Source organism: Diprion similis, chromosome 10, assembly GCF_021155765.1.
Source record: "Diprion similis isolate iyDipSimi1 chromosome 10, iyDipSimi1.1, whole genome shotgun sequence".
In the NCBI taxonomy this organism is placed as follows: domain Eukaryota; kingdom Metazoa; phylum Arthropoda; class Insecta; order Hymenoptera; family Diprionidae; genus Diprion; species Diprion similis.
Window position 1 is genome coordinate 22312110 of NC_060114.1, and position 248759 is coordinate 22560868.

The window sequence follows — 248759 nt, forward strand, 5'->3', positions numbered from 1 at the left end:
TCGATTAAGCGCAGTCCCAATACGCTGCGATTGATTGCTGAAAAGTTACGGGCGAAAAACTGCAAATTTCCATCGTCATTTCTCTGCTGCTGGTCCTACGCTGTTTTTGATGTGTTTTCTGAGTTCCTGGGGGTCGAATTACTCTAGAAATGGTCATACAAATCGATTCCGAGACGCGAAATTTTCGGCTCCGAAAATGACCAAAAAAGTAAGGCTTACCCCTTTGGATTTTTGGCAAAAATTTCGACGACTTTGGAAAGTGCTGCAATAAATTTTTTGAGGCACTATTCCGACGAAATTTTGCGAGAGGAATCGATTGAGCGCAGTCTCAATACGCTGCGATTGATTGCTGAAAAGTTACGGCCGAAAAACTGCAAATTTCCATCGTCATTTCTCTGCTGCTGGTCCTACGCTGTTTTTGATGTGTTTTCTGAGTTCCTGGGGGTCGAATTACTCTAGAAATGGTCATACAAATCGATTCCGAGTCGAGAAATTCTCGGCTGCGAAAATGACCAAAAAAGTAAGGCATACCCCTTTGGATTTTTGACGAAAATTTCGACGACTTTGAAAAGTGCTGCAATTAATTCTTTGAGGCACTATTCCCACGTAATTTTGCGAGAGGAATCGATTAAGCGCAGTCTCAATACGCTGCGATTGATTGCTGAAAAGTTACGGCCGAAAAACTGGAAATTTTCATCGTCATTTCTCTGCTGCTGGTCCTACGCTATTTTTGATGTGTTTTCTGAGTTCCTGGGGGTCGAATTACTCTAGAAATGGTCATACAAATCGATTCCGAGACGCGAAATTTTCGGCTCCGAAAATGATCAAAAAAGTAAGGCTTACCCCTTTGGATTTTTGGCAAAAATTTCGACGACTTTGGAAAGTGCTGCAATAAATTCTTTGAGGCACTATTCCGACGTAATTTTGCGAGAGGAATCGATTAAGCGCAGTCCCAATACGCTGCGATTGATAGCTGAAAAGTTACGGCCGAAAAACTGCAAATTTCCATCGTCATTTCTCTGCTGCTGGTCCTACGCTGTTTTTGATGTGTTTTCTGAGTTCCTGGGGGTCGAATTACTCTGGAAATGGTCATACAAATCGATTCCGAGACGCGAAATTTTCGGCTCCGAAAATGACCAAAAAAGTAAGGCTTACCCCTTTGGATTTTTGGCGAAAATTTCGACGACTTTGGAAAGTGCTGCAATAAATTCTTTGAGGCACTATTCCGACGTAATTTTGCGAGAGGAATCGATTAAGCGCAGTCCCAATACGCTGCGATTGATAGCTGAAAAGTTACGGCCGAAAAACTGCAAATTTCCATCGTCATTTCTCTGCTGCTGGTCCTACGCTGTTTTTGATGTGTTTTCTGAGTTCCTGGGGGTCGAATTACTCTAGAAATGGTCATACAAATCGATTCCGAGTCGAGAAATTCTCGGCTGCGAAAATGACCAAAAAAGTAAGGCATACCCCTTTGGATTTTTGACGAAAATTTCGACGACTTTGAAAAGTGCTGCAATTAATTCTTTGAGGCACTATTCCCACGTAATTTTGCGAGAGGAATCGATTAAGCGCAGTCTCAATACGCTGCGATTGATTGCTGAAAAGTTACGGCCGAAAAACTGGAAATTTTTATCGTCATTTCTCTGCTGCTGGTCCTACGCTATTTTTGATGTGTTTTCTGAGTTTCTGGGGGTCGAATTACTCTAGAAATGGTCATACAAATCGATTCCGAGACGCGAAATTTTCGGCTCCGAAAATGATCAAAAAAGTAAGGCTTACCCCTTTGGATTTTTGGCAAAAATTTCGACGACTTTGGAAAGTGCTGCAATAAATTCTTTGAGGCACTATTCCGACGTAATTTTGCGAGAGGAATCGATTAAGCGCAGTCCCAATACGCTGCGATTGATAGCTGAAAAGTTACGGCCGAAAAACTGCAAATTTCCATCGTCATTTCTCTGCTGCTGGTCCTACGCTGTTTTTGATGTGTTTTCTGAGTTCCTGGGGGTCGAATTACTCTGGAAATGGTCATACAAATCGATTCCGAGACGCGAAATTTTCGGCTCCGAAAATGACCAAAAAAGTAAGGCTTACCCCTTTGGATTTTTGGCGAAAATTTCGACGACTTTGGAAAGTGCTGCAATAAATTCTTTGAGGCACTATTCCGACGTAATTTTGCGAGAGGAATCGATTAAGCGCAGTCCCAATACGCTGCGATTGATAGCTGAAAAGTTACGGCCGAAAAACTGCAAATTTCCATCGTCATTTCTCTGCTGCTGGTCCTACGCTGTTTTTGATGTGTTTTCTGAGTTCCTGGGGGTCGAATTACTCTAGAAATGGTCATACAAATCGATTCCGAGTCGAGAAATTCTCGGCTGCGAAAATGACCAAAAAAGTAAGGCATACCCCTTTGGATTTTTGACGAAAATTTCGACGACTTTGAAAAGTGCTGCAATTAATTCTTTGAGGCACTATTCCCACGTAATTTTGCGAGAGGAATCGATTAAGCGCAGTCTCAATACGCTGCGATTGATTGCTGAAAAGTTATGGCCGAAAAACTGGAAATTTTCATCGTCATTTCTCTGCTGCTGGTCCTACGCTATTTTTGATGTGTTTTCTGAGTTCCTGGGGGTCGAATTACTCTAGAAATGGTCATACAAATCGATTCCGAGACGCGAAATTTTCGGCTCCGAAAATGACCAAAAAAGTTAGGCTTACCCCTTTGGATTTTTGGCAAAAATTTCGACGACTTTGGAAAGTGCTGCAATGAATTCTTTGAGGCACTATTCCGACGTAATTTTGCGAGAGGAATCGATTAAGCGCAGTCCCAATACGCTGCGATTGATAGCTGAAAAGTTACGGCCGAAAAACTGCAAATTTCCATCGTCATTTCTCTGCTGCTGGTCCTACGCTGTTTTTGATGTGTTTTCTGAGTTCCTGGGGGTCGAATTACTCTAGAAATGGTCATACAAATCGATTCCGAGACGCGAAATTTTCGGCTTCGAAAATGACCAAAAAAGTAAGGCTTACCCCTTTGGATTTTTGGCGAAAATTTCGACGACTTTGGAAAGTGCTGCAATAAATTCTTTGAGGCACTATTCCGAAGTAATTTTGCGAGAGGAATCGAATAAGCGCAGTCCCAATACGCTGCGATTGATTGCTGAAAAGTTACGGGCGAAAAACTGCAAATTTCCATCGTCATTTCTCTGCTGCTGGTCCTACGCTGTTTTTGATGTGTTTTCTGAGTTCTTGGGGGTCGAATTACCCTAGAAATGGTCATACAAATCGATTCCGAGTCGAGAAATTTTCTGCTGCGAAAATGACCAAAAAAGTAAGGCATACCCCTTTGGATTTTTGACGAAAATTTCGACGACTTTGAAAAGTGCTGCAATTAATTCTTTGAGGCACCATTCCCACGTAATTTTGCGAGAGGAATCGATTAAGCGCAGTCCCAATACGCTGCGATTGATAGCTGAAAAGTTACGGCCGAAAAACTGCAAATTTCCATCGTCATTTCTCTGCTGCTGGTCCTACGCTGTTTTTGATGTGTTTTCTGAGTTCTTGGGGGTCGAATTACTCTAGAAATGGTCATACAAATCGATTCCGAGACGCGAAATTTTCGGCTCTGAAAATGACCAAAAAAGTAAGGCTTACCCCTTTGGATTTTTGGCGAAAATTTCGACGACTTTGGAAAGTGCTGCAATAAGTTCTTTGAGGCACTATTCCGACGTAATTTTGCGAGAGGAATCGATTAAGCGCAGTCCCAATACGCTGCGATTGATAGCTGAAAAGTTACGGCCGAAAAACTGCAAATTTCCATCGTCATTTCTCTGCTGCTGGTCCTACGCTATTTTTGATGTGTTTTCTGAGTTCCTGTGGGTCGAATTACTCTAGAAATGGTCATACAAATCGATTCCGAGACGAGAAATTTTCGGCTGCGAAAATGATCTAGAAAGTAAGGCTTACCCCTTTGGATTTTTGGCGAAAATTTCGACGACTTTGAAAAATGCTGCAATTAATTCTTTGAGGCACTATTCCGACCTAATTTTGCGAGAGAAATCGATCAAGCGAAGTCATAATACGCTGCGATTGATAGCTGAAGAGTTGCGGCCGAAAAACTGAAAATTTTTATCGTCATCTCTCTGCTGCTGGTCCTACGCTGTTTTTGATGTGTTTCCTGAGTTCCTGGGGGTCGGATTACTTTAGAAATGGTCATACAAATCGATTCCGAGACGAGAAATTTTCGGCTCCGAAAATGACCAAAAAAGTAAGGCATACCTCTTTGGATTTTTGACGAAAATTTCGACGACTTCGAAAAGTGCTGAAATTAATTCTTTCAGGCACTATTCCGACGTAATTTTGCGAGAGGAATCGATTAAGCGCAGTCCCAATACGCTGCCATTGATAGCTGAAAAGTAACGGCCGAAAAACTGCAAATTTTCATCGTCATTTCTCTGCTGCTGGTCCTACGCTGTTTTTGATGTGTTTTCTGAGTTCCGGGGGGTCGAATTACTCTAGAAATGGTCCTACAAATCGATTCCGAGACAACAAATTTTCGGCTCCGAAAATAACCAAAAAAGTAAGGCTTACCCCTTTGGATTTTTGACGAAAATTTCGACGACTTTGGAAAGTGCTGCAATTAATTCTTTGAGGCACTATCCCAACGTAATTTTGCGAGAGGAATCGATTAAGCGCAGTTCCGATACGCTGCGATTGATAGCTGAAAAGTTACGGCCGAAAAACTGAAAATTTTCATCGTCATTTCTCTGCTGCTGGTCCTACGCCGTTTTTGACGTATTTCCTGAGTTCCCGGGGGTCGAATTAATCTAGAAATGGTCATACAAATCGATTCCGAGACGCGAAATTTACGGCTTCGAAAATGACCAAAAAAGTAAGGCTCACCCCTTCGGATTTTTGGCGAAAATTTCGACGACCTCGAAAAGTGCTGCAATTAAATTTCCAGAAAGTGGGTTCCGAAACGAGCTAGTAGTGCTAAAAACTCCCTAAAACAGAACCAGAGCTAGGGACACCTTCAGATATTAGCTCGTTCTGTCCACAATCTTCCATCTGTTTTGCGCTGCCGAGTTCGTTAGTACCTCTACCTCTGTCTGACGGAGTTTTAGCGCTGCCAGCTGATTCCCGAACGCACTCTAGTCAACGAACTTTGCTACCAAAAGAGATAAAAAAATTGCTGACAGTACTAGGAGCTGATTTCGGAACGCACTCAGAATAAAGTGTTTGCAGCATTTGAAATTCGCCAAAATGGTAGAATAGTTTAGTGACTCTTCGTACCCTGAAACTCTCTATAATTTCAAAAATACCATAATATTTGTTCAATTTGCACTACCTTTACAGCGGACCCAAAATAAAGCCGTCGGTGGTCAATCGCTGCAGCAGGTATAGTTAGGTGTAGGTGAGGAATAGTCGCAATTACATGCCGTTACTGAAATCCACATTTAATCGCAGAATTCCTTCATCTTCTAGGCGTGCATATAATAGCCGGACTGGGGGAACGCGTATTGAAGGTTTGAATGCTTACGTGTGGTTTACCGGTAACTTCACGCGTCCAATTTTCCGTAACGCAAATCAATTTCTTCCTGAAATTCCCCACGCTATAAAGTTTCAGCGTTTTTTCAGAAATGACAATCGTGCGTTCTTAAACATTCTAGCAAACTTTCGAGAACCTCATGGATATGCCTAGACGTCCGTGATTCTATCAATTTTTACTTTTCATCACCTTCCGTGATCTAAGTAAAGTATAGGTTTTGGTCGAAAATCACTTTTGCTAATTTGAACGAATTTTTACGTTTCCGAAACTCTAGAATTCGAAAAACAGGTTTTCAGAAAATTGTCAGGCTCGATGTAGATCTGTTGATCCGTCGGCCTGTCCGACAAACTCCCGCGATAATCTTGGAAACAGGTGGATGAAAAAATTTGAAAGTTACAGGATTTCACAATAAAATGATGAGCATGAAAAATTGCCCTGTGCCGTTTAATGTGAACTTCCGGTTCTATTCTAATATTTACTCTTTCATAAAATAGAATAAAAATGTTCGTTCAAAACATGTGTGAACCTTTGATTGTAAAAAAGTTTACACCATTGAATGCTATTTCAGTTAGAATATGACGTACGAATCATATTACGTAGTTATATAAGGGATACCCTGCGCCCAACTCGATCGGATGAATTCAAATGATGAAATTTAAGCTGCTAACAGCATGATATAGATCGGAAGTAACGTCCAAGTAAATTCGGCCATGCCACGTCCGCGAGTACGGTATACGAAACTCACATAACATAATATGATTCTCTGTTGCTACTTTTTCAAGAACTATTATTACATTACGGGGGCAATTTTATGATTTGCGTGTGCGTGTATCGCATATATTTAAGGGTAATTGGCCCGGCGTAATATGAAACGAGAACCTATAATTGTTCACGATTCATATGCATCCTCCACTACTTTGCAAGCTCGTTAGGCAACAGCCATTTATCCTTTTATGCTACAGCGCTCGCACTGCCCGTTCAACATGGGTATAAATGCTAGGCGCTTCGCGCGCCGAACAGCAATACATACCATTGTCATGTTTGCCAAGAAGACGTGAATTGTTTCTGCGCTTATTTCTTTGAGCCTTCTCATTTTTTCGTTAATTTTCGTATAACGATCATATTAGCGAGATCGAAAAATGGGCGGATTGTCAAGCTGTGATAGGTGAGAACAATATATTAGCCCGACTCGATAATTTCTTCTCAATAATTTCTCCTTTCGGAAATATTTCCGAAATTTTATCGCCATTATGCTGGAGGCAGATTTTCGTCGACACCCGGAGTCAAATTGTTAAAAATAACGCTAATCACTATTTGTCATCCGTAGTGTAAATTTTGCTATCAGGTTGTTATGTCTTCGATATTTCATATTTTCTTATTTTGACCCCATTAAATGGACTAAATTTAAATCTTTATTTAACTACACAACATCATGCTCGTAAAATGAAATAGCTTGTTAAGAATAGATAATTGCGTGGATTTATTTTTCTTTTCCATTCCAGCGAATTTCGAGATACAGTGGCCTTCACCATAAATGACGTGCCGTATGTAGGTTGGTAATTTCAAAAAATCACTCCAAAGAGTTTTTACAAAACTTATAAATCATACGTCTTAACGCTATAGATTATCTGCGAGTAAAATATTGTGAAAATTATATACAATAAGCTTGCTATAATTGCTATAATTAGTACAAGATGATCCTTTACAAATAGTAGAGACACTTGTGAAATTCCATGATGTTCATTCTATCATCATGACAACTAATTGATGTTCTACGGAAAGCAATACTTAAATGAGTATAAGCAAATAATACACTTCTTGCAAGTACAACGTACAATTTCGTTCATAATACTACTGTATAATACCCGGGATTAACGAAGTGTATTCCTCAGTTGACGAAAGCACACCATCCGGCACATCATTGAACGTATACCTTCGCGAGCATGCAAACCTCCGGGGTACTAAAGCTATGTGCCTCGAGGGTGGCTGCGGGGTATGTATTGTGGCCGTCAAAATTGGCGGCAATACAATGGCAGTCAACTCTTGCCTGGTTCCCGTTCTAATCTGTCATGGGTGAGTAATAAACTATTCCAGAATGCCAAAAATATTTATTTATGCATCCGTAATTATAGTTCCGAGTACGTGGTTCTTGATCCTCATATGAATATTCTATGTGTACACCGTAGTGTAGGTCGAAGTTAATGATCCAATATCTTGAGCATTTTATCCTTGAATGGTAGGTGGGAAATTACGACGATAGAAGGCGTCGGCAACCGCGGCCGTGGGTACCACCCAGTGCAAGCAAGATTGGCCCAATTCAATGGTTCGCAATGTGGTTATTGCTCACCTGGAATGGTTATGAATATGTACAGGTAATGATAATTTATACGCTGTCACGCACGTATCAACGGTTTACGCTTAACGTGGCAGTCGGAAGAGACATTTATAAACAAGAAGTTTGTGTTACAATTTTTCTAGTTTATCGCGGGAAAAAAAACAGCCGACAATGAAGGATATTGAAAACTCGTTTGGAGGTAACATATGTAGGTGCACTGGGTACAGACCGATTTTAGATGCTTTTAAGTCACTCGCGTCAGACGCTAGTTTGGAATTGACACAGAAGGTTCAAGACATTGAGGTGAAATTCGATTTGAGTTCGAGGATAAAGAAATCCCCATACATCATCTGAAATTCCGATTTTTATGAAGGATCAAAATGTTTTTATAGGAATTGTGTGAAATAAAGATTTGTTCAAAAACCGAGCAAAGCTGCAGTGGTGCGTGCGCAACGATACAAAAGAGCAAGGTCACCGGGTTTCGGCATATAATATTCGACAACGCTGAGTTCTACAAAGTTCCTACCGTAGAAGGGTTGTTTTCGATTTTCGAAAAATATCCTGACGCAAGCTACGTTCTTCACGGTGGCAATACAGCTCATGGTGATGATGCAGCAAACAACTGCTGTTAATAATATTCCCACGTACATCTACATATAATAGCAGTTTTCGTCTTTCAGGAGTGTACCGAATCAAAAAGCCTCAGCTTTACATCGATGTGAATGATGTACCTGATTTGCACCGGGTCGAGTTAACCAAGATCGGTTTGGCACTTGGTGCCAACTTGACGCTGACGAAAACGATGCAAAATTTTAAGAAATATTCAACCTACAAGGGATTCAAGTATTTGAATCTATTAGCGGATCACATCGATCTGATCGCTAGTGTCCCCGTACGCAACGTAAGCTATTTTATACTGTCGAGGGTGGAAGTATATGTTTAATGGTTTGCATTTCATTCGCAAATTGGGGAAAAATTTCAGATAGGCACGTTGGCTGGCAACTTGATGATAAAACATCAGCACCATGAATTCCCATCTGATATTTTTTTGATCCTCGAAACCGTTGGTGTTCAACTGCACATCCGTAAGAATTTAGGCAATTTTGTGACGTTACACTATATTAATCGTCTTGGCTGCATTACACATACCATTTTCAGTGGAAAATCCTAAAGACAAGCTGAGTGTGAAGCTTATGCAGTTTCTCGAAATGGATATGAGACATAAACTTATATACAGCATTATTTTACCGCCCCTCGAAAGCGAGTATGAATTCAGATCCTACAAGGTATACTAATTGTAAATTTATTTGCGATTGTACGGCTGTAAACGCCATGCAATTACTATGCATTGTATACTTCGTGTTGGGAAATTCAGTTAGTCCTGCTGTTCGATGTGAATCGCACGCAATCAAGTTCTCTTTAACTCGGAACAGATAATGCCCAGAGCACAGAACGCGCATGCGCACGTGAACGCTGGATTCCTTTTCAAACTTGACGGAGGTGGGAAGGTTGTAGAAATGCCAAACATTATCATCGGCGGAATCAGACATGATTTTGTGAGTATCTTCGGTGCAGCTAAGCGAGCCCCTAACTAATTGTAAGATAATGTAAATAATTACAGCTTCACGCGAGCAAAACTGAAGAATTTTTGAAGGGTAAAAACCTGTTAGCCAATGACGTCCTCCAGCGGGCTATCCAAGTTTTGCACAACGAGCTCAACCCAGATCATGTACTTCCCGATTATTCTTCCGAATTTCGGGAAACATTGGCTGAAGGTTTATTCTACAAAGTAAGTTGTACTGGAACAATCATATTCTAATGTTAGTTCGCAGATGTGTTAAGCGGAACAATCGTGATGACAGATAATCGTATCCGGTTTTCAGTTTGTTTTGAGCATAAATCCGAACAACGTTGACCCAAGATTGCGAAGCGGAGGCATGATTTTAGAACGAGGGTTATCAACGGGCAAGCAGGATTTTGATACGGATAGAAATGTATGGCCTTTGAATAAGCCAGTGCCGAAACTTGAGGCCATATACCAAACATCAGGGGAGGCTCACTACATTAATGACATCAAGACAATGCCAGACGAAGTATATTGTGCCTTTGTACTGACCGACGTAGCGAATGGGTACATCGAGCACGTCGACGCAACGGAGGCTATGGTAAGAACAATATTATTATGTTTCGATGACCTTGATCTTGATTATTGTATTTTTTTACCCTCTCGTAACACGTGCAACGTTCATGAGATCAGAGTGGTAATCTGCATGTACGTAATTTCAGAAAATGAAAGGTGTTATTGCCTTTTATGACGTATCGGATGTGCCGGGTAAAAACGTATTCATACCAAAAGAAGCCGAGATATTTTATCTGCCCTTCAACGAACCCGTAAGGAACCATCTACACTTGTAGATTATTTTATTGCTTACTAGTCCGAGTAGCTGCGAGCTTGTATCAAAAAACGTACTAGCATTTTCCCAGGGCGCGAATTATTCAAGTATCTGTAGATATAATTTCAATTTCGAACTTCACTGATACCTTTCCAAGACAATCAGATCTTGGAAACTCTCCAAACATTACTTAGAAAATTTACAATATTGACTTCACTTCAAGACTAGTAGCTTTTTAATTAATCCGTGCAGGTACTTAACTTGCAAACTTGCAAAATTTTTTTATTGCAAATAATTCCGGAAACGTTTCGGCACGAGTGAAGTACTTTCGTCCAAAAATCAAACTTAACCTCGACTTGACTGATTTAGTCGATGCGAAGTACGTCGCACCTATGTCCAATATTAGATATGTAACTACAATATAATTTTACTACGACATTACTTATGCGGAGTTTCTTCGAACGTCCTCTAGTTGTTTGCGGATAAGGAAGTTCTGTACGCCGGTCAACCGATTGGGATGATAGTTGCAACGAGTAACGCAATCGCTAACGAAGCCGTGGATAAAGTAAAAGTAATTTATACCGGGGCGTTTGAAAAAAAGGCAATCGTTTCCATTGAAGATGCACTTGTCTCGAAAGATGACAGCAGAATGTCTACCCCGGTCGTTATACCAGCTGAAAGTAGAGGTATAGTATTAGGGGAATCCCATCTAATTTCACCTGACCCGGCCAACTACCACTAAATTGAATGAACGGGCACAAAGCGATACCACCAGCTGGGTATACCAATGCAGAACCAATTATATCGTTTTATGTATGTACATAAGCTTGTGTCAATTATGGTGTGCAGGAACTGATACTAAATACGTGATCAAGGGGGATTTTGTCTGCGGCGGACAATATCACTATACAATGGAGACACAGACTTGCGTCTGCGTGCCCGTCGAAGATGGCATGGACGTATACACGTCGACACAGAATATTGACCTGAATCAAATTGCGATTGCAACATGCCTGGGTGTACCGCAAAACAGGTAAGCTGTTGTATGCAAGATTTCGTACCACGGATATCTTACCTTCGACTTTCATAACTATATATTTATGATACACCGTTCGGGCCACATCTTCATTACGTATCTCTGCCGTGACGGTGTCGCAGCAACAATGACCGCACTGCTAGGAAAGTCAATGGTCGGCGTATGGTTCTGCCTCGAACCACTAGAGAGCCGCGCCAACTAATCCTGGGACGCGTTTAAGATCTAAACTACGGCGAATCTCGGGAAAGGCCCGTTTGGACACCACCCAATTATAAACCAATTACGTTATTGGACATTAAAGATAATCGGAAGTGGACACAGGCCAATTGGACACTAAGATTTATTCCCCACAGCCCGATTGGACACCAGCGGCATTCCGGACACACCTCCATCGGATCCCAAAGATTGAATCAAAAACGGAACTTCGAAGAGAAGGATCTTCCGTTTTCCAGAGTCGGTCTGAAAAATGGGGCATCGGCATAACTTTTCCACGTCTGACGATTTTGTATTAGATATATGTATTCAATCCTTGGCGCCCGATGCAGGGCCACGTCCGCGTTATCGCTGGTGTTCAATCAGGCCGTGTTCAATAATTCTTGGTACCTAATCGAACTGTGTAGAATCGATCTATGTCCACTGAATCTCGTGTCCAATAAAGTTTTCGATTATTTCTGGTGTCCAATAATGCTGGTTTCTGGGTAATCGGATTGTGTCCGGGTGGGTTCGCCTCGAATCTCTACTCATTTTCTCATTGCTATATCCCGTATATCACTCGTGTTCAAAAACGAATAAGGGATCCTGTGAATTCACTTGTATTCCAAGTCTGTAAGCAAGCATGAATCTGAAAATTGTAACAATCCTTACCCCTAGCATCAACATACGCGTGAGGCGATTAGGCGGTGGCTACGGAGCTAAGATATCGCGTGCAGCCCAGGTAGCTTGCGCTTGTGCGCTGGCTTGCCACAAATTGAACAGACCGGCCAGATTCGTGATGACACTTGAGAGTAACATGAGCTCGATTGGGAAACGATCTCCGTCGTATCACGAGTACGAGGTTGGCGCTGACATCAACGGAAAGATCCAGTATCTAAACGTGAAACACTGGTCGAATTCCGGTGCAGTTTTCAACGAATCGTCAAGTCCCGTTATAGCTTATCACTGTGGTAACTGTTACGACACATCCACATGGACCCGCTCGGGATACGAGGTCAGAACCGACCTACCTACAAACACCTACTGTCGAGCGCCGGGTTTGTGCGATATAATTATAATTTGGCTGAAGTCATGTTTAACTAGGCATATATGTGTTATCCGCATGACTAACATACGTCGTCATATTCGGTAGCCTCCACGGAGGGTATAGCCCTGGCTGAGAATGTAATGGAACACATTGCCAGGGAGCTTGATAAAGACCCCATGGATATTCGAAGTGTAAATATGAACCCGGCCGATAATGGCATTATGAACGAACTTATAGAGGACTTGAAAGTAACTGCCGATTATAACATGAGAAGGAAGGCCGTGGAAAGTTTCAATGGTGTATGTGTAGAAGAGTGTTTATTATCACTGAAGTCCAACTTTAGAAACATTTTGGGTTAGTTGTATACGTAATGCGGAGTGATTTTCTCTTCGCAGGAAAATCGATGGAAGAAAAAAGGCATTGCTATGATACCTATGAAGTACCCGTTCACATTCTACGGACAATTTAACGTCCTGGTGTCTGTTTATGCTCGCGATGGAACGGTCGCAATTACTCACGGGGGTATCGAATGTGGTCAAGGAATCAATACAAAGGTATACAGATAACTGACAGTGTGCATAACTCTACGAGTGATGTTATTTGCACGATACACGATTCGAATAAGAAGTGTAGTTTAGGTATATACGCGCGTGTTGAGTGACCTTCGTTTGGTTTCGTATGCTTCAGGTTGCTCAAACGGCCGCCTATATTCTCGGCATTGATTTGGAGATGATTTCTATAAAGCCAACCACCAATCTGACATCACCTAATAATACTGTGACTGGAGGCAGTTGGACCAGCGATTCCTGTGCATACGTCAGTATTTTTGTCTTGTCGACACACCCACACCCATGTTCTCGGCGAGCAGCCTGGAACGGATGTATCTCGAAAGATGCTCCAAGTTGTGTGTAGAGTTCTGTATACACTTGCTGTAATGGATCTCTGGTGCATGAGACGTGACAAGCAATATATGCGTGATTTTCGATCTCTCCATGAACAATTCTTTGAAATATATCGCTGCCATAACTTTACTATTTTCCTGAATGCTTGCTTTGTACAAGTTTCCATTATATCTGATGCACGTCTGTAATTGGACCTTCAACGATCTAATGTTTATTGCAGGCTACAATGATGGCGTGCAAAGAGCTAATCAAGAGGTTGGAACCAATTAAAACAGAATTGCATGAACCAACGTGGAAAGAGCTGGTGTTTGCAGCTCATCAGAAGGACGTTGATTTATGTGCACGGTACATGTACGTAAAACCATTCGGGTGGATATTCAAGTTGAAAATTAATAATGACGTATAACGGTAGCCACACAGTGCTTCTGGATCCACTAGTGTTACAGCGTGTACGTGGGAGTCGTGATAGATGTGTGCACGTGTGTGGATCCGTCCACCGTGGAGTGTGTGTGAGTGTATATTTGTGCGATACCTCAAAGTGAGGGGTAGATTTTTCTGTGGTTAATGTATGCGTGAGTTACCATTCCAACACGGTAAGCAGAGTTCAAATCACCATCCTACCATGGTAAGTAGGAGACCAGCGCACACAATGTTGCTTAGCAGCAGGCTTATCGCCCCCTCCAGTTCTACAAACTTGCACCAAAATTTTTATCCCCTTTGATACAGCCTTTGAAGTATTATTTCATCTAATCGCACACGCAGTACTTGTAGATTGTATTGATAATCCGCAGTTCGCTATTTCTGCATCCACCACTCACAAGGCATCTCCAGCTATTTTCATCCACCCGACCTTTGTTGCCATGCTGATGCAACATTTTGCAGATGTTGCTGTTTCAGTTGCACATACCCCCTCACAACCTACATGGTTATGATTTTTCTGTTATAAAAGCAGGTTGTCAAAACGAATGTACCTACAGTCTCTGTTAGCCCGTCTTTATCGTAAATGTTAAAACCACAAAACGCCAAAATGTTGGTAATTCTATGTGTAATATTCGTTCACGTTGCTACCATTCGCGTTGATGAATGACGAAGCTATCGCGACAAAAACCTGACAACACCTCTAATTGCATTAAAAAACTACACATCGAAACGGGATGCTTCCTGGAGGTCCCGACCTCGCGATAATATCGCCAAACAGGATGTTAACGACAAATTGGATCCTAATTTCCGTCACAATATATGTACTCGCACAGAGCCTGGAGGTAATAAATAAAATCATGTCAACCTCAGTTACTAAAATGGAGGGGCGATAAGCCTGTTGCTGCAGGTGACATTGTATGTGATGCCCCGCTACTTACCATGGTGGGATGGTAATTTATACATTACTTACCGTGGTGGAGAGGTAACTTACGCACGCACTGACATACACAACAATTTTCCACCGCTCTCCGGCATCACACAAACACATACACACACACACACACACACCGACATGCACACGTACACGTACACGTACTAACACTAGTGGACCCAGAAGCACCACGGTATGGCTACTTATACATATTCATGCGATAGTCGACAATATACAATGAAAAATGCGCGTTGCACATACATAAGACATGAACTGAGGGTACTTCGATGAACCAGGTTCGCCGCAACGAAGGATGACGTGAAACCTTACGCTATCTGGGGGTGCGCTGTAGGTGAAGTAGAGGTGGATTTGCTTACTGGCCAGCACATCGTAACCAGAGTTGACTTGATGGTGGATGCAGGTATCAGCATGAGTCCGGAGGTGGATATTGGACAGGCTGAAGGTGCTTTTATCATGGGACTTGGATATTGGACCAGTGAGGACTTAATATACAATCCAGAGACAGGAGTTCTGACGAACAATAGAACTTGGGTATAACTTTTGGTTACATGCATACAAATCATCCCCAATGGCATTCTCACCCTACGCATCCATGCGCGTGGAGTTCTAACTAGGCGTAACAATTCTTTTCAGAATTACAAACCACCCGGAGCCAAGGATATACCTATTGATTTTCGCATCTCACTTCGCAGAAATGCTCCGAATCCACTTGGAGTTCTCAGGGCTAAAGGTATAGTGGTATTTTTGTCTTATTCATGATACAAAGTAAGAAACGTAAGAATGGTATACAGCTTACTTAATTGACATTAGAACAGGATTCCTGTTTTTTCCGGCTTGTTTACTGTAGCGTTCCTATAGGTCTGACAAACCTAGCATCTTTGGTTTAATACTGTTTTGTCTAAGCCGTCTAAACCCAATTTCCTGTAGCTGTAACTGGAGGCATGAAATTCGAGAATGTCAGCAAAATACGTTGATCATGAATCAAGCCCAATATTATGACTTAGTTTTGCTTTTTTTTATGGATTTGCTTGCGAAATGAGGCTGCTCGGACAATTACACCGTAAATGCGAACTTGAATAGAAATCCCCGAATCTTGTACAACCGCTGCTCTCTTCCTTTTTGGTTGACTCAAACTTCTGGGATTTACCTTAAACGTGTACAGTAATGATTGTACTTGTCAAATTCTCTATCGGACTGATAAATCTCAATTTATGAAAAGGATTGAAACTTTGTCACGCCGTTATAGAAGATCTCATTAACGACCATAGTCTACAATATACATCCTTATAACTATACCGAAGTTGGCACACGGTGGAGACGTATAATAATAATCTACATCGGAAATCGAGGGCGTAGCATTTATTTTTTGTGTTCTCACATTTCTACCTTACCTTCGACCAATTAGTATCATTTGCCTGCGAATTCCATGGCTCAGGAGCTATTAAAATGTGAGAATGTGCGACCTGAAAGTTAAGTGATTCATCTTTGGCTATTATACATCCGCAAATTCTGGATCAACAGCTACTGGTGAGCCTTCATTGTGTACGAGCTGCGTAATTATGTTTGCAATTCGTAATGCTATAAACGCCGCCAGGACTGATGCTGGAAATACTGAGAAGTGGTACAATCTACGTAAGTACCTTCATCTGAACAATTTGTAGCTGCTGTAAATATTGTCAAATGCCCCCCCCCCCCCCCCCCCCCCCCCCACCCCCCTGAAACCAGATCTGGCGCTGGCAGCTAATCTCGTGTACTCAAGAATTATCGACTTATATATAATATGTTATGTTTCATTTAGCTGCACCGATAACAACCGAACGGATCTTGTTAAGCAGTTTGACCAGCAGAGAGCAGATGATTATTTAACATTCAAAATGGAAATTCAAAATGGAAATATTATTATAGAACCTTAGGAAGCAAAAGCAATCAGTACGGTACACATTATCATTACGCACAGTTTCAGTATTTTATCTGAGAAAGCTCAATCGTGGATATAAAAACAATTAGCTAGTGTTACATATTTAGTATAACAATGTACATCCACATATCATGCCTAGTATCTGTGTCATCATGATTTTCCCCAAGAAAAAGTTTACACACAATAATTACATTATCTCATTATATCTTTTTTATGGACAATAATATAAAATACTAGGTATAAACTGTACAAGTAATGTATAACAATATATTCAACTTACTTATTTATACTTTGTAAAAATTATCACTCACTAACATTTTTCGGCTGGGAGCGCATATTGAGCGGTCACGCGCAGGCCGATATTTCCATTAAATTCAGCCATTATTGTGATTCCAGACTCCCCTCCTTAGCTCTAAGTTTCTCCCAGCGATTAATTTTTCCCAAAGGGTAGCAGATCACTGCTGACATAAGCATCAGCGAGCCAGAAAGGTAAAACGAAACGTTGTAATTTCCAGTAATATTCATGAAGACACCTACAATTCGATTAAACAGATATAGCGAAATTATCTTTGCTACAGCTTCTCACTGTGGAAAAAGCTGCCCATTCATCCGGATTTTGGAACTTCTCTCTTACCAGAAAGAGGCGTACCAATAGCCGCAGCGACACCTTGAAATAATAACGCCAATCCGAAGCCATTCGTTAATTTTTCCAACCCTATCAAATCGACAATCAAGATAGTCCTGAGTGCGGCAAATACAGCTAAAAAAATAAATTGTATCAGTCGCACATCTGGAAGTACTTTATTGTTAAAACATTAAATTTTCATCGAGCTCAAGCGGACTTTTGTTCAAGTCCGTTTCAGTGCTGCTTTCACTGCGATGAATCAACAACTACACTCAAGCATACAAACCGTGAATGTATATAAATTGAAGACTATCGTAATATGTCATCATAATGTGACCAGACTCGAATCGCGTTAGAGCTGAGCTTAATCGGTATCACGCACCTGCACTGATAGCTCAACCTCAATGTTCCGTATAAAGTGATGGAATGTAAACAGACTTGAATAATGAAGCTGCTCTTGATGCTATTCGGTAACACGTGGAATCACTCACAAATACTAAAGCCGAAGACGGCTGCATAAAGGAACTGATACTCCTCGCTAAAAGACAATCCGGACCCGATTGTAGCGATACCAGCAATACTGATGAACACGTTGTTTACGAGTAGAGCGTTGACACCTGGTAAGCTTGTGACAATACCGCAGGAAACACGCCCAATAGTATTGGTTATGCCAATAACGGACAATAGGAACGTAGCTGTTCCCTCGTCGATGCCGGATGTTATAGCTCTATCTGGAATCAAATAAATATGAACCAACTTTCATGCGATCTTGAATATGAATAGGCATGTGGCGAAGCAATTATCGAGGTAAATAGCTGGTAAGCCGGCCCGTGGTTGCAGGTATACCTGGGAGATACGTGAAAGGCGTATAGAATCCCATCATGGTTAAAGAACCACTGAAGGCCAGAGTTAAGAATGAGGGACTTTTCAGAAGGCTGAAGTCCAGCATTGTCACCAATATACGTCGCACTCCTTCAGGGCACAAGTAGCAGGCTCCACTCTTCTCCTCGGCCACGTCTGCCTGTGTTGGGAGTCGCGTCACCGACAGGTGATATCTAACCGAAGGCATCTGATTCTGATTGACAATGAAATGAAATATCTACGTTAAACCATCAACTTTGAGCGATGGAAGAACCTTACTCCTATTATATACAGTTACTATTTCTTACCTCCGACTTGTAGTGAGACAACCTGCTTAATGAACCACTGTAGAATATATCATCTCTGTAAAATGGCCTCTGAATGTTGTCCTTGCTAGCAGTGGCTGGTCTTGCTTTGAAAAACTTTTGACTTATGTCGGAATTAGATCTGTCTCGGCGCACGCACACCGTATGTCTTCGTGCATTCTGGATATAGTGAAAATTTTTTAAATATTTTACGAGTACGAACGTGTACCAGGTCCCAACTACTACCAAGAGTCAAAGTATTTACTGTCGGTACATGCCCGTTGAGACGCTCCAAGTCACCGCTCAGCAAATTATTTTCCTCTTCCACCGTTTTCAATTCTTGATCATCGAGAATTTTCACATCTGGATATAGTGTAGGTTCCGACAATCTGTCGTCACTACTGTGGTTGGATTTTGCATGCTTTCCCATCCCATGGCTCTCTTTGAGAAGCGAATGCAATGATCTGCAGCTATAACAGGACGCATGAGAAACAAATCTGACGATATATATGTATAAGAAATGGCTTTCATCCTTCTGAATTTTTGCTTATGATTAGTCGATTTTCTGCACAAATAATTATATCAGCTGAAGCGTATAATGGAAAACTATATCTGCACACGGAACATTTGCCTCTAATCCACATACCATGGACCATGCATGATTCATATGCAATACTTCTATAGACATCTATTTCATCCAAAATCAATTACATAGGAGCTCTAATAGAGATAAAAATATCCGCTTGTGATACGTATAGTAGAACTGTACTACATATCCAAACAGGTCTCCATTAGATTCAGAATTCATGAATTTTGTGGAGAATAAATTTGGATCTCCAATGGACGTCCTTTCTATCACCTTTGTATCTTCTATCAGATCTTCATTGGAGATACCATAGACTAGGCACTCAAGGACAACCGACCATGTAAATACCGGACGAAATTCGGAGTGAACAAAAAGGCAGAATTGCTGGGGGTTTGTATAATTTGGAGCTCGTGGATTTCCGTAGACGTTTATTAGAGCTACGCCATGGATATGGACCTCTAATAGATAGAGTTTCCCCTGTGGACTTATAAGGGAGAGAGAATAATTAAGGGCCCATGTCAGATGTAATCTACAGTAAAATCTTATGTCCCTTCCATTCAAAAAAAAAGTGTGATGGATTAAAAATTGTCCGCTCAACTGCTTCTAAATCTCTGCTCGTTTGTGGTTCAAAATGTACGGTATAATTGCCCGGGATAACTAAAAAATCACCGGGAACCTGTATACATGACCAGGCTGCCTACGCTGTAGTTGCAAAATTTGGAAAAATGAGTTTTCATTACTTTACGATATTAGGGCTGCTACCAAGGAACTGTGCGGCGGTTGCAAATTCAGTATTGTTGTTTGTACCAAGGAGCCGGCGCCCGGATGGCTGTGTCGTGTAGAGGCAACCCGCAGAACCAGATTTTCTGGACAATGGTACCATCTCAATCTCGGTGTTCTCCTCAGTAGCTTTAACTTTCACGAGGGATGGTGCCAATGGTCGAAGCAACGCTCCGAAAACCGCACAATTCAGCAGCATTCCTGCACCGTGACAGTATCGGGTTAACATGCCTATATGTATATTATCTACGGTATATGCTACTGCAGTTCCCGGAATATGGGGTCGTTTATTGGTTACTGAGGACTCGACCCTTACGCAATTAGAGAGGGAGAGAGAGAGAGAGAGACATCTGCTTATACGAAAGACAAGTAAAATCGGCTACGTTTGTCAACTTTTACACATGGACAACTGATAAATGGCTCTGTATGTATTACATGTAAGGCGAAACGAGTAGGGACGATAAGAAAGTATGTGGGTCGGAAAATCGAAAATTAATACACAGCAAACGAAGATATATGAATAAGTAAATGAGCATACCCGCTTGAATGAGAAGTGCTCCTCTCCAGCCGTAGTGGTTAATTAAGATTTTAGTGATTGGCGCTAATATAAATGCACCGATTCCTGATCCGCAAACTGCGATGCCTGTTGCTAAAGCACGCCAACGTTCGAAATAAAATCCAGCTGATATCACGGCAGGGACGTAAATGAGACCAGCTCCAATCCCACCTGATGAAAATAATATCAATTTACAGTTGATCCGACGTGTTATAAGTAGAGGGAAATTAAGGGAAAAGACAAGGAGTTAGACATTTTCCATTACCTACTCAGTAAAATGGACAAACTGTAATTACCCAAAATACCGTATGAGATGCACAAAAGTTCAATCGACCGGCCGAAGAATGCCAGAATTAAAGCTGAACAACTTATGACACTGCCAAGCATCGCTACCAGCCTAAATCCGTACTTGTTAGCTAGCGCCGACACGAACGGGCCTGAAAAATACCAAGCCAATTTATTGCCAGACTCGGATGTCATCCGATGCGTGATCATGTTAAAAATTGTTTGTACAAATCTCATACTTTACCGGTAATAGTACATATGTATATTGTGCAACGAGTGGGCAAAAGTAAAGATTCTCAGCAAGGGTAAAGTTAGCATACTAACTCAGAATCGTCATTGTCCACGATTGCGCATGATATTTTTCACAATAATTAAGTAAAATTAGACGATTCTGACCTCCTGCTGAAAATTAACAAAAGACACTATTTCTCAATGAATGACGCGCGCGTTGAGAAATGGCGAACCAGTTCTCCACTGTTGGGACAATATTTTTCCACTAGTAGACAAAGACAGATTTTGCCACTAGTGCAGAAATGGTTCACCATTTCCCATCGCGCGCATCATTCATTGAGAAAGACGGTCTTTTGTTCATTTTCAGCATCTGACGGAAAACACCTATTTTTACGTTCGAGTTGTTAAAAAAATATTTCCTGCAAGCTCCTTGTGCCCGGGGTTCTCTTTTAACATAGTTGTAAAATATCCGAAACAAACTAACCAGTGATTAGGTAGAATCCACTCTGCAGAGAGCCTACAAGGGCGACTTGTGCCGTTGAAACGGATAAATCTTCACAAATGTGAACTAGGAATACACCGAAGCTGAAGATGATGCCATCCACAATCAAGTTACACATGAAAGAAGCTGCAACTATGACCCAACCCCAGCCACCGTCCGGCGGAACGACCATCTGCACCTCGACTTCCTGATTAAGAAAAATGCCACTCTGGAACAACTCAGGCGTTTCTAAAATGACGGCTCTTGTTTGCTCCGATATTCTACCATTCCAAAATCCATCGTGACAACAATCAACTGCGCTCTGTTCGCATCGGAAACGCTCATGTGGCAGTGTGGCAGTTTTTTTAAGCCACTGGCGCTATGGCCAGAGCATTGAACTAGTATAGTATTATATATAAAGTATTGTATAAAGTGACACTGCATTTTGCCGCTACAGAAGCTTCATGTTACTTGAACAGTTTCCAAGCCAAGTTGACACTCTAAAACTAAAAATTTTGATCCCAAAATTTATGTAAATAAGATTTCAAAACTTCCACGGGTAAAAGATAAGGCGTTACTGAACTGGCTTGCAGTGTTCTTTTTTTATGCTTATCGTAAGAGTTTTTATAACTTCAGGGGAACAATGGTAGATTCACCAAAAAGATGTTTGTAGAGAAATGTTTCTGTCGCGGAGTACGGTAAAGCAATATACTGTGCATATGCTGCTGAATGCTATCACTTGCTTTTTATCTCAAAGTCTGTTATCTGGCATTGCCGGAATGCGTTTCACCCAACTTTGACCTGTCAAGAACAAGCCCTCTCAAGATGGTGAAAAACACACTCAATCGACCAGTTTTTGTCTGTTCAAGTAAAATTCAACATTCCTCAACACTAGGACACCCAAGAAATCAGGCAAATTTTATTATTTTCATACTTCATTTTCATCACGAATGATATGAATCTTACCTGAAAAATCTCTTGATCGTCATCAATTTCCCTTTCCGAACAACCCCCTTTGCTGTGACGACGCCCGTAACTCCGACTTTCAGACTTGTCCTCCACCTCCATGCACTCATTTCTGGAGTGATCCTCGCAGGAAGTTTTCGTCATCGTATTAGATCTGCATTAATTCACAGACAGTGCAGATTAATGAACGTATAGGTCGTGAATCAACATTATGATATATAGGAACCCATTTTTCACGTATATTCACAATCGAAGTTTATAGCGCTGCGACGAGGAAGGAATCGATTGATACAACTGAAAATGTGTACGCGGTCTCGGGTCAGTAACAATATATAGAAATTTAGTTGTTGCAATTGTTCGTCAGTTCGTCATGATATACATAACTAAACGTTTGTCTGCGCCAAGGAGCGTACCCACAATTGTATCATCCAATGACTATGTACTAGTTGCAGTGGATTCCCTTAAGCAGGCTACAAGAATATTTTACGGTGATTGGCCTGAAATATGCTCGCATTTAAGACTTTGGATGCTCCGTACATAAACAGCGATTGAAGATGATACAGTAAATCGCGATGTAATTATATAAAGTCTAAAGGTCAAGTGATAAGAGATGCCTCCAAGCTTCAAGTGAAACGATCACCCAGTTGACCTTAACATATAAATACATAATTTAATTCGAATCAGGATTATTATTCAAAGTCTATTCCTATTCTCTCGTTGCCGCGACGTGGAACCTTACGCACGCGCCACAAATATTCATTAAATTACAAGTATACCTCGTCGTATATTTATTTATACGTAGCCTACAGAGCAAATAATTCAACTGCTGAAGTAATATTGTTGTCGGCCAAGAAGATAAATGTACAGAAGTGTAAAGAAATCATGTAGTACATACATAAGATATAGGTTTCATGAAGCAGACTGAATAGCGATGCGTTTCAAGAATGTAATGAACAAAGAAACTTGGTTTTTATTGAACAACTGTACGATTTATAATAGTGTAGAAACTACAAAAATTTTTCACAATTCAATTAACGCCGCGAACTGCAGCTATCACGAGACACTTGAACGCTTCAGTGATTTCGTGAAGGTAAACGCGGATGAAAAAATTCGAAGAGCTAGAATTTCCAGGACGGAGCAATAGTAGCTGAACCGGTCAGCGAACATACGTTAGAATGCGACATTATATTGCACGTATGGGCTGTTATATGGTTACGAGAAAATGTAAGGAAGGCGATGATATCTTGAATTAATAGGACCTAAATATCGAAAACATAAATAATCGCCGTATCGATAAATAGTAAATATACTGCGTTATCTTCTATCGTTCTATTCGAAACAAACACCCTCTGCTGTACAATAGCATATATCACAGAACGTTGGAATCAAACATGATACAAATGAACATTTATATCATAACACATTCTATTATAGCATGATTTTCGATAGTACACTAGGATATTTCACAACATCAGGTAATGTGTTATACATATAAATCTAGCAGAGATCATACGAAACTCGTAATTAGAATACTTATGAAACTAAGCGTGGTTAGGCAGTTGCATTCTTGACCCGAAATCACCGTTAAAATGACTCTGCTAAGGAAGCACAGCTAGACCCATCAGCAGGTGACGCATAAGTAATGTATAATATATACATACCTAGAAATATATCGTATCTGATTCATAAAAATCTAAGAAGGCACTCAGTTTCTACATGCAGTGCGTGCCTGTGTGTGTGTGTATGTGTTGTGTATTATATTATATTATGCAGAAGGCTGAGGCGCGTCGTCTTCGACAGATATTTTAAATTCCGTGTACCACGGACTGACGTATCAGCCTCGCAAAATGCAGTTTGCAGATTCACAGAATTGAAGCTACAACACTTTATTACTCTGCTGGTAGGAGAAATTTCAACATGCATCATTAAACTTGTCGAAAGCAAAACGAAGACGATACGCTACATTAAAACCCATCTTCCATTTGTCACATGAATTGAAAATCTTGTATATACGCGTATGGCTATACGTAAAAAAAAATACACAGGCATAATATTTAAACGGCTTAAAACACATATATAAAGTACGCGCGCCTGCTCGCACGTGTGTTGTGTGTCGTGTGTCGTGTGTCGTGTGTCTATTACTGTACGAGTGTGGTATAAGACCAATAGCATTCAGCAGTAGATGTATAATAATTGTAGCACAAAAACTCCACGCACCAATTCACACGCGCGTCGTTTAGCTGCAAAATGAGAGAAATACTAAAGTTGTGCTCTCTTCTCGCGGGTTCATTTACCACTCACTGCTCGTGCAACGTTTGTATGTGCCATGCTGCTGTCCGGGGAGCCGTTCCACGGTTACACAATTCTCTATTTTCGATAAGACAGAAAGAATGACTAGCTACTGTAATCACATTTTGTTATCGAAAACACGGACTAAGACTTAAAATTCGAAATTGTCAAAAATTGGCCGCAGTATTGTCCGTGTAACGAAGTAAATGCATAATTTACAAACGTAAATCTCGCTATAGCGCGCTGAATGGATTAACATTCTTCGCTGTCAGGGCTGAGCATAGATCCTTACTCGATTTAATCTTCTCTGACGTTTGCTGATGAAACTTTATCTGCTGATGATCGTTCCGGAAGATATGGCATTATAAATTATACTTGACAGTTGCTGATCAATACGCTAAACACCGCCGTACACGTGTTCTTGAAAACTTGGAAGGATTTTATTTTGGATGCGATTTTCTGTCCCTTTGTATAGTTTACAAGTAAAACTTTTAAAATCGTACGGACAATGTTAATATTTGATTAAGAAAATGTAAAAAAGTCTGTTCCTTATACCTATAATCACCGAATGCAACATGTCATGGCCAATTATCAATTAAGGGGAATCGGATATTGAATGGCGCAGAGATGAATATTGAGGAGCTAAGCGATAAACACCATGTTGACCAATCGGTGGGCAAATTCAAACGAACAAACTGCTCTGTACCAACCTGGCGAACAATGAAAAGTTCACAAAGTATATATACTATAACTATATAACTCTAAATTACGATTGCTTTCCAGCAAGCTGTCAGAATCTTGAACGGGCGACGACAGAAAGCGATACCCGTTGTATAAATCTATCAGTAGCCGTCAATCGTGTGCGTGGCTTGTCGTCAGTATAACCCACTGTTAAGCTGGAAGGCATCCACTGTACATCGCGGTACATATGTACCTAACTGATACAGTCCGTTATCGGAACCCGTCTGCCATACATTCTATACTGCATGAAGCCTATTATACCTATTGCACCTGCGCTTTCATAGTGATTAATTCTGGCAAAGATGGGAACGAACGTATAGGTATACCGAAAATCGCCGTAAGCTAGTTTCAGCTGTATGCGCCCCTATATGGGTATGTCAGTTACATATTTAAAGGGTATCAAGTATCCTGTACTCAGTATAAATAGTAATGTTCTTCGACGGCTCCCAGTTCTTCTATTAGCATATTAGGTACTTCGAATTTATATGAATTATGTAAATGGGGGGCAGAACAAGTACAATACAATTCATAATTGATGTATTATGTTCTGACTGGACAGTGGTAGTGGAAAAACACTACAATAAACATATTACTGTACACAACAATGATTCACGCCTCGTTTTCAGACATGATTCAATATTATTGTGTACACATGATCAAGTACTGTGCAGTGTACAAGGAATGGAACAATACGTAATAAAAATTCATATTTAATTCCGAACAAACATTACCTAAAACATATCAACTTTGTACCATTGTATACATATATATATATATATATATATATATATCATATAGTCGTGTATATGCATGTATATATATATATCACTAATAACTGTGCTTGGTTGTTTCATCTGAAAAAATAATTATATATAAAATTTGTAATTTAATACTATTCACGGAAATCTCTATAATATAATAATTTATTATATATGTATCTGTAGTTAATAGATTCAAACATAACGGCCTAATATCAATTTTTTTTTCGCATATCCTTCGTATTACCAAGCATAAAATGTTATTTATACGTATGTATTTTAAATTTCAAACAGTAGAGTTGTTTTTCTGCTACACGATTTATACATAATTATATTTTACAATACATTATTATACTATGCATGTGTGTCAGAAATGTACAATTATTGTTGGATAGCATTCTTGATTTTTGTTTTATTTCTTTCCTTTGCTTACAACTATAGAAATCATATAATTTCAATGAACAATAAGTCCTTCAAATGATAAGCCGCAGTAATGTATTTTACACTAATGTATCAAAGTATTGGAATTCCAACACGCACGAAGTGTTTTCGTCGACGAATAAGAAATGCGGGAATAACGTAGTATTAAATTGACATTATTTTGAACATTTTATGAATGCGAAGGGAATTCTCACACCAACACATTTTGACAGATGGTCAAGTTAAATTCTGAATACGAGCCAATATATAGGGTGTTTATGTTAACCCTGCACATACTGCTTGGGTGTATAGGGGCTGCCTTGGCAAGCATTCCGAGGTAAGACACCCACGGTCGGAAACTCATCCTAATGGCTGTGAAGGGCTGTGAAGGATTTGGTTCCGCGCGCTTGTTCGTAGTGTACCTACATAATGAATCAGATGTGGGGATCACTTTCGACCCAACGTTTTATTCAACCGTAAACAACGGTACAAAATTCTTGTGTGAAATCAACAAAACGATAAACAATAAGGAAAATAACAAAATAATTTTTTATCGTACGGAGTATGTAGAATATATTTCACGTGTTCGAACGGGTATTTCATAGTCGGTGTTCAAAGTGTCCGCCTTCTTGAAGAAGGCACTCCACGGAACCTTTGGTCATTGCCGCAGGTATTCCGGCGAGTTCATCGTTTTGTTGACTTCACACGAGAACTTCGTACTGTTTTCTACGGCTGAATAAAACGTTGGTTCGAAAGTGATCACATCCGATTCATTACGTTGGCTACGAACAAGCGCGCGGTACCAAATCCTTCAAAGCCGTCCACAGCCGTTAGAATAATGAGTTTCTATCCGTGGCGCGTGGGTGTCTTACCTCGGAATACTTGCCTAGACAGCCCCTATACACTCTAGTAGTATGTCCAGAGTTAACATAAACACCCTGTAATAGGAAAGAAGCTTTGCATCCTAATGAACTTGCACGAGTGAAAATTTGCCCAATTCTACATGATTTCGTGGCGATGCAGGCACTAAAACGCGTTTCACAGATACAAGTCTTGACTTGAATGAAAATCGAGGAACGCAAAGTGAAAAAAATTGTCTAAGCTCTCTCGCATCTGCCATTGCCTATGTCTCAACCTACAATACGCTGTATGTATCTATGTATGTATGTATATGTATGTACCCGACTCACATTAGGTATATGCAAAAGTGGATATACATAGGAAACAGACAAAAGCAAATGCTGGGTGGAACGTCGTTTTATCTTCGAAATGGTATGCCGATGTGCGCTCGAGGTACTTATTGCGTTATAAATTTACAATGAACGATAATTTATCAAATATATCTTGCACAATTACGAACGTGCAAATATAATTGCATCAATCGCCTCGGACAGCTGACAACTGCCTTACGAGTGTGTGATAACTAACATTTCCTTCCATCGTTATAAACTATAATTGAGATGAGAAGTTGATCATCAATTGCCTACATACATTATGATTTATAAGTATAAGGGGCTGTAACGAATCGCTTTGGCGAATGTAATCACTTTGTTTTTACTTCGTTCCCTTCCAGTTAAATATCTTCCAAACCACTTGAAATTGGGTCCTACTATATATAAATCTTTAGAAGTTTTTGGTGATTAGCTATGAGCCAACTCTAAAGTACCGTTAAAATCTGTGGCCCATACATGTAGAAAAGGTACCCGCTTGAGTTGGAATGCCAAACGTGTGTAGGTATAATAAAGTTACTGTATAGATTGCAGGGTTTGATGAGATTTGGTAATCCAAAAATTCTCTATCGAGGTGTCTAATTTAGTATGATTATCTGTGTTTGGTAGTAAATACTTCGTTTGTTGTAGTTCATATTTCATTATTGATTTCTGATAAAAGTTAAGTTATGAAATCTCTAAAATTACAATCTCTATTAAAGTATTAAAATTTCCCCTGGGCGAAAATTGGTTGATAATTTTTTTTTGTTTTTGTTTTTTTAATTAATAAGCAAACTGGGCCGCAGGTACAAGACGAAATCGAATACAATCACGTTAACATTAAAGGTAACAGTCTAGCCACCGTAGACATAACGTAAATACATTCAAAGTTTTTTAATTGGCCTAGTAATTTCGTCAAATAAGTACTGGGAGCCTGGTGTTACATTTCTCATTTGGCAATAGTTTCGTTCACACTATATTTGACCTCAGACCCGAAGTGTGTCCGAAAGTCCGCCAAATAATTTTGCATACATATCTTCCAATTTAAAAAAATGGACTAAGCTAAGTAATAAACAAACTATAAACAAACTCAAATAAAATTCCAATTGTGCCGCCTATACGTGTGTGGGTAGTTCTTCCGAAACCGGATACGCTGTTCTGTTCTTATAGGCGCTTTTTTTTTTGTAACTTCAGGATTCAATACACTGATATAGTTAAGTTACATATACCACTTGAATATGTCAAACTATACTATGTGTAGTTATTTTAGACTTTCCAATTCATTGACTCTGGTGGTGCACCAATGATTTTCAAAAATTGCTGAAAATGGTTTCGAAAATGATTTCTTTCTACCAGGTAAGGTAAAAGGGGATAGTAAAAAATTGAGTCTTATAATGTGAAAAAAATGCTTAATTTTTCTAGGTTACGCTAGAGCACCTAGAATGTATCAAAAAAGATAAAGCTAACGTAGCGATTAATATTGTCGTCTCAACTTACGATTGCAATTCCTAATTTATGAAATTATTCTTTTACCTATTTTGACTGTCAGCCTATCTGAGATTAGAACCAATTATTGCTGCCATTCATTATTCACTTAGGAAAAAGGTGCACAAGTGTTTCTTAAATTTACAAAACCGTAGATTATCAGATTATCCCCTTCCGTCGCAGCGGGCCTGTAAGCTTTGAGTGAGATAATGGACCTCGTTGTCAGCTAACTAATTGTAGGCAGCTAAGCACCGGGTATACATCTTTTCAAAACTCTCAAAAAACTCAAGGTTATGCAAATAAAATTTCCAGATACTTCCCCCTCTCCAGAATAGAAAGTTAAGCATCACACAGGACAGTTCAAATCAGTGGGCAAGCCCTTTTGATAAAATACAAAGGTAGTGTGTTGTCACAAATTATGAAGAGAATCAAATTTATAGTAGAAAAAATGTAATCATCCTGGGCAACAGACACTCGTCTGTCCTTCAATCATTCGTCATCCACTGACTCCACTTCCATTCAATAAATTTGATGCGGAATACAGCGAATAACATAAAGGAATCAGAAAAGCAGCTGTATTGACTTGATTCTGCTCGTGGTCATGTGTGATATAAAAGGTAAGCAGTAGCCTGTGCGCTTTAAGCTAAGAATCGGATTGTACCGCGAAGTGATTAGAAATCATAGCATTACCAGATACTAAGTCGGTCGCACAATCATCCGTAGATGGTACTGTAGGTAAGTACGTACGTATGTATACATAGCATATTGTAACGTAGTCAAGTCCGTGTACATCCATCACATGGTGATCTGTTGCGATTCGCGGCTTGAAAAATTAGACACCATGAAATATTGCACTGTTCATCCAAAGATCTTGGCGCAGCAGTAGAATTCTGATATCTTTTGTCAGTGTTGACTCGAGGCCGAAGAGGAAGCAGAACTAATATTCGATCATATGCCATATAGATTGTCATGTTTTTCTTAGCAAAAAGACACACCGTACAGAAATGTTAAATACCCTCGTATGCCAGTCAATAGAGACAGCATGGCGAGACAAAAAAGAAGCCATCAAAAGAAAATCCCTTATTTCAATTTATATTTTTCACGTCGATAATGGCATTGAAACTAAACGGTAAGGCAAATTTTTAATAATATATTCGCAAATATTTTTTCATAACATTATTGCTTGCGAAACTACTGGATCACATGGTAGTGTTGTAACTGACTTGTCGGTATAGAGTGGATGTACAGATTTTGTTTAATGTAGGTCACTTGGAACTTTCATTGAAAAATCAACCTTATTTGCAAAGGGCAGAGGCGTAAAACAATTGCTTACGAAATGTGAATACATTTTTCTAAGTGCGCTAAACACTTGCAAACATTGAAAACCGTGTGCAGATTTTTGTGAGCATCACGCGGATGTCTATACAGAGAGATTATGTGGAATCGAAAGACGTTACTCTTCCACAAGCAAGCAACTCGAATACATGAGAACGAGATAGTTGCTCGTGTGTTATCATTTGGTTGGCCACTCGCAGGTGAGCAGGTTGATTCGTTTCCGCACGATACAAAGATTTTCTGCTAAACCCTGTGGCTTCTAAAGCTACTCGAAAATGCATAATACTGATTATTCATCATTTATATTCATATTCAGCAAGGTGATGATCACTAAACATTTCAATTGAATGATCATACAATATTCATCTTATTCAACTTCGGCCTCCGATTCCAAGAATATCATACTCCTAGTAGTTCAAAGACTAGTTCAGCTTCTCCTGCCGAGGTACAGGAAAGGCTACCTGCGTTTACTGAACTGCCGTGTCAAGAAAAACGCAAGGAGCTTACGTTTTCAACCCATAACTACATTCTTCAAGGTTTTCATGAAAAAATCATAGTCGCAAATTAAAGAGCGGACGGGAAAATGTAGAACCCTAAACAAGAAGCTAAGACAAATGAACTAATTGTCTTCGCAGTTAAAATGAAAAGGAAATGAAATATCACAAACAGCAATGAAAGTCCAATGAGTTCACTTATCCATAGCAGGGCTTCGTTGAGAAACTACAGTCCAGGAACTGGGGAGGAAGTTTACACGTTATATGCCTCATTACTATTTCCAACCACGATATCTCTACCTTATGTGCGAATTGCACAGTTGTGGTTGTCGCCCAGAGGCTAGATTTCATTCACTAACCGACTTGTTAATTGAAATTCCAATGTAAATTTAATCAGTAGTTGCAGGGCATTGTAATTGTGCCTGTAACCTCAGTGTAAGTCATTTTTCAAAGAACTCTACATTATAGATCCCGTAAGGTTTCGCAGTCTAAACAACAAAGAAAATGATGCATACTGCGTATTACTGCATGATTACGTAAACTTTCATTTCCCTCGTTGCACAGCCCTATTTTCAATGAATTGGAATTGAATCCACTCGCTAGTCAAAAAGCCGTACAGTATCGATTGAAAAATATACAATAACAGACGATTCATTGTCTGAAATTCTCACGATCAGTGAAGAAAAATGACTTTTTTTATTCCATAAAAGATGGATAACTTGTTAACGATTAAAGATACAATCTTCACTAAGCTTTTAAAATTCTTGACTTGCTACAAAGCATATTGTGAGAAATTTTTTTTTTCAAATGCCCAAATTGTAAAAATATAATCTTTTTCATATCAATTTTTGTTAACCAGAACGCGGTTCAGAAAATGTTATTTTCCTTGTCTCCAAAAGTTACATTCAATACGAATCAAATGATCACGATGTTTTTATTGATACGACTTTTCAACTCTGGGATATCCTTGTTGAAAAATTCTTGAATTTCAGGAATTGTCAACTTTGATTGCAGAAAATTCTGGAATACGGTAATACGAAAAATTTAGTGAACAAATCAGGGGAGGTGCTCTCACATGATATAACGAAATCCCATAAGAGAAGATAAACGAAGCTGTTGAGTTCAATATTCCTTTATACGCATTCTATAATGCATCACTGATGCGACCATGCCGATCGGCGCGGTTCTATATGCAATGCCGATTAATTAAAAATATCCATAACTTTATTTAACGCAACAATGATGCCAACAAACGTATTCCCATGATTGAGTTACCACTCATTGTAGGAATATATGTATTTCCTGGCCTTAATCTCGCATGAAACAACAAAATTTTCGGATATCTTTGTTCGGCATTGCATGTAGAATTACGCTACTGCGACATTTTCACATTAGTGATGCTCAGGCTATGATAATACTAAGAAAAAGCGACATTTTACTCTGACGGTAAGGGTAAATATAACATCGTTGCTACGAATTTTCTGTAAGCAGTCGGAGTTTGCACTTTTCTCATCTATCAAAAAATAATTCCAGCATTTAATGTGGGTTGAAGGTTGAAAGGATGAGTCGGATTACCCTGTATAACTTCGCACGCCGTGTTTAAAAATCAACCATTGTGGTTGAAATTAGAAAACATTGACAATTAATACTTTAGCCACCTGCATATTTCCAGGTAAGAGGCTTTGTCGTCGTCGTCCTCCTCCTCCTCCTCCTCCTGCCCTTGATCTGCATACAGGATATTCAGTGCTTTTGGAGCCCAAAGCTATTTATTGTGAGACAATTTTGTTCCAAATCTGCTACATTGACTGAATGAATTTACAGTAGAACCTCGATTAACCAAAACAATTCGGACCGAGCCTAGTTCGGATTAACGAAAGTTCGGATAGTGAAATACTAATATTAAATGAAACGATGCTACAATATGATAAGAAATATGAGAAATTGAGGCATTTAATTTTATGTTACTTTAACACGTATAACGTGTTGCTGTGACACGCGTAACATCGTTGCGACTCTGATTACGCCCGAAGTTAATTAACATATCGATAATTTTAACGTAGCACTGTAAATGTGCTTTCTCCGATGTTTTGTTACTAACGGCGTAGTTAGGTTCTCTAAAATTTGACGACATCATTTGGATAAAGTAAATCGCGACGTGGATGACGAAGGGTTCGGGTAATCAAGGTTTTGCTGTAGTTTGGTAGCAATAATTGATTGTAAAAAATTCGCGAATGTAATGTGAGACTACGTGAAACCCACTATTTTCTTGTCACGACTACTGAGAGGGGAGAGTCACCCTTACTCTTAACAACGTGTCAACATTTACCCCAAACTCTGAAGTTGACAACCGATCCCCGCTTTACCATCGTATTCCGTATGAACGAGTTATGCTTAAATTCAACTCCCCCCCCCCCCCCCTCCCACTCCTTCGCAAACCTTCTACCTCCTTCTCTTCATCATTTTGAGATTCATACTATCAAGAAAACTGGATACACTCGAGCGTAAAAATTTATCTGTTTCGGTCTACCTCGCCCTCACCGCGACTTGCTCTCTCTTTTTTTTGTCGTTTCGCACGCTCACTCTCTCACTCACCCATTTAATCTTCCCTCGTTCAACCTGTGTCTCACAAAAAATTTTTCTAAGTTAATATTTTATATATTTCTCGATTATCTCGATCACAGTATAAAATAAATAATAATTGCCGTACAAGCTCCACAAGTGTGTACCCGTTTGCTGACATATGAATTAATAGAAGGTTGTAAACTGAACGCAATCTCCGTAACATTTGCAACATTCTTCACATCAGGTACGTTAACGTACACTTCTTTCAGCTTGCAAGTCCAATTAAGCACATCGTTCTGCTTGTTCAATGTTTAAGTGACTATAAAAATCGAGTTCCAAATTCATTGCGAAATTTCTTTAACAGTTTATCCGCCTTGCATTGACTATCAAACTGGGACGCTCGTCGAAGGAATAAAGCACTTGAAGGCTTTCGGCAATTATTATAAAACAGATTCAATCTGTTTGATTTCCTTTTCTTGCGGTTCTTGAGGTGACGCAGCCGTCTCAACGATCTCTGGGATATCATCTTCATTTTCCTCTTCAATATCTTCGTCAATAGGCGTTAACGTATCCATGACGACGGGTTGGGCCTGTAGTTGCGTTGTCGAGTAATGAAAAGGTTAAAGAACATACTTGCTGACTATTTTATAGTAACTAACATCCCACTTTCCTTCTAATAAGATAAGCAAAGTGGTTATTCAGAATCGAAGCTATGCCATATCATTTTGGAGTAATCTGATTATCCTTTACCTGAGGCGTAGTACATCTCTTCATAGCTGGTGCCATGAAGCTGGTTGCTGCACTAATGAAAAAGAAGAATCCTGCCATGTAGAATGAAATATCATAGCTTTTCGTCGCATCGTATATGGCACCAGCAAGCGGAGATCCAACGATAGCAGCGGCACCTCTGAATAGGATTAGAAGGCCGAACGCGTTTGTAAGTTTGTCCAAGCCGAGTAGATCCACCAGAATAATTGAGGTCAGCGAAATGTATCCAGCTGAAAGTATATGCATCATCTATACGTCCTTAGACACAGTTCCGTCGTTTTGGACGAGGATTTAAAGAAATTGACCTCAAAGAATGAAACAGTGTGACTGCCCTCAATCGCATAGTATTAGTAAACTGTATTCTAAATATCCCTCTGTTATACTTATACATCATACTCACATATAGCAAGTCCGAAAAAGATACTCATCACTATGTAAGCAGCAAATGAGCTACAAAAAGGTGTGGCTCCAACCGCAATACTCGAAACAACCAAGCAAATGTTATTCATTAGCAATGAATCAACTTGCGGAAAGTCTGCTATATAGCCACACGCCACACGTCCCACTGTATTCGTGATTCCAATAATTGACAACAGCAACGGTGCTAAACTTGCATCGACTCCCTGCAAGATATTTCAGAAGCGATAACAGTACTATTAGACATTTATATATGCAGGCACTGTCACCTATTGTTAATAGTTGAAATCAGGGTTTAGGCCAAAATCGTGACTTGACTTCAACTTACAATAGTTTTTTACCCTATTACAGTATACATATAATACTCTGAGGCTTGTCGCCAAGGCTCAAATCCCAGACACAGTAGTGCCTAAATCAAAGGATTAGTGTAATAGGTGAAATCTGGTGAAAATGACGTTATTTTACGTACTCTTACTGACTTCCTAAGAGAATCCCGAAGAAGTTTGGCTATAAATCAACCTTAAAATCATCGATTCATTTAGTTTTGTGTCTGATTTTGTTAAATTGTATTCTGTAACCCTGTATCGAAGTCTACGTTATCCAGAATTGACATTGTCATAGAATAGTTTAATCTCTTCGAGTACTCTTGAAGACATGGCTAGGGTACAGAAATCATACAAATCTTCTACTACCCATTATCAAGTTCAATCTTTTGTACGACTTGGCAATTCTTACTACGGCAGTCAATTGCTTTTGCTGAGTTTAAATTAGTCGTATTCGACAACAGGATTTAGTAACAATCGATCAATGAGATGACACTGTGTTGAAAATTCCGAATAAACTTGGGTTGTATGAAAATTTTGTTATTATACCATCACGTGTCACATACGTGTTTGCTGTAAACCTTCCTCCAAAGACCTAAAAAACCCCAACTAAGTTCAATCGACTTTTGTTAAAATTTTTCTATACTCTTATTGGATTCAAATCTCTGGCACTGAATATCCCTAGTGGCAACAATATTTCAATACTTGTCTTCTTCTTGCGTTATTACCAAATATACTTACATGTGACTTGGCAGCATCCACCAGATAAACGAACGGCACGTAAAGTCCAGCCATGCCGAATACATTGCTAATACCGATCAAGAGAAATACCGGATTCTTGAGTAGAGACATGTCCATCATTGTAGCAAGAGCTTCGGTAAAAGACTCAGGCAGAACTAGGCAGGGGCAAAGTGGCTCTGAAATATCAATCAGAGTGATATAGTGATTTGAAACACGCTTGCGCATGACTCTATACATACGCATATTTTATACTCATACTTCTTACCTGACTCGTAATATATTGTGACGAAATAGAAGGGCTAATCTATGTATATTTATCAAACACGAATGAATCATTGAAATTCTGCAACTGTTTACTTGGGAAAGTTGGAAATTTTTATTGAATATTTAATTTTTCTGTCGAACTTTGTTCGATAAATCATTTCTGTTGAGTTTTGTAAATCAATATTCGCACTTACGCTGTGGTCCCTTCTCCGGGTCGCCATCACGGGTGTCTCCACGTACGGATTTTGGCAATGAAATGATACTTTGCCGGTAATTTGCAAGAGATTTTTGGCTCTGACACTCAGCCAAATTGAGGACACTACCACTGTAGAATATATCCCTTCTCGACAATGGTCGAATCATCATTGGCTTTTCCTTAGGTATGCTGGATTTGCTCGTGGTAAACGTGATGCTTTCGCCATCCTGTCGAACACAGAGACCAGAAAATTGAAGATAATAACAATGACAAGTGTTTACTAGCGTTTGCAACTTGTTTACTTATACCTACTAATGTTTATAGTTTAGAGTTTTTATACCTGAGCTGACAACTACTCACATCGCATTCGGCATTATTGTTACGTGATCCAAGCATGCTGCTGGCGGATAATCTCAAGTGGAGACTCCGTCTTATATCGCCATTAGAGTTGAGCGTAGTACGGGAATTCTTGATGGCGCTGAGGCTTGGCTTGTACCTCTCGCCAGTACTGGTTTTCCGAATTCTGTCAAAGAATGGGACCGAACCGTTTTTTGGTAGACCTTGTACATGAGTGGTGAATGCTGGCTGGGAGGCATTGCGTGGAATATTTGCCTTGTTGAACTCAATATTCTCCGGTTTTTCCTGGGTTTGAACATCTTTGGATTCTTTTCCTTCCTCAATTGCTTTGCGGCTCTTGCTCTTGTTTATAGCATTTTTCAAATCTACGCTTCCGCTTGCGGATGTCCCCCCTGACGACGATTGCTCCTGTACCTTTACCTCCGAAATGGTAGGCAAAGTTGGCACAGTTGGTACGGGAGTTAATGGAGTACCTACAAGAATCCCAAAAACTCTGTGTAAATATACCTATATTTCAAAAATTCTTCTTATAAAACTATCGTTTCGAACATGTTTGACTAATAAATGTAGAAAAGAGCACCATTGTAATATGATCTAGAGAATTAAAATAAGGGTATCGGTGTTAGGCAAACATCAGTGTAGTCCTGGGTGTAGGGAGAGTACAATTAGTTGTTGTGTCGACTCGTAACACGGTCGATATCAACGATACTCGGATCGAATTCATTTGACTTGGATCGCCTATCCGAGTAAATCCAGGTAGATTCTCGATTTGCACGGGCTGTCAAAATTTGCCACATTACTCTTTACTGGCAGTACTGGTATTTCCCAGGAGTGAATTTTCACTCGGGGTATAACTGGGAGTGTTCTAGTAAAGTGAGGCACTCACGTGCGCCGAGGAGTGGATGTGCGAGCATAGATAGATGAAAAACCAAACTAGTATATTTAACCATGAAAGATTTACCTGGTACTAGCTGATCTAGATTGAAGCTGGAGTGTACTCCTGGGTCAATGTTAATGGGCATTTTCATCCTTTTCTCCATCGATCCATCTGGTAACTGTACCATGAAATAGGATCCTCCTATACTGCCACGCTCCATCTGAAACCGTTTCTCTTCTGCCATTCGCTGCAGCAACGGCTTAACAGACGATACTTTTGGGTATTCCAGAGGTCTCATCATTGCGCCAAAAACCTGTAACATACATGCGTTACATGATAGGATAACACTGCGAAAGGGTGTCAACGCTGTTGAACTAGACGAGAGTGTATAAAGTCACAAGATTGAAGAAATTCAGACTCACCGCACAATTTAAGATGAGGGCGGCTAAAATCAGATTGGCTCCTTTCCAACCGTAAGCATTAATTAACATCGTTGCTAAAGGGGCAAAAGCAATGGTACCTACTCCCGAACCACAAACTGCGATCCCTGTCGCCAACGATCTTTTAGTTTCAAAGTAATAACCAACGCACACGACTGCCGGTAGGTAGATTAGACCAAAGCCGATACCTGTTCAACGTTAAAAAGAGTGTGAGGAAATTAATATTAACCTGTGAGCATACGTTGAAAAGCTCGTACAAAAGTCTGTAAAAAGTGAAATAACGTTTTCAGAGTAAGCCCTTTTGGATCGCGAAAATGCGTTTGAAAAATCTCAAATGCTATTTTTGTTAATGAAACACATGCGGCTATGAAACCTCGGAATGGTGAGTAATTTTAAAAAAATAAATCACGGTACTGAAACTTTGGCTGGCAGATGGGGGATGGCGATGTAGCTTAATCTTTTGCGGCCCACAAGGCTCAGATGTGTGCGGTATGACATGATACAAATAGATGGTAACCCAAAATAATGATTTTCTCAAAAAGTTGGTCAGAAACGGAGTGCTATTTGAGATTTTTCAATTCTGCTTGTGCCAGTCGCAATGGATATATGTTTTGAAATTATCCTCTGATATTTTTCAGGATTACGAAAGAAATTTTCAACCAAGGCCAGATCGGATGGGTGTCAACATTTTTCAATACTACGCTTTGCGCCAGCTCTTGTGATACAACGTTGTAATTGCATGTCTGAAAAACATCCCAATAAACGTATCTGATACGGAATTCTTTGAATTTTCAACAGCCGGCCATTATACTTTTGCCATTTTTGTCTTCAGAAGCTATCATGTTTGATAATTCATAGACTGGATTTTCTGTAACGATAAGAGATCGCACAGGGTCACTGAGGATTCGAGGTTTTAGGAAAACTCGAAGGGATTGTGCGACGCTCTGAAGTAAGGTCTTACAATATCAAAACCTATACCTCACCTCCCAATACTCCATACGTTAGCATCAACATATTAACAGAGGATGAAAGTGTCGATAGAGCAAATGCAGTCGCTCCAAAAAGGCTTCCAGCCATGCATACAGCTCTGCAGCCGTACTTGTTCGTTAAGGCACTGACGACTGGACCTGGAATAATGGGAAGATGCGTCAGAGATAAGTTGCGTGATGTGATTCAAGGTAGTTGTCAAGAAACAGGTAAGGGCATGGGTCCACCTACAAGCCAACTCAAATTCGGAAAGTAAGAGAAATAAGTTCGGGCTGTATTTACAGATCAGAAATATACAGACATACCGACTATGCCAAGTATCAGATGAGATATTTGGTTGTTTTTGAGCTCAATGATTTGTTACAAGTAATCTATGAACTCTGGAAAATCATTAACGACAAGCTGTCGGTACATCGGAATCTCTGCTCTGGCTGGCGAAAATTTTATCCAATTGTTGAAGCCATATGATATCGACGGTTCTATCATCTTATATCAGAATACTAGAATATTTTCGTACCACACCCGGTAATTTTTCAAATTTTATGTCACCGTATTCCAAGCCTTATTTTCTTCGCACAGCCCATCTGGAGATGAATGTTATCGTTCTTGCTAATCGCGTGGCAAACAAATTTAAATTTGTAACTTTTCATATGACGATACCTTGTGCTCATTATTTTATCATTCAAGATATTAAGCGGACGGGGTTAAACCATGCCCTTAAAAATCTGCGGAATGGATGGGTTACCTGCGCTGAGGTATATGCCAGAGAGTAAAGACCCTACCCATGCCGTCCTGCCTTTGCCTTCTTCGTAATAGTTGACAAATTCATTCAAAAATACTCCAAAGGTGTAAGCAATGCCATCCACGATCATGTTGCACATAAACGAGGCGAATACAACAACCCACCCATAGCCGCCGTCCGGCGGGGGTGGGATGTCGTGATATTCGCACAAGGAGCCCTCGTCTTCAGGGGAAACTTCGTCGACTCCTCCATCTGCTCCTGTCAATCGAGATTGTTCCTCGACCGAATATTCACTCTCCGTCTGGAAAAAAAACCAAAAATACAATCAAGATTCAGCTACAATTATAAGTGTGAAGTTGCGGTGATCGACGATAAATGTTTTAACATAAAATGCAGCGAATTACCTGACGAGGCTAACAATAAACACAGGCCTGAGAATTTCTCTGAATTAATTGCCTGGTTTGCCTTGGATTCGATTTTGAAATGCTAAACACGCAGCATTGATCTTAGTACAATTATTGCAGAAATACAGGAACAAGGTTGCAGTCACAACCACGACCATGCTCTGTTACATGACTCAACTGATTGTCAGTTAATGAGAAAAAGGCAAGTTACAGTGAATGTTGAAGGAAATTTATGCCAGAGCATGGTACAGACATGCATAATGACAATCATTACAAGAACAAGAATTAACATAACACATGATCGAGAAAACTTAAGGTGATATTTCGTCATTAATCGTACTGTAGCGGCACTACGAACGCGAAAGGTATGTAAATTGTAAGAAAGGCAAAAATCGCCCGTCGTTTGCGAATAATTCTTAAATGAATTTGATTGACCCTAATGAATCGTTAGTGACGCAAGATTATTTGTAGCAACGATCAACGAGCTTGAGACAAACATGTTTTAATTAAGCATGGCTGCTGTCAAGGATGGTCGGTCACGTGGTCCGCATGGGAGTGTGACGAGCCGCTATCGCCAAAGGACACACCTTTGCGCCATGCTTCCGACGCCTTATACCGTGTGTTTTACTAAAGTAAAGTGCACACAAATTTGCGGACCGATGGGTGTTTCAAAATATTTGAACGCGATTGCTCAACCGTAGCATAACCAGGTTAGGCTTTCGTGTGTGTATGTGTATGTGTTTGATCACGCGTGTATAGAATTCGTATTTATAGGTATGTATATAACTATGCACTGTGCACGACGTATGATCGAATGCGATTCTGCTGTGGCTGTTGTGCGTATGGATGTCGGTTTGAAAATTCCAGCACCTCGACTCAACAGTGTGCGCATTGTTGTCGTTGCACATCGTGATCGGTTGTATGTAGTAGGTACGTATGATGCCACGATGCCGATGCAGGTTACGCATCCATACGTATCATTGTGTTGATTGGTATTTGGATCAATGTGCAAGGAAATACTCACCGTGCTTATTTTTCGTACGCGACGAGAACCATATTGGCCGAACTGGGTTTTATTTAAGGAAACTCGCGACATTGTCACTTGTCGACGTTGATCTATTTTCAAATGTCATGCAGTTATTTCGCTATCCCGACAATATTTTCTTATTTTGCCGCGTTATTCACCGCGTACGTATTCGCTCGTGTTCGCCAAGTGAATTTCTCGTTCACAAATCGAACACTGTTATAAGATTACACTCACGATCAGCATCCTCGCATATAAGTTTGATTCTATGAGAAACACATCACTCCACTCGCGATTTATACCTTCCGCGCTCAGCTGATAAGAATAAAACGCAACACTGTGTATTTCCCCTTTGTGGTGAGAACCATGACGAGTCACTCGTCACTCCTCGAACATAGGACTACTATACTTATGCAGATATTTGGCAGCAAGGTTCTACAACTTAAAATTAGAACGCGAAAATTATAGGTATATTTCGTCCGGGGACCCCTTTTCTTTCATTGCATACAGATCATATTACACCGTTCCCACGTTCCATTAACCGACATTACGTCCTACATATTCTAAGAATTCCTGGACACGCTCTGCGAATATATTTCAAAATAGTTTCGGAATAATGGTAGGCTGCGGTAAATTGAAAGTTCTCAAACGATACGCAATCTGATCACTTGAGCTGACGGGCGTTGGGTTCCTTTTTTTAGAATCGAATTTATAACCGCTTGACGCACCACTCTTATCGCCCTTGTTATTGTTCCAAATGGTGCCAGTCGACTGCTACTGTTCGACCAGTTCGACATGCCCTTCGTTTCTCAACCGAGGTTCGCAATTCGCGAGTTTGCATGCCTGGCCAGCACCAACGCCAACCACAGTCGTACGGAAAACTCCCACTGCCATAGACAAGATAATCGTTAAGAATTACCATTCGATCATATTGAGCGAGAGAGGAAGAGAGAAAGAGAGAGAGTGAGGAAGACAGAGAGAGAGACCGAGAGAGAGGAGAGTTACTTCCTGCGTCAATGCTAGCCGTAGCTTGGAGTAAGAAAAACTACACCAACGAGTAACCCTATCCTACGAAAAAGAGCCTGGGCAATATTTTCTGCAGCTTCAGGGGGACAAATAGGCTAAGTGTTCGTAGGTAATTCTTTTAATTCCCCGTGTACATACATACAATATATATACATACATACATACATACATACAAATGGAAGACGATGCCGTGGTGTTTAGTCGATAACACTACATTCACTGTCTCTTTTCACTACATCAATAGAGAAGGGCAAAACATTAATGCGAGTTTGGCAGGTGCTGTGTCGGCACTGCAATCGCGTACTGATTTACCGATTTAGTGGATTTCTTTTGGCAGACAAACTCCTGTGAGGCTGGCGCTCTTTCATAGGGTATGGCTATACTCACACCACACTACGCTACGTCATACGGCTACATCCGGATTTGCCGAATGGACCAACCAATCGCAACAGTATCTATGCAAGAATGCGCCAATGCGATTGTAGCTAAAGAGGTTTAAATACCTGGTCGAAGGCGCTGTGGAAACGTATAGTGATTACGCCTAATCAGTTTGTCTATTTGATTCAGTCACCGCGGTTACATCCTTTGCAAGGGTTCTCGGACAATTTGAAATTATCAATGTCCTACTGAAAACATTAGGCTTGTCTATAATTGAGACATTCTGATAATTGGTATAGAAAATCCAATGTCTTGAGATGTGAATTTATTGTCAATATGGCATCACTTTTTGTGACGTAGAGTGTGACTAAACTGAATGAACAAACTGTAATCAAAAATAAATTCGCGACTGCAGACACAAAAAGCAGGTTAAATCGCACAGGTGTAAGTAGTACTCCTATATTGCGATCTGTCTATTGTGCCCAATAATTGGCGGGTCCACTGATGAAGTAGGATAGACAATGTCAACAATGGGTTTGTTTTATTTGCCAACTTTCGAAAACGAAAGAACTGGAAGACTCATATGATTCGTCAATATTGAAAAATCAGCTAATCGACAGCTTCTTTTAAACCTTTGATTCCAAAAGCTGGCAAATAAAACGCACTCCATGTTAAAATTACAACGTTTTCACTAACTTCATAATTTTCAACCAACAATCGCACTCATCGTTAATGCAAATGAGTGCAGTCAGTGGAAATGTCATTAGCAAGCTGAATACCCAACTGCGCATGTGTAAGATAATTGAACTCTATTAGTTGGCGAGATAGCACCGCGGCAATCACGCGCCAATATTTTCGTCCGCAAGGCATGGGCGCAACCATGCTTGTGTTATACGAATGTTATTATACATGTATATTGAATATAGTCGGTCACTGTAGAAGACTGTTGAATCCCCGGACTATACTCTTTGCCCGTACTCACTAACTCGTTGCACTGAAACCCATTGGATTTTTTGGGTTGCAATCAGAGTTTGTTGTTCCATCTCCACCTTCCTCCCGCGCGATGGCAGCACTAGTTTCAAGTCTGTTGTGAAGTCTGTAATAATGCTGTGCCCACGATCCAAGAACTTGGTCCGAATTTACATGTTCCCTGGATTAACAATAAGCTAAAAAATCATCAACTAGTGGACAAAATTTTCGAATCGTGGACAATGGGCACAGTCTGTTTTCGAACCGAAATTTCAGAGACACGAATAATAACGCCTGATGTTTACTCGAGGCTGCCTTGACCGTGTACCGTTTCAATCTTAGATATCAATTAACAAAAAAAGTTTATTGGTTTATGGAAGTTTAGTCGAAGACATTTTTTCAAACAACATTTTGAATAGATGTGCCTATAATCTCATTTGTCTGATGCTCGATATAATCCCTATTATTTCTCAAACCATTTCTTAGATCTGCGTAAGGCAGTAGCAAGCACGGGCCTGATCAATCCGCGATATCAGGTGTGGTTCTGTTGACATGGTTCATATAGATTAGCGATACAAATGCGCAAGAATGCAGGAACAGAACAATGGTTATCTATTGGCAGTGTTAAATAGCAGTCATTATTAGTGCTGTGCGATTAATCGGCAACTTTGATTTATCGTTGTTTCAATTAATAGATTAACCGACGATTTCGGTTAATCGTTTTTCAGATTAATCGATAGTTTCGATTAATCAATGTTGCCTCATAATAATTTTGCAGGTTAATCAGTATATGTCTTGCAACTCATTTACCATGGTCGAACTTTACTCGTCTCTGAGCGACGTATCAAGAATCTGAGTCTAATCGAAGCTACCGCTTTATCGACTAATCGCACAGCACTAATCGTTGCAAATACTTGAGAAAAATATAAGATGTTGGCTGAAATAGTAGAGAACATTTTTCGGTTAAAGGTACTTCCTAATTGATTGCAATATCATTTGGAGCCCGTGAGTAAGTTCATGATGTGGGCCTTTCTCCCTATGCTGCAGTCTCCCGCGAACAGATCAGTAATACGCTTGGTTCAAATCAATCAGCAGGTGGCAGATTCAATTAAATAAAAAATGTAGGCCAGCCTTGTCAGCGGAAATATTAGTACAAAATTAGACCGCTATAGAAAAATGCGTCTATACTAAGTGTAAGCTACCCTTTACACATGCATGCGTTGTTTGCACTAACCCCTAATAGTAATAGCATTATAAAGAATGCGTGTGAACCTCATATTCGTGAGTTGGTAGAAATTGTGGAAGAGTCATATTCAGATATTTCGTGCAGTTTCAATATCATATGCAATGACGTAACGCTCGACAAATTAATTCTATGATGGCCAGGCTACAGCAATTATATACGATCTAAACGACACAAAGCCACACCGTCTGCTTCTCATCAAATTTCGCGGTACACTTGTATGATACAATACACGTAGGTATATGGCAATGCATTATATGTTAGATCCATCGCCGCGATGACCCCTATTGGCTACTTCCGCGAGGAATTTCCTATAAAAATAACGCAAAGCGATTCATTGTTGATTACTTTAGCTGTTTGGTTCGTGCATACGTGTTATACGCATAGTTCGGTGGTTATACGTGATGCAATATCAGTATTTTCTTTACTCACAATCAATAGCCGAACACTAACGGTTGTAGGCACTTATTGATTTAGGACACATGAAAGCCTACTACGACAATAAGATAAACATAGTAAGGAAATGACCAAGCTTAGTACAAGTGCAATGTCCATTGCATGATCGGTGGATGCTTAGAGCACAATACGTTATAGTGGCTGCAACCAGAGAATTGACGCTATCTCGAATCATCTTTTACTCTACGCCTACCCTGCCTACCAGATATCAACATATCCACACTGATAAGGAGTGGTCTAAACACTCGAGTGATAAAAAATATACCTAGACTATATCCAAGATCTTGGATCCTGATAATAACAGGTCTGACCAGTGATCGCACTGAACGCTGAACGTGTGATCAATCACACTCGAAAAGATGAATAACCAACGTGGGTATTTTGTACGTGACTTCAAATTTGCCAACGCCTCTACATCAAGTGTTCCCATTTACAGGAGTACTGTTGATGGGAACAAGGTCCATACGAATGCATTTGGACAAGGTCAACTTTTCGCACGACAGAAGGAAGGATCAACCGAAATGAAAAATTTTTCGCCCTACAATTTTGTTACAGCGAACAGACTTGACGGTGTCTCAAACATGGCCCAGTTAAAAAATCCGATAAAAAATTATAGAAGCCGATAAAAACCGATCAACATTGAATCGGATTTAATTGGGTCAATCGGAAAGCCATGTATCTAGGTTTCGCTACCCATAGAAAATGAGTAGGAAGTAATGGTTTTCCATGTTGCCTTAATTTTTATCGGGTCAAATGCAGGATCTAATCTGATTAATAGAACATTTCTATACAAAAAATGATAGAATCCGATGAAAATTGATGAATTCAATGAGTTAATTTTAATAGCTATAAAATATGAGATATCTTAACTATAATTCGATTAAGATCGGCAGAAAAAATCGATCGTTTTGAATTACTTATTTCAAACAGAGTGGTACAGTTTCTACTATTTTTCACCTGCCAGACGATACTCAAGGTTTTTTTATTCGCCAGCAATGCTGCTGTGTATGATATAGGCAAATCTATATTCCCAAAGGTTAATAACTTATTTGTTAGTACCAAGATACGGATTTGCTTGCAGGTGCTCCCGCACTGAAAGACTAAACGTCGTGTTGTTTTTGAGCAGTAACATCTAATACCACACCATTATCTGTAGGTTTAGTAGGATTTATTCCGATATTCGCTACGCCTTTCGGGATAACGAACTGTCAGTTATCATGTACAGTACCTCTAGTAAGTATTGAGAATCAGTCAGATAGTGTTTGACATAATCATCGCAAACCCATTTTCTTGAACCATTTTTCTAACTAAGCTTCATTGATGATCTAACAATGCACGTCCAAGTTGGCGCATAGAAATTACGTGGCCATTACGTTATTCTTAATCGCTTATTCTACAAACATATGCACTTTCCACAATAGTTTTGAACAGCATAGCTGTATCAGTCCTAGTATTCGGTATGGTTGATATGAATATCGATTGTCGTCGGGGTTAGCTCGGGGACGAATATTAAGCTTTCAGATTTTCCAATACTGCTGTAATAATGCTGAATTTTCATTAAACACATTATTTCACAGGATAATGTGAGTGAAGAGAAAGGTAGCAAGATACTATTCCAATATGTACTAGAAGTCGATAATGCATGAAAATTTATTTACATTAATGGGAAACTATATTATCGGATTGGATACATGTAGCTATAGAAACTCACCTGAGTTATTGCGCGGTGACAAACTAAATCTCAAATTGATCGAAACCTCTGTTCGCTAGTTACAAAATGTCTGGGCAGATCATGAAAAACGATGATAAACTCTTTCACAAGTAACCACTTTACATTAGTAAATATCAGCGTCGTCGTTAAATGATTTTTTTGGAATTTCAATATTGAATGGTCGTAGATTGGATTGAGGTATAAAAAAAAAATGATCTCTAATTTTTTCAGATTTTTATTCCGAGCCCTGAGTCTCCCTGTTGGCCTTTTTTTGTACTTAATTCTTGAGCACTATAAAGTGGAATTCTCCACACATCTACCTATACAATCGAAAATAACGACAATTCTAAACTCAACGAAGATTGAAAAAAAGTACAAAATACGTCGTTATAAGGTTTGAAAAATGATTGAAAAATAATATGCGTAATTAAAATACCCACAACTCGTGTGGAATATACGATCTACTCGGAGACTAATAGCTGAAAAAGAAGATCTGAAAAAATTAGAGAGCAATTTTTTCTACTTTTGGAGCCGATCTATGACCATCCAACATGATCTTCCATTCAACGACCACCCTAGTATACATACGCTCTGCAATGAGTCTGCTCGACGGAAATCGCACATCACTGTATACATAAATCGCGCGATATATAGATAAATGTATAATATAGATAGATATACATATACATATAATAGATACTGCATTGATTGAAATATTTAAAAAAAAATTTCAGCAACGGCTCGAACGTGCTTGAGCAATAAAAATTCTGCGTTGCATATACCTATGAAGTAATTTTGAAACGATTTTCAGACAATTGCAAAAGTGAAGTGTGTATATAGAGTACAAATATGTATGAAACCTATATGCATGATATCCAGCAAACATTGCAGTGATTGGAGACAACGTCGCATAAATAGAAAAGAATGAATTCGTATGTGAATAAGCCTATAAAACCGTGAGAGTCAAATAAAAATAATAATAATAAGAATAAAATAATGGCGTAGTACCTTGTTTTTGGGTGTCATTGGAGCTATTTATACGCTTGACTGGGTTCACGAGGTTCCCACCGAGTATACGTATAACGCAGGTTGGATTGATTGTATCTCGAAATAAGAGCTCTGCAACTGACAATGTTAAAAGATCAGGGAAGAATGAAGAACACCAAAGGACTGACCGTCGTCCGTGCTGAAAGACACGACGCGCGCGTGCCGCGATACTCCGCACTCTGCCGAACGTGCGTGTACGCGCAATATCTACAGCCGTATGTGGAGTCACAGTAATTACGATAGCGAAATGCAGACACTCATCCTGCATCCACCCACAAGCCCCACAACAATTTATAACAGCTGCGCTCGCTGATCACGGTGTCTGTCTTCATTGGTCGCGTACGGACAATTTGCCTAATGTGATCCCGTTGCTTAGGTACACATCGTATAATATGTTGTGCAATTTGAATGCAATTACTATCATTCTATGCATAAATTTATAATACAATCAACATTATGCACATGGATATCTCTTCCGAAAACCGGACACACTGTTGTGCCTTATGTAGATCACTCTGGATTCATACTCTCTATCACTGCGATATGCTAGTATCATATAGATATGTATGTACACGTAGGTATATTCTATCTTGTGTAGTATCATTAGATTTTCAAGAGCGCTAGTTTTACCATGGCGCTCTAACGAATCTGAGAAATTTTTGCAAGTACATCTTTAGCTGGCGGGATATCACTTACGAAAAAGCTTGACTTTTTTTACAACTCATGCCGCATGTCCGCAGGTTCCCGATTGCGACCACTAATTCTTCAGATTTTTCGAAAATGCTGGATCATCTATTATTATATGGTTCATCCATATACAACGAAACACCGTATTAATTAGTACCAATAATAATAAGCTTAATAAATAAACTCTAACAAAATCCGTCGAATAAGAGCTTTCGAGATCGTGTGAATCCTATAAGGATTGCATGAATCGTACAAGCAGGTCAATGTCTGGAAAAAATGTATCAAGTTTTGAGTGCGCTTCAAAACTGGATCAATGGTGTAGAAACCGACATGATTGAAAGATATAATGATAATTTTGTCCAGATTTTATACAAGTCGCTGGGACTGTCTCCTTTGTATTTGTATTACAGTATACATATTTGATAATCGGTTCTCTGCCCGCTCTTCACTTATTCAGTATAAATGTGCGAGTAAGCCGCAAGATCCACAACATTGCATCATTCACAATCAGATAAAAAAAAACTCTACAACGCTGAGTCAAGTCCAGTAAAAACTTGTTCAAATCAATATAGATCCCTTAACAGTGGATGCATCAAAAAAGTCCCCGAATCGTTGTTGAACTGAATATGCGTTATTTTCAATCATTTGAATTTTGTCAGCCATTCAATAGGGTATTTTTTCAAGTTTGCCGCATACTCCCATAGGTTCTTCCTGTGTTCAATTGTAAAATGTTTTTAAATTTTAAGAAAATATTTACGTATAAAACTGTGTCAATATATGGTGTATTTGAGAATACCAAATGATAACGTCAAAGTAAATCTCATACGCCGGCAAGTTCAAATTTTCATTTCTTGAGTGTTCGATAAGAAGAGAGGAAACTACAAATTGACTAACAAAAGTATCATTTATCAATGTTGAATAGAAATGAAGATAAATAATTTGTTGTGAATGACCGCATTGTGTATAGCTTGCAAGTATTGTCAATATCATACGTATACCTATGTATACGGTAAATGTATGTACATGCGATGACACACACGTCTTTATGTAAATGCTGGCGTACCATCGGTACAAAGTTTTCTCGTATCATTATTCATCACTTGGAAAACAATGTAGATACATATACCAGCTACAAAATTTCACCCCCCCCCCCCCCCCCCCCCCCAACGCTTCAACACACAATCGGGAGAAAAAGATGTGAATAGCTATAGTGCTCATGCGACGGACAACCGAGGAAATGCGAAGCCGTCTGGGGGGGGGGGGGGGGGGGGGGGGGGAGATACCGAGATCTGTTTGCGTCTGTTATCCTCGGTGAGCAGCTATCAGGCATTAAAATCTACGTAAACCACCGTGTAATCGCAGTACATACAGGCTCCGTCCGCTGCAATGTGAAATGAGACGATACTTTCTAATTGTAAGTATAAAACAAGTAAGCAAGATTATTTTGAAAACCCAATCGTTGTCGTTCTTCGGAAAGATCAACTTCCCCCACCAGTCATCGCTGCAGCAAAGTATATATGTACATAGAGAACTGATATTCTGGGTATAACAGTAGGTATATGTATAGTCTGCTACATGGTGGATCGTACTGACACCGATACCAATGTAAAAGATTCAAAAGTCTTTATCTACTTCCGAGATGGTTATAACCGATATGCATTTCCGCCATCCAAATGCACAATCCGTACCGACCTCAGCCATCTCACCGAATTTAACGAGTTCTTCTGCAAAATATTAATTATCTCGTAGTTTCTGTTAGCGAAAGAAACATAAGCTAATTGTAAGTAGAATAAGTGAAACGGATGTTCACGGATGGCAAAGTGAGATTATAAGGCTCTTTCTTACTTATTGTATTCATAATTACCAAGATAAAAAAACATACAGAACTATAGTCAACCCATGAGTATCCAATGATGTAATGCATTACCGAAATGCAGAAAGATGATTATCCCCATCCTAGTACCGAGGATGTTAATTCTACAAGTTTGTTCTCAGATAGACATATTTTGATCGACATTCACCGCGGAGTAAAATTTTCATCTTCTAATGACTAACTTGTCCGCAATAAATTTTCATTGTGAGAGAGGTGCTACTTGTATACAAATATCGCTAGTTCAAAAATAGTATTTCATACTTCCTCGTACATATTCGTAATCTTATCGATCTAAATCGAATTCTAAAATTGTCGTTCATCACAATTTTTCGTAGAAATTTGTAATCTTTTATGAGAATTCATCGAGTTCCTGAAAAGGTTGTAATTTTTAACGAAATTCGAAAAATGCTACGAGAAAAAAATTTACATTGTGTGGATCCGAAATTGTAGTTATCTTTCATAGAAAATTCTATATTTTTGTAATTTTTTTTAACTGTTTATACGAAATTCCACGAGTTTCTATGAGAAAAGATCTATTTTGTCCGTGTCGGTAATTGTAATTATCTTTTGTTGAAAATTTTAGATTTTTATAATTTTCCGTAGGAATTCGTAATTTTCTGTCCAAAATACTACGATTTTCGGATATTTCCTAGAATTTTAAACGTCCGGTACTTTATTGTAGTTTGGCGTAGAAATTAATTTCAGCAGGGTGAAGTGGCTACGTTACAATCGAGCCCATGTATTCAGTAAGAAAAAACTATGTATCCGATTCATGTAAGTATCTGTTAAAAACTTATGTATGGAACTTCCTGTACTGTATTGGATGTGTTATTCGGATACAGAACAGTGAATTCACCATACATTCACTGTTTATTCAATTTACAAATAGAATAAATTTACTACACAATTCAATAAATTCAAATTACTTTTTTGTGTTTTTTCTATAAAATTTAGTAAAATCAAATATTTTCATTGTGAGTTTAAGACAAACACATAGTAATTAACGTCGGTGCACTCAATTTGTAAATTTACAACCTAATTTCGTAAATTGACATTTCTTTTGTACAGTAAATGTTAGCAAATTTAGAATAATGTTTAACAATGTAGTAAGTAATGACTTTCTTACAGTATATACAGCCGGGATATGAATTTAGAAATTTAATTTCCATATCATCGATAATTCTAATCGAAAAAACTAACGGAAATTCTAACCGAAAGATTTTCAAGAAACCGTTTCGAATAATCAAATCAATATTAAAGATATCTCAGCTGGTCGAATTTGAGGTACATGCATGAGTTTAGCGTAAATGAGTAGCTCGATTATTCAATTCAAGAAATTCAATGTTTTAGTAAAAAAGGGTGTACAAATTATTCTCTAATAACACACAAATAATTCACTTGCAGCTTACGTACGAAATATGCACCTTCTGGTTGCAATAGACTCAGGCAATCGATTATTGCAATGCTAGTACAGTGTCTGTTGTAATCAACGCCCGGCACAAGCCTGAGATCGATCACTCATTTTGTATAAACCAGAATGCTGCAAATGCTGCACGTAAGCTAAGCTTACATATTTTTAGAGGAATATCGGGCATACGGCGCAATGTAAATCGGAACGTTAAGGTACAAAGCGTAGAAACCAGACTCACCGCAACAGAGTTACCCCGATTAGATGAAATTTGTAGGCCGTCGTCGTCGACGATAATATCTTCAGATTGTTCTTCGCGGCTATTTGCCGGTCCCATCGCAACGAAGAGAGCAAATTAGAGGGCGAAGAGGGCTTAGGAACCCCCCTCTGCACCAGGCTAGCCCCCCCAACTAGTCCCCGGCCAGCCCCCCGACCAGTCCCTGGGTAGCCCCCGACTAGCCCCCGACTAGCGACTACTCGCGCTACCTACACTGGACGAACGACTCCCGCGGCGTTTTGCGTTTCGCACTTCCTCCGGGTAACAGCTGATAGCCACTCGGATATATGGAGCCAGTGCGACGGCGCCCTGAGATCAATAATCGTACCTCCTGGAGTTGGAACGAGGAAAGCTTGCTGACATATACAGCTAATACCTGTACAAGGGTGTTTAATTTTGATGGCATATACGAATTACCGGACGTTTTCGGGTTCTATAGGGGAAACCTTGTCATTTTTTCTGAAAAATTTTCCATCGCTTTCCCTAATTAATTGAATTTTTTTTATCTCCGTATAGTAAAATAGTATAACACAAATGAAAGAACTTTGGATATTTTAATCGTAAGTTGAACTTGTAAGCGGTTGTCTAGAATGAAGCAATCATAAATAGTGCTATGAGAATAGGTCAACTGTGGACACCCTTCATAGACGAGTTTCGTTATTGATATCTTACCTTTTTTTTACTACTAATTTCAGCTGCAAGATATCTGTTATGAAAATATAACATAGGCGGGGTCAGGTGTATCGTACTTTTCTCCGTTTTCAAAACTGGTCAAAAGTATTGGTTAGAGTGAATTTGATCTGTATTTCACCGAAAAGTACATGCAGATTAATTACTATGGAAAAAAACAATCTTGTGACAGTATATTTATTATACAATCAGTGAGATATGAAGTCAGCCTTAGAGCAGCTGAAAAATTATAAGCCGTTGGAATAATGTCGAGGAAACACATTTCCTTTTCGAAAGGAATGAACGTGCAAGACCCCTCGTAGTAGTTTAGTAACACGAGGTGATCTTCGTCAAAGACGCCTGCAACTTGTCCGACCAAGGCAATACAAGACTGAAAGTTGTCAAAATGATGTCTGAACTACGTCTTAATATTGCTTTGTTTTTTGTCGTCTCCGAACGTCACGAAAGGCATCTTTTGGACGTTAAGCTATCTTTTCAAGATCAAGAAACATAGCATTGCACATCTTTTAAGCGTCTTTTTGACCAGTCCTAGTCTTGCCCATGAAATGAAAACTAATTGAATCGGATTTTGAAAATTTGTCTCAAAATATGCCAATCTGCGTTTGCCGAAATCTCGAATTTATCAGCACTAATATGAATTCTCTATTCTTCACAATTCTTTCATGCAAATCACAAATTAATCTTTTTACATTTTCACGAACGCGTCTATAAATTCAGATCCGCATTCAAGGACAATGGTTATAAAAAGATTCCTTTTCACCCAGATATTTTCCGAGTTGCGAGGGCTCGACAACGTATACCATAATGGGGATAAAGCGAAACTCACATAACGTTATTCTAACCGAAGGAAATAAAATATGTCCGCCTGTATTCTTAGTTTTCGATTTAATGACAAATGATTCCCATCCACGTGAATTATTCCATTAGTCAAATTCGTGATCGAACTTTACACACAGGTAACGTCAGTGGCCACCAGGTGGCCAGTAGGTAACCCGCGATAAGATACGCGCGCCGATATAATAACTTCGATGCAAATTGGGGTTTCTGGATCACATTAGTTTTTATCTCACAGACAACTTATAGTTTTATGTGGTGATCGAGCAGCTCGTTAATCATTATTTTATTTAATAAAATTGAACTTCCTGCTAGAGGTTCGTAATAAATTAAAATCTGTCAATTAATTTTATTCCAACCAATTCGAAGGAAGGATAAATAACACAAGAACAAGATGTCATAAAGCCACGTATGCCGAATACGAGAACGTAAAGTTGTGTGATATTTTGTCCTTTGTAATCGCAGTTCTGGGATTCAAAAATGGGATTCATCGGGATTGAAATGTTTGATTTGTTTTCAATTTTATTTTAATTATCGCTGCAAGTGCCGTCCAGACATATTATGAAAATTAATATACATATAACACCTGCAGTGTATTATGCGTATATTCTACGTAATATAGCTGCTTCTAATCACGTTCGATAGAACTAACACAATACGGGGTCATGTCAGTTGTATTTACGGAGTGCAGAATTTTCGTACGAATTGTCGCTAAGACTGCAACGCTACATACGGTCCAAGAAATTTGTAAAATGCTTCGACATAGATTTGGTAATGCATACCAGGAGGCAGGGACAAATTACCCACTATGACAACCACGCCATGGTGTGGGGGCGCAAGTTTTCTCGGGGGTGCCATGTGTCTGGAGTTTCTTTTTTCTGAGAAGTTTTTTTGGATGAAAAAATTTGTCGCATTATACATTTTTTGAAGATATTCATTAACAACTCACGCACCAAGTTCGGTGCGAAAATGTTGCAGTCGATGATACCACGAGACATAACCTCTGCAATATGAGTAGAGAATAGGCGTTTTATTCAAATGTTTTCTTTCGGGTTGTCACTTTGTTAACCTCGATAGACAAATAATTTTCGTACAAAGGCGCTCATTCCGCCAGTCACGTTATGGCAAGCGTTGTTTGAAGATATATTGTTCAATCAACGCGACAAGTCATATTGAGCCTATAGCGCAGACGCATGCACGCGTACAAAATACAACATGACCTCAACTACACGTTGATAAACGTATAAACAAAAGTGTGGGTTACGCATTTCGCGACTCCAATAAAAAATGTTCAATTGTTTGGTTAAGGCCTGTAAGAATCGTGATGGCACCTGCACAGGTGAAAGTATCCGCATTTACACTATGCTTGAAGCGTTAACTGAAGATTTATTTTTCAGTCAACGCTTGAAGCGAAGAATTTAATCTACTTCGAAATACTCAACAGATTTGAATTGACCGCTTGTTGTGACGTCACTCCTGGAACTTTTCTATTGGTTCGTCCGAAAAGCTGAGCTGCAGAAAACCTGACTCCTGGGGATGGACTTTCACGGGCAGCAAAATGCCGCGGCAGTAATCAGCGCTACGCTGTGACAGAAAAAAATTTGCCGTGAAAATGTACCGGCAGCAACAGCAAAACGCTGCCCGACAGAGGTTTTCGTGGGTTTGCTGCTGCTGCCGTGTAGGGATAAGTGCGCTGTCGACACATTTTCACGAGTAATTTTTGCCCGTCGCAGCGTCGCACTGATTACTGCCGCGGCATTTTATTGCTGCCTGTGAAAATTCACCCCATAGCAGTTCTAGAACGCACCCACGCAGCGGCGATTTTCCTATATTCAGATCAGTTTCAAAAGCTCTCTGCATAATGATTAAGATTTGAAAAGTCAGATCTCTATAAATTCTAATTCGGCAGACTGATACTATTCATGAACGAGTTACCACATATGACACGTGAATGCATGTGTATGTGTATAATAAATTTGACGCACTTATTGTCACTTTTTCCATCTGGCAGTTGCTCTGTTCTTCGGTCTCTGCTTCAGCAGTCCCATAAAAGTGCATAGTACAGCGGAGTCTATACCTATAAGTCTATGGCTCATATTTTGCATTGAATTATTTGAACTGAACAACACAATAGACTATCACTTTTATTTTCAGACCGTAGTTCTCCAAATCACAAAGAGTAGAAGAAACAATTTAATGCTATTTTCGTATTGTTTCAGTTTCGGCGACTAATTTTCGTATTTTATTTAATTACTAATTATAAGAATATTATGTGCAGATAGTTTGACCCGGAGGTTTGGTGAAGTTTGCATGTGGATCATTGCAAAAGTGAAGTAGGACATTAGAATATATTAAAAATAGCAATGATAATTTTTTCCTGCATTGAAAAATGATCCTGCAATTAACATTTAAAACTACCTTCACACCGGTTCATTGCAACATATCATTGGCGTAGGAATTTCGATTTCTATTACCATTGGTGTAGTACCACTTGCTATTTTCTTTTATAAGAAATATTTGTTTATTTAAACACAAGCCCAGTTATCCAGAGCTTGAGATCAAAGTAAAATCACTGAGGGATAATTCTATCTCAATTCACTTGGCAAAGGGACCAAAACACGACGAAAATCCACTTCATTTGTTCCAGAATACATTTGGATTTTCATAATTTGTTTGGAACAAGTAAAAAATCAAGCATGGTAGATATTCCTGATACAGTACAACAGCTGTTCCACATGTCCAATGTACACCAATCCTATTGGTATTACGTTTAGTATCTGACGATAGATGATATATTGTTTCCTAAAAACAAACAAATGGTTGCACTTGTAAACAGTTTTCTCTTAGAGTACGAGTTCAGAAACTTGTACTGATAACTGAAAATATGCGTAATATTAAAGGCCAACGCCCACTGTTGCGGAACAGTGTAAATCCGCTCGGAATGGAACGACTCTGCTCGGCACCGCACGGTACGGAACTTTTAGTGCAATGCAGTAACAAGACCGTTAGGCGCAAAACGATATAGTTCATTCTCCTATAACACCATGGGTATAACTCACTTGTATGAGACCATAGATTTCTTACAATTACTATTCGAAGCTAATCCCGATAATCAAAGATGAACCGGTGAATCCGTTTTGGAACATTTCAAATTGATAGGAATCGAAAGGAATCCAACTTGGCATGATTTCAATGTTTTTTTTTCATCAATTTCAAAAGCAAAAACTTCAGAAATGGAATGATTGACCGATTTGTCGTGGATTATTGGGATCAGTCGCAAATAGTGATCGAAAGAAATTTTTAGTTTCATACAAGTGAGAGTAATATTCGTTATAGCGAGATGAACCATATCATCTTGCGCCTAACAGTCTTATTACTGCGTTACACTAAAAGCTCCGTACCGCGCAGAGCCGTTCTGTTCCGAGCCGATCGCCGCTGTTCCGCGAAGGTAGGCGTTGGCCTTTAATGTAAGATTTACCTGCCTCTAGTTATACGATACATGCTTGACATAATGTGTCTTAATGTTGGTTAATTTTGACCGAATTTCTCATTATTCATTACTCACTTCAATCAGTTAACTTTAGTTCAGTTGCTGATTCAAGTGATGTTACACTACTATTTGTACAATTTACATTATAATTCGTAGTTACTGGAATTAGTTACAAACCGATCTTTCACTAGATAAAATGTGGGCATCCCTCTTTCTAAGAAACCTTACAGTCTCAAACATTTGGTGCTGGTAGCCCGAAAGGGACAATACATTGACTTAAAGATGGTAACCCTAATGTGGTTTTGTGTATCTTATGAGTTTGCATGTTGAACGATTCCCGTCAATAAAGAAGCTCCCGGATCACTAATATGGCTTTGTACGGCCCCAGGTCCACCCAGCCCACTGATCCGCCAAGTACGAGTCACAAAATTTGCCCACGGGTAACCATCTTTCAATTATTCCGGCAATGGAATAAGCTTGGAAGGGAAATAGTTTGCACTGACGTGAAATTCGCAAATACAAAAATATCTTAAAAATACTTCACGTACTTGGTTTTTGGTAGTCGCCACAACAATCTTGGTAAATTTTTCAAAATGATTATCTTTTATAGGCTAGTGGATTTGAGTGAATTGTTCCTACACAGAAAATTGAACATTAGCTGTGAATATTTCCCAAAAAATGCGAAGAACCAGGTAGCCAGAATTTATACGCTTGATTAACTTGTTTCGACGTTGATTCAATTTGAAAAAATTAGTCTTACCACATCAATCTCGACAAAAACGTCTATCATGGTGAAGAGACGATTGACAGTTTTTGAGATTTGAAATGACCTCTTTGGCAGTTGATGCAACCATTTCCGATTCTGTTTGCATAAGTTCTTGAATTCTTGTTACAGTGATTTTTGTTAGAATATCATCAATGGTCAAATCATCTGTAAGCTCGAAGGTAATAGATTGTAGTAGTCGCAAGGAGAGCTGCTTTAGTTCATCCGAATTCGAATTATTGACATAGGGGCCAAGTATTTGACAGATACGAAGTTCTATCAAATAGTGCAGGCCTGATTTATTTATGCTGACATTGTACAAAATCATCAAGATCAACCTAGATGGATGTAAAATATTAAATTAAAATGGCATGAAGAAAAATGTTTAGAAAAATTCATAGCGGTAGCGTAACCGTGAGAGCGGACTGTTATTACATGCTCGATATTACACAAACTTATACTCTACGGGAATATACTTCATTTATGGCCTACCACTATACTACTTAGTAATAAAGTCAATGGGATCTACGCTACTACCTACACAAAAATAGTGTAGAACAACGTTGTGCAATATAATTTTTTGTAGTATCGTGCATGAAGTAACTGTACACTTTTGTAACCATGATCTCAATGCTTAACAGAAGTATAGTAAAGATTTGACCAGTATCGAATGTTTCGTTATTGAATTCTTGATATCAATTACCTAGCATCAATATGGAAAATGTCTACCATTTGACAAAACAGAAAGGTATCCATGGCAAATATCAATGAAATGATGAAATGGTATTTTGTTCACCGTAAGATGCTCTGCAATACTCATAATCTACCTTGCTAATGAGTTGCCCGTAGGTAACGGCACCAACGGCATCAGTTTTACCATCTTCTGCAGCAAATTTTTTCCATTCGGATGTGTGACCAAAAACTGACGACCTCCAGGGCTTGCCGATAGATTTGTTACGATACCACACAAACCCTTTACAAATTGAAACTCATCACTGTTCTCAGAGGGAAATACAGAACCGTATGTGTTTATAAAGGAAACGAAGGTTCCATTCACAATGCACAAGAACTCCCCAACTTTTGCCTGAAACTAGCCACTTAAGATTATAACTAATCTTAATCTTTACTGATGATTATATCATTTATAACTTTAAAGAGTCACAGGGCTTTAGTTTTCTTCTTGCAAGTAGTATGAAGCAGTACTCACCTTGGATAGCCATAAGTCTACGACGTGAGGAAAGCGTGACGCATGCCATACCAAATTTCCTAGCACAGCACCAAGACTGGCACAAAATGTACTTTGATGCATTACCTGAAACAGGTGTAACCGGAAATGTAACCTTGAAACACTCGTATATCACTGTGTATGGTTGCACAAGCTTCTTTTCACATCACTCTTGTCAGTTTAATCAATTCTAGACTCTCTTTCCACGCTGGTAACTCAACCTGGAATCAATTACTTGATTCCTTAGTCTAATAATCTCTTCCTGTGCATGTGCCAATTGATCCTGTTGCTCAAGCCATCGTTTGTACAGTTCATTGTACAGAAGTTCCACATTGTCATAGTTATCCATTCCTACAGAAAAATGGCAGAGAGAAACGACAAGGTTATAAGTTTACTAATAAAATCATGCATTGACTACAAAATACCTTTCTTGAACACAGCCGGAGGTCCAAACATTGCAGTGACATCATCTTTCAAGCCGAGAGTTACTTCTGTCCCATCTTCTCCAGGGTACGGATCAGCCATGGTCGTACTCGCCGAACAATCCACCGTAAAGTTATTCAAATTACTTCCGACCGTTCTTAGAACGGTGCCGATTTCATCCTTTAAGCATTAACAATGCAATTGCGTATTAACACAATTGCGTAAAGAAAACTGACAAAGTCTTTGCTTCCGACGTATCTGTCGCATAGGAATGTATAATTATGTCAGATACGTACGTATGTAAATAAAAATTGTTCCTGTTCTTCCATAACCTCGGGCTTACAAAGACCATCTGCTATTAGAGGCATTGCAGTTTATTCAGTAAATACACATGGATACGAGATTTTTCAAAGTCGTATCAAGCCTCCACCAAGTCTTTATCGTCAAATTCACAGTACTAGTCACGCTTACACTATTCGCCATGCTAGGGTGCGTTCCGAAATGAGCTGCTGGCAGCATTAAAAACTCCCTAGGACTGAGGCAGAGCTAAGAGGCAGAGCTACCCACAAACTCGGCAGCACAAAAGCGATAAAAGATTGTTAAGGGTACTGACTTCGCAATGCACCCTTGACAAGGGACCAGGTAGAGGATCAACCAATCAATGAAAAGAATCTAGGATATTCCTCTTGATGCTGTCCATTCAAAAGGTCGGTTTCACATATTACCGGATGCGTTCCGAAATATACGGACACCACTGCCAAGTGTGACGTCACGTGGTCAATTGCCGTGTTTTCACTTTAAGCAATATAACTCCACATACAGTCACCAGAGTGCATCTTGGAGTAACTGTAGGACCCATCGGAGCCTACACAAGAAGATCGAGCTGAAATGAGCAAATTGGCAAAAAATTATGAACATAAGTATGGTGTTTTGGAGTTCCGTTGCGTCGTCGACTGAAGTCTTCAGTCAACGGTTCTGTGTATACACATTTTCTATGTCCCTTGAGGAAAATTTGTAACGAAATGACGGAACGGAATGAATGCAAATTTCCGCTTTTTCGAAGAATTAAATATTTATACTGTTTTATCGTAATTTCAAACGGTTATTACAAAATCAAGTATTTATACGTGAAAATACTTGAATTATTTAATGAATGCAGTGGAACCGCGCAAATTTGCATTTATTCGAAAAGAGTAAGAACTCCAGAAAAAAAGGTGGATTCGGTTTTGATGCAGAATCGTCAGTGAGAGATCTCACCGCAAGCAGTGCACCTGTTACTCAGAGCATACAGACATGGACGAAGCCTGGGTATACCCTTTCGTGTAAGTCGAAAACTGCTTAAAGAGGGAAATAGTAAGAATAAATCATTATCGACTGACTTAAATCTTCTGTATTTTGTTGCGTGCACAATGAATTAGAAAGAGACAAAGTCACTATCTCGACTCTAATAGTCGCTATCTCTCTCAGCATGCTCTGCTCTACAATCAAACATACGCATTGCGGTTTCCAGGTAGAGTATATTTTAGTAGGAACTAATTATCGGACGCTCATTTTGCTGGCAAGCAGGCTGGAGTTTCGTCTTCTCCGCTCTTATTTCCTGGTATCACCCTTTCGTTTCAAAAAACCACAACTTTCAGCCTGAGACCCAGTCGAGGTAACCTTTCGCAGTTGAACAATCGTGGACAAAGTCCATGTGGTCGTTTCTATCCCGCTCAACCGATTGTCTCAAGGTCGAGGCTCTTCCCTCCCGAGTATCTCTGCCTTTGGGTGCCGATCAGCAGAATTGTGCCGCACCAAGTCGCATATAGTTGGATGAAGGTTTTCTTCGAAGTTAGTTTCATTTATCGGCTCGTTAGCACACTTCAATCTCACCCAGTGAAATCTGAATGAACAATGGCAAGCTATCATAAGCCGGAGTCAAAAACTATCCAAGAACTGAAGGATATCGCCACGAAGCTAAGAATTGATTCGGTCCGGGCGACCCAGGTAACTAAAAGCGGGTACGTAACATATAGTTTGCTTATCAAATTGGAGAATCTGTGAATCATTAATTAAAATCGACTACGCTATTAGTGGGTCAAGCATTGGTAACCAACATCTGACCACCATGATATGGTCAGCAGCTCGTTCACAGCATGGGTCTGTTGATTTGTTTTCTTATTTTTACCGTCGGGCAAATTCGTTTATGCGACCACTATGTGGCAGCTACAGAAAGCCCACTGGTGGTTTCCGTCGATTCTAGGAACTGATTGGCTATGTAAAGCAGACCTGTTGCTCTTACGACATGAGGTGATTTTAATCACGAGTGATTGCAGCCAGTCACTGCTACTAGGCGCATGTGATTGGTTACGTTCTATTATAGACGGATTTTTACTCGCTCCGAGACCAAGTGCTGACAACCCAGTTGAATGATCAAAATTCAGCTATAATCAACTTTCTCTGTTACGTTAGAGCCAAAAGCGATTGAGATTCCTTTTGTGTGTAGAATCACATTACGAACGAATATACATACAATATAAGTCTTGATTAATCAGCGTGCCATGTCATAGCGGTATAATATTATCACAAAGCTTATCAGGTTATCACAGCAAGTTTTTACGCATTGTCACGAAACACGTGATCCATCGAAGCGGGAAGTTGTGCTAAAATTATTTAAGAACTTCACAGCAAAATGTTTTAGACAAAAACTGTCAGGTTTCAAGGACACGGCGATACCACTAATCTTCTTTATGTACAAAACACGCAGAATTCGGATTTACCTTGAATATTTTGATAGGGAAGACCATAGATCTTACCTTTTTTTTAGCTTCAGTCCAAATTTGTCCCAAAACTAGGTTACACCCAGTTGCCGTAGTGGACATATTGAACTCGAATCTGGGCAGAAATGAAAGGTTCCCGCACTTCGCTTAGTATCCCCCTGAAAAATTCAGATTTTAATCTAAAACCATTTCCGAGATTATTTAGTCTAATTGGCGGATCGTACGACATGCAACATACCAATGAACTAAAATATTGCTAAATTCCCGTTCGATAAGATGTGCTAAAATTAGCAAAAGTTATTTTTTATGTAAGCCACGACTTATGTTCTTCTCACTGAAGTGACGGAAAAAAAGGTTTCAATTACCTTGAAAAGGCATCATTATCTCGATTTGACGAAATAACCCGTACAAATCTCGCGACGAAAATGCGTTGTCGATACCTATTCAGACAAAAGTTAATATTGCTAATAAAAAGTTATCGTTCACGCGTGACGTCTATAGGTTAAACATGGGGTCAAATCCGGGTGAAATTTCTTCTTAACATCAACGCTATCAGTAATAAAACTGTAAAAGTCGTTAGCTGGAAAGTTCTAGTTTAATGTTTCGGAACGACTTGGAGAGATTCTGAGAAATCACCCCAATTGAATATTCGTCCCCTAAATAACTCATTCCTCAAGCATTGTTCCCCTAAAACAAACAAATTGTAAAATAGCAATCTTTGTTATAATTGTTACAGCCTGGAAATGGTAGGCTGCAGACCTACCGAAACGTCATTATATATTAAACTTTCTTCAAAAGGTATCTACTCAGGAAGAAGTTAATATTGTGAATAAAAAATTATCTTTTAAGATCTAATAAAAGTCTATTGGATCATATCCGGGTGTAATTTCGTCTTAACATCAACGGTATCAGTAATAAAATTGTTAATGTCTTTACCCTGGATGGTTTTACTTTTATATCTCGGAACGACTTGAAAAGATTCTGAAAAATCGATCCCAATTCAATATATTCATCCCCTAACCAACTCATTCCTTTGCTGGCTGCAAATACTTGCAGGGTAACAATTATGTCATAAAATTCGCAGGATAATCTCGATTTGTTATAGTAACCGCTAATGCGAACTTTTATATTTTACCGGATAAACTCTTGGCCTTTGTTCTACACGATGACCTGCTTAGCTTGATTATCAGTAGGTATATATGCATAAACGCATATATATAGTTATTATCGAAACGATCGAAAATATAATGTGTAAAATTCAATAAACCTTTTCCTCATTTCCCTCTTGAAGCGTCCAGTGCTAAGATTTATCGTCTATTTGAAAAATCGTTCGCCAGAATGGCATAATTAATACAATGCAGAATCATAGAAAAAGGCACTACCGCTCATGCCGTCAACGCTTTCAAGGTCGCAGCACACAGAATTCCACAAGCCATAAGCTACCCACAAGCAGAATGCGGCAGCGATAACAAAATGCTGCTACGGCTTCTGCATTATGCTTACGGCTGGATTTTTACCGGCAGCAAAATGCTGCCGCAATATTTTGCTGCTGAGTTTTCGATCAAAGGGAATGCCAATGAAATAAAGCAGGGACACGCTACCTGGTGTGTACTGAGTGCGAATTACCTATTTCATTGGCATCATTCCTATCGTTGAAGAATTATAAGGCCGCAACATATTGCGGCAGCATTTTGCTGCCCGTGGAAATCCAGACTGCGATTCGGCTCAACCACTTCCGTAATATTTATTACACTATTATCGTGACGATTATGTAACTTATTGCGTATAAAAATAGGTGGCGTCTTAACCATCTCTTCCATTTGGGGAATTTTTTTTTTTGCATCTTCGGTCAAGGGTCGAGATAGCAAGCCGGCGATATAAGCGAAGCTTGTCGGCGATGAGGCTTCAGTTCGCGATTCCGCGTTGAACACTCCAGTCAGAAGGTTAGCGGACTATCGTTTCGGTGCAGATTTTCAGCGCAACCGCGGACTTGGCCGGTTAATTCTAAAGTTGATTGAAGATGGTGAAAGAAATTGATACGCAAAAGCTCTACGATGTGGCCAATTGGCTCAGGATTCATTCGGTCACAGCAACGCAGGCATCGAAGAGCGGGTATCTATCAGTAAAACATACCTACCTATCGAAAAACCTAACCTAACTTAACCGAGCTAACACTGTTGTTGCGAACGTGGTAGGATCCTAGCGTCCCAGGGTAGTTTGGCTATCACAGTCAATCTGTAGTTTGAACATTTCCGCTCTTAACCTTTGGTTCACCTTCACCTAACGTTACATCGTAGTCAATTATTCCATTTCCCCCTAATATTCTAAAATTGCTTGTGAGGTCAATGTTCACAGTCCAAGGCTCTTGGTCCTGGGGCTTGACTTATCATTACTATTCTGAAAATGAATCTTTATAAATGATATGCAAAATCAAAAAAGTTCCCTCATACCATATATGTATTAAACAAACACAGCAGGACTGTGCTGCAATTTTATAGCTTTTCGTCCACTGTCTTTATTGGAGTGGGGAGTCTGACGTCGCACTCAGTCGCCCTACCCAAATAGCTAGCCACCTTACACTTTTCAACTAGACACCAACCTTTAAATTAAACTATATCTCATAAACTCTGAAGATTAAGATTTGTATTGGTAAAAATCTTTTCATTTACCTAAGATTCTTTGCAATTCTACTATAGACATCCAACATCATGCTCGTCGATGGCAGAGATCATGTCTGTCCTCTTCTTCCACACAATGCGCTACAAGGTCTCTGCTCCTCGTGATATCAACAACGATAGATTTGTTTTAAGCAAAGGGCATGCTGCACCGATTTTGTACGCTGGTAAGTGATTACAAGTTATCAAAATCTAAATAGAAAAAGCTACCAAATTACGGTAGGTAAGGGTTTCAAATATGTGGCAGTGTACGTGTCAATAATGATCTCAATAATTCACAGCTTGGGCAGAGGCAGGTTTGTTTCCTACAAGTGAACTTTTGAATCTCCGAAAATTCAACAATGACCTAGAGGGACATCCGACTCCTAGATTGAACTTTGTTGACGTTGGAACTGGGTCTCTTGGACAAGGGCTCTCTGTCGCTGCTGGCATGGCTTACGTTGGCAAGAATTTCGACAAGGCTAGCTACAGGTAACTTTTCCAAATAACCGAGTGTCGCTTTTATACAGAGTATCAGTTGAGTTGGGAAATCAGGGAAAATTTAGAGAATTTGAGATGTTATTGATGCCAGACGCCCTATATTTCTTAGTTGAATACGTTGCAAGATTTCTAAAGTTTTGCACCATGGTATCACCAAACACCCTCATTTTCGAATTAGATCTTATGTGATTGGGTTGAATAATCTCTCAAGAATTCAGAACGTCAAAGCGAATGATTTTGTCTTGCTAAATCTATCTATTGGTTCAAGAAGTTTAATTTACTGCTGTGAGGTTTGTTGGTTCGGGACATGCATATTTCCTAGACTGAATAGCTCTCTCCAAAACACAAGGTCTACGTTATCTTATTCACAGTTGATGAAATATCGCAGTTATCATTTCTAAGATCAGTTCACTCTTACCTGAAAAAAAATTGATTTTAATAATTTCATAGACCCACGTGATTATGGGAACATTGCTCACAAGTGGAAAACAAGAATATTTTCTGATAAGATTACCATTACATAGCAAAGGAGACTAGTGTAACAGAACTGAAGGTCCACTTTACTTGTTAGGTATGCTTATTCAATAACTGGTGTTAATTGACACCAATATTCAAAACCATTTATTAAAGAAATTTGAATACATTCAGCTTCATGGACTCTAGTGTAAGAGGTCAATACATCACTACTCGATTCAAGGGTGCAACAATTTTATAAATTACTTGATGTTTTACTACTTACAGAATACTGTTGCATCCTTGGACTCGCAGACTCTGTATTTACAAGTCTATTGACTTGAACATTTCCACTTTTTTCATAATTCAGTGTTGATAGATAGCGGTTTTTTACGTGGAGTGTAAGTTTGGTTAAGTTAGGACCGCAGGCAATAAAAGACGTGTAAACCATACTTGCGTTATATAAAAAAAATTATAGTAAGATTACTGGGCCTGATTGATTTTTCTGCTAGACAGCTTTGTTATCCACAGAGTTGAATTGTCAGTGTACTTATGATGAGTGACCGAAGCGACCAAGATCTGTATAACATATACACATTGTGCATAGTACCTAGTCTATTCATCTATCTTATAATTATACTTACACTTTAAAGGGTGTACGTCCTGGTTGGAGATGGCGAATCTGCTGAAGGATCGATTTGGGAGGCACTGCACTTCGCTTCTTACTATCGGCTAGACAATCTTTGTGTAATATTTGATATCAACCGTTTGGGTCAAACGCAAGCGACTTCTCTCGAGCATAACATGGAGGTTTATCGTGTGCGTTTAGAAGCTTTTGGGTTCAACGCTCTGGTAGTCGATGGCCACGACGTCGAGGAACTGGCTAAAGTACTAACACAACCTCGTATTTCTCTTTTTTTGTGAATATTTTTTTTCGTGGATCCAAATAAATACGCTGCGATCTTTCATTCCACAGGCATTCCATGAAGCACAAAATACACAAGGCCGTCCAACTGCAATTTTGGCGAAGACTTTTAAGGGTCGAAACTTCCCCAACATCGAAGATCAAGTCAATTGGCATGGAAAAGCTCTGGGAACCAATGGCGATGCTGTAATTCAGGTATGGAAAGAATCCTTTTTTTTTTAAGGGAATTAAAATTTGAACCTCATCCACGGGTTTCTACTTTTCTTTATGTATACCTACTATCTTATAATATACTATGTTGATTTCTTATGTCCTGTTTTAGCATCTAACTTCATTACTGAAAAATCCTGGTCCACTCGCTCTGCATCCACAAAAACCCCTCGTTGCAGATGCATCAGTCGTCGACATTAGTAACATAAAATTGAACTCACCACCTAACTATAAATTGGGTGAAAAGATTGCGACACGTCTTGCTTATGGAAACGGCCTTGCCAAGGTAAATATATCGTAATTACATCACTTACTCCGTGATGAAAGTTATGAAATTCTCGTAACGTGCCTTCACGTTTTCAGTAATGGCAATGTTATAATAGCACCAATACTTTTTCATGCAGATTGCAGCGAACAATTCTCATGTGGTTGCCCTGGATGGTGACATGAGGACATCAACCTTTTCAGATAAAATCAGGACGGTCGATCCGTCGAGATACATCGAGTGTTTTATTGCTGAACAGAACTTGGTTGGAGTGGGAATTGGCATGGCGTGCCGTGATCGTACTGTTGCCTTTGTGTCAACGTTTGCCACCTTCTTGACACGTGCCTATGATCAAGTGAGCTCTTATTCTAGTACATGAATTCTACCTTACTCTGATTATCAGGAATCTGTAGCATAGCACATTGATTGAACGTGAGATATTGTAATTTATACATTTTTCGGGTAATTTTAATTATTGCAGATTCGTATGGGTGCCATATCGCAAACAAACGTAAACTTTGTCGGCTCCCATGCCGGATGTTCAATCGGTGAGGACGGACCTTCGCAGATGGGTCTAGAAGACTTAGCCATGTTCCGGGCGATACCTGGCGCTACTATTTTCTACCCATCTGATGCCGTTTCAACGGAACGTGCGGTAGAATTGGCTGCGAACACGAAAGGCATCTGTTTCATCCGAACTTCACGTCCAGAAACACCTGTCATTTATAAGAACGACGAGGTACTAGCAATTGGCAAAGCCCATGTTATCAAATCTTCAAGCAAAGATCAAGTTCTGATTATTGGTGCCGCGGTTACGCTAGTCGAAGCTCTTGCAGCTGCCGATGAACTTGCCAAGAGTGGAATCAACGTGCGTGTCATGGATCCGTTCACAATAAAGCCGATTGATGCTGCCGCGATAATCAAAAATGCTAGCCAAGTTGGCGGTAGAATTATCACCGTTGAAGATCATTATCCAGAGGGCGGTTTGGGCGATGCAGTACTCTCTGCCGTTGCTGGTGTGCGAGATATAATTGTGAAAAAGCTTGCTGTACCAGTTGTGCCTCGCTCTGGACCAACAGCTGTTCTGCTCGATGCATATGGTATCAGTGCTCGAAGCATTGTGACGGCTGTTCATGAAATATTGAAACTCTGAATATCTGTTCCTAACGCTGAGAAAGTTTAGTGCGAAGAGAAGTTTCTGCACTAACAGAAGAATGTTTTCTTTCTTCCAATTACTTTCAGACCTGGATAACTCGAGCTTGGTAGGGGGATTCACTAAATAAAAACTCTAATTGACAGAGCCTGAAGACAAATACGGACCAATAATAACTTTTACACACAGAAAGTGTTTTAGCCACAATATTCTGCATCAGTCTGCCCTACTTTTTCAAAACATGTACAATGCGTAATATAAATCTAACAAATAATGTACAAATACCCCCGAGTCTAAGCTCAATTCCGTTGTGCAATAACTTTCTTAAATTTTGCAATATTGCCAATTTTTCCAAAAATTTACTCTATGTTTAAAACAAACGTTCCAGTGATAATAACTAATACAGTAGTTTAATAGAAATAATTGTTATTGGATGCATAAGTTGAATGGTTGGTTATTTTTATAAACTTGTTTATAATTTCCCTTCCTGTTTTTCTAACCACCGACCTGTTCTTCAACCAAAAACAGCGTATGTGAAAAGGAAATAAAGTGTTCAAAGACCATTTGCGATTTTGTTTTTAATTTGTCACGCCCTCAAATTAAAAGGTCTCCGATGTTTGCCGCGCAATTGTTATCCAACACAACGTGAGTAAATCGACTTTGGCATTTTAATAAAGACTCAGAGCGAATTTTCGCCAACATAGGGGGTTTATAGTAGAGTCGCGCCTGCTGATAGACATCATTAAATTTTATAGATGAGCAGGATTTGGATCGAAAAATACATGGTTTGCATTGAATTGAAACGAAGAGTTCATGAGTACTTTACAAATCGTTTATTAATATTCCAAAGAGAGAGTCTGCGTCGACCACTGGTATACACGGGCTCCAGAATCAGTGGCTTACCGACTGCGTAATAAGGTAAAGTGGCGTCAGAAAAGAGGCAGGTTTTGCCTGCGTATGACACATGCACACGTGTGTATGTACGTATACATGTGTGCACGGCGGTACACGCATGTGTGGATGCCTCGATATAGGTATGTATCTATACATAGGACAGCTTGTGTTCGTGGTATCGTGGTGGGTTAATATTATTTTGATCTTCTTTCGGGGGGTGGCGGGATGTGACGATGATTTATCCCAAAGTTGGAGATAAAACCGATGTACCGTCGTAAGGACAGTGATGTGACGTTATTAAAAATCAGAATATATGTGCGGCCCTCGTCGCTTCGGGTGTCGTCGCGAACCACTAGTCACTCGGCAGCATTCAAGGGAGAGTGAAAAAAGTAAGATGGCCGCGACGAAACTTTGCGTTCCGTAAAGAACAGTTGTGTTGACGTCGTTTGGGTTTCAAATTTTTCCTGCCTTTCACGAATACCCCTGTATATTGACAACGATACGCTGCTGCGACGTTTTGCATCTTCTTCTAGTGAATTTGTGCCGAACCGGAGATGAATTGTTGATTGCTCTCAATGGCCCAGATTGCCGCATGAACCGTGCGCTTGTTTATCTCAGAGAACAACAATAATCAAACAACGTGGACAAGTGAAGTACGAACAGTGATAACTCGCGGAAAGAATCGCGACTGTTTCAATATCCGTAGCGCATTATTGAGATCGACGTTTATCGTCGCGGCAGAAAATATTTCTGCATTTCGAAAGCAATTACAGCTCGTTGGCCTCAGAGGATTTCGAGAAGAAGGAAAAGGCTGGCGGCGACCCTGTGGATTATTAGGCGTTCGCGTTACACATTCCCTAGTCGAGAATAAGACTGTTGTGTTAACCGAGGGTGCTTATAACCTGAGACGAAATGATAGATTTCTATCTACTTATATGACGTGTATTTCCTCGGTGACGGTTCCGAATACTCGACAAGCTAATCGGACGGCAATATATTTGCAAATTTTGCAGCTCTAGCATATCGAGCAAGCTGGGCAAAGTGGCGGGTAAGAGAAGTCACTTCCAAACGTGAGAACGACCACGGACGGCCATATTAGTGTTTCAAAAGGTGGCAGCAGCGCCGTGGAAGTAGAGCAGCGAGTGAAGTGAAGTGAAGTGAAGTGAAGTAGAGTCCCACCGCTTGCCGATTAGTGCCTGGCTGCTCGCATGAACGCGAGTGCCTTGTGCTGTGCCCAACTGTGAATCGTCGTCCCACAGCGTGGCGTACATACAGCGCCATAGTGGTGGGGTAGCAGTGGCGATTCTCGAGTACGCTGTGTGCCTTGGTGTGTATGTATACGTTGGTGTTGGCGTTGGTGTTGGTGTCGGTGTTATTCGTCGTTGATCGAGATCGTTTTTTTCGTTGATTAATGTGAACCTTCGACTGCCGACTGTCGACAGGATCGACTTGTGGCCTGTTAATGGTGAATGGTGTTGCTATTTTGCTTTATACATATGCTACGGCCGATGCTTCTGCATCATTTCGGGCAATCAACAATATCAGGATTATAGAAAATTATTTATGATCCCTCTCGAAAACGACGCAACTGTACGACGACATACGTAATTCTGCATAAGCTTCTCCATCGTCTTCTTCTTCTTCTTCGCCCCCCTCCCCCCTCCCCCCTCCCTGCCCTCGCTTCCTCTTCTTCCTTTTCCTCCACCTCCTCCCCCTCCTCCACCTCCTTCTCCTTCTCCATCTCCTCCTTCCAAGCAGCAGTAACCTTTTCAAGCATCCTTTGCACACGTCAATTTTGTCATCGCGTATTTACCAACTGCACGCGTTTTAACAACAACTATTAGTGCACCCCTCTTGCTTATCCCTCTCAAAAGAACCAGACACACTATAAATACCTGACTTTTTTTTTATCCCATTTCATTTTCTTATTTCCCCTCAGTGTGATATGCTTGTTAGCAGAATCCGGTGCCTCGATCGAAATTCTAATCTTTGTTACTTAACGTTTGTGAAGATGAGAGCGCATCACCCACCATTGGCTTGTACTAATTTTCCTCTGTAACAAAGGGATTAATTGTCTTTCCTCAAACTGCTGTGTACCATACGCACACCTCGAGTTTTGATCAATCAAGTTTGATCCTAAACTGAAGTTGCCGCTGATGGATGATAAATTTCTGAGGAATAAAGTAGCCAAGGTAGCTGTTTGAGAGTGCAAAGTCGTGACATTGTGGCTAATGTTGATTTGACCTAATCGTCTATTATCTCTTATCGATCAAGCTCGATCGATCAAAACTTTAGGTACATACATTGTCTACCTTATTAACCTCAGGGCTGTTATGGAAAAAAAAGAAGATTACTTGCTGATAGGCAATTCAACTTTTTCCGTATGCGGCTAACGCAAAGTACCAATCCTACCTACCAAAGATAGCAGCTATCAAATTATTTGAAATAACTGTAAAACTTTCAACTGGGACGTAGGGCTGCGACGAATAAAATGATAAATATAGCCAAGTAATGACACTAACTTGTACGAATTATTAATGATTCAATGTGGTTAAAGTCAAGCAGCTTACCTAATTTTAGGTTGGTGTAGTAAGTATATCGTTATACCAATAGTTATTCTTTGTTGAGACAAACATTTCTGTCAAGATAGTGCAGAACGAGACTCAAATTATGACGGTTGCGGGTATTTGTACTAATCTTGAGGCGATCAATAATATTCTCTTTGTCTTCACATTGCAAAATCCTTTATATCTTTGTTTTAGTCACATCACAGTGGAGTTGGTTCAAAAGGAACGTCGAAGGAAAAGATATAAGAGAGCTGAGTGGGGGTGCCTCGCCGCGCCGCTGATGTCAGCTAGGAATTTCAAGTTGACTACCAAACGGCAGTCGAATCCAAAACCAAGGAGTCACTCATTTATAGGATCTAGATGAGAGGTGATATCTATCGAAGGTCTGCACAGAAGCCTAGCCTTATAGCCTTGTAGTTCAAACAGGGCTGGCTCGGTACCTGAACCGTTGCTGCCTTCGACACAACTCTGAATGTCTTCGCACATACAAAAGTCGTGCGTGGTTAGTTCAACCTCTTTATGTTATAGCAACCATTAATAATATTTAACATTATGTCGTGAAACTATGTCATTAAATCGGAACCAATGATCAATAGGGGCTTGAGGCAACATTAAGTGACAGCAAAAAGAAGTACGGGGACAAAGTGAATGCTCTTTTGTCCGCCTGGGAACATGTCACTAACTTTATACCCGCGGCAACGCCAGAAGCTACGCAATCTCTCATAGAATGGGTTCACAGGTATGTAAAAACCTTTTCAAGCTTCTCTCTGGTTTTTAATATTAATCTTTGCCTCTGATTCCTATCATTGCCAATACCGCAACAGACTTGCTCCCAGTTTTAGTCCATTCGTGATTCCTTAGCATGCTTACCACAACTTTGAGTCACGAATGGATCGACTTGTCTGCAGTTGACAATTTCTCTCGTATAATTACAATCACAAGCCAGTATCGCCTCTACCTTGGAGTGACCTTGTTTCTTTCATGCAATTGTTTCAATTTTCTTATTTTGAACTGCATGAATAAACCACAGAGGTCTTTAATATCATTACTAAAGAATATTTTTTAGCCAGATCAGCGTGAAGGGAACTGGAGAGCAGCACTCTCACGGGGCTCCTTTGATCATATGGTCAAAAGTTTTAACGACAATTTTCTGCCGTCTGTTGCGAGCATTGTGTTTGGCCCTTAATTGGTTGGCATTATGACTAAATCGTTGTTTATAAATGTTTCCTATATGGAATAGTTTTTTTTTTTTTTATCAGCGGGCATCTTTTCCGCAAAATTCCCACTGATACTAATTGGATAGACGATTCCTATCTCAATGTACACATCGATAGTGATCTGAGTAAAGGCAATTATGAACTGCCAAATAACAGTGACGATTCTAACAAAACATGTATCTGTAGATAATTATTTTAGTACGTTGACCTCAGTATTTGTCGGCACCGGCAACGTGGAAGAGAGCTTTCAATGAGAATAATCGCAATCTGGCAATCGTCTATCCAGTTAATATAGAGATCCGTGGAAATTCCGTTTTGACCTCATCTGACATATTTTGAAAATCCATTCCTTCTATGTATGAGACTAGCTCTTTGAACACCTTAAAGAAAGCTTCTCAGTCACAAGGTACCACTTTAATCTTCCACATCTATTTCATTGTATCTTACTAACAATTGATATGTGCAAATGTTACGTTGCTGGTGATCAGTTATTCGTTCTTAAAAATTTCTTTTTCAATTATCATAACAAATCTCTAGTTCTTGTTATTCGATGAAGCTGTGAAGGGACTTATTATTATCCCATAGTCGGACGAATATGCATATAGTTGTTATTTCAGAGTGACAGTTTGTGAAAGGCCTACATTAATTTCAACTCTGTTCAATTTTAGATACTTATTATATGTAGTTTATGATATGGAAATGGTTTTATAAGTTGACATTTTGATCAGAATTTCAAGAAATCGAAAATAAAGCTATTTGATTGGTTTGCAGAACTGGTATAACTACTAATTGAAAATTGAGGCTGCCATGTAAAATTTTTACTCTTTGTTCTCAGGCATACTTTGAAGTTGGTATTGCGGGGAGAGTGGCCAAAGTTGTCACCCGCTACAAAGACGCACCTCGGCGTGACGTTGCAGAGGTGCTCTACCCACCTGGGCCGTCATCCTGCGGCACCACGCTGCGCTACTCTGATTGCCCTCGTACATGATCCTTGGACTCGTCCTGCCCTTGACAGTATTCTCAATGGCCAGCCAGATCCAAGGCTTGAAGACGGTACGAGGCAGCAATTTTTTTCCCTGTTATGCCTATTTCCACATTTAAAACTGATTGTATACATTTACCACCGATTCGGATTCGTAATTTGTTTCCGTAATATCAGGAAATTTTCTGCCATCCAACATTTTTGGTGATTGTTTTTGGTTTGAAAAATCTCACAGTCAGATTTTATTTCTAATTATTCATCTCAAGCGGAATTGCCCTCTGGTATTTCCTGGTAGTGGTAGGGTTTTGGTCACGTTGATATCACTCGTAATAATTAATCTTTGTTCGCAGAGTTTTGTTGTTCGGAAAAAGGTGAATTATTAATGATGAGGCTTCGAATATTGTGTGAGGATCGCTGCGAAGACATAGCGGTCAATTTGGCAGCCGCTTGCGTCCGTTCGCTTCGCCGAAGCGATCAGTTAAGATCAGTCTGCGAAGCTCAACATGTGCAATACATGATCGATGTGTATATCGTTCTATTGTACAAGCTCAAACGCACGCAAGACATATTCGCTCAAGTATTACCACATTTTTATTTTATCATTGTATAGATGTAGGTACGGTAGTCATAAGAACTTCTCTTAGCTTCGTGTGTCAAGCACTATCAGTTGTCCGTGTTTATTTAGAAAAGCATTGAGTACGGATCTTTTATAGTTCTGGTATAAGTTAGAGTAGGTGTATTATTTTTGGATGGTATGGTCAGTTCTTAAGAAAGCATTGTTCCGCAGCTAAAATTAATGGATCTTGGAGAGGGTTTGGAATTGGTCCAGAGGCTTGGAGGTGAAACATCGACCAAATACGGAACGGCAAGAGTTTGGAAGAACTCGACAAGAGCCGCAGAGCTGGTAGCGCAGTATTTGGTTACTGCCGGAATGGTTAGGCCTGTCGAAGAGACAGGATCCTCGACTCTTGAGCAAATTATCAACTCCTGGGCTTTGCTTCACTCAAAGCTCAAGGACATGGCTCCGACGTTACCTGGAATGATACGAAAACTCATAGAGCCTGCCGAAAGTGCGCAGCACATTTATATTTTTTGCGCTGTACTTGGCAAACATGTAAGTAATGACGAAATTTTGCGTTTCTTATTCACATGTGTCAATTAGTGGACATACAAATGCATGCCACACGACCTTTGCTATTGTATGTATAAGCGTACAGTTATCCATTTCTAAGGTCTTATACATGATCAGAATTGTCGGAAAACAATAATTACGGAAAGGTTCTTTTTGCAAGTCATCCACAAGTAAATCCATACGGAATTTCGCGGACTGAATTCAAAACTTTTACGTCTTTGTTTGCGATAAAACCACAGTTTTGCCAATCTTGATGTATTTTATTTCGCTCAATATGACACTTGATCGCTAAGGTGAGTGCTGGAAACAATTATAAATGAGTCGAGTCGCATTACGACGGCCGAATTGCAAGACAGTCGCCGTTGAAATGCTCGCAATTTTAATTCGATTATATTTTATTTCTAGCACTTACCGAACATAAGGCATTATTTCATCCAATGTAATATACCATGATTAGGATAAAGTATGGATCTGCCTTCGGTCAGATTTAAAAAATTGATCAATCGGTCGGCAAAATCGACCCGTACGTGTGTACGTGTGTGCATCTTAGATCTGTCCAATATTATGATATTTACTTATCAATTTTCCTAATTTTCTTGATCCTATAATCGTGAACTTGATGGAGTTTAACCTGTATTTGTGTTTCTGGTTTCAGTTTGGCTCGACCATCAAGCCGCTCATGATTGAACTTTATATACGAGCGTTAACGACAGACATGAACGAATTGGAGGTGCAGAAAGTAAAATCTGAGAAAGAGAAGGTGCGAGAAACTGCGAAGCGGTTGAGCACGCAATTTTTGAAATTAGCCGATGTTGTCGCCGAGAATGTGGGCATAGCCAGAGAATGCGTGCTTACCGCCTTTTCTCTCCACCCCACGCGACTTTGCTACGACAGGATCCGAGAAATGGCAATAGCTTGCGGTAAGGTGAAAGGGGACGGTGCTCGAGTCGACGAGATTAATCGCTCCGACACATTGGCAAGTTATCTGGATACAGGACAGGAACAACTTTCCGCTCGACGCTTGTGTTCGGAGGTAACGGCACAGAATGCCAAGCCAAAGGAGGTATTATTCTCTCTGAAAGGCTTAGAAAAATCGCCACATCGAAAAGAGGTAAGCAATACAGACGGGTGCCAATTACATCCGAGACGTGACCCAACATCGAACGGTCCACTCGGCGAACTCTGTTTCAACTGTGGTGAATTCACGGGGGTTGAAATAGTGAGGATAAAATCACCTGACGCGACGCCCAATGTCGAGCGAACTCTTGATGCTCTAATCCTGATAAAGGGAGATGCTGTCACAGGCTCGGCTAATTATGACGAGAAGTCTGCACCTAATCAGGTACTGGACGCCGAAAAATTAGGCGTATCGCCGCAGTTGTGCGATGACTTGGCCGTTGTGCTAAGCAGTCCACGTTATCACATGCTCAGCTGGGTCCTGGATTGGAAAGAATTGAACAGTTTGTGTGAAAAATATTTGGAGAATGCAGAAGAAATGCGCAACACCAATAAGGAATTGAAATTCTTGAACATTGACTATTCGCAGTTTAAAGACTGGCCACTCGAGGAAGAAGCTAACAAAGATGTATTTTTCGGCATAGAAAAAGGATACGAGCAATGGGCCGACATACAGTCGGACGATTCGGAAGAATTTGGTAGTTTCCAACCTGCTGGGCCATACAAGAGGTCATTGACGAGAAGAAGCTTGGACGATACTACAGATTCCGACAGCAGTAGCATTCTGAGGCTTCGCCGTGCGGGTAGACCAAGAAAAATTCACAGGCTTGCATCGACCGACAGTGACTACGACGAAGATCCTAACAATACTAAATCTTCTCATTTTCGGGGAGTCAACGGGACCGTCGACGAATCGGTAATTATAGAGGATGAAATGGTGACAGACACCGATACAAATACTCAGGACAGCCAAACGGATAGTCTCGGTAGTGACGGATGTAGACAAGATAAAAAACCAAAGAGAAAATCACCCACGACTAAAGAAACCAACAGCAAAAATCGCGGCAAGTCGAAGCTCACTGTAGAATCGATGTCGCATTTTCACATGCTGGTCAATGACAATGTAAGACGTTCCACAGAGGACATAAGTAGCTCTGACATAAGCAGCAACGACATAATAACGCTATTCTCCGCGGATATGGACGAGGGCAAGTGCGAGACCATCAAGGGATCCGCGTATAATCCTGAGACGCCGCTCATCATTACCGAAAAGCGGAGCGACCCGGCGGTATTAAAATCTTTGCGGATGTTCCGGCCCCAGAACATGAAAAAGCCGACAAGGATCAGCCAGATTCTACAGAAGAATTTATTGAACAAGAATAAGGACGGAAGTTGTAGCAATAAAAACACGAGCTTATCTAAGTTTTCACCCAATATGTTGAGTAATTTGAACCTAAATCCAAAGATTATTTTAACCCGAAGCGACGACGTTAACAAAAAAATGATGCTACCGTCAAAAAAACTGAGCCCCGGTGACATTACAAATGAATTGTTAAATCTGCAAACAACTAGATTCTCGCAAAAGAAAAATTCTACGATTGTCACAGATGAGAAGAGTCGCAGGTGCAAGAGTAACATGGTTGAGAGGGACTTGAGGATCGTCAAAAACTTAAACTCTAGCAAGCGTGCCGGTTCGAACTTTGTCAAGTCCTCGGGGCTTCAAAGTAAGACCAAGTTCGACATTCTTGCCAAGGCTGTGAGGGATTCGGACATATTGGCCAAAAATGTGCCCGGTTTGAACACTCTTGATATGATGGTACCACCCCAAGTTGAATCAACTGTAAATATAGTTCAGCTGTCCCGTAATATCCCACAAAGTCCGAACTCCAGTTCCGTAAACAGAAGTGGTACGCCGCCAAGAAATCGTTCGTCTGTAGTTAGTAGCGGTATTCAAATGCCAAGTACGCCAACATCGAGCGGACATGATAGCGGCGTTGGCATGAGCCCAGCGGATCGTACACCGCCGTCGAGGTCGTTGCTTCAGGACATCGGCGAAGAAGCCAACCAACTTCCCGATACTCCACCGCGTGCAAACTCTTTGCCATCGAACGCTGAACGTACAAGTCCCAAAATACTCGAAGAGCAACGGGGCAGCAGGTGTATTTCCCCAAACAAATCGCCGTCGCCCTCACCCTCGCCCTCGGTTGCTTTGAACTCGGGAACGCCTACTGTGACTATAGCCTCGGAACAATTGCAAATTGTTTGCAAACCCGACGGAACGTACCGGTTGGCCTCGGTGAACCCCACCGCATCCTCGTCCTCGTCATCTTCATCTTCGTCATCGACGTCGTCCCACTCATCTCATATGGGGCAGCGAGGCATGCTCACACTTCAGACATTGGACGAAAATAATTTCTCACAGCAACAGTTGCAGGGACGATTGGAAGATTCGGGTACTCCCAATAGAACAATATATGACGGACTCAACACCATGAATGTTAAATCTGTGCATCACACCGGCCAGAATACTTCGCCAGGCTTGCCCAAATTTCAGCAAGCATTCCGTAAAACCATATACACACTGACAAACAACACGACAACTGTCACTGATTCTGTTACAACAGAGAATGTATCGCAACTGACTCCTGTCTCAAAAACAACAAATCTGTCAAAGGCAGTACAGACTTCCTTACAAAACACTCAAACCCACGGCGGGGTTAGCGCTCAGTCTATAACTAATATTCCGAATCTACAACTGTCGACATCAAGGCAGCAAATATTGAACATAGTACACACGTCCGAAGGCGGAGATGGGGGCGGAGGGGGAGGAGGAGGTACAGAAGAAGGAGTAAACAGCGGTGATAGCGCGGGTGTTGCAGTCACAACGTCTGGCAATGTCACCAATCCAGCTGTGACGCAACTCGTTCAAACGACGTCATCACCCTCGGGTGTGATATACACGCACAAGATGCCAGTCACGATATCCACGACTAATCCCAGCCAACTTAATATCATTCCACACACTATATCTCGCACAGTTTCGTCTCAGGGTAATAGAACACCAGTGGTGAAGTTGAATATAATAAGAGCACCGTTGCGACAGCATAATATTGCAAGCACCATACAGGCAGTATTGGCAGGGCCACGAGTCCAGCAAAATGTTCGACACGATAATCTAATCGCGTCCCCCATCGATGTTCCGATAAATCAGGTCAGCTCGACGACATTGGAACAACTACGAGAATTCGAAAGTGTTCTGGAACAAGTTAAGGAACGAAGCACCGTGCAACCTCAGCATCAGGGCTCCAATGTTGTAACAACGACTGTACAGACGCAAACTCAAACCCAGACCCAGACCCAAACCCAGTCACAGGTGCAAACAATCGTACAACAGAATCAGCAAAGTAGCAAACATCACGCGACGTCTGGCACACTTGCCCAACAACTGAATCTTATGTCGCGATCAACGGTGTCGAACAATGAATTCTCAAATGCAGCCAGCACCATTACATTTCAACAGGATGTCTACTCTCCTCAGCAAAAAGTATCACTGGCCTATGTCGATCAGACTGCGACTCTCACTCAGAAAGTTGTCTCGACGTCCACCCCTATAGTCGTTGTGACCAGCTACTGCCAACCGGCAGCGTCTCCGGCATTGAGTGTAACCTCTCAAAGTTCATCTAGCCCGTGCGTAACACCAGCTCCGACACCTGTGTCGTCTACGGGAAAGACACAACCATCTTCAACCACGAAACCAGGCGGGAAAAAGTCTACCTCGAAAACAGTAAAGACGAGCGCGACTAACACTTCTAAAACACCACCTGTGCCCAAGCCACAACAGAAGCCGCAGGAGGATGAGCAAACTGCTCAGCGAATATACGCAATTCTCGACGAGTATGCAGAGCAGCTGAGAAATTCCCCTGATCTCAACAACAAGCCAGCACCTAGAAGAAGGTCGAATCCACCAACAAATCCCAGCCAATCGTCGAAACGTAAAAAGTCCGGTTCGAGCAAATCGAAAACACCCAGTCAGCAAAGTTCCGAGCTGAGTCCTGGCCCTGATGATCTCGGTCGTACCATGGGTAGCGAGGATTCGTCGTCAGGCATTGTTCATGTGCAAGACAGCCCTGTTGGCACATCATTAGCGGATGATGCACAAGTAGGAACAAATGCGGAGGTAGCTTCAGTGGATGTTAAAAATTTGACCAACGACTCTAATGATGCGGTCGAGATGAACGTCAAGCGAAGAAATCTGATATTTGCAGACCAAACCAATTCCGTTGCGCAGCCGAGAACTGTTATTGTACAGGAAGCAGTTCAGACGGCATCTGTAAGCGTTAGCGAAGCCCTTGCCTCGGTTACAGGGAAACTTGGCAGCACAGCTGTATTGGTACCAGGTACGAACTATATTCTTCCAATGAATCTTATGAAGAGTGGACAACAGTTCACCATAGTATCGGGTGGCCCAAAACTTCTTGCTACCGTTCCTACGACTGTTAGAACAAGCAATACCAGCAACGTATCGAATGCTTTGGTTCTTCAATCATTATTGAATCAAGCTGGTAAAATAATTGCTCAACCGACTCAGATGAAGCAAGTCAAAGTACCGACGCTTCAAACGTTGAACACTGGCCAACCATTGGCGCAACACCAACAGCAACAGCGACACCACCAACAACATCACGTCACCCACAGTCCAACAGTCGTAGTGACACAGAGTTGTGCTGGAAATCAGTTTGCCGCCGATCAGATAGAAAGGAACAATAGCGATGGAAACATTAAGGTTGACGTGCCAAACTCTGTGGGTATACCCATGCACGAAACACCAGAGAATACAACAATAATCAATAAAACACCCACAATCAGTCTGATACAAAAGAACGTCAACGATTACGGGTCAAACCAACAGATATGCAGTGTCATAACAAGCAGTCCAAATTTAACGCTCCAAAGCACGAGAATGTTCAACTCTACGATAAGTAAGCTTGCCACGCCGACTGGAATAAAGCACGAGAACGTCGTTTGCTTGGCGCCACCTACAGTCACGCAATCACCTGAAAAGAATTTTGCTCAGGACAGTGAGAACGATGAAATTTGTAGTGGCAGTAGTTTACAGACTGAAAAACCTGTTGCCATACAAACTGCGACAATAGCCTTGGCATTTACACCTCAGTCTAAAGTGTCAGTGATAAGTTCAGGGCAGAAGGAAACACGAGACGTTCCTATCGCTGGTGCGGTAGACGAGGGTGAAAGAGTTGTATCGCCAAAATCTGTCAAGAGGAAATCCGATGACGAATCCCCTGCAGAAATGTTGCCAAAAAATACGAATTCAATCATTAGGACAGCAATGTCTGCAACACGGCAAAACGCTTCTAAATTAGGTAGGACCCGTGTATCCTCGATTATTACATAACATTTATGCATATTAATTGCTCGAATCATTCAACCGGTAATTAACCACTGCTTGCATCGCTTTTTTGATTCATTAATCTTCATCAAGTATGTGGCTAATGGTTGATCTGTAAACAGTCAGTGATGTCCCAGCTATCGATAACAGCTACCTATGTTTAAAAAGAGGGTATTGAAAAATCATAGTATCGATAGCTGAGACACTGTGCAATCGCACTTGTACAACGGGCCATACCGTACGTCTTGTTTCAGAGGCTGGAACTGCAGAGAGTAAAGAAATATCGACAAAAGAGGCACCCGATCAGTTTCTCGTGAGTGGCATAAGCGTTAGCGGTAGGGAAGTCTCCGATGCCCAAGAGACTCAGGTGCGAAGGCCGACTGATAACGTTGCTGATGCACCGTTGCGGATAGGCAACGGGCTTTTGTGCGGGAACGCTAGACTGCAGGAAGCTTGGGAACCGGAGCGAAAACCGTCATCGCCTGATACGCCCTGGAGATACGTCCCGACATCTTCGAATCAACTAGGACTCGAGCCGTTGAAGGTTTACTCTTCACGAGAGGGCGAAAATTCCGTGGGTGGTGGCAATGGTAGCGTACACAACGTCGTCCATATAATAAACAAAGGCCAAGGCATAGAGATGGCGAGTGGTCAACTCTATCAAACTGCTTCCTCGGCGACGACAACCACGAAAAAGTACTTCATTAATCACACCCTAGAACCATTCCAGCAATATTCAAACAGAACACAGATCAAGACGCAGCTGAACCCGCGGTTGGACCGCGAACTCGCGCAGCAAAGGATCAGCAAGGCGGCAGCCATTGAGCGCGAATTGAAATTGCAGAAAAGTTTGTCGGAAGAGTGCGAAGACTTGGGAGTCGACGAGCCGAGCACAAGTGACCTATTTCCAGAGGCGGATCTGCTATTTGACACAAACCACTCGCCATCGTTTGACCAATCATCGCAGGATGCTACCTGTAGCCAACCTGTGGGATTAAAGTCCTATAACTCATCCGTATACTTTCGCCCTCTTGATTCGTCCAGCAGCAGTAGGGATGCGAGCCCTGTAACTGACTTCAAAGCGATCGAGCGTAGAAAAAACACTGCTCAAAGAACACGAGCTATCAAAGATACGGTAAAGAGAGCTAAGCGCGAGCGAAATGACGACACTGTTATGAAAAACCTTTCAAAACAGTCTAAGCTTGATCTACAGGAAGCGGACCCAAGCCAGGACGAAAGTTCGAACAGTAATTCAGATGCGTCAAGTCGTCTTTCCCCATCCATTTGTAACGATGTAACCAAAGACTGTACAGTCGGTCTTGAGCGTGTGAAGATGAATTCCTGTGTCACTTCCAAGTCAAGTTCTCCGAGCAGTACCTCCGACCTACTACCGTCTTCGGTGATGAAACATCAGGACACAGACGATCCCGACTCAACTGCGACAAATGCCAATAACATGTCAGTGGCAAGCTCCGGCGATGAAAGCTTAACACTGTTGGGTGGCGGTACGGCCGATGTAACAATGCCGTCGCCCCTTTCGCCGGCTAGCGGGCCATTATTGGCTATGCACAAATATACCTATACTAACAAAAAGCGATCCCTGTGCAAGGTGACGCGCAAGGAATATCTCTCGTGGGAAAGCCCGTTGTCCGATCAGGGCAGGTCGAGCAGCGAAGATGACGAAGCTTCCAGCATTGCCGAGTCGATGAGCAGTCAACCAGGGGAAAGTATGATAGTAAACGGATTAGAGGACAATATCGATGTCCCGACCACCGGCAGTAAATCCACAAACGATTATTGTTCGGCATACATGAACAAGCGTCGTCACGATAAGCTGAATGTAAATGCAAGAGTTGTGCTGAATCGTAACGATGCTAAAGGCATTGGCAGTAGCGATGTGCTTGTCAAACGCACAAAGAATGACTCGATGGGTGAGTCTGGCGCAGTCTCGAGTGACAAAACTTCCGAACCCTCCGACGACGAAGGCATCGCTCATCATCCGCCCCATTCCGCAGGCCCTGACTGCCGCGCGAGAAGATCCAGTCTTCGTGGTCACGTGAAGAAGGGATGTGCGTGCTGCAACGGCTCCCCGGAAAGACCGAAAAAAAAGTCTGTCAAGTTGGACCAGAAACTTAAGAAGAGATTGGCATCGAAACAAATAGTCAGGAAGAGGTAGTCCTGTAAGAAACTCTGATCGATCGGACTAGTTGAAACGAGGCTGTGTTCGAAAAATCGTATTGTGTGTGAATCTATCTACATACATGCATGCATACATGCATGCATACATATGTATATATATACATATATATATATATATATATATATAAAAATATATTTATATATATATGAGTGTATGTATGTGTGTGATGTATACTGTATATATTCGTGTGCGTGTGTGTGTGTGTGTGTGTGTGTGTGTGTATGCGCGCGCGCGTGCGAGAGCGAGTGTGTGTATATATTCTGCAGCGCATTTTTTTCAGCACATATGTATAAATGTGTTCGCGTGTGTACACTTGTGACATTTCCGGATACCCAATGTTGAAGCAAGCCATTAATCGTCACGTTGAAGTTCGTAGGTGATCACAGATCGTTCAAAATATTAGATATACAATATAGCCAGTATAAAATGACGTATATAACATGAATACTCGGCGGAGGTGAATTTTTTATTTTTTATCATTACCATTGTCGCCGTCATTGGCATTAAGATTAAATTTATTAATTGCTCCCTTAAAAAACTCCACTTACGTGTAGATTTCGCTGAAAAGAATGCGCGAGGTAATTTGCAAACGTTATGATATAAAGCGTAGAGTTCAATTAAACGATAAATTTTTTGAAACGCAATCTAGTCAACGGGTGAGGTTTGAGGCAAGACTTTGAATGTCTTTGTATAAAACAGTAGAGTATAATAATAAATATGAATAGAATCGTGAGTTTCAGTGAGAACACATTTTAAGAAAAAGAATATATTCGTTGGAATCAGTTGGCGAGTTTTTTGTTTTTTTTTCCACGTCACGACTACCATTTGCGCACCTACCAGGGTGTGACCCGACGGAAATGGTTCCAGTTTATCAGAAATTGCAGTTAAGCCAGCCTATCCTGATCCTACCTACGGCCTTAGTGGCTCATCATTCCCCTGACTCTTCCACAGCCGAAATTGTCAATTTCATTTGACTCGAATCCGCGCTAATGGACATCCAACCCGCGACCTCGTAATCGGGGTTATCTGCCGCATCCGCTGTCGTTTTCCACTGACTTTGAACAAATGCTCGATGTTTCAGGGGTCGAACGCAGCTGGTAGTATTATAGCCTCGCGGGGTAGGAGGTTTTTAATAAAGCAAGGCACGTATTAATTTTTGGCTCATTGTCAGATCGTACCTTGTCGAGGGCACCGTATCGATCGAAGGTTGTACATTACGTAGACTACGTAGACATAACTCATTAAAGGTATATTATTATGTTATATGTATGTACATATACACATCATACAATATGTAATACATACATATATATTATATTGCTGCACTTTAGTACAAATGCTTCATCTTAATTCAAATGACAAACCTACATGTTGGTCGTTGATGCATACGCGATGACGTGATGTGCATATGACTGCTATTCGTTGTCAATAATGAATATTGTTTTCAAATAATATTTATAAATCGAGTGTAAGGAAGATGCAGTTTCGTTTTCCATTCGTTTTTAGTGTATATCGGGCGGTGAAACCTAGGTAAATCTTTTACTAATAAGTTTTCGATTGAAATGTATTATTAGTTTTTATTTTTATTTTATTTTTTTCTCCTATACTTGAAGATAAATATAACTGTATAAACGTGTCTCCTTATGCACGTATTAGACATGTATGTGTACACCTATGTACACATATTGTACACATACATGTGGGTATACATCGTGTACGTTGGTTGAAGCGAAAAAAATATTTTTTTCCGAACGAACCACAATACTCTAGAGCCGTTGGCATTTGATCTGTCGAAATTTCACTGACGCCAAAATCTGATTTGAACTCATCTTCTGTATAAATGTTCATACTAAATCAAGGAGAAAAAGAAGATCTTTATTTCACAAAGAACTAAAAATACCACTTATTACAATTTCAAAGGTAATGAAGTTCTGTCGATTTATTATATCATATACTAGTTGAAATAATTAATAATTTGCTTCCAGGTGTTTCTCTGCAGTGAGTATTGGAACACCATATTATATATTGTAAATTTATGAAGCTATTGCAATTGCGGGTTGCATACTACTTTTGAATATCAAGAAACAATTTTCGGACTGTAGTGCAATTTAATTTGGAAAAAAAAAGTTTTTACTTTAATCTCAATGTACATATAAATACATAACACTATGCTTTGTGTATGTCTAGTTCTAATCTGTACCTTTTATCACGTAGCCTTACAAAATTATAGGTGGTATGTACTTTAAAGCATTTTTTTACCCCATTCTGATCTCATTATACGAGTTTTTTTAGTTGAATAAACGGTGTATTTATAAAATATAGCCATGATCGGTTTATTTTCATTTTCCGAGTCACCTCTCTCGGTGCAACGCTAATAACGAATGATCGAATATTCTTTGCAAAATTGGTTTCACCGTCACAATTACAATAACCGTCGAGGGTAGCGTCTTCACTTTCCACGTGTGGTGGCAATTTCCACGGCAAAACTGATAGCCTCGGACTAGGGCACCAGCCGTAGAAAGCTATTTTCCTCCCTTACAATTATCCTTCCTATGCTATTGGAACTGTTGGTGCAACAGCTACGATGGTATTATGATGCGCCAAACCCCCGATTGTAGATATTACATTTGCGTAAATGAGCATATTAAATTTGAGGGAAAGAAGAAGCGGAACGTCAGTGAAAATAATTCGTCAAAACTGCAAATTGAGTTTATCTGTGTTATCAACGTCATGCTGTCGAAATGCGATCAAAGGAAATAGGAATAATAATTAATTGGAAATAACAATGAATAGGAACTTTTTGTACTCGTCGGCAATTCATCCGAAAATTATTCGAATCGTATTAAACTAGGTATAACGACGTAAAAGTTTTTGTAGCGTTCGAAACATTTGCCGTCTAAGTATAGCATTAGTCTGTTGAGTCTCATTCTTCCGGTGTGCTTTGACAATGTCGTGAAATGCCTGCACCCCCGAAAATTACGTAAACTCTTCGAAAAAAAGATCCTCTAGTATTTCAAAATTTGAATGAAATCGTAAAACCGCGACTCGAATGATTGGAATGTACCGTCACACGCGTGATTAAGGATCAGATTTAGCTTTCGAAAGCCTACATTTTGATGGGTTTGAATCATTCGGGTTAAATAAATAAACTCCAGATTAAATTTACGACTGCGAAGCTTGCACTTTCGAGACTGGGAGTTGGCTAAATTAGAAAACGTTAGATGTACGAAAGTTTTCACAGCACACCTTCACCTGATAATGAAACTTGATTACTTATCTCAATTTCATCTGAATATGTCAAATTATTTCTGCTATTGAGAGATTGGAAAATTAGAACAAAACTTGCAAGATCCCTAGACCAATAACCCGATGCCCTACAGCAAATTTTATATAAAATTTTATGCGAATTGAAAGAGTCGTAGAGTAATGAACAATTCTTTTTGGAAACCTGGTGGTTTTCGTATTTTGCATTAAAATTGGAAGCATCACCCTGCACATCGCTATCAAAAAACAAATACTATTTTTCTAAGCAAATTTTAATCAAGTGAACAAAGTAATATCTTTGACATACCGGAACTTGGGTGTAAAAGATTCTTTTTGGCAAAATCTATTTGATAGCTTCACAGAACTCATTCTCTATCGGCTTGTATGTATTTGTAATCTGAGCACAATGTAGGGTGGCAGAACAAAGGTTGAGCATAATTGCAAACATTCGAAAACAAGTACAATATTACAATAGACCAAGATTTATTCAATCTTTTTACATGTTTCTGTACATAAAACGTTATATTAATGTAATTGCCAACATTAGATGATATACAGCAGGTATTTCGATTGTTCGATAAATGAATGTGCCAAAAGGATAACGTAACATCCTTGGTTTCGGGATCAAGCGCTGTATTTCAGCGGATCCAGTCATACTGTACTTCATACAATTGAGTAATTAATTCAACGAGACTGAAAGCAAAGATTTTCAGCATAATGACTTCTGAGCTTCAGTGAAAAATAATCGACGACATTGAGTGAAAAGAACTATGCGCAACAAGAAAAATGTATGCCTGTGAACGGCAGAGTGGAAATTTATAAGAGATAAGGTGGCAGGCAGCGGCATTAACAAATAGTCATCGTGACATTTACCTGTAATTGATAATATAATGGGTAAGTAATTGCACTTTACATGAAAATAGTAATTATGGGCAAAATTTTCATACTTCCATCACTGGCAATCCTCGTCAGTAGATCGATTTGGATGTTGACTCATTTCAAAACGGTTCATTCTGATTATGAACTTCCTGTTGAGATCAACAGCTGTTTAGCTCGTTTAGTTAGTTAACATGTTACATGACCATACTCTAAAGACATTATTGTCTGAACCTTATTCTCGTGGGTAAATATCCCACCTCGGTATGCCCAGAGGCATTCGACTTGCTTGCGATGACTATCTCGATTCGAATCACAAGTCTATCATAGGATAAAACACTTGACTCCCTGACCCAAACATTTCATCAATGACTGATCAATGTTTTTAATGTTATTTCGACAATGCGGAAAGAATGATTTAAGTTACTTTCACAGAATAAGTTCTTTGAAGTTTAAAGACAAACTCTTGGTTATTTATCTGCTTCTTCCGGTACCGAAAAATTTTCGGGTTTCCCTATGCGTGCTCATGCAGTTTCAGTTTCGCATATAGTATGATTCCTGAATACAATCTATACAAAATAGATACGGTTTTGTATTCAGATTGAGTCAGGGTTAATACATTTAGGCACATACAAGAGATCAAGAATAAAATGAGCTTGAAATTTTTAAGGCACTTGTTGATGATGAAACTACAGATAACACCCGGTTACCTTCATCACGAAACATCAGAATTGGCCTCTGGGGGTTCTTTTCAATATTGTTGCGACATTTGAAACTTACTTGCTGAATGATATCCATCATAGACTGTGAACTGTTGGTCTGATAGAACTCGTTGATTTCTGTTGGAATGCAAAAGATGCTTGCGTCATTAGGTTGAATTGCCACATTTTCGCCAATAAGGCGAAACTCTGGGGGATTGACAATGGGTCCGTCAAGTTCTTCCTTCATGAATAGTAGGGTTTTTGTGCTACCTGGGACGTACGGACTAAAATCGATTATTTTAACATGATCTTTTTTATGACGAATCACGTCAAATACATCTGGAAAGACAAAGGATTCACTGTAATTACAACGTACGGAGAAGTTGAGCAGACTTTTATATGATTACTCGAGCTGCTGGACCATTATTTGTGCTAGCAGTTTAGTTCACGGTATAGAAGTCTGTGAGAATTATTACCTTTACACGAAGAGAATGGAAGAGCAGATTTGACTCGAAACCGCAGGAAAGAGGGACACATCAAAGTTTTTGGTATAAAAAAAAATACCCATGCCAATTGTATTTTTTACTATAACTGTAGCACATTTGAATCTCCACACAGTAGTTTTCACTGTTTTTGGAATGAATTCTGCATTCTATAAAGTATGTTTGACCAGAATACATGTCCGTCTTTTCCTGCAGTTTTGGGTAGAATCTGTTCTCTTATTCTCTCCGTGTAGTTGCAGTCATTCAAGGTGAATTGCTGTCTATACTTACAATTTGTCAGAGATACAAATCTTTTCTTTATCCGTTCATGGAATAAACTCTTTATATCTTGACGTATGTCATACTTCTCCGTTTCGATATACAGATAATATTGCGATAGGTCCCGCTGACATATTCCTAAAATAGCTCGAAATAATTATCAGCTGCGGAAGGAACAAAACATTCAAGTTTCTCTGCCTAAGATTTTAACAGTAGCTAATTATTACCATCCCCACAATTACATGAAATAGAAGTTAATCATTATATATAATACATTGATTACCAACAAGCTCGCCATTCATCACAAAGCATCGAAACTCTGTACAGGGATTTATTTCGCGCCATTTCTTCAAGACCAGGCAGGGTGGCACATTCACCTTGTTATTCTTTAAGGATTGCAGCTGATTCAGGTCTTTTACCAATCGATCTGAACTTTTGAGTAATAGATAGACTTCCTCCAAGGTTGTGCATCTCAATGTTTTTGTAGGGGCGACCCATGCTGCATCCTTCAAAAGTCACCAAACTGCTATTTGATTAAGTACAACTTTATGGCCGTCTATTTCGGTACATTTTTTGCTAACAGAAATTACCAATAGCGAAACTGATATTAATCTCTAACTGTAAGATAGACATGCGGTACTTTTTCAACTGAGGCAACTGGTACCATTACCAGTTGCATATACAGGCTGATTTATTCGTTGCTTAACGTGAGAGCCTGGCGAGAGGGAAAACCACTGACATAGGCGCCAGATCAAAAGACTACCTCAATTGCACTCCGTGTTCAGCAACGAACATATCACCCTGTAGACCATAAAACTAGTTCAGTGCAAAAAGAATTCCGTTTGGAAATAGAAAAAGCCCACTCACCAAAGGTGCGCTCCAGTTCAATTTAATAAACACTGCGCCAAATTCGTTCAGGACATCCTTAATTTGATTGCTAAACATTGGATAAGACGGCTGGTTTAAATCCTGTAACAACATATTACTCATGCTTTTATCAGTAAAAATGAGAAAGACAGAGATGGGCAAGATGGCTTAATGTGATCGATTCCCTTGGAACGAGACAGTCTTTGGAAGCAATTAAAGATAGTACAAAACTGAAAGGATGCAGTCAAACTCACGTTGGTCGATTGTGCTTCGCCTAGGTGAACGTCGTCGTTGTCATTCGGCAGTACCAAAGTACCGTCGGACCATTTCGAGCCGCATGATTTCGAATCATTTCGCGCCTCTATGGGTAATCGAAAGGAGCCATGCTCGAGGTATGCCATAACCTCGTCTGGTATCGGGACGGAGGCAGCCTCCAGTGACTCTTTGCCGAACAACGGGTACCAAATGCTAAACGAACACTCGGCACTCATCTTCATCTGTACACAATCTCTCATAGAATTGGAAGAGTTTTCGGATCAACTGTTCTGAGAAATGTCCAAGATTCTATCATACAACTCGTAAGCGAGTCAAAGCACTATCCTTATATCAAGTCCTCGGTTTTCTTGCGGCCTTGATGCAGGCGATGCAGGCATCGGAATATTACGCCTGAAACCGCGGGCACCGGCAATTCGACACACATCGGTTTGCATTACGCACAGTCCTCGTGCGCAACTTGCTCCGACCGCTTGAAATCAACAAGCGCCGAACCGTTGACTGAAGAGTGAAGACCACCGAAGTTGTATACATTATAATACCTGGAACACGCACTATTTATGCTTCACCGTAGAGCAAAGCGTGCCGAGGAAGATGATGTGTGCAGGTATGCAGAAACGCGTTCCAGTTCACTGAAGTGACATCGAAGCACATTTCGCTATTCATCTGGATGTGCCCGAGAATCGCATAATTGTGACTCGGGTGCAATGTCACTTAAACCATCGGTAGGTCAGAGTTCGGAGCGCACTCATTGTCAGTGCCAGCGAATTAAATTCGCTTCCGGTGTTCGATAGCATAACTGGAGGGTCACGCACTGAAATATCATGAGTCATTCTTCAAAGCTCTGGCATCTCACCTTTTTGTATGTATCGTATAATCTGGTCGGTATCTTGTACAAAAGTTACGTAAACACGAATCGCAGCCGTGTGGCTCGACAGAAAAACGAGTTATTGAAAAGTGTGTCCAGAAAGTTTCGGTTATTGATGGTGAGATTCATGTCTTGCTTTCAAGTTTCTGTTTTTATGGACATTTATCTTTCTGCAAATAATGTTCTCTCTTTTCGAAAGATGCCTTTATCTCAATTATAATAATTTTCCATGCAGTCAAAACTCCCATGTAACAAAAATTAGCCCAAATTGAGATAGATTATATCCCCTACCGAGAGGACCTCGCGAGACGGACCCTTCCCAGCTGCCCAATTAGATTAGCTTTATCAGATCGAAAACCGAAGATAGGGGAAAAATATAAGTGACAGTTACAATAACAAAATTAATAGCTTTATTGTACGTCACAATAAATTCCTATGTGCAACTGGCTGATTTGAAGATGCGCGAAATTATGATTCGTAACAAACATGATATATCTACATTATGAAGTCAATTCATCAGTACGTATACATTAATGACAGAATGTGCAGTGGAGTGAAGGTGCGTATTAAAGTTACATACAATAAGACTTACGAAAAATATGTCTGTTGAATGCAGGTATACACATAAAAATATTTATTTTTCTTAGAACAGTCTCAAACTCGCAGGCTTAAAGTAAAATCTCAATCGACTGAAATTAATATGGACTTAAGTTATGGTAATGCCGTTATACTGCTCATTCTAAGCTCTCTAATCTCCGTAGGGATTTATATCCATGCATTTGATGAAAATCTAGGGTAGTCTAATTGTGAAGCCAATTTCATTCATACGATGTCAATCCACTCAAATTCTTTGCATTCTGCTTTGCATTTGTGAAATTCCAAAGGTATTGATTAAATTTGTTGCACAGTTTTTACCGAATTTACAAATGCCAACCCTCGAGCTGTGCGACTCAAATATTAATACAAATCTTATGGTAATGTTGAACCGAAAGAGGAGTTCTCTCCCAATTAGCTCCTTTGACTGTTAGACCTTGATTGCTCTTATTATGCCTGTCTTCAAAACTTTTAAATCAGAGGTTAATTCCAGTAGATAGTAGATTTTCCCTTATCAAAGGAATAAAAAGCTATATAATGTAATGCAATGACGAGATATCTAGTTTGAAGTTGTATCGTGCCGTTATTTATAGTTGAAAATTCAATAAGATTCTAGAACACCAGAAAAACTTTTAGCATTTCTCCTCAATTCGTTTAGAGTACCGGTTTCAAACGAAAATATTTGAGCCGTAACATTAAGATATTGATTCCCTCATTTTTAATTCATGACTTGGTCCCATTATTTCTGAATGTACCGATGATACAAACCCAATCTTATTGTTAGACTTCAAATAATCGAACCTATAGTGACCCTTGAATGGACTCAGTTTAGCATAGCAGCATAATGGAGAGCACAGATCGCAGGAAGAATGAAGAAAAGATATATTTCAAGTCACATATATCATCACTGCTTTTAAAAATAATCGTGCGTAATTTCTGCACCTCTGAACAATGTAAGTTGGCAGTATTAAATAATTGTGTCACCCTTTGGTGTAACTTCGATTGTTTGTCAATTTGCAATTTCATATCATCTTCATTGTTTAGCCAATCAAAGGGCTTATTCCTTAACATTGCAGTTATGCATGAAAAGAAAGAGAGCTTTCTTTTTGTTTATGGAAATCAATCGTTGGCATTGGTAATAACAAAATCTACAGCTATAATAGCTGCTGAGACAGTGAATAGGTCGGAATAACCATTCTTGGACAGAATGGCATGCCTAAAGTATGAAAATGCCAAGTAATGAAAGTCACACAATCTATTTCGAAATCCATAAATATAATCTTGAAAGGACTCTTTCCTAACCACACGTTCACCGCCTGTGCCAAAAGATGCATAACTTTTACCTGTGCTAAGCGTAGCGGACAAATGTTGTGTACTAAATGTTACATCTATTTTGACGCAGGTGAAAACCATGCAACTCGGAAAGGGCACTTTAAAGAAACATTGACCCTACAATATAAACTTATGTCTACCCTCAATAGTGTCAATCGGCATGTGCGATATAGCGTGATACTCTGTCACAGACTTATATACCATGTTCTCATGTACCCAAATATGTTTATACAGATTGAGTCTTACAAAACCTTGAAATTTAGTGCAATTCAGCTATACTGAAGTCTAACCGCTTGGGTAATCTGACCTGCATTCAGGCACACTATGTTGAACTGATTTACACTGGCAAATGTGAGCCTTTTCTTTGGCTACATATCTTTAATATGCTTTGGTAGCCACCTGGCTTGCTCTCTGCCAATTTTTCTTTACCCATCCTCATACAGATGAGAAACTCTTTTACCCAGGCACTGAAATTCGAATTCTACACTTATTTGTCACGCCTAAACAAGTAGCTGTTGCAAATGCCCAACAAGTTGAATCAGTACAGCATACAGCACAGCTCGTGTTGTAATTTTAATTTTATTGAACAAATCAGTCGTATCCATTTCCTAAGTTTGCAAAGATTCACCTTACATCATATTCTAAATGCTAGACAGATAAGGCATTTCATGGCGCGTGTCTGTTTCAATAATCAAAATGCGCTATGGTATAGCTTTTGTCACACATCCACTATTGTTTCAGTACGTTTTGGTTCCTATACCAGAGCTGGCCAAATAACATCTGTACTCGAGCTACCAAATACATAGATAAACTTAAGGTGAAATTAAAACATGTGTGTGTGTGTGTGTGTGTGTGTGTTTGTATCATATACGCTCATGAGTTGCATGGGTAATAGCCATATCACGTATGTATATACTATAGCTTTCTATCGGTTACGACCGATCTGGTGTATACTTTTCATTTTTTTATTTCGTGGAGAATTGCGTGAAATATAAAAATGTTCTAACCATGTTCAAAATCTATCGATGTTAGCATCGAACATATCAAAGGCACGATTTTACGAAGCTATCACAATATTTTCAAGGCTAAACGACGCGTTCTCGGTAGCAAAAATTGAATCATTTCATCATTCAATCAAGTAATACAATCGAATTGCAAGCAACAATGCAAGACAGCTGTAACCAGATCGAACCATAGAGCGAACGTAATTTACAATGAGATGGCCAGTAAATTATTAATTAGGATACTTAAATACTATGTCGGTGATTTCAACTATACGATATAAATTATGTTTACATGTATTTCAACACTAGGTCAATAGATCAAGTGGATTAAAGCCAATCCGTGTTAAGGGTTGTTTAACTTTAATCTCTTAAAAAAGTTAAACAAGTTAATGCAGTCCTAAAGTACTATACCGCTAACGGTTATTTTAATCTTTGCCTACCATGTAACATTGATTATAGAAGTCAGATTCGGAGTCTCAGTCACTGACATTTATACCAGCGATAAGTAACAGATTCAAGACGTATTTAGACTTAAACAGAGGGTACAGTTGGAAGGGTTTAATCAGTATTCAAAATAATTGATGTCACAAAAGCATATTTGTTTAGTTGCATTGTCTAGGACTTTTTGTTATAGCACTAGTCTGCAACGCTGAGAGAGGGGAAGTGACAGGGAGAAAATGGCTGTACGTAAAGAGCCTCGTGGGAGAGTCTGGCAAACGTCAGATTATTTTCTTGGTTTAATCGTAGTTTTCGCGGGGGTCTTCAGGGGGACTTGACTGTCGCTACACTTAGGGAAGCACCAAATCCGAGCTTGTTAGGTGGAAATTTATTTTCGACGCGCCGTAACTTTCTGTAATAAAGCTGCGATGAGATGTAATAAACAAACTGTATGTTCATTAGTGCCGCTGTGATGACACAAACTGGCCTTTGGGATATTTAAGAAGATGCAAGTCAGCATCTGCTCCGTCTTCGTTATTCTTCACCATGAATTGTGTGCTTTGTGATTGTACACATATGTATAATTCGTATCGTCAGTCACGCGTATGAACATCTATGGAGATAGATTCTGACCTATTGAATACCACTGGTGTTTTCTGCTACAATTTGATTAAACCTCCTGAAATGACACGGGTGATTTTAAACCGGTCTATGATTGTACACCACTAATATATACGTGAAATTTGCCGCATCATGGAATCTTGTTTGCTGGACTCTCCCTGAAGGGTCTTCAGAGGAAAGTCGATATCTAATGATCATAATGGTCAACCTAATCTCTGATTTTCTTCAATGTGCGACTACACATGTATCCATTCTTCATATATTCATGTCGTACAAATGAGGTGGAGCACCAACAACGGAAGGCATCTGGCAACCTCGTTTGACCAACAGTCGAACGGATGGTCCCCCATTACGAATGATCTCGATTGCTTCTGTGTGTGTCATGTTCTTCGTGTTTATGCTGTTTATTTCAATGATTTGATCGCCAACCTAGAAGTATCATTTTTCAATAGTAATATCAACGAGGTATAAGATACGTCTTGACTGTTGGATATGAACCAAATCATTACTCACCCTAAGCCTACTGTCGACTGACGCCGGCCCGTTCTCGGCGATTTGTAAAACGAATAATGGCATGTTTTGGAATTCTCGTCCACCTCGGATACTAAATCCAAACCCTCGAGTACCCCTCGTCAACTCAACGGCATGGTATTGTCCGCCATCGCCATCTCCGGCCGTTTCATCCTGTTATCAATTGATTTTTTTCATTTCTATTTGTTTACCCACACAGTGCTTGTGCTTGGGTGTGGTATAAAAAAGGGATGAATGCAGAGAAATTAGAAACATACTGTGAATGTTTCATGAAAGGGCCCCTTCTGAGCCATGTAGCCGCTGTCTGCGTCAGCACATGCACAACTTTCGGTTTGCAGCATTTGTCCATTATGCTAAGCTTGGGTAACGGTTATACTAGCATTGCCGCAGGGTATTGATCGCATGGCCCAGAAGAGGCCCTCGCAAGAGACATTCAAGGTATGATGTGGCAACTACACCCAGAGTAAGGAAAATTTTAAAACAAACATATAAAACATAAGAGAAAAAATGTACATATTAAAAAAAAAAGTACATCACATCAGGTCCATAGAGGCGGGCAAGGACGAAAAGCAACTATTCACGTCAAGTGTTCGTTCATACCCGTTTCTTTAGCTTAACAGACAGTTTAGTAAAAAGTATGAACTCTTAATATTTCTAATTTCTTCGTCCACGTGCCAATAAATTTTCATGTACAGTTGCGCAGACATTCATCTTGGACAGAATGCAACTCTTTGGAAATAGGGAGGAAATACTCACTTTTTGTGATAATGACATGGTACTGCAGCAATCATCTAGCGGATAACCTATTGTCAGTGTCACAGAGTAACCCGAGTCTTTTATCAGGTTGACTATGTCCTTGTGACATACGTTAGTGATGTCGACGTGATTCACCGCTAGAATGTGATCCCCGACATTCAATTGGCCACATCTTTCCGCAGGCGATCCTTCTATAATCCTTCCAATTGTCGATCCAGCCTTGTTCAGTGAGGATATAATAACGAATCCAAAACCCTCGTTCTCCATGCGAGACACAGTTATGTCATATGGATATTGTACATTTTGGTGGCGATCGTAGGACATATGTAGGGTCTCCTGAATATTGATGCGACGTCGAATACCGAGCGTTACTCGGCCATTCTGTGCTGCCGCTATCATGAGTTGAACAACGTGATGGTGCGAAGAATTCATTACACTCTCCCCGTCTACTGACATTATTAAGTCACCTGTTATCAATCGATTGTCCAGGTCAGCGGCTCCACCTGGGACGATATGTCCAACCGAAACCTGCTAACCATAATACGATTAGGTTTATGATTAGGCTCTGAATCGGAAAGCAGTTAGCAGCGTAACACTGAGACTGCAATACAGATTTGTATGCGAAAATACCGCATACATTTTGAAAATGATCAAAACCCTGTATAGTCTACCCTTGGAGCATATACACGTGTACAGAAAGTGTAGCAAAAGAGTGAGAGAGAGAGAGAGAGAGAGAGGCATATGTTGGTTGTAATCTGTCTCTCTCGCTGCACACTTCATTGGCCGATAAATTCCTCTCAGGCAATCAAATGCAGAGTGTGGGAGACGGAGTAACCCTCATATACATATATCTCTCTGTCTCATCACTTCGGCTGTATTTTTTACGAGGTCGATGGGATGGCTAGCTCCCTCCAGTAGTATGTGTTCCAAGAGTCTACCACAGTTGACTTCAAGGTCGACCCGAATGCCGTAAAACAATGCAGCTGACCAAAAATCAGAATTCTCTATGAAAACCACATGTACATGTTTGACGAATAACCAACCTGTGATCCTTCTTCTGTACCCCCGACTATTCGAAAACCAAACCCAGTATTTTGTCGCACCAGTGTAACCAGCATTTCAACCCACTCGATACCTGGTGTTACAGGGCAAAGTAATTCATTCCCGTATTGCTGATGGTACCTGGTAAAAAATATTTAATGACAGTTACGACTACATAATATAGAATTGCGTAATGTTGGTCCAAAGTTAGGGTACGTATCAAATGATATTGACAATGGCTTTAATATAGATAACGTGAATATTTGAATCCATGCTGAGGAAAAAGATCAAATAGTCAAAATTAATTCAAGTACCTGGCAAGGGGACCCGAGTGTGGTTGTTCGTGTTCAAAGCTCGTCGTCTCCTTACGCTTTTCCCAGATCTCCCCAGTGTCGACATTTTGTTCCTGGCCAACGCCATAGGGATGGTAATCGAACTGTTGTTCCGTGTATTGTCGGTGCGATTGCCCTAGGTACGGCTCTTCGTAATTGTATTCTACAATTCGTCCACCGTTCTGTTTGTGTGGTGATCCATCGAGACGAGGAATATCGACAGAATATACATCTGACCTTGATCCACCTTTGTCATTTTGGCTATCCTCTTTCCCAGCATCCCAACATGACTTGTCTGAATTTCTACCGGGTTCGTCATCCAGTTTGGCAAGAGCAGCAAAGGTCTCAGGCAAGTGCATGGTTATGTTCCCCCTGTACAGCGCATCCGTATAGTTCACAGGCTCGGTTAAGTCTGCATATCTATAACGGTGACCGTTTATCGAATTGGAATCTACCCGAGTCTCGGCGGACCAGCCCAAGTTGTCCACCTCGGCGCTGGCAGTGGTGGGAGTTTTGGGCCTATGCCGGGTCGTTCTGGTATCAACTAACGGAGTCTTTGGCCTACTCGGCAGAGTGGTCTTTGATAGCGTGCTATAGAGGTCGGCAGTCGGTGTTTTGCTCCTGAAGGACTCTGCCGCATTCCTTTCCTTTTTATCCTTAATCCTGTGGGTTCTCTGAACATGGATAAGAGCTTCTTTGTTCCTTGGGCAATCCTTGAGCACTTGCACAACCTCTGAATGGCACATGTTTCTTACATTTGTCACATTTATATCAACCAATATATCACCTTCCATCAAATTTTTACAGCGCTGCCGGTCCAAGATCTTTTTTACTTTCTGTCCATGCGCCGAGTCTGCTATCGTGAAACCAAACCCCATCGTACCTTTTACAATCAATATGCTAAGAAACTCGGGCTTGGCAGGTGTTACCGGAGGCTGTTGTCGTTCCTTGTAAGATCGGGATTCGTCTTCTCCGACTTCTTCGTCCCCCTCATCGTTTTCCTGCTGCACATCTCGTCCCACCGTATGCTCGTCTTCGTCATCGTCATTCCCCCTTTCTCCCAGCAGTATATCTGTACTATTTGGCCGCTTTATGGTTGTAACTTTATCAGATATACAGAGATCAGGCATAGAATTGACAGATGTGTTTGCCAGGTTTTCACCATTCGATATCTTATGTACCGGTAAAAGGTTTTCGTCGACATAGTTGAAACGATCGTTAGAATGTATACCAGAATTGATGTCCATGTAAAGTGTTGGATCTTCAATCGGTACATCTGGGGATAGATGGTACGCAATCAATAATAGATTGTATATGTATAAACATTGATATCATCGATAGAAGAACTTTAAAGACAGGCAGCTTTACCAGCCTTACGGTGCTAGTCAAAAGTGGATGAAGAGCATGACCCAAATTTCAGGTGACTGCAATTACTCGCTCACATGAAAAAAGATTTTAACTAAGTGCAATTATTCCCAGGCCCGTTCAGGCATCTTGTAGCATCTCAAGTATTCGCTTCGGGCTGACTGTCTTCAACTGTCTTCGGGCAATGCTTGTACTCATGGGCAAACGCATTGATCGTATAATTTATAAATTATGTATGAATCACCTATATTGGTGGACTGAACATGACTATGATTGACACGAGCCGGCATTATGGAAACATGACTGTTTTATTTAACATGTACACCAACTCACCTGGAGCATTGACTGCTATTGTAGTCACCACTTCGGTATTGGGATCGTTTGGATCAAAGGGCAGGGGATAGCCACGACATACCTCGATAGTGACAGTCTCCCCGCTCGAAATAGATTTGAATACGTTTACCATTTCGTTGTGAGTATATCCAAGAACACAGGTTTCATTAACATAGACAAGAACATCGCCTTAAAAGAAGATGCCAATAGGCAGTTGTTAGAGGTGGATGAACATATCGTAGCTATGTATTATCGCAAAATCAAAAGAAAACCGATAAAAAGATTCACGGTGGGGTCAATTCCGGGCCCTCTTACCAGTCTGCAGCTTTCCATCTATCCAGGCAGGTCCGTTTGGCACTACACTTTTTATCTGAAGGAATTCTTCAATAGCGTCATCTCCGCCGACAATAGTGAAACCCAGTCCTCTGGTACCTTTTAGCAACGTACTACGTATTCTTAGCCCCTTTAATTTTTCAGGGTTTCTAGTGAATACTGGACTTTGACACTCTGTCACGCCCTGCTGAGCCCGTTTGGCTTGGAGTACCGGATTCTCGTATTGGGTTCGCCGATTGACGTGGTCGATGAAGTAGGTTCCGTACAAGGTATCGTCTATTTTCTCCCACCCATAGGGTAGCTCGTCGTCCAAACATTCTTCTAAGGAACGTTTTTGAAATTTGGACAACCTTGGATCAAGCCAGTGCGACGTGCCGCTGTTATGACTTGAATAATATACAGTAATAAGTTGACTAGCATTCTATTTGAGGAAACCATATGCAATATTTTGATAAAATCTCCAACAACTTCCGGTCTTACTTACTCGATAAAATATACTTCTCCGGTGTCGGTGTAAGCCTTCTCCCAATTGGATGGGAGGGGTCCTAATTCATCCTCAGACGCACGATCTTGGTTGCTATGCTCCTGGTCTAGATCTCTTGTAGTCTGCCCAGATCCTGTGTTGTAGAGATAACTTGGGGGTACCAGGTGAATCGATCCATTTGCATTTCCAATTTTCTGGACTTCTTTATCGCTACAACTGCCTATTGGTAGGGAAACCAGGTATAGAGTAATTCGAAATTAAAAATCCAGAAAAGAATCGAAATGAGCAAGGAGAAAAATGCGACATCGAAAATTATAGGCCGATATGTGATTTAAACTGTTTTGCAAAAATGTTCGAAAGTATGATTTACGAATGTCTTGAATAGTTTATATCGCCGTATATATTACAGATGCAATATGAGTCCATGTCAAAAAGATCGGTAATAACAAATTTTCTTGAGTACAAAAAATACATTTCAGAATCCTTTATCAATAAAAAATGCACAATGTCCATTATTTACGTACATAGATATAAAAAAAGGATTTGACTCAATCAATCATGAACTCGTCATTGACAAACTAAATAGATATGGAATTAATGGTTGCATTTTGTACTGATTTCAGTCGTGCCGCTATAATCGTAAGCAATATGTTAAAATTAAAAATTGTGTATTTAAGCCTTCGTGGTCACACCTCCAAATTCAATCACGGTGATCACACTGGGTCGATTATACCCAGTCGGTTTCCAAAAAGCTATGTAAGCAAACTATCCGTCCGAAGTGGTTCAAGAAATTACGGAACATGCTTTGAACATTCTACATGATGTACGAAAAATTTATTTATACGAAATAAAATGGTGACACGTTAAAAAAAATCATAAGGAAGTCAATGTGCAAAAGGGACACTTTCACTCAAAAAATCATAACTTTGTAAGTTTATTATATTCTCAACTGATATTTCCAGGTGATACTCCTTATATGTCATGCAATACTTTCAGGGAAAAAATAGTAGCATAGCGCATGTCCCAAAAAACGTATTTATTTCATGGGCGCATTCTAGTTTCATTGGGTGTTAGGTCAACATTGAAGCTTGATTCAAATGAAGTACTCATAATGATCACTCTCAACTCTGAATGCATCTGTTATTTGGAATAGCTTGCCAAATAGCCTCCAAAACCAACTCGAAAAATTCAACACCAATTTTTCCATTCTTTGTCATTCAGTTTACAAAAAAACCCATGCAAAGAGTTGAGCATGATTACACTCAGGTAGGAAAAATTCTCAATATAAAAACACTAGCTCCAACAATATTATTGAAACTCCTATCACTTATTCGAGATGCTAAGTAACAAATTGGATAGCTCCTATATATTATCAAAGATTAATATCCATTGCCCTGGACAGCATCTGCGTACATCGACAAAATTTTTATATATTAACTTTTCTTACCTAAGAGTAAGAAAGATATCTATAATATTCCAATGGTATGAAATAGCCAATCTAAATGTGGGTTGACTAGACTTGCATCACCACACTGACAGACAAGCAATAAGGTCCTTAAAAAAAGGAATACTAAAATACGACAATGAGTCAAATTGAATTAACACTGAAGCAAACAATATGAGAAAGATATTATAATATAGAAGGAACAAAAAGGAAATCTGTACTCAAGATATGAAAATATATGAAATGTATTACAATCTCCTCAAACAATAGATATTTTCTCTTCGTAATGTCAATATCTTTCTTACCCTATAACTACATTTACTATATGAAACCAATTCAAGTAAGCACATGCAATTCATTCTGTAAAAGATGACACACAAATGTATAAAAGAACCTAATTCCGTTGAAAAATAAATAATAATCATAATAGTAATAATAACATCTGTATATATGTATGCGTGTGTAAGCGCGCGTGTGTATGCACGTATGTATAATTGTATTATTTTTACTTCACACCCACGTCCACCTACGTGGGATTCAAAGTATTTACATTTTATTACTTAAAATTTTAATATATAAATTGAAGTTGGAATTGTTGTGTGCAAGGCTGATCTTTTAACATTTACTACAAAACGAATTAGTAAGTCAGTAAACAGTATAGGATTATTTTTACCGCAGTCAAATCCATCGTTGGAAAGAGCCGTGTTGCTTTGGGCAGCCATCTCGTGTTTTCTACCTGGCATATGGTAGCGAGTTGCAATTATCCCTTTCTGATGTTTTCAGGTGGTAAACCTTATTACCCAAAACTGGTAGCTCGCTGACATCTTTTGGCAATATTCGTTTTTCCTGTTGAATCAGCCAGATCCGCGGTCATAAAAGTCAGCATCGCCGTATTTTTTTCATTGTCATACAATTTCCGTTACCATGTATCTATTTCAAATGCATTTTCACCCAAGAAAAAGAAAATGCTTGCAGACCTGGTAGCAAGTCATTCACAGCTCGGTTGAATTCGTTTGCACAATTGTGGAAATAGATTAAAGTAACACTAAAATTTTGATTATTTGTACGACATTCGGCAGGCATTGATAATTATATTTCGAATGAACACTAAGATGAAATAATGGCAAATTTTTCCGCACACATTGAATGAACTTATTTTAAGCTATCGATCTTGAAATTTACACAGACGTGGAGATGGTTGACAAGGAATCGCGAAGCGAACAACTATTGAGATTGTTACAAATAACATACAAGTGTCAAATAAATCAAGCTAAATTTGCTGAGGTCAAATCTACCTCCACCTGGACAGATCACTCAGGACAAATGCTTGTGTACTTGTCCCCGAATATGTGATCAACAATCGCATTTGTTGTTGTTGTTACTGTTGTTGTCGTTGTGGTGATTCTTGTGTCCCACTTGCCTGATAAAAGAGATTTGTTGATTTCTACAGTATGGCTACTCCCCATCGGTTACCCCTTCCATAATGCAATAATATCCCTACTGGTTCGCTGAACAACGAGGAACCAAATATTTCAAAAATGATTCACACCGAAATTCTAGAATCGAGCTTGAGTCGACACGGTTTGGTACTCATCGTTTATAAACAGCACTTGTTCCAGAGATATTCAGATTTGGGTTAAAAACATGAAAAGCAAACGCATTTAAAGAGAGAAGCACGGACAACAAACTTGTTGTTTGAAAATACTTGTTAATTAATCAGCAGCTCGTGTAGGTAGCGCTAGAGTCCGCAGACAATTTAGGGCGTTGACTGAAGATTGCGACGACAGCAAAGCAAGGAAAAGGGCACAGGGGTAACGGCAGTGCCCTATAATTACCGACTCGCTAATGGGTCCTACAATGTCGAGTCGGTTAGATAAAAAACTTTGGGCTGGGTTCACATAGGCGCGGTGGCGCGGTCGAGTTGCATGAACCATTCAGAATGCATGAAGTATGTTGTTAACTAGATTTCAAGCATTTTGATTGGTTACCACTCAACCGCGTTCCCCGTGTCGGCGTCTATGCAAACCTACCCTAAATGTATGATATCTAAAGCTGGCATAGGAGAATTAGGAGAAATCCTGTGCCTATATCGGCTGTCTCACTTCTGCTCCCTTGTCTCCCACCATGGCACCGACTGAAAGAAGGGAGCACTCGCGGCATATGTCTTTCCTGTATTGTAGGAAGCGCTCGGGCTATCCTATAACTCTATGGGTGAAGGTGAGTGTCTTATCGAAGCTCAAAAGTTTCGGAAATTGGGCGCAAAAGTTAGGGCGCTGCTATCTAGTGGTAGCCAAACGTAAACAAACCCTTGTAATATGAGAGCCCACTCAAGCAGCGTCAGTGATGGTTGTGGTCATTATAAATCGACTTGATTCCGTTGAAAGATGTATCGTAATTTTGTTTGTTCGGTACGTTTCGATAATACCAATTGATATAGGTATTTACCAATTGAATTTTTTAATGAAGAAAATTGGGGAACTACTATGCATTGAACAAATCTAAAAGAATTAGGTTAGGTCCTGTGTATATATTACCTACTACTAGATTGCAGCGCCTTCGCACTTATGGTGGGTTTCCAAAACACACTCCGCGTCGATAGGAGAATCACCCCGGCCGCAAGAGTTTACGGACCAGTGTAGACGACCGCAATCTTGGGTCAACACCAGTAATTTCAGTATGAAGGGTAGAGAGAAGAAGGCTCAACTCGGCGCTACACGTGATGCTAAAACTCAAGAAAATAGTAACTCCTCTTTTCGCCTCTAAGTGGCGCTCACAACGCTATTTCTCGATGTATATATGTATACGAAAGAACACAGTACTACCCCCACTTCTAATTACAAATCCGAGAATAATCTGCGCCAGCGTTGCTGTCGACAAGAATTAGAACTATTATTTGCCGAAATTTGGGCCGCAGCTGGGATCATGTATGAAGCGCCGAGTTGAGCCTCCTTCTCTTCACCCTCCATAAATTCCAGAATACGGCACGTGTTTCGTGGTTGATTAAAGGCAACTGCGGCCGCAAGGATGAATGGCAGTTCGTCGAAATTGCGCCAGATGACGCTCGTGTCATAGGTGCAAATATCGTAGATTTGGTGGAAAGGGCGCGGACCTACCCTGTTGTAGCTGTTACGAGCTTTGCCATGGCTCTGCCGCCGGTTAGTCGGAGAGCGACGACACTTTAACTAGTCGCACTCGGGCATTGATCCCTTGCAACCGCCGCGAATTGTCAATCTAATATTGTGCGATGTGGTTGTTTGCATTTTATGTACATCCGCCCAGTGATTTAAGGGACTCAGAAATTAATTATGTCATTTGAACCACGACAAGCCCTCGTTTTACCAAAGGTTCTCACTAGTAAATTGTGCAACCCCAATTATTAGTACAAGTATTTTGTGCGCATGATGTTGAACATTTGGATTTCGCATCAAAGAGACTAACGAGCGAACAGACGGGTAGAAGGAGTGAAATGATAAAGTCAGAGAGGCAGTAGGAATTGATTGATTCGTGTGCGGGACTCAATTTTGTATCAATGTCACTGCAATTGGTGTTTATGGTATCATTATCGTTATTGCTGGCGGTGTTGTTCTCTCTCCTTCTGTTTTTATTCATATCGACATGTACAACTAATCCTGATGCTTTTTTTCCATTAGGTTATCGTTTTTTACGCTAGCAATAAAATTATTTCTATCGACAACACCACCATCACTGTTAATTTTATCAATACTGTCGCCGTTCTTATTGTTGTTGTTGTGTGTTGTTGTTGTTGTTGGTTTCATCATCATCATCATTATCATCATCATCGTCATCACCGTCATCATGATCATGATCATCATGATCATCATCATGATCATCATGATCATCATCATCATCATCATCATCATCATCATCATGACCATCATCACCATCATCACATCATCACCATCATCATCATCATCATCATCATCATCATCATCATCATCATCATCATCATCATCATCATCATCATCATCATCATCATCATCATCATCATCATCACCATCACCATTATCATCATCATCATCATCATCATCATCATCATCATCATCACATCATCATCATCATCATCATCATAATCATCGTCACCGTCATCACAAACATCATCATTATCATCATCATCATCATCATCATCATCATAGTCGCCATCGTCCCCGTTGTCGTTGTCGTTTTTGTTGTTGTTTTTGTTGTTATAATCGTCATTATTATTAGCATTATATGCATAATGAGATGTTTCATTTGGAAGAAATATTTTGTTCGTTCCCACCCGAAGAACGTATCATTCATAGCAAAGTAATTCCTTGCGAAGGCTGTCACTTGAATCCAATTTTGAAAGGTCACTCTCGGAACTCGAAATTTTCCCATAAATACCTCGTCAAACAGATCTTATTTTTCATACAATTGTTCAGAATCATTGTTAGCCACATTGGTGATATGTGTTTGCCCTTGGGAGCATTCTGTAGGGAATTAAATTCTTTACAGAAGTGTCCAGTAAGAGAATCCACATTTCAAAATGTCTCGAAAGTAATAAGCCTCGAATATATGAAGGTTCAATTTATGTAAACATTCATCTCTGAACGTGCCTAGTGGCTCAACCATTGATTTAACACCGAATATCAGAATTACGCTTTTCCAGAGATTTAAATGATTTATATAAAGCTTATAAATTAAATTCATATTTTTAGATGGAGACGATTCCGAGTGGTAAGAATTTAAAAAAGAAATAAATCATATCTCTTCCATGTTATTTAAGCGAGGGTACTTTGAACTCCGAGAGGGACTTTCGAAAATTGCTCAAAATATAAGCGACATCCCTCAGCGAGGATTCCTTTTGTTACGAGCAACACGTTTTTCAGGTTGGAACTAAAGAGAAATGTCGCTTCCACGCACAACACCCTGAGATGTACCAGCACCATCAGTTTCTGTATCATACTGATGGGTGATCAAAAGCGCGCAGTGTATTACGTTCATCACAGTAAAGTGTTTCGATCTGGTTGCGTTTTTTATACCGTCTACGTGGTATGCTGGTGCGTGCGGTGGTCCGTAGACCCCTGCGCGATCGGTCCATGCGTTGTGTTTGCACACGCGTTTAGTAAACCGAAAGGTGAAGTGTTATATTTGGATATGTGCCGAGTAAAGCAGCCAGACAGCTTTATACGTGGTACTTGTCGGTGAGCTAGAAAAATGCGGTGAGTTTTTTAATAATCGTAGAAAAAAGGATTGTCACCAAATTAAACTCAAAAACTTGTATGAATTCCGATTCACCAATTACCCCTATGAACGGCAAATGTCAGCTGTTTTGGGAAATAATGGGGACTTGTCACACGTGAGCGCAATCATTCCGGTTCATTTTTTTCTCGTCTCCAATCTCACAGATCGATAGGCCATTGGAAATTTATATACATAGTTCATATTGCCAAGACTTTCATTTTCTCGTATCAAATGAATCTATTTGAAACGCCAATTCTTAAAGATATTGCTCTCGTTACACAAACGTCGTTATTTTCTAGATCGTTTATTGATCGAAATTTGAAAGCAAACAAAAATCTTCAGGGATTGTTCGCTGGATAGGGTATGAAATGCATCACAATGCTCACTAGGTGAAATGCTTGTAAGGCGCGAAAAACAATTTTCAAGGCTGCGTGATTACTTTCGCACAAATTTTACAAATCTTTGAATATGCAATGCAGAATTGGAACAACAGTTTTTTTTTCTTTGATTAATTAAAAACTTACCAATTATACTCAATATATGAACTTTCCATGTAATAGTTCTTACAATCAACTGGAGGCCACAACGTTTAGATCACGGATATACTTCAAACTTTTTGAGGTTTTACGAGCCGAATACGTACCGGTGTGTTGCGGCTATGAGATTGCAGCGGTCGAATGGCAGCGTCCAAGCTTCGTGATCGCTGGATCGAGTTTCGCTTATTTTTTTTTCTACATTTGTTTACTTATTTTTCATCACTGGTCATATTCTTTCATCATATATGTATATACTTATACATATATTAAAATTCAAAGGTAATAGAGTGAAAAAATACGTGTACTTATTTGCATGAATTTTTCATTGAATTTCCAATGTTACTTGGCTGTTCACTAATTTTTATCGTTACGACGATCATCATACTAATAATTATCGACAAGTAAACTACCAAACGCATAAAGTTCTTCTGGAAACGTATGCCTGTCCTGATTAGTGAAATCCCTTATACCTACAATCGTGTAAGGTATCCCAGAAGTGCTTTGCACCTGGACGCTTTAACCTGCAGACACAGATCACAAAGGACAAAGGGAGGCCCAGACTTGGACAACCCAAGTCAAACGTCGATAAATAAAGGTGTAAATAACTATGGAAAAATGCAATCAGTTAGAATATGTCAGAATATAAGGCTAATGCACAATTAATAATCCTCGGATGTGCTTTCGGCATTACAAGTTACAGAATGTTATTTGTCTTTCAGTCACGGTAAACTCAGAAAATTAAAATTGCATCTAACACATCGAATGAATTCAATTTTCCTGAATGCACAAGGAATCTTCATCGTTTCTATAGAAAAACAAAAGTCGCTGACAATTTTGAAAATTTCCGATTTTTGCATTCAAACCATGCGTAGTGCAACATCTCCGGAAATATCGGTGCTGATAATTGATGATGTATTTTTATAGCATTTTCTCGTTCGTTTTCAATCAAATATTATGAACAATTTTGAGAACGCTTGATAAAGTTTTTAATTTGTCTATAGCAATAGACGGCGCACGGTTGGCAAAACAGAGTACATTGCGGGGGGGGGGGGGGGGGCTATGATTTTAACCGCGCAAATTTCAAGACCTGCGTCATCGGTTAAGATTTTATCGTACAAACCAGGATTCGTTTGACTTGACCCCCCAAAGCGGTCATTCGTCCACAAATGAATTATTGAATATTTATCGGTTGTTGTTCTACCAGTTTTTGTGTTTTCTTCCCATCTTCTTTTCGGCTAACTCACAATCCTCATTGTCGGGAAAAACTCCTTCAACTTCACGTAATGTACCTTCTTCATCTACTACGTCGAACCGAATGAGGTCCTCTTCAGTGATTAAGTATCTTTTTTCTCCCAACATTTAGACGGTAGTCTGATACAGTTCCCCTCCAATCGTCGGAGGAAACTATCACAGTACACGAACGCATTTTTTACCCGACGTTTTGCAACTGCATTATGTATTGAATCTTCATGACATTCATCATCTGCAGTAGTCGAAGAATCGGGACTCACCTCCATTTTTCCAGTAAAAATGTAAATAACTGTTTATGGTTTTCAAAAAACTCGCACGTGCACTGTTCGTTCTTGCTAAATTAGCAAGGTCCCACCACTGCGCAAGTTAACCGCAGAATGAGGCCTGTTCTATCACATTGGCCCTATAAAAATAGAATCCAGGTCCAAGCCTGGCTCTCCCCCTGTCCTTTGTGACCTGTGTCTGCAGGCCAAAGCGTCGTTCAGATGCAAAGCAGTTCCAGCGCGTTCCTTACCTGATTGCGGTATACGGGATTTGGCAAATCACGACAGCCGTACATTTCCGGGAAAACTTTATGCGTTTGGTAGTTTACTTGGTCATGATTTTTAATATAATAATTTTTTTTATAGTGAAAATTAGATATAATAATGAAAATAATATGAACAGTATTGAAAAAATAAGTAAACCAATAAAATAAAAATTGTCAGTACTCGATCCAGCGATCACGAAGCTTGAACGTTAACCTCTCGACCGCCGCCATCTCGTGTTTATGCCCGTAACCCGTGAACGCACTGGTATAGTACGTATAGGTATATATCCGACGCGTAAAACGTATCTTGCGATCTTCTCGAAAACGCTGAGTGGTACGTCTTAATACTTGCACATTACGTTGTACTAATGGCCTACCGGAAGTGTACAAAGTTCAAAGAAAATCCACGATCAGAACATCGTGGCCTCCCTTTGTACATATTAATCTTTTTTCAAATTGTTCCAAATATTTGATAAATTTTGTGCTTTCAATAAAACAGATTGCAAAAGAAATCAAGATAATTTAGGGCCAGGTCAAGTTCTTGATGAAGACTATACCCACAGATCATCAAACAGGCTTATAGGAACACGGGCATTCCACCTCTCCTTTTACCCTTCTCTCTTCTTTCGACATTATCTTATCCCTTTCATTTCTAATATTTATATACATCCTCATCTGTGTGTAATAATCCATATCTACGAAAAATTCTGTATATGCGACTATAAATTCAACTTTTAAGCACGGATTCGCTATGTATCAGACAGATTCCACTGTATCGACTTTTTTCATCAATTTTTTACCGTTATGTGGCGAGAAGGAAAACGCGATATTATTTTTTCATGAAATCGAGGAATTAAATTGACCCTCGATAAAGTCAATCTACCTCAATAGATTTCCTGTACCGAATACCCTGTTATGAACAATTGTAAACGAAATTTTTTCGGTGTTGGCACGTTCTGGGATGATCTTGAATGTCACTAATTTTGAATCGGGTGATGTGGATGTCAGAGAGATTCCTAATTCCTCGGGGATCTTTTTACGTAATTACGAAATGTATGCAATTTGTAAGAATGGAAAACTCTTGCATTTCAGATTGGTATTCCAATAATGCATAACTTTGAAGTCAATTTCGAAGACAAACCGAGTTGGGGGTGGGTCAGTAGACCATTTTCAACCGGCTTTAGCTTTCGGCAGTAGTCCCGCCTTCTTCTTGCTCTACTAACAGAAATACTGGAATACGAGCTAAGAAAATGCTTAGATAACAAGTCTGTTCCCCATGCATGCTAGCAAAACGTTTTATTATCCCGGGCTTGTTGAAGCAAGTTCCTAATACAACGAAGTAAAATCCGTTGCAACGTTCTTGTTCCGTGTAGTATACGAACGTAGTTCCTGCTAATGAGTGGCGCGTTGACGACGCCGTACCAATTTCTGGATTTGTGATACGCATGTATTTATGTACACTTTATCTTTATACTTTATACTTGACGAGCGCCTACGCTTGAAACTCAGTGTTTCACTCGCCTGTGCGCTTCGCTCCGACTAGTCGAACCAGTATATTCGGGTATACTAAATATAGCAGACCTCCACTTTGATTCCCAGGGTGAGCGGCATAGTGGTAGCGGCAGCGGTAGCAGCAGCGTTGTTATTATAAACACGTATTAATACAGTGAACGTATAGGGCGTGAAGCAGTTTTACACGGAAGACTATCAAGAGGGCCGCAAAGTTTCATGAACAAATTCAGGTATAATCGCAACTAGAACAGAGTGACCTACGAATTTTCGCAGAAGACCTAAAACAGATTCCCTGTGCTCTATAATTGTGTACTGCAATTTGATGCGTAATGGTGCACGGTACGCATGTGTTGTATACTTGGTTGGTTTATGCTTGTGTATACTAATGGATACGCTCATGGCTGCAGTCCTACGGGGTGGATAGGAAACTCACGACCATTAATAGCATAGCTGTAATAAGCCCATATGGACTACTGTTCAATGTTCTTGGGATAATTATTTATGAAACTCGCTACGGTAAACCCTCAGGGAAACAAATGCTGCTTGAAGTTACAATGTACCGTACATTTGTATTGTAAAATTTGTGCTGTGCAAATTGGTAGAAAATCTATTACAGACACGCTATCCTGATGTCAATGATTACACTAATGTCTATGAACGAACATACTCTAAGATTTTAGTGTTGCAATGTAACACTGTGCCTTCATGAAATACCATAACTGATCTCGCCACAATAGTGGCATACATTTCAATCAGTTAATTTTGAACAAAATTACCGTATGGAGTCTAGTCGCTACGACATCTTATTTATTTAGTGAGAATCTGGGTTATGCCACGTGATAATCAATCGGTTGAATTCACCAGCAACGAATCTGCAATCACGAGAAGAGTAATTAAGTATAGACAGGATTTCGCGATTCAGCGTGGTGCACCGATTTTCATAGAGATAAAGAACATTGAATTTTTCGAGCTGTACTAGCGGCACCGCGCAGCGCTATACCGTCCGAGGTACTACCTGGATCGGTGACCCTCACTCACGGTTCTAATTATAATCGCAAAGCTGTTTTTTCCATACATATCTTATGCGGAGAATGGAGACGGTGGTGACAAATTGTCTAACAATAGTGCGTTTTGACGCATGGACTGCGTGGAGGCCGTGTAGCAAATCCAGACTAAGAGTCGGATGCCGGTGTAAACGTATGTATCTACGTACAATTCGTACGAACCACTCTGATCCATTTCCTTAACGTCTTCATTCAGCCCATAACATCATCTGTGTATACGATACCAGATACCGACTTGGGGCGGGGTAGTAGAAATTCGTTTTTTCTTTCCGTTTCTTACGTCTTGGTAATTTGAACTATTTATATGACACGAACAACTAGACAAGAAGAATAGGTATTCCAGTTCTCGATATATTTCTCTTAGGAAGCTAATCGTTCAGGGTCGAAACGAATTTTGTTATTGCCCTAGTTACATCTCTGTTACCTGAAGCGTTGATGTAATTTGATTAACAGAGTGTTTACAGATTATACACGGACTACAGAACTTGAAATTATTGCGAAGAATGAGTCACAGGATTTATGCGCTCGTGGCATCTAGTCAATACAATGCAGGACTTACTAACAAGATATAAGTTAATAAATATACAACGCTACACTAATACAAAGCTGAATATATCGTGATGGCTGCAGTATAGGAGTCAATGTCTTTCTAGAGAGACATAGTCACTTGAAATTCTGTTTCTTCTCTTTTTAACTTTTGTTTATGTTTACTCACATAGTAAATTAGATGAACTCCCATATCAGTCTAATGAGTACCTCGGTCCATTTTCGTGAAGTTTTACTACCCCGAAAAAAAAATATCCCCGAAAGACCGTCGTTTACGTACTCCTATACGATTTGGCCTGTTGATGAAATTCTTTATAACCGTTTCCGATTCTTAGACATAATCAATGGGGTAACGGATATATCCCCACGCTAACAATTCCATTACACAAGACAATAAAGTATCAGTGCAGTCCGATTGCGATCTATTTCACCATATTTGCACCGAGGTTAATAATGAGCTGGGTTTTAAAATTGGAGAAGAACTGACCCAAAAGTTACCAGTTCTATAGAATAAATGTTCTATAGAAATATCATTCTACATAATCCAGTCCTACAAAATAAAATGGGCGTGAGGACTGATTCTACGGAATCGAGTTCTAAAAAAATTAATTCTTGCGGAAAAGGACCCTGTCTGCAGAGTGCGTTTCTACAAAACAATTATTGGAACAGGTTCTGAATTATTCGTCCGGAAACTGCATTTAACTAATTTGTCGCACCTAGAACGTAAGAAGAAGTGAGGTGTAACCGAAACCACAATACATAACCTCATGATAACGCAGAAGGTGACTACCACTTCCAAAGCTAGGATAAGTTGCGCCTCACTTTCCGTAGACACGAACTCTACAGAAACATCTCTTTTCGCCAAAATTCATTTCGGTTGGACTGGATTCTGTAAAATCGGTCCTGTCGTACATTTCATTCTATAGGAGTGGGTTCTGGAGAATGATATTTCTGTAGGAAAGAAGTTGCATAGGATATTGTCTGTCGAACATTTACACTGTGGAATTGATTTCTAAAAGATTGGAGCCATCTCATTCAGTCCTACCAAAAAGCTGTGCAATTGAATCGCGTACCGTATATACCAATAAAAATTGAATTTTCTTACAATGTCTTAGAATGCATTTGGTTTTCGGACGTATTTGAGAAGCCATTGTAGATTTAAATATTTCTTGCATGCATATGGCGCAGGGCTGGCTGGTTAACTTAAATCTACAGCTCAAGATGTTCAGTGCTAGGCATCCCAGGTGGCACAAACTCATCTTTGACTGATATCAGGCTCTGAGACGACTTACAAATGCAAAAAAGTTGCGACAGGTCCTAATATCAGTCAAAGATGATTTTACGCCACCTGGGATCCGAATTCCCATTATATACCTATACATACTATGAATACCTCTGTGAGCGTCGAACTTGCATTCACGGTAGTATCTCGCCCCGGCCACCGGCTGAGCGTAAGACACGAAGTCACGGTGCGACGAGCGGCTTCGCCGTGCCGCTTTCACGCGTATTCACAGTAATTCCAAATCTCTGGGCTAACGATGAGAGAAATAATCGATTATTCGATTCTTTCTGTGATTTTTAATTTTTTTCCTGGTCCGTTTTCAGATTGATGTCATCTGTAACCGAGCCATAGCATGAAAGGCTTCACAGCAACAAAAGACAAAGGAGGTTTTGTACTGGAGGTGGACAGTATGCTCGGTATAGCCTGAAACCCACGAATCACTATTATATAGACTATATACATCTATATAAATATAGTTGTGCTGCAACTGCGCATGATAAAACGACTTTTGGTCCGATATCAAAGAAGGACTATCATTAACCCATGAGCACGGGCAATGGCGATGCTGTGGCGACGGCAGCAGCACCCGCAGCGTCATCGTCGTCGTCATGGGGACAACCCTGCGGGGAGAGTGCGGCGAAATCACAGGATACGCAACTGGCACCACCTTCCCAGACTCAAACGACACCTGCAACAGCACCAAGTGCTAAAGCACAAGCGCCAAAAAGACCTCCCCGACGTAGCGGCAAACCACTAGCGGACAGACCGATTCGTGCCCTCTACTGCCTACCGCTGAAAAATCCTTTGCGGAAGATGTGTATCGACGTTGTCGAATGGAAGCAACCTTTTTTACACCACCGTCAATGCAATCCGTCCACAATAGTGTTATACTCAATTGTCCTATTTTCTTTGCCCATTTTTTTTCCATACTCATTTGTCAACGCTTGGTCTGCGTTGTGTTTAGCTATTCCATTTGGAAATCTTCTTCATTGAGAAAATATTGAGATATTATCTGTCCGTATTGCTAATTACGCATGATCCTCAAGAACCCTCTGTGGGCAGTGATGAGAAAGCGGCCCAGGCCCGATTCTAATTTACAAAAACGGTGACCAAGCACATGCTATATTTTACGCTGGATCTAGTCGATTGTAAATATCTTTCGTCCCGTATTAACATTTTTTCTTTCCCCGTGGCATTTCTGGCCACATGCGTGATCAATTGGCTACAAACTGGCATATTCATAACGAATTGGTTACATTTATATTTCGGGAATGAGATGTAATCGAAATTGGCCATTTTTTTGTAACACCGTACTTGGAGTTAGAAGACATTGAAAAAATTGCGTAATCGATGTACCGGGCATAATGCAGCCATGACTGATAACATAGCCTAATTTAAGGTAATCCCTGCGAGTGCGACTGATAAAATCAATTTACTCAGAGTCCAAATAAATTGAGGGTCAGGTGGTGGCGAAGCTTCGTATTAAATCAGGCTTAGTATGCTGTACTCGCACTCGCAGGAAAAATGTGAGAGAACGAACAGCCCATACTTGTAAAGTATGGTCCACACGCTAAGTTGTTATATTTCAATCTCCCATCTCTTGAAAGAGGTTTTCCTTAAACAGATATGTATCTCATGAAGACCCTTCGAATGGTTGATCTTACTGACGATATTCGCAAACTGCGTGGCCCTCGCCGTTTATACGCCGTACCCGAACAGCGATTCAAATTCAACGAATACCTATTTGGTAAGTCGCCGGATACACCGCAGACGAAGAGGAGGTGTGTGAATTACGTAACATATTGGTATCATGGAGGTATACTTGGTGACGTAATTTCGGTTACATTTTCAGGAAAAAATCGAGTACGTGTTTTTGGTAATATTTACGGTCGAATGCGTCATGAAGATCATTGCCTACGGATTTGTAGCACATCCCGGTGCCTACCTAAGAAATGGGTGGAACTTGCTTGATTTTACGATCGTAGTGATTGGGTAAGTTATAGTGATAGAGAGGAGTGTATGTTTTACTTCCATGTATCAAGCTTCGTACTCATCATACATAATTATTACGAGCTACCCCGCGTTTGTCCAACTTCTTTTATAATAATTTCTCAGTCATTCAGAGACAGTGAAAAGTAAAACCCTGTAACACCGAACACCCCTTGCGAATAATAAATCACAGCATGATGTCTGAGTTGGAGGTACAAATCCAACTTAGCTCATTGCAAAAATTATTATTACCTGTCTCTATTTCTAATTTTTTTTTCTTCTGACAGGATGATCAGCACGGCAATGGTATGGTTCATGAAGGAAGGTTTCGACGTGAAGGCTCTACGAGCCTTTCGTGTATTACGACCGTTGCGTCTAGTTTCCGGTGTGCCAAGTAAGTATAGATCGGGAGCCGCTGCATTTTTGGGTAGTCATTTCAGACCGAGTCATTCTGACGTCTTTCGGTTACTACTGCATAATAGTAGAACGAAATGGCCGTCAGCTGTTTCGGGAGAAGTGGGATAGGTCAAGCGAGGCTTTTGAAAATGGGCAACTTTTGTTTTTATCAAAAAGCCATTACAGACTACTGATAATTTGGGTGGAAATAGTATCTATCATCCTCTTCCAGAAGAAAATCGTCGATCAAGTTGATCATGTACGTACGTGAAAAACATGTTCCCAGAAGTAATTTCAGACCAACTGCGATTTTTAAAGACTGCATGTATTGTGTAGGACGATTATTTTTGTAAAAGTTATTATCTTGGCAATTATTGCTCTGAATTTCAAGGAGAGAGTATCGCTTCTACAGATTCGTTTCTACAAATGTCAATACCTAACAGTTTGTTTCTACAAGTGGCGATCCTACAACCGAGAGGTTCGTTCTACAAGTTCGTTTCTCATACATTTAATCGACAGTTTTGTACATTTTGATTTAATTTAATTTAATCTAATTTAACTTAAATTAAGTCATCGGTTGTAGCGCCACTTGTAGAAACGAACCGTTCGGTTGTACGATCGCCACTTGTAAAGACGAACCTTTCGGACGAACTTGTAGCACTGCAACTTCTAGGAACCAACTCTTCGGGAGAAACGAGCTTGTAGAATCGCAACTTGTAGAAACGAACTGTTAGGTATTGACACTTGTAGAAACGGTCCTCTCTCATTTCGAGAGGTCTGTTATTGATTTGCAGGCTATAGAACGGTATATACACGAGAAAAGTTATATATTTTACGAATCTTGTATTTTTTTGTGGGGAAAGAAATGAAATCAAGTCTGTCTCATTAAAATTGTCCTTAAAAACGTAAATTTTCACAATGTAAATTAACAAATCAATTGACGGTTGCAAACCGTGATCATAATATAAATTTGATCTTCTATAAAATATATTTACAATTTATTTATCGACAAAAGTAAACTCTTAACCCAAACAGACGAATAAGAAAATGAAAACAGAACTGTCACAACTTTTTTTTTCACTGATCACGAATTTGACATTGGACTTCCAAAGTTCGATTGAGATAATGACATTATATTATTATTATTATTATTATTATTGTTGTTGTTATTTTAGCTCGACGCGTGTTTGAAGACGGGAAGTTCACAGGCTGGGTTATGATCAGCTCAAATCAGCTTGTCTGAAACAACATGATAAATACTTTTCTTGCAAAAATTGTCAGTCAGTCTTATATGACTTTTTACAAAAATTTCCCATTTTTTAAATCCTCGCTGGACGTACCATACCACTAGTGCGTCGGCTGATGTCAATCGAAAATTAAGTTTCCTGGAAACACTACCAACAAGTGCAGCTGGCTCCCAGCCTAGTGCAGCGTACAGTTTCATAATGCATACCTACGACCCAAAAAAGTTGCCTAGTTTAAGGTAATTTACTCTCACCGAGGTGAATACCACAAGTATCACTATCCTATGGACTTTTTGGAAATGAAATTTAATTCCCTTGCGACGAAAAAGATATCATTATAAAATTGACACAGCATATTACACAAGTACATCTTGGGATTTGTTCTCTTACACAGGTTTACAGGTTGTTCTGAACTCAATCCTACGAGCGATGGTTCCATTGCTACACATCGCTTTGCTTGTACTATTTGTCATAATTATCTATGCAATCATTGGTTTGGAACTGTTCTCCGGTAAAATGCACAAAACTTGTTGGAACAACAAAACGGGTAAGCGTATTACCTTCGTTACATTTTATACTTGTCGACACCGGGTCATTCTATGCAAGCTGCTCCCAATGAAGCTAAGGCATCTACAACAAGCGTAGCTCTAGTTATGCATGCAAATCAGTAAGGGACTCCGACGTAAGCGATCGAGGGCCCAAAGCGAGGTTAAGTCACGACACTCCATCGGATCCCTGACACTCGACTTGGAATGAATTCTTATAGGCAGTACATACGTGTAACAATGCCCGGTCAGTTTCGTCATTTTTGGTTGGCAAAAAACGCACATAAACATGATTAGGATAACGATAAACTCTTGGGTCAGCCAGTCCGTGGGTCATGAGAGCACCGTTTAAAACTCTGTCAAGTCATAGCGGTGGAGGTGGTTCAACTTTTGAGGAACAGTTCATTTCACTTTGTAGCCACTAGTGTCCTTGCAATCGGGTAGGGTTGTCACAGGAAATGTGAACAGTGCCCAAAAATCGAACGATCCCTAACCAAGGGAGTTTCACAACATGTACGTTTTAACATCCTGAACAAGGACACCGTTTCTGGTATAGTTTTTTTTCTATCAAACTGTTGGGCTGAACGAGAAGTTGAACTTCTAAAAAATTCTTTGCTACGAGGGTTAAAATCCTACGTCGGAGTCCCGCCAGCCGCTAGCATTAAAATTGCAGTGAAAGATATTCTAACTCTAGCGCTAAAGTCCAGCAAATTCAATGTCCAACATGTTTTTATACTGAATCCATAAAAATATAGGAGAAATGATGGAGGACCCACATCCGTGCAGCTTAGAGGAGGCTGGATTCAAATGTGAGGAACATATTGGGCCAGATTATATTTGCCGCAGACAGTTTTGGGAAGGACCAAATTTTGGCATTACAAACTTTGACAATTTTGGCTTAGCGATGTTGACTGTATTTCAATGTGTCACTCTCGAAGGATGGACATCCGTTCTCTACGATGTGAGTAAAACCAAATATATTGCGAACTCAATGTCAATATTGACAACGAGATGGTTATAATCGGGTCACAAAGAGTGCATCGCATCTATGCACGTACAAAATAATCTCCATGACGTATTGATGCAAGTGTCAGCCGTGCGTAATCTCTCGATAGAGCGCTCTGCGCGCTGAACTTGCTCCCGGTTCACCCCAACTTCGTCGTCGACTTATATAATGTTGCGAGTACCTTACCTGTGTAGCTTCTGATTTTGAAAATTTTCACGCTTACACTGTACATTATTATATACTTGTGAGGAACAGGTCATTATGCGGGGGTTGGAATTAAGATCACTCGTGAGGTTGAAAGTATCATTTACATTAGGCATATGGTATATGCATCCTTTGCTATTGGTCGGGAAGTTTGAGTGGAACAGATGAGATTGAGAAACCCGTAGCATTCGGATATGAGAACTAATGAGCATAAAAAAAACAACCCTCCAGCCTCCTCAAGTCAGTATGACATACAAACTGATTTTTTGAATCACACAAAAGTGAACTACAGGCGCTATGGCCGTTACGTATCAATCTATACAATTGCGAGTAATAACTACGTTGGCGAGAATATGTGAACGCAATAGGACTTCTCGAATACTTAACATTCTTGCTTAACAGGCAATTCTTTCGGATTCGTTATGTTCTTTTATCTTTCTTACACATATTGTACCTCTATATTATAAAATAGTTTTGAAATGTAGAAATATAACCTAACAAGAAATCGAACCATCAATAACAATCAATCTTACTATCAAATCGAACAATAGTACAACGTGCAGTTATCTCGTGAAATAAACAAATCATGCGCACGAAGTTACCGTTCAGGTGACAATAGATAATATATCTGGTATTTATTTGACAGTTCTGGCTGCATATTGGTATAGCTCTGACTAGGCGATGCACAGTTTCTATTGATATCTTTGTCTGGTAATGAACGGAATTATCATCAAGATGATTCCCGATGAAAATTGCCTCCTTAGGGCATTAGCGTATTGTCTTTTGCCGGGAATGGGAAAAAATTGTATACTCGCCAGTGATTCAGAGCCAACGAAAACTGCTTCATTTCTTGTCATGTAATTTATTGGTTTATCATTGGTACTAACAGTAGTGAAAATAGTTGAAGATTATTCTCTAAATCTGAAAACGTGGAGATGGAAAGCTCAACTTTTGATTCACGCGGTGGGGTGATTATGATTACTTTTCCTGTTAGAAGAGTGAGAAGGTGAAATGTACAGTGAGTGATAATAATAAACAAAGCTAGGTATTAATTATTATTTATTCCAGATCGAAGATGCTATGGGAAACAGCTGGCAATGGATTTACTTCATCTCCATGGTTATACTTGGTGCCTTTTTCGTGATGAATTTGATTCTCGGTGTGTTATCTGGGTTAGTTAACATGAATTTTACGCAATACCAAAAACCTTTACAAGTGTACCTAACAAACGTGCTAATGGAAAACAGTACCAAATTCGTGGTGTAGTGATGGAAATTTACCTATTTTTCTATCAGTGCAATATCATGAAAACCTATTCGAATACATGGGCTTACACACGAGGTGTAATATACCTTTACTGCAAGCATGCCAGTTTTGATTATAGAATTGAAATCTATTAACATAACTATAGTCATCGTATCTTTAATATTACGAGACTTTAGATTATCGCTATCGTTGTGAATTCGATAATTTGTAATGCACGAACGCTACCATCAAACCACTAGTATACTTTATGCAATTGTAAGTCACACTCTCTGGCACTACTGTTATTCTAAATTATGAACGTTTACCCCGAAATCCAGTGAATTCTCAAAGGAGAGAGAGAAGGCGAAGGCTAGGGGAGATTTCCACAAACTTCGAGAGAAGCAGCAAATCGAAGATGATCTCAGGGGGTATCTCGATTGGATAACGCAGGCGGAGGACATTGAACCAGAAACCGAGGAGCCTCAGCTGATGCAGGATGGCAAGCGTAAGTGCTGAGTTGTGCTGAGTTAAGGTCTGTACGATACTCGCAATGATCGAAAATGTAATAGTATATTCTGTACCAAGGGCGTAAAGCGTACTTTTTAAACCGAGTGTGGAGATTGCAATACGAGTTGAAGGCGAGTATTGCAACCACACGAAGTTAAAAAGGCCACTTACACCTTGTTGCACACCATATTTTTTGTAACGCGTGCATGGATTTTTTTTTTGTTCACAATTTCATGCACGTTTACAACGGGGCGTCAAAATAAAAAATTCGTGCGGAGATTAATTGCGGCCTTCAGTAATATATTGTCGCAAGTCTCTGTAACTAATTTTGATACGTCAACGCTTAACGCAAAGCTTCACTTGCATTCAGGTAGACATGCGCGCAGCTGCACCTGCAACGTATATTTGCCTATGATATTCGCGGGACTTGAATCTGATACTAAATATTGAATTTTGATTTGTGTGTCATTTTATATAGCGAAACAACAAAACGAGATGGAAAGTATTGATCAGTTGGAGGGTGACGAAGACGTCCAGCAAGAATCGTTTTGGACCAAAAAGAAGCGCGATTTGGAAAGGTAAACGATATCAACAAAACTTTTCGATAACCTTCACTTCTACAACCGACAACATATATTACCTTATACACATTTTTCAATGTAGTAAAATCGGTAATAGGAACAACAATGCCTCGACCGTCTACTTATGCTATTTGTACTGTATTCCTTTGCTGGTTCTTCTACTTCCTTTTTTCTGTGAACCATGTGAAGATAGCAGAAAAAGATGCAGATAGCAGAGATAGCAGACCATCGGGGCACTATACTTGGACGGCTTTTCACGGTTTCGTGCTGTCTAGTATGTTTACAAAAGTTTGATCGAATTTATCGATAAGTGGTTTTTTTGCTGTCGCAGGGTAAATCGGCGTATGAGACGAGCATGCAGAAAGGCGGTCAAATCCCAAGTCTTCTATTGGTTGATTATTGTCCTCGTTTTTCTGAACACTGTCGTACTAGCTACTGAACACTACCGGCAACCCCAATGGTTAGACAATTTCCAAGGTGAGGAAATCGTTTGTTTTTCGATTACTATTACCTTTTAAAACGCATGCGAGACATTCCACCGAAAGCTGATCGACTGGCATGCGGATGTTATTGAAATTACTCTGTTCGACTTATTTGCAAATACATGGAGAGTTTCAAAGTTTACTAAAAGACTCAATGCGTAACCGCCGAGCAAGTTTAGGATTTCTTTTCTTGCGAACTGTATGAATTTGCATTTTTTTTCTACTAAACAGTTCGGAATAACATGTCATATTGTAAAAACATTGTTATGAAAATCATGCCAGTACACTGTACGATAATTTTATACGTAGCGAGCAAGCCTGTAGCAAGCACGCTACGGCGTACCCGCGTACGAGAGGCCTGGATTGCATCGAATAGAGTGTAAGATCGCCACAGGTAACTCAGGTACATACGCGGTATGCTCTGTTTTGGGAATTACTGCAGAACGTACACTCGAGTAAAGTCGATTCCGACAGCCCCCCGCCCCCACCAACCCCCATTACAGCGGGTCAGAAATTAGATTGGCAGCACTAGCGTCTGACTTGCGCTTAATAAATAGCACACGACGCATCAGCTCGATGCACCGCTGCGATTGGTTAGAGGCTGCCGGAGCCAATTTCATTTTTAACCCGCTGAAGCGACTTTACGCGGGTGTACCTACATGTGCTGGCTGGATTCACAGAAAATTCACGTTACGTGTGGTTATATTTATACAAGTAACGTGTATAACCACTATCTCCATCCTTGAAACTATCCGCCAGATTCATTTGCAGAGTCTAATTCAAAATTATTATTCTGTTACAGAAGTAACAAACATGTTCTTTATCGGACTATTCACTATGGAAATGATGTTGAAGATGTACAGTCTCGGTTTTCAAGTGAGTCCAATGTTGAATAGATTGTTACCTACAACTTATACCCTCTAGGTTGGGTGCCGGCGCATTAATAATTTGATATTTGAAATAATTCTTACTTCTTTTTAATTAATTTGTAATAATTTTCGTTTACTATTGTATATTAGATTCAACTCTGTTTACGTCAAGTATGTGATAAATTTCAGAATAATATTTGATGAATTGTATATGCAACTCGGTAGGGTTACTTTGTCTCGCTGTTCAATCGTTTTGATTGTTTCGTCGTAATCGGCTCCATCGGCGAGATGATACTAACGAACACGAAAGTAATGCAACCCCTTGGAGTATCCGTCCTTCGCTGCGTTCGACTCCTCAGAGTATTCAAAGTAACGAAGTAAGTGAAGATGACACATGCAGCTACGGCAATATTGTTTTCAAAGTAGATTTACATATTGTACAATATTTCCAATACCTAGTTCATTTTGGTGGCTTTACGGTGTATGACAGACAGTTTTACATTAACCGACAAACCCGGGAAAAAATGTATTGGTCTAATTAAACTCAAATTTCGTCTCTACCTAATTTGATCTAGCCATATCCACTGAACTACGATTAACTGTTTGCCGGTTAACTGTTATGCATGCTTTCGCTCTTTTCCCACTACACGAATTTCTCCACTTTCGATTCCGCACCAACTCGATGCTTCGCCCCGTCTGGCGGCGTCGTACAGCCTATATAACCGAGGCTACGGTTAATTGATTGATTTTCTTTTCTATCCGCCCCAAAATGAACAATCGCCCACTTTCTGCACTTGAAATACAATATACTATTTTTAACTTCAGTGTCTTCAATGATCCAGTAAATATAATACAATCGAAAGTCTATAATGATTTGTTCCCACCGCTATACCAACACCGACAGTCACACTATTTACATCATATAATCTATAGCGAGGACTTGATTATATTTCCCGATTAGTTTTTATTCCGGATTAATCCGAATAGACTCAAAGTGATTACCGTAATTGCATGTTTTAGGTACTGGCGTTCATTGTCAAACTTGGTTGCTTCGCTGCTGAACTCGATCCAATCAATCGCCTCTTTATTGCTTCTTCTTTTTCTATTCATCGTGATCTTCGCCTTGCTAGGAATGCAGGTTTGTCGCACAATACAGCTTTAGTGTTATTTACAGTCCTAGTACCCTCCGCGAAATATGACTACATATAAGAATATCATTGGGAGCCATATAATGTGCCATATGTAAGTGGGAATGCACTCGTAGATCTACTCCGGCTTGCAGTATGATAACGTACTTATATTGCAAAATGATTTATAATCGAAAACTCTAACGATTCTTTCTTCTTTTAGGTATTTGGTGGTAAATTCAACCCAGCCGGCTCCAAAGAAAAGTCAAGAAGCAACTTTGATAGTTTTTGGCAGAGTCTGCTCACTGTCTTTCAGGTAATAATATACATTACTCTGTTCAAAAAGTGTAGGAGTTTTGGCTCGACTTGTAACTGAGTGCAAATTAAGGCGCCACGATCGGCGGGGGGGGGGGGGGGGGGGGCTTCATCCCCTACGCCCCCACCAAGGTCTGCGGCCCTGGACCCGCTCCAACAATAGAATCGAATGTTAATCTTAGAAAAGAACAATGGAGGATGTGGAAGAAATTTTTGAACACAAAATAGTGAATGATTGAATAGAGCAAAAAATATGCAATGCATACATGGGGTCTCTGGGACCCCAACATTTTTTCATAATTATATTTTAGTTGCACAACCATGATTCAAGCTCGCTGACTTTAAGTACGTTAACGTCGTCATTGGGCTCAACTGGACCCCAATATTTTTTTCATCAACTTGCAGAAATAACCCTGATTTAAGCGCGTTGACTTAAAAATTGTACTTTAAAGTCGGTATTCGGGTCAACTAGACTCCAATAAGACAGCAAACACAAGCTGCCAAAAAAGGCCACTATCCGCCCGCGCTGCGGTCGACATGGAACACGCAGCTTCTGTGCGTGAGTGATTCCCACTTTTTGAGTCAATAGATATGGCTAGAGTTGTGTCGGAAATAAAGTCCTATATGTAACATAGGAATAAAAGTCAACTATTCCCTTGGATGATTACTTCCTTGGGTGATTACTAAACCCACCCGCGGGAATAATCTTCGACTTTATTCTCTTGTTACATAATGTGCTATTGCAGGGACGGCGCGGCGCATCAAGTCTGTTTAGGATTGGTCAGCGACGTAGATGATCCTAATCAGATTTCCACGCCCAAGATGCAACTAATTGTGAGCCCATTTTATACCATATAGCAGCAACATTGACGTATATTAGTGAACATTTTGTTGAATTGCTCGAAGAATTTTTATTAATTTCAATTTCATTTCATCACTTTTTCTCTGAATTCTGAATCCTCAACGCCCGCCCAATACGCCCCCTACTGTAACAAGTTAGCTACGCGTTGCGTTGCGAGCCGAACGAAAATTATTACCTAACATTTCAGAGTAGCATAGCATTGCATCAGATGCCAACAAAAATTTCCTGCAAACGTTAATACCTCTCATTCCATATAGCGGGAGGTGAACAGAACAGCGATACAGTGTGAATGCTACCATGATTTCTTCGTTACTCATCGACTGCTTCATTATGATTTCATGCGTCACTTGGGTTCACTTGAAGATATTGACCGGAGAGGACTGGAACGTAGTGATGTATGAAGGTATCAAGGCGTATGGTGGTGTATCTGGAATGGGTGCACTAGCATGTGTATACTTCATCATTCTCTTCATATGTGGAAACTGTATCCTTTACTTGCACGACCGTGTTACCGTGTGTCTGTGAGAAACCACCCTTAAACCACGAGAAGTTTGATTTGGCGATCTTGAACACTCGGTACCTATCTAACTTGCTCCACCATCACTTTAGGGCTATATCACCTATGTGTGTACACGCTGCTGGCGCATGCGAAAGATGCATTGTGATAAAAATCTCGCTATTTCCTTAGCTTGATACAACAGATATCTTACTGAATGTTTTCTTGGCTATAGCCGTCGACAATTTGGCCGATGCTGAGTCATTGACCGCAATCGAGAAAGAACAGGAGGAAGAGGTAAATTTATTATTTTGCGATAGTAGTGCTAGCCATATCTGTAAACACGAGTTTGTTCAATTCCGATTTTCCTCACTTCAGAGGACGAAAAATAAATTTCAAAATCGTGACGTCTGATAGTGATACGTAATATGCAGCTCCATATGCTCCTGGCGACGTTAGAGGTATAGCCACGGTCTTGTAAACAACTGTTGTACAATGAACCACTGGAACGGAACCGTTAGGTTCGTTGCAATTTATGTGAAACTATGCATACGTAAAGAGACAAAAAAAAAAAAAAAAATAATCACAGCAAATCTATCGTTTGTGATTTCGTTCTGGCGGAAGACGCTACGTGAGACCACCTCTCTTCCCTTCCTGCTGATACGGAAAACCGGCAGCGTTCCCAGAGGATTTATTCTATAACTTTATCCTCCGTGGTAAAAACGAAAAATACCTGCAGCGGATTTGCGATTGGTCCTGATGAGATTTGTTATTTTTCCAACGGAGGATACTATTACCGAATCACGTTTTAAACTTGTGCACAAGACCGTAGGCATTGACGTGGGTACACGTTGTTGTTGTCAACCTGATTTGCTGCAACTAGAGGAGTCAGAATCGAGTGTACTCGGGTTAACCATGTGCGCAGAAGCACAAATAGCAGCTGTACGTATAGTCTCCGATGATAGACAGCTATGTTGCAACGGAGAATAAGCAGCTTGGACAACATCGTATGGTGAAAAATTTTAGCATTAAACGCTGAGGGGTGGAATCACTATAGAATTTTGCATAGCGTCTTCTGCGAAAACAAGTCTGATAGTACTAGATACTGTAGAACTCAAACAGTATCTACAGTATCTCAAACAGTAACAGTATCTCCGTGCAATTGCAGATCCACTTGATTTCAGGTTAAGGGACTAAATCGTCCAACAGTATCTTACACGAATATTACATGCATCGTCAGCGTCGACCTATACATATTGATAGATATATATTATAAGGATGTGCTCATACCCTGTCATTTCAATCCGGGATATATAAAATGAGGGGATTGAGGGGGGGGGGGGGGGGTTGTGTACAACATCATTATTCACCTACAATAATTTCAGGCTGAGAAAAATAAATCCCGTAGCGGCTCATTGATACGAGATCACGGTAGCGACGATGAAGCTGAAGATGGGGAGAATGGTAGCGGTATCGAGGATGAAGATGACGAAGATATGGAGGAGGAGCAGGAGGAAGAAGAGGAAGACGACGCGGACGAAGAAACTGAACAAGATCCGAATGAGACGATTGAAGACTATGAAGCCGCATTGGATACAGAAACGTGAGTTGTTGATACCGTTCCGTTAGCTGGCGTGGTACAGCTGACGAAGTATGATCCATTTGCTACATTTCAAATACCAAATGCCAATGTTAGGCCTTACTGAAAAAGTCTTTGTCAAATATCCAATTATATTTTGGTATTTGAAGTTTATAAGAAGCTGTTAAGATATTGAATTCAGATTTCATGGTATTACCCCATTTTTTATACGTCAAAACACACGATTATATGCAATGGGGGGACACTCGCCGGGGCGATATATGCCGCGCGGTATTGGTTCTTTCAATCTAAAAATTTCAACCTTGACGCTCTCATCAGGGTGTATGTGTACCCTGAATTTCCTATAATTAGGGGTCCCTTGCGGCGTGGATCCACGTAATATCACGGTATAATATGTATATCTTTTTCTGATCATCCGTTAAGTTTAAAAATAATTACTGTGTCGTTCTGCATAGTTCAGAGAAGGGAGAAGATTCCAACAGCCGTACCAAGATGCGATTAGAAATGGAGTCAGAGGACGAAGATATAGGAGGTGAGAACAATACATCTCCAATATATTTGATACAACGTAGATGTTTCAGTTTTCACACATTGCACCTGGTTGGACGCCTTCGGCTTGTGACGCCAACTCCACTCCGAAATCGCCCACTTCCTACACTTGTAGCAATATACCTATTGTCCACAGATTTTCTTCCCTTTCATCTGCGCGATAAGATCAAGTATGTCGGAACAGAGCTATATGAAAATACAGGTTCATTTGATTGTTGTTAGACACGAGTGCAGTCGATGCTCCCATTTTACCTAGTAACCGGATCCGGATTAAACGTAATATGGCCATGGCTATAGGATTAACTGGTCTCAACAGCAATCATTCATTCATTTCTTGATTGGAAGGCTTTACTGGGAGTTATACCTACAGAGGTGGATTCTAAGCGAATCCAGGCCAGCTATGTCGATTGCTGTGCATGTTGAATAAATCGTAGTAGACCACACTACAAACATACCAGGTGCAGGGTTTTAGGTTTCCAAAATTGCCTCGTCCCCATTTGCCTTTAGAATACCACGATGAATAATTATCATGTAACTCCAATTGTAACCTTTATAAGTGTTTTGTACACCCCATGCACTAATATTATAATTCATCATCACTAGTCATAGTACATTTACGACTAGAGCGCTTACGTATGTTTCAAAAAGGTGGGACAGGAGAGGGTGTTACAGCACGGCCTCGTCGGATGTCCGAGTTCAACATGGCGACTAAAAAACAGCCGATTCCAGCTGGCTCCGCCTTCTTTATATTCTCGCAAACAAACAGGTAAGATAGAACAATTTTGGCAATATCCCTCAAGTATTTGATAAAGTGGTCACCCGTCTCACACGGAAGAGGCCCGCATCCTGTAGCTGTACTGCAAAGCGTAATTAAGTCACCTCAATGAAGCGGTCTATACCGGGTCATTCCATGCAAAAAGCCCCTTAGAAAGACCTTTTTTACATGGGCTATGCAGGGTGATCAGTTGTTATCCCCACCGGTGAATATTTCAAAAACGAGAAGATGTATTTTGGACATGAACAGCTGATTTCGTATTATATCATTCGGAAGTCTCCAATTCTTGATTCGCTAAAAAACCATTCAGCAAAGGTGACGGACAGTGAATACGTGCACAAGCTAAGTTGAAAAAAAAATAATTTTTTCAACAAACATATTAGAAAAAGAGTTGCAGAAATTGTTTCCCACGTTTTGAAATTCTGTCTTGATCTCGCTATCAGCTGCTGATATCCAAAACAAATATCTCTTAAACCTACTCTGTTCGTATTTTTCCAGATTCCGGGTCTTTTGCCACTGGCTGTGCAACCACACTTATTTCGGGAATATAATACTGGCCTGCATTTTGATATCATCAGCAATGCTTGCCGCCGAGGATCCGCTGTCTGCAGAAACGGACCGCAATAACGTAATATATAACAACAACCGCAATTAGTGTGTGGATAATATGACGTATAGTGAATGCATCAGTGAATGACTGCTTAAATCAGAACCAGCGAATGTAAATGGATATCCGTGTTAAAATCAATATACTTATATAAATGAACTTTGTAGACACCTGTAAGTCATGGTGTCCGCTCAATTCCTGTTATCCAATTATCCTTGTAGATTCAATAGTTTTGCGAAGGCTGGTGTGCGTGTTTGAGTGGTGCGTGTTTGAGTGGTGCGTGTGCGTGCGTGCGTATGTATGCATACGTGCGTGTGTGTATAGTAACTGGAGAGAACCTCCCGGACAAAAAGCAGGAAGACGGAAAGGAAAACAGTAGGATGATAGCCTCTCTGTTTCTGCATCATGTGTGCCGTATTTAATCAGTTCTGTGATTGTTATGATTTCGGCCAATCAGATAGTCCATGAAAGATACAAAACGTCATTTTAACGGAATGCTCTCACTGTCCATTGCAGAGGGCTAAGTACTAGTACATTAATATCTGTACAATATTTTTTTGCAGATCCTGAAGAGTTTCGATAATTTCTTCACAACTGTGTTTGCGGTTGAAATCTGCCTGAAAATGATCTCTTACGGATTCGTGATTCACGAGGGGGCATTCTGCCGGTCTGCGTTCAATCTCCTGGACCTGCTCGTCGTCTGTGTCTCCATCTCGTCTATGTACCTGTAGGTGAAGATGTATGGATATCAGAAGTGTAGCGAAGTCAGATACTATATCGTTAATTTATTGTCAATATGGAAGGTAGGGTGCGCATGCGACAACAAGTGCACAAACACGTGACACGAGTTCAAATAGTTCAGCGTACGTCACACACACAAACTATTGCCAACTTGGTCTGAAACCTATTTTTTCGAACAGGTTGGCAGCAGTTCTTAGCACGCACTAACTTGCACCAACTTGCGTTTACTTGTTTAAAATCTGGGCATGTGTCGACGCACGCGCACTCGACCTTCATTGTTGACCATAAATTCACGATATATAACATAGGCATACGTACGGGGTGCAAACACCCCCAAGGTCTTGACTACAACCTAATATACAAGTTGCTTATTCTGTTTCAATGATCTACGAATTTATCTAGGACACTTAAACCTGTCCAGTTAATTTCTGATTTCCGGGCTAATGAATTTTTTTTCACGGTATAACCCGAACTATGATTGGATGATTCCGAAATATTCTCGTAAAAGTCGATAAAACGTACTATACATTAAACACGAAACAAACACCAATCTTTCAGAACCTTCGCAGTCCCTGCGAGATCTTTGACGAAGTATCGTTCTATGCGGTGGCCTCTCCACTCTGCAATGTCAAATTTATAACTTCTGACCGAACCAATCGTTTGCTTATTTATATTTTGAATAATAATAGCGGTACACTGTGTGTATGTTTTTCCTTTTTTTCCTTGCAGACCCCCTGCTATGGCAGTGTTGAAGATTTTTCGGGTACTCCGAGTACTGAGACCTCTACGCGCCATAAACCGTGCCAAAGGACTAAAGGTATGTTACCACCGATCGTTCTCGCTTATTATCCGTATAATAATATTATCCTCCGACTGCTCAACGGTTTTTTCGTCAGACTAAAACAATTCACGACCGTCACGTGCGTATTATTCGATAAGATAGGCATCCACGCCTGTTTTCACTACATCATATCTTTGTGCAGATATGATAATGTATTGGGTTTTGGCGGAAATAACGTAAAAAAATCTATCGAACCTCCTATAGCTGTCAAATATGCTGCCGGTAAAATTCAAATACCCCCAGTGGTATTCGTGCGTATGTATTTGTCGAGTTGATTTCTGTACAAATAATTTTTTTTTAATAGTTTCACGATTTCGAGTTTTCAAATTTTCTTTTCATTTGTGGTCTGGCCAGGACAGGGTTTATTAGAGAAATCTCTATTCATTCGAAATAAAGAGGCGTCAAATGCAGCACATTTTTACTTTACTTGACACTTACTTACTTGACTTACATAGCAATGAAAGACGAATGAAATTATATCAATGCAAGTATCTGCAGCGTTACACAAGTAGCATATTATACCGTGACTTTTCGTGGATGTGGCACATCGGATTCCCTATATCCCACCATCACAGGCAGGGCTGCGTTGGTACGATCTAGGGGATCCGCTGTGCCGCATCCACGAAAAGTCACGGTATGTTCGAACATTGGTAGTAAGACGATACATACCTACCTATGTATATAGATGTTTTATACAGGAAACTGTGTACGGACTATTGATGTACAATTTCTGATGAATTCCATTTTTATTGCAGCTAAGACCAAAGCATTGTCTATTTGCGTTTTTATCTATTTTGTCATTTGAAAATGGTTAATTTTTCACTCTACGGGCTTCTAGATGCTTACTTGTGTAGTAAAAAATTCTACAATATTCATCGATAACTGCCTATTATGGAACACGAAACGAACGAAAGACGAAAGTGGAACGTCTATGGTAATCAATGGATTTAGAAAAAGTTGTAGAATGTGATTTTGGCCTCGCATTGCACGGTCCTTCTTCTTTTTGTTGCCTCGGCCTCGGCAGTAAAATAGAGAGCGTGGCCCCCTAAAGCTCGTATATCACTAAACGAACCTGATTACACCAAAAAAGACATTAATTAATACGTGAATTCTTGAAAGAAAACGCAACAAAACGCCGCAGACTTTACTTGAACTGCGCGTATTTGGTGGATTAGAAAAAGGGCACGTTTCTCTGCATACCTATCGTAAGGATCTGTGTACAGTATAAATTTTTTCTGTACCTACACTGGAACCCCGATTTCGTCCGCCCGTTGAACCTAGTTTAAATGGAAATATTCCCGGTGTAAGCTTTGTTCTCCACTGACCACTAAATACGCCCATAAATAAGCTGATTCCCTACCATGCGTTGACTCTGCCGGTGACCGTCAACCAGCGAAGGAATTGAAAAAATGAAGGAGTGACAGAATCGGGGTTTCAGTGTATGCCTATAGGCCAGGACAGACGCCTGCTGGACCACGGATAGACAAGCGATAGCTGAGTTCACGAACTGCTCGCACACTCAATGTGACAATGATAATATGTATATTATTTCCATTACTATAAGTCCACCTTCCGAAGTAAAAACATGAGGGACAACGACAATAACAACAACAAGAACAATAATAGCAATTGTAAAATATACGATTCGAATATACGCGCGTTCCTCAGTTTAACTCGAGTGGCTTATAACGATATTATACAAGGTGCCTTTACACTTTGGTACCCGCACACGTTCCGTACGCCATCAAATTGTTATGCAGAACTTTATATTGAGATTTGTTCATGTTGACGTCAGCACGTAGTTCAATGCGTCATCGTAGCTGTTAAGACTATCGGAAACATAGTCCTCGTCACCAGCCTACTGCAGTTCGTGTTCGCCGTCATTGGTGTTCAACTATTCAAGGTAGGATACGCCCTGCAGGCCCAATATCAATTCGAACTACGTTTCATCCTAATGTACCGTTTTTTCTTATTTTTTTTTAAATTTTTTATTACCCTCACCTCATAACGTTGTTTTCCATTTTTTTCGACCTTTTTCTTTTCCTTGAATTTAATTTCCAACAACCTGCAACTGCCAAACGAATGTTACCGTCCGTATTATGCACGTGTACCTATGGGTGTACTTACGCACAAACTGATCAGTAATGCAAATTGTACAAAGACCATTCAAGATTTTATTTTTGACACTGACAACGAAACGTCTGAAGCTTGCCGCGGTATTTGGAGAGTTGATTCACTGTTTTGGCTACGACAGCGATATCCGATCCTGATCCGACACTTTGTTCGGATTTCGTTTTTTATTCGGCAGCTTCAGATTTCATTCAACGTTCAGCAAAACACCGATAGGGAACTCTGAATTAGTGTAGTGACTATAACACTATTAATTAAAATACAGCAGCTAATTCATGGGTACATGTATGATTCCTGATTTTTATCTAATAAATCGGTCAGTTAGTCGGAAATTCTGTGCGACCAAGCTGCGTGCAATAAAATCCAACAACATTCAACACCCCACGCCTCGCTCCCATTCACGGATTTGTTCTATGTATGTTACATCTCGTACGCATATACTATGTTACATAAGGTGTAATGGATTCATTATTTAAATCCAAAATCCGTCTCGCTTCTCCCTATATACCCGTATGACGTTAGACCTAGTATACGTGTACAGGTCTGCTATATATCATGCTAGGCCCTTAGAGTTCGTGTATTATACATTTATCTGTGCATCCGTATGAATACCTTTACCACCACCGGCATTGTTTTCCCCAAATCGAAAGAACCCTCAGTTAAATGTCGTCGTATTTGTCCTGAAATAGATTTGTCTAGTTTTGGAAGTCGGTAGGATGCGCCAGATTTTAAGGGGTTACATCTAGCTTGTGGTCGGGAAAGAGAGGAGTTTTCGGTGATTTCTTCTGGGAAAACGTGTGAAGGTTTTCAATCATTATTTTTTTTTTTCACTTTGAAGAGTATGATTTCGATTTCTTTCACAATTTCATTTATTGTAAAATATTTATGAATGTGGTAGACACAATGGATTGTGGAGACCGTTGTTCGAGAAACGTCCTTCGCGATTACCACTGCTGCTCGGAAACAAATCATACGAAAGAAAAAAATCAAAGGAATTTAGTTTTTGTATGAATTTATCTAGTACTCGATCGAAGGATTCATTAAAATATTGATTTTAGAAAAAATGACCGCAGTACAAAGTGGTCGTGAAAATTTCGTATCATCCATGCGAGGCCTATAACAATGAGCCTTCTGCAGAGGTAGCAGCCTCCAGAATTCGAATGAGCTGCTGACTTCGAAGCATTCTTCCTCATCTTCTTCCGTCGCGTGTCTGAGTGTTTCCTTCATTGGATCCTTCTTTGGAATAGACAGGCAGCGACATAGGCAGCTATATTCACTGACTGAGATGGACCCACTCGAAATAATCTTTGGGCTTATCTTCCAGATGAGCTGGTTATAACTTTCGATTTCGTTTTGTGTGAAACCACCTCTGCATCTTTTCGTAAATTGTCATTGGTAGGATCGTCGTAAATCGGATTGATTGCTTCCTAAGCATCGGGTGTTGGAGCCTTATATTCACGGTTATACGAAGCAAGTTCTCCACTTATGCGAAGTTGCCCCCCCCACCTTGGATTTTTGGACTTGTTTTTTTAAATTGTTTCACGGTCGTTTGCTGGTGTTTGGAAGTCCACTTTAGAGGTTTGGTGGAAAATAGTTTTTTCCAAATTCGAAAAACAAAATTTCAGCGTGAAGTCAGCCCCCCTACTTTTTGCAAATTTTGTTTTTGGAATCGTTTGGTGGTGCTTGGTCATCCAGTTTCGAGATTTGGTGGTGCATAATTTTTTCAAAATTCGAAGTTCCGCTCTCCCCTACGTACTCGGCCACAGTAGTGGACTAAATTAATATGTTGATGAAAGATGGATATTTGTCGGCAGATACGAGTAATTTTACTAATTGGACAAGGGAGTAGAGTCCGATCGACTATTGTTTTTAGGGGCCATTCATTAATTACGTAAAGGTTCAGAGAGGGAGGGGGGGTTTAAAAAATCTCTACATGACCTTATCTCGGGGGGGGGGGGGGGGGGGGGGGCGTAAAAGCCATCTTACGTAATATTTTATTACTCTTCCAAATACTGAATAATTATTCAGAATAAAAATAAAAATCTTTGATTTATATCAAATAATGACGTGTTTTAGTGTAACTGAACCTTTTCTAACAACATTCAACTATTTAACGCTTCTTAGGGAAATTCCAGGTAAAATCTTACGTAAGAAAGGGGAGGAGGGGTCCGAGAAATCTTACGTGTCCTTACATGGGGTGGGCGGGGGGGGGGGGGGGGAGAAACGGCCAAAATCGTCCTTACGTAATTAATGAATGGCCCCTTAGGTACTGAAGCGAAAAGTATGCACCAACAAACCTGGAAATTGGACTACCAAACGCCACCAAACGATTAAAAAAAAAGTCCAAAAATCCAAGGTGACCTTGGCACCTTGACAAGCCAACTTCGACGGTGGCGCCCATCTCCAGTTTCCCCGTGGGTCCTTGTTAATTTGGTAAACACATGGATTTATGTGATTCATATCACTCTGCGAAGATTTCAATAGTATTTTTTTCGCGTGCCGTATCTCGCATGCCTTGCAAAACAAACTTTTCACTACAATATCAAGGACTTTCTCAGTATGGTGTCCGATAATTAATAGAAGAAACTCCAAATAATGAAATGAAAAACAGTCAATTCAGTCGGTCGTACGCCATTACTTTGTGACTGCATGCTCGATTTCATTTCTTTTATATAATAAAATTATGTCGGAAATATTTGTAACGCGATCGTCAATGTTTTTCAATATAGCATCGACCCTGGATTGGTAGAAGAATTTTGGCCTGTCCATTGGACCGCAGAATTTTCGGGCACCTGTTAATCCGAGGCCAAGAATTTTCATTCTAACTCTATACTCTACATAACGCCTTACTCGTGTACATGGGTAGAAGCGACCATTGTTTACAGCGTGCGGCTGCTAAATTATTACTTGTTGCGACCAGTTTGCGGAACCTACCTATAAACGCCTATAACTCCCTCAATTTTGAACGGATTGACTTGAAATTTTCGGAGAATATTTTTGAAGTACTATATTTTGAGAATCCGTCGAAAAGTAAAAAATCCAAAATATTTCGAAAAATTCCAACCAGATTTAACTCCTTAAAATTTATCCTCTACGGGCGGAGAGAGAAATCAGAGAAGGCTAAGAAGAAAGCAAATTGAAGATTTAACTCCCTTTTTCTCGACTACCGATATGACGCAATATGCTGCTCATGAGTAAAAGTAAAACACAGCTCAGAAATATCATTCATTTATATAAAATATATATTTGTTTATTATTTTATCCAATTGTATTACGTTAAGGTCAGGATAACATTAAATGTAGATTTTCTGACGAGTTTTCATAACACCTCATAATATTGAATAATAAAAGTCACCGCAAGTATTGGTAGTAAAAATTGTATTTTTCCAATTTTTGATTAAAATAAAATAACTCGATATTCAATGCTGGCTATTTTTTCGGAATTCTACGATTCATCATGCACAGCATCTGTAACCGCATATACGGAAATGCAGGTTCATGCCATTATCAACATCACAAAACTGCGTTCGAAGCTATACGTACCAGGATCATAATCGATGGCTTAGGACGATTTTGGTCCTTTCTCCGGTTAGCTCGGTGAAAATTTATGGCTTCACTATAAACAATGTCAATGCAGCTCTGCGTGAACGCTTCGTGAACGCAGAGAGTAACCGTGTGTATATATTAGGATGAACCCTGAAATGGGCGTTTCCCTATTTTCATGAGCTCGCCCTCAAAGCCGGTGTCTTTCTTTTTCTTTTGAACAGATTTGGGAGGGGGGGGGGGGGGGGGGAGATTCTAATAAGCCTATTCCAAGGGCAACCTAATGTACATACAGGGTGAACCATATATCAATCGCTCCCGGTGAATATCTGAAAAACGAAGAGATGCAAATAAATTATTATCAAAACATTCCAAGGCTTACGAAGGAGACATACAATGTCGATATGAGTTGATATGCAGATTGTTCTATGTATGACCCTACACAAATAACCGTATGTTGTGCAAAAGGAACACATATTTTGGATACAAACAGCTAATACCTAGATCAACGGGTAACTGGGAGACCTCGGAAAAAATTAGCATTTTTTTCCATTTTTCATATATATTTTTTTTTTAATTTTGACCTTTTTTTCACTCCCATCTTGGCTTTCGATCATGTTCATTATTTTTCTCGCCCTCGATGTACGATATTGGAAAAGAAATTCATGAGTTACTGTCGAAAATAATTGCACGGATTGTTAGCTTTATTTCGACGACTTCCGACGGGGGAGGGGGGTACACTCGTAGTGTGACCACTTACGCTTTTATATGCGTACTATTTGTTTTTTGAGCGGATAATTAACATTATCGGTCATAATATTAAGAAATTTTCAATTGGCCAAAGAGTGAGGGCAGCGGGGGAGGGGGGGAGGGGGGTTCAATATGAGTATAAAAAAGCGTGACGTAATATTTGAAAGGCCCTTATAAACATAAATGTCAATGCAACAGATAAGTTTCTGCGATGCATCCTGTATGCCTATGTGTATTATCAGTAAATCTGATGTGCAGTCATGTACGAAATTGTGAGATGAAATATGTCCGTGCACTATACGTACTCCATTTCCATAATGTGTACGTATAGGAATATATCTGAGGTATACCATAAACCGTGAATTTATGGTGAACAGACAGTGCCAGTGACTGGCAATTTTTTCAGGTCCGGAGCTCATTATAGTAACGGAGGAGCCGGTACGACGCTGGGATCAATGAAATAATTCGTAAAAATAAATTTTACTTATTATCGCCAACGAATAATGTCCATTCATTAGATGTGTTTCGCAACTTTTTCCAGCTCTGTAAAGTTGCCAAGTTCGGCATTCATTCGCGTCGTGAATTGCATAAGCGGTCGATTTTTCTATAACGACGCGATGTTGTGATCGGTGACTCATTATTCTGAATCGACATGTCCCGCATTGCGATAGAAACGTTAGACGTCATTTCAACTCTGCTGCCATGATAAAACTATTCTCGGCCACTTTAAAGTTAAATTATGAAACACGCCTAAATCAGGGTAGACATCGGACGCAATCAGAAATATGTTACCATTTGATGGATTCTGCGCTGTTAGAAAAATCATTCAGCAGAACATTAAAACTCCTCAAAACCTCACGCAAGAGATCCGCTTATTTATTATGTGGGTATAATCTGACCTCTCTATAAGTCCGTCCAGGTCCCCAAGCGCAAGAGTTTTTCTAGGAAATGAGGTACTCCCACTCTGCCCTCTTCACCAGCTCATTAGTTTTCCGTCTCTCTCTTTCTTCGCGCCGGGACCTCTCAATAGGACCTGTCGCCCGATTGGGGGAAAAATGTGGCGAGAAGCTGCGGGAAAGGTCTTATTGAGAGTTCGGACTGTATGTGCCAGCGCACATTGAACATTACCTAATAATTTGTCTATTGTTACAGTACAAGAAGTACAGTGTAGACTTTGTATGTCATGTATACACTATAAAGCACATCAAATGTGCGCTGTAAGGAAATATAATAAGGTAATCGCGCGAAGTAGATAGACAGGGTTTTAACTATTATAAGATAGCCACGCGAAAGCCAGCCGAAGGAAAATCTTGTTCCTGCAATTCTCTCCCGCGTAATCGCCGTATGTTCCAAAGGAATCAGTTTTTAAACTCCGTAATATGTCGGAAGATATAATACAGCGGGATAGAGAGGGGAAAACGAAAAATCACATGCGAGTCCATGTGATTCAAACTTACGTTATTCGATACGTCATCGTTTCGATTCTCCGATTTCTGCTTTGTAAAGCAGAACAACTTCAGAAAAATTCTACTGCAGTTATGAACTTTCGATTTGTCAGCGAACCGCTACCTGTAATATTTTCGAACTTAGTTACGTAATCATTTCGTCTAGTGGTGAAATGACTATATATTTCAGGTAGTCGAGGATAAAAAAGTTACGCATTTTTCACCAAAGAATCTTTCCCCCTTGTTCAAAGTTACCGGTGGCCCAGGAAACTACAACTAATTATAAACCAATATTTCGAAATCTCGGATCTCGGAACGTGAGGCGTTCAGCCCAGGGAATTATAACAATTCAAATCCTGCAGCAACTTTATAACAACAACTAGTACGAAATTTCGGACCAATTTTGCCTGATGAAACATCCGACACGCGCTATATGTTAGATATAAATCAAATATTGGAGGTATAAGTGACGTTCAACAACAGGTTTTCACGGACAGATCGCGTCAGTTCCTCAGAAATCGGGCAATATTTAACGTAAAAAAAAAATCATTTTCTAAAAACACGAAACATTCTCAAATTTTTCCAATAATCATCCCATTGCAAAATTAAACCGGTTAAAATGTGTGAAAATTGTAAAATTATAAGAAAAAAGAAGTATCCTAAGATCACTCTCAGTTACCGAAGAATCCAAAATGATTCATCGGTGTTTTATCGGGGTAGTACGATTCAATAAAAAAAGTCGATATTAGGTAAGGGTGATGTACAGGAGAAAGTCGGAATTACGTGGAATACCCAATATGGATATTGTACATACATGTGAGGTAGTCCACGTCAACACGAACGGGTCCTGATCCTTACCCTCTTAGATTTATCCATCGTTTTATCGCGGTATTTGACCCACTGTAAGAAAAATTAGTGAATTACCATAGATTTTTTTCAGCCCCCGTTTCGGAGCTTCCGCATTTTGACTTTTTGACGTTTAAATTTTTTTCAATCGATCGTATTTCAAAATTGAATATCAAAAAGACAAAACTGGGTAACTCCGAACCGGAGGCTGAAAAATATTTACAATAATTCACGAAAACTTCTTACAGTGGATAAAATACTACAATAAATCGATGGGTAAATATAAGAGTTTGAGGGACAGGACCCGTTCAAGTTGACGGTGACTACCCCAAATATATATACAACCAACTTGATCTAAAGAATTTCAGCCTACTGTCCTCGTTGTGTGCAAGAACGCATGTTTTATTTCCAAATAAAATGTTGCTGTGGTGTGCCAATATTAACAAAACTTGTTACTAGCATTAAAGAAACGAAATTCAAAAATACGTCAGTGAGATATAAGTAATACATCAGCTCAACATGCGATATATATACACATGTATAACTGTATATGTATGTATATCGAACCTATTACAGTCGGAGAGTTCAAAGTACATTGTAGGTATACATGCGCACGCGTACACTATATAAAATAAAGGGGTGTGAATTGCGACGGTGCGAGTGGTGAAATTTCAAAAGTCACCGGCGAAAAAGACTACTTGAACATGAGCCCACGAAATCATGATTCTTTCCCAAAGTGACTTGCGTGTAAAATTGATATCGGTCGTCTGGACTGTATAAACTTTGCTACTAACAGAATTGTTCTGTCACGGGTGAAGATCGGTATAATACCGCCCCACCTACGATACTGATGACAATCACGACGATAATGATAATAATGATAATAATAATGATAATGATGGCAATGACGATATTGATAAGAGTAATCATGATGACGACGACGATGACAAGGACAACAACAACAACAATAATCGGCCCAGCACCGTGCATCCAGCATACACGAATCAGAATCATACGTATGCCAGTACCTACGTTATACATTAATCTCGACATCGATGGTATAATAACGCCGTTATAACGTTAACTCTTTAACTGTCACGTTAGCGTTACTGATTTTTACTCCCAACACCGATCCCCCCGCATAGCCTGAGCATCTGACGCTAAGGAGGTTCTCTGAATATCATATGCTTTGAATATTACACATCGTGGACCAATGAGTAACTGAGAAAATCACAAAGTTTAACAACAATTATGCTCTCAATTGTACGTACTGTGTTTTTAATTTTTTTTCCCGATTTCTCGATATATTGCAAAAAATGTCGGCGACTATTGTCGTTGCATACGCAGACATATACGTATAGAAGGCAGAATGCTGTTGCACATTTTATTTTGTTATTCTATTACGGAAGTATTTTAAATACATTCAATGTATTAAATATCAATCAATCTAAACTAATAAGTTACACGTAATTTTAATAATTCAAATCAATCACTTATATACATACATGTAATGACACAAAAGCCTTATCTAAACAGGCATGTGAAGCCGAATAGCGCAAATATGAATTCTGCTCCGTTTCGTCGTTCCGTATAATTTTGGCATATGAGACGGCAGGATTTTTTCAAGATTCGGAACGGATTCGAAAATCTGCTAGTTTTCGTTTGCGTTCCGTTCGGTTCCGTCATTCCGGATTTCGGCGATCTGGCCCTACGTGGAACGACACCATATAATCATGCGTCAATTACTAAAAAATACAAGTCCTTTTTTACTGTGAATTTATTGAATGAAACTAAATTATTTTTATGTATCTGCATTCCCGACTCCGTTGGATTATAATACTCATAAATTATCGAATCCCAAAGGAACAATCCGCTAAGTAGCATTGTTTCGGATACATATTCGTTTTTTATCAAAATCGACTGGAATTTGCTCAATCGTAAGTTTTGATAACGTAACATGATAGTCGGTCGACTCAAAATAATGTGGTATTCGTCACACCGACGAAACACTTATGTCGAATAGGTATATTTTGTTGATTGGAAGTACTTCATTCGCTAACTGAATTGTTTCATCCGTTATTTCACTGCTTTGAGATTGTTGAAGTACCGATGATGTCCTAAAATTTGTCTACAAAGTCTCCTAATGTAACCTCGCATTAACTTCTTATCGTCGGGAGAAGTATACATTGCAACCTAATTAAGGGAAAGAAAGTTAATCGAAAGTCTGTGCGATAGTTTGGCGTCGTGGTTACAGATGTGCGATTGGATAATGTATAAGGTATTATTTGCGAGCGGTCCCCTGTTCGAATCCCGATCAAAAATGTTGCGGCGTTTTTTCAGGAATTAAAGAAGCTTTTTTTTTTGTTTTGCGATCAATTATGAGTAGCTTGTATGTGTGAAATACGTGCCAATTGTAATTACGCTGATTTTTTTTTAATTTTTTTTTATTTTTCGCTCTCGATCAGAACCACTCCAAACGATTGTCAGAGTTTCCTTAAACAATCCATTCACTCCTGTCAACCGAAATTTATAGTAATATTCTAACAAAACATGACCTTACTTGACCTGAGCATTTCTTTATCCCAAACATAACTTATCGTTGGTCTGAATGGACATCTGTTTCATTCAATTCTAGCTAACCCATCCTAAATGATCATACTTTTGATTGTTTTAACCGAAACGGCGTTTCCCCGCCCATCATCGCCGAGTTTAGTTCAGTCAATCAGTTTTTGTTTAAGTCAACCACGTTTTTCTCTCAGTCTATGTTTTTAGCGCCATTTTCAAATGACACTGTTTTCATTTCATTCTCATTTTTCTATCTAAATTTTTTCGAATGAAAAATTCTCCCGGAGAGGGTAGCTGCCCCCGTCCCCCTTTAGCGACCTTCCTTGCATTGCTAAATCTAATTACGGAGCGATGATCTATCAACGACATCTAATGGATAATGAACAAGTATAACTGAAACTCTATCTTCCGTGGCACTGAATAGGAGGGGCGATATATTTTTAAACGGATCACAATGGTTTCACGCCAGCCTTCAATGCATCGGGATATCGAGGTCTCTCGCGAGAACGTTTCACCCGGGTGTAATCCGTGAGAAATACGAAACTAGATTCAAAAATATTACGCGTTTTGATTATGGCCATCAAAATTGCTGGAGACTTTTAACCTTGCTTTCACCCATCGTGGCGAGAGTACTATTTTCATTCACAGACAAGGACATCGTGCTCCGTCTGCCAACATTTAAACTGAACGACATTGTTTTGTACTCGTCAGACATATACTACCGCATACTGCAACAAGATTTTATTGAACACTAGCCTAGCATAGTACGAATAAATCCGCGCCTCATAAAACCTCACTTACATACAACACGTGCGGTAAATGAATGCGTGCGAGTATATCGTGTGAAATATTGTATCATTTATACTGCCTACCTACGTGCGTGCGTGGGTGCGTGCATGTTTTTTCTGCAGAAAGAGGCAAATATTGCGTGCGATGATTTCAGAATAATAATGCTTATAATAGGTGTGTGTGTGTGTATGTGTGCGTATTTATAATATATATTATATATATACCCGAGAGGAGTGGTGAAACTTAGCAGGCTGAGTGATGGACTTGCGCACGCGCGAGATCATCCAACTCTATATTGGTCGGTGAGATCGTACAGCAGCGGCGATATTTCGTCTTAAGGAGGTGCCTTAGTCCAATTCGACGTTGACGTATGGGTATATCTCCAAATATCGAAGTCCACGTATTTCAAAAACGAAAGTAGGCTCAACAGCCCCATTCTATACACAATGCTGATCAAAAACACTCCAATTCATATTCTCTTAACGCAGAAATAAAGAAATGGCATGAATTCTACGAATTCACTATTGCGATTTCGTAGAAACCGAGCGATTTCTTTATTTCTGCCTCAAATGAAAATGTGTCGAGTCATTTTTCATGTTTCATGAGGTACGTGGACTTGGATAGTTGGAAATATACACGTCAACGTCAAAATCCGGGCCCAACTTAGTCTAAACCGGGCACGAGTTACAAAAATCTTCAGCGGCAGATGACGAATCGATATTACAGTTTTCTGAAATCACTACATCAATATTATTTGAGATGTGCTGGAACTAAAACAGTTCGCAACGCTTACATAAACCCGAGCATAAACTCCACGAACCGCGCTTGATAGCTTAAGTTTTTGGGTAGCCGATCGACCTGAGAAGCTGAAAAATCTCGCGCATGGAACGCAGTCGTTCATCTCGCTAACTTCTACCACTTTTTCTGGGTATATATGCAAAATATTCATATATAATATTCGTATAGTATCATGTATACTGAATATATGTACAATATACATATATGCATAATGCATATACATCCAACCACACACATACGTATTACAGAAATATAGGTACTTGTACGAAGGAATAGAACATATGTATATGCTACACGTTATTTTATGTGTAAACACATGTATAAATTACTAACGCTACCTGTTCTTGTTTCAATCATCGCTCCGTCTTGCCTGATCTGACCGCTCTGACCACCTGCCCACCTGCCCTGATACCTGAACTACGTAAAGTACGTAGTGAAATGCGTGATTGTTGCCATTAAAACTATTGGCAACATTATGTTGGTCACCTATCTCCTACAGTTCATGTTTGCTGTTATCGGGGTGCAACTTTTTAAGGTAAAACAAAATAGAAAATTAAATTCCACACTCAACCACCATTACTACCACAACCATCTCCTTTTCGTCCCGACCCTTGCAGGGGACCTACAAACGGGGCAGTCGTATTCGTGCTTTGGCGTGGTTCGGCAAAGAATTAACCGGCATATTTGCGCGCATCAAGTATAAGCTTCGTTAACTCGTTACAGGGAGTACGCGTAACGCCTTTTATTCGTGCATTGTATTGAGCGGCCATTCAAGCCAGCCCGCTCTTCAGGTAATTGGCCTTACGGCCAAGGACCAACGTGTACTCAAAATTTTTTGGAGCTACTAGTGATTGGAAGTTTTCTCGAGGTACCTTTGATGAATTTGAAGAATTTGAATGAGTAGTAAAAGCGAATTACACGGATGAATTTTGATTATTGAGAAGTCCATTTCCTACCGATAGATTGAAGTTTATACTGGAGTTGGCGGGGAGCCGGCTATTACTAGAGATTCAACTTACAGTTAAATAGTTATTATAATATGGACGTAAGTATTGAATATATCAATAAATCTGATAATTCAATCTGATGCTTCTGTGAAATATATGAGGCGCATTATTTCGAAATACTTTGTTTTGACATTGGCGAGGATTCAAGATAAATACAAATAAGACATATTATTACTAACGGTCAATGAGTGTTCAGAGTTCTGATAATCAACTGAAAATATATGTCCGCATATAAAATTTTTATTTCACGATATTGTCAATTTTGCAGACTAAGTCGCAGGCACAACAACTTTGTCCATGCAGTTTGTTATGACTCGTAAGGTGGGATATCGTGATCGACGAAACGTATAGTTTAGAATGGAAAACCTGCATTCACTTGAGGAACAAAAGATCCTTTCAATTTTCAACTTAGGATTAACGGAAAGCCTATCGCTTTTGATTCCTTATAAATAGCTTCCGAAATGACTCAAATCTGTAATGATACTTTTGAATCCAGCGAGAAATTCTATGTTTGAATCATAAGCAAATGACGTCCAAATACTATGACATTACAGACATATCATGTCGATGGTCCCTAACAAAAATCATTCAACTTTAAGAGAGGCTGATTAGTGATTATGAAATACTCAACTTTGGTGTGACGATTACAATCCAAGTAACTCTACGGACCGCGACGATAAAACAATTATCTTCTATGCTTATACACAGGATTTAACTATTTTATCACCGGGATCCGTTGAGTTACGTGAATTATCACCGTCGTGCCAGAGTTTGGTCATTCATAATCGCCCTTTCCAAATTTAAGTGAATTTTATTAGGGCCAATCGATGTATACAGTACTCTGCAGACGTGTCATATCGTCATACTATATTCTATACCGATTGTGTACGAAATTATGGCCGGATTTTATCAATCGTGGTTAATATTTTGAGTCCCTCGAGTATCTTATAGGCATGAAGAGAGCCAGTCCAATATTCTGACCCATATTATAATAAAATATATTGTAATAAATTATAATGTTATACTATAATAAACACAATATGCAGTCTTTGAGAATACGAAACCAACTTGAAATTCCATTTCTATTACAAACGCAGACACTGAATTTACCACGCTACGCTCCTGACTTGGAAAGCGAAAAATTACTTTAGGATATCGTGTTGCTGTTTCCATCTGTTCTTCCACACTTTTCGGGCAGTAGGCCCCTAGCTTCCATGTCTATATGCTGTAACGTTCAGTCACATCTTATCGTTAATCGAAGGTACCGAATTTTGTGAAAACTTGTAATCGTCAATCATGCAGCCTCTCCGTGTCATGCGAGGGAATGAAGTTACACAAATACCACGTCAAAGTATGAAACAACTGCCAAATCACAAAATTGATCTAAATTTCCCATCCGTGTGTCAATTATGTGAATAATATAGGTATATCAATAGGCATGCATATACTACAGCGTTGCTCGTATTTCAAAACCATTGATTATCCTGTTGAATCGGTACCTCATATATTCCATGGTGCAGGAAAATCTTAAGCGTAGCTCTAGGCACGGGGTAAAAATATATTACACCTGAGTAAGGTCGACTCTGCCCCCCCCCCCTCTCCTTTAATTCGAAGTGGAAGGTTGGTAGCGCTGGTTTTCAACATACGCCCATTGGATAATACACGCCACAATGGCTGGACCAACCAGTGTCAACCTCCAGCGGTGGGATCAGAATCGACTCTACTCGGGCATACATACTCGAAATGTACCATTATTAAATACGCATACGGGCACTATACGTATACTCATTACTCGTCTACGCCCTGTAATGTCAAATAAATAATGAGCAAAGAATGTTCCGTATTATGTAGTTTATCCATATACGCATATAGATATACCTATATGTATTATACGTTGACTTGGATCCAGTTGCATGACAATTATCTTTTGATTGAATGTTCTATTGCCTCACAGCCCCTTTTTTCTTCCCTCCCCCCTCCGTGCTCCTTTCATTAGCTCTACAACAGAGTGTACATTATCTATATTCATACCTTTTTACTTGTTCACATATCAATCAGCAATATCTGTTTTTTATTTTTTTAAAATTTCATCTGTCAATTATAGACTTAGTGCATGCAGAATGCATTTTTCAGACGCTTCCGGAATTTGGGCAATATATAGTGATTAACTTTACGATTATCATAAAAATAAAAACTGAATACTTACATATAAATAACACCGTGTAAAATTTGTATATACAATATACACACGTGTATGCTTGTCACTGGATGCCTACAAATATAGCCGCACCGCATCGAAGAGCGAATATGCATACTCTATAAATAACAGCTGGAGGAAGTGTCGTTCGGAAAAATATAGATTTAGGAGATGGGCGGGGTGAAGGAGGCATATGTGTCGCAAACATTATCCTCTTTTATCTATTTCTCTCTATCTCTATCTCTCTCTCTCTCTCTCTCTCTCTCTCTCTCTACATAGTATTTAGATAACTTCGTTGGTTCACGAATACTGCGTTAGTAGAATAACACCAAGCATCAGGAAAATTTGTATTACGGAATCCACTCACAAATCATTCACATCACACAATAGTAAATCGAAAATTCGCTGCCAGTTATTCGGAGCTGCGCAGTGACATGGCATAATGGTTACTTGTGCACCTGACGCCCAATAACATTATAGTAGTGGTACACGATAATCAATGAACGCCGGTATTATCAGTGGTAAACGCATCGGCTCAATCCACGTGTTATCTTACAAGTTCTTCTGCCTATTGACCGCGCTCGCTAACGTAAGCGCACATATATTTTACTTCGTTTAACAAACAGGAGTCTGATAAATTGTATGAATTTGAAGGAATTTCAATCAAGTGCATTGTATGCATTACGTGGAATCTACTACACAATATGCTGGACGTATTGTCCTCCAATGTCGTTAGTCAGCTTCCATACGTGTTTCAACTTTTCTATAATGGAAGTTAGTGACTTTGAATGTTCCTTGCCTAGCCACAACGTTGATGGCAGAAGCTCTAATTACTTACCGAAAAATATGTAATTTTGTCAGTAGCAGTAAATCGGAAATTCAAAACAACTGAAGAGACATGTGGGACTCGTTTTTAAGTAGGAGACTCACGATAGTACTCCGCCAAACATCATCTCTTGAACCATTTTATTACAATTGTAACCAGAAAATAGAATTTGTATAATATCAAAGTTATTCATGTATGTACATACACATATATATCACATTGTATAGCTCGTACATTCACGCATAAAGATACATGTAGGCGCTTATTTTTTATGATCTACAAGCAATCGTGAAAATTCGAACTCCTCAATGCGATAATCCGCTACTATATAAGCTTCATACTAATACGGCATATACCTATTAATACTTGATAAAATCACATGTGCCTAACATCCTCTACTATTCTTTACATAAGTTTACCCCCGCCCTCTCTAGTTTCAGTGGGTTGAATACATAGACATTTCTTAAAGGTATGTCTATGGTTGAACACCGAGAGAACTCCTTGAGGATTAAAATTAGTATACGTCACACGGGAGTGAAAAGGCTCACCTTCGGCTCGGGTGTCAATCTTGCACGCAGTTTGGAATAGCCTACTTTCCCTCCCTAGGTGCATAATATACTAATGTATCCGGTCTTCATAGAGATTTGGTTGGGTCGTATGCACGTGGATAAGAGCTATCAATATCTCCGGATGCAGACCAGACAAAGAGGATGGGGTCCGATGAGGTCCCTGTAAACCCGAACTGATTTACCTATACCGTATTTTTACCAAGGATCGTTAGCAGCGCTGACGGACAACAGACATGAAGTCGGTTCAACCACGGTTTTGTATACAGATCTAGCAACGGTGGCCGTGGTGAAGCAGGATCTGATTTTCATCTAGTTTTGACCTTCGAACTCTGGCCGCCGAAAGCGCTGACAGATATGGTTATTTCAAAGTGAACGTCCGTAACATTATTTTCGGTGTCCGCCAAAAAGCCACTGACCACAGTTCCCGTCCTAGATGGATATAAAAGGGCAATGCCGAAACCTAACCGAGAATTAAATAATTTTAATAAGAAGCAAATTTTGTCGAATACAATTACCTGTATTCATCTACCCCTATTAATTAGTAAAGGTAATTGTAAAAATATTTCGGTGAATTATTTGAATATTTTGCATAAAATAACCGTTATTGATCCCATTTTTTCGTGGTGAATAGATAGAACGACTTATTTGGCCTCGGGATGAGAGGCTTCCCCACCGCTAGAAAATTAGGATCGTTTCCAGATCTGTATACAAGACCGTGGGTTTGACGCACTGCTGCCGCGCTTGTGTTGTAGGTTATCAGAGGCTGCCGGTGCCAGGCCTATTTCACTAACGTGTACTCATTGTCAGTTAGCCGTCGAAACCCCGTTTCTGGAATTTTCTGAATGAAATAATAATAATCCCACCAACCCCCGTCATACCCGATAGGATACGTCCCCATGAGCCGTTATGCTCGAGCGGGCAAGGAAGAGGCTGGATTAGCGACAATCATGCCTCTGCAAACGGTCTCAACATGTTGACTAGAAACAAATGTTGATTTTTATTTTACTAATTGCAATTAAACTGATTACTCAGGAAAATATATAACTGACTCACAGATACTCACCATCGATTTACGAATGATTCCTACTCAGAAAATTACCAAAACGGCGTATCGTCAGCTAAGTGTACATACTTATCGGCTTCTATTTCTGAGCGGCTGAAGCTACGGGGTCAAATTCGACTTTTTCGAACGCACTACGTTGTGTATAACGTACAAATACCCGCACGACACACTGTGTATGTATGTACATACATGCGTACAATACTGTTGTACCTGACAAGCACCAAGCCAAATTTGTTATTTCAAGTGTACCCACATCGTGTACGTGTAATATACTAGCCTGGAATAGGGGAGACCGGAGCAGAATCACGTATTCCTGTAAAGGGTATACAACCCTGTTTGTACCCTCTCGGTGAGCTGGATAATCGGGAAGAATTTGAGGAGGAACGGTGCACGCTATGGCTAGCTCATAATATATAATTTACTCATTCGTTGTTGCTCAAGATGATAAATATCTCCACTCTGGCGTAAATAATTTATACCTATACTCCTGCATGCGTAATTGTGGTTAGCTTTTGAACATAGTCGTACGAAAAATCCTGCTGCACGACTGCCAATGTTTTCACCGAAAGTGTAATCTTCAAGCTTCATGGAACTGGCTATACGTATGTATGTATGTATATGTATGTAGGTATATATTTGCCCAGCGAGAACGACCATTCATGTGCTATTGAATCAGCCAAAATGCACTTGTACTACCAGCAAATACTACAGACGTCCAATTATCATTCTTTTCAATATGTGTACTATTACCGGATACGAAATCTTTGTAAAAACCACTGCAAACCAGAATATTACAGTCACTAAAGGAACTGCTTTGAATTGAGGAAAGTTATAGAGGTCAAAGCTATGATTCTGTCTTGAGAGACCTTACTTCGGATATCAAGGACTGTTGAAGTGACCGGTACAAAAAATCAACGAGTGGGTCACATGTTTAATAGTTGTAGGTAGAGGAAATAAGATGCCTGTTGTAATTAGACGCCTTGATATTAATATTTAGTGGTTCCCGAACGCAGTTTTCCATTTAAATGGCACGAGCAAATAATTTTTGTTATTTCCGAGTTTTATAGCCCAGTAACGAAGCAATTTACACAAATGTCCGATACAAATTTTCATGGGTTATTTAACGGTCTACAAAAATGTGTTTTATAATTTTTCGAAAGCTAAACTCTTTCAAAAGTTATTCAAGGTTGAAGTTGAAATCATGTAAAAAATCATTTTTTTACAGATTAACAGCGAAAATACTCTACTCAACGAGGAATATTGTAGGTTTCTATGATAAAGCATTTACATTTTCTTTTGAAAAGCATTGCAACCGCTATAAAATCATGTCATTCAATTAATTTTCAACTTAAGCAAATTTACATATTACTTGTAATAATTACAAAATAAAGCTCAAGTTGAAAATTAATTGCAGGACATGATTTTATGGCGGTTGAAATGGTTTACGAAAAATGAAAACCACAATATTTTGTGACAAGTCTAGTACTTTCGCTGTTAATCTCGAAAAAAGTGAATTTCCACATGATTTCAATTTTAAACTTGAATAACTTTCGAAAGAGTTTTGTCATCAAAAAATTTTTAGATTTTTTTTTTGTAAAGCATTAAATACCTTGAAAAACTGTGTATCGATCATTTATGTACATTGCCTTTTTACTGAACTACAAAAGTCAGAAATAACAAAAATCATTACCTTGTGTTAATTAAATGGAAAATGGGGAAATTTCGTTCAAGAACCATTGAATACCTAATAATATTAAGGGCACAAATTATAACGGGCGTCTTATTCCGTTTTCCTGCAAGTATCAAATGTATGACTGGAAAAATCAATTGTCGTTTTCGGCCCAGTCTAATACACATAGACCAATCATCCCTGCATGCCTCCTGTACTTGAATTTACATATATTCTTACGCAGAGTAACCCAGCCCGTTTAGAAAATTATAGACGAAAGTGGGAAGCATCTTTGCGACTCAAAGTACCCTGGATTTATTGACAAGTGTTGCAGGGGTTTTGAGCATGACGTGAAAACTCTTCGAGACCTTTACTTTACTAGACTAGACTATGGCCGCTGATCATAAAGAAGCTCGAGCACCTTTAGCGAACCCCCCAAGAATTACGAACTCTAAAAATAGTAGATGGGACCGTGAATTTATAAACAATTATCCACGATAAATGTAATCTAAATATTACAATAAAATAATTAATCACAAAAAACTAAAAACCCAACTACAGAAAAACGTAAAAATCTGCAATTCTTTACGAAACGGATGGAAAAAAAACAATTCTAAAATCTTCTCCAATGTTTGATGCCGAGTCAAGCATCCTCCCTCAACTAATTCATTTTACATAAGATATACTTGCAGATAAAAGGGAGATAAATAAATGTTATAAGAAGGGACGTTGTAAATTCTTGATCATTGTAATGCATATGTATATAAATGTTTCTTGGTAGCAGTGGTGAATCAAATCCAACCTTAACGACTCGAAGATTCGACCCCTTAGAGAGGGTCCTCGTCGGAAGAAATTTTTAGACTTATGGTATCGAAATCGGACACACAAAATTGAGCCCAGCAAGATATTTGCATTCACGATAACGCTAGGCAACATATCTGATATGCTTAGATAACTCAATTGTCTATTGAAAAGATATTGGCAAAATCGTTTACAATTTCGAAACTCGGCTCATGCTTTTCACGCCCATCGCCTGGCGTTAAACATTGATATTATGTAAGCACCGAGTGCACCACCCGCCTACGAATCAGCAACCCTGAAGATAACCCATTCGTTGCTTGAAACAAAAAGTGTGGTGTGATTCATTCACACCTAATCTCCTGGTATAGCTAATCAGTTGGGGTAAGCAGTGGTAGTTGAACTAACATGTAACATACAAAGAAACAACCCGACCTGCAACGTTATTTGAAGCTTCTTTCCAATTTACTTGAGTTTGAAAGCCACCCACCCTTCTGAACCGGTGCATGCAGAATACGAGTGCTGCACCTATCCATGCATTGAGTTATAGAAACATAGTAGAACGCCTTCGTGTGTTTCTGCCGATCCGAAGGTATTGTATCGGCACATTGTCATTTATGCTTTCAAAACGGGAATTGCGCTTTCTGATTAAATACATTTGGTTGCCGGAAAAATGCGAGGACATTTATGGGGTGAGTTTCTGTAGCGTGCTTTTTTGCTATGGTCAAGGACCAATAGATATATTTGTTTTGAACTGGTCAAGATAATTTAATCCTTCTCCCGCACTCGTGCAGATCGTTCGTATAGTAGTGTCAAGTGATACCGCACTCTCGTACGGATATTAAATCTGGAATTGATCGCAGTTTCATTCGTGAATTTATTCGAAGGCAACGCGCTTGAGTGGAGAATAATGAACTAACTATGCAGACGGATAATGCAAGAATGACCATTTTTTTTATTTGTACATGGTCCGTCTCCAACCCTTATCGTCACGATCAACCGGTTAACACCGACATCGTCAGTAAGACAGAGGTCTAGCTCAAAAACCCTTCAACAAACGTAAATAAATCCAACCAACTTCCGTATTATACCCAAATAGCCTATTCTTATACCCACACGCCTGCAATATACGTTACAAATTATACCTTGTACATAGGCGTACGTGTAACGTATGCCGAAGAGTTGAAATCCATGGGTGGACAAAGTATCATTTCACGTGGAATTTATTATCACTACATATCGCTAATGAGTGAAGCTATAGTGAAATAGTGAGATTTTCGTGTATGCAGATGACTGTTATATAATATTTCCTGGTAACTTCGGCGGGGCAGCATCAGTAGTATCAGTAGTATATGTATACACATATTGCTTGGATTGTCATACACGACCTTGACGACGGCGACGAGGACGACAACTATACAATATACATTCACACTGTTCACCTGCTTTATGTACCTATACGCGCGTATGAAAAGATAGTTACAACAAAGCTACAATGAACCCTACGGGTTGTGTAGGATCAATACACTGCACCGTATGTAAATACAATTAATAAGCGTCGTACAAGTAACGTACATTACGTAAGTACGTAGTAACAAAATTGCGTTTTATACATATACATATATTTACAGTCGGCAACATTTCTGAATGGAGTATAACATAAAAGTAACGCATCCAACATTGACCGGTCATGGAGTATATATATATATATATATATATGCATGTCGAGACGAGGAATGCTTTTATTTTTGAATTTCGTTCGTCAATAATGTCTCTTCACTGTATCATTCAATTTTAATTACTCTCACTATAGTGTACATAATTTATAAACATCATATTAACGCTGTGTTAGTGGCTTCTGTGGGCTTGATGTTGAGTTATCTTCACCGTTATGCGGTGGTTATTAATCGAATTCTTGTCTTGTTTATAGGGTAAATTTTTCTTCTGCAACGATCGCTCGAAAATGACGGAACTGGATTGCCAGTGAGTACGATGCACATCATAGGAAATGTTTATACCACACTAGTGAAGCCGCACTCATTGTCAGTGTGCATTTCTTCTGGGAGTCGCATTCGCCATTAGTCAAACTTGGTAGATTGAGCGTCCGACCGCGCATGTGTAGGCGAGCCCTGTCGTCTTTCCATACAGGCTGGCCACCTTGAGCTTCAGCTGTCAATCACGTGTTAAGGGGCTTATACGGAAGAAGCAAATTTTTAAAGATAATATCACGTCTCAAATAGTTGATGATGTGATTCGCAAAGGCTTGGCACACTTTTATTATAATATTGTCGCCGCAGCCCTAATTATCATACTTGAGTACAAAAATATGGTTAGCATCCTACTTATACCATCCGACAATGGCTGTATAATCAAAACATACGGTTAACGTACCGGACGATTTTTTCGCTTGTTCCAGGCTAGAAGGTTCCCACGGCACGATTTACTTTATACTTCACACAGTATGCTAGACTATACATATACGTTCAAATTATAATATACAGAATAGATTTGAATTATTTTGCACATGCGCAGTCACTCAGCCTGCCAAGTTTCATCACTTCCTCTCGTTGTACAGAAAGTTCGATAGATACCTTTAGATACTGACACGTTCGATATCCCTAAGCATTTTACGACATACGGTGTTGAATGAGCACCGTTTGCATTGCCCGTCGCGCGTCGCAGACCCCTTTTTCTTTTCTGCTCGGCCCTAAGCGCGAGGCCGGTAGTGCAAACGGTGCTCATCCAACACCTTGGGTCGTGAATATTCCTAGGGATATCGAACGTCTCGGAATCTATCCAACTTTCTGTGCATTTGTGGAAAGCGACTCTGAGATCAGAGATGAGTAGGCTAATTTTTTGCAGAATTCGGTTACGTTGGCAATGGAGAATCAGCCGCAGCGCCACCGCCGAGCGTATGAATCTTGTATTGGTCGGTTATGTTATGTTTACAAAAATTGAGCCTGTTTCGACTATTCCGAAGCCAGCCGACGGTGGTGCTGCAAGCCGATACTCCAGAGCCAACGTAACCAACTTGTCCAAGAAATTAGCCGTCTCAGAATCCGTGGCCACGTGTGTACTTGCACGTACATGCAGACATGTTACAGACATACCGGGAGTCTCTGGTGAAAGTGCCGATGTCGAACCACGTGTCACCGCCAGCTCCAACACAAGCACAACTTTTACGTGAGCCGGCCGTAGCTACAAATTCCGCGAACGAAAACTTGTCACGCGTGGCGCTGGCGGTGATCATGTGGCTTCGGACGATTAATTTCACTACAGAATCCGGGTATACGCACTATGTAGGCGCCTGTAGCCTACAGATATGAGCACCTATAATTTAGTGAATGGATTTTGGAACTTTGGTTGAACGTCATTAGGTTACGATTTAATCTTGCTTTTGCAGTAAAACGTTTATATGTATAGGCTAAAGACCAGGGCGAGGAAATTCTACGTTTGTGAAAATGACAACTTCGAATTTTTCAGGGGCACGTATCTCAAATTCGACGACGGTGATATCAATAAGCCATCGGTTGAGGATCGAAAATGGGATCAGAATGAGTTCCACTTTGATAACGTTGCCAAAGCTATGCTGACTCTGTTCACGGTGTCGACGTTTGAGGGCTGGCCCGCGTAAGAATAAATCTTATACGAATATAATTACATAACTTCACTTACTTATAAATATATTTCTATGCGCATAAGCAATACTTGCGTTAATTTGATACACTGATCGTGAGAAAAGGGGTCATCGATTAAAACAAGCTTGATCCCATTATGTATACAAACGTCACCCAACTATCAAACCACCCGACATCGGACTTCACATTTACACAAACTACAATGAAACCCTGATTCCATATACAAAATCTAAATTTCCTTCCCCCTGGGACGCGCTAACCTGAATATTCAACTTGAATCTAGAGTCTTTTGCTCAAGAATACACCTACGTCAACGCTAATTTCCAACTTGTATAGATAATTTCCAACTTGGATAGATAATTTCCTATAGTTTTAATCGAATGACAGTGCCTGGATTCAATGAGTTTCACGCGTCAAAGCCAAATCTTGAAAAAAAGGTCAAGTTTTGGTAATATTTTTCCTATGACTACTGAGATATGCTTGAACTATTTCAGAATTTTTATCTACAACGATCACTCAAAATAAGTCGAGAATATTCACTATTCATGCATGGGCTCTCATGGAAACTCTTATTAAATATTGCGTTTTCAATTAAGAATAATTAGTAAAGATGAAAGTTGAACGAAAACACTAGCAGAAAATATTGCACTCTTCGCCAGATTCTTCATCTTGAGATCGGTGGAACTTACCCACCTATATATAATGTGTACGCTCCGCAAAATTGACATTAAAACTGATATTTGAAGTCGATGTAAGTAAAAAAATTGTATTGGCTGAACCAATTTTCATCCTTAAGAGGGACAATAGTATATTGTGTAACTAGTGCGTGAAGCAGGCGATATCCGAAGAGTGTGAAGTTTGCTGCACGAGCCGACGGCGCATACGGAATTCGCGCAAATTCGATATGCGCCAAGGTGAGTGCTGCAATCACACTCTTCAGATATCGCCTTCACGCACGTGCTGCACACGCTATTTTTTGTAATACATGCATAGGAAAGTGTTATTTGAGAGGCAAACCAACGTAGTCGAGACCGTACATACGCCGCTCAAGCCAAATGGCGTTGCTGTCGACCGTGTTGTTGGTGACAAGAATACGCTGCACCGGGAAATAGAGCATATCGAATGTGCGCATGCGCTACGAATCTTCCGCACCGGGAAATAGAGCATATCGAATGCGCGCATGCGCCAACTCTATTATTCAGGAATAAGGCACTTCACGCACGCTACACGACCCTCGAAAATTACACTTTCCATGCAGGTGTTACAAAAAAGACTTTTCGGAATCATGGATCCTCAACGAACCGTTCTCATCGAAAAACCTCACACGAAGAGAAAAGAATTTTTGAACCAACAAAATAGATTTTGTTCAAGTCCATTTGCTTTGATTAAGTATCCGTTATTTGCTCCGAGTACGATGGGATCCGTACAACAATTTTGATTTGGTTAGTTAATGACGAGATGATTCAACAAGGCCCTTCTTGTTGAAGAAATATTATCGCCTGATTTTATCTGGCTGGTATATACGAAAAAATTTGAATGCAGTAAATAAATTATAATAACAAAATAAACACGAAAAAAATAAGCTCAATATCCATATTAATATGTTAATTATCACCCGACTTTGTCGCTATACGTTCACGCTCGTACTGCTTACTAATTCTGTTTTCACCCGATCGGTCTCCAGGTCATCCAAATCATACACATGAGGCGGCACACACACACACACACACACACATTATATACAAGAGCAAACATATAAACATACACACTCGACTTCACATATCTAAAGTGACCTTTAACGATACATTTTGACTTACATTGAAAAATTCGTAGGCATTTTCAGAAAAATGACGCGAACTATAGAAGAAGACATCAACATTTTTTTAATAAATCAGGGACGGCTTTTCAGCTGTGGAGAAATTTTGGAGATTGTAAAAATAATTCTGTGATTCTACTGCAAGGAAATTCAAGTTCAAGAATATAATGTGGGGCTTACAAAAAAAAAACTCAGCTACTTATAGAGATATTTAGAAACAAAAGATCTTTAAAAAACTTAGCCAAATTTATATCTAAAACTCGGTACGTGCCCAATAATAATAACATTTTCAAAGAAATTTTTCAGAAAATTGTTTCCGTCAGGGCATATTATTATTTTATATATATTTATTGATATATTTTCGTCCTCAATATAAATAATACGCGTTTTGAAACACGATAGCTACTATATTGACCTACCTCTTCCTGCCCCAAAAATAATCTAAATTTCACTCTCAAAATCTCTAGAAGTTTTCGGCCCTAAAATGTCCAGCAGATTTATCCAGGTGAAGGTGAAATATGAATTGAATTAATGCTATCCCTAGGTCTAGGATAAAAAATAAGTTGAATATATCCAAGATCATTATCTCGGATAAAAGTATCTACGTAACGTGCAACACTATTCTTAACACATAATTTTCCAATTCCAACGACATTTAAAACTGTGATGCCAGGATCCTGATTTTAAATCAACTTTCTAGTAACTTGGGTTATGTGTCGAAAAATTACTATGGCATTTCAATACTTTAAATTCATAAATGAATAGGGATTTTAATCGCAATGCAATCAGTGTGCCCACAATTTGAATGCAAGAAATTGAGTCTTGCGCATCAACAAGTTATTGTGAAGAGTGATTATTGAGCCCTAATTGCCCAACCACGCTTGCTACCATCACGTTTGCTACGATCACCTATACATATACTGAAAATTATAGCATTTCTTAAATATCTTATAGAAAGATGATAAAAGATGTAATGTTCTCCGTTGGCTAGAGTCGATGATGCCTGGATTTATACACTGTTGTGCAATTATTAATTCCAGATTACTGCATGTATCCATCGATTCGAATGAAGAAGAGAAGGGACCCATCCACAACTTCCGACCAATAGTTGCCGTTTACTACATCGTATATATCATTATCATTGCTTTTTTCATGGTCAACATATTCGTAGGCTTTGTTATTGTGACATTCCAAAACGAGGGCGAGCAAGAATACAAGAATTGCGAATTGGATAAGAATCAGGTGAGCACTGGAGAAAATACCTATAAATATTTTCATAAGCGCATACGGCGCAGAACGTATATCCACCCTGCACCGGCATGCGGCAATATGTTAATATTAATCACGGAGTAACTTGACAAAACTCGACGTATAGGTATAGGTGAACCATGCATTTATACATGTCTGTACAGAATTGTATACGTACAATATTTCTTCATTACCGCAGCGCAACTGCATAGAGTTTGCACTAAAAGCGAAACCGGTACGGCGTTACATTCCGAAACACCGTATACAATACAAAGTTTGGTGGTTCGTCACATCGCAGCCGTTCGAATACACCATATTCACCCTAATTATGATAAACACGGTCACTCTGGCGATGAAGTTCTACGAGCAGCCACAGTTCTACACGGACGCCCTGGACATACTGAACATGATTTTCACAGCAGTCTTTGCTCTCGAGTTCGTATTCAAGCTAGCTGCATTCAAATTCAAGGCAAGCATATGATTTTTGTTCAACCATACAGCCGTTATCAAATTAATGTTTAGAAATTAAACATAAATTGTATATAATTTTATCGCAGAATTACTTCGGAGATGCCTGGAATGTCTTTGACTTCATCATTGTACTAGGAAGCTTCATAGACATTGTGTATTCTGAGGTCAGAGGGGTACGTACACTACGAAATAAGCTCAAATTTTAATATTCCAAACGTTTAAAAATGTTCGCAAGTGTCAAAACATTGTAATCTGTACCGATTGGAATTGGTTCAGGGCGGCTCCAGTATCATCTCCATAAATTTTTTTCGCCTATTCCGTGTGATGCGCTTGGTGAAACTCTTAAGCAGAGGGGAAGGTATCCGAACTTTGTTATGGACATTCATCAAGTCCTTCCAGGCTCTACCATACGTCGCCCTTCTGATCGTGATGCTGTTCTTCATATATGCTGTTATCGGGATGCAGGTAATTATGATGGCTCGTGCATGAACCAGATGAGGAGTCTACCGATATAGAAAAGCTATGGTCAATATGATCACCTCACCTCTGGTATTCCGCCGTTGTAATTGAAATTTCACTCGGCAGCAAGCAGACAGTGTTTCGTTCGCTTTTGTTTTTTGATGATTGTACATACAACTGTCCGAAATTGGCCGGTGAACTTTCCTGCCTAGATTCACCTTGTCTATCCTTCAATTGAATATCCAATAATACTCCAAACATTCATTTCTAGGTCTCGTTTTCGAGGTGAAGGTAAAGTTTTTGGCATTGATTCGATCAAATCTATAAATTCTGGCAAAACGCTCTGACACAAAATATTTGAACGTATCCGTATTGTTATCGCTTTATGTAGTCAGAGGCCCTGTTTTTTCAACACTTCCCTGAAGCCATGATACAGAGCCGTTTTTTTTTGCGGTGCAGCTATATTATGAGATATACGTCTCAAGAAGTAGCTCTGCGCGTAAATTCAGTACAATTAGTGATGCTCGGCTCACACCAGCAAAGGATGGTATACGTGCATTTCAATCTTCTGTTTTATATTATATAAATACCTTAATATTAGACTGCAGGCGAGTTTATAACACTACCTTTGGTCTCAATAGTACAAAGAGAGAAACAATTCCGTCTTATGAAAATGTAATAATAGTTGTTGGCCGCGTCTGCGCAGTAATAGCAAGATCGACTTTTTTTTCGTAAAAGCTCCATCGGTTGAAACGAAAATCCGTTCATTCGTACTCGAGGCATCGTTAGACGAACAGTTGATTACACACACACGTCCACGCCAAAAAAGGGAATATCTCATGATAACTCGACATTTTATTTTCCGTGTGGTTAGAAAAAAGAGCAGCGGGAAGTTATAAATACTGTGAGAATTTTGACCGACTGAACGATAACGCATTTGATATAGACGTTGCAGCTGTATAATAATTACTCAACGTACAGGTATTCGGCAAAATTTCCATCGACGGGAATACAGAGATACATCGCAACAACAACTTCCAAACGTTTCCGCAATCTGTTCTGGTCCTATTCAGATCTGCTACAGGTAAATGCTCGATATAACTATATAGTACTTGTATGAACGTTATGGGAAGGCTAACATTATACTATAAGAATTTTTGTCAAATTAACGGTTTACGACCCGACGACGGAAAGAAATATTACTCATGTCAATGCTCGGACCATTTACAGGTGAGTCGTGGCAGGATATCATGATGGATTGTGCAGCACGAGGGAACGAAGTAAAGTGTGATAATAGAAGTGACGAAAGAAATTCGACTGGATGCGGGTCCAACATTGCGTTCCCGTACTTCATTTCGTTTTACGTACTCTGTTCCTTTCTTGTAAGTAGCGCCGTTCCCACGTACTTAATTTATCTCCAAGTAGACATTTCCTTATTGCTAGTTGCATTGCGCGATATTGTACATGTCGGAAAAGTTAAGGAGAGACCACAATATTTGCCACGTCAGTTGTCAAATTCATTTGAATAATATTCTAGTTTGCAACACCTGCTCGTAAAGCATATATGCGATGTCGGTGGCACCGTAGTTAGTTCTCAAATCACACTTTTTTCACCGGCGTTGCTAAAAATATTGTGTGTGACACACGCGGATAATATTTTCCGCATACGTTAGACCATATATTGTATATCGTATACGTTTGGTACTGGGATATTACAGATTATCAACCTGTTCGTGGCGGTTATAATGGACAATTTCGATTACTTGACCAGAGACTGGTCGATACTTGGTCCGCATCATCTCGACGAGTTTATCAGACTGTGGTCCGAATACGATCCGGACGCCAAGGGCCGTATCAAGCACCTTGACGTTGTTACTTTGTTACGTAAAATATCACCACCGTTGGGATTTGGCAAACTTTGTCCCCATAGAGTTGCTTGCAAGGTGAGAAGCTAGGACGAAAATTAGCAGCTTCTCTTCATTTGCCGATTTTCTCGGCGATATCTCACTCGATATTGCATGCATGATTGATTTTTATACTTATTTCTTTGCAGCGATTAGTGTCGATGAATATGCCCCTGAACAGTGACGGTACTGTATTATTCAACGCAACCTTATTCGCAGTTGTGCGAACTTCACTCAGAATAAAAACTGAGGGTAATATCGATGACGCGAACGCGGAGCTACGGGCTGTCATAAAGAAGATATGGAAGAGAACCAGTCCGAAACTGTTGGACCAGGTCGTACCACCTCCCGGAGGTCGGTCTCAAATTTCCCCTTCATTCCCGTGATTAATCCTTCAATTGAAGAAATCCCAAAAACGATCATTATAATGATGATGATGACGATGACAATGTTGATAACAATAACAATAACGATAACAATAATGACAATGATATCGGACGTTCCTTCTAATTTTCAGTGGACGACGAAGTTACAGTTGGTAAGTTCTACGCCACGTTTCTTATTCAAGACTACTTCCGACGCTTCAAGAAACGAAAGGAACAGGAAATGAAAGAAGGTGACAAAGACTGTCACAACACGGTGACCCTGCAGGTCAGTGATTTACTGTTGACAAATAGGTCTGTCATAGAACAGAGCAGCAAAATGTTATAAGGAATAACTAATGCGATCAGCTTTTCATTCCTTGAATCTGCTGATTATGATGTAATAACTTGCGAACGTGTACACGCATTCACGAAAATACAGCAAATTGCAACAAATCTGCATGTTATAGAAATGCGTCTTAAAGGCATATCGTGAAGAAACAAACATTCACCACTCCAGGTCCATTAGTACTGACTTGCTATCTTGAGTTTTTTTTTTAAATTGCCTTCTGTCACTCCGCCATCTTCCGGCGGTACGAAGTTCGCCGAGCCAGCTAGTTTTTTTTTTTTAATTAATTTATTTGTAATCTTCTTGAAATATATCTGGTGAATGAGCGCAGATTTCAAACAATACCTGTATATCCCAAGAACGTGCGGCATGTATACCTACATAATCACCCAATGAACTATGTCTCTAAAAATTCCGCCTTTATAGTCCTAGTGTCGTCAATACACGCCTAACAAAATTTTTTTACTAGGCTGGTTTGCGAACGCTTCACGAAGCTGGACCGGAACTGAAGCGAGCAATTTCTGGCAACTTGGAAGAGCTGCTGGACGATAATCCTGAACCAACGCACAGGGTAAGCCCTGGGATTACAATCCGTAGAGATTGGATACATATGTATATGTATATTTGATAACTTACTATACCGTATCAGACTATATATACCTATATTTGTTTATTTTCCAGAGAAACCACTCGTTGTTCGGCAGCGTGTGGTCCAGCATGCGAAAAGGGCATCACAATTTTCACCGAGCTAAGTCGTTGAAAGTTGATTCGACCGTTTCGAAGGTGACGCGACGTGCATTCGTATTTTTCATTTCAAATCTAAAATATAACTTTCTCACGAGTCCCAAAATTTACCCATTGTATCATTCGACGTGTATGTGGTATTGATGAAGTTGATTATCCTAACTCCAGGTTTCACCGACCAATTCGATTGACTTTTTACCCTACGTATCCACGCAGAGAGCCATCAACGATAGCCAAAATCAAGTAACTGCAAGGTCACATCAGGTTGTGCCAAACGTTGTCGGGTAACTATTAGCTCCTATACTCATACAGATATTTCCATTGACACTAAAGTTATTAACTATTGGTCCATACGTGCGAGTAAAACCTATTGCAACTCTCCTAGTTCGAGTGGATCATGGCGGAAATAAGGTTGACAGCACTGGCCTCCAAACACATGCAAGCTCGACTCGGCAAACCGCTGTAAATGGTTAGAAGCTGCCAGTGCCAACCTTATTTCCGCCCCCCTGAAATTAGGGAGGTTGTATTGAATTTTACTCAAGCGTACGTATCCAACTAGCCGCATCTATGACGGACGACCGCAATTTATTTCTGGGATCTTCATGTGGAACCAAAGTATGCAATGCTGATGTTACACTTTTACTCAGTAGGGGCCTCGGTGACAGCGCCATGAACCAGATGGCGACAGACCCGAGGCAAATACATGCCGAAGAAAATATTCCTCTACGACCACTGACGGTCTTCGGAAATTCTTCGGATATACACCGGATGAACTACCAGAACTCGTACAAATTAATCGAGTAAGTCACCGTTTGAAACTCCTGAATTATTAATGCTACGATGTCCAATTAACAATTAGATGGATAGAAAGGGGGAAGGAATTCCCGACGTGCGGAAAATTAAAGCAATATAAACCTCGCACCGGAAAAATCTCTACCATATAATAATTGGTAGAAATATGCAGTATTGCAGTACGATTTGCTTTTGAAAATCCAATGGGGAAGTTTCATATGCGAGGAAATTCGGTACCTCGACTCGCTGAATTTTCGGAGGGTTGCCAAACGCGCTTACCTACATAGGAAAAATTGTACGCAGACCATTTGTTTGATTCAACTTGAGTATTTCTTGACGAGCACCCGGTTATATTGTTTTTATCACACGCGCATGAAAAATGGGCCTTTGCGTAGCAGTGTAGCGGGACGAAAGTAGCCCAATTTGGCTGAGTGTTCTAAAGATCAGATCGCGCATGCGCGATCCATATGGTTGTCTCACTTTCGTCCCTAGAGAGAAGAAATTGGCCACTCGCATCCCGAAAAACTGCCACGCAAGGCCCATCACTTTTCATTCGCTTATTATAAAAACTGTGTATGACTCGGACCAAAAGTTGGCGGTCGCAACTCGCGTGATTGCCGCTCTCGCTTCGCTCAGGCGCAAACTTCACACTCGTCGCAATCGCCAACTAGTATCAAAGTCGATGACGCGGGCCCATTTAAATAACGTAACGGCCCACTTCGTCGCGCATTCAACCGTCTACCGGCCTCTCACATGTTACAGCTCCTTACTGAACAGCTTTCGGTAAGGAGAAGCATTTTTTAACTAAACTTGACCGGTGCACGCCAAAGGTGAGCATAATATTCTTGCAGTTTATAGTAAATCTAAATGTCAATGATCTGCAAGTACTGTTAGCAGAGTGCTCGCGCGTTAGTGAAACCAACTGAAACCACTGTAGAGAACGGACAAAGAAAGTCACCCTGCAGTACTGATTTTTTTCATCGAAGTCTCTTACTGTCTTTTGCAAATGAGCGTTTTTAATCGGAGCATCTATCCGAATATTATATTAACATTTTACCGGATCGTTTTGTGCAAAGACCCTATAGGGGATATTGCTATGCCGTCGTCTCATACAATCAGCAGCCGAACTAAACATGCTATTCGTGCCGTGAATTTGCAATACAACTATCCGTGCTAGTACATTGTTTACTTCCGTATTTTGTATACTAAAGCACTACATCGGGCCGTTGCGTGAAAAGATTTAACATAATGGAGAAGGCTCGAAGTAAAAGAATTCCAAAACATAGCTAAGGTATTCAGAGGATATATCAGTACTTAAATAAAAGAAGATTGACATCTTGCGAAAGTACGTAAATGCATCCATCGTTGCAGGTTTGGATTTCCAGAGACCATTAGTTTTAGCGAAACGGCAAACTTTGAAAATAAAATTTCCGTCTTCCCGGACAGGTTACCTTTATTACTACCTTTTATCGAAGAAAGTGCTGAAATCAAGAAAATGATTCACACGTGAGACGAAAAATTTCAATCTTTATTGATTCAGATGATTCTGCACGACAAATTTCTTGTCCTTCTTAAAAGTCTATACATTTTATGAAAAAAATGTTTCAATATTTTCTAATGTGTACGAAAAAGATATAGCTAGAGAACATTTTCATCGAAACGGTTTATTCGTTGGCAAAAAAAATTGAAGAAATACTTTCTTGTGGGCCTTTACCCTCCCAATGTTTCTCGTTTCTTGGAAATTTGGAGCCACGGTTATGAGTTATTATTTCCTCCTCCCTTTCTAGAAGTCGGAGATGTCACCCCGTTGCAGACCACACGGTGTATCGAATGTACATACTCATGTGGATCCATGCATATACCTACGTATGCATATTGTATGTAAATAGGCATACATGCCTATGTACATACATGTATACACATTTGTATCACGTTACGTATTACACATTCGTTGACACCGGGTACAGAACAATTGCAAGTGCCATTTTGCATCATTTATTGCGACGATCATAGACATCGTCATCCTCTAATTCAACACACCGTTTAAAATTTCAATACCGTTCCATGTTTTGTTGATTGTCATACGTTTCAGCGGGCAAAGTAGCGGCAACTATCTCCACCCGAAAAATGAATATGGTAAGATTAGTTGGGGCTTTTTTCAAATATCATAGAGTAATCGTCTACAACTCAACCTAAAGCCTTCCTAGTAAAATTCTTTGGCATGTTTGCAGTGTATGATAAATCTTGCTTTGGTTGATATTTTCCAAATTGTGCGTCTAACTATACCGACACCGAAATAAAAATTATATAGTATTACCAACTACAACAGTCAACTAACCCTCAGATATATCATGTGTGTTGCAACTACCGATATGTGGCTTGAACGCAATACCGGACTGTGGCTACAGAAACAATGTAACCGGTAATCAACGACAATTTTTCGAAAACAGAAGGGGTTAAAAATTACGTGACGTAATGTTTAATCCTACCCCACCAACTCGTAACGTTATACGTAGATGTAGAGTGAAGAAAAACAGCCACTTGCATTGAAAGAGTGTTTATTAAGAAAGTAAATTAATTCGTAGCTACTTCTGACATTAGGTGTCCAACAGTCTCACGCCATCCTGGGAAAAATCTGACATCTACTAACATTACGAGTTACACTCTATGGCTGCGAATAAGAAAGACTCATCTCCCGAGTGTAAAATACAATATAATAGACGTATTTCGCAGGCTCATACACAGCATACGAGCGCTTCATATACTAACTATGGAGACAAATATTTTTTATTAGGGGCCACCAAAACCATAAACCTACAATTAACAAGAAATTCGTTACTGTTATCACCCAATATCTATTCTCAACAACGTGTACAGAATTGGCTGGTTAACAAAACAAACTCTCATTCGACAAAGTTGGAAATACTATACTCTCTCTGGTGTTGTCGTAGCACTTTTTAACCCGTTTTTTCATAACGTTTTCAATTCAACGCTTACTTGAACAGACTCCACGGGCTTTAGATCCTACTATGAAAGATTTGAGAACACCCGTATTTCCATCCGTAAATCCAGTGTGAATATTTATTTGTATTATCATCTGCTATTAGAGGGTCATCCGTAAATTGTGTAAGATTTTTTGAAGATGGGGCTGAAGGGGGGGGGGGGGGGGGTGCTACGGCAAACTAAATGTTTACTTTCAATATGATGAGTAAAAAACTATGAGAATTATCAACTAACTTGTTGTAATTAGTAATAGGACAAATCAATTTTTTTCAAATATTAGGATAACACCTCCGGTACGGCTGGTTCAATCTCAGAATGAGTACAAGTTTCACACGAATTAAGCTCGGACCGATTCCATGGGCATCTCACTCTGAAAATCTAGGGGCCTCGCGCAAAAATTTCCAGCTCTTCAATGGAACTATCTGAACATTTTTTTTACGAAAAATTTGTTTCTTTTTGGCTGTTACTGACGATCTATCCGAAAATAGATTCAAAATTTGGAAATAGACTTTTTTACACAAAAAACATAGTGGTCAATATTTTTTTTCTTACGACATAGGTGCTGCAAACTCGGAAGTAAAACATACAATCGAAAAAATAGTTAAAAATTCGTAAGTCCTACCGTCTAGCCTAGAGATCTAAGGTGCGAACGGTTTTCATATCTCGGTACACATGAGGATATACCGAAATTGCTGCCAAATCAACATTTTCGCATCGATTGTCATGGGTGTCTCAGTTATCCAATTTTTCATGATATGCAATGCCCATGCTTGGGTAATAATATCGCCTGATTATCTTTGGATATAATTATCTCACTGATTTGTTACAGTGTTGTCACGGTCCATTCGCGTGATTCTTTTTACGTTTACTGCCGTATCAATTATTAAGAAAAAAAATTCTAAAACTTACCATTGTTATCGTACAAAAATTTAGGCTCAAGCAGAAATCAAAATGAAATTGAAATTCAGATATGCAATAGCCGTCTATTTGTTCAGGTTGGTTCATAACATGAGTATATACATATATATAGGAAACAGGCGAGCAAAATGGGTCCGTTAATAGAGAAATAACGCTACACCAATTTCGACAACGGAACTTTTTTGTCTTTCGTCTGAAAAAAGATTTCAAGCGTTTTTGACATTTTTTTAAATGCCCTTCGATTGTACAAAAGGGGGGGTGCCAATTTGCCCACCTCCCCCCTACTTGAAACGGATGTAATCATTACTATATATTTTATATATTTTAGCAAAATGGTCTTATGTATTTTTCTAATATTATGAACACATCTTCCATGCCTCAGCGCAGTTCGATTTCTAATTTCGCAATTTGCTGGGATTCGGTCGATCAATACCATTCCGTCCTCAGTGGAATATACCGTATATTGTACTTAAAACATTATCTCTACTGTATACTACGTGAATATGCATACATCTCCCCCCTCGGCACACTCAATCAACATAGATCTAAGAACCCGGATATTGACTCTGTTGCGGGTCGGGCTGCAGTTTTCAGAACGAATCTGTGTGTGAGTTGATGCCCGTATGATACAAACCATTGTGCGAGAAGGATAGGTGGCCCACGTAATTTATTGGAGCATAAACTGTGATATACCTCCATAATTTTGCAAACATACAGGTAGCACTCACGAGTCGAATAAAAAATAATTTGCCGATTGTTTTAACTAGCATTTGACAATGTACCAGTTTTCGTCCAATTAGATTTTCGGCTGTCGAAAATTCGATATTCTGACCCTTCCATTGCGCGACCATTCTACTTTCTTGTCTGTGCTTCTCAATCGAGCCTCTATGGAAACTCAAAATAAAATTACTTTTACACTGTATGATTACACTTCCGAAGAAGCACACCTAAAACTATACCCCCCTCATCATGATTATCGCGTGATTAATCAATAAGAACGGAAGAGTTCCTTCGCTGATTTTATGATGATAAACGTATCTGACCATAACTTTGCTCTGTGGTTTGGAATACAAAAGTCACGAGTCTTCAAAAGTACCTTAAGTATTCGACACTCAAATACGCATGTACGCAGGTATATATCAGATTGGCCATTAGTGAGGTCAAATTTTTGGATTCGGCCGTCTCCAAAACAGTTCCAAATTGATAAGGAAAAATCCACATAAAACCCCAACTGTATCCATCAAGAGGAAAGAGTGGCTCAGTAACGCAGCATGACCCAAAGTGAGTGTTGTAATTACACTAGTACTCTTGCGATTGCAACACTAGCCTTCGCAGTTCACCCTGAAAATTTAACATGCATCAAACATCGCCCACTTATCGCAGTTGTAACACAACATATCATTTCACCACTTACAAAAAAAACTGTTTCACTCGAATGAAGATAAGTTCATACTTACAGCGACCTTTCTTTCTCATTGGATACTGCTAAGATTTTAGTTAGGTTTTCTTCGTATTTATTTGGAATTGTTTCAGCAGGCAGCTGAATAAAAATTGAATTTGACCCCTATTAAAGGCCGGTACAGTATTATATATCTATCTGTAATTTTATACTAAAGTTTTGCATTTGTTTTCATATTAACAGTACGTGTGAAACCTCATTCGATGATTGTCAATCTAATGCTCGTAACAAAGTACTTGATATCAGCAGGAAAACGTTCAATTTTTGTACGCAGTGCCGTTAGTAATCCCGTTCCAAACTTACGCCTGGGCAGAGTGATACTTAATTTTTCCAATTATAGTTACCTGGTCTGGCGAGAGTAATGGAAATGCCGGACCGGATCGTCTGTCGCACAGCCTACCGGGGAGTCCAGCGGATCGAAAACCAAACTTTGACGTCATCGGCAGCGCGGAAAGTCTCGTTGGACGCGTAAGTTTCAACAGAATTGATCGCATCAGACTGTCGATCAGGGGGGTTACACTGGCAGATAAATCTGACACGCGAAATGGCCGAACTTAATCTAACCCTTGGACTGCGACAGTCACCTTCCGCGTTCCTACAACCGAGAGGTTCGTATCTACAAGTGGCGGTCAAATGATTTAAAATGAATTAAATTAGATTAATTAAATTAAATCAAAATGTACGAAATTGATAATTAAATGTATGAGAAACGAACTTTTAGGGTCGTAATTTGTAGAAACGAACCTCTCGGTTGTAAGAACGCGAAGGTGACTGTCGCAGTCCAAGTGTAAGAATAAGTTCGGCCTCCGAAATCACAACACGCCATCACGTACGAAAAACGCGGAAGGTTGCTGCGGCATCCCAAAGGTTAGAATAAGAATAACCGAAACCTATTATTCAAGCATTATCCTAAAGATATAAAAATGTTTCATCATATTTCGCTATCCGAATGAATAAATTTGCATCAATTTCTCTGGATAGCTGGACGAATAGACATAAACTATTCCTCCAATAGCCGGTGGACTAGCTTCGGCTTTTCTACAAGAGTATCTTTGCCCAATAATGACGTCATAACACCAACTTTGCAATTTTTTAATCTTCATAAATCAGAAGAAGGGGTTAACTATCAAAGAATTATTGCCCCACGAATGATTCTCTTTTGATATATGACGGAATTTATTGAAAACATTGAACTTTGTACTTGATTGTCGGTTAGATACATGCAGAATTCTTTATTGTTTTTTTTTTTTAAAAGATCGGTTCATTATCAAACAATTCTAACTGCACTGCAATCATCTACAGACGAATTGCGAATGATTCCATTATTTAAATTAGATTAGTTTGATGGTTTGTCGGCTAAACTCATATTAGTAACAGCTCCCTATATGAAATACATAGGTGCGCCAGGGGGCTGGTACAGGAATAGGTGCCAGTGTCACCCCTGCTGTCGACCACAGTGGTTGGAAATCGATATTGGTACGGGTTCCATGCGGGTAATGTCAAGTTGACGACCGGAGCTAACGAAAAAAAGACATAATTATTTGTCGAAGAACGTACTGCAATGCGGGTTAATTGATGGACACATGCCGTAATAACGTGCACATCGGTTCATGCACAGTGTACGATACTGATTGTGTATAAAATCATATCAGTTATTTTTGCACAGGTACTCGTCGAGCAAGGCCTTGGTAAATATTGCGACTCTGACTTCGTAAAGTATACATCTAGGGAAATGCAAGAAGCATTGGATATGACCAAAGAAGAGATGGATCACGCGGCACACCTGCTATTACTCAATGAACAAAGGGGTCAGAACCTCAGCTATCAATTACAACAATCGGATCAAGTGCCACAGGGCAATCTCAGACCGAGTCTCAGACAGCATGATCAACATGCAAATCGTCCCGGGGTGCGACAGCAGAACGATTATATGATAAGTCAACAAATAGCCACGACGTATCGTCAACGGCAACATGAATACCAACACCCACATCATCGACATCAGCAACAGCAGCCGCAACAGCAGCAGCAGCAGCAGCAACACCAACCCCAACACCACCACCACCACCAACAACAACAGCAACAACCACAGCAACGACAACAACAACAACAACAACAGCAGCAGCAGCAGCAACGACAACAACAACAACAACAACAACAACAACAACAACAACAACAACAACAACAACAACAACAACAACAATCACCGTCCTAACAACGATACACGCGGCATACGAGGACCCACGCGATGTGCCCTATACCTATCACGGATTTCTCTATAACAACTCCATGTTGGCGTTGTTATGATGCCTGGTACTCAAAATTCCATCTCAATGTTAAAGAATAATCACGACCTGGAAACGGTCGTCGGATTTCAAAGATTCCATTAAAATGGATGTGCTTTTACGACACGGTGAATCAACCGCGATTTTTCCCAGCAATAGCGGTATCATCTTGACGTGGATTATCAGTGAGACGATTCAGCGGGTATGAAGAACTGACCGTGCCATTCGTAATTACTAAAATACGATGAAAAAATAGATTAAAATTATTTTTTAATATAATTCAAACAAACTAAATTTGCGGCTGGTACAGTGGTGGGAGTGGAGTGGTATGCTCGGAACTATCCTAGTACGTTCATCACGCTCAATAATGACAGCAGAAACATTAGTCTCTCCATTATTCTTAATAATTGTCTACAGGTATCGGGAGGAGACTTCCGTAAAATGCAAAAGTTTCCCATATCTGAGTGAATAATCCTGACATTTTTAGTAATTGCCTAGAACTCTTAAATTGTAATTTCAACCAAATTTGAGCTGAGTAAGTCAAGGAATAGAGAATTATGGTAAATTTCCTCAATTTTCTCTGAAACTTTCGTCGCGCATGATTAGCCCCAATCATAGAGGGATAAAGTTTTTTTTAACGATACATTTACTACCGTGGACGGAAATTTGTCGCAAGAATTTTTTAAATGGAGTTTTCTACGTCATTTAGTCTAGTATCTGAATTGAAAGAATTTTCTTTGCACATTTAAAAAAAAACAAAAAAACCCGAGTTTCCTCTTGAACAGTTATATTCTAATCAAACGCGACCAGCAAAGTGCCGAGATAGGTTCTTACGATGGCTACAGTCACGTTTTGTAGTTGCACTATCTCATTTAATTAGATATTATTCCTATGACAGCTGCTTATTGTTAGTGATAAACAATTTATACAGTTCACAGTATTTCCCGGTTAACTGGATTAAATTTTTCTAATTCCTATCTATCAATTTCCGAAAAATGTTTTTTCGAAAGTTGCCTGGGATCCCTGGATCCTGGGCAAATATACAGTTTAAGGGAAAGTCGAAGAAATAATGGCAGTCGATAACTGGCACTCATCGCCACACCATCAAACTTCAACCACGTTTTAATACAGAGAATTAGTTTGTTGAAAGTGATCAAAAGAAATGTTTCTAATCAGAAGGATTTGCATAGCTCTCATTATTTCTCGCCCTTAAGCCGCTTACACATCTGACAAGGAGAGTATAAGATGTGTGCATCACCGATTCGATTCATCTTCATTACACGTGTAGTTCATGACCAGAAGTATAACAGGTGCAAGTAGTAAGGTGCGCTTCTCAGCCGTTTCCGAGAAATTAATTGAATGAATTATCAATTGAACAGTAATGAAAAATAAAAATGAAAAAGTTTTAATGCACTCATGTGCATTTTACGTTAACGTCAAGCTAGTAGCAATTAGTTACTAACAATTAGTAGCTTGACGTTAACGTAAAATGCACATGAACGCACTAAAATTTTGATTATCAAATATAATTTTCAATTTTGAGTATTCATCAATTGATAATCAATTGATCATTCAATTAATTTCTCGGAAATGGCTGAGAGGCGCACCTTACTAATTGCACCTGTTATACTTCTGGTCATCAACTACACGTGTGATACAGATGGATCGAATGGGAGATGCACGCATCTTACCCTCCCCTTGTGAGCACGAATAGGATCGAGGCGAGGCCGAACGGATGATCCGTCGTGGATTTGTTAGTTGTGTACGGCTGAAACGGCTGAGGTAACAAACGCGACGGTTGTCCGGTTGCGTTCGTAACTTCCGTTGCAACGAACACGTCAAAATGCCGTCCACGGCCACTGAACTATAATATAACTGGAACGTGCGCCTGCCATTCTCTTATATAAGGGTATTATACGGCATAGAGCAACTAGCCGAGAGAGATAGCGTCATAATGTAGTTCCGTCGTTGTCTTGTGGTGTTGCGCATGTGCTCGGGACGGTATCGTTAAGCATTTGCAGAAAGTTGAGCTATCACCAGCATCGCCACTCTTTACACGGCCGTCAAAATACCTGCCCCTCAGGAATACAGTAAATCTCGATGTTTTTTTTTTTTTTTCTAATATTTAGATGCAATAATTCCGGTATTCACCTATTGTCTCGCATTGTCTTCAGTCGATATTTCGTCTACTCAGTATAATTTTTGGACTGCACTGTACGGAGAGAGACACAACTACATTATGACGCTTTCTCTCTAGGTTTGCGCCCAAGGCATCGGAGCGCGTTCCAGTTGTATTTCGAAACTCAGATGTGTACGCTGCTTTAGGTAGGTAAGTAGCTAAGCATCGCTACATTCAAGTTTTTCGTAATCCTTATAGGAGTCGATTAAAGAAATACAAGAATACGACACTTTTTATGAAACTAGAATTTTCTCTACCGTGAAAATTTATAACTGCCCCAATAGCGCGCAGTGTTAGAACCGACAAATATTGCTACACCTTGCTGTAATCAGAATTGATCAACCGTTTCATGAATAACGTATTTACTTTGAAACATTACAATATTGATAGTATTAGTAATAATCTTAATAATACTGCTCCATCGCAGGTTCTATTCTACACCGTATACTATATGCATGCTATATGCATGCTATATGCATATACATATATATCATACGCCATGGATCATACGTGTGCCGAAAAATTATTACTAAATCGATTGAATATTAACAAGTGCCTAAAAAATGGATAACTTCTTTAGGACCAAAGAAGACTAAATTATCAACGTATAGCTAATAATATTACGATTATAGTTATTGGATAAATATATCGATCCATGAACCGTTTTTGAAATTTGAGAAAATAAACTGCTCACCAAACGTGCAACTACAATGTAAAACTCACTATTCTACTTCTCATTGAATTTTACGTCATACGCATAACACCCACGCACACATATATTAGTACATAGACTTAGCGAAGTGGAATCTCTCACAATCAGCCAGAAATTAGATCACCTATCCATCCGCACGATGAATCTAATTATCTTCAAACAGAACCAACATCGCTGACACTGACAAGGAATATATCAAATCTTTGGGTCAGGGATTCTGATCAAACTTCTGGTATCATTTTCTAGGCCAAAAACATGAAGCCTGTGACATGTGGTCTCATCCAATACGACTCTCTTAGTTTATTGTAAATCGGACGAAGAAAATCCAAATAGATGAGTGAGATTCGATCCTACAGACATCAGTTCTACAGAGCGAATGTTCTACTGAATATGTTTTACAGACTCGTTTATACATGAATATTCTTCTAGAGAATATTTTTCTACATGAAGTAACTTCAAATTCGCATCAGAAATTATCCTGCATGATTTATTCTACATGAAAATTCTTCTACAGGATATTTTTCTACAGAACATCTTTCTACAGGAGGGACTCGAGATTCGTAACAAAAAGAAGCCTGATTGATTTATTCCACAGAAATATTGTTCTACAGAATATTTTTCTACAGAATGTTTTTGCTCAGAAAACCTTCGGAGTGCCAACGTCGCCTTCCGCGTTGTTTGTACCCCCGTGTGTGCCGTGGTTTCGGAAGGCCGAAGTTATTCAAAATTTCTGTAGAACAATATTCTGTAGAACAATATTTTTGTGGAATAAATCATGCAGGCTTCTTTTTGTTACAAATCTCAAGTTCCTTCCTGTAGAAAGATGTTCTGTAGAAAAATATTCATGTAGAAACGAATCTGTGTAACATATTTTGTAGAACATTTACTCTGTAGAACTGATTTCTGTAGAATCGACCCTCTCCCAAATAGACGGTGCTCCGCTTCAGAAGTTCCATATTCTGGGCAAAATAAAATACTCCAGAAGTTTCAACAGAATTCGCGATCTGCAGGTCTCAAACTCTACTTGTAAATGAATGTACCTATTGTAAGAGTAAACCGTGCGAGTCATGAGCGAGTATGTAAGCGGCTGCGATAATAGCGTAGAAAGAGTAAGGCGCACCTTGAACTTTCTACATTCTCGCATTTTACTAAGCTTATGAGCTTGCTGATTGTCCGAAAAAAAGATGCCGACTTTTCAAAGGCTAAATATGTATTTGAAGTGCATGATCGTGTTTCGCAATTTTTATTTTAAATTACATACCTTTCTACCGACTATTTCAATTATATATCTATTAATACTGTCATATGATAAATGATTCGACTCCTTTGTTCGATTGCTTATTAAATCGTCGAGAGGACATACTAAAATCACGTTTTTGATGTGCTAAAGGCAATATGCGTACCGGTAGAAAAATATATGAGCTGAAGGTATGAATAAGTCCCCACTTCCCCCGCCTTTAAATCAAATTGAAATATTTTCAGAAATTCTCAGATGAATTTCAATGTATTTTAGATTGAGTTTCAAAACTAGCATAGAAAAGATGACAAATCATGTTGTTAAGATGTCGCTAAAATACTCTAATATTTTCGTTGGTTCATTTACCAAGTAAAGTTTCCTATTTTCATCGCGGCTGAGGTGATTGGAACTATTGCGAAGGCTTCCGGAGAATATAGAAAAATCGTCAGACCAATTATGAAACAGTACACGTGTTAGATTTCCCGCCTACAGCGACCAAGGTCAGTTTAGGAGGGAGTAGGATAATTGAAATAATTTGTCACGCGATTTATGTAATAATATAATAATAATTTATTCTCCGTGTCTATAACGAGATCACTAAGAGAAACAGAAATACAATAATGCAGGTGTTGCAATCAACTTGATTTTCTCATAATATATCTAATTAGAGCTACGCAGATTTTTGCAAGTCCTGGATCACCCGGAGAAGTTTACCAGGAACGTACCATATATGCGAACAATAATTCCGCAGCCCGCGATGAAAGCGAAAAAATTGATCTCACGATAGTTTTCGCAAAATTTTGTTGGGCGCCTGGCGTAGTTAACAATGTTAACATGCCTTTCAATCGTCAGCTACGCTAATCCTCGGCTGTTCTTCTACACCTGATAGCTCAGTACCGCAGAGAGGGGAGGGGCAATTTTGCGTAGAGAAAGAACGGACACTCGACACGCTACGAAATTTAACAAAACGAAATAAAATAATATATTTTTTAATAGAAACAATAAAAAAAAGGAAACAAAATACTTAACTCGCTCTTCGCAATTTCGAAAACAGAATAACAATAAAAATTAAAAAAATAATAATCTTCAAAAAATCTCAAGACTAATTGCGCTAGTCGAATAACTAGCTCGCGAAAAACTATTCATTAATGTGAGAGCTACGCATCGTCATAAACGCGTGAGTATACCGGCGTAGGGGAAATTTCTTAGAACGTTTGTTCAATTGTTACTCGTGAACTGCATTATTAAACACCCAACAACGAACAACAAACGATTGCCTGAAACGGGGATTTGAATTCCGACGCAATTTACAGTCAAAGAGGATCTGTCATCGTTTCGATGCGCTACGTCTGGTTACACTTCGGGGATTAATACCTTATTACTATTGTTTCAATTTTTGCGAATCAACAATCGACCATCAAATGTCCGTATTGCATTGTTCAACATCTATAAACGAGAAACAAACGATTGCCCCACGCGAAATAGAATGTTGATGCAATTTTCATTTAATGATACTACGGTAGCCAGGCACTAGTTTCGAGAGTTTGTCCATGCGCGCGATTGGACAAACTCTCGAATCTAGTGCCTGGCTACCGTGGTATAAGTACACATGGGGTGCGTTCCGAAATTAACTGGTAGCGCTAAAAACTCCCTAAGACAGAGACAGAGCTAGTCACGAACTTGGCGGTGCAAAAGAGATGAAAGATTTATGACAGCACTGAGAACTAATATCGGAACGCACCCATGATGTGCCCAGGAGTGCAGCTTCTTTCTCCAAAAAAGTATCTCACTCGCGCTGGACTAGATTTAAGTAAGTGGCATATGTGCTACATGTGTGGCATTACTGAGCAGGGTGGCGTTCGCCAGAAAAATAATTCCCTAACAATATATAGGGATTTCTTTAGACAAATGGTACACATCTTACTTAAAGGCTTTCATCTCGGAGAAAAGGGCATGTCGTAGAAGTTTTAGGCACACCATATATACTCACACCACGCCAGAGACCTAGCAAAATGGCGCCAAATTCAAACGAACGTTTGGAAAAACCGATGGTCATTCCAACGAAATAGGGTAAGCTTTGAATTACTCTTTACTTGCTCCTAATTATTTTATCGAATCAACCCCTGTACCTGTAACTCCACAGAAACTCACATTGAGTAAATAGATTTAACGAAATTAGAAAAATATCTTTCATACCGGACAATAATCCATTACCATCTAAGAATGCGTAAGCAGGTTCCTGTGTAGATTATCTATTCGGTTGCTATCTAGCCGCAGACCTCACAAGGGTTCTTCGGTAGGTAATCTGAATTTATCAATATTATGCTGAAAGCATTGGACTTGAGTCTTGATATGCTTAAACAAGCAGCAAACCGAATATTGTTAAGTGGCAATGTATTTTCCAAATGATGTCACTTTCCATGATCTAGGGTGCGACTACATACAATCGACGAGCTGTATATCTGTATACGTATCTATCTACAATTACAATTCATGAAAAGTTTTTATTTCTGCATAATGCTCACCATAAATATGTAACCACTGTACACAATTGATGTGAAATAGCTCCAAGGGCTCGACGTGCTTCCCATATACAGAAGGGATAAATAAATTACCAGTAACAGTAATGTTAACAGTGATGCATCAAATAATGATCATGTATCACATAAAACTTCATGGTATTTCAAAAATCAGACAATGTTTACATTAAATCCATACCACTATATTCTATTATGTATGAGTACATTCATTATATACGTTGGTGTCAACATACATGTGTACTTGTCAACGCCAAGCATTGGTTCTCTCTATTTTGTCAGCATTTACTTCGTTTCACCGTTGCACCTTTTATTTACCCACTTGAGCTGCCTTTTTTGCTTTAACAAGTTCGACCAGTTCCTATGGATAGAAATGAGTAAACATGTGAAAATGTTGCTTCAAATTATAAGATATTTTGGCACGAGTACGAAACGATACAAGTTTGATTGCTGTTTAGAGGTCCGTGATGTGATATTTTGTACGGTTACCACCTTGACCACTATTCACTTTCATAAAGTTCATCGATCTGTGGTAGGCAATGTATCATATACAGGGTGAGTTTTCTCTGGTGTCCCACTGGGAGGAGCTTGGATGTGCCGAGACTCGTGGAGACATGAGCAGTCTCAGCACATCCATGCTCCTCTCACTGCGACAACAGAAAAAACTCCTCCTGTATATGAACGGTAGCCCAGCGGATAAAGTATTGTTTGCAATTCAAGAGTGACTGGGCCAAAATATCCAAAAAAGTGGCATTTTTTTACAATTAACAATCCATTTACAACCACATACAACAGGAGAAAATTAGTCGCTATAATCGCTGTATAATAATGAGTTGAATCGAGACCAACATTTTTTCCGCATCATATTGTCAATTTCAAGTCTCGAATGATGCTTCGTTTCACCTACATCTAAACCGAATGGACAAGCTATACTGTATTTATTGACTACTGACAAAAAAAAAAGAAAGACAACGAAGGAAAGGTCAATACACTTTCAGGTATACCTTATATCTTCTCATGCACTGCTTTTTCGTTCTGCTGGGTATACAAGCAGCAATGTGATCCCATCTGTCTGGTACGGTTGCTGAATAAGTTTTCAGGGCCTGTTCCAAAAGCTTCTGTTCCACTGGTGTCCAAGACAGAGCTGTATCCTTTTTAACCTCCTTTTCTTTGGCAAAGGTTTCTTCATCTCCGACACTGCAATTCTGTGTTGAGCTGTGGTCAAGGATTCTGGTACTAGAATTACCATTTGTTAACGGATTGTCATGGCGCTCGGTAACTGGTGGCATTCTATCATCAATACCATCCTTGCCCTTCTTTTCAGCAATAAAGTTATCAAAAGCCTTTTTATTGGCTTGATCTTTGAGGCTAGACTTACTGAAATCAGTTGTCTGCAGGTCTTTGGCTTTAGCCAACACCTCTTTAGCAGTTCGAGTTACATTTGAAGATGCATTACAGTGTTGATTAATAAAGTTAGCGACAACATCCCATCGTTGGTTGGTACCAGCTGGAAATAAATTCACAGCCTTGATCAGTAGCTGAAGGTCATTTTCAGTCCAGAGGACTGTGGTAGATTTGGCATTTCTCTCAGGGGTGCAACTTTTTCTGTCATTAATTTCTACCCCAGCCCGGCGTTCTTCCTCGATTTTGCGCTCTGTCTCCTCAACAACTTCGAGGAATCCCTTCCGACCTTCACTTTGTAACTTTTTCGTAACTTCCTCCAGCCTTGCAAGCTTAAACAGCTCGCAAATCTTTTCAACGCTTTCCATATGCTTGAGACTTTCACTAGGGTCACTAGTATAATAATCATTTCCCTTGCAGAGGTCCCGGATTGCCTTTCGTTCACGACGAAGGGCTTTCTTCTGTGCCTCGCGTTCTTGCTTCAAAGCATCGTTACGTGCCTTTTCCTCGGACTGCTTCCTCTCACTTTCGAGACGTTCCCGTTCTGCTACTTCTCTCAACTGTCGTTCTTCTTCGAGTTGTCTTGCTCTAGCCGCTTCCTGTTTAGCCCGCTTCGCAGCCGTCTTTCTCTCCTTGTCATCTCGCTGAAACTTCTTTATTCGGGGGTCTAAACTATAGGCGGTATCGACCAACGAACGAATTCGGGTCATTTCTTCTTTCTTTCGCTTCGCCCGTGTGGCCTTGTTTTTTTTTTCTATCCACTTTCGCATGTCTCGGCTGAAGTTAAAATACAAACCATGAGTCATGTATGGTGATACATATAACAAACCGATAAATGGTAATCGAATTTTTTATCGATGCCGCTATAGTTTTGCATCGTACCAAGGACCCAAGGGAGTTTCGTGTTAAACCGGATGGTACAGAGCAAGGCTATTCTGCCAAACCACAATGAAAGAAAAAAGGGTGGAGGTTTGAATGTCAGGAAGCGACCCATGCACATAAACACAATTCAAATTGGGTGGCAGCAGTGCCGTGTACGGTTGGGTAATCTCTAGTCCTGCATTAATTCGATGGATTTGAGTATCTTGGCTGGGGTATCTATCTGCAAGGTTTCTAATGCAACTCCAGGGAGAGGAAAGAAGGATTGGTACTAGATTCGCAACACAAAGCACTACACTCCTCACAATGTTAGAACCAGCGGTAAACCGCAAACGACTAATTCCAAGTTAAAAATTAGTGGCAACCCGTTATATTTATGGCACATGTCAAAATTAACATCATCTTTTTAAAATGTTTATATCACAATATGTATGCATCATCTGTCTGGTCTAACAGCACAAATACCCTAGATGGTAAGAATGTGTAGTCTGTAAGTTCACCAGGGCGTTTTGCGTACATGCATGCTTGCGAGCGCTTCCTCCCCACTCGTATACCTCAACGGGTGTTCAAACATTGACTAGTAATGAGTGTAAAAAGAAAAAATAGAACTACCCTTGGGCTCGCTCGGGACCTGCCAAATTTGTCATGCCGATTGCATGGTGTAAGGAGTCGCAAATAAATTTTCTCAGAAGATGTCAAAGTTAGAGGTTCTTACTCTTGACCGCTTTCTTTGTCCTCTTCGTCAAGGTACGAGTATTCACGCCAAGACTCAAATTCATACCAAAATGAATAGAAACGTTCAACTTTTTCTCTAGGCGTGTCTGGACCTCCGAGTTGTGGCACTGGTTTCTTTTCTGACCACCTTGAATTATCCTGAAACGCTTTTCCCATAACCTGTAAAAAGAAAATCTGAGTTCTTGAATAATGTAACATTAGTCTGACTTGCGAATAATTTATGAGCAAAAAAGTCCATGCTAAAGACATTGAATAATGTCAACTGCATACCAACTCCTTTCGTGTACCTCATAAAAATTATTTTTAGCGTCCTTCTCCTCTGGGATATCGTCATTGAAACGGGGATCAATGCTATCGTAACTTCGTCTCTTTACAGGATTCCCTAACATTTCCCAGGCACGAGTTATGCAGGTAAAATAATCATCGTCTCTACGAATCTCCTCACCTATCGCTTTACGTTTGTCTGGATGGTGTTTCAAAATTTTCTGTTTATCTGTAATGGAATCGTATATTACAAAGATGTTGGGCAAAAAGGGGCTATACTAACTGAAGAAATTAATGTCCCACATAAATACACGCCTGTACAAGGTCATTTTGTGGAAAATCCCCGAAGGGAATGTAGCCTTCCATTGCCACAAATGGACATACTAACCCGAACTTTGACTTTGAGCAGAAATATTTCTTACGGCATTGTTAAAAATTTTATTAATGACCGCATATGGTATTGATTTTAGGCACTGTCTATAAGGGAATGTGCAATCTGACTGAGCGAGAGCACCAGTTCACATTTGGCTACCGTAAAAAATGTATGTAAGATTAAATTGGCCTGATTGTGAGTGTGACAAACACGTTTATGCTTCATATTGAGCGCGATGATTTTTTTTTTCAGAAAAGTGACCAGAAAAGAGCTAATTATACAGATTTTGTGGTAAGTGATTTTTATTTGTGTAAAGTGCACTAAGACAAATAAATTAGTGAAATATAAGATAATGCTTATTAGAGAATAAAGTTCAAAAACTTTTGAATGATGTTCTTTCAATAGAATATAACTTTTGCAGTGACAAAACGCGAGTTTGCACGATTTTTGAACAGTGTGGTAGAACTACGTCGGTGCATGCGCATAATTGAAATGTTATATTTTCCACAACAGGGCTTTCTTTGGTGCAAGCGCGGTTTCGAACACCTCAATTTTACGAATTGTCATAAAGCGTAAGTTGTCTAACCCGAAGTTATCGTGCTGAGTGGCATCTTTGGTGCTTCTCGAGTGAAGCTTTCCTTCACAAGTGTTGCAAAAATACTATGTGTTACACATACGAAAAGGCAATATGTGACTCGTACTATTGCAGCACTCGCCTTTGATTTGTGGAGCCAACTTTACACTCGTATTTGTGTCAATGGAGCTCGTTAGTATCACTCATTGTCCAAATTTGTAACACAGTATTTTAATTTTCAAAGCCCCGCCATAAAAAAAATTTGATTTTTTCGTATCTCAGTTACACTGCCACAAGTTTTGACTTTGAAATATTGATAATGCAGAAAATTGAAGTTTTTTGAGCTATGAAACTCTCTCTTTTAGCTAAGATTTCTAACTTTTACGCCTCTCGCAAACAAACATAAAATGCTTTATACTCGAAGCTGTGAATATATGTACAAAAGGAGTGTGTCGACATAAAATAAAATAAAAATCTAAGATCGAATGTACGTAACAAGTACGTAAAAAGTCACCTTACTTTTTTAACAAAATTCGTATGCGACTGTTCGATCACAGTACGATAGAGGCTTGAGAATCTTTACTACTTACCAGTTAATGTTAGAACTATGCGATACTTCCTCTTGTCTATGCAGGGAAAACAAAATCAGCATTAACAAAATTATATCTATCAACCTACAGGCTCGCTTAATGTCATCTTCCGTAGCTCGGTGTCTGAGATCTGCCATTCCTAGGACGGCATAATGATCCTGTTCTTTCCATTCTTTAGGATCCAGCGATCGCAAATATTCCAAGTCATCTTCAAATTTATACTCAGTCGTATCCTCATCGTCGAAGGACTCGGAATCCTGGGCTGACAACAGATCGTTTCGCTTGAACGAACCATCCAGTTTGGTATGAGATACCAAGAAAAGAAAGACTGGCCCCACAGCCTCCACAGATATTGTCTCGAGAGCTGTGAAACAAGACCAATATCATTTTACCAGACCATTCAAGCATTTTTCAACGCGACACAGAAATGCCTGAACGATTATGTACAGTTTGGTTTTTCAAATATACCTAGATTCATGTGTCGCACTAATTTGAAACTACATAGAGTGAGGACCAAGATATACGGTTCAAGAATATAACTAAAAGCAAAAATTCTTTTGACATTTGTGAGTGCTAAGAAATTATTGAAAACAATTATAGTTCAATAACTTAGTAAAGCGGTCGAAGTATCATCCATCTGTCATAACGCCGTTTCTCCTTAATAACGAGAAACTATACTCTGCTCGCTATAGGAAACTTTATTAGAATGTACGCGATGATTTATTTTAGAGTCTGGGGAAATCTGACCGACCTAAGTTAACCTCTCATGTCAGAGAGTATCGTAACTTATCCACACTTAAAACTATAATTATAGGATTGTTTTTGAACGTTAAGTCATGAAGATATTACGTGATATCGTGCTAAGGACAATACAATCTCCGGATTCTGGAAGCTCCATAATTTCAAGGAAACCGAAATCGAACTGTCGACGAATAGACCACGGAGATTTATGTGGACCCGCGGTCCTCGCGGCGATTAGATTTCAAGGCAGATTCTTCGTGAGAAAAAAAGACGCTAAAATTACTTCAGTTACGAACAAGCACGGAGTACGGGGCTCAGCTATGAAAGGTAGAGAGAGCGCACGACAGTCTAAAGGACGGTTTAAAATGTCCGCTACCGTAACCATGACCGTTTCATGAATCATGTGGTCCCATATAGGGCCGTATCGCCGGAATCCAGAATCAAAGAGTATAAGACTCTTTGTCCAGAATGACGAAACGGAACGCAGACAAAATCTAGTGGATTTCCGAGTCCGTTCCTAGACTCGAAATAAAATAATAAACGAATGACGGAGCGGGGTGGATTTATATTTGTGCTATTCGGCTCCTTCAGTCTGTTTAGATGAAGATTCTGTATTATTATATATAATCTATCTAATTAGCTTTTATGTTAGATTAAATTATGTAACTATAATTTATTATTTCACAAAATAAAAGTCAACCCTCCGGCACTCTGTGCCGGAATTCGGATGCATGGAAGCAGGGAAAATGCAGTTAGACGGAACGGAACACGGAACTTGTCGTATTCACCTACGTATGCAACAAGTGTAATTGTAAACATACTGATGGGATGGCATTCATTAGCACTCATGTTATATATAAATTATCACTCATATCTGAGTTAGTTTAATGGTAGTGTAGTGCGGAAGTTTGAAAATACGAATACCATGCGGGCATTCATAACCGTTTATTGTAGTGGTATACCACTTATCGTAAGCGCTCGCATGGATTAGTAATTTCAAACTCCTGCAGTGCACTGCAGTGCACTACCACTGCCCCTACCACTACACTACTAACGTACTAAGTCAATTGTGAATGATACTTAAGTTCTACGACACTCATGATTAATAATCCTACTGTGTATAACCTCTTCTTTCGTATTTATATATATACTACTCCTGCAAACTCCGTAAACAGAATGTTATAATATGTGGATACTGGACGGAACCACCATTCCGTAAACATAGTAGTTATATGGCTTTGCCACGTATACAATTCATATCGCCTTCTTGGAAATCTTATAGAGCTTTATACAGAGTTGATATTGTTATATTTCGTTTCCAGAATGTTTAATGCTTCAATAATAATCCATTTATCATTATGGTGTATGGATTGACCTTTGATTACTTCCCCCTAAAGAATCATCCTGTGAGTCACTTTACCTTCGGTATTGTATTTCAATACCATGAGTATTATGTAATCAACGGAACACAATAATATTTTGAGTAGCTTTATTTCATAACGCAGGTATCCAATTCCGAGCGGGTGTTATCGTGGCGTGAGAATACATGGTGTGCCTAGGAATACAGCTTCTTTCTCCAAAAAAGTATCCCTCTCGCGCTGGACTGGACTTAAGAAAGATGTGTAACAACGGTTTCAAAATATCCTAAATCGGGGGCGATTAATTGTTGTAACATTGAATCTGCATGAGGAAAAATGAACGGGGCTTTAAATCACACCGCTACTATACATGATTGCATTGCCGAGAGGGGTAGCGTTCGCCTGAAAAATAGTTCCTTTACAATATAGGGATTTCTTTAGACAATCGGTATACATCTCACTTAAAGGCTATGACCTCGAAGAAAGGGACGTGTCTTAAGAGTTCTAGGCACACCATGTATACTCGCACCACGGGTGTTACCGCGTCGGATCGCGTATTTGGTGAACCAGATTTACTGACTGAAATTACTGACTGTGCGTCTAACTGTGCTTTCACGATCGAACCTAGTATCTAGCATCTGAAAATCGTCATAGCAGCTCCGCGTGTACAGAAAATGCAGTGGAAGAGTGAGAAAGAGAGGTATATGTTGATTACAATCTGGCCTTCTCGCTCTCTACATGATTAGCCGATACGTTTCCTCTCTGCTAATCGAATGCAGAGTGAGAGAGACGGAGTAACCTTGATATACCGTATATCTCTGTCCCTTATAACTTCGGCTGCATATTTCGCGAGGTCAATGGAATGGGTAACTCCCTGCAATAGTATAGGTATGCTTTCATAACGTAAAGGAACCCTTATACGTGCTGAAAGTTTTTATTGCCGACGTAACTGGCGGGGGAGACAAATTAGCTATCACAGAATTAATTCAAAATAGATGAAAAAAAATGGATCCGAAAGTTATTCATTCGGCAATGTTGAAATTACTAGTAAGTGTCAGAAACCTCCTGATCCGGCATAAAAAAATTAAACCCAACGACAAATTGCGACGGTGTGCCGGTGTGCCGGTTCCACCAAAACCTGACAAAATGCTATTAAGGAATTCCAAATGTTGTAACTCTTGAATTCTGTCCGTTGTTCCGTGATCCCTTAATTCGTCGTTGTCATGAATCGGATCATAGCCAAAATATGTGACATTTTACTCGGTCAGTAAAGAATGACTACAGTATCTTCCTAGATCTAACTGTAAGATATACCGCATATTCCGTTTGTAACTTTGGTATCATTGTAGGAATTCGCTGCTCATGAAAACTCGCCCATGATTCTGGATTATATCGGGACTCCGCACCGATTCACACGTTCACCCGTTTTTTCACTGTTCGTATCACGGTGTACGGTGTCTCGCATTTTCGTTAGTTAAACCGGCACCGAGTTAATCTTTCCCAGTATAAATAGTCATCGCCAAAGAAACGAAAAAGCAAACTGGTCTCCCGTTCGTCCAGTGGATCGGCCAGCTTCTTATATTATACATCCGCAAGTCGTGAAAATATCACTGCATATTGTGTATTCGCGTGGGTAAAATCGCCGAGGTTCCATACAACGAGAATCCGCCAAGTTGCGTGAAAAAGAGAAGAGCTTGGAACCACTCCGGACAGCTAACGTGACAAAGTTGGAAAGGACAGAATGGCCGCCGTCGAGTATTATCAGAACGAGAATAACGAGGAAGAGGAAACGACGCCGCCGACGACGATGATACCCGGTGGTGGAGGTGGTCTCGGTTCGAACGCGGTCGGCGGCGTTGGCCAACACCAGCAAGGTCAACAGGCGACCGCCGGTATACCGGGACGTGATGACGAACGAAAGCTTTTCGTTGGCGGCCTGTCGCGTCACACGACCGACAAGGAGCTCCGCGATCATTTCGGTAAGTTCGGCGAGATTGAGAGCATATCTGTGAAGATAGATCCGTATACCGGTGTATCACGTGGCTTCGCATTCATGGTTTTCACCAATCCCAAGACAATTGACAAACTTCTTACATCCGGTGAACACTACATCAACAAGCGAAAGGTTGACCCTAAGCGGGTCAGCAAAAAAGCACAGCATGGCAAGATATTTGTTGGTGGTCTTACCCCAGAAATTACAGACGATGACATAAAGACTTATTTCGGTCAATACGGTACAATCGTCGAACTTCAGGCACCTTTCGACAAGCTTAAGAACCAGCGCAAGGGTTTCTGCTTTGTGACATTTGACTCGCGGGAAGTTGTTTATAAATTACTGAAAACACCCAAGCAGATAATTAATGGAAAGGAGGTAGATGTAAAAAAAGTCAAGGTCAACCCGGAAGCCAGCCGTCAAGGGTTTTGGGGTAATCAGGGATACGGCTATTACGGGGGTGGTTATGGTTACATACCAGAATACGCCAATGGATACCAGGGTGGATATGACGATTCCTACGCCGCCTATGACTACACTGGTTACGAGGGCTATGAGAATGCTGGGTATTCGACACAGGCTAAGCCACGAGGCAACGGGCAGGGGCCGCGCCAGTTCCAGAGACACCAGCCTTATTAGGCATAAGAGGCAACGTGCGAGAAGTCAGCCGAACTGCGGGGCAAAGGCGACATCAAATGCCCTATAAATATTAATCGATATAAGAGTATACTCTCGACAGTGAGCAGGGTTGGATTGTTTTTTTCCAAAGAGACGGATGCAATGGTTCTATTCTCCTTTAGGAGAACCTTGCCAACTTCTTTTTCATCCCTCGCCACATACCCATCCTTGTTCCTATGCAACGGACAGCGTCTACTTCTATACCCGATTGATCCACCTAGAGGAACTAATTATCACCAAGTTCTTTTCATTCACCTAATTATTAAATTAGCCAGGCTGTACTATCAAACATAACGACCGTAAATTCTGTGTAAAAGAGCACAGTGTATAATTTCTTAAGGTATAATTTGATTCAATTTGGAAAAAGAAACCAAGTGAGTTAAAATCGTTTTCAATCAACTAACACTAAATCAATGCCATGGCAAAAGCGCAAGAACCACATGTTGATGTCACTTTGCTCGTGCCCTTGAAACTTTCCATCTGAGAATATAAAACTACCTATTGAAGGCCAAATCAACCCCTCGAAAGCATAGTTTTTAACTCGTCGAATGAATAATATTCACCGAAAAATCAGTCAAGCACTGCAGGGTAACTTGTATAATTAGTTTACGTAACTTAGGTGCTACGGTGGAAAATTGAAATGTTTCGAAAGAAATATGTTTATATATGATATCAAAATTTATGTAAAAATTTTGTCAAAACAAAATAAGGCAAGAGAGGAGAGGGGAAGTAACTGGATTATCTCGCCTGCTAAATAAGCTCCTTGCGTAGGCATTAACAAAAGACAATATATAATTGAAAATATCATGGTATTAAGAAATAGCAGCTCCCAAATAAAGTTGTAGAGTTATGTTAAAGAATGAATTTGATTCACCATATCCGATAACACAATGAGAGAAAAAGAGAAATCGATTTTCGAGTGTGAATGCACATCTCTATCTTGATACTTCTGGATGCTCATGCATATATGTGAATTTGTTGAAACAATCTAAAGTGCACGCACACAAAATGACGGAATATGAATGGGTTACTTCATTCATTTGTTGGTGTACGTACAAGGTGTGCCTCTATTGCTAGGACATATGAGCATGTAATATAAATTAATACTCATTTAGAAATATTTCTCTCTTTCTCTCATTAACTCTCTCTGTATGTAATTCATAAACTTTGCGCAATTATCTTAAAATTAAGAAATTGAATCTTTGTATCGTCAACGGCTACAGCGCGACTTAGAATACGACATAAGAACAAAATATTGAATTTTTTTTTATTTAATTCAAAAAACTGATGATGTAAATCACGAATTGTTATATTAAGCTTCGAAGTAAGAGCTTTGATTAGTCCCTCGGGTTTTTATAATCGACAGTCACGTTTTCAAAAAACTACCAGTGGTGTTAGACGATGATATATCGTACGTAAATAGACGGCAGTGGCGTTGAGTAAACGTAACAAATTTTGACATAAAATCATATGAAAAATACAATCAAATACCGCAAAACTGTGTTATGACGATTGAGCAATGTATTATTGTCGCGTCTGGTAGGGTAAAGGGAATGATGTGAAAATTGATGAAAAGGGGAAGAAAAAAGACACAAACATAATTAAAATTACATGTTGAAAGTTTGGGTCGTAAGTTTGTAAGGCTGACAAAGCTTTAATTCTCGTAAAATGGTTGCTTTGTGTAATACAAAAGCAACAATATATTTGACTTGGATCAAACATGACATTAATAAAGTCGCGTTAGACGCGATCCATGGAACACAAATATTCCATTCTGAAATATTCCAAGTCAAATTATGCTTTTGAAATTAATCATGTATACTATGTATACCGTATTCTTGAAGTGTGATGCAAATTCATTTAAAAAATTATATATCGAACGCAGAGAAAAAATAAAATAATAATAATTGTAGTGAAGAGATGCGTGTTGAAAGAAATGAAAATGATGCAAATATTTTGTTACTATTAGTTACTATTTCGCTTGTTTCACCATGACAATGTATATTTTAATTATAACAAAAATAAAATACAGATTGTTTGAAACGTGAATAATGCAATTGTAGAGCATATTGTTATTTCAGTTATCTCAATTATCTGATGTTCTTTGTCTTAGCCATGTCGGTCCAGTATATACCACAATTAGGCACATTCGTATTCTTAAGTTTATACCTTAGTTCAACTACTTGCGCATCACAACAGACAATAACAATATTATTACAGCCTTCTATTGAATACGACCAACGCTATCCCTCTGCGATGACCTGTGTGAGCTCAAGGATGGGTTAGCAGTTTGTAAGGGAAAAAATCGAAACAAAACATGAATTGAATCTAGTTTCACAGGTGCGACTGAAGTTAATTATGCTGATATCAATTGATTAATATCGTCGTCTGTGTTGAAAATAAAAAATTCCTGAATGTGGACTGATGAAACGCAGGCACTAACAACTTTTGAAATGTAGTAGATTTTTGCATAACGTACTAAATCCGAGGAAATGTATTCCACCAATTTTCATAACCTACAATTTACTGATTTGTTTTAAAATGAAGAAAATATAGTTACGAGAAAGGAAAAATAACGCTTTCGGTCCAGAAATCGGCCTAGTGAAATAGGTGTAGAATAACCTAAAATTCAGCTCAAAAGTTGGCACCCCTGCGACGACACAACCTGCGAGCTGTGTCGACCATAGAGATATTAAATAGAGTAGACAAGGTATAGAGCTTACTTTTCCGCACAGCGCACTTCCATATATCAATGGTACAGCGCCGTTAGTGTAGATTACCGTAGATTATGCAGAGTAGTCGCCTCTGGTGGTAAAAATCGGGAACAGCATACCGACAGACCCATAGACATAGAGCATTTGCCTCGGCCATCACCGTGCTTGACGTGGGACTTTATCCTCCGTCTTTCTACCTTCCATGGATGTAGAAATGGCCAGTTGATTTTTTGCACTGTAGCGACAACTTCACATACGCATTCCAGCGATTCATGTGCGCCAGTGATGCGCGCGCGTGGTATAGATGCGTATGTGTGTGTGTGCAGCGCGTGCATGCGCGTGTGTACACGCACGCACGCGACATCGTCGCACTCTACCGCGAGTGACCGCGGGCGAGCAGCCACGAGCTCTGAAGTAGATCCGGAGTTTTCCTCATTCCAATTCTTATTTTCGCTCTCCGTAAAATCGGGGCTAACTGATCGTACCGCAAATGTTGTGGCTCCGTACTAAGCAATCGATTCCAACCCTAGATGGGGCGCTGATTAGGAAAATTGCAAAAATGTGTAAATATACTGTGCCTAAGTGTTTCGTAGGTTAGATAGATCAATTCGGTCCTTTTGAACCTGTGCGGATTACTAACATTTGTAATCTTGCAATACTAATAAAGCAAAAGGTGATGGACGCTGTTACGTTGCAACAAATTGAGTTGATTGATCAGCATCGCGCCACTATTTTTTAATGTTCGTTTCAGAGTGGCAGTAATGATGCACAGTGCTCTATGTAATCAAGATTAAATTCACTTTGATTACTTTAATGATTTGTTCACGTAGCTTTAAAAGGCAACTTTAAGGAAAAAAAGGAATCGCCGACAATACTGGAAGTGCTTCTGCTTATCCCTCATACCAGATGCCGGAATCGTTTGGCATTATATAGCCAAATGTTCTTTGATAACAAAAAAACGTTGAGTTTCAAGAAAATTATGTATAACAGTAATATTAAAGTCACTTTCAAATACGGCAACCTTCTGCTTGGTTAACGAGAAATAAGCATCTTAAAAGAATACACAAGCTTACAATCAAGTGACTTGTTTAAGCTCCATTGGTGGAAATCCACCCATGTCTCGAACTTGTGAATCTGTTACACAGAGCGTGAAAAGTTATTTCTCAGTAGAAAATACCGGACGTCGAGCTATTTGCTTCATCAAGTTTTTAATTCGGTAAGATATTCTTTAAGTTCTGTGACTTCTCGGTAATCTTACTTTGTCTGATATTAATAGTAAAGGCTAATAATTCCAGGTACTATTGTGGAAGTCCTAATGCTGAAAGAAAGTATCTCGCAGTACACAAACGTCCGCATAGACGAAGAGCCCTACATTAGGCTCAACAATGGATCAGATGGTAAAGTAACCATTCATTTCAAACGTGTATAGATTAGCTGGTAATATACCTTCCGGAGTTTGAACAGGAAATGTTCCATTCTCTTGAATCATATTAGTTATCTCTCCTTCCCTTTAACAATCGGGAAATTTTCAAAAAGAGATTTTGATTAATTAATCTAAAGACAATAACAAAGCCACCTTAGTGCACAAAGAGTTATCCATCATTTATTTTGTTACAGCTTATGTAACAGAAACAGCAGGTGCCACGGAAGCTCTGAATTACAACCACACTATATACGATGTTTATTTTGTGACTCCTATACTCTGCATCCATTGTAAGTATTTTCTTGTTTACAGAAAGCTGCGGCTAGGCTAAAGTATCAAATGATTAATCGGTTACCTACTTTCAACTGTCTCATTTCCTATATTTAAGGTAACGATTATATTTGGGGGACTGGAAAAGTGGGAGTCAAATGTAAAGGTAATATACCATATGATAATTTGACATATTGTTTACAAACACGCATATAGAGTCTGCGTAAATTCGCCAAAAATAAGCATGTGATCCTATTTTAGTCGTCTCATTCAAATCTACATGTCTGCCATTTTTTTTTTTTTTTTTTTGTTTACACAGGCACATAATTGTAGGATGATAAATTTCAAATAGTAAGCTGCATGGCAATAGTCAGTTTAGATTTATATTCTGTCACTGAATGTGTATCAATGGTGTACCTATGAATCCGAAAGAACTAACACTCTTTCATCTTATCTTATGTTGCCTCATACGGTCACACTATGACTGCGTACCTGTGACAGCTTAGAGTTCTGTGAGCATCATATACATATTTATCATTTTATTTTTTTTTAATCTATAATTGCGAGCAGAGAGTCCATTCGATTATGACTATTGAGTCATGTATATTTTGAGCCAGCTTGTAGACAGTTCTTAGGATGCCTTCTTATTGCACATTGTTTATATCATTGTTCGAAAGATTGACCCTATAGCCTGATTCTGATTTTGTTTTCCCTTGTGCATGCGGCAATAATTATCATTTAGATCAATGGGAAAGCAAATACAACCGAAAAAAAAACGCCTCGATTATCCCTCGTACACTTCTAATATACAGCATAGAGCTGAGTTGCCAAGCATGGTTTTAAACTACTTTTCGAATACTATAAACCAAGTCATCTGAAATCGCCAAATGATGCATTGAATAAATTAATGATTGTATGAATTACCAGAACATAATGTATGAACAACGTTTGAATTGTTGACAGATGAGTAAAAAAATATAGGGATACCTAGACGAACGTTGGCATTGTTGCAAGTGATGAAAAATTCATCCTGGAGTACTCGCATTCATGCACATTACACGATCTACCGAAGTTCTTCTATTCCAAATTATATGTACCGCAATCACTGTAGTATAGAACTATTACTAAATTCAAAATTAGGATAAATAGGCAACATTCTTTTAAGTACACGTGCAGAAATTGATTCTGCGATAGCTAATTTTTGTTGCTAGTCGATTACATTTGCAATGGAGAACTTCAGCCCCTAGCACGCCGCCCAAGCGATAAGCAGCGACATATTGAAATTCTCCATTCACAACGTAACTGGCCAGGTAGAAAAACTAGTCGCAGAATCAATTTTCGTTTGTGTTCCTAAATATTCTCAGGTGAATTCTCTTGAAAGAAGCTAACGGAGCGCATAAGATAGCCCTGTAATTGCTAGATTTGATTTTCCCTACCGGATAGAGTGGTGCATGTCCCACTCACACAGCGTACACTGCACTTTCCCAATGGAGACAGGTGAAAATAGACTGCCTGAAAATGAAATTATTTTAAATTGTTTTCATCAATTACGTTTTTGCGATGAACTCTCATCTTTCTAAAAACCTAGACTCTGGCTTGTTTCAACAGTTTTCAAAACCTTGCCCCAATTCTGTTGTAGATTAAAAAATTGATTTTCAGGAGAAAACTGATCAAACTATATGTTTCATTGTACAATAATTGTTTGTTAATGCCTTGGGCTTCCGGCTAACTTGTTTTCGGTCCGAAACTAAATGAGAGTTCAATCACTATATCAATTATGTGACTATGACTCCCAATCTCACCTCGGCTGCATCGCCGGTCATTCTCACATAATCCGTATAGAACGGAGCTCGCATTCTGTTTCGGACTGAAAACAAGTTAGGCGGAAACCCAAGATATTGAGGGGGTATCTAGTCGATTTTGACGTTATCGTTTATATTCTCCACATATCGGAATCCCCTATCTCAAACGCGAGAAAGGGCTCAACAGTCCATTCTATGTGCATTTCTGAACAAAAACACTCAAATACATTTTCATTCGATGCAGAAATAACGAAATGGTATGGTTTCTACCAAATCGCAATTGTAAATTCGTGGAATTCGTACCGTTTCGCACCTCCTTAATGAACATTACTACACGTATTTACATACATACACGTCTTGTTGTGCGCCACTACGGCGTTGTACAACGTTTCTTTATATCCTGCGGTTAATTAATGAAAGATCTCTGCTCATTATTTTCTCGCGAATACGCACAACAATTTCATTCATTAATCATTTATTCTAGTGAGGCAACTGGATTGGTATTTTTGCATGTTATCTTCGTGATTTGGCTAAACATGTGAATGCATACATATATATAGGTGTGCAGATATTTGAGCGCTGTTTGTGAGAAAGATGCGGATATGAGAAAGGAAATTTGCAGTGTTCTGCAATTATCGACTCGACCTGAACACGAAATAATTCGGTGAAGTCGAGAAAACTGGCGCATTATCTCATTATCAGTCACGCCGTGTGCGGCCGCCGAGCGAAATGCTCTTACGGTTCACGTATCGCGCTCTACCATTCGGGGATCGTCGTGTCGCGTTTATCTAACCGGCTTTTCAACATTATAACTGACTACGCTTGCTGCGTACCCCGTGAAATTTTTATACTTTATCCGTCTTTTGGTTTTTGGCAAATGCGAGGGGAATTGCACTTGCTGCGCAACGAATGGAACCAGTTGAAAAAGCTGTATGTCAGTCACCCTTTTCCACGCTTTTGTCCTAACCCGGCCTTGCTGTCAGCTGGGCACGATTATACCCGAGCACGAGGCGACAATGACCGAGTAACACATTCTTGTCGTATGATCGGCTAGCTGTCTATTGACTGAACCACGACTGAACTTTTCGAACCGGCCGGTCTAGCTAAGGTCGTACCGTCCTACACAGCGAGCCGTCGTTGGGCGATTCTGTCGTGCGTGTGTGCGCTCTTCATTTGCGACCGAATATCCATAACCACACGCCCGCATCCACCGCACTATCTCATGTACACACGCGCTGCTCCATCTCTCGCCGACCATTCTATGGGCATGTGTGTAATACAAACATACACGTGCATACATAGGCGGGCTGATTAGTGAACGCAAACCCCCCTTCCCTCTCGCCGATTCCTTCATCCTCGCATCTCTCCACCCGTCCACCCTGCCCGTCTGCCCGTTACGTTCGTACTCCCTGGCTGTCGCGCTCCCACTCCCCATCATTCTTTCTTCGTCCTCTTTCCCTCTCTCTATCTCTCTCTCTCTTCATCTCTCTCTCTGCCCCACGTCTCTCGCCTCTGTTAGATATCAAACGCCCTCGGCCACGCGACTGGTTACCGCTCGGCGCCTGTATTATTTTCAACTCGATGAGCTGTTGAACTGTACGAATTTACACGGAAATCCTGCGCGGGTGTTACTATCCTTGGTCTGTCTCTAACTGTGCATCTCTTACTTTGGCCCTGTTATTGTTCCTGAGACATAAAATTAATGTCGGACTCACCTCGAACGACAGATATGTTCATATTATACGTGTATATCTACACTCGTATCGTGCATGCGTGTCCGCGGTTCACACATTGATTATAAATGTATGTGCATAATACGGCTTACACGGAACCGCCACGGAGCACTACGGACGTATGTAGTACAATTATACAAGCACCGCTCCCCCCCTGAACAAGGAATGGAATACACCACATCAGTGCCCACGATATTGCATCAAATAACTCACAAGGGGGAAAAATAGAACTTTGAAGGAATGTATATCGATGTTATTATAACAACACCAGTACGGACAGCAAGACCTGACAGTATAAATTGCCAACGAAAAAATTCCAACAACATACACACATACACCGCGATACGGACAAATACTGCCAATGTTTAACAAGGTCCGGCGGAATGATGACCGGTGGGCGACACAAGTGAAGTATGAAAAGGAAGTGTAAAGTTATCAATCAACGCCTGGTTTACACACGCGCCCATGTATAGGTAACTTGGAGGGAACAATGAGTGTCGGATGCAAGTGTTGAATTGTGTCCACATCTAGGAAGATTTTTCGTGAAATGATATGGTGAGAAAGCGAGATAAATCAGTTGGGAAACATGAGATAATCTTTCAAAACCCTGCGACTCCAAGGTTTCCAGCATTTCTGAGATAACTGCTCCGAACTCACGTGCAAAAGCATCGAGTGGCAACGGACCGTCCATGCTCTTCTGGTTCTCCTGTAATAACGAAATACCTAATCAAACCTATACCTCTGAGCATAAGGTTCGCTTGGATTGCGGAAGTATTTTCAGCTGATTTATTCAGTTTAACAGCCATGACGATAATACACCAAGAGAGTATTATCTTTATTTCACCCGGTGTAAGGTAAATTTCACCATTGAATCACGATTACCTCTACTATTTGTTGTATGTTAATGGAAATTCAATGGATATCTGAATTCATGTCAATTAACGACAAGAATTATCTCCGTCGTTCTTACGATTCGTATAGCGTTGCGTCGATTACATGAAACATAAAAAGCAGCGGAGGAACTTTAGTTGAGTTTCGCAATGAACCAAGTTAATAGCACAACTGCTACGCAGTCGCATTCCGGGACTGTGACAAATACGCGCAATAAGGATGGTAACATCGATCCGGATGACGACGACGAAGATGGCGATAATCTGGCAAACGACAGTCCTAGTCTCTTGGCGACCGAACTTAAGTCCGCACCGGTAAGATCCAGGCTTCTTACGGTCGATTCGGACAATTATATGCTGCGTCAAGGTCCCAGGGACCATCAGCTAGGTAGCGATACAATCATTGAGAATGGTGGCAACCTAAAAATAACTTCACGAATGTTCGGCAACACAAACGGTGAGAATGTAATCGGTAAACCGATACGATCCCTTGGATATGCCAATCTCAAGCTGTCTCCGACCATTAGAAACCCACGAATTGAGTCAGAGACCTTGCCAACCTACGACGTCCAGGCGTGTTATGCCGCGACGTGTTTTAATACCGGAGAGGGCGATAAAGATGATTCGGCAAATACTGTTACTAACACAGCAACCCAGTTCAATAGTCATAACGATGAAATCCCGTATGTCCTACCTGGTTCAGGTCGAGTCAGCTGTGCTCGTCCTCTGTCCTTTCACCGTGTTGTATGCTGGTGCGGTAGTTTAGAGGATCTATCGAAAGCGCAATGCCGAAAAATGGACAATGAAGAATCAGATGCGTCTGTGAAAGGCGCGAGGACGTTGGAGTATCCTAGTGCTAGTAATAACAGTAATAGTAGCGTTAAAGGTAGCGATGCAGTGCGTAATCACACTTCGATTAATAACAGTTGCAATAAAATGGGACTACTCAAGGTATCCGCTAATGTGACAAATCTTTGTTGTTGTATGTGCGGTTCTTTGTGCCCAACAGAGTGCCACGCATGTTTTCACCTTGTCTGCGCCGAGTACAACGAACAACATTTATGTCAATGGATAGACAAGGATCCGGCACATTCCGGCACTACGTACGATAAAGAAAAGGTTAGGATATTACCTTGAAGCGCAACTTTGATCTATTTCGTTCGTGCTTGTAGCCTTGACGAAGGTAACTCACCGACTCTACTTTCTGTTGTAGCCGGTCAGCGAGTGGACTGCCTCAAATGTGGTCGAATGGATGTCAGCCTTGAACCTTTATCGTTACGCAGACGTCTTCAAGTCCAAGGATATCAAAGGGAGTGACTTGTTCAACTTGGACCGGGAGAAGCTTGTGGTAAGCGGCAATCTCATGTCTTATACTGACAAATATACTGCAAACTTGCAAGTGTTTTGTATTATGTATTACGTATGTCCCCGCCCAGAATATGGGAATAAAGGATGAGTTTCACCAGAAGAATATATTGCTGTGTATCGAAGAATTATGTCATTCTGTACCACAAAATTCAACACCAACTGCTAATATACAACAAACGACACCTGGAGAGACGGCCCAGAATACCCCTGGTTCGACATCACCCTCAACGATAACACAGAGCGGCATTCGTCATTCGCTCGTACCCCGTAGCTTCAGTGTTCTCGAAAGATGTGTCAAATGTAACAAGTATCTGCGCGGGTTGCTGCATCAAGGTTTCTTTTGTCAAGGTACATAAATTTTTTGATTTTCATCGTACCTGCGTTCTTTGACTTAATTAACAACCATTTCTGAAATAATCATGTTGACCTTTTCCAATTCATATGCGCCGGACACATCTAGGTACACGTACAGAGGTGGCTTCTGACCAATTCAAGGCCAACGGTACTATCTGCCACCGTCTATTTAACCAACGTAGCAGACGACACGGGTTGCCTCAAATCGATCGGAATCCACCTCTGTAGGAGTACTATACTCGATACAGTTTGGGTCAGACGTGGAATAAATAATTGTGAAATTTTTCCCCCCACAGCGTGTGGACTGGTCGCTCACAGAACATGTTCTGCTACTGGTTTACCATCCGATTGCCTACCACCGGATGGAGATACCCACCGTACCAACTTCAATGCAGGTGATCAGATATTTCTAACGTAGCTTGTCACAGATTTAGCGACAAACAACTATGTTTGCATACTTAATGCAACCACCCACCTGGTTTTACTTTTCCAGTCTTTGGTCTAGCATTGTGCTCCCAATTTGACACAACGACGCACACAGCGCCGATCTTGGTTGAAAGGTGCACCCATGTACTCGAGGATCATGCTTTAACTGACAATACTCTGGATTTGTACAAAGTTTATCAAAGTACACCTCCCAATGAGCAAATGCTTGAACTTCGCCAAAAGATAATCGATGGTGAGAATTTATCTACATACGAATCTGTACATTCTGTATCAATAAGTACACGTACAGTAGCAGAACTTACTAACGATTTGGTCTAGCATTCGCAGGGCTTGGAATTGTACAGTTGTAACTAAAGTAGGGGGTAAGCCCCTACTGCACGTAGCCAGAAGACCAGGGGCTGGTACTGGCCACTGTACGGTCAATAACGAAGTATCGGTATAAATAGTAACTATCTCGTGTAGGATGGAAAATTCGTTGTATTTTAATTGCTATGTGTATAGGATGAACGGAAGGATTCAGTTGATTTTGGTTCCATTCAACAGGGCTTTTTTCAACTCGAAACTGATTAGATTTTGGATCCGATTTGTACAGTAGTTTTCGAGTTATTGAAATGAAAAAACGAAAACGGCTATGATCAAATTCATTTATTAATGTTACGAGCAGGCATATGACAGTGCCACGAAGCTGTTCATAACGCGAAGTAAGAGCAGAGTCCCATACAAATATCTCAAGAGACTGGTGATAAAAATGTATTAAAAAAATTACAATTATTGACAACTTGAAAGAATCTCGTTACAACAGAGGGCTCACCGCAACTGGATCGTGAAGTGTGAAGATCAAATAAGGCGTTGTTTTTTAAACTTCTTTTACTTCGGTCTCACTAAGATGATTCAGTCGGTTATTTCAAGTCATCGACTCGATCATTAAATATTTCGCAATACAGACTTTTGGAAGCCGATATAGTCAATACGGAATTTTGAACATTGTAATTTAGCCTAATTAATGTAACTAAGCTAGTAAACATGCGTGTGAATAATATTCCTTTTTTTCACAGATGTGAGTAATGTAGATCTCTCAAACTACAGTCCTCAATGCATCGCAAGTTCACTTAAGAAATTTTTGCGAGAACTACCAGATCCTGTAATACCCGTCCAGTGGTATGATACTTTTTTAGAAGCTTCCAGTAAGTATTTTTTTGGATATGACTAGTAGGAACTTCGCACTATTAGGAACCCTTGCATAACGATATAGCTTCTGGAGAAAGAATAAGGCAGTCTGCGGGGAAGGCATAGCCAAATAAGCTTTGTCTAAACATTGTTTGCATACGCTTACTCTTTGTTAAGTTTCATCTCCACTTGTGAAGGAACAAATTAAATATATATTTTTTATTTTTATTTTATTTTTATTTATAATCAACGGGTAGACCCCTTTACAGATAGATTGAAAATACAATATTTGAGTACATGGGTTTATTTGATATTGAGGCTGAGCAGTACTAATGATACCTATTAACTAAACATTTTAATGCTACTTTGAACTGAGACAAGCAATTTATGCTCGAGATACCAGACGGTATAACAACCTTGTTCCATTTTCGCCTTAACCGCGGAATCGTGGAGTAATAAATATAGTCCCGGGCAGAGTTACGTTCAATATACTCCCTAAAGATTCTCAGATCATAACGAGAATCCCGTCTTTCAAATAGATTGGATGAGGCATCATCTTTTACAAGGTTTGACTGAACTTTTTTTTACGAAGTATAGGTCATGATAAACATGCAGCGATTTTAGAGACTCTAGATTGAGAGAGGAGGCAAGAGCACTATAGTCGTGATCATCGTATTTGATTTTGATTCTCATTTTAAAAGCGATGTATATAAATATAATTTTGACCCGAAAAGTCGGGACAGAGGTCACATTGTTTTATCCTACTTTTCTTCGAGCTGCGCAAACTGAGCTATACTAATACTGGAAAGTGTGCTAACGATTCTCTTTCGTGCAGTAATAGGATTCTGAGAGAAATACCTTACTTGCAAATCGATCGATATCTATATCTTCGTCTTACCGTGTCAGGCGTGCTGACGTCGAGGTATCGCATAGCATTTAAAAAAAAGTCAGTCTATGAACATATACAGCATCGCACTCGTGTAAATTTTCATAAAATAAAATTCAATTGTAACAAAATGAAATGTCAGGTTAGCGATGAATAACCCCCCGAAACTGTACAAATGGTACCGTATTTTATGCTGCGACAAGGTAATGTACGTTCTTATTTCGCTCGAAGGAGTTCTCACCCTATAAATGGCTCGAAAAAGATCCAGATACGAAGAGTAATCACTGGCAGCCGTCTCTCTCAGCGTGGAACAAGATCGTCGTTGCGAGATCAAATATCGATACAGCGTAACGGCTCTCCACTGTGTGCTATTTGTAGGTCGCAGACATCGATATTTCCTCCATAGCAGCAGCTAATTTTGATGCTCGCTGCGCCAAGCCTGTGCCACCTATTATGTGTATCTGACCAAATGAATTTTACGGCTGTTACAGAACTTCGTAATGACGAACAGTGTACCAAGTGCCTTTTCAAATTAGTCGATGAACTTCCGGAACATCATAAAAGCACACTTCGTCATCTAATGCTACATTTCTGCCGTATATGTCGATTACAACATGCTCGCGGCTACAGAGAACCACCGACAATTCTTATTCAAGTTCTTTGTCACATATTTCTACGTCCGCCATGGGAGCGCATAATGTGAGTATAAGAAAATTCAATCGTTTCACCTGATGCCGTCAGAGGGTTCGAAGTATCGAATGTCATCCGTTTCACTCACGGGTGGTATGCTTTTCAGCTGGATTCGGGGATTAAAATTTGGACAGAGGGTGATGTTTCGATAAAAACACTAATCGTTTTAGGGTTCCCGAATAATTCTTTGTCAGTGCCGTATAGCACACTGACGTCAAACCTCCTCCGTTTAATTTCATTGTAAATTCCTGTGTAAAAATTTCTGCTCTAAATGTACCCGCGCCACTTTTTTTCGCGGTCGAAACGAACACATTGGGTGTTTTGTCAAAATTAAACATGTCATTGTCTAACTATTGACCAATATGACGTAGATTGACCTCCGAGCATTCGTATGTGCTTCCGTGAAAATACATGAGGTACATGCGATTTTGAAAATACCTCCAGCAATCTCAAGATGTTTGCCTGGGAGTAAAAATGCATAACCGTTCTATGTTCATTTTTTCATATTAATTATTTGTTTAGGTGTGTAAAACAGAAACACTAGGGAAAAAGAGACGCGTTCCCCTTCCAAGAAGCTGACGCTCCTGCGTGCCGGGTTGATTTACTTACAGACTACGTATCGCTAACTATACCGACCAAGTTGAACATTCCGATGATATTACTGTTTTCTTTTAACATTTGAGATTTGGATGATTCAAGCATTTCCTTAACTAACAATAACACCGTTCGTGTCCCGTCACAATCCATTGTGTTCGATTATACTTGCAGTCAAGTCGTTCATAATACGGAGGCCCACATTCGCATTATGGAGTTATTGTTGCTTCGCGGGGACTGGGGTGATAAACTACCAGAATTCGCAAGCGCACCCCAGTTACCTCCCCGCAAGGTATCAAGGCCACAGTTTCCCGTCGTCGATCAATTTTCTACTGTTACGACGAGTGACGACGATTGCTGTACAATCGGTAATGAGAAGTCGACGACAGATAGTAATGGCAAAGATCAGGTACAGCAGCATCAGCAACAGCAGCAGCATCGGTAAAAATTTTTGACTGGTTCAATATGATACGATTGTTTCGATGTTTGCTCAATACTATCGATTTTGTACAATTAGGCCTCGCAATCTCCAGGAAGCCGAATGGTACTGGGGCGATATAACCAGAGATGAAGTCAACGAACGACTGACCGATTCGCCGGACGGCACATTTTTAGTACGTAACGCCTCGTCAAAGGATGGGGAATACACGCTCACATTGCGGAAGGGTGGTGCAAACAAGCTCATTAAGATTTGTCACCGCAACGGCAAATATGGTTTCTCGGAGCCTTTTAATTTTCAATCGGTAGTCGAATTAGTCGACCATTATCGAAACTGCTCTTTAGCTCAATACAACTCGACATTGGACATTAAACTTCTCTACCCTGTATCGAGGTTTCAACAGGTGAGTAAGGCCAGCGGTGCATTCGTTTACCTGGTATTACGCATGAAATATACAGTATTCCAAATGTTGCTTGCCAAAATTTAAAAAGATCCGTCATTCGCTATGTCGAGTGAATAATCATTAAATTCTAAGAATAGAAAAATTGGAGAAACAATTCATTTTACCACTTATTGACTAAACTCACGTTATTCGTAATATGCTTAACGACAGGACGACGACATTGGCGGCATGACGGACATGAAGAATGTGATCCAAAAATTTATCGAACTGGATAGGGAGTTGAACAATGCGATGAAGCAGTATGACGATTGCTCAGAATTATATTTACGGACGTCACATGAAGTGCAACTCAAACGACAGGCTCTAGATGCGTTCACGGAAGCCATCAAAATGTTCGAGGATCAAATGAGGCTACAGGAAAGATTTCAAAAGGAAGCTCAACCCCATGAAATCATGACGTGAGTTATAACCGAATGTGTAAACTTGATAGTTGAACTGACACAAAATGTATACTCCTCACATAAATTATCAGGCCCTACCTGTTTTTTTTGTTTGTTTATTTATTTATTTATTTTTTTGACGAAAAATATTATTACCTATTTCAAAGTGCCGTAACTTTGCGAAAAATGTAGGTAGACGAATGAGTAAAAATGCATTTTAAACTTTAGAACGTCTAATTCAAATCGCGTTTTCAACATTTGATTTACACCTATTCGTTCTAAATTATTTTTCCCATTAGTTCACAGAGTTATGCTACTTTGAAACATCTTGTAACAAGTTTGTGGAACACGGTCCATCTTCTAAGTACCGCACGGGACGCGAATTTCGTCTCTTTTTTTTTTCTCGAACCTTGAAAAGCTTGAAAATTTTCCTTTAAATTGCTTTTCCGTAACACATGCATCGAAAGTCCCTCCTTTGCACACTTCTCAAGATGTGTCCGAGAAGTGGCACTTTTTAGAAGGTTAGGCGCCGCACATGCATAGGTCGACTACAGTCTCTTTTGTACCTACTAGTTACTTTTTAGCACGCTTTGTTTTCAACCCGTACTTACTTTTTTTGCACGCTACACAGGAAAAAGTGTGACTTTTTCTGCACTCTTTGCAAGAAGTAGCATGCGACACCCGCGCGAAGAAGCGAATTCTTGAGCAAAGTTACGAAGTCGGCAGCACACGGCTTTGGCTCGGGCAGCCAACATCGTAACTTTCGTTAAAAGTCAGCTCTCTTGCGCTACTGTCGCAAACTACTGTTATGAAACTTTCTCTACAATTTTTTCTTGTCGAATTGTAGAGCATTGAACAAACTATAATGGACCATGCAACTTTTTTTTCAGCTTTGATTTCGTCGACAAACGACCTTGTAAATTCATTAATTGTAATCTGAAGTTTGATTCAAAAAAGCTTATGTTGTAACGGTGATCCAGTTGGCCCCTCGAACCACATTGAAGTTTAAAAGATCCCCTTCAAATCTTGTTTCTAGCATTTGCGCTAAAACGCTCGTTCTTACCGAGATATTCAATCCTAAACAGGAATGAGCGCTTTCAATTTACCTGCGGCAATAGGGGGCCGTTTGTCAATTGACTCTCAGTCTCTTGCATTGACTCATTTCCTTCAAGATTGTTTCAAATCTTACTCTTAATTATAATACGCATTATCCAAAGACTAAATAATTAATTTAAAAAAATCAAAAAAATCTTTGACGTATGTCAAATAATAACGTGTTTTAGCGTAACTGAACCGTTTCCAACGAAATTTTAACTATTTAACGCTTTTTAGGGAAGCTCAAGCTAAAATCTTACGTAAAAAGGGGAAGGGAAGGTCCGAGAAATCTTATATATTCTTACATGGGGGTGGGAGGTTGAAAATGGGCAAAATTCTCCTTAGGTAGTTAATGCACGGCCCCTAGCATCATCCAAGATGTACCATGTGGAGGTTGCACTGCAGGATTTACGCCTTGTGTACCTCTGAAAAATACTGATTAATTCAATAGAAGTACACTAAAAAACTGAGTCGTTATAAGTACATAATTTTTTCTTTACACTCATTCTACAAACCCTCTCGCAGACAACGGAATAAAAATTTTCCATCCTGTACGGTAGTTTGAAGTTGGACCGTATTTCGCAAATTTGTCACAACTTGCTTCAAAGTAGAATAACTCCGAAACAAATAGGTGTACGTCAAATGCTGAAAAAGCGATTCAAACTAGACGTTTGAAGCTTTAAAGTGTATTTTTAATCATCTCACTATGTACATTTATAACGGAGTTACGGCAGTTTGAAATACCACATTTTTTTTTTTTTTTTTATCGAAAAACAGGTAGTCTATTAATTTTTGTGAGGAGTATATAGTGTCTATCTGGTATGGAATAAAATCACGCCACACCTATAAATGAAACAATCAATTTTGCGTCAGTACAGTTTGATGTCGCGACTTTGTTTCATTCGTCAAAATCAAATGAATATGCATAGATTTGCAAATAACGAATTGGGGAAAAAACTGTAAGTGGAAAAGATTGGATCGTAGATACTTCGTTTTGAAAAAGTGATGTTGCGAAAATGATGTTTGACACGCGCTTCTACAGTAACGTATGACATAATTGGCCTATTTTTGCTTCTGTCGCAGAGTGAAATAATTAAACTTTACCACCAGGCAGTCCGGTCTAGTTTGCAATTTATTCTAATATACTCTTTTACCGAATTGCATCGGCACGTCAATAGATTGTATTATCGAAACATAATAATTTCATACGTACAAGGGGATGTGCTTAAATTTTTTCTTCCACATTTATGCAAAGATCGATTGATATTATCTGCTATAATGATGCCCTGCTTGGGTTTTAAAAAAAGTTCCGTGCCAGATCCGCCGAAATTCTAGTCGAGTAGTCTAAGGTGAATATTTAAATGAATTTGAACGTAATCTACATTTACAGCCTCACTACAAACGCCGAGGTATTGAAGCAGCGGCTGATATCTTTGGAAGAAAGCAAAGAGCAACTGGATGATAGCTTGAAGCAACAAATTGCATACCATAGAACTCTGGAGCGTGAGATGCACCAACTGAAACCAGAAGTAATTCAACTCAGCCGGCAGAAGGATAAACATCAACTGTAAGTGCAATATCTCGGACACCCGGCTGCCCTGTGCGTTAAATACAAAGTTAAACTCTGTGAAAAGACAGGATTACAGTGATCCTATCCGACTCGAATTACTTTTATCTCTTGGTTTTAACGAATATGGTCATATTTCCCTACAGATGGTTAAAGAAGAACGGTATGAAACAGCAACGAATCAATCAGCTGGCATCTAACCATTCGTTGGCAAATACAGCCGTCGTCGCAGATTTACAAGAGTCCGACTTGGAGGTGCACGCTGATGAAAAAACGTGGTTGTTTCTTGAAGTGACGCGAACCGATGCCGATCGGTTCTTGGCTGGTAAACCGGATGGGACGTTTCTTGTTCGACGATCCACCACGGGACAATACGCTCTTTCTATCATGTGAATAATCTTTTATTACCTTTCTCCTTTTCCTCTTTTCAATCATGCTAGAGATATTTATTGCTAATCAATAAGTATCGTGTTAATACTTTTGAAACATTTTCTTCAGGTGCAACGGCACGGTGAATCATTGCATAATATATGACACCGAACGAGGATTTGGATTTGCCGAACCCTACAATATTCATGAATCATTGAAGCATCTCGTTCTGCACTACGCTCAGAATTCTCTGGAGGAACACAACGAAAGCTTAAAGACTACGCTGGTCTACCCAGTGTTCGCTTCGCCGACCGCCCTGAGTCGGCTTCAAGCACAAATGCAGGTATAAAGTCGTACGCTGTCGTCTCAACCGACCTTGTTACGGTAAACGTGGGAGGTGTAAACTATGACTATAAGATATCCAGTTGCGACAAACATGTATGGGACGTGAAACACACTGTTCGGTTTTTCTTTGCTGTGATTGCCAATGTCCGGTCATGCCCGCAGACTTGAATTTGCTTTACCCGAAACAATTGCGTATAAAAGTACTCGAAGCGACGGACCCGGCTACGGTCGTCGAAATTTAACAGAACGACAATCTGAACTATTTTCCTTACGACCATCCAACGACACTGATCTGCGCCAGTTTTCACTTTTGTTATATTAACAATAGCGCAGAATTACACACCTTTCAAGTGCAGGGTAATCTGCCCCCGGTAAAATATCATATGTACGTTGCGAAGCAAACTGATTATCTTTTATTCAAATTCGGCGAAATTTTGAACCTGTATGTAACTGAGCTGTTTGACAGTGTGTGCCGAAGTCCCGAAATTGTGATCCTTAGTTTATCACAGCTTTATCGAATGCCCAAAGACTGTTGAATTATGGAGTAACGGTGTACGAGCGTACACAGAACTACTCGGTGTGATCAATAAACCCAATTTGTTTATTAGCGAAACATATTGACACGGCTGCCAAAATGATCGGATGCCCTTCTTTTCATTTTGTCCAATTGTCAACTATGCGCGCGTGTGTGTGTGTGCGTGCGTCCGTGTGTGCGTGCGTGTGTACCGATCTTCGCGTATCAAAAACTTGTCGGGTCATGCAGACAACAATAGTCCATGGTGGACGATAAGTTAGATACCTAAGTAGGGTACGGTATGATTGACTATATAAAGATGAAATATGTGATGAATAGCGTTGGATACTAGGGAGCCCAAAACATGAGGTCTTGCCAAAGGGTCGCAGGGCCCGTGCGGCTCAAGTCCGTGTGCCACCTCTGCTTTTCTTTTCTTTTTTCTTCTTTCTCATCTGTAAACAATATGTTAGATATATTTATTACATCTAACTCGTTCGTGCTCTATCATTCAAGAGATGTCAAACTCGTTGGACGACTTATGTTGGAGAATTTTGTGACCACAGAGCGGTCGGTGGTCGTAAAATTGTGCCAGCTATATACGAATACGTATGCATAGGTATAACGAGTTGATTCTTTCATTGCATTTCACTCTGTTCACGGGCATGGACTCATAGTGTGTACAGTTGACGAGAGATATTTATCTTGGGAAAGCATAATTGTGCGACTGTATCCGTTGAACGACAAACGCTGCTTGATTTTATTTAGTTTCTAATAACCTCTGAACAGGAGGACCAAGATTTCATAAACCAATCCCCCACCTTAAAAATTATGTGCATTATCTAAATTGCCTGAAAGGAATCCCTTGTAGCCAGAGCACCCGTTGAACTCGCCTGTCGCTGATTTAATCAAGAATTGAATTTTTCTCAATTGACAATAAAGGAGTGTCGATATTACTTGCTCTTCGAAAATATTATAATTGGTGTTTATAAATGATTCAACAACAACGAGCAGACCTTCCAGACGTTTCAATGTCAAAGTGGCGCAATTGTAATACCAATCGTCACCGCAGTGCCGCTTTTCAATTATCAAGGCTTGTCGTTGATCGATACCGATGGAAATAATGCTAATGTCGATCCGTTTATAACAACGGAACTTGCTGTAAGAACATAATTAGAATTTTTATCCCTGAAGTCTGCCGTATCTTGGTCACCCTGTGCAGTAAACAATAGCAATAGTAAGCTATGCGCTAAATTGCGAAAATTTTATGCGATATACGATATGCGAATTATTGTGTATTTCATTAATGCCTAAAAAAAATATGCGAGCAACGAAGAGGCAGAAAGTGATTAAAAAATGACTTGCGCTTGAGCGAGCACCTCTCGAAACAGGACTCTTACATAGGCTAAGGAGACATACTTATATTGGTTAGGGCGAAGCATGGGGTCGTTATGGCTCGATTGTCCTCGTTGAAAATATCCTCATGTTATGTATATAATTTATATGTATAAATATACACATGAAAAAGTAATCCAGCGATATGCAAAGTACGTCCAACAATTGGATGAAGTTGTCAAGATATAACGCCGTGTGCGTAAGAACGATGAATTGTGTATAAAAAGTGTACTTTTATGCAAATGTTATGTTTAACATAATTATATTATAATAACATGCGAGGCTCTTTGGAATTGCAGCGGCATTGTTTTTCTACATAACAACACGGCCGTTGAAAAGTCCATTCAGTGTGGGCATCTGGTGTCATTTCACCTATCGGAGGCTAACAATATCACACCTGTTTGATTCGCACGATCGAATTAGAAATATCCGTTTATCACCCATAATATTTGCTCGTAACCGGAGTAAGGGCAAAGTGTTGAAAATTTAAACTATATTGTAAGATTTCTGATATTTTTACTGCACAGCAGGGACAATAACTATGACAAGAATCAAATTTTAAATCTTGTGAATTCGCTAATAGAGCAGCAGGTCAGGGACAAGTCGGAGTCTATTGTACTTCAGGATTATAATTTTCGTCAGTGAAAGTGAAACGGACGCGGTCGCAGATCTCGATGGTGGCGATACCGATGCCACAGACGAACGACCTACCGTTTTGTTGCGAAGCTACATTCCGGGACAAGCGAACGGACGCTCTGCGAGATATACGTGTTGGATCTCTACGTTGCCGCTACACATTTCGCCACTTTCGAGATTAGCGTTCCGATATGCCAAGAAAATGTTCGGCCCTCCGTCTAGACCGGTACAGGAAATGTTGAAGAGTATAGTCGCGAAAGGATCTCGCCCATCCGTTTTCCTGATCCGGTTGGTTAACGTCTTTCGTTATGCTTAACAATATTCAATCCTTAAACATACTAATTCAAATTCGTGACAATATCGATCTATCCAAGTCCAATGAGAAAAGCGTGGGTGTCATCCGGACTTCTATCCCTGACGAACAATTTTCGATTCAATCTGAAAACTAGTAAGGTCCAACATTGTCGCTAGTATACGGGATCATTTATTTGTTACCGAACGGGAAACCTGCTTGAGAAAGAGCTACTTATGCGGGTGTCGAGTAGAATCGCCGAGTCGGTTGTACTTGTGTTCGGCAAAGAATAAATGACACTGTATGTATAATAATACTTGTGTAACTCATAAACCGATTTATCACAACTCACGGTACGTACGTTGATTGTTGTGCCAGCAAAATAATAATCGTGTCGGTGAATTGAAATGAAAAACTGGTTTATAAGAAGCAGTCTACGAATGTGAAGGAAAGTACGAATTTTCACTATTGCAGCGGATGTGCGTAGGCCTGTAAACTGACTTCAGATGCGTACGTTGCCGGACTTGAAATAATAATGTAAATAACACTGACAAGTAGTTTCTCAAAACATGACCTTCGTGGAAATCAAATGACAGACCTTAATTGATTTCTGTTCGAAATATTTACAAAATTTCACCGCGAACTCGCTCACGTGTTTTAGTTTCTTTTCAACTTTTGCTCATCCTGCATACGTTTGTATCGGATCGGGACCTAGCTTTGTCCGATCGCGCGAGCGCTGGCTGGCGCGCTTATGTTTCGATTGATTATACATGAATTGGTAATCACGCTGCATAGTATAATATATGTTTGTCGAACTTGTTGCTTTCTAGTATACCTATGTAATATCTTATTGCAACAAAAACAAAAAAATGTGAGATTTTCTAATTTTAAATATAGTCAGCATAGGATGTAACAAACAAGAGGATCATAAACCTATTATAGCAAATATTTGTAATGTGATTCAAGATAGGTATATCATAAATGTAAGAATTAATCTCACTTGCTTTCAGTTTTGTACTTTACTATTTTTCTAACATCTCGCTAATGATTACGAAAAGTTTCTTATAAATATTGCAAGCTTAGAGATCCGCATTTATTGTACATACATGTACATACATATTACATATTGATTTTACGCATGTGTCTATCCAGAATAAATCGCAAAATTGTGAAATTAAGAAATATAACAAGGAATATATATATATATATATATATATATATATATATATATATATATATAATATAATAATATAATATAATACGTGTCGATCTTTTGTCATGTTGAAAATGTTATTATGTAGCAGTATCTCAACTTTGACCCATGATTATCTGACTTCTCATAGAGTTGTGTCTGGAAATCTGGAATTTCCTCGAAAATTAATTTTAATAAGGGAGATGAAGGGAGGGTCAAGTACAGATGTTAATTAATGATACAGTGAATAATTCATTTTTGACAAGAATGTCAGTCCTACCTCTTTTTGGAGCCGATACTTTGTTCAGTTTCAGATATTTAGGCATCTACTGTTTACCTATACTTGCAAATTGTTTGATGCAAGTATATTCGTAAAGAGTTCGTTCGAAGAGCAGCTCCTACTGAAACAAAACTCGTTCTTACAGGGAGATTATGCGGTATCGAATCGCAACATCCACCTTTCCATAAGAAATTATTGGGTCGTGTACATGGATGCTTGCTCGCAAGCAGATCCTATGATTCGATTCCATGTAAGCTCCTGGTAGATATCTCGAATTCGAAGGCTTTGATTAGGTATTTGAATGAAAACCTCCGTTAGGTTTGTCGGATAGAATCTCGAAAAATAATTGAGACGTGTTTTTTCTTCTTTCAATTATTTCAAGACATTCTATCTAAAGAATCTAATGGAATATTTCGAAATTATTCGTTCAAATACCTAATCGACGAAGGGTTCTGAGTGGTGATAAAAATTTAAGCGACAGAATAGTCATGAGCGTCGCGACCAATTATCCATTTGCAGCTGTGTCTAGTATTTGGCAAATTTCGTTCAAGTTGTCAGAATCTTAAATTGCAGTTTCAGCTCCGAGTCAAATGTCGGTGAAATGTCTAGTCATGGAGTCGATATGTGACTGTAAAAGAAAATCACGTGTGCCTGTTAGAATAGATTTTACATGTATGGCAGGTAGTTGTAATTCGTCACGTTAGGTTATGAATTCAGAAAACATATGAAGGCTGAATTTTGAATTGGCCAGTCCTGGAAATTTTGTGATCATGGGAATGGGATTCGAATTGCTTTTGAAGTTAAATGTGAAACACTGCACGAAAAATGTCAAGTTTTCGATTCAATTGTACGATTAGTTTATTTATTATTAAAACACGAACAAACAACTCATTTTATTCGATAATTAACGTTCTCACTGTTTGAAATTGTCAACAATTTCGTCATATTTCTTCAGACGAAATTCCTTCCTTGCTTCGTCGAGCAATACATTGTGTAGCAGGTTTCGCTTTTGAGAATATTCCTGATGCAAGCTTGGGTACACGTTCCCTGAAATGAAAGTCGTTACTGTCTCTGCTTAATTTTTTCCTTCTGGGTTTTCCTTTTATCCGTCGTCCCTCTTAAGCCAACGCGTAAAGCTGACTCAACTAAAATCAACCTGTGACACTGAATAGAATAGCAAATAAATTGCGCGTATATTTTTTGATGGTGTCACCTGTACAATGAAAAAAATTGAAAGGGAACCATACAAATTTAACAACGAGAAAGCACCTCTAAGGAAACAAAAGTTATATCTTGGTGCTTTTCTATCGAGTCGCATGTATTACTATTATTATTATTATTATCGGTGACAGCGGTAAGATTAACTTATGGTACTGTATCTTTCCTTCGCGACACTGGCACAACGGCGTTGCTGTTTTCAATAATCCTAGACACATATTACTACATTCTCGCAACAATAATCAAAATTCATCAACAATTAGAATGTTATGGAAGAGCTATTTACGAGAGTGTGCCTCTCTTGAAAACTGTTTGACGCGTGCACTTTGCAATTCCACGCATATGCCAAAACTCGACATGTTTTAAAAAGTATTTGTTTCTTTGTGTTGTCACCTTCTTTTCAATTTCTTAGTCTGCATGGGTTTAATACCTTTTAACTCCAGTACAGATTTTTTATAATACATTCCAGGATATAAACGTGGCGCGTTGTACATCTTGGTGTAGGAACTAGTGAAGTTTTCGTATCGGGGTACCAGAACCTTGAATAATTTGTGGACGTACTGCTTTTCCAAAATCCAGAAATCTGCCAGTTTCATTGTTTCGTGGTGAGTCGGGCCATGTCTCAGGGCTTCCGATATGAGCTATATCAATATATTTAGAAACATTGGTTAGTTGCGAGTTATTATTAAATTAATTTGTTGCACCAGTGCACATTGATTGTAAATCTAGCATTTAGCACCACGCCGTATACTCTATTAAAATTTGCTTATCCTAAAATTGACTCAAGTATAATATGATAGCACCGGTATGTATTTATTTTACCATACCAAGTTGGGGACAAATATTTTTTTCATAGGTTACATTATGCACACTGCACTGGGCTGAATTCTTCAAGGATTATTGGTAGCTTTTGACGAGCGCGATGCATTAACATGTAGCTCTATATTTGAGATTGTGTACTTAGTAAGCTTAGACCATAGTGCGATAAGGTGCTGTCGTTGTCAGTGTATTATACATAATGTGTGTGACGAAAAAGCAATACCTAATTGAGCAGATTTCAATTAAATTCTAGGTTTCAGAAAAATGTATTCAAATACTGAATCGGAATTATGTGGGCAAGTTGAAGACATAAATTGTAGTAAGTATTTCATGGAGTTGTAGATCATAGATCCAAGACAAGTTCAGGATATTCTTAACGTCCACTAGTTCAACAGTGAAGCTTTTCGAGTGTGAGAGAATTTCAAAATCGCAAAGTTTTTTTTGAGACAATAACAGAAAACTCTCATGCCGAGCGAAAAAGTTGGCGAAAGAATAAAACGTGAGTACACAAAGACTTCAAGTTGAGTTATGGATCACAAAGATTGTCGACGAGTATACGAATTTCCGGCCGGATTACTACAGAGCGCCTATCAAATTATCACAATACAAATACCGAACCAAAGGTTACTACACTGCTTTCATGATTACGTACGCGCTCAGCGTATCCCCTCGCTTCTTCGCCTCTATTGAAATTCAATTCGAGTCGTTCGTATTTAATGAGAGCCGTCACGGTTTTTCTCAATTTCAACAATCGCCCCTCTGGACCGGCTGGATTCTTGAGCCGTCGGGCTTTCGGTCGAACGAATATATTGAGTTTGGATACCAGGTTAGATATATTTGCTTGATTCATTCTTGCCAAGTTCTAGAACTGTTCGATTTCCTAGGAACAGAACTGCGTGGTGGTGGATTACAATCAATTAATCCACGATTTTCATGATTAACTTGAAATTTAACGAACTTTAAATACGTTGTTTGAGGTTACCCACGCCGTAGTACGCAACACGGTCTTATAACATAACATGGTTCTGTGGCGCTGCAATAGTAAGAGATCGGTATGCGACAAGGATAGGCATAGGTTAACTCTCTCACTTTAAAAACGCATGCGCAGAATCTTCCCTGGTAGAGTCTCAGATCGGGCACGGTTTCCATTCAATGTTTCCATTTTGAAGTGCCGAGACCATAGACATATATTATAAGAACGGACCGAGGGAGTACAGAGGTAGCCCGATCGTGAATGCGATAGCGCAATAGAAAGAGAAAGCTGCATGTAGGACCAGAGTGGTAGGACCCCTATATCCTTGTCCGATGCGTTCTTTGTCTCGTAGTGGTATGCGTGCCCCGCGCATGCGCGGTTAGACGAAGACAGAAAGATCCCCATATCAACATTCCATAGTGGTCCCATATCCAACCTTCTCTTTCTATTGCGCTATCGCATTCTCAGCCCGGTCACGCAGTCTATTCTTATAGGTATGTCTATGTCCAGACCGCAGTAGTCGCAGTCAAGGCCGGAGCACATAAAATTACAGAGGCCATAGGTAGAATACAGAAGCCATAGCACATGCGCAATTGCAAAAGTTTAATCCATTATGGATTTTTAATCTATATATTACATACATAAAAATCCGCAAGTTATAGTGCATGGCATAACGAACGAGAAGCCTACAAGTTGTCTGTGGAAGCGTCTGTAATTGTAAATATTGTTGTCTACCGGTAGTCAACAATATTTACAATCACAGACGCTTTCACAGACAACTTATAGGCTTCTCGTTCGTTATTTCATAGGCTATGGCTTATGGATTTTTGTGTAGATTGAAAATCCATAAGCCATGGGCAGAATGCAGAAGCCAAATGGCTAGACTAGACTTTTGCAATTCCGCATGCGCTACAGCTTCTGCATTTTGCCTATGGCCTCTGTCATTTTACGTGCTCCAGATTGCAGTCGTTGTAACATCATGAATTTCGTGATGTCACTGACTAGCGGCAGTAAGTTGTCGTACGATTTCGGAACGCGGCTGCGGGTACTTGCAGTACTGCAAGTATATTTCGGAACGCTCCCCAAAGAACGTAGACCACGGTCTTACCATAGACTTATAAGATAGACTGAGCGCTCTTATGAGTCGCTTGAAGCAAGGGTCATATAAAGGTCAGAGATATGTCCGGAGTATTTCTCTCTCTGTCTGGCGATATTAGTGGCGGGGACTGAGTAGAGGAGAACGAGGAGAAATACGCATACGACAGGCGCAAAGCTGTTCCACTTTCACTGCTCCGTTGTCTCCCACCATGACGCCGATTGAAAAGAGAGAGCAGTACTCCCGGATATCTCTGTCCTTCATATGTAAGCGTCAGTGCCTCTTATAGAAGCGCTCGGTCTATCTTATAAGTCTATGGGTCTTACATACAGGTCTGGGGACTCGTCGAAATTTGCGTGGTGGGGGAAGTACGCTTACGCTGCAGTTGTTTTTCAGCGCTACCGCTAGTTGGCACTAATGGTAAAGTAATGTTCGCAAACATAACCTCAAATTTCTCAAACAATAAGTGGTGTGCGATGCTTTAAAAATATATAACGATGTACGATTTATGCGATTTCCACTATTTTTACGTACATACATTTGGACCACGTCATTTGCAAAGTTTGAGAAATTCGAGGTCATGTTTGCGAACATTACTTTACCATTAGTGCCAACTAGCGGTAGCGCTGAAAAACAAAAACTATAGCGTAAGCGTACTTCCCCCACCACTCGAGTCCCCAGACCTGTATGCAGCCCCCTGACACTGGTTAAATATTCCTATGCGATTATTGGAGAAGCGCTTTGTCGCTTCGTATTAGTTCCGTCAATCCCCACTGGTAGCGCTGGTTGTCTTCTGATCATTCCATTCCATTTATTATTTTCCTGTCTATACCTCTACGGACTGCTACTGAATCATATTGCACCTTTCAAAAAAGTTGCATTTTGTGAAATTATTTCCTCTCAATCACAATCTTATTTGAATATTTTCAATATTCAATATATAGCCATATACCGCAATCGACCGTAAACAGAAGACAGAAGGCCAGGAGACTGCCAGCGCCACGCTGCGACGGTTACAGATAACGGACTACTTTCCTCCGCCTGTGTCAGGGGGCTGCCTGTATGTAAGACCGTGACGTAGACGCAACGAGTGGCGAAGTTCGGTACTACTAACGCTGCGCCAAGTCTGGCCTAATTTTGTATTCAGAGGTTCGTCTCCTTCCCTCGTACCTCCTGGTACTATATTTGAAGCATTGGAGTGTCGCCCCGCTGATATAGTCTGTATTATCCGAAAACACTTCTCACTTTTCAGAATTGTTCATAGTGCTCAACAGTGTTCAATGTGCTGTCTTGCAGGGCGCTAGTTGTTCAATAGTCCTTGCACGTATGTACACACATACATACACTTAACAAGATGATGCTTAGTGGCAACAAAAAATTAGGATCTCGACAACGGTCTGTACGTCAGTGATTCAGTCTGGATATAATGCCGCTCGCTACGGTAACAGTGCCCTGGAGCGAACTCCAGGCACCCGAGAAGGTAAATTATAATGTCATATAAGATAACATACGCGTGTGAATCGTTACCTGATAACTTCAACAATTGCTCGAATGATTATCCTGGTAGTGCATACTTGGACAAGAAAATATTGAAACCATCCCGTTTGCCAAGTACATGCATATATAAATATACACACACACTCACATACACACACATAGTCGTGTTGTCATTCAAACACACATTGTAAAAACATTAACATAACACTCCTCATTGCATGAATTGAAAGAATTAAGGTAAGTGTACTAGTTCTTGATACGTTTAGACCCAATTGTTAAATCTTATACCTTGAAAAATTATTAATTCACGGACAAAAATTGTACATTTTTCGATTACTTAAACCAACTGCTAGAGGGTATAGACGCTACAAATTTATTTTTCGGTAATTTTGGTACCAAGATGACACAGATGCAACCAAAAATGTCAATAATTGGGTCAAGGTCAACAACTGGGACACTCACGTTAGCGAGGACCTGAAAAATTTCACTTCGCAGCAGAACCTGGTCACAGAACGGCGCCACGCTTCGTCTGAATATGTTGTTTACTTCAACGATGGACATATTATAATAATTACTTTGGATAGCATTACATGAAAAATGACAACTCTAAGTCTTTCATGTCGAGTGTTTCCCAATTTTCCATCCTATAGATCTCCCGCAGAAGATTTGCTAATACACCCTGTTATGGCAGTAGGCTTCTAGGAAATCTCAAAATCACTGGTTATAAGCCTCTGACCTATCATCCTCAGTATATACACAACCTGTGTTGCATATGATCGAAAGAAAGTTCAAATTCTAATTACAGCAACAATCCGAGATTTTGCCTGCTATTGAGGAAACCATGAGCTTGCAGAGTGACACGCATGAATCACGTTGTAATAGTTATGCCGAAACCCATGAGATTGAACTCAGAGAGGTGTCACGGGATGGATATGACAAGGCGTATCCTGCTCAATTTGAACTTCTCAAAGTTCTAGGTCAAGGATCTTTTGGCAAGGTACGATAAACCAGATATGCTCTCTGTTGTGCTACTTTGACATTGCAATCTCGTACCCATACTCATTACATTATGAGGACGAAGTTGCTAACGTTAGTGTAACGATGCATGGTTAGGAAAACTCCTTACTTTACACCTATAGAAATGTCTGAAATTTAATAAAACATGATAATCGAAGCATACTCTTATTTTGAAAAGCCAAATCCTTCCGTCATTCTAAAATTGCACAACAGTGATATTTTCCCTGATGTTTCGTTATTTCAACATTATTAACGTTAGCCCTATTACTCATTAAGGTGGGTGGACACCGATACTGAAGTGAAAAGAAATCACTTGGCCGTTATCCCCTACAGTTTGAAAGAGTTTGCATGTACATATGGTTAACGCGAAAATATCTTTACTTTTTATGCACGGGTTCTTATGGAACAAGTGACGAAATGTTGCATTTAAAATTGAATATAACTAGTTGAGAAGGTGAAAGTTCATCAAATAACTAACGAAGTTTAAGAGAATATATTCAGGAAATAGAACAAAGTTTAAAGTACTTTGTTAGCACCGTAATAAGTTCAACGGGGCATAGTACAACCGGCAGGGAATGCCGACTGTGCCCAAAACCGGTCTTCACTATTACCCACAGCAACGATGACATCCAACCTCCTTAATGAGTACAAGGTATTTCATGCTAAATTATAAATGGCCTCTGTGGTCGCAATCTGGGGCATTTTTTAAACACCAAAGCGAACATGTATTAATTTCTTGAGATTTTTACACGAATCTTTTCTCAGGTTATAGATTATCAAATATCGTTCGATACGGACCCCCTCGATATTCATCAATAAAGTTTTTAAACAATTGAGCAAGATTGCCTGCGACACTTCTAACGCATTATACTTTTTAAACGCAACTAAGATCCAAACGGTAACGCATAACGTTCCAGATATACTCATTACAGTCGAATGACATGGGAAAAAGTGGATCGGTCAGTAATTAATATATACCATTTGCTATGTAAATATAGTGTTTGCTACAGACTTTTTTCACTCACGAATTCCACTTAAGTTATTGTTGACACTTTTCATCGACTTGGGGAAGCCTATTTGAAAGAATAGATGAACTTTGCATTGGAATGAAACATGATTAAGGGGGCCGAGTGTGATGGTTTCAAAAAGTCGTACACGATGCAATAAACTTTAGATAGATATCTCAGAAATTCATAAATGGTATTCTAGACGGATACTATCGTATGTAAGAAATTTTCCAACTTCGAAACGATAGGGTTCAGAAGCAATTTGATTTTGCACTGAGTGTCCTGTATGTTAGCAGTTGGCACGTACAATGTATTTATGTACCGTACAGATATTTCCGTTATCCGTGCAGGTGTGTAAGAATATAGTTTCACACAGACCGGATGTGGGTTAACACCACAGTTATGATACGCGATTACCACTGTAATCTATTCGCGATAACCATTTTCCTGCAAAGCCTTCATTCGCAATTGGTTTCCAAACGCCCGCCATAATCCTTGTATATTTCTCATGTTTAGGTGTTTCTGGTACGAAAAGTGGTTGGCAAGGATAGTGGAAGTCTCTATGCCATGAAAGTTTTGAAAAAAGCTACTCTGAAAGGTAACAAAATGCCTTGCTAATCTCAAGCTACATTATCTTCACACCTCACCCGACGTCTCGCCTGTACGGTAATCGAAAACAGTTTCTACAGGTGAAGAATAAATATGCCGTTCTATCGCGTCCAAGTTCAACCTTCGGCTTATACCTACTGTCACCGCAATCGTACAATCGTATGAAATTATTTTTCTCCAGCTTTGAATATGCTTAAACTTAGTTGAACCCTGCAAGAATGTTTTCGGTCACTGCACATACGTATTACAATATTACATATGTATTAAATTGTGCCAAAAGAAAAGATCGATATTTCGTTTTCAATGCCGACACGCTCAAACCATAGTTTGGGAAAAAAAAACATTGTCCTTATCGAACCCGAGCCCTATACTTTGAAAAGAACAGCTGCCGCATTGCAATAGGATATTCCCTATTTGGTTAACACGGGAAAAGTTGACTTTTTAATCAAATTTGCATAACTTTGACTCCAAGCGATAAATTGAACTTCACACTTATCAGTAGGCCAGGCATACTGTACATAGGAATTTAGAGTAACCTGCAATATCGCAAAGCATCATTGATTGCTCGGGTAAGAAGTTATCAAACGTAATACAGTATCCTAAGCCTACTCATAAATTTGGAACACGATTCATTGCTTGGAGAAAAGTGAGTCTAGTTCGATTACAACTAGTTATCGAAGTTAAAATAAAATTATCCAAACACACCGGGCCCCTCTTAATCTCAGCTTGCAAGACTCTGCATCAACAAGTATCAATTTTTCGTGCGCGATTATTGTTTTAGGCGGCAGGAGCTCACAAAACCACCAATGTTTTTGGCACAGTCTGGTATACTGAAATAGTCTAGTTGTAAGCTTATGTTGCAGTGTCTTGTGTATTCCTATCGTTATGTACATCTATTTCATTTACTCCCAAAATCGCCGCAGCATTTTATAATGCGTTTCTTTTCACTTTGCCAAAATGCATATGAGTCGGATTTATGTATACAGACCGGCTACTATGTCAGAGGTTTCTTACATAAACGCCGGTGCAACTCTTTAGCACCTCTCTTTAATACTAGAACCAAACAGCCATGTAATATGTACATGTCAGCTGTAATTGTATATCCCACAGGGCTTCTATACGACGAATCTGAAAGAATAACATAATAATTGAATATAAACAACACGTGTTGAACCATGCTTTTGATGCCAGATTGTCAGGATCCAGATTAATTAATATATCGACAATGGAAGCTGATGTACAAAATGCAAGAGCTACTGACAATGAGTCGGTGCAAATTTAGGATGTTATTCGTTCGGGTATTACACCAGTGGCTGGTTGTAAAGTCTAGCATGCTCACATCCGTTATTTATGACATATGCTAAGTTGAATCAAACCTCTTATACGCAGGCTCTTCTGGATGACACCAAAAAAAAATTACATTCATTATATGCAAACCATGAACCGTGAAACTTCCGCTTGATCAGAGAGCTTTGTTAACTCTGAACTTGACAATCTACTAAGATCTTTAGAAAATGTCGTGTAGATAATTTTTCACTTATGACGTACTGATACTGATGAAATCGCAAGATGAGTTATACCGTTTAGTGTATACAACAGTACCATACCTGGCTTAGCACAAAAAATTTCGACAGATTCTTCGCCAGGATGACAAGCGGCTATTGGCATGATGCCGCAGCATTTAGATGGAAACACCCTTGCTTGTGATAGTGGAAAAAAAAAAAGAAAAAAAAAAGGAAACTATGCTATTTGAAATATACAATTGTGAATCATATAATATTCCGGATACTTGGCTCCATTTCAGTTCGCGACCGGGTAAGGACCAAAATGGAACGAAACATTCTTGTAGACGTCGAACACCCCTTCATCGTGAGGTTACATTATGCCTTCCAAACTGAAGGGAAACTCTATCTTATTCTGGATTTTCTACGCGGCGGTGATCTATTCACCAGATTGTCTAAAGAGGTACGACTACACAGACGAAATTTGGAATTACGATTTATACCCTGTGTGATATATAAATTATACGCATCGTCAACAAACAGAGTTCCTCGGTCTTGGTAGGAAGAGCGGAACATGGCAAACAAAAAGTCACACTGTTTTATCAATCGACAGTCAAACGATTTTGCAATCTATATTCCAAGAGATTTATCGAGGGAATGTTCATTTTTTAATTGGCCGGTATAAAGCTGGATAGCAATAGAAATGTAAACTGTCATCTAACACAGCTTAAAACACTAAACGACATGCTATTTTCACTACAAGTATCCTGAATAATCTGGCACAAACATCTTTACGGAATACCATATTTTCAATCCTGATTACAGGTGATGTTCACAGAAGAAGATGTGAAGTTCTATTTAGCCGAACTTGCCCTTGCTCTAGGCCATATTCACAGTCTCGGCATTATCTACAGGGATCTAAAGCCAGAAAAGTTAGTACATTGTTCGCATACTACACGGGATTATTTTGAGAAAAGGCAGAGTGCGGAGTTCTATAGAGGAGGCCGCATCGTCGTTGTTTGTCACGATCGGTCGATTTGTCTTGCTACCGGTACTCGAAACAGCCATGACGCTTGGCACCTCGTTCAGATCCAAAGCCAGAGCACCCTATTTTTTCATACAACAGCATCTTGTACTCCTCGTGCGAAATGATTCCGGACCTTTTCATTATTCTCTTTCAAAGATATCTGCAAATCGTTAATCATTCGAACAAATGCTTATCCGTACTCATTAACTCGTGATGCACAGCGAATCGGCACAAAAGGATAACATCGCATTAGCGATATTCTTTATAATATGTGAATTATTCTAAATGTTGTATGCATGTATAACAAACTATTTATCATTGTTCCTATACCAATATTATGTAGATGTAATACCACACTATCTGTCGTTACTGAAAAATAATATCGAGCCGGTACGTGGTACATACCCGCTGCATTACGGCAAAGATTGCCCGAGGCGATCCACTGTTAGAAATGCGTGTTGCAGCCAAAAGTCTTTTTACAATAAGCCACATTTCGGTCGAGTTCCCTTATCAACATGGGTATCCGATGCTTAGCTCAATTTGTAAAACATGGCATTATTGACAAAAGTCTAATACGCCTCATTTAAATTATGAAGCATATTACTGGATGCCGATGGACACATTTCGTTGACGGATTTCGGATTGAGCAAGCAGCCCCTCGACGACACCAAGACTTATTCCTTTTGCGGGACGGTCGAGTACATGGCCCCGGAAGTTGTAAATCGTAAGGGGCACTCGTTCGCTGCGGACTGGTGGAGTTTTGGCGTTTTAATGGTAGGTTTCTACTGAAATACCCCCCACATCTGCTAGACTTTGGTGGATCTTGTTCAATTATTTGGTTCAATTATTCGGTTTCTAAAGGCAGGATTAGATACGGCTTTGTTACACCCACAGACGTCTCTTTGCCACTTGAACGCCAAGGACTCTGTATATTATACTAGGAATCATAGAGTAAGGACAGACATTAGTGTCCATTGCTATATCTTGTTAGATTAATCTGACCGAGCGAATCAATTCGATTCTGTCGTGGATGATTCTATCCTATAACAATTGCAGTAAAACCACGATGTCGCTACCTAGGTACCAGAAAATCGAGCACATCTGTATACCACAATTTTTGCAGTTCGAGATGCTTACTGGTGCCCTTCCTTTTCAAGGAGCCAACCGTAAGGAAACAATGACACAAATATTGAAGGCAAAATTGGGAATGCCACATTACATATCGACTGAAGCCCAAGCCCTGCTTCGTGTTTTATTTAAAAGAAATCCTGCAAACAGGCTTGGATCTGGTAAGTTGATTCCTTTGTAGGTTTTAGATTGCAAAATTTTACATCGAGACCTCGATTATACTTTCAAGGTGCATTCTAACAGCTTGCTTCAGTCGATTCGTCGACGTGTCTTATTCTATGCCATCTCCTGGGCTGCAAAAACATCTGTTGCATAGCAAGCCAATGAAAAGTGGATTAGGCATACATTACTCCCATCGCATTGACCACCGCGAAACTGTGATACATGGCTTTTTGATATTTTTACGTTAGCAGAGGCCAGAAGCTCTGTTGGGTTTCGCATTTCACATCTACGCATCTCATTCTTTTTAGTCATCCAAACCAACCCCATGTTTGTACAAATCTTGACTTACCGGTAGAGTCAAGTGGAATTTTATACTCTCGATGCCTTCTGTGTTTGGGAAAATACCAAGCATCCGTTGAACGTCATTCGGAAGACCGAGGCTGTTGAAGGGGTTTCGATGATGGCGGTATTGATGAAGTTAAAATAAAATGTCGATACAATAGCCTCAGAACAACTGGCGTACAGATGCTTACATTGTTATTATGAAATTTTGCGAATTTAGGGAGCAAAAAGTACTTTATAGGCGTGTACATGTGTGTGTGAGAATACTAGCCCTGCCACAAAAGTACTTGATTGGTGTGTGCGTGTGTATGTGAATATAATAGCCCCACCGCGAGGACCCCTTCAACAACCTTAACTGCGACGTCTAGTCCAATCTTCCGTGTAAGTACCTTTATACGAGCCACGTGTAATATTCAAGGTGGCGTCGAGGAGATCAAGAGTCACATGTTCTTCACGTCTATAGATTGGGGGGCATTGTTCGAAAAGAAAGTGAAACCACCTTTCAAGCCTGCCGTCAGTAGAGAAGACGAGGCGTTTTACTTCGATAGTGAATTCACATGTAAAACCCCAAAAGGTGAGCACCGAACGATAATTGCATACGAGTGTGCTGCGCGATGCGTAGGCACTCCACACGTGTCACCGTTATGAGTGCAACATCAATACAACTCGTTTTTTCAATTGATCCAGATTCACCAGGAGTCCCGCCAAGTGCAAATGCTCATGAGCTGTTCCGAGGGTTCAGCTTTGTCGCTCCATGCTTACTGGACGAACGTGCAAAAACGTCATCGACGACCCTGACAGTGTCCATGTCTCCGCCGCTGTCAACAGTTGTCGGTACCGGTGAATCGCAGTGCAACGCTTTACCTGGGCATATAAATAGAGCTGCCATCACGGACGAATACGATTTGAAAGAAGCTATCGGTAGGGGTAGCTACAGTATTGTTTATCGCGCCGTACATAAGGGTACGCGCGTCGAGTATGCTGTGAAGGTGAGCCATTATAAGTTTACTTTTGCCGCGAAAAATCCAACCCGTAGACTTTTGAGGAGGACAGCTTTGAAATGAGGGGCCAGATTTCGGATTAAGGGCGATAGAATGGTGCAAGATATCTTGCATCAAATGTGTCGGTTGCGGTACATTCCTGTGATTTGACCCTTGAATTTGTAGCAGAAGTTCCCGAAAACGCCACATTTCACACACATCGTTCTTTACAATACCTAACCGTCTTTAGCCTCGTTCCCATTTGTTGGTAAATCAATACAGGAATTCATAATGCAAATGGATTATTTAATCGATTGATCTCATTGGCAAGCGGGAGCCACATCCAGTATTATTATGATTCTTATTATTTGTCTAAGAGCATCTGGAATTTTGTTTCCTTCTTGTATTGTCAACAATCATATTTCGCATCCAGTATTCTGCTTTGGACGGTTCTTGCAAATTACCCGATAGCTCTCATAATAAATTGTCATTTGCCTGTCAAACGTCAATTTTCTTCACAATTTTTTTGAAAGTTTTCAGTCCGCCAGACTATTGGAACAGCTCCTGGTATCAAAATGTTTAACGGAAACTCTGTACAAAAATGCGATTTTTTTTTGAGGAAAAATTAATTCACAATCATAGTATCAATATCGGAGGCGAATTCTGCAATATTATTTTGCATTTTTTGATACTTGAACGCAGGCACATGTTTGATATTTTTTACTATTGTTGAGATATTCCGTTAAATGGAAAATGAAATTTCAAGTCCATTTTACCATTGCGTTGCCAAATCGGAGCGGCAGATAGATATTAAGATAAAGCGTGTGATCTTCAGACAGTGCTCCAACGTCTCTAGAATCTCTAGAATTAATCGGACTTGATGTTACATTGAACTCAAGGATAGGCTTGCTATACGCCCGAGACAAGACTATATATGTAGAACCGCATTTGCATCTTTGGCGGCAACTGACAATGAATAATTGTGTTTAACCTTTCTCACTGTTAGAAATGCCTGTTACGGAAGGCCTGCGAACATTCGTAGGATGCTTCTCTAAACTGCTTCGATCTCATCGCCCGTAGCCTTTATAGCGTGGCCGGTTTTACCAGACTTTCAACATGATTAGGCGATAGTAAGTTGGACTGCAGACGTCTTCATTAAGATGGGAAAATAGTTGGAGGACCCGATTGTTTGTGGAATTTAAGTTATTGTTGCGGGCCAACAGCGCAACAGACACGAATGAGGTTGAAAACTGTCCCCAAAAACTCACCTGTATAATTCGCTCGTCGAGTTAGAAAAATACCAGCTCTTTTGCTCTGCCCTTTCAAGCTGCCAGATCGCAATAAAATCCAGTAAAACAATTGAAACATTCCTCCAACCGATTTTTAACGCGATAGAATTACAATCGATCTGCGAATACTTGGGCAGAAGTTGAACATGACCAAGCTGGATGGACTTGGACTTTGATCAGCGACCAAGCGCGGCATCTTCGTAGCCTCGCGAATTCCACAGGTAAGTCTGTGGGGGCACTTTTTGACCTTGTCCACGTTTCCTAGGGCTCGTCATATTTTATATGTAAGGGCAACGTCTGATTATCGTATTTTTCACAAATTTATCGTGCCGTGCAAATCACATGGATCCTCTGGAGGTACGTCGCGTCAAGTGCGTCCGACGCATCGTTCGTAGTGTCCTCCACTGTCTCGCATTTCCTAATTTTTTCAATTTCTTTCCTGTGGCGGTATCTCTTTCAAAAGATGATGGGCTTAGGTTGTCGCGGCGATAGTAGACACTTTCGCCGATTTGTTGTGTTTATTTACCAACTCACCCAATAATTTCTCAACCGCAACTCTCACCTTACTGATATATGTTAGTTCAGTCGAAAAGTAAAAAAATTTGTAACTTTGTTCGACGGCGAACACAGGGCCGGGAGTTTTTTTTCCAGAGGTCCATTAGATGCCCAGGAATACATTATCAAGCTTGCCAGAAAAATTAAATTAGGTCAGGATTTTTGCACCGAGAATTTTTGGAAAATTGTAAAAGCCGTAATTGGACGCAATTTTTTTTTTGCCAGTTTCAGACAAAAGCGGCAGGTCTCTATAGAAGTTGTCCGTTGTATTGTGCTCTATAATATTAGTCATATACCTCACGTATCATTGCTAGTTTACTTATAAAATATCGGTAACGAACACGGGCATCAATCGTTTCGTTTATCACTCTTAGTTTGGTGAATTTTTTATGCCATGCCCCCCCCCCCCACACTTTCTCAATTTTTTGATCCAAGCTTTATTTGACTACGTCGCATAGTCTATTAGCAACAATAAGCGGTCCACGTGAATCCGCACTTTTTTGGCCATTATACACAGATCAATTCCACAGTGTGCAGAAACATATTTTCAAAGTTTAACATTATAAAGTAATTTTGTTCACAAAAGGGCCGTTTTTTTTTTGTAGATTCAAAATCTTAGCTCGTAAAAAAATCTAAATACTTTGTTAATTATCAAATTACTCGATATTTTTCAAGATTGTGAGGACTCTTTTTGGGGTACGTGATGAAAAAGGGGGAAAAAAATACGGCACCTTGGTCAGAACTAGAGACGTCTTTACCTTTTATTCGTTTAATAATTTGTTGATTACGCACTCCAGGCAGCCGAGCCGCGTATTGAAAAAGTTGATTATTACACCGAAAAATGGCCGTCGAAACTAAATTTTTTCACGTTTTACGTGGAATCATTCATTGTTGCTATACTATACGACGTAGCCGGATAAACATTGGACCAAAATTTAGAGAATGTTTCGGGGCATTGCATTAAAAATCCACCGAAAACGATCGGTTCCCGTACGTGTGTAGCGGCAATTTATAATTTACTCTTGTAGAAGGCTGAAATTTCGTCTAAAAACGACAAAAAGAAAAAATAGCGTTAAATTACTGCTTTTACAATTTTCCAAAATATTTGTCGCGAAAATCCGGACCCCGAGTTCTCTGGCGTACTCCAGGATATGTTCCTGGGCATCTAAGGGATTTCTGAAAGAACTACTGGCCCTGTGTTCTTCGTCTAACGAAATCATGCGCTACCCTAGTCCGCTACTAATATCTGTCTGAATTCAGACGCTTTGCTATGATTTACCCCTTCTATCTACTGTGCTTTGTTCGCATTATAAATCTTACCTTTCGTTTTTGTGCATGCCTGTTTGTTTGTCGTCTGCTGCGATCACGGTAGGTGATTGACAAGTCGAAGAGGGATCCTTCCGAAGAGGTCGAGATACTGCTACGGTACGGAAGGCATCCTCACATTGTGTCTTTGCGATCGGTACACGAAGACGAGGGACGCGTATATCTTGTTCTTGAGTTACTGCGGGGAGGCGAGTTACTTGATCGTATCCTCGAACGGCGTAACCTCACCGAAAGGGAAGCTGCCGAAGTAACGCACACAATCGCCGACGTGGTACACTATCTTCACGAGAATGGGGTACGTCCGAATCATTGGCCTGAGCTCTCGCGAAAAAATAACAATAGATATTAACGAATTGACCATGGCTCTAGAATCGCCAAGACCAAGCCTTTTGCTTTTCGTGTCTAGGGAATCATATTAATATTACAAAGTGGAGATAATGTCGTAAAAAAAATTCTTGGCCGAGGAACCTCAGTTCAAAGGAGAGCCAAGAAAAAAAGGAATCTCACCCGAATCGTGTAGAGTTCCACACGCTTGTGTACACCTCACTCGTGTTTTGTCCACACGAATCAGTTTGTAAAATACCTCAATTACCTAGTATCAATTTGTTTTTATCCAAATGGATCTTTGTCGCACTGTGTTACAATTTTATTTCTATCCAAGAAACACGAGAAAGCTGTAGAAAATAAGTAAAGACACAGATGGGCAATACTATAGATATTTATAAACGATCAGCGTGTAGGTTTCGCACAAAAGATCGCCGGGTCTGATATGATTTATTTTATTCATAGGTGGTCCATCGGGATTTGAAACCATCGAACATATTGTACGCGAAGGAAGGAAGCGATCCAACGTCACTTTGTATATGCGACCTGGGTTTTGCCAAGCAATTACGTGCAGAAAATGGCCTATTAATGACGCCTTGCTACACTGCAAATTTCGTTGCCCCTGAAGTGCTAAAGAGGCAGGGCTACGACGCCGCTTGTGACATATGGTCACTCGGCGTACTTCTTTACATCATGTTGTCCGGGTAGGCGGTAATCGCCGTGTGTCTCCATACTATTATACCTAATTGTTCGTTCAATGAAACAATGTCCATATATTTCTGTACCAGGTGTACTCCGTTTGCAAATAGTTCCGGGGACAGTGCTACCGAGATACTTGATCGAATAGGGCCAGGTCTCGTGGATGTTGAAACAGGAGCATGGACCGTGGTTTCGAGCGAGGCGAAAGAACTGGTCCGAAGAATGTTACACCTGGATCCAGCCAAGCGGCCTACCGCATCGGGAATCTTGCAGTATCCCTGGATAGCGAATCGGCATCGGCTTCCTCACAAGGTCCTGCCTCCTGTAACTAGGGACCTTCGTACATTGAAGGTTGGTATTCTCATGCGAACGCGTTAGTATGTGTATTACGTTAGCAATTAGTAATGAAACTGTTGGTTTTTCAGAGTGCCGTTGCAGCAACCTACAAAGCTATATCAAGTAGCCCCCGATCACCGCACATCGGCCCTATTGTACTATCTGAACTTGCACGCCGGCGAACCCAGACTAAACCGACGATGGTCGTTGGTATTCCCAATGCTACTGTGCATAAATAATGTTGAACAAGTATCGAATATAATACATATATTTTCAGCAGAGGTAATTCAAAAATTAGAGAAAACAATCTCGTTCATGAAATGTAAACTGTACAAAACATCGAGGAAATAAATTCTTACTATCTAAAATGGAGCAACTGAAAACTAGCAAAAACTTCATTGCCTTACAGAAAAGAGAAAACTGGAATGGCTCAGATCCGTCAAAATTAATGCTACTAAAAGGTCCGAAACAAATTACTTGATTCAACATTGCAAATTTTATACAACTCTTGAGATACGTCCGACACGAATAGTACACACTATTCACTAGTATTCGCTATTTTCCAATTTAGGCGAAATCCACGCACTCGTACCTACATTCTCTCTCTCTTCCTGCCCTCCGAACTTCTCTCTTTATCCTCAAGTTTCCACTGTTGCTCACGACACCAAGCTCATGATTTCAGGTGCCGCCTGTCTTCCCAGTTGTTGCATAGGGTCCGTGTGTAACATTCGACCGGAAAACATTCCAATATATTTTCATTTAACGTAGTAATAAAGAAATGGCACGGATTCTACGAAATCACAATAGTAAACTCATAGAATTTATGCCATTTCTTTATTTCTGCGTTAAATGAAAATACTATATTGGACTGTTTTTTGCCAGAATTACGTATAGAACGGAGCTGTTAAGCCCGTTTTTGCATTTGAAACACGTCCACTTCGGTATTCGGAGGTGTATATGTCAACGTCAAAATCGAGCAGGGCACCTTCTCAAGTATACGTGCTTGGACTTTCTGCTTGTCCTACAACCTATTCAGGTTACGGCCGAAATAAACGTGTTGCCATCTACCTTTTCCACCCCATTTGCCTCCAAAAAGTCGCTCACACGTCCCTCTCTCTTCCTCGGTCAGGCCACAAATGCCCGGATGCACGTGCATTGTCGTTCCAAACATGTGTACTATGGTACAGTATGAAACGGATGCAGTAAAATAAAATTTCCCGCATCAAGATGAACAAGGAAATGATTATAGTTGGTTATGGCCCAGAATCAATTGAGCTTACCGTCTCTCCCTCACCTTGCGAGTTCAACTCCAGACCTCGGTGAAAATCATTGTGAAGCCTCTAGTATCTAGTATCCATTTATAGATAGAATACTCATAGAAGGAAGAACGAACAGAAATAGTGTGTTGTCAAAAGAGGCAAACGTCAAGTTAACTTGTGTGGAGAAAAAAAATAATGATTACGATTATTAATAATGATTAAAATATTATTATGCCCATCGTATTTATTTTGTCCAATTTTCGGTAACCGATAATTTTGTGCAGATCTGTGTCAAGTGAACTTTGATCTCACGACCAAGCAGGCAGTTTATTTTTGAATGATTCAACAGCCTCAGATAATAAATTTTGCCAGCAGCCAAGTGATTCTGATGGGTCAGGATTAAGGAATATTGAAATAATATTACAGTTGTAAAATACAACAGTTTCATTTAATTATAGGTACACGGTCCGGCGATACAAGTAGGTGTTCAAATACTTCCATCTCACTATGACAAAGTCTGCTAGATAGTACAACATCTTTCCACTTAAAGACAGTGTCTTGACTCGACAGAAACTCTCGATGAATATTATTCGTGCATTTGTGAGAAACATCAACTTAAAAAAAAAGATAACAATGCACAACGGTACACAGGTTCCTGGACCGTTGCATAAAATTAAATCAGGATTCTGAGTCCATACAAGGGGGATAGAGTCGAAGGTAGCAAGTAACGTCGTGATAACAGAAGCCGAGTAAGACTGACGAACCTCTCGGCTACGGCGGATGTCAAATACTTGATAATCGGTTGCAGTTCCCTCCAAAGTCCTGACTTTTGCTTCGCTGATGGTGTCTGTACTAGCCCGAACATAGATTCTTGGAGAATAACGTTCCAATTTCATAGTAGTTATGATACGTAGAATCTCTGTGGTGTGACCACCGGACCCTAATACTATCATTGTTCGGACCGGATGCCGTCGCGATTTCACTTTCGGTATGCGTCCGTTCAGCCAAAGGATGACATATAGCATCCTCAACAGCAGTGCGACCAGAAATGCACACGAAGCTCCGAGTATATGGGCTAAATACATCACACCCTGGCTGTTGACAGGCGATGCAGACAATCGAACCCAACAACGTTATCCCCGGTTACTGTACGGTAGGTGATTGCTTATAATCGTTGCAATCGAATTCACCTCATTCAAAGTAGAGACGTTGGACATACGCAGGGGATATAAGCTAGTCTAGAAATAAGAAAAATTATATGTAAACACGGATATGAAATAACTCTTTTGGATCAATATATATTCATAGAGTATTCGTTACACATTTGCATCGCAGAGGTTTAATCAATCATGAATTACTCGCGAAAGTACAGATTGTCAAGTTACAGAAAATCAGTAGAGGTTATGTTCTTTAAGCCATTGAGTAACCATTGTGCGGAGGGTAGAGAGAAGGAGGCCCAACTCGGCGCTACCACGTGATGCCAAAACTGAAGGAAATAGTAACTCTTCTTTTCGCCGCTAGGTGGCGCCCACAACACCATTTCTTGATGTATATTGTGACGTCCTAACGGTTGATTCCGCACAACTTCACGAGTTAGACTCGAAGTTGAGTCGCGAAAATGAACTGGGACATCACTAAAGTGAAATGGGCAACATTGATAAATTCGCGTATTGGGGTCTTGGATGATTTGAAAGGAATTCAATATAATGGAAATTTAAGTCAACTTACCCTTGTTGCTCGAATTTGGTGGTACTGCGCAACAGGTAGCTTCGTGGAGCGGCGAAGGACCAGGTAGTTGAGGTGTTTTAATTAAATTGAATGATTTTGATTTTTAATGCACTTAAATGTTTATTAGTTTATGTTATAGTTACAAATACACAAGATAAGGCTCTCAGGTGGAGCGACAAAGTATCAATTACAAAGTTAAAATAATGCTCTGGGGCAGAGTGACAAAGTGACGGTTACAACTTATGGAAAATAATGCTCTCGGGCGGAGCGACAGGGTGACGGTTACAAACTTATGAAAATTAATGCTCTCCGAGTCCAATCTGCACCCGTTTATATAGGGCAAAATCTCCTATGCTTCTGTACAATTTTTGGGTGACAGATTTATTACATTGAGTCACCAGTGAAGATTTGGGGCGTGGCTGGACTGTGTTTGTTTCCGATCAAGGTGACCTAATTAGCGTCTTGGTTGTTACCTTATATGGTTTGCCTTGCGAAGCCCGGCTAGCTTCTAGCTGGCTACCAAAGCTTTCTTTGTTCGGTTTTATAATATTTAATAATTGAATTTTGGATGTTTTTCGCTGGTGGCTTCATGTAAGGACTCAGAATTATTTATAGTTAAAAATGTCCTTAATATTAGATGAGCGATAGCTGTTTGGTTGATTATTGAATTATAATAATTATGTAAAAGGAGCGCACAGGTGTGCAAGATTGAACAGGTGTTTGGGGGTGTGTTGCGTTTAAGTATGTATATAGTAACGTTTGCGGGGTTGCTTCACCTCCAGGGTTTATTCATAATGTTTAACATTAAATATTGAAGATAAAGTAATATCGGCTGATAGGCTTTTTCATCTACGATTGAATATATCCCTCAAGGCTCTGCAACGTTGCCAGTGCAGCGCACTGATTCTGAGAATTTGAGTTGCGTCACCTAGCCTTAGGTTGACGGTGGTGCGACATGGTATATGAACTAGATTCGCCCGCAGTACAAGCTTGTAATATTATTTGGAATCAAAATTGTTTTTTTACCTTAGGTTTGGCTTATAGTATTTCTTTGATACGGGAAAAAGCGTAATAATTTCCAGATACTTAGATTTGTAAGAATAGTGGATTGATAGTAACAATTCAAATATGATTGTAATTTGGATTAATAGTAACAATTCAAATATGATTGTAATTTGGATTAATAGTAACAATTCAAATATGATTGTAATTTGGATTAATAGTAACAATTCAAATATGATTGTAATTTGGATTAATAGTAACAATTCAAATATGATTGTAATTTGGATTAATAGTAACAATTCAAATATAATAATATTAGTAATAACGCAAGTAATATAATAATTTGATCATTTAAGAAGAATGTTTTGGTTTAGATATTTTGAGATATTGAGATATAAATTGATAAAACTTGATATTCTGATAATATAAAAGAAACAAGTATATATGTATATATTTATACGTGTATGCAAGCAATGAATATAAGTATAGATGTGAGCGTAGCTACATTTAATATTATATAATATACATAATATTATACTCATATTGTAGATATTGTAACATCCGACCGCCCCACCACAATTTTTTCCCTTTCTATCCGATAAACTAACTAACCACGCCTAACTTCAGTACAAGAATCCTGCGACAAACCCAAAAGTTACTAGATATTACCTAGTTACACACATCTAACTACCCTTTATTAATCGAAGGGATATACTTACCTCAAAGGTCGCGAGATCCTTTTACAGAACCTCAGTAATACAACAGCTATCATTCAAACCGTTGAAAGTATTATTTAGCATTGATCAAGTCTACAAAAACCCCTAGAGTAAAACTACCAGGAGAGCAAATGTGACGTCCTAACGGTCAATTCCGGACAAGTTTACGAGTTAGACTCGAAATTGAGTCGCGAAAATGAACTGGGGCGTACAATCAGTAGTTGTGGGTCGCCAAAACCGATTAATCACAAAAGTGAAATGGAGAACTTGATAGAATTCGCGTAATTGGGTTAATACGGGGAGTCGGAAATTGTTATAGATTATTGAAATAAAGTTTACCTTACCTTTTTGAGATGTTTTCTTCTTGATGCTGTTGGAGGGATGTGACGAGGAACTTGTTTTTGAATAAGCACTGAAGTTATATTGAAATTGGTTTAAATAGAATATATTTCGATTTAGCACAGAAAATAAGAGTGAACAATTGGATAATGAATCCGGCAGAGATTCGTCGTTGCAATGCAAATGCTAGAGGATTTTACCGCGAGGATCTACTGCATGAGTACTAGTAGTTACTGGAGATAAAACCCAAGAGAGCGAATGATCGCTGGGTGCTCGTACTTATTCAGATCGGTAGCGGTAGGGGTGTGAAATCCTCTCTTCAAGCATTGCCCCACAACAACGCATTTCTTTCCGTTATTCTAAGAATTAAAACTGGGTTGGCATGCTATGCTTTGGGATTTATTGGTGCCGAGTGCAAAGTTGGACTTTGGACTGTCCCCCCAACTCTTTGCCCCATACCACCTCTCCTTACAATTAATCTGAAACTGAAAACTAGAGTGGTGTTCATCTTTTAGGATTTAAATTAGTGTATGTTATGGGTATGAGTTTCATGTATACCCATATGTGTTGGTGCAACGCGCTAGTGTATTTGTCAATAGGCGCGCGGTCCCTTGATAACTGTACTGAAGGAGTAGGGATGTAACACAACTTTATGGGGTGGCCTTCGGGCGCGTAACGCGCGTATGCTCGAGACCACGGCGTGGACTTAGATCGCCGTTTCCTAGGGTTGAATCCGTGTGAGCCTTACCAACACCATTATGTTGATTTTGATTTTATACAACGTTGGCGTCCTCGAGCGTACGAGGCGTTATATTACGAGCGTAGTTTTACTTATAGAATGTTCTAGTGTGCTAAAGAATATAATGAAGGATTATATAGAAGATAATTGATTAATTTGCTTGCTTAATGTTAAGCTGCGATACAAGAGCGTTTTATAATATGATATTTGATATATTTTATCGAAGTACGAAGATAATTGATTCTGGAACATTTTTATAACTCGTCTCGAAAAATAATGTGAATGTTTTTGATTTTGATGATTTAATAATAGTCTATTCATCATTATTTTCCCAGGTTGCCTTTTGATTGCTTCACCCTGCAGAATCATCCCGTGAGTCAGTTTACCTTCGGTGGTTTTGTTATTATGTTACTGATACACTCTTCAGGTGGCGTTCTATACGGTTCTGCAATAGCGGTCTACGTTACCTCCAAAGTTTGGGCGTGTTGCCTACAATACGGCGTTTTGGAAGTGATTCTATAATTCATGTTGGATAATTTGTATTTACGTTTTTGGAGGTATCGCAGTCCCTGGCCTTGATAGTTTATTTCGGTAATGTTATTAATTTTATATTATATTGATTATATATCTTTTGCGTTATGGTTTTATCTACCTCTCAAGCTGTAAGGTGTATCGTAGGTTGGCTATAATGTGGCTCTAAACTCCATGTTTGCAACTAGGTATTGTATAGTATTTGGATATAATGGTATTAGTATATTGTAATAATAAAATAATAATATCATAGTTTCCTGTAATGTGAGGATCCTGGAATACGGTTTCTGGACTCTTGATTATTGATAATTATTGTTATACCTCATCTAGGGGCATTCAGATGGTTAGGCAGTTTCCTTGAATGACTTTCTTACAGAGTTCTCACATTTAGAGTGATGGTTAGTTGGTACTAATGTTAGGGAATAGTCATAAGCAATAAAACATACAGACGTTTCGGTCGGATGTTACACTAGGCTCGCACGCCTGGCCGTATCTGCGTGCCGTGATTGGTGGACTTCAAACGGCTCTAACTCAATAACCGTTGCTGTAAAAAAAAAAAATTGTCAGTAGAAGTTTCAGTCTTATTTCTTTGGAAGGAATACGTCAGTGCCTGATGGTCCGCGGGGGTACTGGATCATCCTGTGTAATCCTATTCATACGTTATAAATAAACATGGGTTGTTGTTGGACTGAATTGTATGGATTGTTTAATAATGTAACAGCATTATTAGAGTTGCTGCTATTCATTCTAACGATGGGTTTCTAATTTTATCGGTACAGATTCGGTTTTATAAATTGAATATTCCAGTGTTAACTGATGATATTTCTAGAAATTTTACCGGCGTATAGGGGATGATGAATTTCCTTGACAATCAGGAATTATTAGCCTTGCAAGATTTCTGAGGATCATTCTAGTAAGTTGATTGCTAGCTGTAGGTATAGCGTTGCCACGTATACAATTCAGATCATTTTTTGGAAATCTTACTGACTTTGTTTGGAGGTAAAGACACCCACGACAGTGACTGAACCACCTGAATGGTTGGAATAATGAGGTCAGCCTCCCGAAACCGCAACGCACTCATGAGTACGTGCCACCAACCTACGGTTTGACAGTTTTTTTTTTCTCTTCCTGTTTGATTTGTGTTACAAAATTAAATTTTAGCACCGTACATGAACACCAAAGGACAACCCAGGCGTCAAGTAGCGTAGCCTCGGTATCGTTCTGTAAAAGACACGGTCGAAAAACCGTACACGCACACCAAAGGGTCGAGCCAGGTATCGGGCATGTGGTATCGACGTTCTCCAGTCGAAAAGATGGTCAAAGCCCCGTACGCACAACAAGGGGTAAGACAAGCGTCGGGTACTCTAGTCTGGCAGCTTTCCGAGCGGAGCGCTGCTGCGCTACAATCGCGCTTGAGACCAGTTAGTTCTGAGCGCCCGCGCTGTGCCCGCGTGGCGCTGTAAGCGCGCAGCGTGCGGCTGGTTGGGTGGGGGAAAAGCGAGCACGAGTAGTGAGCAACCAAGTTCGGAGGGAGGAGCCCGGCAAACGGGTGCGTCGTCGCGAGAGAATCGGTTCGCTTTCCGCCACATATGTCACAGTAGGGAAACCGCAAAAGGTGACCGTGGCGCCGGAAAGTCAGAATAAGCTCGGTCATCTCACGACAGTGACGCTCCAGACGCGAATCGATCCAAAATCGCCCTGAAAAGTTTTGGAACATCCGGAAGACAAATCCAGCCACCGCGGTGAAGAAATGTCCTTTGAAGCACCTAGCCGAACGAAGGACTCGGAGGATATTGACAGTCAGAATAAAGCGAATTTGAATGTGTCTAGTGTGTAGTGGGTGCTGCTTTCCGAAACGCTTACGCACAGGCGGGTGCAAAAAAACGGCCAAGGAGGCCGTGGTTCGCGTATGTTTGGTACGAGTTCGGATATCCGCGACAGTGGCTAATAGGAGGTTGGATTGAGCTCAGGGACTTCACCAACTCAGCTGGGGTTCAGGCACAACACAAATGTGAGTACGTGAAAGTATAATATGTTTACGGCAGACAAAAGTTGACATAAGGTGAGCCTTTCCGGAACAATGGCATCATGAGGTGAGAATCATGATAGCTTTCCCGAAAAAGTCGCAGCCCAGGGTTAGAATTCATTCAGGTTAGTCCATGTCAAATCACAATCACGTCGATCATTATAAGTGAAGAGTTATCACCTTCGGTCGACGATTTCAATCGGTAGTCTGGTTTAGGTCAGGTTTAGGTCAGGTTTAGGTCAGGTTTGGGTCAGGTTTGGGTCAGGTTTCGGTCAGGTTTCGGTCAGGTTTAGGTCAGGTTTAGGTCAGGTTTAGGTCAGGTTTAGGTCAGGTTTAGGTCAGGTTTAGGTCAGGTTTAGGTCAGGTTTAGGTCAGGTTTAGGTCAGGTTTAGGTCAGGTTTAGGTCAGGTTTAGGTCAGGTTTAGGTCAGGTTTAGGTCAGGTTTAGGTCAGGTTTAGGTCAGGTTTAGGTCAGGTTAGGTCAGGTTAGGTTAGGTTAGGTTAGGTTAGGTTAGGTTAGGTTAGGTTAGGTTAGGTTAGGTTAGGTTAGGTTAGGTTAGGTTAGGTTAGGTTAGGTTAGGTTAGGTTATAGCCATGACCACCGGTCGACTTCCGGTTTTTGAGTGAACTTTTTCGGATTTTTTCCGCTCTTTCCAATGCCGCTAATTATTCCAAAATCTACCGGGCCGTTTTTGAGATTTTGAGGGGGGGGGGGGGGGCAAAAATGGGGGGGGGGGGGCTAGGGGGGGGGGGGGTGGGTCGGGTGCAGGATCCCCCCGCCCGTTATGTCCCCCACGGCCCCCTCCCCCCTCCCCCATTTGACCCCCCCCGGGGGGGGTGGGGGGGGAACGGTTGCTGGACCTATTTGGTCCTGGCATGAACTTTTCAGCCCTTGATTTATCGAAAAAAATGAGCCCCTAACCAACCCTCTCCGTAGCTTGGTTCAAAAGATAGGCGTTTTTCGAAAAATATCACCCACCTAACCTGACCCGACCCAACTCAAAAAGTGATGGTCGGACGCATAAAAGTTCTGCGCACCCGTTTCCGATGTCAGACTGACACCCCCCCTCAAAACCCCCCCCGCGGGGGGCGTGGGGGGGGAACCGTCGCTGGACCTAATTGGTCCAGACATGAACTTGGTAGAGCTTGATTTATCGAACAAAACGAGCCCTCAACGAACCCTCTCCGTAGAACGGTTCAGGAGATATGAATTTTTGAAAATTATTTCGCACCTAACCTAACCTATGTCGGAAACAACGGAAATTTTCTAAGTTTTTTTTCGAAATTTTCGTCACACAGAAACTTGTTTTTTAGGCGTTTCAAACGATTCTGAGCCGATCTGTACCTATTTCGCGGGAACTTTTTTTTTTTTTTTTGAACGCACAACCCCAAAAACTTTGAAATTTTTCGAATTTTGAAAAAAAAAAATGTTACTCAGAGACTTGTTTTCTACGCGTTTCGAACGATTCTGAGCCGATCTGTACCTATCTCGCGGGAACTTTTTTTTTTTTTTTTGAACGCACAACCCCAAAAACTTTGAAATTTTTCGAATTTTCAAAAAAAAAATGTTACCCAGAGACTTGTTTTCTACGCGTTTCGAACGATTCTGAGCCGATCTGTACCTATTTCGCGGGAACTTTTTTTTTTTTTTCTTCCTAATTCCACCGCCCAACTCAAAAACTTCAAAATCGCCCCGGAAAATTCCGAAAAAATTCCAGGGGACCAGAGCGGTCATCGCGGTGAAAAAACCTCCTTGGAAGCATGTCGCTAAATCTCACGGTTCGGATTTTACAGCCGGCGTTTCCGCTTTCCCGGCGACCGACTTCCGATTCGACACCACCATCGCGTTTAGATGGCCATAATCCAGCGGGGACCCGCGGTAATTCAAATTTCAAGTCAATCGGATCGATTTCAGAAAAGTTAGGACAAGTTCGGCCCTCCGAGACATTGGATTCCGGACGGTTGGAATATGTTCGGCTTCCGGATTCTGCGGCGGCCGGAAGGTGAGAAAGGGTTCGGCTTCCCGAAACCACAACACACACGAGGGTACGAACAACGCGAAAGGTGGTCGCGGCACCCGGAAGGTTGGAATAAGTTCGGCTTCCGGATTCTACGGCGGCCGAGAGGTTAGGAAGGGTTCGGCTCCCCGAAACCACAACACACACGGGGGTACGAACAACGCGAAAGGTGGTCGCGGCACCCGGAAGGTTGGAATAAGTTCGGCTTCCGGATTCTACGGCGGCCGAGAGGTTAGGAAGGGTTCGGCTCCCCGAAACCACAATGCACATCTATAGTTCCAAAACCGTACACTTTTCAGGGGTACTTGATATCAAGTTTTTTGACCGCGACAGCTTGCCCAATTTTTTTTCAGAATTTTCTCAGATTTTTTCACTGATATTTTGAAATTTTTGGAACAGGTACAAAAATGAAAAAAACGTCTTCGAAAGTTACCCTGGGTCGTCTCAGAATCGCCTAAAACGCCTAGAAAACACTTCTCCCCGTGACGAAAATTTCGAAAAAAAACTTTGAAAATTTCCGACGCTCTAGAGTAGGTTAGGTTAGGTTAGGTTAGGTTAGGTTAGGTTAGGTTAGGTTAGGTTAGGTTAGGTTAGGTTAGGTTAGGTTATAGCCATGACCACCGGTCGACTTCCGGTTTTTGAGTGAACTTTTTCGGATTTTTTCCGCTCTTTCCAATGCCGCTAATTATTCCAAAATCTACCGGGCCGTTTTTGAGATTTTGAGGGGGGGGGGGGGGGCAAAAATGGGGGGGGGGCTAGGGGGGGGGGTGGGTCGGGTGCAGGATCCCCCCGCCCGTTATGTCCCCCACGGCCCCCTCCCCCCTCCCCCATTTGACCCCCCCCGGGGGGGGTGGGGGGGGGAACGGTTGCTGGACCTATTTGGTCCTGGCATGAACTTTTCAGCCCTTGATTTATCGAAAAAAATGAGCCCCTAACCAACCCTCTCCGTAGCTTGGTTCAAAAGATAGGCGTTTTTCGAAAAATATCACCCACCTAACCTGACCCGACCCAACTCAAAAAGTGATGGTCGGACGCATAAAAGTTCTGCGCACCCGTTTCCGATGTCAGACTGACACCCCCCCTCAAAACCCCCCCCGCGGGGGGCGTGGGGGGGGAACCGTCGCTGGACCTAATTGGTCCAGACATGAACTTGGTAGAGCTTGATTTATCGAACAAAACGAGCCCTCAACGAACCCTCTCCGTAGAACGGTTCAGGAGATATGAATTTTTGAAAATTATTTCGCACCTAACCTAACCTATGTCGGAAACAACGGAAATTTTCTAAGTTTTTTTTCGAAATTTTCGTCACACAGAAACTTGTTTTTTAGGCGTTTCAAACGATTCTGAGCCGATCTGTACCTATTTCGCGGGAACTTTTTTTTTTTTTTTTGAACGCACAACCCCAAAAACTTTGAAATTTTTCGAATTTTGAAAAAAAAAAATGTTACTCAGAGACTTGTTTTCTACGCGTTTCGAACGATTCTGAGCCGATCTGTACCTATCTCGCGGGAACTTTTTTTTTTTTTTTTGAACGCACAACCCCAAAAACTTTGAAATTTTTCGAATTTTCAAAAAAAAAATGTTACCCAGAGACTTGTTTTCTACGCGTTTCGAACGATTCTGAGCCGATCTGTACCTATTTCGCGGGAACTTTTTTTTTTTTTTCTTCCTAATTCCACCGCCCAACTCAAAAACTTCAAAATCGCCCCGGAAAATTCCGAAAAAATTCCAGGGGACCAGAGCGGTCATCGCGGTGAAAAAACCTCCTTGGAAGCATGTCGCTAAATCTCACGGTTCGGATTTTACAGCCGGCGTTTCCGCTTTCCCGGCGACCGACTTCCGATTCGACACCACCATCGCGTTTAGATGGCCATAATCCAGCGGGGACCCGCGGTAATTCAAATTTCAAGTCAATCGGATCGATTTCAGAAAAGTTAGGACAAGTTCGGCCCTCCGAGACATTGGATTCCGGACGGTTGGAATATGTTCGGCTTCCGGATTCTGCGGCGGCCGGAAGGTGAGAAAGGGTTCGGCTTCCCGAAACCACAACACACACGAGGGTACGAACAACGCGAAAGGTGGTCGCGGCACCCGGAAGGTTGGAATAAGTTCGGCTTCCGGATTCTACGGCGGCCGAGAGGTTAGGAAGGGTTCGGCTCCCCGAAACCACAACACACACGGGGGTACGAACAACGCGAAAGGTGGTCGCGGCACCCGGAAGGTTGGAATAAGTTCGGCTTCCGGATTCTACGGCGGCCGAGAGGTTAGGAAGGGTTCGGCTCCCCGAAACCACAATGCACATCTATAGTTCCAAAACCGTACACTTTTCAGGGGTACTTGATATCAAGTTTTTTGACCGCGACAGCTTGCCCAATTTTTTTTCAGAATTTTCTCAGATTTTTTCACTGATATTTTGAAATTTTTGGAACAGGTACAAAAATGAAAAAAACGTCTTCGAAAGTTACCCTGGGTCGTCTCAGAATCGCCTAAAACGCCTAGAAAACACTTCTCCCCGTGACGAAAATTTCGAAAAAAAACTTTGAAAATTTCCGACGCTCTAGAGTAGGTTAGGTTAGGTTAGGTTAGGTTAGGTTAGGTTAGGTTAGGTTAGGTTAGGTTAGGTTAGGTTAGGTTAGGTTAGGTTAGGTTAGGTTAGGTTAGGTTAGGTTAGGTTAGGTTAGGTTAGGTTAGGTTAGGTTAGGTTAGGTTAGGTTAGGTTAGGTTAGGTTAGGTTAGGTTAGGTTAGGTTAGGTTAGGTTAGGTTAGGTTAGGTTAGGTTAGGTTAGGTTAGGTTAGGTTAGGTTAGGTTAGGTTAGGTTAGGTTAGGTTAGGTTAGGTTAGGTTAGGTTAGGTTAGGTTAGGTTAGGTTAGGTTAGGTTAGGTTAGGTTAGGTTAGGTTAGGTTAGGTTAGGTTAGGTTAGGTTAGGTTAGGTTAGGTTAGGTTAGGTTAGGTTAGGTTAGGTTAGGTTAGGTTAGGTTAGGTTAGGTTAGGTTAGGTTAGGTTAGGTTAGGTTAGGTTAGGTTAGGTTAGGTTAGGTTAGGTTAGGTTAGGTTAGGTTAGGTTAGGTTAGGTTAGGTTAGGTTAGGTTAGGTTAGGTTAGGTTAGGTTAGGTTAGGTTAGGTTAGGTTAGGTTAGGTTAGGTTAGGTTAGGTTAGGTTAGGTTAGGTTAGGTTAGGTTAGGTTAGGTTAGGTTAGGTTAGGTTAGGTTAGGTTAGGTTAGGTTAGGTTAGGTTAGGTTAGGTTAGGTTAGGTTAGGTTAGGTTAGGTTAGGTTAGGTTAGGTTAGGTTAGGTTAGGTTAGGTTAGGTTAGGTTAGGTTAGGTTAGGTTAGGTTAGGTTAGGTTAGGTTAGGTTAGGTTAGGTTAGGTTAGGTTAGGTTAGGTTAGGTTAGGTTAGGTTAGGTTAGGTTAGGTTAGGTTAGGTTAGGTTAGGTTAGGTTAGGTTAGGTTAGGTTAGGTTAGGTTAGGTTAGGTTAGGTTAGGTTAGGTTAGGTTAGGTTAGGTTAGGTTAGGTTAGGTTAGGTTAGGTTAGGTTAGGTTAGGTTAGGTTAGGTTAGGTTAGGTTAGGTTAGGTTAGGTTAGGTTAGGTTAGGTTAGGTTAGGTTAGGTTAGGTTAGGTTAGGTTAGGTTAGGTTAGGTTAGGTTAGGTTAGGTTAGGTTAGGTTAGGTTAGGTTAGGTTAGGTTAGGTTAGGTTAGGTTAGGTTAGGTTAGGTTAGGTTAGGTTAGGTTAGGTTAGGTTAGGTTAGGTTAGGTTAGGTTAGGTTAGGTTAGGTTAGGTTAGGTTAGGTTAGGTTAGGTTAGGTTAGGTTAGGTTAGGTTAGGTTAGGTTAGGTTAGGTTAGGTTAGGTTAGGTTAGGTTAGGTTAGGTTAGGTTAGGTTAGGTTAGGTTAGGTTAGGTTAGGTTAGGTTAGGTTAGGTTAGGTTAGGTTAGGTTAGGTTAGGTTAGGTTAGGTTAGGTTAGGTTAGGTTAGGTTAGGTTAGGTTAGGTTAGGTTAGGTTAGGTTAGGTTAGGTTAGGTTAGGTTAGGTTAGGTTAGGTTAGGTTAGGTTAGGTTAGGTTAGGTTAGGTTAGGTTAGGTTAGGTTAGGTTAGGTTAGGTTAGGTTAGGTTAGGTTAGGTTAGGTTAGGTTAGGTTAGGTTAGGTTAGGTTAGGTTAGGTTAGGTTAGGTTAGGTTAGGTTAGGTTAGGTTAGGTTAGGTTAGGTTAGGTTAGGTTAGGTTAGGTTAGGTTAGGTTAGGTTAGGTTAGGTTAGGTTAGGTTAGGTTAGGTTAGGTTAGGTTAGGTTAGGTTAGGTTAGGTTAGGTTAGGTTAGGTTAGGTTAGGTTAGGTTAGGTTAGGTTAGGTTAGGTTAGGTTAGGTTAGGTTAGGTTAGGTTAGGTTAGGTTAGGTTAGGTTAGGTTAGGTTAGGTTAGGTTAGGTTAGGTTAGGTTAGGTTAGGTTAGGTTAGGTTAGGTTAGGTTAGGTTAGGTTAGGTTAGGTTAGGTTAGGTTAGGTTAGGTTAGGTTAGGTTAGGTTAGGTTAGGTTAGGTTAGGTTAGGTTAGGTTAGGTTAGGTTAGGTTAGGTTAGGTTAGGTTAGGTTAGGTTAGGTTAGGTTAGGTTAGGTTAGGTTAGGTTAGGTTAGGTTAGGTTAGGTTAGGTTAGGTTAGGTTAGGTTAGGTTAGGTTAGGTTAGGTTAGGTTAGGTTAGGTTAGGTTAGGTTAGGTTAGGTTAGGTTAGGTTAGGTTAGGTTAGGTTAGGTTAGGTTAGGTTAGGTTAGGTTAGGTTAGGTTAGGTTAGGTTAGGTTAGGTTAGGTTAGGTTAGGTTAGGTTAGGTTAGGTTAGGTTAGGTTAGGTTAGGTTAGGTTAGGTTAGGTTAGGTTAGGTTAGGTTAGGTTAGGTTAGGTTAGGTTAGGTTAGGTTAGGTTAGGTTAGGTTAGGTTAGGTTAGGTTAGGTTAGGTTAGGTTAGGTTAGGTTAGGTTAGGTTAGGTTAGGTTAGGTTAGGTTAGGTTAGGTTAGGTTAGGTTAGGTTAGGTTAGGTTAGGTTAGGTTAGGTTAGGTTAGGTTAGGTTAGGTTAGGTTAGGTTAGGTTAGGTTAGGTTAGGTTAGGTTAGGTTAGGTTAGGTTAGGTTAGGTTAGGTTAGGTTAGGTTAGGTTAGGTTAGGTTAGGTTAGGTTAGGTTAGGTTAGGTTAGGTTAGGTTAGGTTAGGTTAGGTTAGGTTAGGTTAGGTTAGGTTAGGTTAGGTTAGGTTAGGTTAGGTTAGGTTAGGTTAGGTTAGGTTAGGTTAGGTTAGGTTAGGTTAGGTTAGGTTAGGTTAGGTTAGGTTAGGTTAGGTTAGGTTAGGTTAGGTTAGGTTAGGTTAGGTTAGGTTAGGTTAGGTTAGGTTAGGTTAGGTTAGGTTAGGTTAGGTTAGGTTAGGTTAGGTTAGGTTAGGTTAGGTTAGGTTAGGTTAGGTTAGGTTAGGTTAGGTTAGGTTAGGTTAGGTTAGGTTAGGTTAGGTTAGGTTAGGTTAGGTTAGGTTAGGTTAGGTTAGGTTAGGTTAGGTTAGGTTAGGTTAGGTTAGGTTAGGTTAGGTTAGGTTAGGTTAGGTTAGGTTAGGTTAGGTTAGGTTAGGTTAGGTTAGGTTAGGTTAGGTTAGGTTAGGTTAGGTTAGGTTAGGTTAGGTTAGGTTAGGTTAGGTTAGGTTAGGTTAGGTTAGGTTAGGTTAGGTTAGGTTAGGTTAGGTTAGGTTAGGTTAGGTTAGGTTAGGTTAGGTTAGGTTAGGTTAGGTTAGGTTAGGTTAGGTTAGGTTAGGTTAGGTTAGGTTAGGTTAGGTTAGGTTAGGTTAGGTTAGGTTAGGTTAGGTTAGGTTAGGTTAGGTTAGGTTAGGTTAGGTTAGGTTAGGTTAGGTTAGGTTAGGTTAGGTTAGGTTAGGTTAGGTTAGGTTAGGTTAGGTTAGGTTAGGTTAGGTTAGGTTAGGTTAGGTTAGGTTAGGTTAGGTTAGGTTAGGTTAGGTTAGGTTAGGTTAGGTTAGGTTAGGTTAGGTTAGGTTAGGTTAGGTTAGGTTAGGTTAGGTTAGGTTAGGTTAGGTTAGGTTAGGTTAGGTTAGGTTAGGTTAGGTTAGGTTAGGTTAGGTTAGGTTAGGTTAGGTTAGGTTAGGTTAGGTTAGGTTAGGTTAGGTTAGGTTAGGTTAGGTTAGGTTAGGTTAGGTTAGGTTAGGTTAGGTTAGGTTAGGTTAGGTTAGGTTAGGTTAGGTTAGGTTAGGTTAGGTTAGGTTAGGTTAGGTTAGGTTAGGTTAGGTTAGGTTAGGTTAGGTTAGGTTAGGTTAGGTTAGGTTAGGTTAGGTTAGGTTAGGTTAGGTTAGGTTAGGTTAGGTTAGGTTAGGTTAGGTTAGGTTAGGTTAGGTTAGGTTAGGTTAGGTTAGGTTAGGTTAGGTTAGGTTAGGTTAGGTTAGGTTAGGTTAGGTTAGGTTAGGTTAGGTTAGGTTAGGTTAGGTTAGGTTAGGTTAGGTTAGGTTAGGTTAGGTTAGGTTAGGTTAGGTTAGGTTAGGTTAGGTTAGGTTAGGTTAGGTTAGGTTAGGTTAGGTTAGGTTAGGTTAGGTTAGGTTAGGTTAGGTTAGGTTAGGTTAGGTTAGGTTAGGTTAGGTTAGGTTAGGTTAGGTTAGGTTAGGTTAGGTTAGGTTAGGTTAGGTTAGGTTAGGTTAGGTTAGGTTAGGTTAGGTTAGGTTAGGTTAGGTTAGGTTAGGTTAGGTTAGGTTAGGTTAGGTTAGGTTAGGTTAGGTTAGGTTAGGTTAGGTTAGGTTAGGTTAGGTTAGGTTAGGTTAGGTTAGGTTAGGTTAGGTTAGGTTAGGTTAGGTTAGGTTAGGTTAGGTTAGGTTAGGTTAGGTTAGGTTAGGTTAGGTTAGGTTAGGTTAGGTTAGGTTAGGTTAGGTTAGGTTAGGTTAGGTTAGGTTAGGTTAGGTTAGGTTAGGTTAGGTTAGGTTAGGTTAGGTTAGGTTAGGTTAGGTTAGGTTAGGTTAGGTTAGGTTAGGTTAGGTTAGGTTAGGTTAGGTTAGGTTAGGTTAGGTTAGGTTAGGTTAGGTTAGGTTAGGTTAGGTTAGGTTAGGTTAGGTTAGGTTAGGTTAGGTTAGGTTAGGTTAGGTTAGGTTAGGTTAGGTTAGGTTAGGTTAGGTTAGGTTAGGTTAGGTTAGGTTAGGTTAGGTTAGGTTAGGTTAGGTTAGGTTAGGTTAGGTTAGGTTAGGTTAGGTTAGGTTAGGTTAGGTTAGGTTAGGTTAGGTTAGGTTAGGTTAGGTTAGGTTAGGTTAGGTTAGGTTAGGTTAGGTTAGGTTAGGTTAGGTTAGGTTAGGTTAGGTTAGGTTAGGTTAGGTTAGGTTAGGTTAGGTTAGGTTAGGTTAGGTTAGGTTAGGTTAGGTTAGGTTAGGTTAGGTTAGGTTAGGTTAGGTTAGGTTAGGTTAGGTTAGGTTAGGTTAGGTTAGGTTAGGTTAGGTTAGGTTAGGTTAGGTTAGGTTAGGTTAGGTTAGGTTAGGTTAGGTTAGGTTAGGTTAGGTTAGGTTAGGTTAGGTTAGGTTAGGTTAGGTTAGGTTAGGTTAGGTTAGGTTAGGTTAGGTTAGGTTAGGTTAGGTTAGGTTAGGTTAGGTTAGGTTAGGTTAGGTTAGGTTAGGTTAGGTTAGGTTAGGTTAGGTTAGGTTAGGTTAGGTTAGGTTAGGTTAGGTTAGGTTAGGTTAGGTTAGGTTAGGTTAGGTTAGGTTAGGTTAGGTTAGGTTAGGTTAGGTTAGGTTAGGTTAGGTTAGGTTAGGTTAGGTTAGGTTAGGTTAGGTTAGGTTAGGTTAGGTTAGGTTAGGTTAGGTTAGGTTAGGTTAGGTTAGGTTAGGTTAGGTTAGGTTAGGTTAGGTTAGGTTAGGTTAGGTTAGGTTAGGTTAGGTTAGGTTAGGTTAGGTTAGGTTAGGTTAGGTTAGGTTAGGTTAGGTTAGGTTAGGTTAGGTTAGGTTAGGTTAGGTTAGGTTAGGTTAGGTTAGGTTAGGTTAGGTTAGGTTAGGTTAGGTTAGGTTAGGTTAGGTTAGGTTAGGTTAGGTTAGGTTAGGTTAGGTTAGGTTAGGTTAGGTTAGGTTAGGTTAGGTTAGGTTAGGTTAGGTTAGGTTAGGTTAGGTTAGGTTAGGTTAGGTTAGGTTAGGTTAGGTTAGGTTAGGTTAGGTTAGGTTAGGTTAGGTTAGGTTAGGTTAGGTTAGGTTAGGTTAGGTTAGGTTAGGTTAGGTTAGGTTAGGTTAGGTTAGGTTAGGTTAGGTTAGGTTAGGTTAGGTTAGGTTAGGTTAGGTTAGGTTAGGTTAGGTTAGGTTAGGTTAGGTTAGGTTAGGTTAGGTTAGGTTAGGTTAGGTTAGGTTAGGTTAGGTTAGGTTAGGTTAGGTTAGGTTAGGTTAGGTTAGGTTAGGTTAGGTTAGGTTAGGTTAGGTTAGGTTAGGTTAGGTTAGGTTAGGTTAGGTTAGGTTAGGTTAGGTTAGGTTAGGTTAGGTTAGGTTAGGTTAGGTTAGGTTAGGTTAGGTTAGGTTAGGTTAGGTTAGGTTAGGTTAGGTTAGGTTAGGTTAGGTTAGGTTAGGTTAGGTTAGGTTAGGTTAGGTTAGGTTAGGTTAGGTTAGGTTAGGTTAGGTTAGGTTAGGTTAGGTTAGGTTAGGTTAGGTTAGGTTAGGTTAGGTTAGGTTAGGTTAGGTTAGGTTAGGTTAGGTTAGGTTAGGTTAGGTTAGGTTAGGTTAGGTTAGGTTAGGTTAGGTTAGGTTAGGTTAGGTTAGGTTAGGTTAGGTTAGGTTAGGTTAGGTTAGGTTAGGTTAGGTTAGGTTAGGTTAGGTTAGGTTAGGTTAGGTTAGGTTAGGTTAGGTTAGGTTAGGTTAGGTTAGGTTAGGTTAGGTTAGGTTAGGTTAGGTTAGGTTAGGTTAGGTTAGGTTAGGTTAGGTTAGGTTAGGTTAGGTTAGGTTAGGTTAGGTTAGGTTAGGTTAGGTTAGGTTAGGTTAGGTTAGGTTAGGTTAGGTTAGGTTAGGTTAGGTTAGGTTAGGTTAGGTTAGGTTAGGTTAGGTTAGGTTAGGTTAGGTTAGGTTAGGTTAGGTTAGGTTAGGTTAGGTTAGGTTAGGTTAGGTTAGGTTAGGTTAGGTTAGGTTAGGTTAGGTTAGGTTAGGTTAGGTTAGGTTAGGTTAGGTTAGGTTAGGTTAGGTTAGGTTAGGTTAGGTTAGGTTAGGTTAGGTTAGGTTAGGTTAGGTTAGGTTAGGTTAGGTTAGGTTAGGTTAGGTTAGGTTAGGTTAGGTTAGGTTAGGTTAGGTTAGGTTAGGTTAGGTTAGGTTAGGTTAGGTTAGGTTAGGTTAGGTTAGGTTAGGTTAGGTTAGGTTAGGTTAGGT

At 40.0% G+C, this 248759-nt stretch overlaps 15 protein-coding genes and 1 long non-coding RNA gene across 41 annotated transcripts; 8 read left to right on the forward strand and 8 right to left on the reverse strand.

The window, feature by feature from the left end:
* Positions 1 to 6648: 6648 nt before the first annotated feature.
* LOC124410828 (xanthine dehydrogenase/oxidase-like) lies at positions 6649 to 17221 on the forward strand. 6 transcript variants are annotated; one of them, XM_046889480.1, is made up of 24 exons: positions 6652 to 6710; positions 7048 to 7097; positions 7438 to 7618; positions 7786 to 7917; positions 8024 to 8183; positions 8273 to 8483; positions 8561 to 8781; positions 8863 to 8965; positions 9039 to 9166; positions 9314 to 9436; positions 9502 to 9669; positions 9743 to 10045; positions 10167 to 10271; positions 10746 to 10959; positions 11123 to 11306; positions 12180 to 12559; positions 12655 to 12848; positions 12945 to 13103; positions 13237 to 13365; positions 13672 to 13802; positions 15099 to 15354; positions 15457 to 15553; positions 16345 to 16455; positions 17188 to 17221. In XM_046889480.1, exons 1-24 carry the CDS (start codon positions 6685 to 6687, stop codon positions 17190 to 17192), a joined length of 3771 nt encoding a protein of 1256 aa, XP_046745436.1. In that variant the 5' UTR covers positions 6652 to 6684; the 3' UTR covers positions 17193 to 17221. The 6 variants fall into 6 exon arrangements, with proteins under 6 accessions (XP_046745438.1, XP_046745436.1, XP_046745433.1 ...); XM_046889477.1 differs by lacking the exon at positions 17188 to 17221 and adding an exon at positions 16622 to 17030 and having other exon boundaries at positions 6653 to 6710; XM_046889478.1 differs by lacking the exon at positions 17188 to 17221 and adding an exon at positions 16622 to 17030 and having other exon boundaries at positions 6653 to 6710; positions 8024 to 8168.
* LOC124410840 (monocarboxylate transporter 12-like) lies at positions 16929 to 22571 on the reverse strand. Of its 2 annotated transcripts, none has more exons than XM_046889513.1 (11): positions 22418 to 22571; positions 21455 to 21659; positions 20751 to 20891; positions 20437 to 20625; positions 19859 to 20099; positions 18798 to 19002; positions 18536 to 18712; positions 18213 to 18435; positions 17858 to 18097; positions 17376 to 17501; positions 16929 to 17274 (listed from the first exon to the last, which is right to left on the reverse strand). In XM_046889513.1, exons 1-11 carry the CDS (start codon positions 22559 to 22561, stop codon positions 17123 to 17125), a joined length of 2043 nt encoding a protein of 680 aa, XP_046745469.1. In that variant the 5' UTR covers positions 22562 to 22571; the 3' UTR covers positions 16929 to 17122. The 2 variants fall into 2 exon arrangements, with proteins under 2 accessions (XP_046745469.1, XP_046745468.1); XM_046889512.1 differs by having other exon boundaries at positions 18213 to 18441.
* Positions 22572 to 33570: 10999 nt separating this feature from the next.
* Positions 33571 to 52439, reverse strand: LOC124410839 (monocarboxylate transporter 3). 5 transcript variants are annotated; one of them, XM_046889507.1, is made up of 11 exons: positions 52289 to 52439; positions 39825 to 40122; positions 39076 to 39219; positions 38075 to 38280; positions 37737 to 37965; positions 36779 to 37248; positions 36417 to 36645; positions 35959 to 36134; positions 34878 to 35100; positions 34460 to 34707; positions 33571 to 34299 (listed from the first exon to the last, which is right to left on the reverse strand). In XM_046889507.1, exons 1-11 carry the CDS (start codon positions 52382 to 52384, stop codon positions 34150 to 34152), a joined length of 2469 nt encoding a protein of 822 aa, XP_046745463.1. In that variant the 5' UTR covers positions 52385 to 52439; the 3' UTR covers positions 33571 to 34149. The 5 variants fall into 5 exon arrangements, with proteins under 5 accessions (XP_046745463.1, XP_046745466.1, XP_046745465.1 ...); XM_046889510.1 differs by lacking the exon at positions 52289 to 52439 and adding an exon at positions 48041 to 48253; XM_046889509.1 differs by lacking the exon at positions 52289 to 52439 and adding an exon at positions 41978 to 42061.
* A 4026-nt stretch (positions 52440 to 56465) lies between these two features.
* Positions 56466 to 72097, reverse strand: LOC124410854 (heat shock factor 2-binding protein-like). 3 transcript variants are annotated; one of them, XM_046889535.1, is made up of 7 exons: positions 72086 to 72097; positions 60046 to 60173; positions 59752 to 59929; positions 59309 to 59413; positions 58929 to 59191; positions 58099 to 58439; positions 56466 to 56650 (listed from the first exon to the last, which is right to left on the reverse strand). In XM_046889535.1, exons 3-6 carry the CDS (start codon positions 59794 to 59796, stop codon positions 58103 to 58105), a joined length of 750 nt encoding a protein of 249 aa, XP_046745491.1. In that variant the 5' UTR covers positions 59797 to 59929; positions 60046 to 60173; positions 72086 to 72097; the 3' UTR covers positions 56466 to 56650; positions 58099 to 58102. The 3 variants fall into 3 exon arrangements, with proteins under 3 accessions (XP_046745491.1, XP_046745490.1, XP_046745493.1); XM_046889534.1 differs by lacking the exon at positions 72086 to 72097 and having other exon boundaries at positions 60046 to 60183; XM_046889537.1 differs by lacking the exon at positions 72086 to 72097 and having other exon boundaries at positions 59309 to 59677; positions 60046 to 60183.
* On the forward strand, positions 61408 to 69234 carry LOC124410844 (transketolase-like protein 2). Of its 2 annotated transcripts, none has more exons than XM_046889516.1 (8): positions 61408 to 61749; positions 65205 to 65350; positions 65465 to 65654; positions 66770 to 67004; positions 67093 to 67236; positions 67364 to 67537; positions 67656 to 67871; positions 67998 to 69234. In XM_046889516.1, exons 1-8 carry the CDS (start codon positions 61643 to 61645, stop codon positions 68667 to 68669), a joined length of 1884 nt encoding a protein of 627 aa, XP_046745472.1. In that variant the 5' UTR covers positions 61408 to 61642; the 3' UTR covers positions 68670 to 69234. The 2 variants fall into 2 exon arrangements, with proteins under 2 accessions (XP_046745472.1, XP_046745473.1); XM_046889517.1 differs by lacking the exon at positions 61408 to 61749 and adding an exon at positions 64482 to 64620.
* Positions 69702 to 84151, forward strand: LOC124410824 (serine-rich adhesin for platelets-like). Of its 3 annotated transcripts, XM_046889471.1 has the most exons (9): positions 69702 to 70890; positions 72326 to 72632; positions 72727 to 72869; positions 74183 to 74400; positions 74680 to 74906; positions 75117 to 75443; positions 76117 to 78117; positions 78154 to 81799; positions 82080 to 84151. In XM_046889471.1, the coding sequence occupies exons 2-9, from the start codon at positions 72603 to 72605 to the stop codon at positions 83999 to 84001; spliced, it is 8514 nt and encodes a 2837-aa protein (XP_046745427.1). In that variant the 5' UTR covers positions 69702 to 70890; positions 72326 to 72602; the 3' UTR covers positions 84002 to 84151. The 3 variants fall into 3 exon arrangements, with proteins under 3 accessions (XP_046745427.1, XP_046745426.1, XP_046745428.1); XM_046889470.1 differs by having other exon boundaries at positions 76117 to 81799; XM_046889472.1 differs by lacking the exons at positions 69702 to 70890; positions 72326 to 72632; positions 72727 to 72869; positions 74680 to 74906 and having other exon boundaries at positions 74198 to 74400.
* Positions 84152 to 88092: 3941 nt separating this feature from the next.
* LOC124410851 (cell division cycle protein 123 homolog) lies at positions 88093 to 91033 on the reverse strand. Of its 2 annotated transcripts, none has more exons than XM_046889530.1 (6): positions 90749 to 91033; positions 90495 to 90596; positions 89911 to 90133; positions 89640 to 89765; positions 88946 to 89205; positions 88093 to 88377 (listed from the first exon to the last, which is right to left on the reverse strand). In XM_046889530.1, exons 1-6 carry the CDS (start codon positions 91007 to 91009, stop codon positions 88363 to 88365), a joined length of 987 nt encoding a protein of 328 aa, XP_046745486.1. In that variant the 5' UTR covers positions 91010 to 91033; the 3' UTR covers positions 88093 to 88362. The 2 variants fall into 2 exon arrangements, with proteins under 2 accessions (XP_046745486.1, XP_046745485.1); XM_046889529.1 differs by having other exon boundaries at positions 88094 to 88317.
* Positions 91034 to 94109: 3076 nt separating this feature from the next.
* Positions 94110 to 103915, reverse strand: LOC124410832 (membrane-associated guanylate kinase, WW and PDZ domain-containing protein 2-like). Of its 2 annotated transcripts, none has more exons than XM_046889490.1 (9): positions 102917 to 103915; positions 100800 to 101019; positions 100298 to 100701; positions 99983 to 100171; positions 98267 to 99560; positions 97955 to 98093; positions 96912 to 97439; positions 96138 to 96308; positions 94110 to 96053 (listed from the first exon to the last, which is right to left on the reverse strand). In XM_046889490.1, the coding sequence occupies exons 1-9, from the start codon at positions 102984 to 102986 to the stop codon at positions 95880 to 95882; spliced, it is 3189 nt and encodes a 1062-aa protein (XP_046745446.1). In that variant the 5' UTR covers positions 102987 to 103915; the 3' UTR covers positions 94110 to 95879. The 2 variants fall into 2 exon arrangements, with proteins under 2 accessions (XP_046745446.1, XP_046745445.1); XM_046889489.1 differs by having other exon boundaries at positions 96912 to 97442.
* A 7436-nt stretch (positions 103916 to 111351) lies between these two features.
* On the forward strand, positions 111352 to 172300 carry LOC124410825 (muscle calcium channel subunit alpha-1). 3 transcript variants are annotated; one of them, XM_046889473.1, is made up of 44 exons: positions 111352 to 111524; positions 114510 to 115025; positions 115828 to 115933; positions 116039 to 116178; positions 116463 to 116569; positions 118210 to 118362; positions 119116 to 119321; positions 120639 to 120742; positions 121154 to 121320; positions 121801 to 121900; positions 122235 to 122380; positions 123188 to 123261; positions 123480 to 123631; positions 124275 to 124392; positions 124605 to 124697; positions 125922 to 126042; positions 126260 to 126351; positions 127440 to 127657; positions 128110 to 128186; positions 128828 to 128969; positions 129477 to 129606; positions 130149 to 130312; positions 131056 to 131143; positions 132963 to 133070; positions 144461 to 144568; positions 154093 to 154145; positions 155646 to 155792; positions 158657 to 158858; positions 159064 to 159333; positions 159422 to 159508; positions 159612 to 159800; positions 160776 to 160878; positions 161025 to 161176; positions 161513 to 161737; positions 161848 to 162052; positions 162216 to 162349; positions 162879 to 162980; positions 163091 to 163192; positions 163322 to 163437; positions 163801 to 163953; positions 166038 to 166081; positions 169666 to 169793; positions 170992 to 171341; positions 171504 to 172300. In XM_046889473.1, exons 2-44 carry the CDS (start codon positions 114730 to 114732, stop codon positions 171538 to 171540), a joined length of 6009 nt encoding a protein of 2002 aa, XP_046745429.1. In that variant the 5' UTR covers positions 111352 to 111524; positions 114510 to 114729; the 3' UTR covers positions 171541 to 172300. The 3 variants fall into 3 exon arrangements, 2 of the variants coding, with proteins under 2 accessions (XP_046745429.1, XP_046745430.1); XR_006929626.1 differs by lacking the exons at positions 166038 to 166081; positions 171504 to 172300 and having other exon boundaries at positions 170992 to 171124; XM_046889474.1 differs by lacking the exons at positions 163801 to 163953; positions 166038 to 166081; positions 169666 to 169793; positions 170992 to 171341; positions 171504 to 172300 and adding an exon at positions 163539 to 163670.
* A 6099-nt stretch (positions 172301 to 178399) lies between these two features.
* On the reverse strand, positions 178400 to 184083 carry LOC124410843 (dnaJ homolog subfamily C member 2). The gene is made up of 6 exons (XM_046889515.1): positions 183941 to 184083; positions 183180 to 183455; positions 181578 to 181783; positions 181271 to 181449; positions 179280 to 180453; positions 178400 to 178636 (listed from the first exon to the last, which is right to left on the reverse strand). Exons 1-6 carry the CDS (start codon positions 183987 to 183989, stop codon positions 178586 to 178588), a joined length of 1935 nt encoding a protein of 644 aa, XP_046745471.1. The 5' UTR covers positions 183990 to 184083; the 3' UTR covers positions 178400 to 178585.
* Positions 184084 to 186568: 2485 nt separating this feature from the next.
* LOC124410852 (RNA-binding protein squid-like) lies at positions 186569 to 188551 on the forward strand. Its single transcript, XM_046889531.1, has one exon. It carries the CDS (start codon positions 186932 to 186934, stop codon positions 187820 to 187822), a length of 891 nt encoding a protein of 296 aa, XP_046745487.1. The 5' UTR covers positions 186569 to 186931; the 3' UTR covers positions 187823 to 188551.
* A 1210-nt stretch (positions 188552 to 189761) lies between these two features.
* LOC124410857 lies at positions 189762 to 208075 on the forward strand. The gene is made up of 3 exons (XR_006929628.1): positions 189762 to 189773; positions 191329 to 191333; positions 207426 to 208075. It is a non-coding gene; the product is annotated as an uncharacterized LOC124410857 (long non-coding RNA).
* Positions 191345 to 208075, forward strand: LOC124410830 (phosphatidylinositol 3-kinase regulatory subunit alpha). 4 transcript variants are annotated; one of them, XM_046889488.1, is made up of 17 exons: positions 191345 to 191791; positions 191871 to 191972; positions 192193 to 192288; positions 192387 to 192434; positions 197703 to 197812; positions 197907 to 198041; positions 198130 to 198409; positions 198712 to 198810; positions 198909 to 199094; positions 199918 to 200046; positions 201407 to 201614; positions 202374 to 202640; positions 202717 to 203041; positions 203252 to 203499; positions 205967 to 206143; positions 206290 to 206532; positions 206642 to 208075. In XM_046889488.1, exons 2-17 carry the CDS (start codon positions 191891 to 191893, stop codon positions 206859 to 206861), a joined length of 2853 nt encoding a protein of 950 aa, XP_046745444.1. In that variant the 5' UTR covers positions 191345 to 191791; positions 191871 to 191890; the 3' UTR covers positions 206862 to 208075. The 4 variants fall into 4 exon arrangements, with proteins under 4 accessions (XP_046745444.1, XP_046745441.1, XP_046745442.1 ...); XM_046889485.1 differs by lacking the exons at positions 191345 to 191791; positions 191871 to 191972; positions 192193 to 192288; positions 192387 to 192434 and having other exon boundaries at positions 196544 to 197812; XM_046889486.1 differs by lacking the exons at positions 191345 to 191791; positions 191871 to 191972; positions 192193 to 192288; positions 192387 to 192434; positions 199918 to 200046 and having other exon boundaries at positions 196544 to 197812.
* Positions 208076 to 212007: 3932 nt separating this feature from the next.
* LOC124410856 (39S ribosomal protein L17, mitochondrial) lies at positions 212008 to 214214 on the reverse strand. Its single transcript, XM_046889538.1, has 3 exons — positions 213853 to 214214; positions 212812 to 213022; positions 212008 to 212210 (listed from the first exon to the last, which is right to left on the reverse strand). The coding sequence occupies exons 1-3, from the start codon at positions 214048 to 214050 to the stop codon at positions 212077 to 212079; spliced, it is 543 nt and encodes a 180-aa protein (XP_046745494.1). The 5' UTR covers positions 214051 to 214214; the 3' UTR covers positions 212008 to 212076.
* Positions 214215 to 216491: 2277 nt separating this feature from the next.
* LOC124411027 (ribosomal protein S6 kinase 2 beta) lies at positions 216492 to 229439 on the forward strand. Of its 4 annotated transcripts, XM_046889854.1 has the most exons (13): positions 216492 to 216749; positions 217572 to 217763; positions 219307 to 219388; positions 221204 to 221364; positions 221727 to 221833; positions 222525 to 222702; positions 223052 to 223217; positions 223979 to 224134; positions 224248 to 224549; positions 227757 to 228005; positions 228500 to 228738; positions 228823 to 229084; positions 229159 to 229439. In XM_046889854.1, exons 1-13 carry the CDS (start codon positions 216696 to 216698, stop codon positions 229306 to 229308), a joined length of 2298 nt encoding a protein of 765 aa, XP_046745810.1. In that variant the 5' UTR covers positions 216492 to 216695; the 3' UTR covers positions 229309 to 229439. The 4 variants fall into 4 exon arrangements, with proteins under 4 accessions (XP_046745810.1, XP_046745812.1, XP_046745813.1 ...); XM_046889855.1 differs by lacking the exons at positions 216492 to 216749; positions 217572 to 217763 and adding an exon at positions 219103 to 219195; XM_046889856.1 differs by lacking the exons at positions 219307 to 219388; positions 221204 to 221364.
* A 1310-nt stretch (positions 229440 to 230749) lies between these two features.
* LOC124410893 (UDP-N-acetylglucosamine transferase subunit ALG14 homolog) lies at positions 230750 to 231477 on the reverse strand. The gene has a single exon (XM_046889594.1). It carries the CDS (start codon positions 231411 to 231413, stop codon positions 230781 to 230783), a length of 633 nt encoding a protein of 210 aa, XP_046745550.1. The 5' UTR covers positions 231414 to 231477; the 3' UTR covers positions 230750 to 230780.
* Positions 231478 to 248759: the final 17282 nt, after the last annotated feature.

Bases quoted from the DNA above. Each gene is read 5' to 3' on its own strand.
- LOC124410828 (XM_046889477.1), top strand. From the start codon at position 6,685: ATGGGCGGATTGTCAAGCTGTGATAG. The intron at 8,484-8,560 runs GTGATGATGCAG...TTCGTCTTTCAG, and splicing joins CGGTGGCAATACAGCTCATG to GAGTGTACCGAATCAAAAAG. The intron at 9,437-9,501 runs GTGAGTATCTTC...AAATAATTACAG, and splicing joins GCGGAATCAGACATGATTTT to CTTCACGCGAGCAAAACTGA.
- LOC124410852 (XM_046889531.1), top strand. From the start codon at position 186,932: ATGGCCGCCGTCGAGTATTATCAGAACGAGAATAACGAGGAAGAGGAA.
- LOC124411027 (XM_046889854.1), top strand. From the start codon at position 216,696: ATGCCGCTCGCTACGGTAACAGTGCCCTGGAGCGAACTCCAGGCACCC. The intron at 216,750-217,571 runs GTAAATTATAAT...TTCTAATTACAG, and splicing joins AACTCCAGGCACCCGAGAAG to CAACAATCCGAGATTTTGCC. The intron at 221,365-221,726 runs GTACGACTACAC...TCCTGATTACAG, and splicing joins TCACCAGATTGTCTAAAGAG to GTGATGTTCACAGAAGAAGA.
- LOC124410840 (XM_046889512.1), bottom strand. From the start codon at position 22,561: ATGACGAAAACTTCCTGCGAGGATCACTCCAGAAATGAGTGCATGGAG. The intron at 18,713-18,797 runs GTAAATACTTTG...CACTATATCCAG, and splicing joins TCAACGGGCATGTACCGACA to AATGCACGAAGACATACGGT. The intron at 18,442-18,535 runs GTAAGAAATAGT...ATTGTCAATCAG, and splicing joins TGTCTCACTACAAGTCGGAG to AATCAGATGCCTTCGGTTAG.
- LOC124410830 (XM_046889485.1), top strand. From the start codon at position 196,844: ATGAACCAAGTTAATAGCACAACTGCTACGCAGTCGCATTCCGGGACT. The intron at 197,813-197,906 runs GTTAGGATATTA...TTTCTGTTGTAG, and splicing joins CTACGTACGATAAAGAAAAG to CCGGTCAGCGAGTGGACTGC. The intron at 199,095-199,917 runs GTGAGAATTTAT...TTTTTTTCACAG, and splicing joins TCGCCAAAAGATAATCGATG to ATGTGAGTAATGTAGATCTC.
- LOC124410844 (XM_046889516.1), top strand. From the start codon at position 61,643: ATGGCAAGCTATCATAAGCCGGAGTCAAAAACTATCCAAGAACTGAAG. The intron at 61,750-65,204 runs GTACGTAACATA...ATTCTACTATAG, and splicing joins ACCCAGGTAACTAAAAGCGG to ACATCCAACATCATGCTCGT. The intron at 67,237-67,363 runs GTATGGAAAGAA...GTCCTGTTTTAG, and splicing joins ATGGCGATGCTGTAATTCAG to CATCTAACTTCATTACTGAA.
- LOC124410824 (XM_046889470.1), top strand. From the start codon at position 72,603: ATGTCTTCGCACATACAAAAGTCGTGCGTG. The intron at 72,633-72,726 runs GTTAGTTCAACC...AATGATCAATAG, and splicing joins ACATACAAAAGTCGTGCGTG to GGGCTTGAGGCAACATTAAG. The intron at 74,907-75,116 runs GTATTACCACAT...ATTGTTCCGCAG, and splicing joins CGCAAGACATATTCGCTCAA to CTAAAATTAATGGATCTTGG.
- LOC124410856 (XM_046889538.1), bottom strand. From the start codon at position 214,050: ATGAATCAAGCAAATATATCTAACCTGGTATCCAAACTCAATATATTC. The intron at 213,023-213,852 runs GTACGTAATCAT...ATATTGATATAG, and splicing joins CGAGGGGATACGCTGAGCGC to CTCATATCGGAAGCCCTGAG. The intron at 212,211-212,811 runs GTATTAAACCCA...CTTTCATTTCAG, and splicing joins ATCTGTACTGGAGTTAAAAG to GGAACGTGTACCCAAGCTTG.
- LOC124410825 (XM_046889473.1), top strand. From the start codon at position 114,730: ATGAGCACGGGCAATGGCGATGCTGTGGCGACGGCAGCAGCACCCGCA. The intron at 118,363-119,115 runs GTAAGCGTATTA...ATAAAAATATAG, and splicing joins TTGTTGGAACAACAAAACGG to GAGAAATGATGGAGGACCCA. The intron at 161,738-161,847 runs GTGAGAAGCTAG...ATTTCTTTGCAG, and splicing joins CCCATAGAGTTGCTTGCAAG to CGATTAGTGTCGATGAATAT.
- LOC124410893 (XM_046889594.1), bottom strand. From the start codon at position 231,413: ATGTATTTAGCCCATATACTCGGAGCTTCGTGTGCATTTCTGGTCGCA.
- LOC124410851 (XM_046889529.1), bottom strand. From the start codon at position 91,009: ATGAGAGATTGTGTACAGATGAAGATGAGTGCCGAGTGTTCGTTTAGC. The intron at 90,597-90,748 runs GTGAGTTTGACT...ATGTTGTTACAG, and splicing joins GCGAAGCACAATCGACCAAC to GATTTAAACCAGCCGTCTTA. The intron at 88,318-88,945 runs GTAAGTTTCAAA...TGATCTCAACAG, and splicing joins TGATGGATATCATTCAGCAA to GAAGTTCATAATCAGAATGA.
- LOC124410854 (XM_046889535.1), bottom strand. From the start codon at position 59,796: ATGATGTCACTGCAATGTTTGGACCTCCGGCTGTGTTCAAGAAAG. The intron at 59,192-59,308 runs GTGAGTACTGCT...TTAAGTGGCTAG, and splicing joins TAGACTTATGGCTATCCAAG to TTTCAGGCAAAAGTTGGGGA. The intron at 58,440-58,928 runs GTAGATTATGAG...ACATCCATCTAG, and splicing joins ACGGGCAACTCATTAGCAAG to GTTGATCTTGATGATTTTGT.
- LOC124410839 (XM_046889507.1), bottom strand. From the start codon at position 52,384: ATGGGACCGGCAAATAGCCGCGAAGAACAATCTGAAGATATTATCGTC. The intron at 37,966-38,074 runs GTGAGTCTGAAT...TGTATGTTACAG, and splicing joins CCCTCATCTTAAATTGTGCG to GTTTTTGGCGCAATGATGAG. The intron at 34,300-34,459 runs GTAAAGGATAAT...ACGCAACTACAG, and splicing joins AGAGATGTACTACGCCTCAG to GCCCAACCCGTCGTCATGGA.
- LOC124410832 (XM_046889489.1), bottom strand. From the start codon at position 102,986: ATGCCAGGTAGAAAACACGAGATGGCTGCCCAAAGCAACACGGCTCTT. The intron at 100,702-100,799 runs GTAAGTAAGACC...ATATTATTCAAG, and splicing joins GGAGAAGTATATTTTATCGA to TCATAACAGCGGCACGTCGC. The intron at 96,054-96,137 runs GTGAGTAATGAT...TGATACTTCTAG, and splicing joins CAGTCGACAGTAGGCTTAGG to GTTGGCGATCAAATCATTGA.
- LOC124410843 (XM_046889515.1), bottom strand. From the start codon at position 183,989: ATGGAGCTTCCAGAATCCGGAGATTGTATTGTCCTTAGCACGATATCA. The intron at 180,454-181,270 runs GTAAGAACCTCT...TTTTAACTTCAG, and splicing joins GACAAAGAAAGCGGTCAAGA to CCGAGACATGCGAAAGTGGA. The intron at 178,637-179,279 runs GTATACCTGAAA...TTCTATCCATAG, and splicing joins AGTGCATGAGAAGATATAAG to GAACTGGTCGAACTTGTTAA.